The sequence below is a fragment of the Scyliorhinus torazame genome, chromosome 2 (assembly GCF_047496885.1).
Source record: "Scyliorhinus torazame isolate Kashiwa2021f chromosome 2, sScyTor2.1, whole genome shotgun sequence".
In the NCBI taxonomy this organism is placed as follows: Eukaryota; Metazoa; Chordata; class Chondrichthyes; order Carcharhiniformes; family Scyliorhinidae; genus Scyliorhinus; species Scyliorhinus torazame.
This window is the reverse complement of record NC_092708.1, coordinates 373,187,617-373,455,638: the sequence shown is the minus strand read 5'-3', so window position 1 is coordinate 373,455,638 and position 268,022 is coordinate 373,187,617. Positions and strand designations below refer to the sequence as shown.

The 268,022-nt window shown below is 48.9% G+C and overlaps 2 protein-coding genes and 2 long non-coding RNA genes across 7 annotated transcripts in view; 1 reads left to right on the top strand and 3 right to left on the bottom strand.

The window, feature by feature from the left end:
* LOC140407651 (tandem C2 domains nuclear protein) overlaps window positions 1-3,195 on the bottom strand; it is a 42,170-nt gene extending 38,975 nt beyond the window's left edge. The window contains exon 1 of the mRNA XM_072494989.1: window positions 3,161-3,195. Within this exon, the coding sequence (XP_072351090.1) occupies window positions 3,161-3,195 (35 nt within the window). The remainder of the gene's footprint in view (window positions 1-3,160) is intronic.
* A 432-nt stretch (window positions 3,196-3,627) lies between these two features.
* LOC140404523 (uncharacterized) lies at window positions 3,628-9,587 on the top strand. 2 transcript variants are annotated; one of them, XR_011938529.1, is made up of 3 exons: window positions 3,628-3,727; window positions 4,869-5,354; window positions 6,685-9,587. It is a non-coding gene; the product is annotated as an uncharacterized lncRNA (long non-coding RNA). The 2 variants fall into 2 exon arrangements; XR_011938527.1 differs by lacking the exon at window positions 3,628-3,727 and having other exon boundaries at window positions 4,397-5,354.
* LOC140404512 (uncharacterized) lies at window positions 8,577-21,809 on the bottom strand. Its single transcript, XR_011938525.1, has 2 exons — window positions 21,246-21,809; window positions 8,577-8,864 (listed from the first exon to the last, which is right to left on the bottom strand). It is a non-coding gene; the product is annotated as an uncharacterized lncRNA (long non-coding RNA).
* Window positions 21,810-124,695: 102,886 nt separating this feature from the next.
* Window positions 124,696-267,471, bottom strand: fbln5 (fibulin 5). 3 transcript variants are annotated; one of them, XM_072493115.1, is made up of 11 exons: window positions 267,254-267,471; window positions 217,600-217,682; window positions 212,089-212,137; window positions 210,306-210,572; window positions 170,412-170,534; window positions 166,049-166,165; window positions 158,544-158,663; window positions 132,644-132,766; window positions 130,233-130,359; window positions 129,896-130,091; window positions 124,696-126,322 (listed from the first exon to the last, which is right to left on the bottom strand). In XM_072493115.1, the coding sequence occupies exons 1-11, from the start codon at window positions 267,264-267,266 to the stop codon at window positions 126,161-126,163; spliced, it is 1,380 nt and encodes a 459-aa protein (XP_072349216.1). In that variant the 5' UTR covers window positions 267,267-267,471; the 3' UTR covers window positions 124,696-126,160. The 3 variants fall into 3 exon arrangements, with proteins under 3 accessions (XP_072349216.1, XP_072349227.1, XP_072349234.1); XM_072493126.1 differs by having other exon boundaries at window positions 212,089-212,134; XM_072493133.1 differs by lacking the exon at window positions 217,600-217,682.
* Window positions 267,472-268,022: the final 551 nt, after the last annotated feature.

Sequence of the window (268,022 nt, the reverse complement as noted above, 5' to 3'; positions counted from 1 at the left end):
CCACATATCACAAGACACCTGCAAAAATAAAAAGAACAACGGATCATTGTATTAAAATTGTTATAAAGTAGTTTTCAGGCACATGAGGCAGTTTCGCCAACATTTCGGGTTGGGGGCAGGGTCAAGGGAAATGCCGATTCAGGGGAACCACAGATTTGAGCCAGGGAGGTGGGATGGAAATTTTCGGAAATGGGAGGAGGGGTTAAGACACTGAAAGATTTGTTTCTTAGGGGTCGGTTTGCCGGATTGAAGGAGAGAAAGCGAAGTATGGGCTGGAGCTGGAGGAAAGGTTTAGATACATGCAGGTTCGAGATTTTGCCAGAAAGGAGATACAGAACTTCCCGGAGAAGCCAGCCTCCACATTGCTGGAGGAGATGCTGGCGACAGGGGGACTGGAGAACAGGGTAGTGTCAGCGGTTTACGGAGCTATTTGGAAGAGGAGAGGGCACCACTGGAAGGGATCAAAGCAAAGTGGGAGGAAGAGTTGGAAGAGGTTATTGAGAAGGGGGTCTGTGTGAGGTGCTCCGGAGAGTGAATGCCTCCACCTTGTCCGCGAGGTTGGGGCTGATACGGCTGAAGGTGGTATACAGAGCACACCTCACAAGGGCGAGGATGAGCCGATTCCTTGAAGGAGTAGAAGATGTGTGTAAACGTTGCGGGGGGGGGGGGGGGGGGGGGGGGGGGGGGGGGCTAATCACGTTCATATGTTTTGGTCCTGTCCAAAGCTAGAGGATTACTGGAAGGAGGTTTTTAGGGTAATTTCTAAAGTGGAGCACGTGGAACTGGACCCGGGCCCCTGAGAGGCTGTATTCGGGGTGTCGGACCAGCCAGGGTTGGAAATGGGTGCGGAGGCAGATGTTGTAGCCTTCAGCTCATTGATCGCCCGAAAGTGGATCCTGATGGGTTGGAGAGCAGCCTCTCCACCCTGTGCCCTGGTGTGGCGTGGCGATCTGTTGGAATTCTTGACTCTTGAGAAGGTTAAGTTTGAACTGAGGGGAAGGATAGAAGGGTTCTACAATTCATGGGCATTATTCATTATGCACTTTCAAGAACTGGATAACATCGAACATTAGTTGGGGGGGGGGGAGATGGGTGGGAGGGTTGGGGGAGGGGGGTGGTGGGTGTTAATGGTGGCTTGGTGATTCCTGATTCCTTTTTGTCAGTTGTTTATGTGAACATGTGGGTGAATGTTTTGGGTTGGTGGAGGATGGGATTGTTGTTATTGATGTGGGGATTGACATATTTGTTACTGATTATTGTTTATTGTTGGTGGGTGTAAATTTGGGAGAAAATGTGAAAAGGGAGGAGAATAAAGATTTTTTTTAAATTGATTGCATTAGAAAAAATAGAAAATATTGCAATCCAATAATTAGCTACTTTGCAAAATAATAAAAAACACATTGGTTTGAACTTAGTCAGACCTATAGGGACCACCAGGAAAGGTTACTGTCCTGTTTTCTCAAAACATGTTCTTACATAATTTATCTCAAATCAAATTCAATAGAAATTAGTGATACTTATTTTTAAGTAAAAAATTCAAGGGTAAGTATGTTTTAGAGATATGCACCCCTCAGTCTAATGATGTTGGTTTGTCAGTAATGGTGTCAGAGCGGCACGGTGATACAATGGTTAACACGGCACCAGGGTCCCAGGTCGACTCGGACCTTGGGTGACTGTGGAGTTTGCACATTCTCCCTGTGTCTGCATGGGTTTCCTCCAGGTGCTCTGGTTTCCTCCCACAGTTAGGTGAGGTTATGGGGCTAGGAGTGGGAGATTGGGCCTAGGTAGGGTGCTCTATCGGGTAAAGGCGGGTGTAGACCTGATGGGCTGAATGGCCTCCTTCTGCATTGTAAGGATTCCATGACTCAATTAATAGCCATCTTTTTCGTGTTATAAGATTTAAATCGCTAGCCACGGCTGGAGTCATCGTCTAGGCTGGCACTCCAATGTAATTCATGGGAGGTGCTGTCCACTGGGTCAGCTTTTGAACTGGTGAGATAGGGCCCCAGTTTAAGTGGCTGTCAAGATTCCAAGGCTCTACTCAAATAGAAACACCACCAGAACAAAAGATTAAATAGCGACTCATCCAATCTTCCTGCAACTCTGCCTGGCACTAAGTGACTGCTAAATTTGGCTTACACTACATTTATTAAGTCTCAAAGCATAACTGTGGGGGGGGGGGGGGGAAGAAAAGGCATCAAACATTGATTTACATCTTCACTATCTGGCGGTGGACCATCCCATTATCATTTCCTGATGGAGCAGATTTCAATGCAAAGCAGATTTCAATGCAAAGCAGTTTGGCAGCTTCCACAAAAGGTGATCAACTCGCTCTGTCAATTAGCACTAAGGTAAAACTCTGCCTGTAAGTTGGAGGGCAGGAGGAAATGGCCATGTGCATGCAACCCCCTTCTTAATTTTGCTACAGTTTAATTCTCCTTTTTCCTCATGCTTCACACCCCGATACTGACTCTGATGATATCTCCCTCAAGCCCCTACATACAACTGCAGCTCTGTAACAACATGAGAATTTGTATTTATATTGTGCCTTTTGTTTTAATTTTTCCAATTAAGGAGCAATTTAGCATGGTCAATTTGCCTACCCTCCACATCTTTGGGTTGTGGGGGTGAGAACCTATGCAGACACTCCCTAATGTGCAAACTCCACATGGACAGTGACCCGGGGCCGGGATTGAACCCGGGTCCTCGGCGTCGTGAGGCAGCAGTGCTAACCACTATACCACCGTGACGCCTGTTATATTGTGCTTTTAACGCAGCAAACATCCAGAAGCATAATTTTAATAATGGACCGGCTTGTACGTAATCAAAAAATACTTATCTGCATGCGGAGCGCTGTGATGTTTTAGAGGAAAGAAGTAGCATTCTTCCTCTAAACTGAATAACCAGTGATACGTAGATAGAGCAACTTTTCCATTCCGTGGGAAACTGGAAGAGCCACTGTATTACAAATCCACTGTGTACAGTTTGTAGGTTGCATGCATAATGACAGATTCCAAGCGACACCAAGGGCAAAAATAAGTTAATGTTTCCCCTCTATCTATATTACCATTAGCACGGTTTTAGAATGATTGCAGATATAAAGTTTTATATGACTTCAATTAGATTAACAGTCTGGATATCATCCACAGCTGTTGCTTACTTGTACTCATCCTTTATGGATCTTTTAATGGTCATAGTCATAAACCTAAGATGTTAACTTCTCAAAAAAACGGGGAAGCAAAATTGTTCCTGTATCCTTGTTTGATGTAAGCATAGTTACCTCTCTTCCCACACTCAAATTCCACATTTCAATCATTGACCCAGTAGCCATAAATTGGTGTTGGACTCAAACGTGGCCTTTTGATCAAAGATAGATTTTTCTGGCGCTTCGCTCTGTTAATGTTTTAACAGAGCTTTCTGAAACTGGAAAACGCTGAGGCTCACAGGGAAACATTTTTTTTAAAAGAACAAATTCGAAGGACCCTGGTCCTCCAGCTTCAATTAAATACACCCCACCCACCCCAGCGACATGCTTCGCAGAGGTGGCCCGCCATTGGCTGGCGCCGCTGTCAACGGGGTTTCTGGTTGTTCGCACCCTCCGCCACCAGGGTACCCGCAGAGGGGGGGGGGGGGGGGGGGCACCGTGGGCATCGTGGGCACCGTCGGCGGGACCGGAATATCCCGCCAGCGGCAACAGATGGAAAATCCTGCCCGATAGATACAAAAAGTAAGAGCAGTTATGGATTAACAGAGTTACTCATTAAAATGACAATCTTGCCTTTGAGCTTAATTTACGTTTTAAGCTTCCGCAATGCTTGGGTTTTAAATTAAAAAAATAACTGCTTTTAAATTACTGCCAGTTTTCTGCAATAGTAGAAACGATAACTTTGTTTAGAATATCTTTAGATCAAGAACATTTGGAGGTGATTTATAATTGTAAGTGTACGTAGCTGGGAGCTTCCCGAGGAAGATCACTGGCCTGAAACGTTAACTCTATTACAAGACCAGCTTCGTATTTCTAGCATTTTCTGTTTTGATTTCAGATTTCAGGCATTGGCCGTCTTTGGTTTCTGTAGCTGAAAGCTGTCCACTTCCTGGCAAAACCTGTTGGAGTTCAAGACTCAACAGCAGTAATTTACATTTCAGCTTCTGCTCAATGGTTAGGACTGTGTTATAACCTCCACGAGACTAAAGGGGACGGACCAATTAGCTTCCCCATAAACCGAGTAGAATACCAGCTTCCCCGCTGAGGGGCAGTGGCCTATCAGCGGAGCAAGTGGCATAGATGGCAGCCGAATATATGTCGTCCCGGCTCGGACCTGAAGGGTACTGTGTATAGTTTACTTTGTAATAGGTTTCTTGGAGAACTTGGAGCATCTGGAGACCATGAAAGGTTCGCTAGGAATTACAACACATTCTTCATGGTTCTTCGTGGAAGTGTGAGTGGTCTCATTGCTCAGTCTGCCTTTGGTGTGGAGAAACGTCTATTCTGACCACTCACCTCCACATGCAGAAGACCTTCAGTTTTCACTAACTGTAGTCTTTCCCACCACCGATCTAAAATCATTTATATTCACCCATCAGGAATGTAATTATGATGAAGTTAAAGCATTTGTATGGTGGCCACAACTCATTCCGTACATTTCTCCAATTATCTTTTCAGTTTAGGAGTCTAGTGAATGCATTAAATAGATAAAACATAAAGTGACAGCTGCAATCGCTATCAGTCCAGAGTAGAAACGAAAGATGCTGAAAATAATCAGCATGCAGTCAGCATCAGGGCCAGAGCTAAGACATGGGTCAGGCTTCTGGTGCATATGTTTCAGGATAAACACCCAGAATGCTAATACTATTCTTTCCTTTTACAGAGTTTGGTGGCTCGCTGTAAATTGCAAGCTTTTTACTACAGTTTGTTACACTATCTCACTTTCCCAAAGTGAAAAGCTGCTTCCTGGCTGATTTCCTGAACGGTGAATGGGAGAGATCCGGGAATAGAGTATTCACAGGACCAGGCAATGACCCACAGTAATGTCAGGAGCACAGGTTTTGAAGAGACACAAGGTCGTCGCTAACGTGTGAAATTGATTCATTGCCAAGGGGTTGGCGACTGAATTGTTTAATTCTGCGGAGAGCACAAGTTAGGATAAAATGTTTAAGCTGCAGTCTGAGAATGTCAACGGCTGTCCAAAATTTCCCGCCCCACCTGCGATGACACGCATCAGTGTCAGGGCTGGAAAATCCTGCCTCGGGTTTTCACTTAACAAAATGAGGCAGACCCTCATTAATGACATGGGATATACAACACAGAGACAGACCATTTGTTCCAACTGCTCTATGTGCTGTTTATGCTTCACGTGAGTCTCTTCCAATGCCACTTCCTCTCACCCTATCAACATATTTACTATTCCTCTCCCCCTGATGTGGTTATCTAGCTTCTCCCTTTCCTCTCCAAAGTCCTTGAACATCTCATATCTGTGTCTATCTTTCCAGGAACTCCATGTTGGAATCCCTCCAATGACATTTCCACCACTGTCACAGTACTCAACAAATCTACTCATTAGAAAAGAAAATGGAAGCTGAAAGGTTGCTGTAAAATTACAACTAATTCACTTGATGTCCTCTGTGAAGGGAACCTTACATCCTAATCGGGCCTGGCCTACATGTCCCAGTACTGGTCCATTCTAGAAGGGAAACTAGGAGAAGGTGTAATTTAATAGCCAGTATTTCCCTTTTCCCAAGAACAGGGGCTGGTTTAGCACACTAGGCTAAATTGCTGTTTTTTAAAGCCGACCAAGGCAGGCCAGCAGCACGGTTCAATTCCCGTACCAGCCTCCCCGAACAGGTGCCGGAATGTGGTGACTAGGGGCTTTTCACAGTAACTTCATTTGAAGCCTACTTGTGACAATAAGCGATTTTCATTTTCATTTTTCACAAGAATCACACAGTGCAGAAGAGGCTCTTTGGCACATCGAATCTACACTGATACATGAGAAACATCTGACCTGCCTACCTAATCTAATTTACCAGCACTTGGCCCATAGCCTTGAATGTGGTGATATGCCAAGTGCTCATCCAAGTACCCAGGGCCGGGATTCGAACCGGGTCCTCAGCGCCGCAGTCCCAGTGCTAACCACTGCGCCACTTGCAGCCCTCTCCAAGTACTTTTTAAAGGATGTGAGGCAACCCGCCTTTACCACTCTCCCAGTCAGTGAATTCCAGACAGTCATCACCCTCTGGGTAGAAGGGTTTTTCCTCACATCCCCCCTAAACCTACTGTCCCTTAACATGAATTTGTGTCCCCTCGTGACTGACACTTCAACTATGGAGAATAGCTGTTCCTTATCCACCCTGTCCATGCCCCTCATCATCTTGCACACCTCGATCAGGTCGTCCTTTCTGCCCCAGCGAAAATAACCCAAGTCTACCCAACCACTCTTCATAACTTAAATGTTCCATTCCAGGCAACATCCTGGTGAATCTCCTCTGCACCCTCTCCAGTACAATCACATCCTTCCTATAGTGAGGTGACCAGAATTGCACACACTACTCCAGTTGTGGCCTTACCAAAGTTCTACACAATTCCAACATGATCACCCTGCTTTTGTAATCTATGCCTCGATTGATAAAGGCAAGTGTACCATATGCCTTTTACATCAGCTTATTAACCTTACCTCTCACCTTCAGAGATCTGTGGACAAACACGCCATTATGAAATGTATCAACTGTGATCCAGTGACTGATCTGAACCTCGTATGGATGGTAATGGGGTGAGCAAGCTTTGCCGAACATACATTGGAAATATATCATTCCTTTTCTTGCCAACAACTTGTGGCCCTGCGACATAATGTCCCCTCAGTAAAGAACAGGACAGCGAAGAAAAAACAAACCTGCTGCTATCAGACAACACCGATTTAAAGAGCTCACTGGTGCAAAGCGTGAGAACAGTTTGTGTGGATGAAGTGTCTGCAGTTTTTCTTGTTCATTGGACAGTCAGAGACTCAGCAAGTGCAGTTATCCAGCACGCTGGCTGCAAGGACACATAATAATAATCGCTTATTGTCACAAGTAGGCTTCAATGAAGTTACTGTGAAAAAACCCCAGTTGCCACATTCCGGCGCCTGTTCAGGGAGGCCGGTACGGGAATTGAACCCGCGCTGCTGGCCTTGTTCTGCATTACAAGCCAGCTGTTTATCCCACTGTGCTAAACCAGCCCCTTCAGGACATGCAGTCCGACTCAATTATTCGCAATGCTTAAAGGTTTGCACTGGAACTTTATTCCATTTACAGCGTGAAAGAACGATTTATTAGAAGATTTTAATGAAAGCTAAGCTAATGGAATTAATGACAGACTTGCTTCACAATAGAAAGTAAGTGGTTAATGAATGATAACTTTGTGGTTGGGTAGCAGTCACTAGGCGATTCACTTCTGGATTCTCTCTGCTATTCACGTTATTTAGAAATGATCTGGAGTTAAGTATTCATTGCTGAAGGTAGTATGGCCAGATGACAAATGAGTATCCCTTAGTATTTTAAGTGATTTGACACAGTTACAGTCTGTGCTGAGGACTGGCAGAGTGAATAACATTACATTTTATCAACAACCTCCATAATGTTCCACTTTTAATGTAAGAAAGTTTCAACAAAGGAACAATGAGACAATATTAACACAAAAAAAGTTATTATGAGGAGTGACTGAAAACCTGATCAAGTGGGTGGGTTCATGTCTTGAGGTTGGGGTGGTTTACAGAGGGAATTCCAAAGCTTTGGGCCTAGGCAGCTGAAAACAGCGTTTCATTAAACGCACTTAATAATGATGTATTATTTGACCGGAGCAAAGGTTCCAGGAAAGTCAAAGGCCAGTGGTTATTTTTAAAATGTAGAATGGGTCGAGTTTGTAAAAGGTCTTGCTTTGTTATCTTCAGGAGATTAAGGAGAGAAATTCTACAGAACGGGAAATATGTGGGTCGAGTCCACCAGGTGATGATCCATTACCCACATCTAGCTGCCCTGATAAAGTCACCAAGTGACCAGCATCGTGTGGGACATTTTGGCCAGACATGGTAAGATCAGGCACTTTCCTTCACAGAGGACATTAGCAAACTAGTTGGGATTTCACAACAGTTCAGCAGCTTCCATTGTCCTCTTCCAAAACCAGATTTACTGAAGTCAATTTCATAATTTACCACAACAGGATTTGAACTCACAGCGTTTATATTCCTACATATTATATTAGCTCTAGGTTACACCAAGGCCTTAGATTTTAATCCCCATGACTTCCAATGCACCCTGTGCACACAAACAAAATGATCTGGAGTACACCATCTACTTCCTCTGATACAGCCACATACCGATAAGCTCCAGACTGATTTGCATAGGTGTTATGTTCCTGAAAAGCAAGACCTTTCCTTTTGTTCTTCCCACCTCCACCCGCAACCCTCCCCGCCCTGTCAATCCACTTGCTCAAAACTTATTACGCCCTCGATTCAACCAAAACATTTCTATGTCCAGTTTCAGGCTCAACGAGGCTGAATCACGGCCTACGTTTCTAACTTTCTCCGGTTCTTATGAAAGGTCACAGACCTAAAACATTAACTCAATTTCATTCTCCACAGATGCTGCCAGACCTGCCAAGTTTTCCCAGCATTTTCCATATTTTATTTCCAATTTCCAGCATCCAAAGTATTTTGCTTTTGCACCATCTACCTATTGCACCGATGTATCATGTACTTGATGTAACCACATATCGATAAATTCGAGACCGGTTAAATCAATGTATTTAAAAGTACTCAGCTTGGATGGTTTACACACTTCTCTTCAGTCCCTCGCACTGCAGTCTCTTCTTGCTTCCATGTTTTGGTTAAATACTAAAAATTAAAGACATCTAATCAGTCACTCGGTCAAGTCTTCAGCTCAATCTACAGATACATTTCTACACAAGGTTGCCACAGTAGAAAAATGGTTTAAAACTGGAGAGGCCAAAATGCTGCAGTCTATCTCTACAGCTTTCTCCTGAATAGTCTCTGGAGAAAATACATACAAGGACACCCTTTGTCTTCAGTAGGTCACCCCTTGAATTTGACGCCAAAGAGTATAACTTCCAGTGAACTTTCAACCTGGATATTTTGTGAAAACTTACCCAAATATTTAAATGCATTGAGAGTGCGGATTAAGAGTGATCGAAGTGAGGTGCGCACGATAATTAACGGACAGAGAGATGGGGCAGCTTGGGATAATGGCCCAGTAGTGTACACTACGGTGTATACACTATTGAAGCCGGGAGTTACCAGGTTAGGTTAGTGGTTGAGTCAGGCAGAGCGACGACATGAGGGATCAAAACGAATCAATAAGACAAAAAGAGGTGGAAACCCAACATGTCACAATGAATTGAGGGGAAGAATAGGAAGGAGAAAAGCAACACTTACAGGTGAAGAGCTGGCTGGTAAAGGAAGGAAAATAAAAGGGGAATATCAAAAGAAAACATACTAAAGCTATAAATACATGTTTAAAAAAAAGGCTTGTGTGTGTGGTCCATACTAAGATGTCAATCATCATTCACTGATAAAGTTTTAATACTAACATATGTAAAATAGTAATCAGTCTCGAGTGGTTTCCATTCACTCTATTGATTTCATGCTCATATAATGGATTACTGGAGTAATTAGAGCTATAATCTTATCAGGAAACACAACTGACGTCAAAGCACACAAGCAAAGCCACAGCAATTCACAATAGTTATCTGAATCACGAGACGAGATTACAGTTTAGAATTTATTTTTGATTCCATCATGGAATGTTTATTAACTCTTTTTATAGTATCTCTCCACCTGCTGATGGCAGAGCAGCCAAGTATGAGCAGGGCTTTTCGTCTTAATCATTCGCGGGCTGTCAGCATCAGCAATTATTCCTTATTCCTAATTGCCCTTGAGAAAGTGCTGGCCAGTCACCTCCTTGGACCTGTGAGGCTGGTGAGGAAGGTAGCTGTTTGCAGCAGTCTTTTGATACAACTGAGTGGCTTATTCGACCATTTTAGAGGAAAGTTGTGGCGTCAGTCATATTGCTGTGGGTCTGGAGTCACATACAGGTCAGATCAGCTAATGAAGACAAGTGTCCTTCCTCAAAAGACATTAGTGAACCAGTTGTGACAATTATTGATACTAACTTTTTTTTCCTGATTCATTTAACCATCTGAATTGAAATTCCGCCAATTGTTGTGGGGGAAGGGGTGGCGTTAGGGGTTTGAATTTAGGCCTGCCGGATTATTGGTCCAGGCCCCCAGATTAGTAACCAGGCAGCATAATGACTATGTTACTGTACACTTTGGGGGGGAGGGGAGTGGGGGGGGGGGGGGTTTGGTGACGTAAAGAACAAAGAACAAAGAAATGTACAGCACAGGAACAGGCCCTTCGGCCCTCCAAGCCCGTGCCGACCATACTGCCCGACTAAACTACAATCTTCTACACTTCCTGGGTCCATATCCTTCTATTCCCATCCTATTCATATATTTGTCAAGATGCCCCTTAAATGTCCCTATCGTCCCTGCCTCCACTACCTCCTCCGGTAGTGAGTTCCAGGCACCCACTACCCTCTGCGTAAAAAACTTGCCTCGTACATCTACTCTAAACTTTGCCCCTCTCACCTTAAACCTATGCCCCCTAGTAATTGACCCCTCTACCCTGGGGAAAAGCCTCTGACTATCCACTCTGTCTATGCCCCTCATAATTTTGTATACCTCTATCAGGTCGCCCCTCAACCTCCTTCGTTCCAGTGAGAACAAACCGAGTTTATTCAATCGCTCCTCATAGCTTATGCCCTCCATACCAGGCAACATTCTGGTAAATCTCTTCTGCATCCTCTCTAAAGCCTCCACATCCTTCTGGTAGTGTGGCGACCAGAATTGAACACTATACTCCAAGTGTGGCCTAACTAAGGTTCTATACAGCTGCAACATGACTTGCCAATTCTTATACTCAATGCCCCGGCCAATGAAGGCAAGCATGCCGTATGCCTTCTTGACTACCTTCTCCACCTGTGTAGCCCCTTTCAGTGATCTGTGGACCTGTACTCCTAGATCTCTTTGACTTTCAATACTCTTGAGGGTTCTACCATTCACTGTATATTCCCTACCTGCATTAGCCCTTCCAAAATGCATTACCTCACATTTGTCCAGGTTAAACTCCATCTGCCATCTCTCCGCCCAAGTCTCTAGACAATCTAAATCCTGCTGTATCCTCAGACAGTCCTCATCGCTATCCGCAATTCCACCAACCTTTGTGTCGTCTGCAAACTTACTAATCAGACCAGTTACATTTTCCTCCAAATCATTTATATATACTACAAAGAGCAAAGGTCCCAGCACTGATCCCTGTGGAACACCACTGGTCACAGCCCTCCAATTAGAAAAGCATCCCTCCATTGCTACCCTCTGCCTTCTATGGCCTAGCCAGTTCTGTATCCACCTTGCCAGTTCACCCCTGATCCCGTGTGACTTCACCTTTTGTACTAGTCTACCATGAGGGACCTTGTCAAAGGCCTTACTGAAGTCCATATAGACAACATCTACTGCCCTACCTGCATCAATCATCTTAGTGACCTCCTCGAAAAACTCTATCAAGTTAGTGAGACACGACCTCCCCTTCACAAAACCGTGCTGCCTCTCACTAATACGTCCATTTGCTTCCAAATGGGAGTAGATCCTGTCTCGAAGAATTCTCTCCAGTAATTTCCCTACCACTGAAGTAAGGCTCACCGGCCTGTAGTTCCCGGGATTATCCCTGCCACCCTTCTTAAACAGAGGAACAACATTGGCTATTCTCCAGTCCTCCGGGACATCCCCTGAAGACAGCGAGGATCCAAAGATTTCTGTCAAGGCCTCAGCAATTTCCTCTCCAGCCTCCTTCAGTATTCTGGGGTAGATCCCATCCGGCCCTGGGGACTTATCTACCTTAATATTTTTTAAGACACCCAACACCTCGTCTTTTTGGATCACAATGTGACCCAGGCTATCTACACACCCTTCTCCAGACTCAACATCTACCAATTCCTTCTTTTTGGTGAATACTGATGCAAAGTATTCATTTAGTACCTCGCCCATTTCCTCTGGCTCCACACATAAGGCAGGTGAGAGTCGGCAAAGAAAGAAAGAAACACGCTGGAATCAAGGAACATCTTTTATGACCTCAGCAGTTCTCAAAGTATTTTCTCTCGGTGGCTGGTCATCAATAAATATTGACCAGGACATTGGGAGAACTTCTACATTCTTTCAATCAAAAATGAAACCAGAAAATGCTGGAAATACTATTCAGGTCAGACAGTATCTGTGGAAAGGAAGAGTTAACGTTTCAAGTCCATGGTGTTCTGTTGAAAGGCCATCAGCGGATACGTTAACTCGGCCTCTCTTCACAGATAGTACCTGGCGTGCTGGGTTTTTCCTGTATTTTCTGATTGTCTGTATATGCTCTGTTACCTCCACAGTGCCATCAAGCCACAAGTCCTGTATGGTCATTGGAGAACTTGTTGTATTTGCCTGGCACAAACCCCTTCTTTACTCAGTGATGTACTTTGGGAGAGGAGGATGGTAATTCAATTATTATGCAGTCTTTTAACGAATTGCACTTTCCTGTTCACCCATACACCCACAATTAAAAACTGCTGTAGCAAATAATAGGATAGCATGGTGGCACAGTGGTTAGCACTGCTGCCTCACAGCACCAGGTTCAATTCCGGCCTTGGGTGACTGTCTGTGCAGACTCTCCCCGTGTCTGCGTGGGTTTCCGCCGGGTGCTCCGGTTTCCTCCCGCAGTCCAAAGATGTGTAGGTTAGGTGGACTGGCCATGCTAAAAATTACCCTGCGGTGTCTAAAGATGTGCAGGTTAGATGGGGTTACAGGGATAGCTCAGGGGAGTGGGCCTAGGGAGACTGCTCTTTCAAAGGATCGGTGCAGACTCTATGGGCTGAATGGCCTCCTTCTGCACTGTAGGGATTCTGTTCTATGGTTTAATATTATTTATCAACCAACAGGGATCTCAACCTGTGCCCCTCTAACTCTGGTCTGTGCACCTTGTCCCTCCACCATATGTTCCACAGAAGCTTCAGCCACCCACCCCCACCCCCCACCCCCACCCACACACACACACACACACTCACACTCTCTCTAATACCTTTCCTCACTCACACCCTGTCTGATCGCATCTCTCCCCTCTACTTCACACTTAATTCTGACCATATCTCCTGGTAAACCTCCTGTTCAGTGCCCAACTTCTCCCTCCTTCTTCAGCCCCACCAAGTATTGTGCCATACCCACATCCGAAAGTAAATGTGCACGCTGGAGAGGCCATGCAAATCTAGAGGGAGTCTCTGCCTTGTCCAACTCGAGAGAATGAAACTTGAACAGTCAACCAGTCAACAAAAACAGGGATCTCCGTTATAAAAATCCCTCAGCTCTTTCATGACCAGAGGCACAGCTGGGCTGCTAACTTTTTTAAAAACCCACTAACGCACGTATTAGAAATAAAAACATGTACTGACTACACACTGACAAGACTGGGAGAGAGATGCGACAGGAGCAACTTACCAGAGAGGCACTACAATGTATTGACTGGTATAAGGGACCATTCACATCAAGAGTGTGTGACAGGAACCAGGGGCGTCATTCTCCGACCCCCCGCCGGGTCGGAGAATGGCCGTTGGCCGCCGTGAATCCCGCCCCCGCCCCCGCCGAAGTCTCCGAAGGGAGAAAAGTCGGCGGGGCGTTAATGGCACCGCTGCCGCGAAGAATGTCACGGGTCTGCGCAAGGCAGCCGATTTTCGGCCTGCCGATATTCTCCCTTCCGGATGGGCCGAAGTCCCGTCGACGTGATGACCGTTCACGTCGACGTCAATCAAACCTCCTTTTCATCGGCGTGACCCGGTGCTCCAGGCTCACGCCGACCAGCGAGGAGGTGAGTGACGGCCTGGGGGGTTGGCTCTGGGCAGGAAATGGCGTGGCCGCAGACTGATTGCCTGAGGAGAGGTGTGTCTCGGCTTGTGTGTGTGTGCGGCGGGGGGGGGGTGGTTAGAGTAGGCTGGGCTCCGGGGGAGTGCCGGGAGGGGGTCCGTGCCGGGGTGGAGGTTGGGGGTTGTGGAGGGGGTCCGTGCCGCGGTGGAGGTTGGGGGGGGGGGTCCGTGCTGGGGTGGAGGTTGGGGGTTGGGGAGGGGGTCCGTGCCGGGGTGGAGGTTGGGGAGGGGGTCCGTGCCGGGGTGGAGGTTGGGGAGGGGGTCCGTGCCGGGGTGGAGGTTGGGGAGGGGGTCCGTGCCGGGGTGGAGGTTGGGGGTTGGGGAGGGGGTCCATGCCGGGGTGGAGGTTGGGGGTTGGGGAGAGGGTCCGTGCCGGGGTGGAGGTTGGGGGAGGGGTCCGTGCTGGGGTGGAGGTTGGGGGGGGGGTCCGTGCTGGGGTGGAGGTTGGGGGTTGGGGAGGGGGTCCGTGCCGGGGTGGAGGTTGGGGAGGGGGTCCGTGCCGGGGTGGAGGTTGGGGAGGGGGTCCGTGCCGGGGTGGAGGTTGGGGAGGGGGTCCGTGCCGGGGTGGAGGTTGGGGGGGTCCGTGCTGGGGTGGAGGTTGGGGGGGGGTCCGTGCCGGGGTGGAGGTTGGGGGTTGTGGAGGGGGTCCGTGCCGGGGTGGAGGTTGGGGGTTGGGGAGGGGGTCCGTGCCGGGGTGGAGGTTGGGGGGGGGTCCGTGCTGGGGTGGAGGTTGGGGGTTGGGGAGGGGGTCCGTGCCGGGGTGGAGGTTGGGGAGGGGGTCCGTGCCGGGGTGGAGGTTGGGGGGGTTCCGTGCTGGGGTGGGTGTTGGGGAGGGGGTCCATGCCGGGGTGGAGGTTGGGGGGGGGGGGTCCGTGCCGGGGTGGGTGATGGGAGGGCAAATGAGTTGGTCCACCTGGCCAGGTGCCAGCCTCCAACAGTTGGACCCATGCGGTCCATGCCACCTGGCTGGGGGGAGGAGGGGATATGGGCAATGATGACATGTCATCGTTCCCCTCCCCCCCCACCAGGCCGTCATGTTTTCAGACCTTCCAGCGATGTTGGCCGCCGTGGTGGCAGCCGCTCATGTCTATGTTGCCCTGGATGAGGAGGAGGAGGAGGAGGAGGAGGAGCGTGCCAGAGAGGCGGCGCAGGCTGCCGCAGAGGGGCAGGCGGCAGCCGCCCAGGCTGGAGGGACACCTGACCGACAGGACGAGGAGGGGGAGGAGGACGTCGCGGCCCCACGGCAACGGAGGCACCCGAGGGCGCCCCGTGTGTACCGGCCCCGGCAGTCATACCAGGACCTCACGGACCGGGAATGCAGGAGGAGACTCCGGATGAGCCGGGAAACCGTGGCACACATCTGCCACCTGCTGGCACACCTGTCACCGCGTGGCACTGGCGGGGGACACCCTCTCCCCGTGTCCGTCAAGGTTACGGTGGCCCTGAACTTTTATGCAACGGGGTCATTCCAGGCACCGAGTGGGGACCTGTCCGGCATATCGCAGACATCGGTGCATCCGGGCAGTGACAGATGCCCTTTATGCCATAGCGCACCGCTACATCCGCTTCCCCGTGGACCGGGCCAGCCAAGATGCCCGGGCCGTGGGCTTCTCTGCCGTTGCCGGGTTCCCCATGGTCCAGGGCGCGATCGATGGGATGCACGTTGCCGTGCGGCCACCTGCAGATAACAGGGCCGTGTTCACTAATAGGAAGGGGACCTATTCGATGAACGTACAGGTGGTCTGCGACCACCGCATGATGATCCTGCACGTCTGCGCCCGTCACCCAGGCAGTGTACACGACTCATTCGTGTTGTCGCGGTCATCCATCCCCGGCATGTACGAGGGACGCCATCCCCGGCTGACGGGCTGGTTGCTGGGCGACAGGGGCTACCCATTGCGATCGTGGCTGATGACGCCTATACGGAGGCCACGCAATGAGGCGGAGAACCGCTACAATGATGCCCATGTAGCGACAAGGGGAGTGATCGAGAGGTGCTTTGGCGTGCTGAAGATGCGTTTCAGGTGCCTGGACCTCTCTGGGGGCGCCCTCCAGTATCGGTCAGATAGGGTCGGCCGCATCATTGTGGTGTGCTGCGTCCTGCACAACATAGCCCAGCAGAGGGGCGATGTGCCGCAGGCAAGGGAGGGCGGAGTGGAGGAGCAGCAGGAAGAGGCCCAGTCCTCCCCAGATGAGGGGGATGGGGGCAATGGTCAGGGCAGACGGGGTAGACACAGACGGGTGGCTGTCCACCGTTACCGGCTGGCCCAGCGGGCACGGGACAGACTGATAGACGCCCGCTTCACTGACTAGATGGGCGTGGGAATCGGGTAGTATGGCCACAGACCGCACACCATGACAACAGCCGACCACCCACACCCCCCACCCATCCACCCACCCAGCACCCTCACCCCCCTCCCCAACCCCACACACCCCACCCGCATGCACACCACCCCCCCACTCCCAATTGCCGATCCACCGGCGGCACAACGGGCCGGGCTCACCCAGTTGCGGGTGGACGCGTGTCTATCGCAGGCCATGGAGAATGATGACAACCCGCCTCCGATGAGCTCCTGGCTCTACATCGTTGGACTATGTCTGACCCATGGCCACAGTACCACCATCCACCCGGACCATCCCTGCATGCGGCTGTGACACTGCAGCGCACGGTCCCGTCCTCTGCCCGGGGGATGTTGATGGCGGCCCAGGGGGAAGGGGGCAGACTCACCTGGGGCTGAGGTAAGACCACCCCTCACACACACACTTGCGCTCAACGTACATGACACCCCCGCACACTTTGGACAGAGCACAAAGGCAGCTTCGGTAGGTGTAACATTGACTTTAATAACCAAAGGAGTTCATGCACGTGCCCTAGCGCCTAAAACTCATCTGTGCCCTGCACCCGTGCCAACTTACTCAGTGTCTAATTGTTTGGCCTTACGGGCCCTTTGACTACGTCTACGTGGTTCCCCAGACGGTACAGCAGAACTGGAGGTGGACTCCTGTGATTCCTGCCCTCTGACACTGGATCCCTTTGGCGGCCGTTTCCTGGGGCGTCCTGGCCTAGATGGGCCAGGCTGCGGCCCGGGCGACTGGGATGGCGAGCTGCCAGCCTGTCCTGCCCGTTGCCCACCCGATGCACCTGGGACGGAAGGGGGGGAGTCCGAGGTGTCGCGGTGTACCGGGACCTCCCCTACAGAGGGAGCCGGGACGGACCACACCACCTCCTCCTCCCTCGGGGTGCCCGATGGCCCCCAGGCCTCTACATGGGTGGGGGATGCGAACGGACTGGCCATCCGACGCGCCCCCGACATCTGGCGCTGCCAGTCCTGGAGGCCCGTGCTGGTATCGACAGGGGTCTGCAGGTTTGCAGCCATGGAGCCCAGGGGGTTGTCGAACCCTGTCTGCGACAGTGCGACGCCAGCTCGCACATGGCCACTGGCGCCGATGCCCTCAGCGATGGCCTGCTGAGACTGGGCCATGGCCTGCAGAGACTGGGCCATGGCCTGCAGAGACTGGGCCATGGCCTGCAGAGACTGGGCCATGGCCTGCTGAGACTGGGCTATGGCGTTGAGCGCCTCTGCCATCTGGCGCTGGCACTGGCTCATGGCCTCCTGTGAGAGGGCAGCCATTTCCTGGGCCACAGACGCCGCCTGCACGGAAGGCCCCAGGCCTCGCAAACCGTTCCCCATGTCTGACACCGTCGCACCCATTGCCTCCACCGTGGACGCCACCCGTGCGGTGTCAGCCTGGGTGGCACGCATGACCGGGACCACTCCCAGCTCCTGGACGCGGGTGGACTCCTCCACCTGCGACCGCAGCCGCCGCAAGCCACCCGTCACCCTATTCGCTCGTCTCCGTGTCGGTGGTTGCATCGGATCTATGTGTAGGTGTGGTAACTGCAGGAACCCGGGATCCATCTGGGCGGCAGATGTTCGCTTGGCCTGGGCTGCCCTCCGACCGCCCGGTCCCTCTGCTGCTCCTACCTCCACCTGCTGTACCGGGACGGCTGTGTTGTGCGCACCAGTGAGTGTACCAGACGCCTCATCACTAAAGTGCCCAACCGTGGTGAGTGTTTCTGCGATGGTGGAGGGTGTTGGTGACAGCAGTGGCGTTGTGTCGTGCTCTTCGTCCCACTCTGAGTCCATGGCACTTTGGGGTGGGGGTTCGTCTCCACCCATCCACTCTGAGTCACTGTCCGGTATTTCGTCTTCCCGGGTAGGGGTGTCCTGGGTAGTGCTGTCCCGGGTAGTGCTGTCCCGGGTAGTGCTGTCCCGGGTAGTGCTGTCCCGGGTAGTGGTGTCCCGGGTAGGGGTGTCCTGGGTAGTGGTGTCCCGGGTAGGGGTATCCTGGATAGTGGTGTCCTGGGTAGTGGTGTCCTGGCTCGGATGTGACGGGGGCCTGTGGCTGCCCCCCTCATCGCTGGGTGGTCGCTCCCGCACGTGACGGGGGTGTCGTCTCCCTGTTGCTCCAGGTCTCTCCGTCTCCCGTGGTCTCCGAGGGGCATCCTGCGGGCGTCGCATGCTGGAGGGTTCGGGTCTCTCCGTCTCCCGTGGTCTCCGAGGGGCATCCTGCGGGCGTCGCATGCTGGAGGGTGCGGGTCTCTCCGTCTCCCGTGGTCTCCGAGGGGCATTCTGCGGGCGGTCTGCATCTGCGGGGATGGGTGCCTGGACGTTTGGTCCTGCGATACACAATGAAGCATGCATGGTTAGACATCAGGCAGTGATCAGGTGATACGGGAGAGGGGGATATAGGGGAGGGGGGATATGGGGACGGGCTGTTGGTGGCTCACTTGCTCGTGGGGCCCCGACCTCTGCATCAGCAACCTCCCGGTCCTCAGGTCCGCCAGCCAGTTCCAGGGCCCTTTCCTCGTGTACGGTCAGTGGCCTCTCATCAGCGGGCCCTCCTCCAGTCCTCACATGCTCCCTATTGTTGTGTGCGCGCTTCTCCTGGGGGGGGGGGGGGGTGGCAGGGGTAAAAGGCAACAGTGTTAGGCAGGTATATGAATGCACGCCATCGGTTGCGCGTGCATTGCAGAGGTTAAGGTTAGGGCTGGATTCACTTGGGGATATGGGGGATATGGGGGAGGGGGGGATATGGGGGAGGGGGGATATGGGGGATATGGGGGAGGGGGGATATGGGGGAGGGGGATATGGGGGAGGGGGGAATATGGGGGATATGGGGGAGGGGGGATATGGGGGATATGGGGGGATATGGGGGAGGGGGGATATGGGGGATGGGGGATATGGGGGAGAGAGGATATGGGGGAGGGGGGAATATGGGGGATATGGGGGAGGGGGGATATGGGGGATATGGGGGAGGGGGGATATGGGGAGGGGGGATATGGGGAATATGGGGGAGGGGGGATATGGGGGAGGGGGGGATATGGGGGAGGGGGGGATATGGGGGAGGGGGGATATGGGGGATATGGGGGAGGGGGGGATATGGGGGAGGGGGGATATGGGGGAGGGGGGGATTTGGGGGAGAGGGGATATGGGGGGTATGGGGGACACTCACCCTGCCTGCTCTGACGAGGTCGTTCACCTTCTTGTGGCACTGGGTGCCTGTCCGTGGTGTTAGGGCCACAGCGGTGACGGCCTCTGCCACCTCCCTCCACAGACGCCGGCTGTGGCGTGGGGCAACTCTGCGGCCGTGCCCGGGATACAGGGCGTCCCTCCTCTGCTCCACCGCATCCAGGAGCGCCTCCACATCGCGTGACTCGAACCTCGGGGCTGAGCGACGGCCAGCCATCAAGTCGGGTGTTGCGGTCGGCTGTTCCGGTCGGGTGGGGGGGAGCTGCGCGGCCTTATGAGCCGTCACGCCGTGCAGCGCGTATGACGCTGCACGGCGTGAACCACTGCGCAAGCGCGGATCCCGTTACGTCGCTGCTAGCCCATTTCGGGCCGCAGACTATCGGCCCATTTTTATGACGTGACGCAAGTGGGATTTGCGCCGTTTTTTGCGCCGATCGGCGGAGTTTCCGCCGATAACGGAGAATTTCGCCCCAGTTTTCAAACCATCGGAGTGACATGGTTAAAATCCTCCCAAAAGGTATACTTTAATCTGAAGCAACATATCTAGCTGTGTCTGTATTCCTTTACACTTAACCTACCAGACAGATATACCCACGCCCGGGAGTTATGATGGTGGCAATTAACAGGTGGAAGAACTTGTTCCACATCACTCTGCTTAACCCAACACTATATGATAGAGGAATAAGAGGAACAACACCCAATATAATAAAAATAGTTCCATTTAAATAGGAAACTGCAGAGCCCCAGGTGGAAGTTAAAGTTGACGGTCCCCAATGGGCTGACAAGTTGCAAGTAACATCCATACCACACAGATGCCATGTAATGATCATCTCCAATTAGAGAGAATCAAACCATCGCCCCTTGATATTACCACCATTGAATCCCCTGGGGATTACCATTGATTAGAAACTGAAAAGGACTAGCCTTATTAATACTGCGGCTACAGGTCAGAGGCTAGGAATCCTACAGCAAATAACTCAACTGACTCCTCAAAGCCTGTCCATTATCTACAAGGTATAAGTCAACAATGTGATGGAATGCATCTTGTCTGGATGAATCTTGTCAAGAAGCTGTAGACCATCCAGGGCAAAGCAGTGCGCTGGATTGGCACCCCTTCCACCACCATCACTCCCTCCACCACCGACGCACAGTGGCAGCAATGTGTACCATCTATAAGATGCACTGCAGGAACTTACCAAAGTTCCTTAGACAGCACCTTCCAAACCCACAACCACTACCATCTAGACGGACAAGAGCAGCAGATACCTGGGAATCCCACCACCTGGAGGTTCCCCTCCAAGTCACTTGCCATCCTGAATTGGAAATATATCCCCGTTCCTTCAATGTCACTGAGTCAAAAACCTGGAACTCCCTCCCTAACAGCACAGTCGGTGTACCTACACCTCAGGGACTGCAGTGGTTCAAGAAAGCAACTCACCAACCACTTTCTCAAGGGCAAATCGGGACGGGGCAATAAATACTGGGCGAGCCAGCTAAACTCACATCCCAGAATTTTTTTTTTAAAATGTACCTTTTTAATGTTCAGATGACCCGTCCCCTCTCTGGCAAAAATAAATTCGTTCATTCTGCAACATATTTTAGAAGCCTGGCTCACAAACACCAAATTCCGGTGGTTACAAAGCTGTAAGAAACACATTTATCCGAGAGAGAGAGACAGAGACAGAGGAATGTGTGGGGTCCACGCTTCAAGTGACCTACCTGTGATCACACCAGGGTTGTATCAAGGAGTTCAGTCCCTTGTGCTGGGTGGTGGAGGTTTCAGAAGAGGTCGAAGTGGGTCAGCTCCACACACACACACACATATCTGGTTAGTGACACAACTGCAGGACATCTAGAGGCAAGTCGGTAAACTCTGCTGACATCTCGGAATACAATCACAAAAGACCAAATATTCGCAAGATTTTTGGAAGTAGGAAGTTAAAATCGGGTTTGATATTTTTCTTAAAAAACGAAGCACCAACTTCCTGAGATCAACCTCAGTCCACAGTGAAAGTTCAGATTTACAAGTGAGTTGTACGAAGTTAGGAGGAAAACTTTGCTGAAAATCTTTCTCCAGGTCGGTTGTTCACTGCGGCCGGCCCCTTTGTCCCCGTTCCGAACACTAACCCCATTTCCTCCCTCCCAACCTCAGCAACCTCCACTCAATTCTCCCATCCTCATTTCACCTACTGCAATATAAAATGTGTCCGCCGGGTCCTAGATCATCTCGCAATGCACAATCACTGCTCTGTTAACCCTTGCGGCTCCGAGCCGCTGTCACTTTCGCAGCCCCATAGAAGAGCAATAATCGATCATTGATACACGCTTTCTAATATCGTGTGAACAGCCAGGATAACAACCCATCCTGTGGATAGATTCCCATTTGAAACAATAGGAAACAAACACAGGACCTGCCTTTCAAATTGCCCAACAATTTGACCTTGGCATTGTGAATTTTAAAGATGTTTTAATGAAACCAGGTCCAAATTACCGTGAATCCTGAATTCAGCTGGAATTATACAAAACAGCTTTTCATTAGGATTTGGGAGAGGTTAAAATAAATAGCCGTTTTGGTCCACACTGGGGGGCGGCACGGTTAGCACTGTTGCTTCACAGCGCCAGGGACCCGGGTTTGATTCCCACCTGGGGCGTCATTCTCCGACCCTCCACCGGGTCGGAGAATGGCCGTTGGCCGCCGTGAATCCCGACCCCGCCCCCGCCGAAGTCTCCGAAGGGAGAAAAGTCGGCGGGGCGTTAATGGCGCCGCTGCCGCGGTGAATGTCACGGGTCTGCGCAAGGCAGCCGATTTTCGGCCTGCCGATATTCTCCCTTCCGGATGGGCCGAAGTCCCGTCGACGTGATGACCGTTCACGTCGACGTGAATCAAACCTCCTTTTCATCGGCGTGACCCGGTGCTCCAGGCTCACGCCGACCAGCGAGGAGGTGAGTGACGGCCTGGGGGGTTGGCTCTGGGCAGGAAATGGCGTGGCCGCAGACTGATTGCGTGAGGAGAGGTGTGTCTCGGCTTGTGTGTGTGTGTGTGCGGCGGGGGGGGGGGGGGGGGGGGAGGGGGGGGGGTGGTTAGAGTAGGCTGGGCTCCGGGGGAGTGCCGGGAGGGGGTCCGTGCCGGGGTGGAGGTTGGGGGGGGGGTCCGTGCCGGGGTGGAGGTTGGGGGTTGGGGGGGGGTCCGTGCCGGGGTGGAGGTTGGGGGTTGGGGGGGGGGTCCGTGCCAGGGTGGAGGTTGGGGGGGGGGTCCGTGCCGGGGTGGAGGTTGGGGGTTGGGGGGGGTCTGTGCCGGGGTGGAGGTTGGGGGGGGGGTCCGTGCCGGGGTGGAGGTTGGGGGGGGGTCCGTGCCGGGGTGGAGGTTGGGGGTTGGGGAGGGGGTCCGTGCCGGGGTGGAGGTTGGGGGGGGGGGTCCGTGCCGGGGTGGAGGTTGGGGGGGGGTCCGTGCCGGGGTGGAGGTTGGGGGTTGGGGAGGGGGTCCGTGCCGGGGTGGAGGTTGAGGGGGGGTCCGTGCCGGGGTGGAGGTTGGGGGGGGGGTGTCCGTGCCGGGGTGGAGGTTGGGGGTTGGGGAGGGGGTCCGTGCCAGGGTGGAGGTTGGGGGGGGGGGGTCAGTGCCGGGGTGGAGGTTGGGGGTTGGGGTCCGTGCCGGGGTGGGTGATGGGAGGGCAAATGAGTTGGTCCACCTGGCCAGGTGCCAGCCTCCAACAGTTGGACCCATGCGGTCCATGCCACCTGGCTGGGGGGAGGAGGGGATATGGGCAATGATGACATGTCGTCGTTCCCCTCCCCCCCACCAGGCCGTCATGTTTTCAGACCATCCAGCGATGTTGGCCGCCGTGGTGGCAGCCGCTCATGTCTATGTTGCCCTGGATGAGGAGGAGGAGGAGGAGGAGGAGCGTGCCAGAGAGGCGGCGCATGCTGCCGCAGAGGGGCAGGCGGCAGCCGCCCAGGCTGGAGGGACACCTGACCGACAGGACGAGGAGGGGGAGGAGGACGTCGCGGCCCCACGGCAACGGAGGCACCCGAGGGCGCCCCGTGTGTACCGGCCCCGGCAGTCATAACAGGACCTCACGGACCGGGAATGCAGGAGGAGACTCCGGATGAGCCGGGAAACCGTGGCACACATCTGCCACCTGCTGGCACACCTGTCACCGCGTGGCACTGGCGGGGGACACCCTCTCCCCGTGTCCGTCAAGGTTACGGTGGCCCTGAACTTTTATGCAACGGGGGTCATTCCAGGCACCGAGTGGGGACCTGTCCGGCATATCGCAGACATCGGTGCATCGGTGCATCCGGGCAGTGACAGATGCCCTTTATGCCATGGCGCACCGCTACATCCACTTCCCCGTGGACCGGGCCAGCCAAGATGCCCGGTCGTGGGCTTCTCTGCCGTTGCCGGGTTCCCCATGGTCCAGGGCGCGATCGATGGGATGCACGTCGCCGTGCGGCCACCTGCAGAGAACAGGGCCGTGTTCACTAATAGGAAGGGGACCTATTCAATGAACGTACAGGTGGTCTGCGACCACTGCATGATGATCCTGCACGTCTGCGCCCGTCACCCAGGCAGTGTACACGACTCATTCGTGTTGTCGCGGTCATCCATCCCCGGCATGTACGAGGGGCGCCATCCCCGGCTGAGGGGCTCGTTGCTGGGCGACAGGGGCTACCCATTGCGATCGTGGCTGATGACGCCTATACGGAGGCCACGCAATGAGGCGGAGAACCGCTACAATGATGCCCATGTAGCGACAAGGGGAGTGATCGAGAGGTGCTTTGGCGTGCTGAAGATGCGTTTCAGGTGCCTGGACCTCTCTGGGGGCGCCCTCCAGTATCGGTCAGATAGGGTCGGCCGCATCATTGTGGTGTGCTGCGTCCTGCACAACATAGCCCAGCAGAGGGGCGATGTGCCGCAGGCAGAGGAGGGCGGAGTGGAGGAGCAGCAGGAAGAGGCCCAGTCCTCCCCAGATGAGGGGGATGGGGGCAATGGTCAGGGCAGACGGGGTAGACACAGGCGGGTGGCTGTCCACCGTTACCGGCTGGCCCAGCGGGCACGGGACAGACTGATAGACGCCCGCTTCACTGACTAGATGGGCGTGGGAATCGGGTAGTATGGCCACAGACCGCACACCATGACAACAGCCGACCACCTACACCCCCCACCCATCCACCCACCCAGCACCCTCACCCCCCTCCCCAACCCCACACACCCCACCCGCATGCACACCACCCCCCCACCCCCAATTGCCGATCCACCGGCGGCACAACGGGCTGGGCTCACCCAGTTGCGGGTGGACGCGTGTCTATCGCAGGCCATGGAGAATGATGACAACCCGCCTCCGATGAGCTCCTGGCTCTACATCGTTGGACTATGTCTGACCCATGGCCACAGTACCACCATCCACCCGGACCATCCCTGCATGCGGCTGTGACACTGCAGCGCACGGTCCCGTCCTCTGCCCGGGGGATGTTTTTTTTTTTATTAAATATTTTATTGAAAATTTTTGGTCAACCAACACAGTACATTGTGCATCCTTTACACAATATTATAACAGCACAAATAACAATGACCTATTTTATAAACAAAAAATGAATAAATAATAAATAACAAAAATGAAAACTAGCCCTAATTGGCAACTGCCTTGTCACAAGTAACACTCTCCAAAAATATAATTTAACAGTCCAATATATAATTATCTGTGGCAACGACCTATACATACTATACAGTATATATTAACAACCCTGAGAGTCCTTCTGTTTCCTCCTCCCCCCCCCCCCGCTCCCCCCCCCCCCCCACCCCTCCCCGATCCTGGGCTGCTGCTGCTGCCTTCTTTTTCCCATTCCGTCTATCTATCTGCGAGGTATTCGACGAACGGTTGCCACCGCCTGGTGAACCCTTGAGCCGACCCCCTTAGGACGAACTTAATCCGCTCTAGCTTTATAAACCCCGCCATGTCATTTATCCAGGTCTCCACCCCCGGGGGCTTGGCTTCTTTCCACATTAGCAATATCCTGCGCCGGGCTACTAGGGACGCAAAGGCCAAAACATCGGCCTCTCTCGCCTCCTGCACTCCCGGCTCTTGTGCAACCCCAAATATAGCCAACCCCCAGCTTGGTTCGACCCGGACCCCCACTACTTTTGAAAGCACCTTTGTCACCCCCATCCAAAACCCCCGTAGTGCCGGGCATGACCAAAACATATGGGTATGATTCGCTGGGCTTCTCGAGCACCTCGCACACGTATCCTCCACCCCAAAAAATTTACTGAGCCGTGCTCCAGTCATATGTGCCCTGTGTAATACCCTAAACTGAATCAGGCTTAGCCTGGCACACGAGGACGACGAGTTTACCCTGCTTAGGGCATCTGCCCACAGCCCCTCCTCGATCTCCTCCCCCAGCTCTTCTTCCCATTTCCCTTTTAGTTCATCTACCATAGTCTCCCCTTCGTCCCTCATTTCCCTATATATATCTGACACCTTACCATCCCCCACCCATGTCTTTGAGATCACTCTGTCCTGCACCTCTTGTGTCGGGAGCTGCGGGAATTCCCTCACCTGTTGCCTCGCAAAAGCCCTCAGTTGCATATACCTGAATGCATTCCCTTGGGGCAACCCATATTTCTCGGTCAGCGCTCCCAGACTCGCGAACTTCCCATCCACAAACAGATCTTTCGGTTGCGTTATTCCTGCTCTTTGCCACATTCCATATCCCCCATCCATTCCCCCCGGGGCAAACCTATGGTTGTTTCTTATCGGGGACCCCCCCCAAGGCTCCAGTCTTTCCCCTATGCCGTCTCCACTGTCCCCAAATCTTCAGTGTAGCCACCACCACCGGGCTTGTGGTGTAGTTCCTTGGTGAGAACGGCAATGGGGCTGTCACCATAGCCTGTAGGCTAGTCCCCCTACAGGACGCCCTCTCTAATCTCTTCCACGCCGCTCCCTCCTCCTCTCCCATCCACTTACTCACCATTGAAATATTAGCGGCCCAATAATACTCACTTAGGCTCGGTAGTGCCAGCCCCCCCCCTATCCCTGCTACGCTGTAAGAATCCCTTCCTCACTCTCGGGGTCTTCCCGGCCCAGACAAAACCCATGATGCTCTTTTCAATCCTTTTAAAAAAAGCCTTCGTGATCACCACCGGGAGGCACTGAAACACAAAGAGGAATCTCGGGAGGACCACCATCTTAACCGCCTGCACCCTCCCTGCCATTGACAGGGATACCATATCCCATCTCTTGAAATCTTCCTCCATCTGTTCCACCAACCGCGTTAAATTTAACCTGTGCAATGTGCCCCAATTCTTAGCTATCTGGATCCCCAGGTAACGAAAGTCCCTTGTTACCTTCCTCAGCGGTAGGTCCTCTATTTCTCTACTCTGCTCCCCTGGATGCACCACAAACAACTCACTTTTCCCCATGTTCAATTTATACCCTGAAAAATCCCCAAACTCCCCAAGTATCCGCATTATTTCTGGCATCCCCTCCGCTGGGTCCGCCACGTATAGTAGCAAATCGTCCGCATACAAAGATACCCGGTGCTCTTCTCCTCCCCTAAGTACTCCCCTCCACTTCTTGGAACCCCTCAACGCTATCGCCAGGGGCTCAATCGCCAGTGCAAACAATAATGGGGACAGAGGGCATCCCTGCCTTGTCCCTCTATGGAGCCGAAAATATGCAGATCCCCGTCCATTCGTGACCACGCTCGCCACTGGGGCCCTATACAACAGCTGCACCCATCTAACATACCCCTCTCCAAAACCAAATCTCCTCAACACCTCCCACAAATAATCCCACTCCACTCTATCAAATGCTTTCTCGGCATCCATCGCCACTACTACCTCCGTTTCTCCCTCTGGTGGGGCCATCATCATTACCCCTAACAGCCTCCGTATATTTGTGTTCAGCTGTCTCCCCTTCACAAACCCAGTTTGGTCCTCGTGGACCACCCCCGGGACACATTCCTCTATTCTCATTACCATTACCTTGGCCAGGACCTTGGCATCTACATTTAGGAGGGAAATAGGTCTATAGGACCCGCATTGTAGCGGGTCCTTTTCCTTCTTTAAGAGAAGCGATATCGTTGCTTCAGACATAGTCGGGGGCAGTTGTCCCCTTTCCTTTGCCTCATTAAAGGTCCTCGTCAGTACCGGGGCGAGCAAGTCCGCATATTTTCTATAGAATTCGACTGGGAATCCATCCGGTCCCGGGGCCTTTCCCGTCTGCATGCTCCTAATTCCTTTCACCACTTCTTCTACCTCGATCTGTGCTCCCAGTCCCACCCTTTCCTGCTCTTCCACCTTGGGAAATTCCAGCCGATCCAAGAAGCCCATCATTCTCTCCCTCCCATCCGGGGGTTGAGCTTCATATAATTTTTTATATAAAATGTCTTGAACACTCCATTCACTCTCTCCGCTCCCCGCTCCATCTCTCCTTCCTCATCCCTCACTCCCCCTATTTCCCTCGCTGCTCCCCTTTTCCTCAATTGGTGTGCCAGCAACCTGCTCGCCTTCTCCCCATATTCGTACTGTACACCCTGTGCCTTCCTCCATTGTGCCTCTGCAGTGCCTGTAGTCAGCAAGTCAAATTCTACATGTAGCCTTTGCCTTTCCCTGTACAGTCCCTCCTCCGGTGCTTCCGCATATTGTCTGTCCACCCTCAAAAGTTCTTGCAGCAACCGCTCCCGTTCCTTACTCTCCTGCTTCCCTTTATGTGCCCTTATTGATATCAGCTCCCCTCTAACCACCGCCTTCAACGCCTCCCAGACCACTCCCACCTGGACCTCCCCATTATCATTGAGTTCCAAGTACTTTTCAATGCACCCCCTCACCCTTAGACACACCCCCTCATCTGCCATTAGTCCCATGTCCATTCTCCAGGGTGGGCGCCCTCCTGTTTCCTCCCCTATCTCCAAGTCCACCCAGTGTGGAGCGTGATCCGAAATGGCTATAGCCGTATACTCCGTTCCCCTCACCTTCGGGATCAATGCCCTACCCAGCACAAAAAAGTCTATGCGCGAGTAGACTTTATGGACATAGGAGAAAAACGAGAACTCCTTACTCCTAGGTCTGCTAAATCTCCACGGGTCTACGCCTCCCATCTGCTCCATAAAATCTTTAAGCACCTTGGCTGCTGCCGGCCTCCTTCCAGTCCTGGACTTCGACCTGTCCAGCCCTGGTTCCAACACCGTATTAAAATCTCCCCCCATTATCAGCTTTCCCATCGCTAGGTCCGGAATGCGTCCTAGCATCCGCCTCATAAAATTGGCATCATCCCAGTTCGGGGCATATACGTTTACCAAAACCACCGTCTCCCCCTGTAGTTTGCCACTCACCATCACGTATCTGCCCCCGTTATCCGCCACTATAGTCTTTGCCTTGAACATTACCCGCTTCCCCACTAATATAGCCACCCCCCTGTTTTTCGCATCTAGCCCCGAATGGAACACCTGCCCCACCCATCCTTTGCGCAGCCTAACCTGGTCTATCAGTTTCAGGTGCGTTTCCTGTAACATAACCACATCTGCCTTAAGTTTCTTAAGGTGTGCGAGTACCCGTGCCCTCTTTATCGGCCCGTTCAGCCCTCTCACGTTCCACGTGATCAGCCGAGTTGGGGGGCTTCCTACCCCCCCCCTTGTCGATTAGCCATCACCTTTTTCCAGCTCCTCACCCAGTTCCCACGCAGCTGTATCTCCCCCAGGCGGTGCCCCCCCGCCCATCCTCTCCCATACCAGCTCCCCCCTCTCCCCAGCAGCAGCAACCCAGTAATTCCCCCCTCCCACCCCCCCAGCTAGATCCCCCGCTAGCGTAACTGCCCGGGGGATGTTGATGGTGGCCCAGGGGGAAGGGGGCAGACTCACCTGGGGCTGAGGTAAGACCACCCCTCACACACACACTTGCGCTCAACGTACATGACACCCCCGCACACTTTGGACAGAGCACAAAGGCAGCTTCGGTAGGTGTAACATTGACTTTAATAACCAAAGGATTTCATGCACGTGCCCTAGCCCCTAAAACTCATCTGTGCCCTGCACCCGTGCCAACTTACTCAGTGTCTAATTGTTTGGCCTTACGGGCCCTTTGACTACGCCTATGTGGTTCCCCAGACGGTACAGCAGAACTGGAGGTGGACTCCTGTGATTCCTGCCCTCTGACACTGGATCCCTTTGGCGGCCGTTTCCTGGGGCGTCCTGGCCTAGATGGGCCAGGCTGCGGCCCGGGCGACTGGGATGGCGAGCTGCCAGCCTGTCCTGCCCGTTGCCCACCCGATGCACCTGGGACGGAAGGGGGGGAGTCCGAGGTGTCGCGGTGTACCGGGACCTCCCCTACAGAGGGAGCCGGGATGGACCACACCACCTCCTCCTCCCTCGGGGTGCCCGATGGCCCCCAGGCCTCTACATGGGTGGGGGATGCGAACGGACTGGCCATCCGACGCGCCCCCGACATCTGGCGCTGCCAGTCCTGGAGGCCTGTGCTGGTATCGACAGGGGTCTGCAGGTTTGCAGCCATGGAGCCCAGGGGGTTGTCGAACCCTGTCTGCGACAGTGCGACGCCAGCTCGCACATGGCCACTGGCGCCGATGCCCTCAGCGATGGCCTGCTGAGACTGGGCTATGGCATTGAGCGCCTCTGCCATCTGGCGCTGGCACTGGCTCATGGCCTCCTGTGAGAGGGCAGCCATTTCCTGGGCCACAGACGCCGCCTGCACGGAAGGCCCCAGGCCTCGCAAACCGTTCCCCATGTCTGACACCGTCGCACCCATTGCCTCCACCGCGGACGCCACCCGTGCGGTGTCAGCCTGGGTGGCACGCATGACCGGGACCACTCCCAGCTCCTGGACGCGGGTGGACTCCTCCACCTGCGACCGCAGCCGCCGCAAGCCACCCGTCACCCTATTCGCTCGTCTCCGTGTCGGTGGTTGCATCGGATCTATGTGTGGGTGTGGTAACTGCAGGAACCCGGGATCCATCTGGGCGGCAGATGTTCGCTTGGCCTGGGCTGCCCTCCGACCGCCCGGTCCCTCTGCTGCTCCTACCTCCACCTGCTGTACCGGGACGGCTGTGTTGTGCGCACCAGTGAGTGTACCAGACGCCTCATCACTAAAGTGCCCAACCGTGGTGAGTGTTTCTGCGATGGTGGAGGGTGTTGGTGACAGCAGTGGCGTTGTGTCGTGCTCTTCGTCCCACTCTGAGTCCATGGCACTTTGGGGTGGGGGTTCGTCTCCACCCATCCACTCTGAGTCACTGTCCGGTATTTCGTCTTCCCGGGTAGGGGTGTCCTGGGTAGTGCTGTCCCGGGTAGTGCTGTCCCGGGTAGTGCTGTCCCGGGTAGTGGTGTCCCGGGTAGGGGTGTCCTGGGTAGTGGTGTCCCGGGTGGGGGTGTCCTGGATAGTGGTGTCCTGGGTAGTGGTGTCCTGGCTCGGATGTGACAGGGGCCTGTGGCTGCCCCCCTCATTGCTGGGTGGTCGCTCCCGCACGTGACGGGGGTGTCGTCTCCCTGTTGCTCCAGGTCTCTCCGTCTCCCGTGGTGTGCGAGGGGCATCCTGCGGGCGTCGCATGCTGGAGGGTCCGGGTCTCTCCGTCTCCCGTGGTCTCCGAGGGGCATCCTGCGGGCGTCGCATGCTGGAGGGTTCGGGTCTCTCCGTCTCCCGTGGTCTCCGAGGGGCATCCTGCGGGCGTCGCATGCTGGAGGGTGCGGGTCTCTCCGTCTCCCGTGGTCTCCGAGGGGCATCCTGCGGGCGTCGCATGCTGGAGGGTTCGGGTCTCTCCGTCTCCTGTGGTCTCCGAGGGGCATCCTGCGGGCGTCGCATGCTGGAGGATGCGGGTCTCTCCGTCTCCTGTGGTCTCCGAGGGGCATCCTGCGGGCGGTCTGCATCTGCGGGGATGGGTGCCTGGACGTTTGGTCCTGCGATACACAATGAAGCATGCATGGTTAGTGATCAGGTGATACGGGGGAGGGGGATATAGGGGAGGGGGGATATGGGGACGGGCTGTTGGTGGCTCACTTGCTCGTGGGGCCCCGACCTCTGCATCAGCAACCTCCCGGTCCTCAGGTCCGCCAGCCAGTTCCAGGTCCCTTTCCTCGTGTACGGTCAGTGGCCTCTCATCAGCGGGCCCTCCTCCAGTCCTCACATGCTCCCTATTGTTGTGTGCACGCTTCTCCTGGGGGGGGGGGGGGGGGCGGTGGTGGCAGGGGTAAAAGGCAACAGTGTTAGGCAGGTATATGAATGCACGCCATCGGTTGCGCGTGCATTGCAGAGGTTAAGGTTAGGGCTGGATTCACTTGGGGATATGGGGGAGGGGGGATATGGGGGAGGGGGGATATGGGGGAGGGGGGAATATGGGGGATATGGGGAGGGGGGATATGGGGGAGGGGGGAATATGGGGGATATGGGGGAGGGGGGATATGGGGGAGGGGGGATATGGGGGATATGGGGAGGGGGGATATGGGGAGGGGGGAATATGGGGGATATGGGGAGGGGGGATATGGGGGAGGGGGGAATATGGGGGATATGGGGGAGGGGGGATATGGGGGAGGGGGGATATGGGGGAGGGGGGATATGGGGGATATGGGGGAGGGGGGATATGGGGGAGGGGGGAATATGGGGGATATGGGGAGGGGGGATATGAGGGATATGGGGGAGGGGGGAATATGGGGGATATGGGGAGGGGGGATATGGGGGATATGGGGGAGGGGGGATATGGGGGAAGGGGGATATGGGGGAGGGGGGATATGGGGGAGGGGGGATATGGGGGAGGGGGGATTTGGGGGAGGGGGGGATATGGGGGAGGGGGGATATGGGGGAGGGGGGAATATGGGGGATATGGGGGAGGGGGGATATGGGGATATGGGGGAGGGGGGAATATGGGGGATATGGGGAGGGTGGGATATGGGGGATATGGGGGAGGGGGGATATGGGGGATATGGGCGAGGGGGGATATGGGGGATATGGGGGAGGGGGGATATGGGGGAGGGGGGGATATGGGGAGGGGGGATTTGGGGGAGGGGGGATATGGGCGATATGGGGAGGCTCACCCTGCCTGCTCTGACGAGGTCGTTCACCTTCTTGTGGCACTGGGTGCCTGTCCGTGGTGTTAGGGCCACAGCGGTGACGGCCTCTGCCACCTCCCTCCACAGACGCCGGCTGTGGCGTGGGGCAACTCTGCGGCCGTGCCCGGGATACAGGGCGTCCCTCCTCTGCTCCACCGCGTCCAGGAGCGCCTCCACATCGCGTGACTCGAACCTTGGGGCTGAGCGACGGCCAGCCATCAAATCGGGTGTTGCGGTCGGCTGTTCCGGTCGGGTGGGGGGGAGCTGCGCGGCCTTATGAGCCGTCACGCCGTGCAGCGCGTATGACGCTGCACGGCGTGAACCACTGCGCAAGCGCGGATCCCGTTACGTCGCTGCTAGCCCATTTCGGGCCGCAGACTATCGGCCCATTTTTATGACGTGACGCAAGTGGGATTTGCGCCGTTTTTTGCGCCGATCGGCGGACTTTCCGCCGATAATGGAGAATTTCGCCCCTTGTGCGGAATCTGCACGTCCTCCCCGTGTCCCTTTGCTCCGGGTGCCGGGTTCCTCCCACAAGCCCCGAAAGATGTGCTTGTAAGATGAATTGGACATCCTGAATTCTCCCTCAGTGTACCCTAACAGACGCCAGAGTGTGGCAACTAGGGGCTTTTCACAGTAACTTCATTGCAGTGTTGATGTAAGCTTACTTGTGACAATAATATAGATTATTATTGCTATTACAATTGAGGTACATCGGCCAAAGGGCGACCCCAACCACAGAGGGAGGGGAGACAAGTATTCTTAGTTTTTGTCTTTTGTCATTTTAATTTTTCTTGGTTGCTTTCACTTTGTATTATGCGCGGTTAGGCAACTTGTAATTTAACTCACAAACTGAAATGTGGAATATAAAATGTGAACACCAATAAAACCATTTTTCAAGAAATAAATAACAGCCGCTTTCAATTTATCTTGCTAAAGATTTAATTGTTGCATATTAAAAATGTTGTCTAATTGATTAAATGAGTCATACCTTTTTTTTGCAAAAATATATTTTATTCATAAAATATCTAAAAGACCATGGGCGGCATTCTCCGGTTGCCGACACCGAAATCGCATTCGGCCTTCGGCTGGAGAATTCACGTTCATGACCAAATCGGGGACAGTGCTGCCTTTGCGCCGTCCAAAGCGGCGTGCTCGCGAATAGACAGCCTCAGGACTTTGCCTGAGGCCCATCCCCGATGCTCCGACCCTGACCAGCCGAGTTCCCGATGGTGTCGGTCACGTGTGGTCTCATCCGTCGGGAACTCAGCGTGGCAGCTGCGGACTCAGTCCAACGCCGCCACAGTCAGGAGAGGGCCAATTCACACACAGGGGGCACTTTGCCAGGGGCTGGGGGCTCTGTTGGGGGGTGGTCCGGGGGGCGCGAGCCGGCAAAAGTGGGGACACTATTCTGCAGGTCGGGCCTGCGAGCGGCCGGCGCCATGTAGCACGGCGCAGCCGCTGACGGTGGCCTCCGTGCGCATGTGCAGCCATGGTCCCGGCAATTCTCCGGCCGTATCGGCAGCTAAGCCGGGTGCTTTACGCTGCATTGAGGCTAGCTCCCAGCCAAACGGAGGATCGGTGGCCGTTTTGCACCATTTTGTCTGTCGTAAAACGTTCCCATGCTGGCGCGGAGACATAGCCTCAAAATCGGAGAATCCAGCCTCATTTCTAAACATCTCAAAATGATCCTTGCCGAAAGTGCAAATAATGTTCAGATTTTCCGCAGAGACCATGCTACACTCTGAACTGCTTCAATGCAGTTGTAATCGATGCAATGTTTCTTGTTAACATTCAACGCGAGTCACACAACCCAGCCTCTCTGACCTTAAAAGTTTAATAATTTCAGCTAATTTAGAAGCCAATTGGTCCAAGTGGGATTCTCCGCAATCAGCGCGATGTCCACCGACCGGCGGCAAAAACGGCGCGAATCAGTCCGGCATCGCGACGTCCCAAAGGTGCGGAATCCTCCGCATCTCGAGCCCTCACCTTGAGGGGCTAGGCCCTCGCCGGACTGATTTCCGCCCCGCCAGCTGGTGGGAAAGGCTTTTGGTGCCCCGCCTGCTGGCGTGGAAATGACTTTGCCATGCGGCGCATGCGCGGGAGCATCAGCAGCCGACCACGGCATCCCCGCGCATGCGCAGTGGAGGGGGTCTCTTCCGCCTCCGCCATAGTGGAGACCATGGCGAAGGCGGAAGGAAAGGAGTGCCCCCATGGCACAGGCCCGCCCGCTGATCGGTGGGCCCCGATTGCGCCACCGTGGGGGCATCCCCCTGGGGCCAGATCGCCCCGCGCCCCCCCCCCAGGACCCCGGAGCCTGCCCGCGCCGCCTTGTCCCGCCGGTAAGAGAGGTGGTTTGATTCTCGCCGGCGGGACAGGCATTCCAGCAGTGGAACTTCGGCCCATCGCGGGCCGGAAAATCGCCGGGGGGGGGGGGCCCGCCAACCGGCGCGATTCCCACCCCCGCCGAATATCCGGCGCCGGAGAATTCGGCAACCGGCGCGGGCTGCATTCACACCAGCCCCCGCCGATTCTCCGACCCGGCGGGGGGGTCGGGGAATCCCGCCCCCTATTTCTGTTACACCACATAGATAAGAGAGATTTAATCAAAAGGAACTCCATCTGCATATATCATACTGGGGACAGCAGACAGAAGTTTGATGGACAATTCAAACACCCAAGTTCAGCATTTCTAGGCGGGAAAGGGTTACAGGACCATCAGTTATAAAAACTGCTTCAGCCATGAACTACAGTGAAAGAATCATACACAATGAACTCTTTATTTTTTGCCTTTTATTATCAAATCTCAACTTGGCCAAAAGTTAACCTCTTTTACTGTACAGCTCTTGATTTTGCATACTTGTGTGCGTTGCGAAGTATACACATGTTGGAGGTTATTGATTAAGAGAGCTGTTTGAAACAGAGTAAGCTAACAGAGCAAGAGAGCATGGTACAATGCCAGTTTGGGATTATTCAGGAAAAGACCAGCACAGACACTTTCGGAGCAAATGGCTCCATTCTGAGCTGCAAACGCTGCTGGCTTTTCACTCACGACCCATCACATGTTCTGAAAATGGGTAAAGTATTCAATAGTTAATTAACAAAGTCAGCATGTGCCTCAAAACAATAAATCTGATGCCCAAAACCTGGCTAAAGCCTTTCATTCTTGAAACTCAGTCAAACCTCATTACGTTGAGATGAAATCTAATGACCTTTGTTCCTGTTTTTATCCCTGTGCGAGTCAATATTGTAACTAGCTTTTGAGATAAAATAGGCCGAATTTTAAACCAAAAAATTAGGGGGGGGTTTGGGTCAACTGAGTGAGGAGTAAGGGGGCAGGGGAAGTTAAAGCCAGAAACAAAACTGTGGCCCAACCCAAGCGTGCCTCCAACCCACCCGTTGTTGATCAGAACTGTCGTCAGGATGTTGGTTGATGACGCAGAAATCACTCAGAGGAGGGTTGCAATTTAATATGATAATGAGGTTGTGAACGTTGCTCATTTTGTCGGAGCCGGTTTTTACACCTGTTCTGACTTCGCTCCAATGCTTTGCATTTGCAGGTTTGTTTTCTCTGGTTCTCCAACTGGCTTTTTACTGTGTTTCAGCATTTTCCACAGAAAGAGAATTACATTGAATTTACAACACAGAACAGCCCATTCCTCCCAACACCTCTATTCCCCTGTTTCTGCTCCATAAGCTTTTCTGAAAGCACAAATAAGATGGACACTATATAAAAAGCAGGAATCCACGACAGATAAGAAAAGTTGTTCTCATTCACAGAAAACCAACAGTGCAAAAGGAGGCCATTCTGCCCATCGAGTCTGCACCCACCGACCCTCCGAAAGAGCACCCCATCCAGGCGCACACCCCTGCTCCCCGGAACACCATGACACTAAGGGGCAATTGATCATGGCCAATCAACCTAACCTGCACATCTTTGGACTGAGGGAGCACCCGAAGGAAACCCACGCAGATACAGGGAGAATGTGCAAACTCCACACAGTCACACAAGGCCGGAATTGAACCTGGCCCCTGGCGCTCTGAGGTGGCAGTGCTAACCACTGTGCCACCGTGCCACCCACAGGGCTGAAGAGTTAAGGAATGAATGAGGGAGCAAGTTCACTGAAGTGAATAGTATGGACAATGAATTCCAAGACCATGGATTTGGGTAAGGATTCCTTGATTGGCAAGAAGGCATTAGGTGGGATTGATTTATATTAAAGGGACGAGATTGTTGGCCCTGATTTTAAAAAATCCTATTCCTAAAAATTCAGTTGTTCCAACAACAGCTGAAACAAACAGGGAAAAGCACAAATTCCAACATTGCAGCTAAGCCCTCTTAATATTGCCCCATTCTGTCAATATCAACTTGGCCCACACTCTCCATAGCTTTTGGCACATATCCCGGGTAGACCTTAACAAAAGAGATAACAAAATAAAACAAAACAGAAAGGAAAGGCAGCATTCTGCAATTTAAGAATAGATAATATACCCTCGGTGCCTGGGTACCTTAGTCCCACTTGTGTGGATGCCACAGAAGCTCCAAATTCGGAAATCGGTATGCGCTGTGCTTCTGGACTTTCTGATGTGACCCAGATAACATCCTGGGAAGGGCATCAGTGTTGGGCATGCTGAGCAAGCTCTCGGGGCTGATATGGTTTTGGAAGTTGGACAGCGCAGGATGATTGCACACCTGTCCTGTGCTAATCACTCCCAGCAAAACATGTGTTCAGCTGCACCAGGAAACCCCCCATTTGGACTATTTTAAGGGCCAGCGATTGAACATTAGGCGAGGTGCTTTTGACTTATTACTCCAGTTGGCACATTTGTGGAACTGGGATGGAATATTTTTGGAGGTGTTGCGGTTAGTTGCTGGATATGGTGGGGTGCTACTGGATCTTCACAGACAGGAAAGAGGCTTTACTAAGATGTCCACTCACATCCTGGATGTGGCTATGGGGGCAGCAGTTTCCCTGCCTTTGCATCTGCCACATGACAGGTAGATGGAGGCGAGCCTGTGCAGAGGGGATCGCGACAGAAGGCCATGTCCAACACAAAGATTTCAGGGAGCACTTCTACCACCGCCTTCTCAGCCAGGAACAATACCCGAGGCACCTCAGATTCAACAAGTATGTGGGTACAGAACTGTCCCATTTCAACAGGACTTACAGCCTCTCAGCAGGGTGAGAACGGCACTGCTAATAGTTTTAGAAAAATGAGAGGGGATCTCATAGAAACTTATAAAATCCTGATGGGACTGGACAGGCTTGACGCGGAAAGAATGTTCCCGATGTTGGGGACGTCCAGAACTAAGGATCACAGCCTAAGAATAAGGGGTTATCCATTCAGGACTGAGAAGTGGAAAAACCTCTTCCCTCAGAAAGTTGTGGACTTGTGGAATTCTCTCCCACAGAAAGTTGTTGGGGCCAGTTAGTTGGATATACTCAAGAGGAAGCTGGACATTGCCCTTGCGGCTAAAGGGATCAAGAGGTATGGAAAGAAAGCGGGTGTGGGATACTGAATTTGCATGATCATATTGACTGGTGGTGCAGGCTCAAAGGGCCGAACGGCCTACTCTTGTAAATATTTTCTATGTTTCTATGTTTTTTTATCAAGGTCACCATCAGTCTCAACTTGCAAACAATCCTACAGGCAGGAGTGGGCAACATAATAAACTTATCCCCATGTTCCATCCTTCTCTACATCCTGGATGTAGAGGCACTGTAGGGGGGGGGGGGGGGGAGAGGCGAGTTCATTTATTTCTCTTTAACCAGAGAGCGGGTGCGTGAACAGGTTTCCGATTGGTGCAGGGAGTTATCGACTGCACACACATGGCTTTTTCATGTTAAAGAGGAGAAGTACAGGCACTGAAATGTTCCACTCCACCAGTGTGCAGTTTTTGTGCAACCATGCCCAGACCATCATGTCAACCAATGTCTGTTATCCTGGCAGCAGGCATGATCCCTTCATTCTGAGGCAGTCTCCAGTTCCCATCACCTTTGGCCATCACCAAGGACTAGAAACTGGCTCCTTGGAAACAAATAATGCTTCCCGCATATGTGGCTGATGAACCCTCCCCATTAACTGATGCGACCATCAATTCACACGAGACGGAGAGTTGAACTGAACAGTGGTTTTAATCAGCTAGAGCTGTGCCTGCCTGCGACTGCTCTGTACTGAATGCCGCCTACAGGCTGCAGATCTATATACCTCCCCTGAGGGGGCGGAACCCACAAGGGCACCAACATGATACAATGCAATGTATGTAATACAATGGTGGTCCATAGGTGGAGCCCACAAGGGCATCACATAGTACAATGTAATGTAATGTAATACAGTGGTGAATGGTTGCCATAATACATTCACCACATTCACCCCCTGTTAAAAAATGTAAGTCCAGCGGGGGTGAAGTGGCTCACAGGTTGAGTCTGTCTGGCGCCTTGATCATGCACTGCGATCGCCTCAGCTCTGGTTTCGCTGCGGGCACGGGTGTTGAACTCGTCGCTGCAGGCACGGGTGTTGAACTCGTCACTGCGGGCACGGGCGTTGACTCTGGGAGCGTGTCTTCTGGAGCTTCATCCCTGTAGGTCGGTGATGGGGGGAGGGGGTGTAGGAGGGGGGGTGTAGGCCATGCAGGGGCGGGGGCGCTGCTCGGTGTAGGGTGGGTGGGTGGGGGGGGGTAGGTGATGGCCGTAGGGGAACCGACGGGTGCCAGGTCCCGGAGGGAGACTGTATCTTGTCGACCGTCGTGGTGCGCCACGTAGGCATTCTGGGGGTTGGCGTGAAGGAGCTGGACCTTCTCGACCAGGGGGTCGGACTTATGGCTCCTCACGTGCTTTCGGAGTAGGACAGGCCCCGGTGTCATCAGCCAGGACGGAAGCGAGACCCCGGAGGTGGATTTCCTATGGAAAACAAATAGGCGGTCATGAGGGGTCTCATTCGTGGCTGTGCAAAGGAGTGACCTAATGGAGTGGAGCGCGTCGGGGAGGACCTCCTGCCAGCGGGAAACTGGGAGACTCCTAGACCGTAGGGTCAGGAGGACGGCCTTCCATACCGTCGCGCTCTCCCTCTCCACCTGTCCATTTCCCCGGGGGTTGTAACTGGTAGTCCTGCTTGAGGCGATGCCCTTATCGAGCAAGTACTGACGCAGTTCGGCGCTCATTAACGAGGAGCCCCGGTCACTGTGGACGTAAGTGGGGAAACCGAACAAGGGGAAGATGCTAAGCAGGGCCTTAATGACTGTGGCCGCGGTCATGTCGGGAAAAGGGATTGCAAAGGGGAAGCGGGCGTACTCGTCAACGACGTTGAGAAAATACACGTTGCGGTCGGTGGAGAGGAGGGGCCCTTTGAAGTCGATGCAGAGGCGCTCAAAGGGCCGGGATGCCTTTACCAATCGGGCCTTTTCTGGTCGATAGAAGTGCGGCTTGCACTCCGCGCAGACTTGGCAGTCCCTGGTCATGGCCCTGACCTCCTCAGTGGAGTAGGGCAGGTTGCGGGCCTTGATGTAGTGGATGAGCCGGGAGACCCCCGGGTGGCAGAGGTCATTGTGGATGGCCCGGAGTCGGTCATCTTGCGCACTGGCACATGTGCCGCGGGACAGGGCATCTGGGGGCTCGTTGAGCTTCCCAGGATGATATACGATTTCGTAATTATAGGTGGAGAGTTCAATCCTCACCTCAAGATTTTATCATTCTTGATCTGTGTATTGTCGAACATGAAGGCTACCGACTGTTGGTCAGTGACGAGGGTGAACCTCCTACCAGCGAGGTAGTGCCTCCAATGCCGCACAGCTTCCACAATGGCTTGAGCTTCTTTTTCGACTGAGGTGTGTCGAATCTCTGAGGCGTTGAGGGTACGGGAGAAAAAGGCTACGGGCCTGCCTGCCCGGTTAAGGGTAGCAGCGAGGGCGACCTCTGACGCGTCACTCTCCACCTGGAAAGGGATGAACTCGTCCACTGTGCACATCGCAGCTTTGGCAATATCTGCCTTGATGTGGCTGAAGGCCAGGCGGGGCCTCAAACATCAGTGGGAAGATGGTGGCTTTGATCAGTGGGCGGGCTTTGTCCGCATAGTTGGGGCCAGACTGGACATAATACGAAAAGAACCCGAGGCATCTTTTCAGGGCCTAGGGGCAGTGGGGGAGGGGGAGTTGCAGAAGGGGGCGCATGCGGTCTGGGCCGGCCCTAGGACTCCGTTTTCCACGACATAGCCGAGAATGGCCAGTCGGGTTGTGCGGAAAACGCATTTCTCCTTGTTATCGGTGAGGATGAGGGCTTGGGCGGTTTGGAGAAACTTCTGAAAGTTGGCATTGTGGTCCTGCTGGTCGTGGCCGCAGATGGTGACGTTGTCCAAGTACGGAAATGTGGCCCGCAGCCCGTACTGGTCCACCATTCGGTCCATCGTTCTTTGGAAGACCGAGACCCCGTTGGTGATGCCGAAGGGGACCCGGAGGAAGTGGAAGAGGTGGCCGTCTGCCTCAAAGGCCGTGTAGTGTCGATCTTCCGGGCGGATTGGGAGCTGGTAGTATACAGACTTCAGATCTACCATGGAGAACATCCGGTAATGTTCAATCTGATTCACCATGTCCGCTATCCGGGGAAGGGGACATGCATCGAGGTGCATGTACCGGTTTATGGTTTGGCTGTAGTCTACAACCATCCGGTTCTTTTCCCCGGTCCTGACGACCACCACCTGGACTCTCCAGGGGCTATTACTGGCCTCGATGATCCCCTCCCTCAAGGGCCGCTGGACCTCGGACTTGATAAAAGTCCTGTCCTGGATACTGTACCGCCTGCTCCTGGCGGCGACAGGTTTACAGTCGGCGGTGAGGTTCGCGAAGAGTGGGGGCGGGTCGACCTTTAGGGTCGCGAGGCTACATACGGTGAGAGGGGATAGGGGCCCGCTGAACTTCAGGGTCAGGCACTGGAAGTCCAGTCCCAACAGGAGAGGAGCGCAGAGGTCGGGGATAACATATAGTTTAAAATTGGCGGACTCGGCGCCCTGTATCGCGAGGTTCGCGACGCAGTACCCCCGGACCTGCACTGAGTGCGATCCGAAAGCGAGGGAGATTGTTTGGGATGCGGGGGAAATTTGGCGAGAACAGCGCCTTACCGTGTCTGGATGTACGAAGCTCTCCGTGCTCCTGGAGTCAAACAGACAGGGCGTTTCATACCCATTGACCCGGACGGTCATCATCGAGTTCCTGAGGTGCTTGGGGCGTGACTGGTCGAGGGTGACCGCGCCGAGTTGCGGGTAGCCGGCGTGGTCGGAGGCGGTGGGATGGTCCCAAGATGGCGGCCCCCATGAGTCGCACATGGTGGGCCGTGTGGGAGATGGCGGCCAAGATGGCCGGCAGGCACGCAGCCACGCTGTGGGGTCTGTGGGCCTGTGAATCTGAAAGTCGGGCCTATGATTTAGAAATTTTGGATCTGGCCAGGCAAACGTTGGCAAAGTGTCCTTTCTTGCCGCAGCCGCTACAGGTCGCGTTCCGAGCCGGACAACACTGCCTGGGGTGCTGGTGCTGGCCACAGAAATAGCAGGGCAGCCCCCCCGGGTTGGGCGGGCAGCCGCGCGGCACAGGCCTGGTCAGGTGTCCACGAGGGGGTCGCGGAGGGGAAAGGGGAAGGTTCTGAAAAGCTACTTCTAGGGAGGTGGATAGTTTTACCGTCTCTTCTAGGTCGAGGGCGCCCTTTTCGAGCAGGCGCTGTCTGATGTAGTTGAACCGGACTCCAGCCACATAGGCGTCTCGGATGGTGAGTTCCATGTGCTGTGAGGCCGTGACGTCCTGGTAGTTGCAGTTTCACGCGAGTACTTTCAGGTCGCGTAGGTATTACTCCAGCAATTCCCCGGGGCGTTGGCGGTGAGTGGTGAGGTGATGCCGCGTGAACACTTTGTTCACCGCCTCACGTATTGCCTTTTCAGGATCACAACCGCGTCTGCGTACGTGGTCGCTTCCTCGATCTACACGGAGATTCGATGGCTCACCCGGGTGTGGAGGAGGCTCAGTTTCTGTTCCTCGGTGCGACTGCACTGCACTGAGAGCCGCCTGCAGGGCAGCAGATCTATATACCTCTCCCAAGGGGGTGGAGCCAGGGGCGGAGCCCAAAATGGCACCAACATGATACAATGCAATGTAATGTAATACAATGGTCCATAGGTAGAGCCCACAAGGGCATCAACATAGTACAATGTAATGTAATACAACACTGCCTGGGGTGCTGGTGCTGGCCACAGAAATAGCAGGGCAGCCCTCCGGGTTGGGCGGGCAGCCGCGCGGCACAGGCCTGGGGCATCCTCTGGTCGGGTGTCCACGAGGGGGTCGCGGAGGGGAAAGGGGAAGGTTGCCGTAATACATTCATCACATTAACCCACCACAAAAGGACAATGGAAATACAATGACACCCCATGCTGCCACGGAGCAGACTATTCAAAACGTAATTAATCGTTCCATTTCCTGAACTGTTTGGCGGAAGCCCCACAGTGTTTTCCAGAGTGTCTCCAGGTTCCATAACATTGCAATTATGAGAGGTCATTTCCACCAGGCACCTGGAGGCCTCCCAAGAGGAAGGAAGAGGTGGAGACAGACACAAGGCATCCAGGACCATTTGTCAGTGAGTGCCTACTCAGTCTCCAGTTCCTTTAGGAGATCATCCCCTCACTACCATAGTTCAACTATCCCCCAGCTCCCCATCTCACCACAAGAATCTCTTGGTCAAACCCTTGTGACGGAAATCATGTTCACCGCAGAATTCGGTTTAAAATAAGGACAATGATAAGCAGCAGAAATTACCACATTTTAATTCTAAGTGAAATAAAAGGTCTTTCAAAAGTCACCATTTGCTGCAGGAGAACTTTAGCTGACCCCAAGGAGTATTAAGACATTCTAGACAAAGGGGGGGATGAAAAGAATCCTTGAATTGACAAACCATAATATTACAAATCACCTCCCTGCAATTATAAGAGAATCTAAACCATAGGACAGAATATCCTCAGATAAACAGGACAACAAATCCTTCCTTAGCTATAGAACTTTTGACAGTTAATATAACACCCTTTGGGAAAGTGCCGATTTGACAATCAATATATCTAAGAAACATGACACATTGAAAATAGACAGATCTCTTAAAAAGTTCCTCTCCACCCTCTATCTTAGACACCTGACATTCAAGCAGACACTGAGATAACAAAGGACTGTTAATGAGTTTTATATTCTTAACAGATAACTGTGAACTGTTAATGAATTTATATTTTTAACTCTGCAATTCTGTATGTATCAATTGAGAGTATTTTATAATAAAATTACTTTTATTAAAAATTAAACTGTGTAGACTTACTCTCAAAGTTTAAAATCCTAGACACTCATTTAGGAAGTCTTAGCTGACTGGGACCTACGACCAACAGAGGTAACGACTTAGTTATGAGTGACGCATCTGAACTTTTCCCATGCGAATGTAACTGAAATCCTGTTTAACTGTTTGAGACCCGGAAAGGCATCCTCCCCTCATGGGAGCTATTCGGAGTCTTAGGAGAGAAAAAAATTCCCCTCGTTTGGTGGCTTAACCTAAATCATAGGTTAGTAAGAAAGTATTATCAGGTCTGGAATTACCTAAATCCGTCACACCCTGATATAAAATTCACTTACCGTAACATTTTTATCCAATAATGTAAACTAAAGAGAACTAATCACCCTTGTGCTTCCCCTTAGTGCCTGTCTTGGGTTGCCTTTGCCTGGCTGACACAGTGAATGCAGCATGGCTGACTCACTTTCACTGGTGAGAGTGCAGGTGGCTTCGCAGGTCACCCTTGAACAGCTCTGTGCTTTGGGATCCAGTTCTGGAATGCCCCATCTTGGCATAGGCAGAAGGTGCGCAGGCTGGGTGGCAGAACACAATGCTGTCACAATGCTGTCATCCTGAGCTGTTTCATGGAGCCACTGGCACTGTCCAGCGGCAGTGCCTCGGCAAGCTGGGTATTCTGCCCAGATGACAGATTGATGCACTGCTGTGGGGACCTGCATCCCTCTTTGAACATTGAGATGTGCTGCCATGATGGCAGCGGTCTGAACCTGTGTGGCAGCAAGCATGGATCTTGTGGTCTCCGTTTGAGCTTCCAGTGCAGCACTGAGATGTTGGGTGGTTTCCACAGTGGACATTGCGACAGTGACCACCAGGCGCTTCATCACAACTGGGTCACAAGCTGACTACAGCACTGGAAAGAATGGACTTCCGGGTGCGGCTATGCAGAGCTAGGTCGCATATTCGGCAGCTCCTGCTTGGAACGGACTTTTGGGCTCTTTTACAGGGCCCCCACGGCATTTGTTTGACATTTCCCGGTGTGGGAAGAAGGCTGCAATATTCCCCCGACAGTGTCCCCCAGAAAGGGTATGTCTCTGGGTTGCCAGACACGGCAGAAACATTAAAAGATTTGGCTGCAACTGCAGGATAAACAGGGCCTCTTCCAGCATGCAGGCGGGGGAAGGGCAAGCTTAAAGCTGCAAGCTGACCTGAGGGCCTGTATCAAAGGTGAATTCTAGCAGCAGAGGGAACAACTGTGAAAAGACCTCATCAAGGCCACTGAAGGGACTTCCGGTTGCGGTGATACCTAGCTAGCCGCACGCTTCGGCGGCTCCAGCTCCGACGGACATTCGGGCTCTTTTAAGAGCCCCAACGGGGAATTTTTCGACGACGCAACCCGGTGTGGGGTGTGTGAGAAGGGAGTCCCCCCCAAACGAAGGAGGAAAAAACCGGCGGCGGCGGCGGCTGCAGCGCGAGGAATCGTCGACCAAAGGGTCAGAAAGAGAGAAGTACAAGATGGCGGCGGAGAAAGCGCAGGCGACATGGGGGCCTGAGCAGGATGAAATTGTGAGACGGTGCATGGAGCTGCTGAAGAGGGAGGTGCTGACCCCGTTGCTACAGGCAATTGAGGGGCTCAAGGAGACATTAAAGACCCAGGAGACAGAGCTCCGCGTGGTGGAGCAGAAGGTGACAGATATTGAGGACGAGATCCTGGGCCTGGCGGTTAAGACACAGACGCACGAGGCACTTCATAAAAAGTGTACTGAAAGGATCGAAGCCCTAGAAAATGGAGCGCGAAGGAAGAACCTTCGGATACTGGATCTCCCTGAGGGTGTGGAAGGAGTGGACTGTGGAGCGTACGCAAGTACAATGCTGAGCTCACTGATGGGTGCTGAGGCCCCTACGGGCCCCTTGGAGGTGGAGTGGGCAAATCGGATTCCAGCGAGAAGACCAAAAGCGGGAGAACCACCCAGGGCGATAATCGTGCAATTTTACCGCCTTAAGGATAGAGAAGAGGTCCTGAGATGGGCTAAAAAGGTGCGGAGTAGCAGATGGGAGAATGCAGTGGTACGGGTATACCAGGATTGGAGTGCGGAGGTGGCGAGAAGGAGGGCGAGCTTCAACCGAGCCAAAGAGGTGTTGCATAAAAGGAAGGTGAAGTTCGGGATGCTGCAGCCAGCAAGACTATGGGTCACGTATCAGGAGAGACACCATTATTTCGAGACGGCGGAGGAAGCATGGACCTTCATCAAAGAAGAGAAATTGGATCGGAACTGAGGGACTGATGCTGCAGGAAATGTTATTGTTAATGTTATGGTTGAAGTTAATTGAGAAGTAAATTGGGGAGGGGGAGACATTGGGGAAATGTGGGCGCCGGTGAGGGGGGAAAGACGGGACATAGTTGGAGAATGGGGAAGGGGAGGGGGAGGGGAAAGGGAGATGCGCCATAAGAGGCGGGTCAGGTAAAGGGATGTTCCCGCGCCAGAAAGAATAAGGCGGGAAGACAGGCGCAAGGCGGATGGGAGTTCCCCACACGGGGGGGTCGAGGAGTGAGCAGGAGTAGCCGGGGTCAGTTGAAGTCAGCTGACTTACGGAAGTAATATGGGGGGAGCAATCATGCTAGAAAGAGATCTAGCGGGGAGGGGGGACGGAGTGGGGGGACAACTGGGTTGCTGCTGCGGAAATCCAAAAGGAAATGGCTAAAGAGTGGGTGGGCGGGGATGGTGTGCGACGCTGGGGGAGCGAGCGGGAGCGCGGAGGCGGGATATGGGACTGGCCTAGAGAAGGTAATGGCTAGTCGACACGGGAGGGGGGCAGGTAGCCCCCTAGTGAGGCTGATCACGTGGAACGTGAGAGGCCTGAACGGACCGATTAAAAAGGGCCCGAGTGCTCGCGCATTTGAAAGGACTAAGGGCAGACGTGGTTATGCTCCAAGAGACGCACCTAAAGGTGGCGGACCAAGTTAGACTAAGGAAAGGATGGGTGGGACAGGTGTTCCACTCAGGACTGGACGCAAAGGATAGAGGGGTGGCCATTTTGGTGGGGAAATGGGTAGCATTTGAAGCAAAGAACATCGTAGCAGATAGCGGAGGTAGATATGTAATGGTGAGTGGCAGGCTGGAGGGAATGGAGGTCGTGTTGGTTAATGTGTATGCCCCAAACTGGGACGATGCGGGATTTATGAGACGGATGCTGGGGCGTATACCGGACCTGGAGGTAGGAAACTTGATTTTAGGAGGGGGCTTTAATACGGTGCTGGACCCGGGGCTAGATAGATCCCGCTCAAGGACCGGAAGAAGGCCGGCAGCGGCCAAGGTACTTAAGGGGTTTATGGACCAAATGGGGGGAGGGGATCCATGGCGATTTCTTAGACCTAGGGCTAGGGAGTTTTCCTTCTTCTCCCATGTCCATAAAGTGTACTCCCGGATAGATTTTTTTGTTTTGGGAAGGTCGTTGATCTCCAGGGTGGAAGAAGCTGAGTACTCAGCCATAGCGGTTTCGGACCATGCCCCACATTGGGTGGACCTGGAATTAGGAGAGGAAAGGGAGCAGAGAACACTCTGGCGATTAGATGTGGGACTGATGGCGGATGAGGGAGTGTGTGCAAGAGTGCGGGGGTGTATTGAGAGATACCTGGAGGTCAATGACGATGGCGAGGTCCCTGTGGGAGTGGTATGGGAAGCACTAAAAGCGGTGGTCAGAGGAGAGCTGATCTCCATTGGGGCCCACAAAAGGAAAACAGAGGCCAAGGAAAGGGAAAGATTACTGGGGGAGATTTTAAGGGTGGATAGGGAATTTGCAGAGACCCCGGTGGAGGAATTGTACAGGGAGAGGAGACGACTCCAGGCGGAATTTGACCTTCTGACCACCAGAAAGGCGGAGGTACTGTGGAGGAAGGCACAGGGGAGGAGGTATGAATATGGGGAAAAGGCTAGTCGCCTGTTGGCTCATCATTTGCGAAAGAGGGCAGCAGCGAGGGAGATAGGAGGAATTAGAGATGAAAGGGGAGATACGGTGCGAAGGGCAGGAAAGATAAATGAGGTGTTCAAGACCTTCTATGAGGAACTGTATAGGTCTCAACCCCCAGAGGGAGAGGAGGGGATGCGGCAGTTCCTGGACCAATTGAGGTTCCCGAAAGTGGAGGAGCGGGGGGTGGTAGGCCGGGGGGCACCGATTGGGGTGGACGAGGTTATTAAGGGACTGGGAAGCATGCAAGCAGGGAAGGCCCCAGGACCAGACGGGTTCCCGGTGGAGTATTACAGAAAATATGTGGACTTGTTGGCCCCGTTGATGGTGAGGACGTTCAATGGGGCCAGGAAAGGGGGGACTCTACCCCCGACGATGTCGGAGGCGACGATATCGTTAATTTTGAAGAGGGATAAAGATCCGTTGCAGTGCGGGTCCTATAGACCCATTTCATTATTGAACGTGGACGCCAAATTGTTGGCAAAGGTACTGGCATCGAGGATAGAGGACTGTGTCCCGGGGGTGGTGCACGAAGACCAGACAGGGTTTGTAAAAGGGAGACAATTGAATGTTAACGTGCGACGACTATTAGGGGTGATAATGATGCCCCCAGTGGAGGGGGAGGCAGAGATAGTGGCGGCAATGGACGCAGAGAAGGCATTTGATAGGGTGGAGTGGGAGTATTTATGGGAAGTGTTAAGGAGGTTTGGGTTTGGGAACGGGTTTATTAGCTGGGTTAGACTTCTTTATGGGGCTCCAACGGCAAGCGTAGTTACAGGTCGACATAGATCGGAGTATTTCCGACTATATAGGGGAACAAGACAGGGATGCCCGCTGTCTCCATTGTTGTTCGCGTTGGCAATTGAACCTCTGGCCATGGCGTTGAGAGACTCCAGGAAATGGAGAGGGGTGATTAGAGGGGGAGAAGAACACCGAGTCTCGTTATATGCGGATGACCTATTGTTATACGTGTCGGACCCAGCGGGGGGATGATAGAGGTTATGCGAATTTTGAGGAGGTTCGGGGATTTCTCGGGGTATAGGCTAAACATGGGGAAGAGTGAATTATTTGTGATACATCCAGGGGACCAGAGTAGAGAGATAGAAGGCTTGCCTCTAAGGAAAGTGGAAAGAAACATCCGATACCTGGGGATTCAGATCGCTAGGAGCTGGGGAACCTTGCACAGACTTAATCTGACACGGTTGGTAGAACAAATGGAGGAGGACTTCAAGAGGTGGGACATGCAGCCTCTATCGCTGGCGGGCAGGGTGCAAGCAATTAAGATGATGGTCCTCCCGAGGTTCTTATTTGTATTTCAATGTCTCCCTATACTAATCACCAAGACCTTTTTTAATAAAATAGACAGGAGCATCACGAGCTTCGTGTGGGCAGGGAAAGTTCCGAGAGTAAGGAGGGGGTTCCTTCAGCATAGTAGGGACAGAGGAGGATTGGCACTACCGAACTTGGGCGATTACTATTGGGCCGCCAATGTGGCAATGATACGTAAATGGATGATGGAGGGCGAGGGAGCGGCGTGGAAAAGACTGGAGAGAAAGTCCTGTAAAGGGACGAGTTTAGAGGCGCTGGTGACGGCGCCGCTACCGATCTCACCTAAAAAGTTTACCACGAACCCGGTGGTGGCAGCAACATTGAATACCTGGGGACAGTGGAGGCGACAGAGAGGGGTGCGGGGAGCCCTGGTGGGGTCCCCAATCAGGAACAACCATAGGTTCGCCCCAGGAAGAATGGATGGAGGATTTCAGAGCTGGTACCAGTTGGGAATTAGGAGGGTGGGAGATTTATTTATAGATGGGACTTTTGCGAGCTTGGGAGCATTGGAGGAAAAGTATAAGTTGCCCCGGGGAAATTTCTTGAGATATATGCAGGTGAGGGCGTTTACTAGACAACAGGTGAGGGAATTTCCGTTGCTCCCGACACAGGGGATACAGGACAGGGTGCTTTCAGGGGTGTGGGTCGGAGAGGGCAAGGTGTCAGAGATTTACCGAGAGATGAGGGAAGAGGGGGAGGAGTCGGTGGGTGAACTAAAAGGAAAGTGGGAAGAAGAACTAGGGGAGGAGATAGAGGAGGGTATGTGGGCTGATGCCCTAAGCAGGGTAAATTCCTCTTCCTCATGCGCCAGGCTTAGCCTGATTCAATTTAAGGTGCTACATAGAGCACACATAACGGGAGCAAGATTGAGCAGGTTCTTTGGAGTGGAGGACAAATGTGGGAGGTGTGGCGGGAGCCCGGCAAACCACGCACATATGTTTTGGGCGTGTCCGGCACTGGAAGGGTATTGGAAGGGAGTGACGGGAGTGATTTCGCGGGTGGTGAAGGCCCGGGTCAAACCAGGCTGGGGGTTAGCTCTATTTGGAGTTGCGGAAGAGCCGGGAGTGCAGGAGGCGAAAGAGGCCGACGTTGTGGCCTTTGCGTCCCTAGTAGCCCGGCGCAGGATCCTACTCATGTGGAAGGAGGCGAAACCCCCCGGACTGGAGGCCTGGGTAAATGATATGGCGGGGTTCATTAAACTGGAGCAGATAAAGTTTGCCCTGAGAGGATCGGCTCAAGGGTTCACTAGGCGGTGGCAGCCATTTCTCGACTACCTAGGGGAACGTTAGAGGGAAGACAGATGACCAGCAGCAGCAACCCAGGGGGAAGGGGGGGAGGGGGGGGGGGGGGGGTTAGTTTAGTTTAGGTCAAAGATAAAGGGGTTTTGTTACTTATGTATTGTTAAAAATTTCTGTATTGTTATTGTTGTGTTTGCTTTGTAAGAGGGGAAAAATTGTTGTTTGGGAAAAAATTTTCAATAAAACATATTTTTTTTAAAAAAGCACTGGAAAGAAAGGGCTCGAAGCTTTATGCGATGCCCGCTGCCACTTTGGTGCAATGCTTTTACTTCTTCTTTGGTGATCACTTACTCACGAGTATGATTGTCCACCTACAAAACTCTGTGTCACTGGTCATGGGTTCTGTGGGTTCTTGCATGGCTAATGAGCCTGATCCGAAAGCCACATCTCTGGCTGCACACTCAGCAGGCGTTTCTGAGAGACGGGATTCGTCCTTGGACTCTCGATCCCTGGCATTCCTTTCTCACGCTCCTTTTCAGGAGCTCTTCTTGCCATCAGATGTTCTCGAAGAATTGTGTCCCTTTAATCAGGAGATTCCTCCTGTTCTGAGAAAGGGTATCCTAGGTGTCGATGTCTATGTTGCATTTCTTAAGGTAAACCTTCAGGGTGTCTTTGAATCACTTCCTTTGTCCTCCTCTTGTTTAACAGCCTTCCTTGAGCTGGGCGAAGAAGGTTTGCTTTGACATTTGGGACTCTGGCATCCTAAGCACATGGTAAGCCCAACGAAGTTGGTTTCAGATGACCATGGCCTTGATGCTGGTGCCCTTGGCTCCTTCAATGACGTAGATGTTAGTATGCCTATCCTACCTGCTGATGATGAAAGTCCATCTCAGACAGCATTGAAGCTACCTCTCCAGGGCCTTGAGGCGGTGTCTTTATGTAGTCCAGGTTTCTGAGTCACAAAGAAGAGTTGGGAGGATGACTGCGTTATGCATGAGGATCTTGGTATCAACATGGATGTCATGGTCTTCGAAGACGCACATCCTTGGGCGTCCGAAGGTGGTCCTCATGGGTTGGATATGATGTTGGGTCTCTGCATCAATGCCAGCCTTAGATGACAGGTGGCTCCTCAGGTAAGGGAAATGTTCCACAGTTGGGAGAGTTTCTCTGTTGATTTTGATGGAGGGAGAGAGCGCATTTTGCCCTAAGCGGGTTGATATATGACCTGAGGGTGAGGCTGTGGTAGCTCGAGACACTGAGGCTTCCAGTAACAAAGGAAGTTTATTAACAGTTGACAACAGCAACTATATACAGCCACAGGGCAACACTGGTTATGTCTAAACTCTCCAGCTCGGGGGTCAACACTGCCGGGGCCCCTGCTCCCAGGGCCCCACTCTTTCTCTCTATTGGTTGGGATTTGTGCGTTCCTGCGCAATTGGTCCTGAACTGGTCACGTGAGCCGCAAATTCCGCTCCCTTAAAGGGGCCATGCCACCACATCCTTCCCCCCTAAAGTCCCTCATTACTTTTTCCAAAGTAAGTTATATACAAGGCTGTAAACAAGGCCAAGAGACATAAGAGAAAAGAGTTCATCACAGAGTCAGTCTGACCGGGGACCTATGAAACCTCATAACTTCACAAGATAAAGGAGCAGAATTAAGCCATTTGATCAAGTCTGGTCTGCCATTTAATCATGGCTGATGTCATCCTGGCCTTTACTCCATCGTCCTGCACGTTCTCCATAACCCTTCAACCCATTACCAATTTAAAATCTGTCCAACTCCTCCTTCAATTTACCCACTGTCCCACCATCCACCCCACCCTGGGGTAGCGAATTCCACACAGAAAAGTAGTTTCTCCTCAATTCCATTCTACCTCTTATTCTAAGCCAATGACCTCTTGTTCTAGAATTCTCCAGAAGAGGAAGCATCCTCTCCACGTCTACATTAACCATACTTTTTGCATTTTGAATCTCTCAATGTGATCTCCCTTCATTCTTCTGAACTCTAGAGATTACAGGCCTAAACTGTTCAATCTCTCTTCATATAACGAACCCCTCATGCTTGGAATCAACCGAGTGATCCTCCTCTGAACTACCTCCGATGCCACTACATCATTCCTCAAATAAGGGGAGCAAAACTGTGCACAGTACTCCAGGTGTGGTCTCACCAAGCCTTGTACAGTTGCAACAACACTTCCTTACCTTTATACTCTATTCCTTTAGCTATAAATGCCAACATTCCAATTGCTTCCTTTACTCATAAATTACTCTTAAATGCCCTCTGAAGTGGTGTAAGAAGCCATTCTGTCAAAGGGCAATTAGGGATGGGCAATAAATGCTGGCCAACCAGCCTGTCCAGCCATGAACAAATGAAAAGGACTGTGGAGCCAGTCATAGTCCAAATTTATGTCATGGACCACCTCAGACCCAAGCTGGCTCCACCGCCTCCAAGGTAGTCTTGTTATCTGCAGAGGACGATGGTTCTGGTGACTCCGCCTCTTCTGTAGGGCAGCTCGCCTCGCCAGCTGGCGGGCCTGCGGCACTCGGTGAAGCCACCTGTTCTGGAATGGTGGTTACCGTCCCCCGGCTCCTGACATGGTCGACATGCCTCTGCACAGTCCTGGCATTGATATTTACCATGTACAATATGGGTTCATATTGGGACATGATACAACCGGTTAACCAGAGTGGGCCCATTGTGAAATGTTGATCTCGAACCAGGTCACTCACCTGGGATGATCTGCCACCCTTTTGTGAAGTATTTTGAGTTTTCTGGGAGGCCTGACGTGCCTCCACCCTTCCTGCCAAATTTGGAAATATCAAGTCCAAACTTCTGAGGCAACGACCCGTAAGCAATTCAACCGATGTGACTCCATGGTGCCATGTTGGAGGTTGTGTTGTAGGACATGAAGGAGGCAGAGAATGTTGATGAACTTCTGGATAGACACATGAACAGACGGGGCATAGAAGGATATAGGCGGTTGGTCTAGATAGGACACGTGATCAACGCAGGCTTGGACGGCTGAAGGGCCTGTTCCTGTGCTGTAGTGTTCTTTGTTCTCTGGACAGCCAGCCTTTGACAGGGTCTTCCATAGTTCTGCGTCCATGATTGACTGAATCAAAAGACTTAGTCAGATCGATGAAGGACATGTAGGCTGGTTGATATTGCTCCTGGCATTTCTCTTGAAGTTGTCACGCAGTGAAAACCATGTCTGCTGTTCTACGGTTTGTTCGGAAGCCACACTGTCTTTCCGGAAGGATTTCTTCAGAGACTGGGAGAAGGCGGTTCACAAGGATTAGGGTGATGACCTTCCCAGCGATGGAGAGGGGGGAGATACCTCCACAGTCCCTTTTGTCTCCTTCCTTGAAGATGGTAGTGATGACTGTGTCATAATAGCCACTCATGTATATAATGAGATGCAGACAGGCAGTGATTGACACACAGGATAACCAATGAACACACACGACACATAACAACCAATCACCAGACAGGACACCACCACTATAAAGCACACAGGGCATTAAGACTCTCCCTCTCTCTACAGGACACAGCTACTGAGATAGTAAGAGTGCACAAGCCAGTGAGCACTATCACCATGAGGTAGAGAGTTAGTCGGTCAAGCCAGTAGGAGGTTATCAGTTAGATTGATAGAGTGACAACTCACAGCAGACTATGTACAGCAATCAGGAAGTTCAATAAAACAGTGTTGGACCATCTCCTGTGTCAGAAGCCTGTTTCTAGTTTCACTGCATCCAGTTGCAGTCAACGTTGAACCAACTTACTTAACACATCAGACTGCACCCCTGAGGTCGGCAGGAATTTCTTCTCTGTCCCAGATTTTCAGGAACAGCTGATGGAGATGATGGGTGATCTCTTTCCCTCCAAGTTTGAAAATCTCCACTGAAATCCCATCCACTCCTGCAGCATTTCCATTTGTCATGTTTCTAATGGCGGCTTCTACTTCATCCACGCTTGGTGGGGGCCCAAGCTCATCATTGATGAGTTGGGGGAATTCCTCAAATACGACCTCATCTACGATTGTATCATAGTTTAGAGGTTCTTTGAAAGTTTTTCCATCACTGGCTCTCAAACAGGGTTCCGGCCTTACTCTGAACCAGTTTGAGGCCTGGGGTATTGGATCCATATATTGCCTTGGTGGCACCGAGGAAGCCCTGGGTGTCAGGCTTGGCAGTGAGGACTTGCAGCTCCTTAGCTTTCTCAGTCCACCATTGGTTTTTGATTTCCCTATTACTTCTTTCTACCTCCACCTTGGCCTATCAATGAGCTATCCTCTTTGCCTTGCTGGTTAGGTCATTTTGCCAGGTGCAGAGAGCTTACTTCTTCTTGTCGATGAGGTCTTGGATGATGTGATCATTCCTGTCGGACCAGCCTTTGTATTTCCTGGTCTTTCAGCCGATGGTTTCGTCACAGCTTGAGATCATCAAGCTCTTTCCAGTTTTCCTCCTTAATTGGAATTTTAAAAAAAACACGCCCATCATCCATCTTGTTTGTGGCCTCATCAAGATTCTCATCTCAGTCCCCTGTAGCAGAACTCGGCTGTGACCTCACCCTCCATTAACTGGCACAAGAAGCCTCCTTTGCCCCTTGCCTTGTTGCAGCCCACTTGTGTGCTGTGACTCCGCACACACAGACTCAATTCTAGCCTCCAAAGTTTGTACAGTGTCGGTGATTGTGCTGCCCTGTGATTTGGTGTCTGCCATTGCTGAATTGCTGGAAGTGTGATGATGGTGCGAGAGGAGCGTGTGAGGCTGGCACGATTGGAAGGTGTGTGAGAATGAGATGTCAGGACTGAGTCCTGGCTGCTGAGGATTGATGGTCGGTGTGTGATGGGTATTAAGTTGCTTGTGAGGCTGATGGTGTGGTTGGTATGAGATGATGTGAAGATGCCTGAACTGACTTTGACTACCTAATCTTGCGAAACAGATGACAGGCCCTTGGGGACACTGACCCCCCCACCCCGGCACCTGCTCCCATTCACTTCGAAAGAAGCTCCAAGAATACTTCCTGGACTTCCTCCACCACTCCCACTCTCCCTGGAGGCAATTCTTCTATCCTTCTACTGCCCTGCATTGCTAAGGCCTCCTTTATGAACCATGGAGTCCTCTCTCTTCCCTGGTGCTCCATTTGTTCATCTTCTATTTTTGTAGCCAATTGCTCCACACGACTCAGCAGCAACTTCCTTTTAATGTGTGCTGCTCCCCTTTAAGAGGGATGGGTTGCCTTTAAGAGGAGCAGGCTAGCTGGAACACAGCTAGCTCACTTTTGGACCCCCTGCTGAGTGTTTGGCCAGCTAGAAGCACAGGTCACACTTGGCTGAATGCTGCTATCATTCAAATAAGGCGACAGCACAAAGTTTGCAAGCTACCTGTTTCAATGGGTCTGGGCATGTGCACATCACAAAACCCTTGTTCCTGAAAATGGGAGGAAGGTTCACTCAGTTTGTTTCTATCATTCGATCAACCCAACATTCAACTGCGATCAGATTTCTATGCCTTTGGCTCCAATTTTCTGATAAATTATTCCAAAACAAATAAATATTTGAAAACAAATTATCTAAGATCTATTTAATTTACTTCTTACCAATCTAAACAATGTGCTTGTTCAATCCTCTGACCTGACATACCATGATGTATTTTGCTGTGTTTACTTTATCAAAATTAATTACTCGTAAAATCTTTACAGTGCAGAAGGAGGCCGTTTGGCCCCTCAAGTCTGCACTGACTGTCTGAAAGAGCATTCCACCTAGTCCCAGTCCCCTGTCATATCCCCGTGACCTTGCACATTCTCTCTTTTGTGAGAGCAATCCAATTCTCTTTTGAATACCTCGGTCGAACCTGCCTGCACCACCCTCTCAGGGAGTTAATTGCAGAGCCCAATCACCTGGGTGAAAATAAATTCTCATCACATCACTTTTACTCTTTCAATGATGTTGAATGTGTGCCTTTTAGTTCCTGATGCTCTCTTGAGAGTGAAGTTTCCCACTATTTGCCCTGTCCATACCCCAGGATATTGGATACCTCTATCAAGTCTCCTCTCAGTCTTAATACTTTACATTCTGCCAATATGGAAAATTGCTCTTATATGCCCTGTCCACAAAAAGCAGCAGAAATTCAGGACAGAAGGTTACACTGACAGTGTTATCAAAACAATTTACTCAGCAACAACCTGCTCCCGATCCCCATTTTGGGTTCTACCAGGGTTGGTGTCATATCTAGCAAAAGGTAAGATGGTTGTGGAATTTTGAGGTCAATCATCTCACTCCTATGTCACCACTGCAGGAGTTCCTCAGGGTAGTGAGGAACTCCCAGCCATCTTCAGCTACTTCATCAATGACTTTCTCTCCATCAAGTCAGAAGTGGGGATGTTTGCTTATGATTTTACAATGTTCAGTACCATACACAATCCCTCAGATACGGAATCAGTCCATGCTCGCATGCAGCAAGACCTGGATACTCAAGTCTGGGCTAATAAATAGCAAGTAACAAAAACTAGATAATGGCCATCTCCAACAAGAAAGAATTTAATCATCTCCCCTTGACATTTAATGCCATTACCATCACTGAATCCCCCAACATCAACATCTTAGAGGTTGACATTGACCAGAGACTAATGGGACCAGGTCAGAGCCAGGGAAATCTGTAGTAAGTTACTCACCTCCTGATTTCCCAAAGCCTCTCCAGTCAAGAGCGAGATGGAATACTCTCCACCTGCCTGAATGACTGCTTCCCAAACAACATTTTAAAAATTCAATACTATCCATACAAAAACAGTCACCTTGATTGGCGCCCCTTCCGCCACCTTAAGCATTCACCTCGTTCACCACCAGTGCGCAGTTGCAGCAGTGCATAATATGTACAAGATTCATTGTAGTAACTTACCAAGGATTCTTAACCAGCACCTTCCAAACCCGTGACCATTATAACCTTGAAGGGTCAGGTTCCCCTCCAAGCCATATACCATCCTGACTTGGAAATATATCACCGTTCCTTCACTGTCACTGGATCAAAAACTTTCAAGCTACCTTCCTAACAGCACTCTGGGTGTATCTACACCACATGGACCACAGAGTGGTTCATAGAATTTGGCTCAGCACGACCTTCTCGAGGGAAATTAGGGATGGGCAATAAATGCTGGTCTTGCCAGTGATGCTCACCTTCCATAATCACAAGCAAAACATTACCCTTCCATGTGTTCAAACGCATTGGGCTGGATTCTCTGTTTCAGCGACTAAGTGCCGTCTGAAAGAGAGAATTTGCAGACGTTTTACAATGGCAAAATCATCACCGAACCCTCACCTATTCCGGGACCGGTGAGGGGCTAGCAGCGGCACTGGGTTAAACACCCGGGTCCCCGCCAAAAACCTGTTACCCCGTGGCTCTGGAGCTTTGGATAGGGCTAACACTAGCACTGCCCTGGTCTCTCCTGAGCAGCTTTCTCCAGCAGATTCAGCTGCGGTATCCTGGCCAGTAGGTACTCTGCCTATTTGTGTCTTTGCCCATCACTTTCTTGTAATTAAATGATCCATCTTCATAGTCCTTTTGCCTTGCTTGTCAGCAGATAGATAGTGGAAGAGGCTCTCTGTGATTTGACGCCAAATGCACATACATACAGGGTGCGTGATGTCAAGTGTATGTACAGGGAATATGACCTGCTCACTTCTGCCACTTATGGCCAGAAGACTACACACAGCCTCCTCAGTTAAAAGGCGGCAGCAGCCGGCATTCTCAATGAAAATGCCGATAGCAGCCGTTGGGCGCTTCTCCTGTGATCCAGGCCACCGGGGGAACGTCGCGACCAATCACTCAGCAACCCTCCCGACACCCGCCATGACACTCACTTTGAAAAACCCTGATATTTATAACCTACTCCGGGGATTGTTGCCATTCACTCTCTTTAGCTTATTAAATGTACTCACTCCCTGGTTCAAAATCCTCTAGGTTACTCATTATATTGCAATCATCAAAACTGAATTTACAACAGGTACTTTTCCCTCCTCCGTGAAAATTGTTAGAAAATAATGATTAAGGAACTGGACAGATTCTCCATCATCTTCAGATACACCATTATTTTTATTTCATACTAAACCACACTTACTATTTAATAGTCTGTTATTTAATCTGGTTGCAGTTTTTGCATACCTTGCCCTGATTCTTATTTCAGTCTTAATTCTATTTACGTGGAAGATATTTTGGATTATCCACTTGGAATTAAATCTCTTCTGTCCTAGCCATAATTGAACTTATTTCGGAGTGTTTTTGCCATTTACGGCAATTCAATTTGTTTATGTTGACCTGGAAGCATTTGACATTCATTCATACCGGTTACCAAATTTGAAAACATGTTGGGGGGGATTCGGAAAATCGCCGGGGGGGGGGGGTGCGAATCAAGCGACGCCGCTCTGCCGATTCTCTGATCGCCGGCAAATTGGCTCTAGCGCTGGCGCGGTTGGCGTGGTGCCAGTCGGGGGCCGCTCGACACGCCCCCCACCCCCCCACCCCCGCCGATTCTCCGCGCTTGATGGGCCGAGTGCCCGCTGAGTTCGGCCGAGTCCCGCCGGCGCCGTTCGCGTGTGGTTCTACCCGGCGGAACCTTGGTGTTCATGCTGCCGGGGCCGTCCTGGTGTGGGGGTGGGCATCCGACTCCGGGGGGCCCTGGCCCGCGATCTTGGCCTATCGATCGGCAGGCGGGCTTATCCCGGGGGGAGCCTATGTTCCTCCGCGCTGAGCCCCTGTAGGTCTCCGCCATGTTGTCCGGGGGCCGGCGTGAATAAGGCAACCCATGCTCATGCCCATATCAGCAGCTGGAGCAGCGTGAGGTGCTCCAATGCCGTGCTGGCCCCCTGTGCGGCGCAGGATCGCTGATCCTAGGGGCCAGATGCGCCGTCGTTAAAACGCTCCGGCGTTTACGACGGCGTCAACACTTAGCCCCAGGAGAATCCCGCCCGTTGTTTTTTTCTCTTTATTTACCTCAGTAAGGATGACCCCATTCTCCATCAGCCAAAATCGTGCTTGCTTATCTGATGACAGTCCGAAGTATGCATAACTAGTCAACGAATTGGCCAGTTGAGACTCAGCTTTACAAATGAACAGTAGTGGTATTCATGCCGATAATGATTAAAGAACTGAGCTTGTTCGCAAACACAATTTACTTGATCAGAAGTTGAAACTGAGCTGAAAATTGACCACAAATGCCACTTCGCAGCAGAATGGGTTGCAAGTGAGTGCAATACTGAGGGAATATTTCCAGTGTGCATTGCACTGAAGGCAAATGCGCACATGGCATTGTGACAGACAGCCAAAGTCCACAACATTATATAACAGCATTTTCATGCAGGGACATTTCCTTTGAGCTGATACAAAGGGAATGTTCTAATCTCATTAAGGAAAGTGTGGTTTACTATTGATGACTGCGGTGATTTGAGAAATGTAATCAAATAAGACAGGATATGACAAATAATACTGTCTCAGAAATGCGTCAACTCTTTTTTGTAACAATCCTATATCAAATAGCACAAAGGCAAACTACTGAGCTTTTGAAAGGGAAGAAAAGATATCCAATCTAGTGACACAGAAGTGTTGGATTTAGCAAGTATCAAATTCTCTCCCTTTCAGCCTACTTTGCAGTGGTCACCATGTTGCATGCTGCTACTCCAGTCCCACATGCAAGCAAAAGTGTCGAAGTTTAAATACCTTGTCATCTGATTTCCTCTGGTAGCTGAGATTCGAATGCTACTTTCAGACATTTGTTAGCCCATTTAAATGGGTTTTGTGACATCAGTGGAGATCTAAAATGTTTCCAGAATTTTCAGGGACTTCTGATGGCAATCAATGGCTTACATTTGTGATTTCGCTTTTCTGCAGGACAAGATTGTTTCATTGATTCCCCAGACGATATTTGCAGGTCTATCGCTAACACGCAGTCAATAATGAATAGCTAGCAGAAATATTCTGTTAAGGGAGCGGCTTTATCAAAAATTGCAACACAAAGTGATTCTTTTGATTGCTTATACATAGTTTGCCTATTTGAACAGTATACGCCAGTTAACCTGGAACTTTGTACCTTAGTAACCACCCTTATGTCCATCTAAACTCAGCTGAAGGACGATGAAATATCATAACATTGTGGTGTTTTTTGTGTTGCTTATTTCAGGACGGTTGGTGTAGTGTTCACAAAGGCCACAAAATAGCTTTAACTTAAACAAAGCTATATATTTATTAACACTACTAATTTGGATACGACACAAACTCCTAAAGCATACACAGTTGATTAATAACATCTAAACTCATCTACTGCTAATCTCACTACTGGTTTAAACTATGATCTGCACTCACTTACACTATCTGCTCTTCTGACTCTCACTAGCTAACTCCTGCACACACTCTTCCCCCAAGGCTTAGTATCACTGTATTATATAGATGTACTTGTAGCTCCCTCTAGTGGCTACTCTTGACACTTCATTAACCCTTGCAGTGCTGACAGTTATGATAATACTGCAAACATGTGGAAGGTCATTCGGCCCATCCAAAAGATACATACCACAATTTTGATATGCTTCCTTATGATGGTCTCAGAAAAGGATTTAAAGCTTCACTGGGACTCAAATATTACTTTGCTATTTAATTTGCTGATCAATCTGTTGCATTTTAATGCTGCAAGAAAGGGGTACAGAAGACCTTTACCAAAATGGATCTGCGGATGCGGGATTGCAATAATATATATGAACTGCGGCGTAACAGGATGGTTTTCCTTAGCGAAGGCTGTTAGATTTGATTTTTAAAAATGTAAATATTAAAAGCATTTAAACTCATGAAGGATTTACATAGAGGAAGATTTACATAGAGTAACAAAATCTGAGAATATGCACCAATAGATTCAAAAAAAGCTCTTCCCTGCTGTTACCAGACTCCTGAATGGTCCTCTTATGGATTGAACTGATCTCTCTACGAACCTTCTCTACTGTTGCAGCACTACATTCTGTATGCATCACCCAATGTCTATGGCTATGTATTTACATTGTGTATTTATTGTATGTTCTGTGTTTCCATGGAAGGATCGATCTGTCTGGACTGTACGCAGAACAATAATTTTCACTGTACCTCGGTACATGTGACAATAAATCTAAATTTAAGTGTCGAGGAAGTGTTCGATAAGAAAAGAGCACATGGTTAAGGTGATTTGCAAAAGAATACAGCCCAAATCTGTAATCTTACTGCCTAAAAGACCAAGGGTAGCAGGTGCAGGGGAATAACATCACCTCCGAGTCACATACCGTTCTGTTTTGGGAATATATCGTCGTTCCTTCATCATCACTGGGTCAAATTCTGGAATTCTTTACCTATTGGTATGGTGAGTGCACTGACACTGCACATTGCGGTGGTTCAAGAAGGTGACTCATCACTGCCTTCTCAAGGGCATATAGAGATAGCAACGAATCACACAATCACAGACTCACAGAAAAATACAGTGCAGAAAAGGCCATTCGGCCCATCCAGTCTGCACCGCAGCATGAGAGGCGCGTGATCTGCCAATCCTAATCCAATTTACCAGCACTTGGTCCATAGCCTCGAATGTTAAGACGTGCCAAGTGGTCATCCAGATACCTTTTAAAGGATATGGGACAACCCACCTCTGCCACCCCCAGGCAGTGTGTTCCAGGCCGTCACCACCCTCTGGGTAAAAACGTTTTTCATCAAATCCCTCCTGAACTTCCCGCCTCTCACCTTGAACTTGCGCCCCCTCGTAACCAACCCTGCAACTAAGTGGAAAAGCTGTTCCCTATCCACCCTGCCCATTCCCCTCATAATCCTGTACACCTCGATCAGGTCGCCCCTCAGTCTCCTTTGCTCCAAGCCTATCCAACCTCTCTTCATAACTTATCCTGAATATCTCTGGTCATCCAAATGCTGGTCTTGGCAGAAATGCCCACATCCCGTGAATGAATAGAAAAAAAGCAACATAACAAAAATCTTTTTTACACAGTGCGTGGTTAGGATTTGGAATGCACCACCTGATAGGAAGGTGGAACCAGGTTCACTTGTCACCTTCAAAAGGGTAAACACTTGAAGGAGAAAAAGCATATGGGGGAAAGCGTGTAAATTACGACTAATTGATCTTTGAAAGAGCCGAAAAGCCACATTTTATGCTATACTGTTCTATTTTTGTAGAATTCTATGAAGTAATTAGTTGAAGTAAGTTGATTCAAGGAATTCTTTTTGGTAAAGTCCTTCTTTTTGCAGATTAGTCCCAATTGAACAAGAATAATATGAGTGCTAATTAACCCATTAGAACGTGATATGGACTTTTAAATATTCCCTTCAAAGGAAACTTGACTTTGTATTTTGGATACGATGATATGAGTTTTAGACACCAAACACAAAAACTATTTTGTGGAAGAAAACTTTCAAGCGGAGCGGATCTACAAAGCTGATCCCAGTGTCAAAGTTTGAGCCACAGAAAGATTGGGACTCACTTTCACTGAAAGGAGATGTTTGAGAGGGGACTATGAGAGGATAAATGGCAAAAATAACAGAAAGTTGTCAAGCAAAATAATAGAACAATGGCCATAGGCAAAGACCAATGAAAGGGCTATCTAGAGCAAAGAACAATATTTAATAATTGTAATGCAATCTTTTGGGTTGATTATTGGATGCAAAAACCTTAGACACAGTTAGATTGTATGGTGGGAGGCTTGTAACGCTTATGGTTCTGGTTGGTGAGTTGAGATAAGCCCAATTGATCTATTTGTTTATAATGATCCTGTGATTTTGAGCAAACAAAGAACAAAGAAAAGAACAGCACAGGAACAGGCCCTTCGGCCCTCCAAGCCTGTGCCAACCACGCTGCCCATCTAAACTAAAATCTTCTGCACTTCTGGGGTCCTGTTGCTCTTATTAGCCTTAGTTTTATTTGTTCTAATTCTGTCACCTTTGCTCACGAGTTGGCAGGTATCTTTCTGATACCACCACGTGGTTCAAGCTCAAGTAATGATTAATAATGCAGCACACCGCTTAGTAAAAGTTAAATCAACGATCATTTATTATATACAGCAATAAATACTTATACAATAATGCTACTTCTAGACTACTACCTACCACTAAAGGCCAATACTTAACTTTGGAGATGGCCCACCAGGTCAGGGAAACGAATGGTCTATCGAATTGGGTCTGGCCTGCCGGATTCAAAAAGGTTGGTACGAGTCGATAGTCTGGAGCACCTATCTGGTAGCGATCGCTGGAGTAAGACTTACTTGTTTTCTCTGTCGAAGGGTCTCGAAGGTTGCGAGCAGGAGAAGAAGGGTCGATCTGAACTTGGCCCCTATTCTTATAGTTCCCAGGGGCTTCCCGCCTCTCTGGGCGGACCTTGACCCTGGTTCCAAGTGATTGGACTTGGTCCTAATCACTTGGTTCGATATGCTCCAATAATGGGGCGATTCCTTGATCGGGGGGTGGTCACCTACCTTCCTTTGTCACAGCCACTGCTGGCGCCGAAAAGTCTGGATCGGCTTTATGTTGCTAATGTGTAGCAATTGTTCCCGGGGATGGCTGCTTACTATGCAGATGGCTGGGTTGTTGTGATGTTAATGGCTGCAGGTATCGGTCTGGGCCGACTTCCCCAGAGCCGAATGCACTGTTTTGCCTGCAGCTGTCCGTTTGAGTCCTGTTGGCTGATTTTCCCATCAGCCTCTTTCGCTCACCATTTTAGATCGGGGTTTGACCATTTTAATTGGGAATCAGCCGTTTTAGGTGGCTACATTCTCTCCTTGTGATCCTAACGCGAAGCGTGAAGGATCACATAAATTTTGTTCTTTCCATTCCCTGACCGGTGGGGACACCTCCTACATGGCCTCTGCTCTGACCCTAGCTATGCACAAAATTTTTACCTATCAATTCTAAGGGCGCTATGTCAGGCAGGGACATGCATTTACAAAATAACAAACCTGGAACCCCTAATTTAACCTAAATACACTATACTCACAAAACATTGCATTATCCTATCTTCCTAAAACATACAACAACAATCACAACATTTTATATACTCTTTCCTGGCTTGGCAGTCAAGCTTAGGATCATACATTTTTAAAAGTTTTGTACATCTCTTTATTTACAGTAATAACGCAAGTGAATGCTCTTTATTATTTTGTTATAGATCGCGGGGGTCGGGGGTCTGGTCATAACCGAATATAGGGGATCTGATCCGATATACCGGGGTTCGAGCGCGGTACGCTCTCCTTCTCCACTTGCGGAGGCGCATAGTCTGCACTACACAGCAGAGTATCGCTAACAGTGCTTCGATCACGTAGGACAGGGAGTACCAGGTTATGAACCTGGCACACCAGGAAGATGCAGTGTCGCTGGTGACTGGGCTCTGGGTACTGCGGGGCAGTGAAACATTAACGGCTGGGAGGTTTGAAGTAATGGGGTCCGCGTTCCCGTGCAACCAAATGTCCACGAAAAGAGTGTTGAGCATGATGAAAGAAGTCCTCATGGCTGTCCTGGCTGTCCTCTTTCCTTTTCCTTCTCGTGTTCTTTGTTTTCTCCGGTCCTGGAGCTTCTGGAGTTCTGTAAAAACAAGCATAGTATCTGTAACTACCTTGGTTTAATATCCGGTGTGTTAGTGTGTCTGTCCTTTTGGGACCAATTATACCCTTATAATTAGTCACTATATGTGACTCCCTCATTTTTTTCAAAACAAATGTTAGGACACGGCACACTTCCCAATGACGGACCAGTGGTTATTTACCGTCCAAATGTTCCTTCATGTAAATAGCAGATGGCAGCAACCTAAAGGTCGCCTAAACAAATAAAAACTTTTTGAAATGAAAGGATGTCAAATGAGGTGCGTATGGGCCGCGACGGGTAAGATTTGGATGGAGTCCCTGGGTAGGACGGCTACCAATGCCGTATCTCCCCTACCCGAGCATGATTGACCAAAGGGGAGGTCCCCAGGCAAGGCGGGTCTCACGCCGTTTCTCCACTGCCTGATCAACCGACAAGAACGGACAAAAATGTAGTCATCGTGGTGGGGTTGCTACAGTGATTCTATCCTTGAATCACAAGAGCAGTTACGATCGGGCGTTTGATACCCGAACCAGTATCAGCTGAAAAGCTAGTTCCTCTGAACAAGCGTGTGGTCTGTTGACCAGGTATCTGCAGATAAGCTAGTTCCGCTGAACAAGCGTCTGGCAGCGGTGGGTCTCTGAGGGCAAGTGCTCAGAAGTTTCAGGTGAATGGGCGTGTGGCAGTGAGAAAAAAAATTCTCCTGTCGGACGAACAACACGAAACAAATATACGAACAACATAAAACATCCTGCAGGTTCCATCAGGAAGGATAACACTTTTCCCAAGCGTTTCCTTTAAACATCATGTGGATACCTCAGTTCTCTGTTGCGAACAGGGTCGCAAAGGGGTTGGCGGCTTGGGAGTCAGACTCGAAGTCGTCCCCTTCTCCCGGGTGCCAAACTCTGGAGTGAATTAGGGCTGAAAGGGCTGCTTGGTGTGAGTTTGGGTCGCTCTCGTCGTTGCAGACGAGTCTGTAGGAGTTGTCGCGGTGCCAATGAGTTGTGTCGAGCTGTGTGGGGACAATGTCGGGGTCGTCCGTGTGGTTCGGTGGTCGGTGGTGGGATTTGTTTAGCACAGTGATCAGGAAGGGATCACTGGGATCGTAGTCGGAGTCACTGGGTGTGGGTCCGGTTGCATGGGGGTAGTAGGGAGGCGTGCTGTGGCCATCGTCTGAGTCACAGTCACTGTCTCTGCTGCTGCAGTCTGTGGGCGTTCCGGGGCGGAGTGTATATTTTGGGGGTGGAGTCGAGGTCGAGTCCGTGGCTGGGCTGGACATGGTGGGGGTTGGTCGGGTTACGTTGGCTGTAGGTGGGGTGTGGTCTGCTGCGTCAAGCATGACGTGGTGGGCGTGGTTTGACTGTGTTCTATAAGCCTTTAACTGGTTTATATGAAACCACGCAGTCTTACCATTTGGGTATTTTATTTTGTATACTGATGGGCTTACTTTATGCGAAATGGAGTACGGACCCGAGTATTTTGGAGACAGGAATGTGCTGGGGTTATATCCAGACAACATCACTTGCTGTCCTATATCATACTCCGTTGCTGCACTGCCTTACCAAAACAGGCCTTGCTCTGTTTCTTTTTGGTGCCCAGTTTAACTGCGGCTGCTAACTGAGCCGTTTTGACATTAGCAACTAATTGCTCCGCGGCTTTCTCGTGGGTGAGGGCTGTTACTTCAGGGCTGGTCAGGTCTAAACCTAACAAGTATTCTGTCCCTTTCATGGGGAGTCCGGTCATGAGGGTGTGTGGGGTGTAACCTGTGGAGGTGGAAACAGTGTTACGCAAAAACATCAGCGCAAAAGAGAGGACTGAGTCCCAAGTAGTGTTGTTCTGCTGGACCATTTTTCTGAGGGTGGTTTTTGGTTCCGATTCATGCGCTCCACTATACCACTCGACTGGGTGGTACGCAATGTGGAATTTTTGGGTGATGCCAAATATCGTGAGGACGTTCTGCATGACCCGTCCCGTAAAGTGAGAACCTTGGTCCGATTCAATACTGCGGGGGAGTCCCCATCTTGGAAAGATGTGGTGGGTTAGGATCTTGGCTGTGGTTTTTGCGGTGTTGGTGCAGGCTGGAAATGCTTCCACCCACTTTGTAACAGTGTCTATGACCACCGGAACATATTTATAGCCATTCCTGCAAGGGGGCAATGGACCTATAAAATCAATCTGGAGGTTAGTCCAGGGGCCGTTAACGGGTCGGGTGTGGCTGAGTTGGGCCTTTTTGGCATATCTATTGGGGTTGTTCTGCGCACAGATAAGGCAATTCTCAATGTAATGGCTTACATCTTCCTTGAGATTTGGCCACCAACAAAGCAGTTTGAGGTGGGCTGTAGTGGGATCGATTCCCTGGTGTCCATGACCATCATGGAATAAACAAATTAATTGGTTCCTATCCTGCTCAGGAACTACATAAAGGGTGTCCTTTAACACCACACCGCATGTGTGGTCAGTGTATTTCTGAACCTCTCGTAGGAGGCTGGAAACTTCCCTATCACAATCTCAGTGAGAGCGCTATCCTGCTTCTGGGCCTCTATTACATCCTCGATTCTAGTCTACGTGACCTGAACTGCACTCACTGGCGCACTCACTGGCGTGCTTTCGGGGGGTTTCCAAAAATACCCATGCCTGGATCCTGCCTTAGCCAGTGCGTCGGCTTTTACATTTCCAGGGGGGGAGGAACGATGGTGGCTGCGGACTTTTATGATGCCAAAGGTCCTGTTCTGGGCTTTTTGTAAAATATGGCAGAGTAATGGGGCTGAGGGGAGGGGTTTCCCATCCGTGGAAACAAATCCTCTTGTTTCCCACAGGGGTAGAAATTCTGTAAGGTTGTTACAGACATAGAGGCTGTCTGAGTATATGTCTGCTGGGCTGGGGAAGGAATCTGGGTGCTCTACTATGTACGCGATGGCCGCAAGCTCTGCTGCCTGCACGCCTAAGTGTCCAGGGAGTTTTAATGCTATCTCCTCGAGGACGCGTCCCTGCGCGTCCTCAACATAAATCCCGCAACCTGTTATGCGTTGCCCATCTAAGACTGTGGAAGATCCATCCACATAACTCCTAATGGGTTCACACGTGTCCGGGTGAGGGGGGCTCTGAGATGGATTACCTATTTTTCTGGGGGGTGTTTTTGCTATAAAGGGGCCTGTGTTGTGGTGTGGAGTGATGATTTCACATTCATGGGGGGTTCCGGGGTACTGTAAATTGTCCGCTAAGTATGTGTGTGACTTTGTCCGTTTTACCGTGATGTCCCGTCCTTGCAAGAGAAGGGTCCACCTAGCTGCGCATATTTGGCTGACGGTACCGTCCTTGAGTCGTCCGTCCAGTAAAAGTTGGGTGGGGGGGTGTTCGGTCAAAATGGTGATGGGGTTCAGTCCGGTAATGTATGAAAAGTACTGGACTGCCCAGAAAACTGCGAGCAGGTGCCTCTCACAGGCTGAAAATCCCTGCTCCACAGCATCTAAAATTCGGGAGGCACAAGCCACGGGTCTTAACTGGTCGTGCCGTTCCTGCAGGAGCACGGCTGAAAGGGTGCGGTCTGTGGTCGCTCCTCTATGGCGTAAGGGGAAAGTGGGTCTGGAACTTGTAGTGCGGGGGCGGCTATGAGCGCCTATTTTAACGATTCTACAGCACCGGATGCTGCGGAAGCCACTTCCAGGGGGCTCCCTTCTTTAGGAGGTCTGAGAGGGGCGCTGCCTTGCTGGCGAAACCGTCAATGTGGTTTCGGCAGTAGCCAACCAGTCCTAAAAATGACCGGAGGGCTGAAACATTCTGGAGAAGGGGCAATTTAGCGATCGAGTCAATTCTTTTATGCTCGATCTCGCTTTTGCCGTGTGTGATAATTGTACCCAAATATACCACTTTTTCTTCCAATATCTGGGCCTTTTTGGGGTTGACTTTACAACCAAAGGAATGTAACAATTCCAGGAGTTCGGACAGAAGCTCAATGTGCTCTTCCTTAGTGTCTGTCTGCAGTAGTAGATCATCTACATACTGTACCAGACATTCGGGGCGAGAAAATTTCGCTAGTCCATTTGCCAGCTGTCGGTGGAAAATGGAGGGGGAGTTGTGGAAGCCTTGTGGCAGGCATGTCCACATGTACTGCGAAAAGTGAAGGCAAATTTATACTGGCACACCTTTGCCAATGGAATGGACCAGAATCCATTACTGACGTCCAAAACCGTGAAATATCGGGAATTGAGTCCCTGTTTGAGCATGGTCTCAGGACTTGTTGCTACGGTGGGGGCTGCTGCGGTGGTGACTTTATTGAGTTCCCAATAATCAATGGTCAGGCGCCATGATCTGTCGGGCTTTCTTACTGGCCAAATCAAGGCATTATTAGTAGAGGCTACCGATCTTAGTACGCCCTGCTCTAATAAGCTCTCTTTAACTTTTAGGATTTCTCCCTCTGCTTCTAGGGGGAATCCGTACTGTTTTGGGGGTCTAGGGTCCGGTCCTGTTACTTGTACGGAGCCAGTCATCCGTCCACAGTCGTGCTTGTGGGTCGCGAATGCTGCCCTGTTCTTTTGCAGGACTGCCCTAACCTGCCTGCCCGTGCTAAGCGTGGTGGGGTTGAACCAAAACTCGTCTACTGCGCTAATTTTGTTCATATAGTCCCCTATGTTGAGCGTTGCGGGGGCTCTAGCGGATTTCGCCATCTTCCAGACACACTGGTTGACTGGATCGAAGGATAGGTGGTGGGAATTCATAAAATCAAACTCCAGGATGTGTTCTGCTGTGTGAGGCAGGTCTACAAAAACTACGGGATGTTTTGTGGTTATGGTTCCGATTTGAATGGATACAGGGGCTGTGATGTATCCCTGCTGCGAGTGGCCTGTAAAGCCGCTGAGGGTGACAGTGGCTGCAGTGGGCCACGTGTCCTGAAAAAGGGAGGAGGAATTTATGGTGGTGTGGGACCCTCCTGTGTCCCAAAGAAACTCGATAGGCTGTCCCCGAATCTTTGCTGCGACTACGGGTCGTCCTGATCTATCCCAAAGGGTGTTGCAGACCCAACTGGGGGAGCCCGTACACCGTCAGTCTGTTTCGGTCAAGTCCGTCTGTTCCGAACGGGCGCTAACGCTATGGATGGGCTCTGCCCTTTTCTTACTCAGAGTGCCTGTCTGTTGGGCTTTCTGTGGCTTTTTGGGGCCATTGCACTCTTTTGCAAAATGTCCCAACTGTCCGCAGTTGTAACATTCTTGTGATTTGGGTGGGGGGCTGTTCTTTCCCTCATTTACCCAGGCGGGGTTGTGAGGTGTGGCTTTTACTGCCTGCATGTCTGCGGCGGCTTGCTTTTCCTCGGTGGTTTTAGCGGCGGGTCTATTGTGAACAGACTGCTCCCAAACGCGGGACAATCTTTTAACCACCCACTTCTCGTTATGAGCCGCCTCCGAGGGATCATAACTATTGCAGGCATTCTGTCCTGCCTCTGTGTCATGGGAGATAAGGGTGCGGGTCCATTTGGCCATATTGTCTGGGGACAAATGGGCACGGTCTACGTCTCCAAAAACGGCTTCGAAGTGAATCCACTGGCGTCCTGCAAACGCTGTGGGGTGCTCAGACTTCTTCTGCCTACACTTATTTAGGCCATCTACGGGGTCACCCCGGTTATACCCGATCGCATCCAGGATCGCAGTATGCATTTCTGCAAGGGTGCCTCCTCCTACGTTCTGTGGGTCGGGAAGGGCTGCTGCTACCGATGGATCCAAACTTAAAATCATGAGCTTTACATGCTCTCTCTCATCCAGGCCGTACATGGTCGCCTGATGTTTGATGGAGCGGGGAGGAACGGTGTGATTTTTGCACACGCGTCCCGTAATTGGGTCACTGTGAGGGGGGTGGAATATAGGAATTCCGCCTCGTCTGGTGTGGCTGTGCAGTGGGTTGTTACAGGGTTCATGGGAGCCTGAACTACCTGCTGTGTGGGGGGTGGGGGTGCTTTTCTCCTTTGGGGTTTTCCCTGCGCACATGTTCCCTGAACATATCTCTGCGCTGTTTCATGTAATTCTTCCCAATCAGGGCCGTCTTCCCGGTCTAATTTTTCCCCAAAGGTTTCTTGAAATCCCTTCTGGACAGAAAGCAGTGATTGCAGGTCTGCAATTTGCTTCCGGCACTTTGCATGGTCTATGGTACTCTGCCTTTGTTCTGTGGTTGCAGCGTGGAGCGCTCTCAAGGCTACCTTGAGATCACTACACTCACACTGCGTGTCCTGGTAGGTCTTTTCATACTGGGACTGGAAACTACTCAAATGAGCCAGACAAGACTGGTGACCCCGTTTGGCGTCAGCCTCCTCTTCGTCCTTTGCTGCTAATTTCCTCCTTAGTTCCAGATTCTCTTTCTCCACCTCGCATACATTGACTTTACTCATACGATGTATGCCCTCTAATTCTTTGCGGAGCGTCTTGACGACCTCCTCTGTGCCTCGCAATTGTGCCAGACAGGACACAATTGCCATCGGCTTGTGAGCTTTTGCTAAGTTCTTTTTATGCATCTCACTCATGTTCTCCCACCAGGTATGCCCTATACGTCCGGGACCTGATTCGTCATTATTGAAGAAATCATTCCACATGGGCCATCCTTTGCCCTTGAGATATTTCCGAATTTCCTCTTCCCAAGTGGGACACTGTCCCACTCTACTGCTGCTGGTCGCTGCGACCGCAAATTCCTCAGGGTTCATGAGGCATTGCATTGCCTGCATGGCCATCTTTCCTATTCGCTTGCTTCGTTTAAATTTGGAACAGGGGGCTAAGGTGGTGCCGTAGATGCGAGTACGGCTTGCGCTAATGTCCGAAAATACAGACTTCCGACAGTTTTGACGCAACAAAATCTATCAGTTTTACCTTATAGCCCTGTTAGTTACGCATGCATACACACACTTCCGAATTATGAATTGTTAATCAGAACTGCTTGAACACTTGTGGTTTTTGTTTCCAATTGGATTCTAATTCAAAATTTCTTGGGTTCTCCCGGAGTGGTTTTCCACTTCTAGATCGGGTCCCGTCAGGATGTCGCCAAAATGTTGTTCTTATTAGCCTTAGTTTTATTTGCTCTAATTCTGTCACCTTTGCTCACGAGGTGCCAGGTATCTTTCTGATACCGCCACGTGGTTCACGCTCAAGTAATGATTAATAATGTAGCTCGCCGCTTAGTAAAAGTTAAATCAACGATCATTTATTATATACAGCAATAAATACTTATACAACAATGCTACTTCTAGACTACTACCTACCACTAAAGGCCAATACTTAACTTTGGAGATGGCCCACCAGGTCAGAGAAACAAATGGTCTATCGAATTGGGTCTGGCCTGCGGGATTCAAAAAGGCTGGTACGAGTCGATAGTCTGGAGCACCTATCTGGTAGCGATCGCTGGAGTAAGACTTGTTTTCTCTGTCGAAGGGTCTCGAAGGTTGCGAGCAGGAGAAGAAGGGTCGATCTGAACTTGGCCCCTATTCTTATAGTTCCCAGGGGCTTCCCGCCTCTCTGGGCGGACCTTGACCCTGGTTCCAAGTGATTGGACTTGGTCCTAATCACTTGGTTCGATATGCTCCAATAATGAGGCGATTCCTTGATCGGGGGGGTGGTCACCTACCTTCCTTTGTCACAGCCGGCGCTGAAAAGTCTGGATCGGCTTTATGTTGCTAATGTGTAGCAATTGTTCCCGGGGATGGCTGCTTACTATGCAGATGGCTGGGTTGTTGTGATGTTAATGGCAGCAGGTATCGGTCTGGGCCGACTTCCCCAGAGCCGAATACACTGTTTTGCCTGCAGCTGTCCGTTTGAGTCCTGTTGGCTGATTTTCCCATCAGCCTCTTTCGTTCGCCATTTTAGATCGGGGTTTGACCATTTTTATCGGGAATCAGCCATTTTAGGTGGCTACAGTCCGTATCCCTCTATTCCCATCCTATTCATGTATTTGTCAAGATGTCCCTTAAACGTCACTATCGTCCCTGCTTCCACCACCTCCTCCAGCTGCGAGTTCTAGGCACCCACTACCCTCTGTGTAAAAAAACTTGCCTCGTACATCTCCTCTAAACCTTGCCCCTCACACCTTAAACCAATGCCCCCTAGTAATTGACCCCTCTACCCTGGGAAAAAGCCTCTGACTACCCACTCTGTCTATGCCCCTCATAATTTTGTAGACCTCTATCAGGTCGCCCCTTAACCTCCGCCGTTACAGTGAGAACAAACCGAGTTTATTCAACCTCTCCTCATAGCTAATGCCCTCCACACCAGGCAACATCCTGGTAAATCTCTTCTGCACCCTCTGTAAAGCCTCCACATCCTTCTGGTAGTGTGGCGACCAGAACTGAACACTATACTCCAAGTGTGGCCTAACGAAGGTTCTATACAGCTGCAACATGACTTGCCAATTTTTAGACTCAATGCCCCGGCCAATGAAGGCAAGCATGCCATATGCCTTCTTGACTACCTTCTTCACCTGTGTTGCCCCTTTCAGTGACCTGTGGATCTATACACCTAGATCTCTCTGACTGTCAATACTCTTGAGGGTTCTACCATTCACTGTATATTCCCTACCTGCATTAGACCTTCCAAAATGCATTACCTCACATTTTTCCAGAGTCAAGTATGTACTGCAGGACAGGAGTCACGTGTAATGGTGCTCGGTAGATGTTGCCATTTTCTGGTGCGAACCATAGATTACCAGTCTTGTCGGAGATCAATTTACCTGCACGGTTAGGGCAGTGATGTGATGGGGTTCTACAACAGGTTACTCCAACCCACCCGCCTCCCCACACACTACCCACCACCACACAATGAAGGTTGGAGCTACCCCCACTGAGTTAAATTTCGCAACTTGCTGTGAATTCGGCAGTTTAATATCAGCTTCAAAGTCAATCCAATTGAAATGGCTGTCAGGCTTCCTTTGTATAAAAAGTGACGACATTTTTTTTTATCTGACCCTGTGAGCCAGCCAACAGTGCGGAACCAGTTTAAACAATAGGCTATATTGAAAAAAGATTGCGAAATAGCAATTTGCAACAGAACTGTAGACGTGGTACAGATTTAATGCACTGTTCGTGCAAATAAACATTGACGGTAAGAACTATTTTTTAGAAGAATGTCCCTGTCTCTGTCAATTATATCTCCACTTTCACAGGCAAGCAGCATTCTTATGATACCACGTCATCACATATTTCAAATTCGCTACCTGATTGCCTGACAAGTTAATTTGTGACTCAGTGTGTAATTAATCACAAACATGATGAGGGTTTTTTAATTTTTTTGGAATGTCAAGTTCTACTCCTCATTTCTGATCTGGCAGTTGGTCACAAAGACCACAATGTTGTCCTTTTACACTTTAGGGACCTGCTTCCACAGAGCTCCTGGTGGGAGAGCGATGTCCCATATCCGAATATCAGAATTCTACAGCCACATGCTTACGAGGCTATGGTTCTGCTGCAAGGTACGTCAACAGCTTTTAGTGGCAAATCCTGACACAGAGGTGGCTGAGTCAGAAAATGTGGCCTCACGCCCACTGCAGGAATTAAGCACAGAAATGAGGTTGACATTTAAGTGTCATGCTGAGGGAACCCTTCATTATTCCTGCCACTGTCTTTCAGGATAAATGTTAAAATAGAAAAGCAAAAAACTGTGGACGCTGGAGATCTGAAATAAAACCAGGAAGTGTTGGAAAATCTGTCCAGAGAGAGAAAAACGGAGTTAACATTTTGCACAAGAGTCATACTGGACTCCACAGATGCTGCCAGGCCGGTTGAGATTTTCCAGGGATTCTGTTTTTAATTTAAATGTTAAACCTTTCTGCTTGCTTGGGTGGAGTAGAAGAAACTTCATGGCACGATTGAAAGACGGCCATGAGAGTCTTTCCAGTGTCCAGGCCAACAGTTGCCTCTGTATCTTCACCCCCTAAATCAGCAATGGGCAACCTGCAGCCCGGGTACCACATGTAGCCCACCTAGGTTCGGAGTGCGGCCCAGGAGACATTTTGTTGACCGTTGCACACGTTCAGGGTTGACAATTTCCACTGATTTCCATTGGGTAGTTTCTTTCTACCTGTATGACTGAAGTGATTCACACATAAAGCGAGGGCAAGTGAAGTGAGGGGCATGCTGATTGCTCATAACATTGACTGTGAGAGCCGTGCGCTCCCTCTGTGTCCAAAGTGGAAATATTTATTCAGTTTTTTCCATTTGAAGTTGATGGCACTACTATTATATAAATGATTAAGCATTTTCTACAACTTGCTATGAAATACTCGGCGTGTTTTAAATGTATTTGATCTTATTCATGGGGTCTTGATAAGTGAACAAGGCTGATTTCAATCTTGCAGCCCATTGAGATGAAGGAGGACCACTCATGCGGCTCACTCGGAAGCTTAGGTGACCCATCACTGCCCGAAAGAGATTAGCTAATAATCCATTCTGCATTCCTGTTTGTGCTGTGTTTGCCTTGTAACCATGGTGACTGTATTTTAGGAACATAGGAATTAGGAGCAGAAGTGGACAATTCAGCCCTTCAAGCCTGTACCGCCATTCAATCAGATCATGGTTGCTCAAATCCACCTCCCTACCTGTTCCTCTTAGCCCTTTAACCCTTTTAAAAATCAGCAATATATCTATCTCCTTCTTGAAACCAGACTCCACCGCACTATGGGGCAGCGACTTCTACTAATTCACCACTCTCTGCGAGAAGTAGTTCTTCCTTACCTCAATTCTAAATCTAACACCTATATCTGTGATTTTGAATGTAATTAATTTGTTGTGAAGTGTATTGTGACATCTTAAGCCTGTGAAAGGTGTATCCATGTGCCAGCTCGTTCTTTAGTCATTTAAGCCTGGGCAGCAGGTCTCATTGAGCGTGTTGTTAATGGCAACTGGGTATAATAAAACCCAGCATGGCAGGTGAAGGGAGGCTCCTGGATAGTCAAGGTAAAAGAAAAGAAAGATCTACACTTACATAACACTTTTCTTGACCAGTGACCATCCGAAACTGTTTTCCAACTACTGAAGTACTTTTTGAAGTGTCATCACTCTTGCAATGTAGGAAACACAGCAGCCAAATGGTGCACAGCAAGCTCCAACAAACAGCAATATGTCAATGGTCAGATAATCTGTTTTGTGTGATGTTGATTGAAGGTAAATATTAGCTGGGACACCAGGGATAGCTTCACTGTCCTTTCAAATGCCAAGCGGAAGTTTACCATAATTTTTCAAAGTGTTGGCTCCGATGAGAAAACTGGGAAGAATTCTTCAATACCGACGGCGGGAAACCTCACCGAAACTTCAGCCTCTTCAAGAATTTTTTCCACATGTTTCATGCTGCGCTCATGGCAGCTTGCCTCTGATATCCTCGCTCCGAGAAAACTTCATCTCTGGAATCAGAGGGCGCTCCTTTTAAACACCACCCCAGCACTTGCTGCAAGTCCAGTCAGGGGGATGGCTGCCAGGAAGGCAGCTCCACGATTCACAGAGGGGGCCCTCACCAAATCCCTCGATCTTGTGGAGGAGAGGAGTGACACCCTTTGCCTGCGATCGTGCAGACATCGATCAAGCAAGATCACCATCCCCACCTGGGAGGCAGTGGCTGCGATAGTGAGTTCCAGCTTACTACATAATAGGATGGGGCTACAGTGTCGAAGAAGATGAATGATGTGGCATGGTAACACAGTGATTAGCACTGCTGTCTCACAGTGCCAGGGACCCGGATTCGATTCCAGCCTTGGGTGACTGTATGTGTGGAGTTTGCACTTTCTCCCCGTGTCTGCATGGGTTTCCTCCGGGTGCTCCGGTTTCCTCCCACAATGGAAAGAAGTGCAGGTTAGGTGGATTGGCCATGATCAATGCACGAGGTCATGGAGATAGGGCGAGGGAATAAGCCTAGGTAGAGTGGTCTTTTGGAGGGTCGGTGCAGACCCGATGGACCAAATAGCCTCCTTCTGCACTGTAGGGATTCTATAAATTTTATGGACCCTCCGTGTAGCCAGGGTAAGTCTGCCTCCACTGCACTCCTTCACACACCTATCACACCTCCACAGTGATCTCTCACCCAACCACGTCACAGGCCCCCAACACTTGTCATGGTGTGTGTCCTCCCCCAATGATTCCCCATGATTCCCCCAGTAGATAAGCTGCTCCTCACATTCCCACTCACGTCCCTGGCATGCCAGATTTCATCACTATCTGACCTGGCAGGACTCATGTCTACCGCCCCCACTCCCCCCACCACCACCAATCTGACTCATCGCAGGACAAATTTGAGGACAACCGGTCTGAGCGGGCACAGCCCGAGTGATGCCCGAGCTGAGAACCCAAACACCCTTTGAGAAGAGGGCCCATGAGCTAGCCGGTAAGGAGCAGGACCGCACCTGGGCTGATGGTGAGGAGAGAGCAGCAGACTAAAGTGAGAACCCTCTGTGGTGTTCTTTGTGTTGCTAAATTCAGGATGGTCGGCGTAGTGTTCACAAAGACCACAAACATAGCTTTAACTTGAACAAAGCTAAAATTTATCAGCACTACTAATTTGGATTCGGCACATACTCCTAAATAATGCACAGTTGATAATTAACATATCATCTACACTCATCTACAACTCATCTCTACACTATTATAAATTATGATCTGCTCTCACTCACACTGTCTATCCTTCAGTCTATACTCTAACAATCTCCTTCACTTCTCTCCCCCACAAGGCTCAGCATCAATGTCTTATATATTTTTATTTGAACATTACATGAACTAACATTAATCATGAAATGAAAATGAAAATCGCTTATTGTCACAAGTAGGCTTCAAATGAAGTTACTGTGAAAAGCCCCGAGTCGCCACATTCCGGCGCCTGTTCGGGGAGGCTGGTACAGGAATTGAACCGCGCTGCTGGCCTGCCTTGGCCTGCTTTAAAAGCCGGCGATTTAGCCCTGTGCTAAACCAGCCCCTGTTTGATTAGATGTAGTGATACCATGACATCACATATTTCAAATTCGCTACCTGATTGCCTGACAGGTTAATTTGTGACTCAGTGTGTAATTAATCACAAACATGATGAGGTTTTTTTTATTTTTTGGGAATGTCAAGTTCTACTCCTCATTTCTGATCTGGCAGTTGGTCGCAAAGACCACAATGTTGTCCTTTTACACTTTAGGGACCTGCTTCCACAGAGCTCCTGGTGGGAGAGCGATGTCCCATATCCGAATATCAGAATTCTACAGCCACATGCTTACGAGGCTATGGTTCTGCTGCAAGGTACGTCAACAGATTTTAGTGGCAAATCCTGACAAAGAGATGACTGAGTCAGAAAATGTGGCCTCACGCCCACTGCAGGAATTAAGCACAGAAACGAGGTTGACATTTAAGTGTCATGCTGAGGGAACCCTTCATTATTCCTGCCGCTGTCTTTCAGGGTAAATGTTAAAATAGAAAAGCAAAAAACTGTGGACGCTGGAGATCTGAAATAAAACCAGGAAGTGTTGGAAAATCTGTCCAGAGAGAGAAAAACGGAGTTAACATTTTGCACAAGAGTCATACTGGACTCCACAGATGCTGCTAGGCCGGTTGAGACTTTCCGGGGATTCTGTTTTTAATTTAAATGTTAAACCTTCCTGCTTGCTTGGGTGGAGTAGGAGAAACTTCATGGCACGATTGAAAGACGGCCATGAGAGTCTTTCCAGTGTCCAGGCCAACAGTTGCCTCTGTATCTTCACCCCCTAAATCAGCAATGGGCAACCTGCAGCCCGGGTACCACATGCAGCCCACCTAGGTTCGGAGTGCGGCCCAGGAGACATTTTGTTGACCGTTGCACACGTTCATGGTTGACAATTTCCACTGATTTCCATTGGGTAGTTTCTTTCTACCGGTATGACTGAAGTGATTCACACATAAAGCGAGGGCCAGTGAAGTGAGGTGCATGCTGATTGCTCACAACATTGACTGTGAGAGCCGTGCGCTCCCTCTGTGTCCAAAGTGGAAATATTTATTTCGTTTTTTCCATTTGAAGTTGATGACACTACTATTATAAGAATGATTAAGCATTTTCTACAACTTGCTATGAAATATTCGACGTGTATTAAATGTATTTGAAGTGAACAAGGCTGATTTCAATCTTGCAGCCCATTGAGATGAAGGAGGACCACTCATGCGGCTCACTCGGAAGCTTAGGTGACCCATCACTGTTACATCACATTGTTGATGATAAATGGATAATTATTACAGTCATTACAAATTTAATCTGTTTGTGGTCTCCTCGTTCTAGTTGATCTTCTCAGTGGTTTGTTCAAAGTATGCAATTGATTTTCCATTTTGTCTTGCTGTATTGGTGACAAGTAAGCATTAGGAAAATCAGTGTCCTTGAAGATGTTATCCTGATCAATAACATTTTGAGGTTGAGACAGAACATGATGTTTTATCCGTAACAATGTTCTTCCATTTTGTCTGAACATGGAACCTTGTTCAGTCTGAACTAAATATGATCTGGGTACGAGTTGTCTAAGAATTTTAGCTATGTGTTTCCATCCACCATCAGGACTTTGTGTACATACGTAGTCTCCTTCTTTCAATTTTGATAGAGGTTTTGTTTTGCTTGTCATAGTTCTCCTTTTGTTTCTGTTTTCTTAATCTGATACAGTTGTGTATCTCTTGTTGATCCATATCTGGATTAGTTACCTCAAGTAGCGTGATGCAAATCTTTCTACCCATTCACATCTGGCGATAATCCAAATGATAGTGGTGTTGCTTTGTACATCAGCAGTGCCAAGGAATAATATTTGTTGTCATCGATTACTTTATGGAACAATTTCTTGATTATTCCTATTTGCCCTACTGTTCTTTGCCATTTGAGTGAGGATGCAGTGGGCTTGGTGTGATGTGATTAACGTTGTACTTTGCTTCAAACTGTGTCCACTCCCAGGTGAAGCAAGGACGTCAGACACAACTTGTAATGGTATCCCATGGCGTGCATAAAATGGATCCTGCTGCACGTATGACAGATCTTGTCGTTGAATCATTCAGCTTCATCACCTGGGATAGTTGGAATAATAGTCAATGATGACTAGATAGTCATGAGTTTTAAAGTAGAACAAATCCATCCCAACTTTGATCGGTGATGAGTTAATTTTCTTCCATACTTTTTTTGCACTGCACAAGTTGATGCATTTGGCAGATTGTGCATTCCTCTACATGATTGTCAACATCCGTGTTGATTCCAGGCCAGTACACGGATTGTCTTGCTCGTCTACGATATTTTCTATACGCTGATAACCCTCGTGAATCTGTTGCAGAATTCCTTGTCGGAGGCATGCAGGAATAACTATCCTATCTCCTTTGAGTAGGAATCAGTCTATTACTGTGAGGTCATCTTTGATACTGCGAAAGGCAGAGCAAAATCCATTGGGACATCCTTCTTTGAGGGATTTGAGTGAAATCCTTTTCTGTTTCTTCTTTGATGATTCGTAGATCTCGGTCAGACACTAGTGTCATCTCGGCAATGAATGAGGCTTGTGCATCCACTATGTGTACTATATCTGTATCTGATGTGTCAGTATCAGTGGTAGCTCTGGATAAGGTATCAGCAACAGCTAAGTTTTTCCTTGGCTCTTTGTGCTAGTCAGTCAAAGTCTTGGTTGTGTGAATCCTTTCAATTAGGTATCATTTTTGGCAAGCATCCACCCCAATTAGCGCTAACTTATCATCTTCCACTATCTCAAAGTCGATTGGCAATTCGATGTCGCCATTTCTAACAACGGGATTGCAGGGTCCTCTTGTGGCTATGGTTATCATTGTAATCGGTCAGCCAACAAGTAGATTTCTGTATTAGGGATGCACTATATGCTTGTCTTAAATTATTTTCTGTGATAAGATTTGCGCGTGCTCCTGTATCAATTTTAAATGGTATATCTGTGCCATTAATTTCTAATAATCCAATCCAGTCTTTAAATATCTTTGAGAGCTGTTGTACTGGTTTGTCATTGCAATCCAGCGTATTAATCCTAGTGACTACTTCAATCATGAAAGTATCCTTTAGCGTGTATGGTGAGAAAACCTCATTATCAGTTAAGATGTTTGATTTTTTTATCTTCACTCTGAACGCTTTGGATCCTTCTGTAGTCTTAGTAGGATTTCTAAATTTGGTGACTAGAGAAGCTGTTGAGAAACGACACTGTGCTACAAAGTGGCTAAACATGCAACAATTGGAACATTGTTTGCCTTTTGCCGGACAATTTTTTTTTACTGTGGGCTTGACCACAGCGTGTGCACGTCATCACGCTCGTGACATCACTCACAACTTGGCGGCCAGCCATTGTACGCAGTTTTCTGTGCTGCAACACAGCATTAATGGCGTCAGCCACATTTCCCGATTTCGCGCCTTTTTCGTTTGCCCTGAACTCCGCATATTCAGAGGATACTTGTTCACTGGCTTTGCACATATTAATCGTGTCTACTTGCGGCAAAATCAGTCGGCTTAGCACCTCTTCACGCAAACGTTCGTCATTTTCCCAAATACAACTTGATCACGGAGTATTGAATCGGCAGCGGAGGAAAAGTTACACGACTGCGCTCTTAATTTTAAAGCTGTAATGAAAGAATCTTCCGATTCCCCTTTTAGCTGCAGCAGTTTTCTGAACATGTAGCGCTAATGGGTCTCATTCACCTGCTTTTTGCAGTGTGCATCGAACTTCTGTCGCACAATGGTATATTTTTAAAAATCCTTATCAGCAGTAAATTCAAAGGAGTTATAAAGCTCTAATGCTTACGTTCCAGCCAAATTTAGAAGAAGTGCTATTTTTGTCTGATCGGAAGCATTTTCTAGCATTGAGGAAGATAGGAAAACTTCAAACTGCTGTTTAAAGAATACCCAGTTTTGACATAGTTTACTGTTTGTCCTGGAGTAGTCACGATTATTGAGACTCTCCATCTTACGATTTGTCTTCTGTGTAGATTTTCTGATCCGTGTTGCGGCGTGATTGTTTTCTTCAATCTTCATAAAGCTAACTTGTCTAAGCTAACTGTTTCTTACTTGAAGAATTAAACTCCTGGTATCATGTGGTGTTCTTTGTATTGCTAAGGGAAGAGGATTCAACCCATCTGACATCACCTCCCCCGTCCGTCCCGCCCCCCTGTGAGCGACACACCTCCAGACCCGCACACCGAAGAGGGTAGCTCTGCAACGCCCGTGCAGGCCGGAAGTAGGCCTCGACCTCAAGCTTCATCCTTGTGGAGTGTGAGAATGGCAGGGCTATATTTGTCCCACCTCCCACACTGACAATGCAGTAAAGATGTACCACTCCTAGCATTGCCCCCCTTCGCCCAGATTCACCTTTGCCCTCCAACTCCCTATCCATGGAAGGTTAAACCCTCACCTCACATTACTGCTCAGACCTCTCATGTCTGACAGTATTGTCCAGTGTGGAGGATGCCAATGGCTGAAAATGTGTTGAGACCCTGTCCACCTGGCCAGGAGATGGAGAAAAACAGCAGGACCCCTGACCTCAGAGAGAGTAGCAGCTGAGATCTGTTATCCAGTATCTCTGGACTTCATGATAAGCTCGATCATTAACGGATCGTGTTCAGCTCTCTGTCAGACAGGAGTCAGACATTTTGCAAGGTTGGAGGAACATCACTCTTTCCTCACTGCAATTCATCATCATTCTCGTGCAACGTCAGGCCAATTGCTTGAGTGTCTTTCCCATCAATGTAGCCACCATCATGATGACCTCCCGCATTCACCTCAGTAGTGAGCAGATGTCAGACCCATGATGGGAGAAATCTTCAGAACCGAGTCCTGGACTTCGCCAAATCGAACGTCAATGAGAGCGCCCCCAGCACTGCGATCCATGAGGGGCCTGGCCACCCCTGAAGTCCTCCCTCTTCCTCTGTAGATTGCTCCATGTCACCCTCCTCAACGTCCTCCTCATTTGAGGAGATGGGGTGCTTCTCCATGTCCACCTGATCCAGCTACTCCTCCCATTGCAGTGCCAGGTTGTGCAGAGCACAGCTGACCACTATGCTGCAGGGGGTACCCTCTGTCCCGGAGGAGCGATCCCTCCAGCTGCTGCTCTCCCTCGCAGAAAACTGTGATCCACAAACGACCCAAGATGCAACTACCATGGATGCTTCCTGGGGAACAGGCACACACCTGCATGATGTGCATCGTGTGGTCCCAGAGGATCTGGGCATTGAAGGAGTGGAATCCCTTATGGTTGGAAAATGGCACTCCATGCTGCCATGAGGAGCCACATGGGTGCACTCGATGAAATCCTGCATCTGGGACAGGCCCGCTATGCGGACAAAGTCCATGACCCAGGCCTCCTGGCTCGCCTGGTCCCGATCCAAGTAGATGTACATGCATGTTGTCTGCCCCTGGGTGGGGGGTTTGGGGGACCCACAAGCTTGCTTAGAGATCAGGGCATCCTTTCAAAATGGCGGCCCGATCTCTGAGTTCAGCTCCCCAGTGTGGGCCAAATCAGTGAGAAACTCCCCAATGCCCAAAAAGTGCCGAAGTGTCATTGAATAGTGGTGAGGAACTCAGTGGGTGTTTGTGGCCCACTGGAATCTCCCTGAAAAACCCGCCACAAATTGGGCTGGATTCACCCTAAATGGGGCGATGTCCGCACGCTGGCATAGAAATGCAGGCGCTGCACTCCCGAGTTTCCTGAAACAAATACCAGCCGATTCACTTACCTTCAGGAGGCTAGCAGGGCCCCGGAGTCCTCCGCACAGCTCCGGCTGCCGATACGGGCACCCGCACTTCCGGTTCCGGGTCCACGCATGCGCACGGCTGCCTCCAGCGGCTGCACCGAGCGCCATGGCGGGCTCGACCACGGAGGCAGCTCCGAAATGTAGGTCCCCACGATGGCTGCGCGGCCGAAGATCCATCTGGCCCAACCTGTCCCCCGGCCGCCCATAAGCCCCCCCCCCCACCCCGGTGCCCGGTCCCTCCGCCCGCCCACGAGGGTGGCCCGGTCTGAGTCCACAACTGCCACGCGAGAGTCCAGACTGGCCATACCATGTTAGTTCCATGCTGTAGGGAATTCGGCCTGTCGGGAGCGGAGTATCGCTGGGCGGACCTCTGGCAATGGCCCCCCAGCCACGTGGCATATTTCGTGGACGCGCGGATATTCGGGGCCCAGTGAATCGCCGGAGAGGCGCCGGGCCCGATCCCGTCAGGAAAGTTGATTCCCCGCCCGGCGCCAAACATGGGGCTGAATTCTCTGATAATGGGGCTATGTCGCTCTGGCCCCCGATCGCGAGCCTGGCTGTCCTGGATCCCCCGGTGATGGATCGCCCCCCGCCCCCCACCAGTGCGGCCGTGAACTGAGTCCGCAGCTTCCACTCCGAGTGCCTGCCGGGTGGAACCTTAAGTGAACCACGTCGGCGGTAACTCGGCCAGATGCCGGCGGAGAATCGCCGCGGGAGCCTCTTTCAATGGTCCCCGACCGGCGCCGCGTAGACCACGCGCACGCGATTGCCGGCGATTCTCCAGTCCCCGGGGAATCACGGGAGCGGCGTCGGACCCGATCGGGGGTCTGATGCCCATTCTCCGCCCTCCTGCCGAGCGCGATTGCGGCGCGGAGGCTCGGAGATTCCAGCCCATTAACTTTGAAATTTTGAGGGAGAATTGGGCCCCAGAGTCATTCTCTCAGGACCCGGGTTCGAATCCTGCCATGGCAGTTGGTGAAATTTGAATTCAATAAAATAAAAATCTGGAATTAAAGGTCTAAAGATGACCCTGAAACCATTGTCGATTGTCGTAAAAATCCATCTGGTTCCCTAATGTCCTGTAGGGAAGGAAATCTGTCATCCTTACCAGGTCTGGCCGAGATGTGACTTCAGACCCACAGCAATGTAGTTGACTTTTAAATGCCCCCAGGGATGCACAATAAATGCTGGCCGAGCCAGAGATCCCACATTCGATGAACAAATTTTAAAAAATTAAAATCTAAAAATGTACCTATCTCTTTCTTGAATACATAATCTATAATCTTTAATCTATAGGCCACCAAATAGTAACATTATGGTGGGGCAGGCAATAAACAAAGAAATAACAAATGCATGTAGAAATGGTACAGCAGTTATCATGGGGGATTTTAATCTACATGTTGATTGGTTTAACCAGGTCGGTCAAGGCAGCCTTGAGGAGGAGTTTATAGAATGTATCCGTGATAGTTTCCTCGAACAGTATGTAATGGAACCTACGAGGGAACAAGCGGTCCTAGATCTGGTCCTGTGTAATGAGACAGGATTGATTCAGGATCTCATAGTTAGGGATCCTCTCGGAAGGAGCGATCACAATATGGTGGAATTTAAAATACAGATGGAGGGTGAGAAGGTAAAATCTAGCACTAGTGTTTTGTGCTTAAACAAAGGAGATTACAATGGGATGAGAGAAGAACTAGCTAAGGTAGACTGGGAGCAAAGACTTTATGGTGAAACAGTCGAGGAACAGTGGAGAACCTTCCAAGTGATTTTTCACAGTGCCCAGCAAAGGTTTATCCCAACAAAAAGGAAGGACGGTAAAAAGAGGGAAAATCGACCGTGGATATCTAAGGAAATAAGGGAGAAAATAAGGAAATAATAAGAAATTGAAGGAAAAAACATACAAAGTAGCAAAGATCAGTGGGAGACTAGAGGACTGGGAAATCTTTAGGGGGCAACAGAAAGCTACTAAAAAAGCTATAAAGAAGAGTAAGATAGATTATGAGAGTAAACTTGCTCAGAATATAAAAACAGATAGTAAAAGTTTCTACAAATACATAAAACAAAAAAGAGTGGCTAAGGTAAATATTGGTCCTTTAGAGGATGAGAAGGGAGATTTAATAATGGGAGATGAGGAAATGGCTGAGGAACTGAACAGGTTTTTTGGGTCGGTCTTCACAGTGGAAGACACAAATAACATGCCAGTGACTGATGGAAATGAGGCTATGACAGGTGAGGACCTTGAGAGGATTGATATCACCAAGGAGGTAGTGATGGGCAAGCTAATGGGGCTAAAGGTAGACAAGTCTCCTGGCCCTGATGGAATGCATCCCAGAGTGCTAAAAGAGATGGCTAGGTAAATTGCAAATGCACTAGTGATAATTTACCAAAATTCACTAGACTCTGGGGTGGTCGCAGCGGATTGGAAATTAGCAAACGTGACACCACTGTTTAAAAAAGGAGGTAGGCAGAAAGTGGGTAATTATAGGCCAGTGAGCTTAACTTCGGTAGTAGGGAAGATGCTGGAATCTATCATCAAGGAAGAAATAGCGTGGCATCTGGATGGAAATTGTCCCATTGGACAGACGCAGCATGGGTTCATAAAGGGCAGGACGTGCCTAACTAAGTTAGTGGAATTTTTTGAGGACATTAACAGTGCGGTAGATAACGGGGTGCCAATGGATGTGGTATATCTGGATTTCCAGAAAGCCTTTGACAAGGTGCCACACAAAAGGTTGTTGCATAAGATAAAGATGCATGGCATTAAGGGGAAAGTAGGAGCATGGATTGAGGATTGGTTAATTAATAGAAAGCAAAGAGTGGGGATTAATGGGTGTTTCTCTGGTTGGCAATCAGTAGCTAGTGGTGTCCCTCAGGGATCAGTGTTGGGCCCACAACTGTTCACAATTTACATAGATGATTTGGAGTTGGGGACCAAGGGCAATGTGTCCAAGTTTGCAGACGACACTAAGATAAGTGGTAAAGCAAAAAGTGCAGAGGATACTGGAAGTCTGCAGAGGGATTTGGACAGGCTAAGTGAATGGGCTAGGGTCTGGCAGATGGAATACAATGTTGACAAATGTGAGGATATCCATTTTGGTAAGAATAACGGCAAAAGGGGTTATTATTTAAATGATAAAAAATTAAAACATGCTGCTGTGCAGAGAGATCTGGGTGTGCTAGTGCATGAGTCGCAGAAAGTTGGTTTTCAGGTGCAACAGGTGATTAAGAAGGCAAATGGAATTTTGTCCTTCATTGCTAGAGGGATGGAGTTTAAGACTCGGGAGGTTATGCTGCAATTGTATAAGGTGTTAGTGAGGCCACACCTGGAGTATTGTGTTCAGTTTTGGTCTCCTTACTTGAGAAAGGACGTACTGGCACTGGAGGGTGTGCAGAGGAGATTCACTAGGTTAATCCCAGAGCTGAAGGGGTTGGATTACGAGAAGAGGTTGAGTAGACTGGGACTGTACTCGTTGGAATTTAGAAGGATGAGGGGGAATCTTATAGAAACATATAAGATTATGAAGGGAATAGATCGGATAGATGCGGGCAGGTTGTTTCCACTGGCGGGTGAAAGCAGAACTAGGGGGCATAGCCTCAAAATAAGGGGAAGTAGATTTAGGACTGAGTTTAGGAGGAACTTCTTCACCCAAAGGGTTGTGAATCTATGGAATTCCTTGCCCAGTGAAGCAGTAGAGGCTCCTTCATTAAATGTTTTTAAGATAAAGATAGATCGTTTTTTGAAGAATAAAGGGATTAAGGGTTATGGTGTTCGGGCCGGAAAGTGGAGCTGAGTCCACAAACGATCAGCCATGATCTCATTGAATGGCGGAGCAGGCTCGAGGGGCCAGATGGCCTACTCCGGCTCCTAGTTCTTATGTTCTTATGTACATTCAGTAACTTGGCCTCCACAGCCTTCTGTGCTGAGAATTCCACAGGTTCACTACCCTTTGAGTGAAGCCATTTTTCCTCATCTCAGTCCCAAATGTTCTACCCTGTATCCTGAGACTGACTCCATGGGTTCTGGATTCCTCAAACAGGGAAAATATCCTTCCAGCATCTGGTCTGTCCAGCCCTGTTAAAATGTTATACGATTCAATCAGATCTCCTCTCATCCTTCTAAATTCCAGTGAAGACCGGCCCAGTTGAATCAATCTTTCCTCATAGGACAATCGGCCGAAGTGAACCTCCGCTGCAAGTATGGCAAGTATATACTTTCTTAGAACAAAACTGCACACAATACTCCAGGTGTGGCCTCACCAAGACCCTGTATAACTGCAGTAAGACATCTATACTTCTCAACTCAAACCCTCTTGCAATGAAGGCTAAAGGGCCATTTGCCTTCTTAATTGCTTGCTGCACCTGCCGCTCCATTTTCACTGACTGTGGACAAGGAACAACACAGATCCCTTTGTACACCCCCACTACCGAATATATCACCATTTAAATAATACTCTTCCTGTCCGTTTTTGACACCAAAGTATATAAATTCATCTGTGCTTCCATAACTTTGTCATTACGGCAGCACAGATTCCAAGGATGCCCAAATGAGAATAAATAACATGCATTAGGGCAAACAGGCCAGCAGCGCCCCAATGAAAAGAGATATAGTGTGAGATTCTTCGAAATGGAGGCAGTGTCCACACCGTCGTGAACGGCGTCGTGTTTCACGACGGCGCAAAACAGGCGCGGGCACTACCGATTCTGGCCACCACAGGGGGCCAGCACGGCGCTGGAGCGGTCCACGCTGCTCGGAGAATCCCGCCCGTAGTTTCTTACCCCAATTGTTTGTGGAAGCTCCAGTCTTGTTTAATGAGTTTGAAGTCAAACTTCAGGTGGAAGGTTCTTTGGCAAAGACTGTACATATATGTGAAGACCATGTGTTGTTGCCCATAAACATAACATTGAGACTGACGAGGGCGGAGATTCCAGTGAGTGTGCTGCAACGTCATAGCAGATTGTGCTTCCACTTACCTGATTGGCCAGAGAAGAAGAAAGATGTGCATTTCTGTAGCGTCTGTCACAGCCTTAGGTTTCCCAAGCACTTAGCAGTCAATTAGGTACTCTTTGGAAGTTTGTTCACAGTCAAAATGTGCACAAATGTGTGCACAGCTAGAACCCATGAACAGCAATGAACAAATAATCTTATTGACATTGACGGAGGGGGAATTATCGAGCAGGAAACTTGGAAAACTCCGCTGCTCATCCTTGAAAATAGAGCAATGAAATATGCATGGCTTTCTAACAGATGGTGAAACTCGTAAAAGCCAGCATAAAACCGTATCTGGAGGACTTGCTTTCAAAGAGCCTGGATACCCTCCTGATGACTTGTTCATCAGCGTGTTATGCAATGTTACTGAAAGTGCTGATGTAACAAAATGTTAATTGTACAATTGCCTGCCGCCATCATACTGTGCTGACAGTGGTATGTGGTTCTGTGGGGTTCTCTCACCCCCTCTTTTAAAGTATTTCTCCTTACCTTGCCTCACCTTTTAGAAATATACATTCACATACATATTTCACAAGTGTGTATGTGCGCCCTTGTATTTTGCAAAGCCATTAAAGTGTTCCCTCAGTGCTTGAAGAAGGATTGTATTGATCCATCTAACATGACAATCCTTGCCCTTGTGTCTCTTTTCATAGCTGTGTCTCGGGTGATGTGAATCCTCAGGAAATTTTGCCCAGTAAATATTTTTTAAAATCCCTGTGATAGGAAGGCAATGAGTTCAAAGTTTTTCACTCTTGGCTTAGAAATCCAACAGTCACGAGTGGGGGTTCTCAAATTGGTCCTGTTGTGGTTATTTTTAAATGAAGTTACCTCGCTGGGGTAAATTTTCTTAGACTTTGGAGAGTTGGGAGTGTCACAAATGCTGACCTCTTCATTCAATCAGTGTTTCGATTGGGAGTGGCACAGTAAGAAGTCTTACAACACCAACAGATTTGTTTGGAATCACTAGCTTTCGGAGCGCAGCTCCTTCACCTGATAGAACATAAGAAGAGGAGAAGGCCATTCAGCCCATCGAGCCTGGTCCGCCCTGAATTGAGATTGTTGCCGATCTGTATTATAATTCCATTCACTTGACTTGGATCTGATTCCTTTAATATCCTTATACCCCAAATCACGCTCACTTTCTAAGTGATTCCCAGCTTGGGTCACTGTCTGTTCAGAGTCTGCACATTCTCCTCGTGTCTGCATGGGTTTTCTCCGGGTGCCCCGGTTTCCTCCTACAAGTCCCAAAAGACGTGCTGTTAGGTGAATTGGACATTTTGAATTTTCCCTCCATGTACCCGAACAGGTGCCGGAATGTGGCGACTAGGGGATTTTCAAAGTAACTTCAGTGCAGTGTAAACGTAAGCCTACTTGTGACAATAATAAAGATTTAAACAAAAGATGAAGTGCTGTCTCCAAAGACTAAAAATCAAATAGACAAGAGATAGTGAAGGTCCATCGGGACACCATCAGAGAGATTTTGGAAAAAGACTTCAGCAGAGAAACAGGCTGAAGAGATAGCTCTCTCTCTCTCTCTCTCTCCCTGGGAATAAGCACAGCATTCAGGCTCGAGAAATCAACATACACAAAACCTACCAATGAATCAAGATCTGGTAAGAACGGCAACAACATCTACCTGCTCCAAGGAAGCATATGACTCCAATCGGCTGCAACATTTAATAATCTACCCCTCAAAGATAAGCAAGGGGCTTCTTTGGCATTGCATCTTTTATTATTTTGTCTTGGGTTTGGGGCCAATAAACTTGCTTTTTCTTTGACTGAAGAAAACCTCTTTGAATGGGGAAGATAAATTTCAGTGTCTTTGTTGTGACCAAAAGAGGGGAGGAGCCAGTTAACTCCTCACCTGGTCGTAACGGTCTTTATTCCCTTACCTGCTGTAACTAGTTATTTGAATATTAGCTTCACCTGAAATATCTAGATCACTATTTCTGATCCCTTTTCTCATTTATTCCTGACAGGAATGTAGTGTTCTTTGTGTTGATCAGATCCTAGGATGGTTGGCGTAGTGTTCACAAAGACCACAACCACCTTTTATATGAAACACAGCTTAAGTTTTATTTACACTGCTTAATTGAAATCGACTCTTACTTCTATATGATAAACAATTGACTATAAATATACAATCCACACTCATCCACCACTAATCTCTCCACTAATACAATAACTATGATCTGCTCTCACTCACTACCTTTCCTACAGTCTGTCCTCTAGCCTTCTCCTCAACTCGCTCCCAGAAGGCTTAGTACTGATGCTTTATCCAGTTCTGCGTCTAGCTCCCTCTGGTGGTTGATTCAGACATAACATTAACCCTTACAGTTCTGTACATTTCTCATAATGTCACAAGGAACACCCCTCTCACTAAAATCTGGACATTCTGGGGTGATGAGAGGTATGAAGAAATCATGTGACTCCAAATCTATGCAGCTGCTGAATAATAAAATTGAATTGGATTGCTGCCAATAGCTGTTGGGAAATAAACATCCTTCCCAATATTTGCAGTGCAATTTATCAGAAGGAAGTCACACAAAAATTGAAAGGTAAATTCCAATTTGTAAAGAAATGCATGTCTGCAATGCAGTTATTTAGTGATTGCCAAATACACCAGCATGGAATTAGATATCGCAATCTGAACAGTAAGGTAGGCATTTTATACACTGTCACTTGGAATGCACAGATTCAGCAGAAACATTCTGAAATTTATAAACATGAGATTTATAGGGATATGGGGAAGGAGTAAGTGAATGGGGCTAATTTTATACCTCTGTCAAAGAGCTGGAAGAGGCATCAACAGGCTGAATGGCCTCCTTCTGCATTGTGACATTCTTTAACTCTACGGAGGCTCCAATACACAGTTAACATCCAATAAGAAAGGGGGGGAATAAGGCAGAAATGTCCTCAATGGATGGTTCACCCAAGTGGTTTCCATAAAATTGGAAGGAACCTGACTTACAGGTTGTTGTAGGGGTTCCCACTGAGTTGATGCTGAGGTTATGCTGGGCGTTCAGGAGAACAGCAGTGGAAATGTGCTGAGCGAGATTGGGGAAAAATTTGTGACTATCATTTGAGTGTTCCTTTAAGAAAGGTTTAGTCTCATATTATGTGTCATGTAGCACATAGGGCTGTGGCTGCGAGGCGAGATGGGGTTTCAGTTTCAGTTTGACTGCAAAAGGAGAAAGAAGTGTTTTCCCTATTTTTCTCTGCTTTCATTTCAAAAGCTGTTCCAGTAAAAAGTAAAGAGTAACTTGAGTTGCTTTCCGGAAGGAGTTTGAATCTGCTGTTTGGAACTGGGTCAGAATCTCAGAGACAGAACCAGTCCCAGTCATGTGAGAATACAGTGTGCTGATCCACGCCCTTGAAAAGTGGTTTTGGTTTAATTGGATTTTGTTATTAAATTGGAACAGCTAAGAGGGAATTCATTAAGTGTTATCATAGAATTTACAGTGCAGAAGGAGGCCATTCAGCTCATTGAGTCTGCACCGGCCACACCTCCACCCTATCCCGTAACCGAGTAACCCCACCCAACCTTACTTTGGACATTAAGGGTAATTTAGCATGGCCAATCCACCTAACCTGCGCATCTTTGGACTGTGGGAGAAAACCGGAGCACCCGGTGGAATCCCACGCAGGCGCCGGGAGAACGTGCAGACTCCGTACAGACAGTGACCCAAGCCGGAAATCGAACCTGGGATCCTGGAACTGTGCGGCAACTGTGCGAACCACGGTGCTACCATGCTGCCCACTGTTATGTACATAGATTACTGTAGCTGGGTGATGTCTTTATGTTTGTAATTGATAAAAGTTTTTGCTGTGTTTACATTTCTATATGTATATATATGTTAACTACATTCTTAGAATAAACCGTGTTTGGATTAAAGTGTTTAGGAAGTCTGATGAATCACACCTGCTATGAATGCTTTTGTGCACATCCTAGCCAAATTCAACATAAAAGTTGTTCTTCACGGACAAGGATAAAGATCCAAAACAAACAAAGAACAAAGAAATGTACAGCACAGGAACAGGCCCTTCGGCCCTCCAAGCCCGTGCCGACCATGCTGCCCGACTAAACTACAATCTTCTACACTTCCTGGGTCCGTATCCTTCTATTCCCATCCTATTCATATATTTGTCAAGATGCCCCTTAAATGTCCCTATCGTCCCTGCTTCCACTACCTCCTCCGGTAGCGAGTTCCAGGCACCCACTACCCTCTGCGTAAAAAACTTGCCTCGTACATCTACTCTAAACCTTGCCCCTCTCACCTTAAACCTATGCCCCCTAGTAATTGACCCCTCTACCCTGGGGAAAAGCCTCTGACTATCCACTCTGTCTATGCCCCTCATAATTTTGTATACCTCTATCAGGTCTCCCCTCAACCTCCTTCGTTCCAGTGAGAACAAACCGAGTTTATTCAACCGCTCCTCATAGCTAATGCCCTCCATACCAGGCAACATTCTGGTAAATCTCTTCTGCACCCTCTCTAAAGCCTCCACATCCTTCTGGTAGTGTGGCGACCAGAATTGAACACTATACTCCCAAGTGTGGCCTAACTAAGGTTCTATACAGCTGCAACATGACTTGCCAATTCTTATACTCAATGCCCCGGCCAATGAAGGCAAGCATGCCGTATGCCTTCTTGACTACCTTCTCCACCTGTGTTGCCCCTTTCAATGACCTGTGGACCTGTACTCCTAGATCTCTTTGACTTTCAATACTCTTGAGGGTTCTACCATTCACTGTATATTCCCCACCTGCATTAGACCTTCCAAAATGCATTACCTCACATTTGTCCGGATTAAACTCCATCTGCCATCTCTCCGCCCAAGTCTCCAGACAATCTAAATCCTGCTGTATCCTCCGACAGTCCTCATCGCTATCCGCAATTCCACCAACCTTTGTGTCGTCTGCAAACTTACTAATCAGACCAGTTACATTTTCCTCCAAATCATTTATATATACTACAAAGAGCAAAGGTCCCAGCACTGATCCCTGTGGAACACCACTGGTCACAGCCCTCCAATTAGAAAAGCATCCCTCCATTGCTACTCTCTGCCTTCTATGGCCTAGCCAGTTCTGTATCCACCTTGCCAGCTCACCCCTGATCCCGTGTGACTTCACCTTTTGTACTAGTCTACCATGAGGGACCTTGTCAAAGGCCTTACTGAAGTCCATATAGACAACATCTACTGCCCTACCTGCATCAATCATCTTAGTGACCTCCTCGAAAAACTCTATCAAGTTAGTGAGACACGACCTCCCCTTCACAAAACCGTGCTGCCTCTCACTAATACGTCCATTTGCTTCCAAATGGGAGTAGATCCTGTCTCGAAGAATTCTCTCCAGTAATTTCCCTACCACTGAAGTAAGGCTCACCGGCCTGTAGTTCCCGGGATTATCCTTGCTACCCTTCTTAAACAGAGGAACAACATTGACTATTCTCCAGTCCTCCGGGACATCCCCTGAGGACAGCGAGGATCCAAAGATTTCTGTCAAGGCCTCAGCAATTTCCTCTCCAGCCTCCTTCAGTATTCTGGGGTAGATCCCATCAGGCCCTGGGGACTTATCTACCTTAATATTTTTTAAGACACCCAACACCTCGTCTTTTTGGATCACAATGTGACCCAGGCTATCTACACCCCCTTCTCCAGACTCAACATCTACCAATTCCTTCTCTTTGGTGAATACTGATGCAAAGTATTCATTTAGTACCTCGCCCATTTCCTCTGGCTCCACACATAGATTCCCTTGCCTATCCTTCAGTGGGCCAACCCTTTCCCTGGCTACCCTCTTGCTCCAGTGTAAATCATACAGAAATACAGCAGGATGGAAGGTAAATGAGGGCACACACATTCCGAACCTCCGGCCAAAATTGTCGAATGGCAAAACATAAACCATACAATTTGGAGGAAGTCTTCATCCCCCAAACTGTACTGTGCTGTGGTGGCCTTTAAGGGGGCGGTCGGCCTATTCCGGTGGCGACCATGAATCGATTGGTCGCACACAAGGTGGCTTCTGCTTGGAGGCTTCGGTTTTGGCCCTTTCTGCCCTGACACTCTGAATTCTCCCTCTATGTACCCAAACAGGTGCCGGAGTGTGGCCACTAGGGGCTTTTCACAGTAACTTCATTGCAGTGTTAATGTAAGCCTATGTGTGACACTAATAAAGATGATTATTATTACATTTTTTTTAAATAATTTTTTTTTTAGCCCCCCACTCTCCCCCCTTCCCTCCCCCTCCCGCTCCGCTAGATCCACATCTAGCTCTTTTGCTCCCCCCATATTACTTCCGAGAGTCAGCTGACTTCTGCTGACCCCGGCTTCCCCCGCCTTCCCGTTGACCTCCCCGTGTGGGAGTCTCTCTTCCTCCTTGCCTTCCTCCATCCCCCCCACCCCTTTTAGCGTGGGAAAAAGCCCACGCTTTCCTGAACCAGCCCCACCCCCTGTGGCGCAGCTCCTGTTGCAGCCATTATCCCAGCTCCCTCATCCCTGAGTCTCATCTCCCTCCAGCACCGACGCCCACATTCCCCATCAGCATCATCTCGTCTACAGAAAAGAAAAAAAGGGAAATTTTAGGAAAATGAACCAGAACTCTACCCACATCCCCATCCATCATCCCACCCATGAATTATTCTTTTCCCATATTTACAACCCCATATAAAACCAACATTCCCCCCACAACCACATCCCCTCAGTTCGAGTCCAGTTTTTCCGTCTGAATAAAGGTCCAAGCCTCTTCTGGCATTTCAAAATAATGGTGTCGGTCTTGATAAGTGACCCACAGTCGCGCAGGCTGCAACATGCCGAACCTGACTTTTTTTATGCAGTACCGCCTTGGCCCGATTGAAGCCAGCTCTCCTCCTTGCCACCTCCGCGCTCCAATCCTGGTAAACTCGGATCACCGCGTTCTCCCATCTACTGCTCCGCACCTTCCTGGCCCATCTCAGCACACTTTCTTTGTCCGGGAAGCGATGGAACCTTGCCACTATCGCCCTTGGCGGCTCATCAGCCTTGGGTCTCCTCGCCAGGACCCGGTGAGCCCCTTCCAGCTCCAGGGGGGTCGGAGAGGCCTCCGCTCCCATCAGCGCATGGAGCATCGTACTCACATACGCCCCGACATCAGCTCCCTCCACTCCTTCGGGAAGACCCAGAATCCGGGGGTTCTTCCTCCTCGACCTGTTCTCCAGGACCTCAATTCTCTCAGCCCACCTCCTGTGCACTGCCTCGTGCGCCTCCATTTTTACCGCCAGGCCCAGGATCTCGTCCTCGTTGTCGTTCATTTTATCTTTCACCTCACAAAGCTCCACCGCCTGGGTCTTCTGGGTCTCCTTCAGCCCCTCGATCGCCAACAGCATTGGCGCCAGCACCTCCTTTTTCAGCTCCTCCACACAGCGCTTAAGGAACTGCTGCTGGTCCGGCCCCCATGCTGCTCACTCTCCGCCCTCCGCCATCTTGCTTTTTCCCCCTCGATTTTGCTGCTACTCCAGAGTCTCTTTTTTCGCCGCTCCACCGCTGATCTCGGCCATATATCGTAAGGGGGGACCTTACTGCACCTTCCCGCACGGGATCAATTCAGAAAAGTTCCGTTGGGGCTCCTCTGGAGAGCCCGAAAGTCCGTTGTTGCGGGAGCAGCCAAAATGTGCGGCTCAGCTCCGTATCGCCACAACTGGAAGTCATTATTATTATTACATTGGGCCGACCTGGCCAAACGATGGGCGGGTTTTCACAAGACCAAGGCGGCCCTCTTTCGGAGCAAAGTCCGGGGTATTGTACCTGGCCAAACTCTGGGTGACTTTCAAGTGCAAAGTTTATTATTATGTTACAATGCCGGAGGAGGCAAATAACTTTGCCAAGGAGCATGGGTTGGCGACAGCTAATGGTGGGAACTTTTCTCTTTTTGTCTCGATACGTATACACACGTTTTGTAAGTGTTATGCTGCTTTTTTGCACATGTTGGTCTTGCTTTTGTTTTGGTTGATGAGAGGATGATTCCGATTTTGGGTTTCTTTCTCCTGCTGGAGCGAGGGGTGGGAAGGGCTCTGGTGGGGGGAGCCTGTGGAGGGGCTTTCCGAAGGGTGGAGGTGGAGAGGCAGAGTGGGGGAGGGCTGGTTTGGGTAGGGTTCTTTGTGACCTCCAGGTGGGAGTTGGCATGCTAGCAGTAGATGTTCGTAAATGGAAGCATGTGGGGGAGGGGGCTGCGGCGGGTAGCCAGAGATGGGCGGAGCGGTTATGCAGCGGGGGAGGGGGGACAGGGTGGAGGCGTTGGGTTAAGGGGAGAGGGGGAGGTGTTTTGGGGATAGGGCAGCTGGAAATGTGCTAGTAACACGGGTGATATTTTGCTCCAGCCGCACCCCCGTCCCAAGGAGTAGCCCGGGGGCCATTGGGCACCCCGAGGGAGAAGGAGATGAAGGACCCCATGCTGGTGATCCCGCAGTGGGGTGCCGGTACACCACAGCACCTCAGACTCAACCCTATTGTCCCTGGCACAGCCGATGGGCAGCGGGCAGAGCAAGCTGGCACCACACCAGCTGGGACACCCAAGAAACTGCGAGACCCGTTCAGGCCTAGTCGCTCCAGAGGATGGCTGCCAAAGGGGACCCATGTCACAGGGTGGATATCGCACCAAGCCGCCTCCATCCCTGATGTACTGCCTGGGGCTCCACCTAGACGTAGCATCAGGGCCCATGAGGCCAGAAAGCTAGACACCAGTTAAGTTGGCACAGGTGCAGCACATAGGATAGTGTTAGGGGCTGGGGCATAGACTTGTACAAAAATATTCACCTTTTCACAATAAACATCTGTGCACAAATGTTTCAGTTTGCCTTGGTGCCTGCTTCCCGATTGTTAAAGCCACAAGTGAACTCTGCCGTTGGTAATGCCTCCTGGCGTAGGTGGAGCATCGCAGAAGCCCCGGAGAATACCGGGTCGGGCCCGTTATTGATATGCCACCGGCGTTTACTGTACGTGCGGAGTAGAATGCATTGACGCCGCAGCCGAGGGACTGGAGCGTGGCATTCCACCGGTGCCACGATTTTCGACTTACATGCGATTGTTAGTGTCCATCCTGGACTTTGTAATAATAATCTTTATTGTCACAAGTAGGCTTACATTAACACTGAAATAAAGTTGCTGTGAAAAGCCCCTAGTCGCCACACTCCGGCGCCTGTTCGGGTACACTGAGGGAGAATTCAGAATATCCAATTCACCTAACAGTACGTCTTTCGGGACTTGTGGGAGGAAACCGGAGTACCCGGAGGAAATCCATGCGGACACGGGGAGAACGTGCAGACTCCGCACAGACAGTGACCCAAGCCGGGAATCGAACCTGGGACCCTGGAGCTGTGAAACAACAGTGCTAATCACTGTGCTACCGTGCAGCTCCCACGGTCCAAATATGTGCAGGTTAAGTGGATTGGCCATGCTAAATTGCCCTTAGTGTCCCAAAAAAAGGATGGGTGGGGTTAATGGGTTACGGGGCTAGGGTGGAGGTGCAGGCTTGGGTAGGGTGCTCTTTCCAAGGGCACATGCAGACTCAATGGGCTGAATGGCCTCCTTCTGCACTGTAAACTCTATGATTCTATAAGACAAGGATGCCCACTGTCCCCGCTGTTGTTTGCTTTGGCTATTGAGCCTTTGGCTTTTGCACTTCGAGCGTCAGGAGAGTGGAAGGGCATTGTAAGAGGAGGTAGGGAGCACAGGGTGTCATTGTTGTTTTTTAATTCATTGACGGGATATGGCCGTCGCTGGTGAGGCCAGCATTTATTGTCCATCCCTAGTTGCCCTTCAGAAGATGGTGGTGTGTTGCCTTCTTGAACCGCTACAGTGATTTGTTGCTATGTTTAGAATCCACTGGAGTGTATGGGGAAAATAATGGAACTACAAGGGAAGTTTGGCTTTTTAACGGGTACAAAGTGAATGTAGCAAAAAGTGAGGCATTCACGGTGAACGGCCAGGGGAGGAGTGCGAATTTGGCTGGCTTGCCATTTAAGCTGGCCGAAATAAGGTTTCTGTATCTGGGTATTCAGGTGGCCCACGACTGTGTGGAACTTGGGCCAGTTTGGCAGAGGGGATAAACAGGGATTTGAAGAGTTGAGATGCCATGCTCCTGTCCTTGGCACAGACCCTAAAATGAACATTTTTATTTGTTTTTCTGTACCTTCCGATATTCCTTCCAAAGGCGTTCTTTCGAAGGGTGGATAAATTAATTTCGGAATCTGTATGGGTGCGGCAGACGCTTGCGATTCAGATTTTTTTTGCAGAGAGGATGGCGGATGGGCTGGGGTGGGCTGGGGGTGGGGGGGGGGGGGGGGGGCTTGTGCTCCCAAACTGGCAGCATTACTGTTGGGCGGCAATGTACAGGAGCTGGCATAGGGAAGGGGTAGAGTGGGTAAGGGGCCTGATCGTCGAGGGGAGGTTTGTGAAGCTGGTGGCGTTGCAGGAAAAGTTCCAGCTGTCAAGGGGGAATGAATTCAGGTACGTGCAGGGGTGGGATTTCAGACGGAAGGAGCTCTTCTCATTCCCTCAGCTGCCAAAGTGTGCGCTCTGGGATAAATTACTAACTCCGGATGTGTTGGGAGAAGAGAGGATTGCAGATATTTACTGGTGGTTGCTGGAAATGGAGAATGCGCCTGTGGAGAACATAAGATGGAATTGGGAGGAGGAATTGCAGCTAAGCTTTTGTTAAAAATCTTTTTATTCTCCACAGTTTCATCAAACAACAAAAGATAAACAAACTAAGTAACAATCCTAAAAAATAGCCCCGTCAATATAAAGTCTGATACATCCATTCATACATTCCAAATATGAATAGAAGAGAAAAAATAAACCTAGCCCCCCTTCCCCCCCTGCTGTTCAATGGCAGCAAGTTCCGAAAGTGCATGAGAAACAATCCCCATGAATTGAAGAACCCCTCCCTGGCCCCCCCCCCCCCCCCCCCCCTTAGCTCAAATTTCACCTTCTCCAAGGTCAGGAATTCCAGTAGGTCCCCCCCCCCCCCCCCCCCCACCATGCCGAGGCAGAGGGCAGAGAAGCTAACCTCCACCCCAGCAGGACCCGCACACGAGCAATCAGCAAGGTGAAGGCTAAGACATCTGCCCCGCACCCGCCTGCAGCTCGGGCCAGTCCGACACACCGGAAAATGGCCTCTCGGGGACTCGGTTCCAAGTCCACATGTAGTACCCCTGAGTTGATGCTAAAGACCTCCCTCCAATACCTCTCCAGCTTCAGGCACGGCCAAAACATATGTAGATGGTTTGCGAGGCCACACCGCTCACAGACATCCTCCACCCCCTCAAAGAAGCGGTTCATTCTCGCTTTCGTGACAACCTTCAGTTGTTTCAGCCCCAACCTCGCGCATGAGGTTGCGGTGTTCACCCTTCACAGCACCTCACTCCACAGACCTTCTTCCATTACTTCCCCCAACTCTTCTTCCCACTTGGCCTTACCCCTTCCGTGGACACAATGGCCTTCTCCAGAATCTTCCTGTAAATTGCCGACACTGCCCCCTTCTCCAATCTCCCTGCTGACAGCCCCTCCTCCAACAGTGACGGGGCCGGCGCTATCGGGAAACTCGGAAGCTCCTTCTTGCCAAAGTCTCGGAGCTGCAGGTAACGAAACCCTTCCCCTTGTGCCAGTCCGTACCTCTCACCCAACTCCTCCAACCTCACAAAGCGCCCCTCCAGGGCCTTTTATTTCCTTGATCCCCCTCTCCTCCCATCTCCGAAATCTCCCATCCAACCTCCCCAGCTCGAACCTATGATTCCCCTTGATCACATCTTCCCTGAACCAGCCCCCAACTTAAAGTGCTGCCTCAACTGCCTCCAAATCTTCAGCGTTGCCGCGACCACCTGGACTCCCAGAGTAGTTGCCCGGCACCATCGGAAGTGATGCCGTTACCAGCGTCCTCAACACCGACCCCTTACCCAGACCTTCCTCAATCATAACCCACCAGGACTCTCCCCTCACCACCCCCACCCCACCCATGACCCAACCCCTTACCTTCTCCGTGTTCGCCGCCCAAGAGTAGTGTAATAAGCTGGGAGGCCCAGCCCCCCTGCCTGCCGCCCTCTCTGCAGGACCACCTTCCTGACTCTGGCTACCTTCCCCCCCCCCCCCCCCCCCCCCAACTCCCAGATAATCAAGGTTACCACTTTGTCCACTTCATTAAAAAACACCTTGGGTAAAAAGAACGGCATGCACTGGACAAAAATAAAAATCGCGGCAACACATTCATTTTAATTGACTGCACCTGGCCAGCCAATGACAGAGGGAGATTATCCCACCTTGCCAAGTCGGCCTTCACCCTCCCCACAAGCCAGTGAACTTGTACCTACGGAGTCCCCCCCCAGTCCCTTGCCACCTGCACCCCCAGATATCTGAAATGGGTTACCGCCCTGTGAACTGGCAGTCCCCGCCCCTGTAAGACCAGGTTCCAATGACCGTGGCCCCTCCCCCACCACACTCCCGTTCAAGAGCCAGTTTGCGCTTGCTGGTGTGGAGGCTCCTGCCCAGGCACACCCCCGCCTCCTCTCTGTTCCCTCCCCATGCCCAGACCCTGGAAAAATACCCAGCAGACAAACAGCTAAACAAACCCTTTGCAAACACACAAGCCCCAGAAAACCGCCAACGCAAATAATCCCAGCTCTTACCCTTCCCAAACAGGCAACTTCACACCAGTAAATCATTAATAAAGACAGGAAACAAAACTATATACAACCTTCCACCACCCTACCCTCGGTCCAAGACCAGACTCCAGTCCAATTTCTCATTTCTACCCCAGTCCTTCTGCCTTGACAAACGCCTCTGCCGCCTCCACCGTTTTGAAGTAAAAGTCCTTTGAGTTGTAGGTCACCCTCAACTTCGCTGAATAAACCACGCCGAACCTCACACCACTGCTGTACAGTGCCGCCTTCACTCGGCCGAAGGCCGCCCGCCTTCTCGCCAGCTCCACGGTTACGTCCTGGTATATACGTATACCAGCTCCTGCCCATTGCACCACCCACTTCTGTTTCGCCCAAACCAGGACCTTCTCCTTCATGCAGTACCGATGAAAACAAATTATTACCGCCCTTGGCGGTTCATTCGCCTTCGGTTTAGGCCTCAACGACCGATGAGCCCGATCCAATTCATACCGGAAGGGATCGTCCCCCTCCCCTAGCAATTTCGTCAACACCTCAGTGAAGTACTCAATCAGCCTCGGGCTCTCCACCCCTTCGGGTAGACCCACAATTCTTAGGTTTTGCTGTCTAGACCTATTTTCCAGGTCCTCCACCTTCGCCCTCAGTCCTTTGTTGGCCTCGACCACCCTCTGCAGCTCCCCACCCATCGAAGCAAACTGGTCGTTCTGCTGCAATTGAGCCTGCTCCACCCCCTTCAGCTTCTCTCCCTGCCCCTGCACCTCGGCAGATGTCTTTGACACGGCCGCCTCCAATGGGACAATCGCCTCCTCCACCAATACCTTCATCACGTCCATTGCTTCTCAAACCCCCACTGGCCATCACCTCGGTCACCTTCTCCACTGTGAAGGGAGAGCCCCACCCAGTGACCCAGCCTCAGCCATCTTTCCTGCTGCCGGGCTGACCCATACGCTTGACGCCGACCTTCACTTGCACCCTTCTTCCTGATGGCTGTCTTCTGGCTTTTAGACACCCCCCTCCTTCCTTTGGTCTTCCTGCACCTGCTCATCTAAAAATTGCCTCTGGGACTGGGCACTAAATTCCAAAAAACTGAGCCTCGAGCAGGAGTTGCCCAACATGCGACTTCCACCTACATGCCGCTGCCCTAAGTCTGAATTAGGGATAAAGCTTGGTCGGGCGGGGAGGGGGGCGCCTGGAGTGAAAAAGGTGGTGCACAGGACCCATATGGCATGGGTTCGATTGAGTGGGTTCTTCTCTGAGGTTGAGGACAAATGAGGGAGGTGCTGAAGGAGGCCTGCAAATCATGCTCACATATTTTGGTCCTGTCCGAAGTTGGGGGGGAATCTGGGCATTGATTTCCATGACGCTGTCAGAGATTGTGCGGGTGAGGATGACCCCACGCCCTTTGGCGGCGATTTACAGTGTTTCAGAGTTGCCGGAGAAGCTAGAGGGGAAAGGGACCAATGTCATGGCCTTCGCCACTCTGATTGCCCGGCGGCGAATCTTACTGGGTCGGATGTCAGCTGCGCCGCCAAGGCACGGCGTGGTTGGGGGATATGGTGGAATTTCTACAACTGGAGAAGATTAAGTTTGCTCTCAGAGGGTCGGTAGAGGGGTTCCATGTAAGATGGAGGCTCTTTCTGTCTCTGTTTGAGGGCCTGTTTGTCACCAGCAGGTAGGGGAGGACCTTTTATGTGGTGGAGGGGGGGGGGGGGGGGGGGGGGGGGGGAAATGTTGGGGTCGTTAAGGGGTGAAACAGGAGAAAATGACAAACTGTTTGAAACTTAGTGATATTTGTCTGTTGATTGTTTGCATTATTGATTGTGTTTGGAATAAAATATATTTTTTAAAAGGGGGTGATCAGCCGATGGGGTCACATGACACAGATAAACCAATCAGGAGACCAGGGTGTGGGGTGGAGAGGTGGGGGGGGTTCACCCTAGCAAGCACAGGCTTTTGCCTCAGATCGATTCTGGACATTGACTGGCAGCCACAAAGCTCCAAGATTCTGTGAGGCAGCACGTTATAAATAAATGCTCGTTGTTTCATACTTAGCTGGTGAGCCAAGGTTATTGCAAGCACGCAACTCAAAGTGCACCTCAGGAAACAAATAAAACACTTGAGCCGTGGAAAAACAAATAGCCGATCCCTAGTGTCAAAGGCCTCAGATATGAAGAGAGACTTGAGCTTTTCAACTTTGGAAGGATGTCTCTCAGAGATGATCTTACAGAGGCAGGCAAGCCAGCAGGAAAAAAATATTTTGAATGGATTTGCCAAAATAGGACAAGGCCACACAGTTATTAACACACAGAATGGACCTGGATGCAAAATTCCTGCTGTGATAATATGAACCAAACAGATGTTGCAATGGGTTAATTTAATCTCATTTGAAATGAAGAAACAAAGGTGAGCGAAATGGCCATCCCCAACCACAGCTGTCATGTGATCACCCTCAACTCCACATTGGAAGTGAAGCAAATGACCAGATGGCCAGCACTTGCTGGGGTCTCCAGCCCCTGTCACACTGACATTACGAGGGGAAACAACGAGATTGTGTCTTTTGTTATCAGCACGCAATAACATTCTTAGGCAGACTTTCACTCGGCAATGGCTGCATTTCTGTTGCAATACAGTAAGCTTGATATTCTTACCCAACTTTGACTGGACTTTCAATATGAGTAATGCACCTGAAATACTCACACTTACTGCCCCACATATTAGGTGGGTCTTAGTTACTTTGCTTTGTGTGGGCAGGGTGGAGGAGAATCTAAAGTAAATTATTCCCAAGTATATCACTTGATTTACATGTTCTTTAGATTTGCTCCAAAGGTCCATATTATGGTTTGCTGCTCAATTCTTTACAAAATGGCAAGGCAGATTTACTCTGCCGGAACGTATTAAAGGAAGTTTAAGGGTTGGCCATGTGGTAATTGTCCCTTTAAGGATAACACAGCAGATTAAGGGTCACCTGGCCTGGGGGACAATTGGGACTCAGAGTAGGGAATTACCTCAGCGTGCAATTAGGGAGCAAGCTGAAGCCATGAGGCTACTGAACAATTCTTATTAATAAATACCTTTTGTGTTCATTAATGGGGTCCCTGAAAGTGCATCATTACGTCTGGCGATGAGGATAAATTACCATGATACTGCCTCTGACCCAACACCTATGAGTATCTGTTTCAATGGAAGTCTGAAAAACAACACTCACTAGAATGGCTCTCTTTGGGTGAAATGTTTGCAATGTTGAGATATTGCCAGACTGAGTAACGTAGAATCAGAAAAGATGGACAATTACAAGATGGGTGAGCAAGGAAGAGAACACGGCAAGACTCCTAGGTCAGAATCAACAAGAAGGGTAAGCGAAATGCAGAAATTGACCTTCACTTACATTGTAGATCAGGAAGTAGTCCGGGGGAGGCTCAGTGCATCGGAGAGGCTAAGGAACAGATGTAGAAGAAACCTAAATTGGCTGACAGAGTCAAACGTTTAGAAAGAAATGTACAGAGAAAAGCAAATGAAAGAAAATAACACTGTGAAGCAAGAGTCCTGGCTTTAAGTTTAAAAAAAAAGAACAAAGTGAAAAAAACAAGAGTTGCTGCAGAGTTTTTTAAAAAATCACACAAAAAAATTGCTTTCATTAAAAACAAATACCCCAAGTGAGCTGCAGCGAGGAAAATCACAAAGTTGAAGCTGAGTGGTCATCCCCCAATGTGCAACATTGGAGCAGAGCCAGTGGGGTACCATGGGTACAATCGCTGCACTGATGGGCTTCAAGCAAAAGAAGAGAAGTTCTCAACCTTTGTAAAAAGAAAAAAGGTGACAAGTTAACAAATTTAAAAACGACTCCCATCGGATTTTGCGTGCGAGTGAAATAGACAAAAACTGCTACATCAAAAAAAACAAGGAGAAAAAAATGACTCTCCAAACGGCCAGAATAAAAAGCTCCTGAGATCACTGAGATCAGTAAAAGTGGAATTTTTAAAAATTCAAAAAATGAGCAGCCAGGTTTGTGCCCAAACTCCTAAAGCACAGGAAAAACAGAGAGAAAACAAACAACTGAATGAAAAAAATAGATGACAGTCTTTAAGCGATAATACATGTAAGCTGGCAATGCACTTAAAAAGGCAACTACATTAAGGAACAAACAGCAATGGGCAGGATAGTTAAAGAAGACCCCAATAGAGGGCACTCAAAAAAGGAAAGTCAATTTGCAACAAAGTCCTCAAGGAAGAGGCAAAGGAAGACCTCAGGGAAGGCAGTGAAGACCTCAAAGAAGGGGCAACAAAGACCTCAGAAAGGAGGAACTTGAAGACCCCAGTAGGGGGGGTGGAAAGACGACCTCGGATAGAAGACCCCAAAAAGAGGGTAAAAGACAGACCCCAGATAGAGGGGAGACTCATGAAAAGATCCATAGGTGGCAAACCCTAGAAAGTAGGGGACAAAAGAAGACCCCAGAAGGAAGTCAATGAAAGGCCCTACAAGAAGTGCAACGAAAGAATTGCAGGATGGAAACAAGTTAACACTTTGTTAGAGACAGGTCTGACCAACAGTGAAGCCAAAAGGCTTTGGCTGAAGTCAAGACAATTAGAATAAAGGATCCATTTGTGAAATGTCCTTGTCCAGTAAGAATGTGATGGATTCCCCTCAGAAGTAATGCAGAAATGAAAGACTTCAAAAGAAACTGGGAATTATTGAACATGAAGAGAAATTAGCAAAAAGATTTAAAGCTCTGGAGAAGACATAAAAACAACACGATGAAATGACCGACAGCAAACCTGGAAAATAAAGGAGTAAAAAAATTACAAAATGAAGTTAAGAAGGAGGAGGAATTAATGAAACAATGGAGAATATGCTAAACTCCATGAAAATGCAACTAGAAAGTAAGAACAAGTCCAGTGAAGAATTGAATTGGGAGAATAGATTTCTTCCTCCAGTTCCCGCATTCCTCCTTTTCTTCCCCCTTCCCTCTCTTTTCCCCCCATTTTCCCCTCCTCTGTTGCCCCACTCTTCAACACCTCTCCTCTCTTTTCCTCCTCTCCTCCCCTCTGCTCTGTTACCCCTCTTCTCTTTTCCCTCTCTCCTTTCCCCCACTTCCCACCTCTCTTTCCCTATTCTCTTCCCCCCTCTCTCTCCTCTGCTTCTCTCGCCTTCCCTCTCTCTCCACCCCCTCCTATTCCTCCTTCTTCCCCATCTCCATCTCTCCTGCCTTCCTCTCTCTCTCTCTTAACTCCTGTCTCTCTCCCTCCCTGTTCTCTCATTCTCTGCCTTTCTCTTTCTCCCCCTCTCTTTCTCTCGCATAGCTCTCCTTCCCCTATTCCCTTATTCTCGGATCTACTCCCTCACCCCCACTGACTCCTCAGCCATCGCCAAAAGATCTCTCTGATTTTCTCTCCCTCCCCCATCACCACCACCCTACACCTCTCCCCCACAGAAAGCTCAGGTTGAAGGGCCGTCCGGAACGGGGATTATGGTGAGGCCAACTTTGCGCAGGTTTCCAGCCAGTTGGGGACCAGCCATGGCTGTAGGAGTGAGGTAGGCAGTCGCATTGGGGGCGGTGGGGGAGGGGATTCAAATTCCTAGGTGTGCACATCACCAAAAATCTGTCCTGATCCACCCATGTTGTAATCAAAGACCCCTCCCACCCGGCTTACTCACTCTTCCAGCTTCTTCCATCAGGAGGAGATACAAAAGCCTGAGAACACGCACTAACAGATTCAAAATGAGCTTCCTCCCCGCTGTTACCAGAATCCTAAATGACCCTCTTATGGACTGATCTGATCTCTTCACACATCTTCTCCACCGAGTAGTACAACATTCCTGTATGCTTCACCCAATGCATGTGGCTATGCATTTACATTGTGTATTTTATATTTGCCTTATGTATTTTCTTTTCATGTATGGAATGATCTTTCTTTTTTTTTTTAAATAGTTTTTATTAAGGTTTTCACAGAATATCAATAACAAAATGAAAAAGGAATCCAACAGGGTTAAATACAAAACACAGTCAAAAAGCAACCCTCCATACCCCCCTCCCCACTGTACATAAATAATAAATTAACATCCCAACTTAACACAAAGCCAACATAACAAATATATACAGGCCCTCAGATCCCCCAGTGTAAATAAACATAAATAAAGTAAACACCCCCCGAGTTGCTGCTGCCATTAACCAATGTCTACCGTTCTGTCAGGAAGTCTAAGAACGGTTGCCACCGCCTGAAGAACCCTTGTACCCTCTTAAGGCGAATTTCACCCTCTCCAACTTAATAAACCCCGCCATATCGTTGATCCAGGATTCCACGCTTGGGGGCCTCGCGTCCTTCCACTGAAGAAGAATCCTTCGCCGGGCTACCAGGGACGCAAATGCCAGAATAGCGGCCTCTTTCACCTCCTGCACTCCCGGCTCCTCTGCCACCCCAAATACTGTAAGCCCCCAGCCCGGTTTGACCTTGGATCCTACCACCCGCGACACCGTCCTCGCTACACCCTTCCAAAAGTCCTCCAGCCCTGGGCAGGCCCAGAACATATGGGTGTGGTTTGCTGGGCTCCCTGAGCATCTAACACACCTGTCCTCACCCCCACAAAACCAGCTCATCCTTGTCCTGGTCATGTGTGCCCTGTGCAGCACCTTAAACTGTATGAGGCTGAGCCTCGCGCACGAAGATGAAGAGTTCACCCTCCTCGATCTCCTCTCCCAACTCCTCCTCCCACGTACCTTTTACCTCCACCACCGAGGCCTCCTCCTCCTCCTGCATCACCTGGTAAGTTTCCGAGATCTTCCCACCCCCCCCCCTGAGAGCACCCTGTCCTGTACTGTGCATGGCAGCAGCCGTGGGAATCCCACCACCTGCCGTCTGGCAAACGCCCTTACCTGTAAGTACCTGAAGGTGTTCCCCGGGGGGAGCCTCCAGCTCACCCAAGCTTGCTAACTTCCCGTCCACAAACAGGTCTCCTAACCTTCGTATCCCTGCCCTGTGCCACCCCAAAAACCCTCCACCTGTCCTCCCTGGGATGAACCGGTGGTTCCCCCGTATTGGGGTCCACACCAAGGCCCCAACATCCCCCCTGTGCCGCCTCCACTGCCCTCAGATTTTGAGGGCAGCCGCCACTACCGGGCTCGTGGTATACCTCCTTGGAGGGAGCGGCAGCGGCGCCGTTGCCAGCGCCCCCAGACCCGTACCCACACAGGACGTCGTCTCCAGCCTCTTCCATGCAGCCCACTCCCCCTCCATCACCCACTTGCGCACCATCGTCGCATTGGCAGCTCTTTGGTACCCACAGAGGTTGGGCAGCGCCAGCCCCCCCCCCCCCATCTCTATTCCGCTCCAGGAACACCCTTCTCACCCTCGGAGTCCTTCACACCCACACAAACCCCATTATGCTCCTGGTGACCCGCCTAAAAAAGGCCTTCGGGATAAACAAGGGGAGGCACTGGAACAGGAACGAAAACCTTGGGAGCACCGTCATTTTGACTGACTGCACCCTACCCGCCAAGGACAGCGGCAACGCTTCCCACCTCTTGAACTCCTCCTCCATTTGCTCCACTAGCCTTGTGAAATTAAGCCTATGCAGGGCCCCCCAGCTCCTGGCCACATGGAACCCCAAATACGTGAAGCTCCTCTCCGCCCTTTTTAGTGGGAGCTCGCCAATCCCCCTCTCCTGGTCCCCTGGGTGAACCAGGAAAAGCTCGCTCTTCCCCATCTTGAGCTTATACCCCGAGAAATCCCCGAATTCCCTGAGGATCCTCATTATCTCCGGCATTCCCCCCACCAGGTCTGCCACATATAACAGCAAGTCGTCCGCATAGAGCGACACCCTATGCTCCTCCCCACCCCGCACCAACCCCCTCCAGTTCCTCGACTCCCTCAGTGCCATAGCCAGCAGTTCAATCGCCAGTGCGAAGAGCAGGGGGGACAGGGGACACCCCTGTCTCGTCCCTCGGTGCAACCGAAAATACTCGGACCTCCTCCTGTTTGTGGCCACACTCGCCATCGGGACCTCATACAACAGCCTGACCCACCTGACAAACCCCTCCCCAAACCCAAACCTCTTCAGCACCTCCCACAGGTACCCCAACTCTACCCTATCGAAGGCTTTGTCAACGTCCATCACCACCACTATCTCCGCCTTCTCCTCCCTCGCCGGCATCATGAAAACATTCAGAAGCCTCCGCACATTCGCGTTCAACTGCCTCCCCTTCACGAACCCCGTCTGGTCTTCGTGGATGACCTGCGGCACACAATCCTCAATCCTCGTGGCTAAGGCCTTCCCCAGCATCTTGCCATCTACGTTTAGCAACAAAATCGGTCTGTAAGACACACACTGCAGGGGATCCTTGTCCCACTTCAGGATCAAGGAGATCAGTGCCCGGGAAATCGTCGGGGGCAAAGCCCCCCCCCCCCCCCCCCCGCCCCTCCCTTGCCTCATTAAAGGTCCTAACTAGCAACGGGCCCAAGAGGCCCATATATTTTTTATAGAATTCAACCGGGAAACCGTCCGGCCCCGGTGCCTTCCCCGCCTGCATGCTCCCTATCCCTTTGGTCAGCTCCTCCAGCCCAATTGGGGCCCCCAATCCCGCCACCAGTCCCTCCTCCACCTTCGGAAACCTCAATTGGTCCAGAAAGCGGCCCATCCCTCCCTCCTCCAGTGGGTGCTCGGACCGATACAATTCATCATAAAAGTCTCTGAAGACACCATTGATGCCATCCCCACTCTGTACCACACTCCCTCCCCTGTCCTTAACTCCCCTGATCTCCCTAGCTGCATCCCGCTTCCGAAGCTGATGCGCCAGCATCCGGCTTGCCTTTTTTACATACTTATAAATCACCCCATGGGCCTTCCTCCACTGCACCTCCGCCTTCCTGGTGGTCACCAGGTCGAATTCGGCCTGGAGGCTGTGCCTCTTCCTCAACAGTCCTTCCTCAGGCACCTCCGCATACCTCCTGTCTACCCTCACCATCTCCTCCACCAGCCTCTCCCTCTCCCTCTGCTCCCTCCTCTCCTTGTGGGCCCTGATGGAGATCAGCTCTCCCCTAACCACCGCCTTCAGCGCCTCCCAAACCATCCCCATTCGGACCTCCCCGTTATCGTTGGCCTCCAGGTGCCTCTCTATACTTCCTCGGACCCGCTCACTCACCTCCTTGTCCGCCAACAGCCCCACCTCCAAACGCCACAACGGGCGCTGGTCCCTCTCCTCCCCCAGCTCTAAGGCCACCCAATGAGGGGCGTGATCCGAAATGGATATCGCCGAGTACTCAGTCTCCTCTACTCTCGCTATCAGCGCCCTGCTCAAAATGAAAAAGTCAATCCGGGAATAAGCCTTATGGACATGTGAGAAGAATGAAAATTCCCTAGCCCCCGGCCTTGCAAATCTCCAAGGGTCCACCCCTCCCATCTGGTCCATAAACCCCCTCAGCACTCTAGCCGCCGCCGGCTTCCTACCCGTCCTAGACCTGGAGCGATCCAGTGCCGGATCCAGCACCATGTTAAAGTCTCCCCCCATTATCAGGCCCCCCATTTCCATATCTGGGATCCGACCCAACATGCGCCGCATAAAACCCGCATCGTCCCAGTTCGGGGCATACACATTAACCAGTACCACCCTCTCTCCCTGCAGCTTACCACTAACCATTACGTACCTACCGCCATTGTCTGCCACAATGCTCGACGCCTCGAATGACACCTTCTTTCCCACCAAGATCGCCACCCCTCGATTTTTGGCATCCAGCCCCGAATGAAACACATGACCTACCCACCCTTTCCTCAGTCTTACCTGGTCTGCCACCTTCAGGTGTGTCTCCTGGAGCATAACCACATCCGCCTTCAGCCCCTTTAGGTGCGCGAACACGCGGGCCCACTTGACCGGCCCATTCAGTCCCCTTACATTCCAGGTTATCAGCCGGAACAGGGGGCTACCCGCCCCCTCCTCCGCCGACTAGCCATAACCCCTCCTCGGCCAGCCACGCGCCCGCACCCCACGCCCAGCCCGTTCCCCACCGCGGCAGACCCCCGCCTCGACCCCCCCCCCCCCCCCCCACTCGCTCCAGCTCCCCTTTGACCATAGCAGCAGCAACTCTATTCTCTCCCCCCCCCACCCCCCGGCTAGGACCCCTCCTAGCTGCTTTACTCCCCCCATTGCACTTCCACAATTCAGCTGACTCCCGCTGACCCCGGCCACTCCCGTCTCTCCTTCGACTCCTCCCATTGTGTGACACACCCTCCTCTTCCATTCCCCATCCGCAGGCTCTTCACCTCCCCCTTCCATCCCAAGCGCGGGAAACAACCCTCGCTTCCCCGCCCCGGCCCCTCCCCGTACAGTCTTCAGCACGGGAAAAAGCCCGCGCTTACCACCTACCCGGCCCCGCCACCTCTGACGCAGCTCCTTTTACAGGCCCAGTCCCCTCACCCCCGACTCGGGCCTCCCCCTCCCCCTCCCCCGCGGGGCCCCATCACACTGCCGGTCATCCACCCCTGTTCCATTTGCTTACCCCCCTCCAAGAGCCCCCCCGACCAACCCAACCAAAACAGTGCCCAACCCGCCCTAACCACCCTCACCGAACCAGAAAGAATAAAATAACAAGAGCAAAAGCCCCCCCCCTCAAAAAGTAACATATCAACCGCAATCCCCAAACGCCCATCCCGACCCTCAATCTGTGTCCAACTTCTCGGCCTGATCAAAGGCCCACGCCTCCTCCGGAGATTCAAAATAATGGTGCCAGTCCTTGTAGGTGACCCACAGTCGTGCCGGCTGCAACATGCCAAACTTCACCCCCTTCCTGTGCAGCACCGCCTTCACTCGATTGTACCCGGCCCTCTTCTTCACCACCTCCGCACTCCAGTCCTGGTATAGTCGAACCTCCGCGTTCTCCCACCTGCTGCTCCTCTCCTTCTTGGCCCACCTGAGCACACACTCCCGATCAGCGAACCGATGAAACCGCACCAGCACCGCCCGCGGAGGCTCGTTAGCCTTGGGCCTCCTCGCCAGCACTCTATGGGCCCCTTCCAGCTCCAGGGGCCCCTGGAAGGACCCCGCTCCCATCAGCGAGTTCAACATGGTGACCACGTAGGCCCCCACGTCCGGCCCCTCCAACCCCTCCAGGAGGCCCTGAATCCGCATTCTTCCGCCTCGACCGATTCTCCATCTCCTCGAACCGCTCCTGCCTTTTCTTGTGGAGCGCCTTGTGGGCCTCCACCTTTACTGCCAGGCCTAAGGTCTCGTCCTTGTTGTCGGAGATCTTTTGTCGGGCCTTGCGGATCGCCACCCCCTGGGACGTCTGTGTCTCCAGCAGCTTATCAATAGAAGCTTTCATCGGCTCAAGCAGGTCCGCTTTAATCTCCCTGAAGCAGTGCCGGATAACCTCCTGTTGCTCCTGCGCCCACTGCATCCACGCTGTCTGGTCCCCGTCCGCCGCCATTTTGTTCTTCTTCCCTCGCACCTTCTTTGGGTCGACCAACGTATAAATCTGTTCCTCCAGTTCATTGGGACTCAGGATTTAAAGAGATAGACTCCTTTGTTCTTAATTGGATTACATGATGTATGACTGACAGGTACTGGAACTCTCAATAAACCTTTTGATTTCTTTAGGTAGGATTAGTTTGGTGTGTGAAAATGGCTAACGTGGTTGAGATTTTCAGATCTAAGTCTGGATTTTCTCTCAGTGGACCGGAATGGCTGCGTGCTGGGTGAATTCCATCTCATTCTTCTATTGTGCTCAGCCGACCCAGGTATCAATCTGCCTACCTTGGACTGGCATTTTAGCCAGAAGCACAACAGGGATGTGAGGAGGGGTACCTCTGTCCCAGCGGTTGGGCAATGTCCATTTCGTCTTGCTCTGTCAAGACAGAGCCATTGACCTCCACTGAGTCCTCCACCTACAGGCCAGACCGAGAGCTGAGAAAGAAGCCAGGGAGTGGTGATGCAATGAATTGCGCCTGTACTTCCAAGTCAAGCCAAGCAGAGGTTTACTTGTTAGAATACAGAAATAGAACAGAATGATACAGATCAGAGGCAGTTAAACCTCGTTGCCTCATTCCTTGACTGGGAAGTACAACTTAGCACCAACCAGAGCTCTTCTGATTTTGTGTGAATATCTTGGGGTCAACATTCTCCCCGTGTCTGTGTGGGTCTCACTCCCGCAACCCAAAAAGATGTGCAGGGTAGGTGAATTGGCCACGTTGAATTTCCCCTGAATTGGAAAATAAAAAGAATTGGGCACTCAATTTATTTAAAAAAGAGAATATCTTGGGTTTTTAAAATCCACGCTTGGCATTATCTAACTACAATTTATTGATTTGTTTTCCCTTGATTCTGATCTTTTTCAGTTCTGCTCTAAGGGCTCGGGCCAAGCACATTATCCTTAAGTTAACAACCAGCACTTGATTCCCTCCAAGGTCTAAACTTCCTCATGTTGAAAACTCAGCCTTGATTGCGCAAAGGAAAAAGGGTGAAGTAACATTTGTTTCTAGGAAAGTTTTGCAATTGTCCATCCCATTTCAGTCTCAAGCGTCCAAAACAAAAGTTGGGAAAGTCCAATCCTGCCAAAGTTACGGGAAAAAGAAGAAAACATGCCTCAAATAAAAACAGAAAATGCTGGATTAACCCAACAGATCGGGCACCATCAGTGGAGAGGATTATGCCTGTCTCTCCTGAGCTTGAGAAGCCACGCGGCTGTCAACCTGCACAAATATCCAGCAACAATAAGTAGCTTTGACCCTGTTTAAATCGGCCCCTCACAAGAAATACCCAACAGCAGGGCCAGTCTATCGGCTAAACATTACAATTGTGATCTAATCCCAAACTACCCACCACCGCCAGCATCTTCATAGATTATCTAGGAACATAACAAAAATCGAGACACCTCAATCCAAAAAATCAATCCTGTCTCTTTAAGTTACAGAACACAGTTTTTCAGAGTTCAGGAGAACAAAATGTTACTTATTTTTGTTCACATATAAAACACAGCACTTAATGTGTAAAATATACATATTTAGAATTTTAAAAAACATTTTGACAATCTCATCCATAAACTGTTAAATATCCAAAAGTAGGCAAAATGTTTACATTTCTGACACTGAACTTACCCTTTTATCATTCATTCCTCAACACCTTTCTCGACCTCATTCCTCATAAACTTTTCCTTTGTTCTACTCAGTCCTTAAAATGTGATTTATGTTATTCATTGCTAAAAATGTGATCTCCAGGTAGACCCAGTAATATTAATTGCTGCACTTGGGAGGTCAGGGACTTCACACTAGCATTAAAGTTCAAATTGAAAGATGTCTCCAAGTGGATTTTTTTATTGTCCCGGGCATTTTCTGTGCAAGGATGTAGCTGCTGGTTTTTGAATTCAATGTAGTGTATTGAAAATTGCATTGTGCATTTTGGCCACTTGAGACTACCGTCCACACTTGTATCAGCAGAGTGAGTCTACTAGGAATAAATAATAAAGGGTCCATGTTTAACAGCTCATGCAGTTCTAATTCTCAATGTCTTTAGCTGATTATATAACTGTTTCTGTCCCAAGAAATTCACAACATCTGGACAATTACTCCCAGAAGACATATTAATTAAGGAATCCATGAGTGGTCTACTACTGTCCAAGAGCATTCAAGAAATCAAGAGCTGGGGGAAGGCCATTCAAATCAAGTTAAGTAGGAAGGAAGTGCAAATGGGCTTTTTAGGATGGCAGGGTTTTCCTTCCCACCATCCAAAGAGTGGGTGGCAAATGCATCCCCATCAACACTGGCTGTGCCATATTTATTTATCTCTATTTATCTGGAGATGGAACTTCGCCCCTGACTTGGGAGGAAGTTCCCCCTCAGAGAGCTGTTGGTCAATCTGATTGATAACTGTTGATAGAAGCACTCTCCCACCATCCTTCCTGCCCGATACCTGAACAGGGTCACTTTCTGGGCTTCCCCCATTCCCCTATACTGCTCCCACCGACCTGAGAATTGTGGCTGGACAGGAAACAGCCCTTGAGGGCGGCACGGTGGCACAGTGGTTAGCACTGCTGCCTCACAGTGCTAGGGACTCTGGCTCAATTCTAGCCTTGGGTGACTGTCTGTGTGGAGTTTGCACTTTCCCAGCCCGTGTCTGCGTGGGTTTCCTCCCACAGTCCAAAGATGGTCAGGTTAGGTGGATTGGCCATGCTAAATTGCTCCTTTAATGTCCAAAGATGTGCAGGTTAGGTGGGGTTGCAGGGCTAGGGCAGGGGAGCGGGCCTGGGTAGGGTGCTCCTTCCGAGGGTCGGTGCAGACAGGATGGGCTGAATGGCCTCATTCATCACTGGAGGGATTCTATGATTCTATGAAGTGATCATTAAATAAGAGCCTCAACTGGGGTAAGGGCAGGTGGGCTGGCCTTGGCCTAAAATTGCAGAGAGGTTGGGGTGGGTGGGAGCCCGATGGAAAGACCATCCAAGGAATTTTATGGGTGACTCCCCTCCCCCAAAAAACCTGCCAGCAGGAACGTAAAATTCTGCTCATGGTGCTAAAGCCACCAATGATGAAGCTGAAGACCAAGGAATCTGAGTAGACTCGATGCTATTTCAAGCTAATTCAGAGCAGCACTCAACCAAACTAATAAATTGCTGGATTAAGTAAGCTTAAATAGCGAACACAAGTCAAAGGAAATAATGATAAAGTTCTCTAGTCAGACCATCTAGTTCTGGTTGATAAGTGTTGGTTGAGAGTTGGAGGCAGTCGGGAGATTGGTTGACTCTCAGGCTGAAATTTTCCAGCCCCTCCCACCGGTGGGATTTTCCAGTCGTACCAAAGTCAATGGACGTTTGAATGACTCGCCACATTTTCCGGCCCTGCCCCGCCCAAATTATGGTGTCAGAGTGCCTGAGTTATGGGTAAGGAATGGATAAACTTTGATTTTACACCACAGAAAGGAACTTTTAGGGATGTAAAGAATTGTTTAGGCTACACAAAACGTTTACTCAAAATATTGCTTTAAATTAAACTGCGGAAGTAATACCAGGGAGTCACATGTTGACCCTGGTAAAATAACTGGTATCAGGCAATGTCTCTTTATTCTTCTTCATGCAAAGTGCAATCAGAGTCTGGAATGGACTCATGTAGAGGGATCAGGGCTAAATGCGGGCAAGTGGGACTAGCTTAGTGATAGAAACTGGGCGGCATGGACAAGCTGGGCTGAAGGGCCTGCTTCCATGCTGTAAACATCTATGACTAGCTCTGATTCTTTGGCGCAGTGCACAACAAAATCTCTGAAATCAATTCATAAACAAAGAGGGATGTTCGGAACTCTATGGTTGGACAAAATAAGATGGACCAAATATCGTTACTCAGCTTGTGAATGGAGAAATTCAGCTGTCCTGAGAAATTCATCACAGTCGATTTCGGCGGGAGAACAGCTGGTTTGTCAATTTCAGCGGGGGCAGTGCGGAAGTGATTGCTGGGAGGTAAGTCTGTGCTTTAAAAACACTTGTCTTTGCAGGGGCAGGCCAGTCGATTTCGGCGGGAGAACAGCTGGTTTGTCAATTTCAGCAGGGGCAGTGCGGAAGTGATTGCTGGGAGGTAAGTCTGTGCTTTAAAAACACTTGTCTTTGCAGGGGCAGGCCAGTCGATTTCGGCGGGAGAACAGCTGGTTTGTCAATTTCAGCGGGGGCAGTGCGGAAGTGATTGCTGGGAGGTAAGTCTGTGCTTTAAAAACACTTGTCTTTGCAGGGGCAGGCCAGTCGATTTCGGCGGGAGAGGAGGAGCTGGTTTGTCAATTTCAGCGGGGGCAGTGCGGAAGTGATTGCTGGGAGGTAAGTCTGTGCTTTAAAAACACTTGTCTTTGCAGGGGCAGGCCAGTCGATTTCGGCGGGAGAGGAGGAGCTGGTTTGTCAATTTCAGCGGGGGCAGTGCAGAAGTGATTGCTGGGAGGTAAGTCTGTGCTTTAAAAACACTTGTCTTTGCAGGGGCAGGCCAGTCGATTTTGGCGGGAGGAGGAGGAGCTGGTTTGTCAATTTCAGCGGGGGCAGTGCGGAAGTGATTGCTGGGAGGTAAGTCTGTGCTTTAAAAACACTTGTCTTTGCAGGGGCAGGCCAGTCGATTTCGGCGGGAGAACAGCTGGTTTGTCAATTTCAGCGGGGGCAGAGCGGAAGTGATTGCTGGGAGGTAAGTCTGTGCTTTAAAAACACTTGTCTTTGCAGGGGCAGGCCAGTCGATTTCGGCGGGAGAGGAGGAACTGGTTTGTCAATTTCAGCGGGGGCAGTGCAGAAGTGATTGCTGGGAGGTAAGTCTGTGCTTTAAAAACACTTGTCTTTGCAGGGGCAGGCCAGTCGATTTCGGCGGGAGAGGAGGAGCTGGTTTGTCAATTTCAGCGGGGGCAGTGCAGAAGTGATTGCTGGGAGGTAAGTCTGTGCTTTAAAAACACTTGTCTTTGCAGGGGCAGGCCAGTCGATTTCGGCGGCGTGAGAGCAGCTGGTTTGTCAATTTCAGCGGGGGCAGTGCGGAAGTGATTGCTGGGAGGTAAGTCTGTGCTTTAAAAACACTTACCTGGTCCCGTTTTCGGTCCCTCTTTTCTGTTTTTTTTAATATTTTAGTATTTAAGGCGGGAACAGGAAGTTCGACCCGCGGACCTCTGGGAAGACCCTCACCAATAAATTCTGGTGGAGAGGAAACCCGAGACACTACACGTGTAGTGTCTCCCACCCGCCCTCCTCCTCTAACCTAATAATAAAACCCATTGGTGTGAGGTAAGTACCATATTTTATTATTAACACGAAGAAGGTAAGTAAGTGTTTTTACGCATTTTTACTTTTGTACCTTTTTCAAATTGTGTGTGTGTCGGGGGGGAAACTGAAGTGAAATCACAGAAAAGCTGTGGCCTGAGTGGCTGGTTGGGATTCTACACTAAATTTAAAAAACTGAGCATTGGTAACTAATTAAACATAATTACTTAATTATAATTTAGAGGGATATCTAAGCCAGAGATCGGAGAGTACTATATTTAGCTTTCGCATTTCTATTAGAAATCTAGTGCTAGGAAACAGATAGTCAACAGTAACTTTGAAATTTAAAAAACAAAATTTTTTTTTAAATTTGTTTAAATTTTTAATTTTAATTTTAATTAATTGACACAATGTCAGTTAGAGGGGTGCTGTGCTCTGACTGTGAGATGTGGCAGGTCCGGGAGGCTTCCAGCGTCCCGGATGGCTTCATCTGCAGAAAGTGCACCCAACTGGAGCTCCTCACAGACCGCATGGTTCGGTTGGAGCGGCAATTGGATGCACTTAGGAGCATGCAGGTGGCGGAAAGCGTCATAGATCGCAGTTATGTAGATGTGGTCACACCCAAGGTGCAGGCAGAGAAATGGGTGACCACCAGAAAGGGCAGGCAGTCAGTGCAGGAATCCCCTGTGGTTGTCCCCCTCTCGAACAGATATACCCCTTTGGATACTGTCGGGGGGGATAGCCTATCAGGGGAAAACAGCAGCAGCCAGAGCAGTGGCACCACGGCTGGCTCTGATGTTCAGAAGGGAGGGTCAAAGCGCAGAAGAGTAATAGTAATAGGGGACTCTATAGTCAGGGGCACAGATAGGCGCTTCTGTGGACGTGAAAGAGACTCCAGGATGGTATGTTGCCTCCCTGGTGCCAGGGTCCAGGATGTCTCCGAATGGGTAGAGGGCATCCTGAAGGGGGAGGGCAAACAGGCAGAGGTCGTTGTACATATTGGTACTAACGACATAGGCAGGAAGGGGCATGAGGTCCTGCAGCAGGAGTTCAGGGAGCTAGGCAGAAAGTTAAAAGACAGGACCTCGAGGGTTGTAATCTCGGGATTACTCCCTGTGCCACGTGCCAGTGAGGCTAGAAATAGGAAGATAGAGCAGCTAAACACGTGGCTAAACAGCTGGTGTAGGAGGGAGGGTTTCCATTATCTGGACCACTGGGAGCTCTTCCGGGGCAGGTGTGACCTGTATAAGAAGGACGGGTTGCATCTAAACCGGAGAGGCATAAATATCCTTGCCGCGAAGTTTGCTAGTGTCACACGGGAGGGTTTAAACTAGTATGGCAGGGGGGTGGGCACGGGAGCAATAGGTCAGAAGGTGAGAGCATTGAGGGAGAACTAGGGAATAGGGACAGTGGGGCTCTGAGGCAGAGCAGACAGGGAGAAGTTGCTGAACACAGCGGGTCTGGTGGCCTGAAGTGCGTATGTTTTAATGCAAGAAGTATTACGGGTAAGGCAGATGAACTTAGAGCTTGGATTAGTACTTGGAACTATGATATTGTTGCCATTACAGAGACCTGGTTGAGGGAAGGGCAGGATTGGCAGCTAAACGTTCCAGGATTTAGATGTTTCAGGCGGGATAGAGGGGGATGTAAAAGGGGAGGCGGAGTTGCGCTACTGGTTCGGGAGAATATCACAGCTGTACTGCGAGAGGACACCTCAGAGGGCAGTGAGGCTATATGGGTAGAGATCAGGAATAAGAAGGGTGCAGTCACAATGTTGGGGGTTTACTACAGGCCTCCCAACAGCCAGCGGGAGATAGAGGAGCAGATAGGTAGACAGATTTTGGAAAAGAGTAAAAACAACAGGGTTGTGGTGATGGGAGACTTCAACTTCCCCAATATTGACTGGGACTCACTTAGTGCCAGGGGCTTAGACGGGGCGGAGTTTGTAAGGAGCATCCAGGAGGGCTTCTTAAAACAATAGGAAGACAGTCCAACTAGGGAAAGGGCGGTACTGGACCTGGTATTGGGGAATGAGCCCGGCCAGGTGGTAGATGTTTCAGTAGGGGTGCATTTCGGTAACAGTGACCACAATTCAGTAAGTTTTAAAGTACTGGTGGACAAGGATAAGAGTGGTCCTAGGATGAATGTGCTAAATTGGGGGAAGGCTAATTATAACAATATTAGGCGGGAACTGAAGAACATAGATTGGGGGCGGATGTTTGAGGGCAAATCAACATCTGACATGTGGGAGGCTTTCAAGTGGCAGTTGAAAGGGATTCAGGACCGGCATGTTCCTGTGAGGAAGAAGGATAAATACGGCAATTTTCGGGAACCTTGGATGACGAGAGATATTGTAGGCCTCGTCAAAAAGAAAAAGGAGGCATTTATCGGGGCTAAAAAGCTGGGAACAGACGAAGCCTGCGTGGAATATAAGGAAAGTAGGAAGGAACTTAAGCAAGGAGTCAGGAGGGCTAGAAGGGGTCACGAAAAGTCATTGGCAAATAGGGTTAAGGAAAATCCCAAGGCTTTTTACACGTACATAAAAAGCAAGAGGGTAGCCAGGGAAAGGGTTGGCCCACTGAAGGATAGGCAAGGGAATCTATGTGTGGAGCCAGAGGAAATGGGCGAGGTACTAAATGAATACTTTGCATCAGTATTCACCAAAGAGAAGGAATTGGTAGATGTTGAGTCTGGAGAAGGGTGTGTAGATAGCCTGGGTCACATTGAGATCCAAAAAGAAGAGGTGTTGGGTGTCTTAAAAAATATTAAGGTAGATAAGTCCCCAGGGCCTGATGGGATCTACCCCAGAATACTGAAGGAGGCTGGAGAGGAAATTGCTGAGGCCTTGACGGAAATCTTTGGATCCTCGCTGTCTTCGGGGGATGTCCCGAAGGACATCCCCCAATGTTGTTCCTCTGTTTAAGAAGGGTAGCAAGGATAATCCCGGGAACTACAGGCCGGTGAGCCTTATTTCAGTGGTAGGGAAATTACTGGAGAGAATTCTTCGAGACAGGATCTACTCCCATTTGGAAGCAAATGGACGTATTAGTGAGAGGCAGCACGGTTTTGTGAAGGGGGGGGGTCGTGTCTCACTAACTTGATAGAGTTTTTCGAGGAGGTCACTAAGATGATTGATGCAGGTAGGGCAGTGGATGTTGTCTATATGGACTTCAATAAGGCCTTTGACAAGGTCCCTCATGGTAGATTAGTACAAAAGGTGAAGTCACACGGGATCAGGGGTGAGCTGGCAAGGTGGATACAGAACTGGCTAGGCCATAGAAGGCAGAGAGTAGCAATGGAAGGATGCTTTTCTAATTGGAGGGCTGTGACCAGTGGTGTTCCACAGGGATCAGTGCTGGGGCCTTTGCTCTTTGTAGTATATATAAATGATTTGGAGGAAAATGTAACTGGTCTGATTAGTAAGTTTGCAGACGACACAAAGGTTGGTGGAATTGCGGATAGCGATGAGGACTGTCGGAGGATACAGCAGGATTTAGATTGTTTGGAGACTTGGGCGGAGAGATGGCAGATGGAGTTTAATCCGGACAAATGTGAGGTAATGCATTTTGGAAGGTCTAATGCAGGTAGGGAATATACGGTGAATGGTAGAACCCTCAAGAGTATTGAAAGTCAAAGAGATCTAGGAGTACAGGTCCACAGGTCACTGAAAGGGGCAACACAGGTCGAGAAGGTAGTCAAGAAGGCATACGGCATGCTTGCCTTCATTGGCCGGGGCATTGAGTATAAGAATTGGCAAGTCATGTTGCAGCTGTATAGAACCTTAGTTAGGCCACACTTGGAGTATAGTGTTCAATTCTGGTCGCCACACTACCAGAAGGATGTGGAGGCTTTAGAGAGGGTGCAGAAGAGATTTACCAGAATGTTGCCTGGTATGGAGGGCATTAGCTATGAGGAGCGGTTGAATAAACTCGGTTTGTTCTCACTGGAACGAAGGAGGTTGAGGGGAGACCTGATAGAGGTATACAAAATTATGAGGGGCATAGACAGAGTGGATAGTCAGAGGCTTTTCCCCAGGGTAGATGGGTCAATTACTAGGGGGCATAGGTTTAAGGTGACAGGGGCAAGGTTTAGAGTAGATGTACGAGGCAAGTATTTTACGCAGAGGGTAGTGGGTGCCTGGAACTCGCTACCGGAGGAGGTGGTGGAAGCGGGGACGATAGTGACATTTAAGGGGCATCTTGACAAATACATGAATAGGATGGGAATAGAGGGATACGGACCCAGGAAGTGTAGAAGATTGTAGTTTAGTCGGGCAGCATGGTCGGCACGGGCTTGGAGGGCCGAAGGGCCTGTTCCTGTGCTGTACATTTCTTTGTTCTTTGTTCTTTGTTAATGGTTTTACAGTCCATGTGTCCTGTATGATGGTGAGTCTTTTAACCAATTTCCAGTCATGAATCGAATAAAACAATGGTTCACGCTCGCACCAACCCTCTTTTTCTCTGCCATGCTCTCCGATACACCTTCCATGGTGGTGAAATCAAATGTTACATGGACAGTAAGCTGCTCAGTCTGAGAGGATCGCCATGGATATACTTTGCGATTTCCTGTTTGCCAATGACAGTCACCTGGCTGCCAGTTTAGAGCAGTGCATGCAATGTAGCATGGACCCGTTCTCCAAATCATGCCACAACTTTGTCCTTACCATCAGCCCGGGGGAAACCGAAGTAATGTACAGCCTGCTCCAGGAAAGCTCCATCTCGAGCCCATGTTTTCAGTCCATGGCCAGAGTCTGTCAGCAATGGATAAGTTCACTTATCTCAGCAACTCTCCATCTCGAGCTATCTGTATTGACAACGAGACACATCTCAAAATTTCCAAAGCAAGTGCAGCCTCTGCTTTGCATGTGTGAGACTTGGACTGTGCGTCATGTCGAAACAGCTCAACCGCTGTCTTCGGAACTGCCTTTGCAAGCTTCTGAAAATCACGTGACAGGGCAAAATGCCAGAGACTGAGGTGCTCACCCACGCTGGCATGCCAAGCATCCTCACCATAATGAGACCATCACAAGTCAGTTGGACTGGCCATGTCTGACACTCACATACCAAAGAGAATCATCAATGGGGAGCTTGAATGTAGGCTGTGCTCTCACGGTGATCAATGGAAGCAACACAAGGAGGCTGTGAAGGTTTGGCTTTGGCATTTTGATATTAAACTCGAGGCTCAGGGGTAGCTCGGCCATGATTGCTGCACCTGACGTGGTCAAATAAAAGAAGGGAGCGACTTCGTTCGAAAGCGAGTATTTGTCAGAGGCAGAGAGAAAATGTGAGGAGTGGAAACCCAAGCCAGCCATTCATCCAACCTGAATCATCTGCAGAATCCTGTCTGTTTTCAACTGAACCTTCTAGAAGCAGACTGGCATTGGCAGCCACCCACGTACCCACTGGAACCCCACCAAACACCACAGATGCTGAACATGGTGAGATTTGCCTCAAAGGACGAACGAGAAAGAAGAATCTGTGAATTAGAACGGTCTTTTTTGCTGTTAACCCCATTGTCACCAGCCCAAATCCAATTCACAAAGGACCCTTGTAATTAGCAGGAAGAAGATTTCCATTTAACCGGGTGTCATAATATACACCAGTATATCATGGTGCAGATACACACACACTGATGGACACACAGCAAGACCAATCAACACACACAACACCGCAGTTAGAGCACACTCACTATAAAGACAGGGGGCATCAGAGTTCCCGCTCATTCGGGATGCAGCCTCCTAGAAGGACAGAGCTTACAGCTTACAGCACAGATCTCCACCATGTGCTGAGTGCATAGACTGGTTAGGACAGGCATAGGTCTTTAGTTTAATCTAACATCGTGTTAACCCACAGTGAAAGTATGTTCAACAGTTTCTAACTTAATAAAATAGTGTTGCACTATTTTAAGTGTTGGTGGCCTGTATGTGTTCCACGGATTCAGAGCACCCAACACATCACCGGGCAGAGCTGGATTAGTGTCTCTTGGCTAAAACTGCAATGTTTTACTGCTCTACACGTACCACCTGAGCCCCTTTTATCTAAATTCCCAACTGAGAAGATTCACAAACTGGAATCATTCAGAATTATACTGGTTGTACAGCCATGATGGGCTGAGTTTTTCTGGCACTGCCACTGAAATGAACATACTTCAACATCAGTAAGAAGGGCCTTAGGTACAACCATGGTGTTTGAAAACAGGAATTCTCTGCTTGCACCAGAGTGTCTGGATGACTCAGGTGAATAACGTTGTCTAAGCAACAGATATAAACAGTAACTGATGGCTGGGGGAGTGTTGCAAGAGTATGAATGTCAGAAACCATGCTCGTGATTCTTGGGCATTTATACCTTCATCTGAGAAGGTGTTTCAGCCTCTAACACATTCCCAACTGTTCTTTTATTAACAACATATATACTGTTTCATGCATGAGCTCAGCTGAGCTAAATAGACATCCCCGGGGAAGGATTGATTTAACTAAATTAATACGGACATAGTCCAATGACTATCTTAATCACTTTAGAATTTAGGTCACTTCTCAATACCACTCGAACAATGTACAATAAAGATAGCTATTTGCCTGGAAGGCCTTTATGAGTCAACACTCAGGTGACCATGGAGTCAGTTTCCTGAGGGATGAATCTGATTCTTGGTGAAAGGCGGTTCTTAGTTCATGGATTAAAATAGACACTGTAGTTTCAAAGAAAAAGTAACTAGTCACTTGGAGACAATGGGTGTCGGTTTGAAGTTTTACTGAACAAAGTGACCACACTGTATTTGTATAACACTGGTTTCTTGGTGTGGTGTTATATCTGATACATTTACATTAGACACTTGTTAAATAGGACTATCATATTCCAATGAAATTACCTGCAGAACAATCGCATGGAGCTTAGTATTGTCCAATAATTGTATCAGTGGACACTGATTTTCAGTATTCCTCTTCCCACGTTTCATTTATAAACACAGGGAAGATATTTGGTGTATCCTGCCCTTTGGAAGACTGTCCGATTAGCCCCACTGATCCCCTGTCCTTTCCCCATAGTCTGAGAAGGGTTTTCTTTTTCAGTATTTATCCAATCCCTTCGATATTTACCACTGAATCTGGCTTCCACCCCTGCTTTCAGTTCACGTATTCCAGATCTAAACAACTTGCTGACGAAAAATAAATCTCCTAATGTCCCCCAAGCTTATTTTTTTGGTGTTATTTTATAACCCAATTGAGTATTCATAATAATGGGTAAAATATTTCTTGCACAGAAGAAAATGGCATTAATGCATCCCGAAGGTTTGATAAAACATTATACTGCGGAGATTTGGGACCTACAATTGCTTTCATATGTAAAGTAGATTATAGCTTGCCAAAACAGCCTTTAACTGGAGCCAAAGTCAGTATTTTGGAGATTATACCACAGGAGCGCAACCATGGTGGTGGTGGGGAGATTGAGAGTGGTGGTTGGATTGGGGTGGGGTTGGGGTTTGCTGGGTGGGGGGGACGATTGTGGGAGTACGCCCTCACAAGCTTTGGGTAATGTTCTTCTGTTCCTCTCATTCCGAATACTTGAATTAATTCTTGTGAGCACATCCCAGCCTTGTGGCATCAACGACCAAGAGAAAATGGACATCAATGTCAAGAGATTACCATCGCCATTAAGTTCCCTTCCTAGCCGCACAGCCCTGGGACATATATCACCATAATCTCCTGACTGCTGGGCCAAAATCCTGGATTTTCCCACCTGATGACATCAGGATTGCACCTTTACCATAAGGATCGTAATGGCTTAACCAGAAGGTTCATGACCACCTTCTCTGGGAACCAAATGATGGCCATTAGATGTGGCCTTGCCAGCATTGCCCAAAACCCAAACAGTGATTATATATGGTGTTCCTCCAATTTTTCATACATGGTCCCTCTTCCTGTATAGACTGCTCCAAACAAGGACTAAGCACCTTGCAATGCCTTACTGAATATACAGCAGCTTCAAGGCTTTACATTTCTATTTATGGGCTGTTATACAATATCTCTGACGTAGCCAGACAAGAAAAAGCAGACAGAATTAAGAATCTAAACAGTTGCAACGCATTACCAAAAGCATCCTTCCGCCTTATTGACATCAATGAAACATTCACTCATTAAAACAAACATAGCTGAATAACCTATCAAATGTCGAACCCCAGCACCCCCCGGAAAATCAGGGGTTTAAAATTTGTACTCGGATACAAAGATAGTCAGTCTGATCACTGAACTGCCTCGAAAGTTGATGACGGTGTTCACAGTGACCATTTCGAGGTCCAGTACGATGTCGCGCGGCCCGCTGACTGGACGGGTCATCACCACAGTGGCACTCACCGGCCCAGTTTGCTATGGGTTTGAGAAGAAGGCACAAAATAAAAACAGCTTATTATTTAAGGGTGACAGTAAACATTGCTCATTTTAATTGACTGCTGTGTCCTTGACAACTCACTCTTTGAGGACACCATGGATAAACATTTTACTCAACACATAATTAAACATTCATGTAGCCTGTCGGTTAGCTCTGTTGGCTGGACAGCTGGTTCGTGATATGGAGCGGGTGACAACGGCGCAGGTTCAATTCCCGTACCGGCTGAGGTTATTCATAAAAGTTCCGCCTTCTTAACCTTGCCCCCCCCCTCATCTGAGGTGTGGTGACCCTCAAGTTAAATCACCACCAGTCAGCTCTCAAAGGGGAGAGCAATCTATGGCCCTCTGGGACTGTGGTTCCATTTGCCTCCAAGATGTCCTTATTGTCACTGGTTGTGTTTTGGGAGTTAGGGGAATGAGGAGATGGCTGTTTCGGAAGGAAGATTCTATTAAATATGCCTCTGCAGCCAGTATGGTTGTGTTTGAACCAATTGTTTCAGAGTGGCTATCCTTGGCTTGGTCAGGAGGTAAATCCACCCTAAATCTCCCAGGAGCTGACGTTTGTCAACTGGCCTGAATTTGGTGCAAGCTTTGCCAAAATAATGATGTGCCAGCAGCATACTAAACCCGGTGTTATTATTCACAGCACCAGGTTTGGACATGGGGGCAGGATTGTCCGATGGGTTTGTGGCAGACCAGCCAAATGTATATTGGCTTTCGGGAGGACTGGAAGATCCCGGCGGCGAGCAGGGCTAGAAAATCATAGCCAGAGTCGCCAACTGGTGTTGAACATATTCTTCACTATTCCATCGAATGAGTGCCTGCCTTCAACTGCACCCATCACTACCACCACCCTAAACCACCCCCATCTGCCCCCGCAGTCAAACAATTTTTTATTGAAATTAAAATTCCTTTAGTTTTACATCTGTGATTTTTATTCCATGCCATGGGCATTTATTGCCCATTCCTGAGGGTATTTAAGAGTGAACCACGTTGCTGTGGACCAGGAGTCACATGTAGGCCAGGCCAGGTAAGGACAACAGATTTTATGAAGGAAAAGTCACGCTTGATAAACTTGCTAGAGTTCTTTGAGGACATAACCAGTAAGGTGGATAATGGGGAACCTGTGGATGTGGTATATCTAGACTTCCAGATGGCATTTGAGAAGGTGCCACATAAAAGATTGATCCAGAAGGTGAGATCGCAGGGGGTTGGGTAGAAAACTAAATTGGATTGAGAATAGGCTGACTGACAGAAAGCAGAGCGTCGGGTTAAATGGGTCTTTCTCTGGCTGACGAACTGTAACTAGTGGGGTGCCGCAGGGTTCAGTCCTCGGATCTCAACTATTGACAATCTATATAAATGATCTGCAAGCAGGAACAGAGTGTAACAAAGCAAAATTTGCGGATGATACTAAAATAGGTGAGAAAGCAGGCAGTGAAGAGGAGATACATATTTTACAGATGGATACAGATAGGCTAGGAGATTGTCCAAAATTTGGCAGATGTCGTTAAACGTGGATAAGTGCGAGGTTATCCACTTTGACTGAAAAAATAGTCAGGCAACTTATTACCTAAATGGAAAGCAGATTCAAAATGCATCTGGGCAGAGGGATCTGGGTGTCTTAGTTCATGAATCACAGAAAGTCGCTACGCAGGTACAACATGTAATAAGATAGGTAAATTAAATTATGTTCGCATTTATTGCAAAAGGAGTGGAGTATAAAAGTAGAGAAGTATTGTTGCAATTGTATAGGGTGTTGTTGAGATCACATCTGGAGTGTTGTGTCCAGTTTTGGTCTCCTTATTTGAGTGAGGATGTGGTGGCGTTGGAAGCAGTTCAGAGGAGGTTCACCAGATTTGATTCCAGGGATGAAGGGGTTGATGTATGAGGAGAGATTAAACAGTTTGGGTTTATACTCTCTGGAATTTAGAAGGATGAGAGGGGATCTGATCGAGGCATATAAAATACTAAAAGGAATTGATAAAGTAAATGTAGACCAAATATTCCCCCTTGTGGGGCAATCTAGAACAAGAGGTCACAAATATAGGTTGAGAGGCGGTAGATTTAAAACTGAGATGAGGAGGCACTACTTCTCGCAGAGGGTGGTGAATTTGTGGAATTCACTGTCCCATAGGGTGATGGAGTCCGAATCATTAAATGGTTTCTAGAGGGAGATAGGTATATTTCTGACAAATAAAAACAGGTTAAAGGGATATGGGGAACAGGTAGGGAGATGGATTTGGGACCAGGAAGAGATCAGCCATGATCTGATTGAACAGGCAGGCTCAAAGTGCTGAATTACCTACTTGTGCTCCAAATTCCTATGTTCCTATTTCTTTCCCGAGAGGGTGTTAGTGAACCAGATGGGTTTTTATGACAATCAACAATGGTCCAGATTTTTAACAAATTCAGATTTCAACATCTGCCGTGGTGGGATTTGAACCCAGGTCCCCAGAGCATTAACCAGGGTCTGTGGATACTAGTACAGCAAGAATACAACTAAATCGAAACAGAAAATGCTGGAAAATCTCAGCAGGTCTGGCAGCCTCTGTAGGGAGAGAAAAGAGCTAATGCTTCAAGTCTGATGACTCTTTGTCAAAGTCTCTTTCGTTTCAGATTCCAGCATCCGCAGTAATTTGCTTTTAATACAATTAAATCAGTGTCTACCCTTAGTGCTACTCCCAGCAGTGTTGAGGAGACCATCTTCGATTCCTGAAAACTCTGCATCATTTGCAAGCCTATTTGGCATTATTTGCCCTCTTAAGGGCACCAGTTGGCATGGGGGCAGGAAAGACATCCGCAAGCCTTCTCGCCCCGGATTTAATTGGTGCAGAGGCAGGAAGGCGGTGGGGTCCCCCACTGGCACACCTCCACCTGACTAAGAGCACCGCGCCCCCCTAATCTCCAACCTGCTCAGGTGAGGGCATTAAACTCTGTCATCAGAGTGTGAAGAAGGAGCAAAATCCAGTCTTGAGATGGACCTGGAATTCAGAGAGACTCAGAAGTTGAGAAGAATTAGCCACATCAGCACTGTAGAGATTATGGTGAATCTATGATTCTATGAAACCTAAGCTGCTTGAAGTGACTTGAGCAACATGGGAGACAATTCAACAAGTACAGAAAAATAGTGAGGCCAAGAATGTTGATGGACAAAAGGTCAAAGAGTGGAGCCATATAAAGGGAGAAGGTTGATTGGACTTAGAGGACGCAAAGAAATAGTATTTGAAAAATTGAAAGAAACAAGGTAGGTATTGGGGTAAATTCTCTGTCCCACCCACAGCGGGTAACGTCCCGGGCGGGAGGGATAATTTGAGAGACCATTTAAAAGTCTGTTGACCTCGGGTGGGAATTTCTGGTCTCGGGCCGAGAATGACCGGAACATCCCACCCCAAAAAGCATATGGGATATGTTTACACCAAACTGAACTTAGATTAAGCTTGTCGTGCCTATTTCAGAAATGCTTGACTCCCAAAACATTTTTTTTTGGGTTGGATAATCAGATACTGTCCTTCTGCATTATCAAGCTAAGTACAGAAGCTGAGGTCTTACCCTCATGTAGAACTCTCTGCCATCATTCCCAGATTTGATCTGGAAGATGTAGTAGGCACCTGGATAGCGCGACGTGGCCTGCATTTGGAAGATGTCTGAGGGCACGTTCCTTCCTGACACAGTGTCCATGTATTTGTACAAAATGGTGAATGGCTGTTCTGTGCAGCCTGGATTTTCTCCATGACACATACAGTGACTGCAACACAAGTATGGAGGTAACATGTCAGTGGATGGTTTTCACCACAAGATGTCCCGTGACCTATAAATCAATTAAGTCAACTATTTCTCCATTGGTTAGTGTCCACTTTACAGTGTTGAGGTTCTCCATAGTACTTACTTTTCATTCAACTGTATATAAGGATCTTGACAATTCACTTTCTCCAGACATTTGTATCCTCCTGGAGTGTTGTAGCAGTTCTGCTGTTCTGTGCATGTGTGATTAACGGCCTCACACTCATTAATATCTAACAAACAGAGAAATATTTAGACATATTGTCTGCACTCGATCTCTATCATAGTTCAAGCAATGAGATTTTCCTCCTCCAATAAATGTCAACTGGCGGCCGTGTTGCCAACTCTGACTGGGTGTATCCCTGGACATTTAATCATATGCTCTTTCTGTTCAATCACCACACCCCTACATTCTCACCACTGTTGACCCGACACAACCATCTTCCAGAACCCTGCCTCCTCGTAGAAAGCAGATGCTCCTAATTGGATGACCTGGGCTCAGTTATGCAGACTTTCTTTGCCCAACCCCCATCTCCAATATTTTAAAGACTAATTAAAGAAAATAATTTTTGAGAAAGGTGACCAAAGGGAATTTGTTCACGGCAACATCCTGGGGGATAACCATTTATTCTTGAGGCTCCAGGGCAATCTTAGACAGGTTGGCAATCTGAACTGGGAGGGGTTTCAGGACAAGTGGCACTTTAAACCTCAACATAGTTGATACTAGACATTGTGACGTGGACACTGTAGATTGAAGTCATTGCATTTACTCGTGGGGATATTGGTATCGTTGACTGGGCCAGCATTTATTGCCCATTCCTGAGGGCATTTAAGAGTCAACCACATTGCTGTGGATCTGGAGTCACATGTAGGCCGGACCAGGTAAGGACAACAGATTTCCTTCCTTAAGGATATTAACGAGCCAGGTGGGTTTTGATGACAGTCGCTGATGGTTTCATGGTCATGTTTAGACTTTTAATTCCAGATTTTTATTGAACTCAAATTTCACCATCTGCCTTGGCGAGGTTCAAACCTGCTTCCCCAGAGCATGACTCAGGATTACTAGTCCAGTGACCGAGCAAAACTAGCAAGCCATCCAGTTCAAGGATAATTAGGGATTGGCAACGAATTGCTGACCTTGTTAGCGACACCCATATCCCACCAAATAATCTTTTTTAACTTTCCCAAATTGCAGTCCATGGAGTGAGACACTGCCCCAACAAGAAACTTATCTACTCATGGTGTGAAAGCAAAACTGACAAACGTAAGCGTGCCCTGTGTATGTGAGTGTGCTTGTTTGCGTGTGGAGTTCAGGGTTTTGGAGACAGGCTGGATGAGGGAGAGTTGGGAATATTGAGCGGTAAGGTGTTGGGAGGCAAGCCTAATGTATTCCTGTCACCAGGGGATATTCCCAGAGGCAGGAACTCAACTGCAGACTTAGTTATTTGGCTGACTTACAGTAAGCCAGCATTTTGCCAGTGTCTGACTGGGCCCCTGCCGCAAGGGGAGTCTGCCAGCTGCATCGAGGTGGTATCCCAACAATTTCCAGGCAGCAGAAACTTGGTCCCAGAGGTTTCATCCCCCGAAAAAGAGGGCTCCCAGCAGCAATGCAACAACTGGAGAGGTTACGTTACCGATCAACAGGGCCTGCCTGGCCACAGCACTGAAATAAAAAGCTCCACCCGCCTGTGGGGGCGCTGCAGTATGGAGTAACCATTGTAACCTCTCAGTCACCTCTCGGGGTGGCGCCACTAAGGTTACCGGGCTGCCAGCCCTCTGACTGGGCTGGCACCTTGGAGAGGCAGCCCACTGTCCTGAATGAGTGAGACAGCTGCCGTGATCCTGCTGCCCTCCCACACAAACCCAGCCCCGACATCAGAACGTTTGCCCCAGTGGCAAAATCCGGGACTTATTTTTCCTTTCTGTTGAGTCCTGGCGAGGCCATGTGCCAAACATCACAAGTTGAGGCAAGCCACAGGTCAGATTCAATACAATCAAAGAATATTTCAATAGAATTCATCACATTGTTAAATGTGTTGGGCAGCTTGGATGTGTGCAGGCATGCTATGGCAGAAGGAAGTCATTCACATTTCCTCAACTACAATGTGTACTAAACTAAAACTCCAAAAATAACCCATCAGGTTTCAAGCCTCAAAGCATTTTGTTTGATGTGAAAGGGACTATATATAAGTAAAGGGTGTGGCATGTAACTCCCAGGAGGAAATGTGAAGCATGGCCCCATTAAACAGCCTGGGAACCTTCCAACAAACTGTGGCCTCTGCTGTTGCTTGCGTGGCTATGGGGTGATGAATGAGCTCAACAATGGAAGGTAAGGATTGGAAGAAAAGGTTGTCTGACAGCTCCTCCTTAAAACCATGATGAATGCCCCTTTTAGCCCCGTGGCAAAATGCCTCGCTGTACAATAGGAGCTAGTAGCAAGAGTGGCCTTCAAGTGAAACGCAAGCGGAGAATATGGCCTTTGCTAAAGAGCTAATGAGTTAGCCAGCTCCACTTTACCTTGGCAGCTCCTGTTGTCACTGTACATTGTGTAACCCTCAGGGCAGATACAGAAGTAATCGCCTGGCTCATTCACACACTGGTGCTGGCAAAGGAAATCTGAGAAACTGCACTCATTGATATCTAGAAACGAGAACAGATATCTGGGTTAGAAACAGGAAACAGAGCAGTATTGTGTCAAGCTTACTAGACTTAACAATTGGTTGCTTTTCTGCTGCACTCTTACATTTGTTACATACTGATGACGTATTTACCCCGTTCAAAAATGTAACAATATGTTTTGCTTTGTGCGTGAAGTTAAAAAAAAGTATTTCATTAAAACTTTATTATAACCAGTTGAATTTTTCAAAAACATTATTTAATGCCACGGGACCATAATGCTCCCGGGACTGTGCTTGACAATGTCCAAACTGAAAACAGATTGGAGTCTTACAACTTCAGCGAAAGACATCTTAGTGTGCTGGCTCGCACACATGTCGGAGATGTGGAAGGCCAATTTGGTCATTCCAGGTCTCATTTTTTTTGAAAATTTGTATATGTTTATTGGCCTAATCACGCAACATAATAATTAGAGTCAGGGAACTAGGGTTAAATGCAGCTTTCGAAGTAAATTCAGGCAGAGTTACACTTTCATGGAAACACTTACAAAGAAAAATGAATACAATAATGAGGCAGGATTTTCCCTCAGGGCGGAAATCCAGAGGTTAGAACTGTTTGCGGGTCCCGAGCGCACCCTGAGGGATGGGAGGGAGGGAGGGAAACACTAACGCATTGTGATTTTCATTGGGGTGGGCAGTTAATAGCCAATTAGTGGCCAGGCGGCGTCCATTTAAAGATGGCAGGAAGGATCTCGAAGATGGAGGGCTAATCAGAGGCCTTCTACCTTGAATGGATCAACACACTGCAATAGAAGGTGTATAAAGGGGAGGGTACCTCAAAATATTGATCCCTTCTCTCCCAAATTTTTTAATTTACACTTGATCTTGTAGCCAGACCACCACTGAGGGAAGGAACCACTCCACAATCGGCCTATGGCTCCTCCTACAACCAGGCAGGCACAGAGGGTCTCAGGCTCGGCCTGCAGTGCTATCCACATCACAAGCTCCTTGCAACCCCACCATCCCTTCCCAGACTGCCACCAGGAAACTGTCTCCAGGCAGCTAAACTACTCCCTGTCGTCTGAAAAATTCTGGTCAGGCTCCTTTATTTTGCCTCAATAAATGGCCTAGCCAGCGACGCCCGCATCCTGTCAACTGAATTTTTAAAAATTAGGCTCTTAATGAGCTGTCCGTTTTATTCAATTGTTCTCTGTTTGAGTGTGAGAGTCTGGTACCGGAGCTACGCTCATTTGTTTAAGCCTTGCTGAGGACTCAGAGCAAAATAAACATAAAAGCTTATAGAAGATAATCCGGAATAAGCATGGGGCAGACACGAAAGGAGGTGTTGGCATAGAGGTAATGTCATTGGACTTGTCATCTCCTGGCCCATGTTACTGCTCTGGGGGGCCACCATGGCAGCTTGTGGCATCTGTATTCAATGGATAAAATCTGGAATATAAAGCTAGTCTCGGTAATGGTGACCATGACAGCTAATGTCCGTTAAGAAATGACATCTGCCATCCTTACCCGGTCTGGCCTACATGTGATTCCAGACCCACAGCAATTGGTCGACTCTTAACTGTGCTCTGAAATGGCCCAGCAAGCCACTCAGTTCAAGGATACTTAGGGTTGGCTACAAATGTTGGCCAACCCCATTCCCATGAAAGAATGCATCAAAAAATAATTTTAAAAAGACAGGGCTTCCGGGTGACGGGGATGTGTTTAGCAGATGCGTGAAAGGTGGCTCTTCTAGTCAGAATAGCCCACCAGAACCAGGAAGAAAACATCCCCTCACCCTCTCCAATCGAAACACAAAGGGCAATACTGAATGATCGCAGCTCCAAAGGCCAAAAGGAGGCAAAAAGCAGCAGAAGCCAGGAGAAGCGAGCGAACAAGGACGAACGAGGTGAAGAAACTCCGGTCACACCCGATAGAGAAGGACCAACAGCTGCACATGGAGCTCCCCCTGGCCAGAGGGAGGATGGAAGAAGTTCCTCACCAGGGAGCTAAGGGAGATCAAAGAGGAAATCAAGTCCGATATAAAGGCAGCTATCGAGACTTCCGGTGACGGTGATGTGCTGGGCGGAACGCACATCAGGTGGCTCTCCTCTCCACCAGAACTAAAAGAGACATTTTTAGAAGAAGTTGGCCTGAGAAATCAACAGAAAACAACCCCAATGGAGGAAAAGACGCAACGGAGAGGAAGATGCCGGCGAATGGGAGCTCGAGAGGCCGACGAGAGGGTAGAACTGGCGGAAAGGGTCACGAGCAACGGGCGGGTGAGCCAGTGGACCCACGAGGTGAGGGCGAAGCCCCGGCCGCTCATGACCGGGGGAGACCGGCGACCCGGGGCACCAGCAACATCCTCCCCCTCCGCACCAAGAGGCGGATGGCGGACCTTCCTAAAGAAGGAGCTGCCGCCATGAAGGAGGCGATTAGAATCGAGATCCAGATGGCAGTGAAGGTGGAGGTGACGGAGGCGATGGTCTCCCTACAGCGAATGATCGACGGTCTGGGAAAGAAAGTGGAGGGGCAAGAGAAGACGATTCAAGACCTCGAGAGGGCCTCGATGGACCAGAGCGACAGGATTGTCACTCTGGAGCAGAGGTGAAAAGGTTGGTGGTGGCCCAGGTGAGCTTGAAGGGAAAGGTCGAGGACCAAGAAACCAGGTCATACAGATTGTGGGCCTGCTGAAGGCATCAAGAGCAGAGACCCGACAGCATATATGCTGGGCAACTTAATTGGGAGGGATAGCTTCCCCCAACGCCCCCCCGCCCCCCCCCAAGAACTTGACAGTCACACAGGTCACTCAGACCGTAGCCCAAGGCGGGGGTGCCGCCGAGTGCGATCACAGCGAAGCTGCACCGATACCAGTATCGGGAAAGGATCCTGCAGGATCTGACGGGGGCGCAGGATGAAACAGTTCCTCAATCGACAGGATATGCCAGTTATAGGGGAGGACAGGCGGGGGGGAGCTGGAAGCACCAATAGACCTGGGAGAAATCATGGAGAGCATCAGCTCCATGCAGGCGGGGAAGGTGCTGGGACCCGACAGGTTCCCGGCGGACTTCTATAAAAGATTTGCGCCGACCCTGGCCCCACACCTAAGGGACATGTTCACAGACTTGCTGCCGAGGGACACCCTGCTGATATTGCTGATACCCAAAAAAGACAAAGACCCGACGGATGCGGATCGTACAGTCTTATTTCGCTACTCAATGTAGATGTGAAGATATTGGCAAATGTCCTGGCCAAAAGGCTGGAGAACTGCATACCGGAGGTGGTCGCAGAGGACCAGACGGGCTTTGTCAAGGGTAGGCAGCTTACTGCAAACATCAGGCGGCTGATGAACGTAGTAATGACACCGCACCCCCCCTCCACCCCCCCCCCCCCCCCCAACCAACCAGAGGTGATCCTCTCCCTGGATGCAGAAAACACCTTTGACAGAGTCGAGTGGAAGTATCTCTTTGAGGTACTAGAGCGGTTTGGGCTGGGGGCAGGGTTCATCTCCTGGGTGAAAATCCTGTACAGCGCCCCCAAGGTAAGCGTTCAAACCAACACCACCAGCTCTGAATACTTCCAGCTGCACAGCGGCACAAGGCAGGGATGCCCACTGTCCCTGCTACTGTTCACCCTGGCAATCGATCCACGATCGCCCTCAGAATGGTGACAAATTGGAAGGAGATCCAGAGAGGAGCACAGAGTCTAGCTCTATGTGGATGGCCTGCTCCTCTACATCTCGGACCCCCCAAAACAGCATGGAGGGGATCATGATGCTCCTGAAAGAGTTTAGAGCGTTCTCGGGATACAAACTCAACCTGAGCAAAGTGAAATCTCTGAGCAGAGGTAGAAGGGCTGCAGTTCAAACAAGCCCAAAACAAATTCCGCTACCTGGGGATCTAAATCACCGCTGACTGGACATGGATCCACAAATGGAACCTAACAAGTCTGGTGGAGGAAGTAAAGAAGGACCTACAGAGGTGGGACACACTCCCACTCTCCCTGTCAGGGAGGGTGCAGACGATCAAGATGAACATGTTGCCCAGGTTCCTCTTCCTGTTCAGATCCATCCCGATTTACATCCCCAAGGTCTTTTTTAACAGACAAAATGATCATGGCATTTGTGTGTGTGTGTGGGGGGGGGGATCCCCCAAAAAGTCCTGCTAATAAAAAGAAGCATGGGGGGCCTTGCCTTCCCAAACCTGCAATACTACCACTGGGCGGCCACAGCAGATAGAGTGAGGAGATGAGACAGGGCGCCGGAAGCAGAATGGGTCACTATGGAGAGCTCCTGCATAGGGACGTCCCGCCTGTCATAATATACACCAGCATATCATGGTGCAGACACACACTGATGGACACACAGTGGGACCAATCAACACACACAACACCGCAGCCAATCACCAATGAGAGCATACGCACTATAAAGACAGGGGGCATCAGAGTTCCCGCTCATTCGAGCTGCAGCTAGCTAGGAGGACAGAGCTCACAGCCTGCAACACAGACATTCACCATGTGCTGAGTGCATCGACTGGTTAGGACAAGGCAAAAGTCTTTAGTTAAAGCTAGTATCGTGTTAACCCACAGTCAGAGCATGTTAAACAGTTAAATAGTGTTGCACTATTTCAAGTGTTGGTGACCTGTATGTGTTCCACGGATCCAGAGCGCCCAACACAACACCGCTGGGCCCTCACCACAACAGCGCTCCCATCCCCGCCAGTCAAGCACTCAACAAGCCCAGTGGTAATAGCCACACTCTGAACATGGAACCAGCTAAGGCAACATTTCGTCCTGACCGGAATGTCCGCCATGGCCTCCATCTTGCGCCAGCCACAATGGATGCCACCTCCAAAAGGTGAAGACAGGGGAACATTTGACAGTTAGTGACTTTGACACGGACGATAGACTAGCGAAGCTAGATGAACTGACGGCGAGAATTCAGCTGCCCAAAGGGAACAAACTACACAAATATAGATCAAAAACTCCCTCCGTAAGGAAACAATGATGTAGCCATGGATGCCGGAACACTCACTGGTAGAGGAGCTGTTGGATGTGGGCAACTTAGGGAGGGGGGGACTGTGGGGACCTGTATGGGTGACTGTTAGAGGAGGCACGCTCCCCACTGGACGAGACAAATGCCAGTTGTTGTACTTTTCATCAGCATTTCTTTTCCTGAAAAGGCACATTTTAGTCTCAAAGAAATAAATTCTACGTGTACAGAGCTGAGTAGGCGACCCTGTGGTGTAGTGGGTGACACCCCTTCTTCTGAGCCAAAAGCTCTGTGTTCAACTCCCACCCCAGGACTCGATGGCCAAGGGGGGTGCGGACAAGCAGGTTGTGCACCGACCTGTAAAATCCATCCAAAACATGTCTGTGGCTGGTGGTAAGAGTGGGAGAGACTTCTGGTCAGCCATGCTTGATGCGGAGGGGCATTCCTCAAGCCATAAGCCCCTGGCGACAGGCTAGTCGCCTGTTCCAGGAAGAACCTCACTGCGGGAGCAAATGAAAGTCTGTCTTGTGCCCCATGAGGTGCGGGAAGGGAACCAGCAACGTGCGTATCTACACCTGCAAGTAACTGTTTTCTGAATGGGCTTGGTTCACATTTCTCCCACATTGCCATCTTGTATTTTTGTGATAAGTAAGCAGGGAACGCTCCTGACAATTCAAAATTTAATGCTGGAATATATTTGAAACATGTCATCATTTGAATTGCAAGAACTTGGGCTGAATGATTCGATAATTTAAATGAAGTGACTTTCAGTGACTATAACCATAATTATATTCCAAGCCAGGACACGAGACAGGTCAAAGTCACAATTTAAGTCAAAAGTATTAATATTACATTTTTAAAATATCCTTCATAAAAACTAGATTTTTTGTTTTAAAACACAAATTTGTGCAATAGGGTCATGAACAGTGCCTGAGTGAAGGAAATCTGGAGGTTTCCTGCAAATGATGAGCACTGTTACAGAGAGGCCACAAGGTGGCGGTCTTCAGCATTACGGCCTCAGAGTTGCTGGAGGCTCGGCCAGTTGCCCATTCTGACTCTCCTTTGCTCTGATTGCTTTGACATTGTTTCAAAATCAGAGGCAAAATGTCAACATTTCTGTTTCTTTTTGCTCTCATGGTCTGGCCCCTGATTTAGGTCGCTGTTTGCTCTGTTTTTACAATGCAAGGGTGGAGACTTTCTGCTTTGGTCAACCATGGTGGGTTGGGAGGAACTACGATTCAGGGTCAGGGGTGGGCGAGGAGATGGGAAATCTCCGCCTTGCCATGGGCTAGTGGGCACCGCTCCGGTTTTGCCGATTGAGACCTCAGGCTTTCCGTAGTCATGGAGGCAGATATCTTAAAATGAGTTCAATAAAATCTCTCACAGAAACAGACACTGAAGAAGATTCTTGTCCTTAAACAAGAAGTAGGCACAGTCCAATAGCAGCAGTGACAAAATGAAAAGTCTCTTCTTAATACTTTTCGCCCAAGCCTATGAAATGAAATGAAAATCGCTTATTGTCACAAGTCGGCTTCAAATGAAGTTACTGTGAAAAGCCCCTAGTCGCCACATTCCGGCGCCTGTTCGGGGAGGCTGTTACGGGAATCGAACCGTGCTGTTGGCCTGCCTTGGTCTGCTTTCAAAGCCAGCGTAACTCCCTCTCTTCCCCACTCACATACTCAACCACACACAAAATCACTCACTTTTACACACTCACAGACTCAATCACTCATTCACACTCACTCTACGCCTGACTGTAGGTTCTTTATTTGGTAAACGTTTTTTCCTGATTCTTCTGTGGTTTGATCTTTGGCCGGCATGGAGTTAGCTGATCTTACCCCGGGTAGCAGTAAGTATTCTAAGACAGGGATTTCTGCTCCTAAACATGATAGACCAGCTCTAAGAGTGGCTGTGTGTGTATATTTGTGGTCATCAGGTCAGAGTAGGATCATGCTCGGTTGTGATGCTCCTCACAGTCTGATTTCCGGCTGTCAGTGTCTTTAAAGGCTCACACCTGTGTTGTACCCTCAATAGCGACGCTTGGAGAGTAAACGGTAAAGAAGGCTTTATTAGGATAAGCACTAGCCTGGTGCGGAGACGGGTGCTAACAGAGGTGCCGCCCACAAGGCGGTCCCTTATATATGTCTCCCAGGTGGGCGGAGCCAGAGGCAGAGTCCCCCAGGGTTCCAAGCCCGGTCTTAAAGGGGACATCACCTTACATGATGGCAAGTGTACAGTATTACAGTAACCGTTCATCACAACCTGAAAAAGCGCTCATAGAATCATAGAATCCCTACGGTGCAGAAGGAGGCTATTTGTCCCATCGGGTCTGCACTGGCCCTCTGAAATAGCACCCTAACCAGGCCCAATTCCCCACCCTATCCCCGTAAATCCACCTTGGGGCAATTTAGCATAGCCAATCCACCTAACCTGCACATCTTTGGACTGTGGGAGGAACCCAGAACACCCAGAGGAAACCCATGCAGACACGGGGAGGAAGTGCAAACTGCACACTGTTAAATTACAGGGGTGTAATATATTTGCTACTCATTTGTCTTGCCGAGTTATATTAACTTGATGATAAACAGTCGAAGTCTTCCAGTTGATGACAAATTATTTCCTGAGTAACAAAATAATATACTTGTGAGTTATTTACTTTAATACTTTGACTAGTAGTAGAATTAACTAGAATTGAATTAAATTAACAATGAATATATTACACTACACTCTGAGCTGGCCACACTTCTATCCTCTAGCTACAACACACACGAAGAGAAGAAGAGAGGGAAAACTGCTTGAGCTTGCTTATATACTCCCTGTTTGTGTTGCCATCTAGTGATCATCTGACTGTACTGACTGCACATTAACTAATCATGTATGTACATATACAGAGATCACTACACACACAGTCACCCGAGGTCAGAATTGAACCCGGGTCTCTGGCGCTGTGAGGCAGCAGTGCTAACCACTGTGCCATCGTGCCGGCCCTAACTTCCAAACTTGCACTTTGGCAATTTAGCCAAGGGTGACTGGTAGTCACATGGAGCAGCTCCGGTGAACATCGTTAGCCGTGGCTCACCTCTTGCCTCTGAATTGGAAGGCTGTGGGTTCATGTCACTCTCCAGCAATTTTAGCACAAAAGTTTAGGCTGAAACTGCCGTGCATTGTTTGGACGAGACATTAAACCAAGGCCCTGACTGCCTACCCAACGGTCCCAAAGCACAAATTCAAAGTTCTGTCTGAGGTCCTGATCAATATTTATCCCTCAATCAAGATCACAAAAAAATATTTATTTGGTTACTTTTGAATTGTTGTTTGTGGGAATGTATTGAGTAGAAAATGGCTGCTGTGTTTCCTACATTAATAATAATAATTGCTTATTGTCACAAGTAGGCTTCAATGACGTTACTGTGAAAAAACCCTAGTTGCCACATTCCGGTGCCTGTTCCGGGAGGCTGGTACGGGAATTGAACCCGCGCTGCTGGGTTCTGCATTACAAGCCAGCTGTTTAGCCCACTGTCCCTCATTACAACAGTGACCAAGCTAAAAAAAATACTTCATTGACTCTAAAGTCCAAAGATGTGCAGGTTAGGTGGATTGGCCACGCTTAATTGCCCCTTCGTGCCCAAAAGGTTGGGTGGGGTTATGGGGTTCGGGCAAAGGAATGGCCCTAGTTATGATGCACTTTCAGAGGGTCGGTGCAGATTCAATGGGACGAACGGCCTCCTTCTGCACTGTAGGAATTCTATGATTCTAAAGTGCTTTAGAGTATCCTGAGATTATGACAAATTGTGCATAAATGTGAGTTACCATTCAATAGCATAGGTGTATTTAAAGGTTAAAACTGGCAGGATGAATACAGAACTGGCTCGGTCAAAGAACAGTACGAAGTCTTACAACACCAGGTCAAAGTCCAACAGGTTAGTTTCGATGTCACTAGCTTTTGGAGCGCTGCTCCTTCCTCAGGTGAATGAAGAGGTATGTTCCAGAAACATATATATAGACAGATTCAAAGATGCCAGACAATGCTTGGAATGCGAGCATTAGCAGGTGATTAAATCTTTACAGATCCAGAGATGGGGTAACCCCAGGTTAAAGAGGTGTGAATTGTGTCAAGCCAGGACAGTTGGTCGGATTTCGCAAGCCCAGGCCAGATGGTGGGGGGATGAATGTAATGCGACATGAATCCCAGGTCCCGGTTGAGGCCGCACTCATGTGTGCGGAACTTGGCTATAAGCTTCTGCTCGGCGATTCTGCGTTGTTGCGCATCCTGAAGGCCGCCTTGGAGAATGCTTACCCAGAGATCAGAGGCTGAATGCCCTTGAATGCTGAAGTGTTCCCCGACTGGAAGGGAACATTCCTGCCTGGTGATTGTTGCGCGATGTCCATTCATTCATTTTTGCAGCGTCTGCATGGTCTCGCCAATGTACCACGCTTTGGGACATCCTTTCCTGCAGCGTATGAGGTAGACAACGTTGGCCGAGTCGCATGAGTATGTACCGCGTACCTGGTGGATGGTGTTCTCACGTGTAATGGTGGTATCCATGTCGATGATCTGGCACATCTTGCAGAGATTGCTATGGCAGGGTTGTGTGGTGTCGTAGTCACTGTTCTGAAGGCTGGGTAGTTTGCTGCAAACAATGGTTTGTTTGAGGTTGCGCGGTTGTTTGAAGGCAAGTAGTGAGGGTGTGGGGATGACCTTGGCAAGATGTTCATCTTCATCGATGACGTGTTGAAGGCTGTGAAGAAGATGTCATAGTTTCTCCGCTCCGGGAAAGTACTGGACGACGAAGGGTATTCTGTCGGTTGTGTCCCGTGTTTGTCTTCTGAGGAGGTCGGTACGGTTTTTTTGCTGTGTTGGAACTGTCGATCGATGAGTCGAGCGCCATATCCCGTTCATACGAGGGCATCTTTCAGCGTCTGTAGATGTCTGGTACGCTCCTCCTCGTCTGAGCAGATTCTGTGTATACGGAGGGCTTGTCCATAGGGGATGGCTTCTTTAATGTGTTTAGGGTGGAAGCTGGAGAAGTGGAGCATCGTGAGGTTATCTGTGGGCTTGCGGTAAAGCGAAGTGCTGAGGTGACCGTCCTTGATGGAGACGAGTTTGTCCAAGAATGCAACTGATTTTGGAGAGTAGTCCATGGTGAGTCTGATGGTTGGATGGAACTTATTGATATCATCGTGTAGTCGTTTCAGTGATTCTTCGCCGTGGGTCCAAAGGAAAAAAATGTCATCGATGTATCTGGTGTATAACGTCGGTTGAAGGTCTTGTGCGGTGAGTAGGTCTTGTTCAAACTTGTGCATGAAGATGTTGGCGTATTGGGGTGCAAATTTGGTCCCCATGGCCGTTCCGTGCGTCTGGATGAAGAACTTGTTGTCGAAGGTGGAGACGTTGTGATCCAGAATGAAGCGGATGAGTCGCAGAATTGCATCTGGAGATTGGCAGTTGTCGGTGTTGAGTACTGAGGCTGTTGCAGCAATGCCGTCGTCATGGGGGATGCTGGTATAGAGTGCCGAGACGTCCATTGTGACGAGGAATGTTCGTAGTTCAACTGGTCCATGGGTGCTGAGTTTCTGTAGGAAGTCCGTCGTGTCGCGACAGAAGCTGGGCGTACCTTGTACGATGGGTTTCAAGATGCCCTCGATGTAGCCAGAGAGGTTCTCACACAGGGTCCCATTGCCTGAAACGATAGGACGGCCTGGTGTGTTGGCCTTGTGTATTTTCGGGAGGCAGTAGAGATCTCCAATGCAGAGAGTACGTGGGATGAGAGCACGTAGGGTGCTCTGAAGATCTGGATCCAAGGTCTTGATCAGTCTGTTAAGTTGGCGGATGTGCTCCTTGGTCGGATCTGCGGGTAACTGTCTGTAGTGTTCTTGGTTGTTCAGTTGTCGGTATACTTCTTTGCAGTAGTCCGTTCTGTTCAGCCCCTCCTTTGTCTGCTGGTTTGATGACGATGCTGCGGTTGGTCTTGAGAGCGCAGATGGCATTGCGTTGTGCTTGGGTGACGTTCGGGGCTGTCTTGTGAATGCCACTGATGAATACGGCATTGACGAGACTCCTGACGGCTTGAGCATACATGTCGAGTCTAGGGCAGCGGCCTTCCGGAGGGGTCCAATTCGACTCTTTCCTCTTCAGTTGCCGCACCGCAGATCTCTCGGTCTGCTGTTCCGGTTCATTGACAGTCTGCTTGGGTTCGCTGTTGGCCTCTTGGGGTCTGTGGAAGAATTCCCGGAGCCTCATTCGCCTGATGAATTCCTCCGTGTCTGCTGCGAGACTGATAGGCTCCATTTTGGTGGTGGTGCAGAAATTGAGCCCTCTGCGGAGGACTTCGATTTCGTCTGGTTGAAGGGTGTAGTCTGACAAGTTGACAATAGATTTCCCTGTATTGTTTTCTACTGTGGTACCGGGGGTGGCTTGGTTGCTGCTGGTGGTGATGCAGAGTTTCTCAAGCTTTCTGTTCTTGGTGTGCATATAGGTGGCATAGTATCGTTGTCTCATCTGTTTGGCGGTGTTCCGCAGCTGGTCTGCTGCGTCCTGAGCGCAAGTTGAGAATATGGCCTCTATCTTGGTTTCCAGGTTGCGTCGTCTGCTGTAGAGCTGGCGTACGAGGCGGTTGAGGAGTGTGAGAGAGGTGCGATGGCAGAGTCTGTCAGCGTAGTCTGTGTTGTAGGTCGACTTGAGTGGGTTTGTGATCTGTAGCCCTTTCAGGATCTTGTCTGCTTTCTTGCATCTTTGTAGAGACAAACATGGGACACAACCGACAGAATACCCTTCGTCATCCAGTACTTTCCCGGAGCGGAGAAACTACGACATCTTCTTCACAGCCTTCAACACGTCATCGATAAAGATGAACATCTTGCCAAGGTCATCCCCACACCCCCACTACTTGCCTTCAAACAACCGTGCAACCTCAAACTCATTGTTTGCAGCAAACTACCCAGCCTTCAGAACAGTGACCACGACACCACACAACCCTGCCATGGCAATCATCGACATGGATACCACCATTACACGTGAGAACACCACTCACCACTCGTGCGACTCGGCCAACGTTGTCTACCTCATATGCTGCAGGAAAGGATGTCCCGAAGCGTGGTACATTGGCGAGACCATGCAGACGCTGCGACAACGAATGAACGGACATCGCACGACAATCACCAGGCAGGAATGTTCCCTTCCAGTCGGGGAACACTTCAGCATTCAAGGGCATTCAGCCTCTGATCTCCGGGTAAGCGTTCTCCAAGGCGGCCTTCAGGATGCGCAACAACGCAGAATCGCCGAGCAGAAGCTTATAGCCAAGTTCCGCATACATGAGTGCGGCCTCAACCGGGACCTGGGATTCATGTCGCATTACATTCATCCCCCACCATCTGGCCAGCGAAATCCTACCAACTGTCCTGGCTTGACACAATTCACACCTCTTTAACCCGGGGTTACCCCATCTCTGGATCTGTAAAGATTTAATCACCTGCTAATGCTCGCATTCCAAGCATTGTCTGGCATCTTTGAATCTGTCTATATATATGTTTCTGGAACATACCTCTTCATTCACCTGAGGAAGGAGCTGCGCACCGAAAGCTAGTGACATCGAAACAAACCTGTTGGACTTTAACCTGGTGTTGTAAGACTTCTTACTGTGCTCACCCCAGTCCAACGCCGGCATCTCCACATCATCGGTCAAAGAAGACAGAGAGTAGCAATGGAAGGCTGCTTTTCTGAATGGAGGGCTGTGACTAGTGGTGTTTCACAGGGATCAGTGCTGGGACCTTTGCTGTTTGACAAATATATAAATGACTTGGAGGAAAATGTAACTGGATTGATTAGTAAGTATGCGGACAACACAAAGGTTGGTGGAATTGCGGATAGCGATGAGGACTGTCAGAGGATACAGCAGGATATAGATCGATTGGAGACTTGGACAGAGAGATGGCAGATGGAGTGAGGTAATGCATTTTGGAAGGTCTAATACAGGTGGGAAATATATAGTAAATGGCAGAACCCTTAAGAGTATTGACAGGCAAGGGCAGCATGGCGGCACAGTGGTTAGCACTGCTGCCTCACAGCCGAGATCCCAGGTTCGATCCCGGCTCTGGATCAATGTCCGTGTGGAATTTGCACATTCTCCCCGTGTTTGCGTGGGTTTCGCCCCACAACCCAGAGATGTGCAGAGTAGGTGGATTGGCCATGCTAAATTGCCCCTTGATTGGAAAAAATGAATTGGGTACTCTAAATTTATTTTAAGAAAGAGCGTTGACAGGCAGAGGGATCAGGGTGTACAGATCCACAGGTCACTGAAAGTGGCAACACAGGTGGAGAAGGTAGTCAAGAAGGCATACGGCATGCTTGCCTTCATTGGCTAGGGCATTGAGTATAAGAATTGGCAAGTCATGTTGCAGCTTTATTAGAACCTTAGTTAGGCCACACTTGGAATATAGTGTTCAATTCTGGTCGCCACACTACGAGAAGGATGTGGAGGCTTTAGAGAAGGTGCAGAAGAGATATACCAGGATGTTGCCTGGTATGGAGGGCATTAGCTATGAGGATAGATTGGATAAACCCGGTTTGTTCTCACTGGAACGACGAAGGGTTGAGGAGCGACCTGATAGAGGTCTACAAAATTATGAGGGGCACGGACAAAGTGGATAGTCAGAGACTTTTTCCCCAGGGTGGAGGAGTCAATCACTAGGGGACATAGGTTTAAGGTGCGAGGGGCAAGGTTTAGAGGAGATGTGCGAGGGAAGCATTTTACACAGAGAGTAGTGGGTGCCTGGAACTCGCTGCCGGAGGAGGTGGTGGAAGCAGGGACAATAGTGACGTTTAAGAGACATCTTGACACATACATTAATAGGATGGGAATACAGGGCTAAGGATCCAGGGGGTGTAGAAGGTTTTAGGTTAGACGGGCAGCATGGTCAGCACGGGCTTGGAGGCTGAAAGGCCTGTTCCTGTGCTGTACATTTCTTTGTACTTTCTTGTTCTTGGATACTTACATGAGGGAGAATGGACTATTGGGCTATGCTGATTGGGTTGGGTGAGATGGGAGGAGACTCATGTAGAGCAGAAACAATCAATGTGGACAGTTGACTTCTTCCGGCGCAGTGAAGTCTCTATGGAATCCTATGTAGCTGTGAAACTCAGGGAATACCTTCAAGGAAGGTGGCAGAAATTGGACAGCAAAAACGCCCTGCATCAGAAACACATTAAATACGTTACTACTTATTGACATATTTGTTCTTGGACTGTAATTTACTGGTGGGTTATGCAGAGGATAATTCAACAAAGGTGTGTACATAACACATGTTAAGAGATGTCACTCAGTTGGGACTGGCATTTGTGGAGGTTAAGCAGTACATAACAAAATGCGCTGGGGGGTGGGGTCTGTTAGTAACTGTTGTTCAACCTCTCTGAGACATGGCATCACTTTTTCTGTGCGTATTTTTAAATTTGATTTCTACCCATGAGTAACAGTTTCCTTCTGTGAACCAAACTCCACTGCACAGTTTCACAGTTGGTTGGCTCCATACGCCCAAAAGTACCTTAAAATCCTCAGTAGCAGAGCACCGAAAAACACTCATTTTAGTCAACGCTGCTCATTTCTTGGAAAGCACTTTTACACACTCCAGTAAAAACTTTGTCTTTATAAGGAGTTCAGCTCATTCTAATAGCGAGCTAAACTGGACATTATCCCCATGTGACGTCAAGTGCCAGTGGCCCCCCTCTCACCTTTGGGTCATTCTCACTCTAGAGACTTAAGCACATAATTTAAGCTGACACTTGGACGTGCAATACTGAGGGAATGCTGCACTGTCAGATGAGCTGCCTTTCAGTTGCGACATTAAACCGAGGTCCTTTTTGACCTCCGGGGGATACAAAAGATCCCGTGGCATTATTTGAAACAAAGCCAGGGTTCATATCTCCGGTATCCTTCAATTAACATTAGTAAAAAAATAACAGCTTCTCTGCTTATTGCTGGCATGGGATCTTCCTGTGCGCAAATTGGCTGTCACATTTCTTACATTAGAACAGTGACTTGAAAAGTGTACAGTAAGAAGTCTTACAACACCAGGTTAAAGTCCAACAGGTTTGTTTCGAATTGGGCAGCACGGTGGTGCAGTGGTAGCACTGCAGCCTCACAGCGCCGAGGTCCCAGGTTTGGTCCCGGCTCTGGGTCACTGTCCGTGTGGAGTTTGCACATTCTCCCCGTGTATGCGTGGGTTTTGCCCCCACAACCCAAAGATGTGCAAAGTAGGTGGATTGAACAGGCTGAATTGCCCCTTAATTGGAAAAAATGAATTGGGTACTCTAAATTTATTTTTTAAAAGGTTTGTTTCGAATCTCTAGCTTTCAGAGCGCAGCTCCTTCCTCAGGTGAATTGTGCTCATCCACCTGAGGAAGGAGCTACACTCCAAAAGCTAGTGATTTGAAACAAACCTGTTGGACTTTAACCTGATGTTGTAAAACATCTTACTGTGCCCACCCCAGTCCAACGCCGGCATCTCCACATCTTGAAAAGTGTAGTTCACCGGCTGCACAGATCCTGAGGAGGTGTTATAAAATTATGAAGGGAATAGATAGGATAGATGTGGACAGGTTGTTTTCACTGGCAGGTGAAAGCAGAACTAGGGGGCAATACCTCAAAATAAGGGGAAGTAGATTTAGGACTGAGATTAGGAGGAACTTCTTCACCCAAAGAGTTGTGAATCTAGAATTCGCTGCCCAGTGAAGCAGTTGAGGCTCCTTCATTAAATGTTTTCAAGATAAAGATAGATAGTTTTTTTGAAGAATAAAGGGATTAAGGGTTATGGTGTTCGTGCGGGAAAGTGGAGCTAAGTCCACAAAAGATCAGCCATGATCTCATTGAATGGCGGAGCAGGCTCGAAGGGCCAGATGGCCTACTCCTGCTCCTAGTCCTTATGTTCTTATGTTATACAAATGCAAGTCTCCCTTTCTTTAAGATTGCAGGCTAGATGTAACATCTCACGTCAGGACTACATTCTCTGTCTTTTCATCCACTACAGTCGGTTGTGCAGCTACCAAGTTCCAGGGATGGAGCGAGAAGGAATGAGCTGTTCTTATACTTTACTTTCCAATCAACGCTGTTCCTTTAACTGGTTCATACCATGTCCCTGTGCAGACTTTAATCTGAGCTGGTGCGTGAATATCAAACTGTAGCTCATCTCACACCTCTCCTCAGTTCTGTTTGTATTGATTCCAATTGGGAGGAGTGACTCGCTGTCTTCTATTTTACACAGGCTGATCCCCCGCAATGGAAAATATACTTTCCATTATTTACCTCTTTGACATTCTTTGCTTTTTGGACATCAGTCATTATGCTGCTTTCCTTAAAGCTTTAGCTGCAGGCTGTAACACTTAATCCTTGCTGTGAAAATCCGTTTGAAAGATCAATCCACTGGAAAGATTAATCACTGATGTTATCCCTCTTTGTGTTTTGTCAGATTTCTTTGTGGGCATTTCCAACTTTATTTTGTTTAAACCCTGCAAGTACCGATGGCCCCATTCAGGGCAGCCCTCTTGGAAAGAGTGATCACACCTCACAGCGATGGAAGCAGAATGAATATTGATATGCAGTGATTAACCCAGCATTATTTTGGGTTGGCACGAGGAGACATAGCTTTAAACTGAGGGGTAATAGATATAGGACAGAGGTCAGAGGTAGTTTCTTTACGCAAAGAGTAGTGAGGCCGTGGAATGCCCTACCTGCAACAGTAGTGAACTCGCCAACATTGAGGGCATTTAAAAGTTTATTGGATAAATATATGGATGATAATGGCATAGTGTAAGTTAGATGGCTTTTGTTTCGGTGCACCATCGTGGGCTGAAGGGCCTGTACTGCGCTGTATCGTTCTATGTTCTATTATTAACAACTGTTCCGCATGCCTGGGTGCAGTACCTCCTCCAGATCAGTGCCTTTAATAATATATCTTCAGCACTTTTCCAAACAGAAGATCTTTCCTTGTTGAAGAATTTCTGCAAAGGATTAGGAGGTTGTTGTTGTTCTTTGTTTTTTGTTCTTTCAGGGTGGTGAAGGTTGTAATGTTAACAAAGAACAGCAAGCAGTGTTTAACAAACAAAGCTAATTTATTACACTACACTGAATTAGATTCGAACATATTACGAAGGAATTAGTTCAGTAAAGATTACACTACACATCTGCAATATTTAACTAGGGGCTGGTTTAGCACACTGGGCTAAATCGCTGGCTTTCCAAGCAGGTCAGCAGCACGGTTCAATTCCCGTACCAGCCTCCCCGAATAGGCGCCGGAATGTGGCGAGTAGGGGCTTTTCACAGTAACTTCATGGAAGCCTACTTGTGACAATAAGCGATTTTCATTTCATAACTATGCTATCAGTTAAACTATCTCACACCTACTCTGTCTCTCCTGCTCTCTCCCACTCTCTCCGAGAAGTCAAAGATGCATGTGATATTTATATGGTTGCTCTATCGCACCATCTGGTGATTAGAGTACTAACCTTTTATGTACTCTACAATATCCACATATTGTGACAGTTGTCAGAGGAGCACACTCTCCTGACTCCTCAGCAACACAATCCAGCCGTTGCACACAAGATCACGCCACCGCAGTTACGAGAGTACCGATGCAAGGCTGCGGGAAAAGAAGAAACTCCCTCCTATATCAGGAGGGGGCAAGTTGGGAATAAGGTCCGTTCAGTGCAGAGGGAGCTTCACTCTGGACCTGGACGGTCACAGGTTGGGCTGAGCATGTGCAATTACTGACAATGAGTGGTACACATTGGAAAATGTTCCATTCTTCAACAACAACATCCCTGAAGTGAACTAATACACCAGAAAAAAAAAAATCACCCTCTACACTGGGGAGACTAAACGCAGACTGGGTGGCCGCTTTGTGGAAGACCTTCGCTCCGCCCGCAAGCATAACTCCAACCTTCCGGTCACTTTCCATTTCAACTCAGCATCTTGCGTCCATGTCCATCCTGAGGCTGTTGCAATGTGCCATGATACATAATGCAAACTGGAAGAAGAACACCTCGGGCGGGATTCTCCGGCGGTGGGATTCTCCGTTTTGCCAGCGCCCGGGGGGTTTCCCGACGGCGTGGGGCTGCCCGCCAATGGGAAACCCCATTGACCGTCCGGCGTAACGGAGAATCCCGCTGGCAGGTCGAGGCAGAAATGTGGTGCGGCGGGGCGGAGAATCCAGTCCCTCATCTTCCGATTAGGCCTTCTGGACTCAACATTGAGCTCAACAACTTTAGACGATGAACTTCCCCCTCCATCTGCGGCCTCCCCCCCCCCCACACTTTTTGTAGTTTGTTGCTTGTGGTTTTTCAGTTCCCTTGGCCTGCCCCAATAAACCCCCACCCCTTTCCCACATGTCCACCGGTCTCTTGTTGTTTGCTTTAACTCCCATTAACACATTCTGCTAACTTACCTTTTCGCCACGATTAACACTTTTCATCCCTTACTGGCACCATTAACACTCCCTTTTGTCTCATGCTCATGCCACCTTTGTCAATTTTTCCTTTGCCCCGTTCTATTCTGCCCCACCTCCTCCATCCCTTTCCTACTGTATTGTTCATCACATGTCTTCAGTTCTGTCCAATGACTCGAGTTTCCCTTGTCACAGATGCAGCCAGACCTGCTGAGTTTATCCAACATTTTCTGTTTTTATTTATGATTTTAAAGTAATGGGTACTGATGGGAAAGCACTTTAAAACCTTAGATTTGTCAGACGTGGACACACCCACGTGGAACAATGAGGTTCAAAGCATTAGGGAGAATATTAGTGAGTTAGAGATATTTGAAATCTTCGTACTTTTATTTACATAGAGAGGTAATCAACACGTGCATAAATGTGTAACTTAAATACCAAATAATATCACAGTCCCTTCCGTATAAAATAGTTACAGCACAGATGAGGTCATTCAGCCCATCATATGTGTGCCGGCCTTTTGCAAGAACAACTCTGATAGTCCCTCTCTCCTGCCCTCTCCCTGCAGCCTGACCAATTGTTTCTCTTCAGGAGCTTATCCAAGTCCTCTTTGAATGCTACAACTGAACCTTTTCCCATCACACCCTCAGGAAGTGCATCCCAGATTCCAACCACTTGCGACGTAAAAAAGGTTTCCCATGTCATCGTTTCTTCTTTTCCCGATCACCATAAAGCGTGGATCACCACTTTCTCCCTATCTACTCCATTACGGACCCCCGACCCCCTCATGATTTTGAACAATCGAGTCAAATCGCCTCACCAAGGAGAATAGCCCCAGTTTCAACAATTTAATCACATAATTGAAGTTTCTCATCCCTGCAGCCAAAGTCATGTTGAATCATAGAATCCCTACAGTGCAGAAGGAGGCCATTCAGCCCATCGAGTCTGCACCGACCCTTCGAATGAGCGCTCTACCCATGTCTACTCCCCCATCCACCCCGCCCTATCTCCGTAACCCCATAACCTAACCTGCACATCCCTGAACATTCAAGGCAATTGATCATGGCCAATCCAAAATCACGGGCGGGTTTCTCCGACCCCCCGCCAGGTCGGAGAATCGCCGGGGGTCGGCGTGAATCCTGCCCCCACCGGCCTCCAAATTCTCCCACCCCCCAAAAGTCGCTGCGGTGTGAATCGCGCCGCCCGCCTCGGAGAATGGCGGGGATCAGCGCGACTCGGGGCCGCCCGAATTCTCCGGCCCGCGATGGGCCGAGTTCCCGCCTGTTTTTGACGGGTCCCGCCGGTGTAAATCAAGGTAGGTCCCTACCGGTGGGACCCAGCTTCGTGAGCAGCCTCCGGGGTCCTCGGGGGAGCGCGGGGCGATCTGGCCCCGGGGGTGCCCCCACGGTGGCCTGGCCCACGGTCGGGGCCCACCGATCCGCGGGCGGGCCTGTGCCGTAGGGGCACTCTATTCCTACGTGCCGGCAGTGTAAGCGTCCGCAATGGCCGGCGCGAAGGTGAACCCCCCCTGCGCATGCGCGGGGATGACGTCAGCAGACGCAGGCACTCCTGCGCATGCGCGGACCCGGGCCGGCTGGCGGAGTCCCTTCAGCCCCGGCTGGCGCGGCGCCAAAGGCCTTCCACGCCAGCCAGCAGGGCGCAAACGACTCCGGCGCCGTCCTAACCCCTGAAGGTGCTGAGGATTCCGCACCTTTGGGGCGGCCCGACACCAAAGTTGTTCCCGCCACTCCACTGCGCCGTTTCTGCCCACCCCACCGATTCCCGGAGAATCCCACCCCACATCTTTGTGGGAGGAAACCGGAGCACCCGGAGGAAACCCACGCAGACAAGGGGGGAGCGTGCAGAATCTGCACAGTGACCCAGGCCGGATTTGAACACGGTTTCCTGGTGCTGTGAGGCAGCAGTGCTAACCATTGTGCCATCCCAAAGACTGAAACACCTGGGCCCGAATCCATAAAAGGCAAATAGGTACTTAATTTTATACCCCCTGGCACAAGGGGGAGGGGAGAGAAAGCAACAATAAATATTAAGTGAAAGTTAGACATATGGCCAAGGATAAACACAGTAAATAAGTCCGTCATCCCTGGAACCATTCCCAAAAACCTTTCCTGCAACTCTCTCATCCCTCCACAACTTGGGAAAGTGCAGTCCCCCGGAACTGGACGCAATACTCCAGCTGAGGCTACATTAGCGTTTTAAACAGATTCGCCATTTTGTGCCCTGCCTGTATTTACAAAGCCCAGGATCCTGCATACCATTTTAACCACTTTCCCAATGTGTCTGCCCATGTTCAATAATTTATGCACATTAACACCTGTGGTATTATAGGTATTACGGTACCCGATAGGCTAAAGCACCTCTGCGTGGCTACACTCCTGGGTTTAGACTTCCAGTGTAATCTTCAAAGTCTGACCTTCAAATTCGGCGGCCCTATACCCCCCCTTACTGTCTGCGGCCTCGCGACCCTTAAGGTCGACCCACCTTCCCTGTTTGCGAACCTCACCCCGGATTGCAAACCCATCGCCACCAGGAGCAGGCGCTACAGTGCCCAGGACTGGATCTTTATTAGATCAGGGGTCCAAAGGCTACTGTGGGAAGGGGTCATTGAAGCCAGTAACAGCCCCTGGAGAGCTCAAGTAGTGGTGGTAAAGACCGGGGAGAAGCATAGGATGGTCATCGACTACAGTCAGGCCATCAACAGGTTTATGCAGCTGGACGCGTACCCTCTCCCCCGCATATCCGACCTGGTAAACAGGATCGCGCATTATAAGGTCTTCTCCACGGTGGATCTCAAGTCCGCCTACCACCAGCTCCCCATCCGTACTAGTGACCGCAAATACACTGCCTTCGAGGCAGATGGGCGGCTCTATCACTTCTTACGGGTTCCCTTCGGTGTCACCAACGGGGTCTCGGTCTTCCAGCACAAGATGGACCGACTGGTTGACCGGTACGGTTTACGGGCAACATTCCCGTGTCTCGATAATGTCACCATCTGCGGCCATGACCAGCAGGACCACGACATCAACCTCCGAAAATTTCTCCAGACCACTAAAATCCTCAACCTTACATACAACAAGGATAAATGCGGGTTTAGCACTGACCGCCTAGCCATCCTCGGCTACGTAGTGCGAAATGGAGTTATAGGCCCCGACCCTGAACACATGCTTATGGAGTTCCCCCTCCCTCACTGCTCCAAGGCCCTGAAACGTTGCCTAGGGTTTTTTAGCTACTGCGCCCAGTGGGTCCCCAACTACGCAGACAAGGCCCGTCCCCTGATCCAACCCACAGCTTTTCCCCTGTCGATAGAGGCCCGCCTACTCCATCGAGGAGGTCAGGACAGCCACCAGGGACTGCCAAATCTGCGCGGAGTGCAAACCGCACTTCTACCGGCCAGAGAAAGCGCACCTGATAAAGGCTTCCCGTCCCTTTGAACGCCTCAGCATGGACTTCAAAGGCCCCCTCCCCTCCACCGACCGCAACACATACTTCCTGAACGTGATTGACGAGTACTCCCGGTTCCCATTCGCCATCCCCTGCCCCAACATGACCGCAACCACCGTCATCAAGGCCCTCCATAGCATCTTTGCACTGTTCGGGTTCCCCGCTTACAAACACAGCGATAGGGGATCCTCCTTTATGAGCGACGAACTGCGTCAATTCCTGCTCAGCAAGGGCATTGCCTCGAGCAGGACGACCAGTTACAACCCCCGGGGTAACGGACAGGAAGAGAGGGAGAACGGAACAGTCTGGAAGACCGTCCTACTGGCCCTACGATCCAGGAACCTCTCAGTCTCCCACTGGCAAGAGGCCTCCCGGATGCCCTCCACTCCATCCGGTCACTGCTTTGTACGACCACCAATCAGACACCCCACGAACGTCTCCTTGTCTTCCCCAGGAAGTCCTCCTCTGGGACTTCGCTCCTAACCTGGCTGGCAGCACCCCGACCCATCCTGCTCTGAAAACACGTGCGGGCGCACAAGTCGGACCCGTTGGTCGAGAGGGTCCATCTGCTCCATGCTAACCTCCAGTACGCCTACGTGGCGTACCCCGACGGCAGACAAGATACGGTCTCCCTACGGGATCTGGCACCCGCCGGAACCCCACGCACATCCCAGCCACCAGCACCTTACAGGAGGATCGGTCCTTCCGCCGGCCCCGCCTAGGCCCCCCCACCCACCGACGCCACCCGCAGGCACTCCCTTCCCAGGTCAACTGTTTTCCCCACCAGCGCTGTCTAGGGGTGCCGAAGCTGCCATGGAGATCAAAACCACGCTCCCGGAGTCACAGACGCCCGAGCCTCCACCGGAGTCACCACCGAATCTCCGACGATCACAGAGGACGACCAGGGCCCCCGGTAGACTGATTGCTTCATTTTAATTGTAAACTGTAAATATAAGCCATCAAATGTACAGAGCTATCAGAATTGTAAATAGTTACTAAACACTGTACGGAGGTATTACGGTACCTCCATAACTAATTATACCACATTGTCATGTTTTTTAGTTTCAGGCCACCACCCCTGCCGGACTCTTTTTTAACAGGGGGTGAATGTGGTATTATATGTATTACGGTACCTGATAGGCTAAAGCACCATTGGTGGAAACTGTATGCTTTCTATTGGTTAGAATGTATGATAGCTCCGCCCTGCTAGGTGGGGTATAAGAACCCGTGCCGCCCCAGCAGCCTTCTTTCTGTACCTGAGCTGCTGGGGGAAACATCTAGCTTATTAAAGCCTTCAGTTGGACTACAACCTCGCTTTAGTGGTCATTGATCGTGCATCACAGACAATACCTGCAAGCGAATAGAACTTTAAAATACAAACTTATTTCATTGTTCGCACCCAGTTTGTTCGCCAATTATAAATTTTAACTGCAAACTGCAGTTAAGTGACCTTTTTTAAACCAAGTCCGCACTTTCAGTCATAACAGCCTCTGTGTAATTTGTTATTTCAAGCAAATTGGAGCCTAACTGTGGGATACAATTCAAAAAATGTCTCATTTGTGACAGGAAATGACTTAATACAAATGAATATTTAATTTGGAATTCAAGCTGGAGAAAAAGAATTTAACTGTTACAGCATTGTTTCTCTTTCCGGCAGATGACAAATTTATCACTTGTTTTATATTAATGTTAAATTCTTCAACACAATGCAACTTGTGGCTTCGGGTGATATGTACTCCAGTTTATGGCAGCTGTAGGACACCTCGGCCTTGATTAGGGAGCCTCCACCCTAACCCCCCACCCTTGATTCTTTTAATTTACATGTCTCAGCACCTGACCATGTGGTGCACTTCTTACTGAACAACAACTTGCATCTATATAGCATACATAACATTTCAAAAACATTGCAAGTTGCTGAAGGGCGTGATTCAACCAAAACATTTCTAAGAGCTGGATTCTTCCTTCCCGCCCGCCGCAAGATTGCCACGGGCGAGACGCGGACAATGGAAAAAAGTCCATTGACCTGGGGCGGGATTCCCCAGCCACCGGCCAGGCTTGGCCAGAGAATCCCGCCCTAAGTGTCATTTTGGGCAAGTTTGCCGTGGTGCTTCTCACCGTTTCTTTGGGTGAGATTCACACCGCTATTCAACGATCCCTAGGACGCGATCTACCGGTCGCGTCCCACCTGAACGGGATCTAATGGAATCGTGCGAGATGTCACGATCTGAATCCTGCCCATTGCGGGCGGGATCAGTGTTTGGCAAATCTGCATACTAGAGTGAACACCTAGGGTGGGCTTTTTTGGACGTGCCCTCCCTGCGACCGGAAATTCCCGCCTAAGCTCAACGGACTTTTATATGGTCCCCATGCCATCCGTGGCGATCTTGTGCCGGGCGCGGCCAAAAAATCCAGCCCCTAGTCTTACTCTAATATGTGTTTGCCTGATCTGCCCGAGTCCCTGGAATCTAATCCCCTTTGCCTTGGAGACATTGGGTGAGCACTGTTTAGTACCGGTCCCCATGGGGGAGAGGGAGGTGGTTGGCTGGCTTCCAGGCAAGGTGGCATCCTGATTCTGCCAGGCTGCAATGCTGGCATTGTGCCCATGCTGGTGTTGGGCCCAGGGGTGCCCTGCCCATGTGGGGTGCAGGGGAGGACCCAGTGGTTGTGAGGGGGGAGTTGAATGATTGGGGTGCCATTTAACAAGGGTGGCCTGATCTCCTTCTGGACTGAAGACTTTTGGCGAGCAGAACTCCTCAGTGAAGGAAATGGGACTGTGTGGCCTTGGTGGGTGTGCCAGGATGGTAATGCCATGGTGGCAGGGCCATGGTGCCTGGGTGCAAAATGGAGAGCCAGGGGGCCACCTGCCCATCCCTGACCACTCAGGGCTCTCCAATGACCTAGGAACCCCCTCCCCCCCCCAGGTACTGTTAGGCCTGTTTCCCGTTTGTGTGGACCAATACTAAATGGCACCCAGTCCAGGCCTCGCTGGCGAGGCCGTTAGTTCCTGGGTGCCAGGAGAATATGGCGCAGACATATTTAAATGAGCCGTACGGATCAGATATGGGTGAGATCCAGGTCACGACGTTATGCGAGGTTCAGATGAATCTCGCTAGATGCCTCCAGCATTGCGAACCTTTCACAAGATTCACCGGCCTTATCGCGTCACAAAGTCAGACGGGCCAGGCTGATAAACCACGCCCAGATTTTCAATGTCAAACAGAAAGGAAGCAATCCTCAACTCAGATGCTATGGCAAGTACAAAGCTGAGACAGGATACCAAACTCATTTCCAAACACAGTACAGTCAACAAATTTTAATGAGTGTGTCAAAAGACACACGGATGGCAAGTTAACACAACAGGAAAATCTAGGGTCCTCATATTCGCTTTGATGACAAAATGGTTATTTTTCAACAGACAACTCGTAAAACCTTAATATTAGCCGAATGTTTTGGTTATTTCTTTCTTGTATCCAACATTGCAAACATGACCCCATGAATAAATATGTGGGTTTGAGCTTCCGGTTTAATTGGAAAGGAACGTGGACATTGCATGTAGCGATTTCCCCTTTGGCGTTTGGCCTCTTCTTGTCATTTATTTGTTAATTTAGTAGGCTCAGATATAAACTTGTTCACATTCACTGGCCATAGACCCATTGAGTCTCACTCGTTTCCAGCAAGTGGTTGTATACTGGTCATGCTGTATTATGGGTATGGACAACGAAAGGTCTTGGGAGTGTTTCCAACAACAGCCAGATCTCCAGTCGATCAAGTATGAAGTTAGCAAAACCATGGGGTCGTTCACGCATTGCTCAATGAAGCGTTCATTTGGGTTAGAGACTCGCTGGTGTTGGGAGGTGAGGGATGGAGGCAGGAAAATAAAGACAGACTTTTTTAAAAAGAAAATTGTTCCGTCTCTTACCATCACAACCTGTTCCATCTGAGTTTAATTCATATCCAGTATCGCAGCGACAGAGGTAGGAACCATATGCGTTGATGCAATGCTGGCTGCAAGGATTCTCTCCAGCACATTCATCGACATCTACAATACAGAGAACAAACATCAGCACAGTGAGTCACTTGTGGGGGATAGAATATATCAGATGTCCTTTATCCCGCTCTGAAAATCATGCTTTAGTGGACGTCAGGCGATTACTCTCAAAGACCAAAGCACAAACCTTTAATTTTTAAATAATCTTTTTAATATTCTTTATTGTCACAAGTAGACTTACATTAACACTGCAATGAAGTTACTGCGAAAAGCCCCTAGTCGCCACAATCCGGCGCCTGTTCAGGTACACAGATTGAGAATTCAAAATGTCTAATTCACCCAATAGCAGGGGCTGGATTCTCCAATTCTGAGACTAATTGCTGAAGCCGGCGTGGGCCTTTTACAACCGAAAAAGCGGCGCAAAACGGCCACCGATCCCTCATCTGGTGGGGGGGGCTAGCCGGCACGCAGCGTAAAGCCCCTGGCTCTAGCTGCCGATACAGCCGGAAAATTGCTGGGTCCATGGCCGCGCATGCGCACGGCGGCGGCCTACAGCGGTCGCACCGTGCAACATGGCGCCGGCTGCGCCTGGACCCCGCCTGCCAAATAGTGACCCCCTTTGGCCAGGTTTGCCACGCCCGGACCACCCCCCACCGATGGCCCCAGCTCCTGCCAAAGCTCCCACTGCCCGCGGATCGGTCCTCCCCGACTCAGTCCCGACAATAAAATAGCATGAGAGACCCACGCCGTCGGGATCTCGGCTCATCGGAGGCGGAGCATTGGGGGTAGGGCCTCAGGTAACGTCATGAGGCCGTCCATGCGGTATGCAGCATACTCTGCGGGTATGCCATTTTGGAGGGGGCGGAGCATCACAAAAGTGGCGCCGCCCCCATTCCGGCGCCAACATGGATTCTCCGGCTGATCGCCGAACACGGTTTTGGTGTCGGAGACAGGAGAATCCCGCCCCATGTCTTTCGGGACTTGTGGGAGGAAACCGGAGCACCAGGAGGGAACCCACGCAGACACAGGGAGAACGTGCAGACTCTGCACAGTGATCCAAGCCAGGAATCGGACCTGGGACCCTGGTGCTGTGATGCCACAGTGCTAACCACTGTGCTACCGTGCCACCCAACTGTGCCACCGTGCAACCCATAGGGCCACATAGAGGCTACAAGAGGCAACTAGCAAAGAAAACAGCATCAAAGACATGCACATGGCTATATTTGTGTACATGAGATGAAAAGATACCACAGTCTTAATTCTGAGGCAAAGAAAATATTTGTAATAATTAGAAACAGCCACATGAGAAAAGTGTACATTAAAAAATATACATAGAAAAAAATGCACATGAGAAAGGTGTACATGAAAAAATCGCCTTCTGTCCAAAGCAACAAGGGAGTTTGATGACCACAACTGGGGCAGCACATGCTTGTTAGTTAATTTGGACATTCTGAATTCTGCCTCTGTGTATCTGAACAGGTGCCGGAATGTGGCGACTGGGAACTTTTCACTTCATTGCAGGATTAATGTAAGCCTACTTGTGACAATAAAGATTATTTTTAAAAAGTTTGAAACATTACTCAACTTTGTCGTTTGTGAGATCTTGTTTGCAAATTAGTTGCCGTGACTCCTAAAATAATTACTACTTCATTGGCTGCAAAGTGTTTTAGGATATTCTCAAATTGTACCAGGCACTGTATTATTGCAGTTCTACCTTTTCTTTCACAACAAGTGCTCATTGCAGTTGAAGAGTTGGCCAGTTGATACCATCCTAACCTGTCAGGCATCCCAAAAGAATTGGCAAAAAACATGCAGCCGAATTCTCCGTTCCTGAGACGAGGGACTGGATTCACCGGTCGAAATCGCGTTCGGTGATCGGTCGGAGAATCAAAGTTCCTGACCAAACCGGCGGCGCCGCCGCTTTCGCGTTGCGCTGCCCCCTCCAAAGTGGTGTACTCGGAGGGTACGCTGCGCGAAGTATCAACGGCCTCAGGAAATTGCCTGAGGCCCGCCCCCGACCGGCCGAGTTCCCGACGGCATGGGTCTCTCATGATCTCATCCATCGGGAACTCAGCGTGGTGACTGCGGACTCAGTCCCGCACCCCCACAGTCGGGAGAGGGCCGATCCGCCGGCAGGGGGGAATTTGCCGGGGGCTGGGAGCACTGTTGGGGGGGGGGGTGGTCAAGGCCAGTACCCTTCCCCACATCCATGCAACCAGAATGAGTACCCTTCCCCACATCCATACAAACAGAGCCAGTACTTTCCCCACATCCATACAGAGCCAGTACCCTTCCCCACATCCATACAGAGCCACTACCCTTCCCCACATCCATACAGAGCCACTACCCTTCCCCACATCCATACAGAGCCAGTACCTTCCCCACATCCATACAGAGCCAGTACCTCCCCCACATCCATACAAACAGAGCCAGTACCTTCCCCACATCCTTACAGAGCCACCACCCTTCCCCACATCCATACAGAGCGAGTACCTTCCCCACATCCATACAGAGCCAGTACCTTCCCCACATCCATACAGAGCGAGTAACTTCCCCACATCCATACAGAGCCAGTACCTTCCCCACATCCATACAGAGCGAGTACCTTCCCCACATCCATACAGAGCCACTACCCTTCCCCACATCCATACAGAGCCACTACCCTTCCCCACATCCATACAGAGCCAGTACCTTCCCCACATCCATACAGAGCGAGTACCTTCCCTACATCCATACAGAGCCAGTACCTTCCCCACATCCATACAGAGCGAGTACCTTCCCCACATCCATACAGAGCCAGTACCTTCCCCACATCCATACAGAGCCAGTACCTTCCCCACATCCATACAGAGCCAGTACCTTCCCCACATCCATACAGAGCCAGTAGCCTTCAACACATCCATACAGAGCCAGTACCTTCCCCACATCCATACAGAGCCAGTACATTCCCCACATCCATACAGAGCCAGTACCTTCCCCACATCCATAAGAGCGAGTACCCTTCCCCACATCCATACAAACAGAGCCAGTACCTTCCCCACATCCATACAGAGCCACCACCCTTCCCCACATCCATACAGAGCCAGTACCCTTCCCCACATCCATACAGAGCCACTACCCTTCCCCACATTCATACAGAGCCATTACCCTTCCCCACATCCATACAGAGCCAGTACCTTCCCCACATCCATACAGAGCCACTACCCTTCCCCACATCCATACAGAGCGAGTACCTTCCCCACATCCATACAGAGCCAGTACCTTCCCCACATCCATACAGAGCCAGTACCTTCCCCACATCCATACAGAGCCACTACCCTTCCCCACATCCATACAGAGCCAGTACCTTCCCCACATCCATACAGAGCGAGTACCTTCCCCACATCCATACAGAGCCACTACCCTTCCCCACATCCATACAGAGCCACTACCCTTCCCCACATCCATACAGAGCGAGTACCTTCCCCACATCCATACAGAGCCAGTACCCTTCCCCACATCCATACAGAGCCATTACCTTCTCCACATCCATACAGAGCCAGTACCTTCCCCACATCCATATAGAGCGAGTACCTTCCCCACATCCATACAGAGCCAGTACCTTCCCCACATCCATACAGAGCCAGTACCTTCCCCACATCCATACAGAGCCAGTACCTTCCCCACATCCATACAGAGCCAGTACCTTCCCCACATCCATACAGAGCCAGTACCTTCCCCACATCCATACAGAGCCAGTACCTTCCCCACATCCATACAGAGCCAGTACCTTCCCCACATCCATACAGAGCCACTACCCTTCCCCACATCCATACAGAGCCAGTACCCTTCCCCACATCCATACAGAGCCAGTACCTTCCCCACATCCATACAGAGCCACTACCCTTCCCCACATCCATTCAGAGCGAGTACCTTCCCCACATCCATACAGAGCCAGTACCCTTCCCCACATCCATACAGAGCGAGTACCCTTCCCCACATCCATACAGAGCCAGTACCTTCTCCACATCCATACAGAGCCACTACCCTTCCCCACATCCATACAGAGCCAGTACCCTTCCCCACATCCATACAGAGCCAGTACCTTCCCCACATCCATACAGAGCCAGTACCTTCCCCACATCCATACAGAGCGAGTACCCTTCCCCACATCCATACAAGCCAGTACCTTCCCCACATCCATACAGAGCCAGTACCTTCCCCACATCCATACAGAGCCACTACCCTTCCCCACATCCATACAAGCCAGTACCTTCCCCACATCCATACAGAGACAGTACCTTCCCCACAACCATACAGAGCGAGTACCCTTCCCCGCATCCATACAGAGCCAGTACCTTCTCCACATCCATAGAGAGCCACTACCCTTCCCCGCATCCATACAGAGCCACTACCCTTCCCCACATCCATACAGAGCCAGTACCTTTCCGCACATCCATACAGAGCCAGTACCTTCCCCACATCCATACAGAGCCAGTACCTTCCCCACATCCATACAGAGCCACTACCCTTCCCCACATCCATACAGAGCCAATATCTTCCCCACATCCATACAGAGCCACTACCCTTCCCCACATCCATACAGAGCGAGTACCCTTCCCCACATCCATACAGAGCCACTACCCTTTCCCACATCCATACAGAGCCAGTACCTTCCCCACATCCATACAGAGCCAGTACCTTCCCCACATCCATACAGAGCCAGTACCTTCCCCCACATCCATACAGAGCCAGTACCTTCCCCACATCCATACAGAGCCACTACCCTTCTCCACATCCACACAGAGCCAGTACCTTCCCCACATCCATACAGAACCACTACCCTTCTCCACATCCACACAGAGCCAGTACCTTCCCCACATCCATACAGAGCCAGTACCTTCCCCACATCCATACAGAGCCAGTACCTTCCCCACATCCATACAGAGCCAGTACCTTCCCCCACATCCATACAGAGCCAGTACCTTCCCCACATCCATACAGAGCCAGTACCTTCTCCACATCCATACAGAGCCAGTACCTTCTCCACATCCATACAGAGCCAGTACCCTTCCCCACATCCATACAGAGCCACTACCCTTCCCCACATCCATACAGAGCCAGTACCTTCTCCACATCCATACAGAGCCAGTACCTTCTCCACATCCATACAGAGCCAGTACCTTCTCCACATCCATACAGAGCCAGTACCCTTCCCCACATCCATACAGAGCGAGTACCCTTCCCCGCATCCATACAGAGCCAGTACCTTCCCCACATCCATACAGAGCCAGTACCTTCTCCACATCCATACAGAGCCACTACCCTTCCCCACATCCATACAGAGCCAGTACCCTTCCCCACATCCATACAGAGCCAGTACCCTTCCCCACATCCATACAGAGCCACTACCCTTCCCCACATCCATACAGAGCCACTACCCTTCCCCACATCCATACAGAGCCACTACCCTTCCCCGCATCCATACAGAGCCAGTACCCTTCCCCACATCCATACAGAGCCAGTACCTTCCCCACAGCCATACAGAGCCAGTACCTTCCCCACATCCATACAGAGCCAGTACCCTTCCCCACATCCATACGGAGCCAGTACCCTTCCCCACATCCATACAACCAGAGCGAGTACCCTTCTCCACATCCATGCAGAGCCACTACCCTTCCCCACATCCATACAGAGCCAGTACCCTTCCCCACATCCATACAGAGCCAGTACCTTCCCCACATCCATACAGAGCCAGTACCTTCCCCCACATCCATACAGAGCCAGTACCTTCCCCACATCCATACAGAGCCACTACCCTTCTCCACATCCACACAGAGCCAGTACCTTCCCCACATCCATACAGAACCAGTACCCTTCTCCACATCCATACAGAGCCACTACCCTTCCCCACATCCATACAGAGCGAGTACCCTTCCCCGCATCCATACAGAGCCAGTACCCTTCCCCACATCCATACAGAGCCAGTACCTTCCCCACATCCATACAGAGCCAGTACCTTCTCCACATCCATACAGAGCCAGTACCTTCTCCACATCCATACAGAGCCACTACCCTTCCCCACATCCATACAGAGCCACTACCCTTCCCCACATCCATACAGAGCCACTACCCTTGCCCGCATCCATACAGAGCCGGTACCCTTCCCCACATCCATACAGAGCCAGTACCTTCCCCACAGCCATACAGAGCCAGTACCTTCCCCACATCCATACAGAGCCAGTACCCTTCCCCACATCCATACGGAGCCAGTACCCTTCCCCACATCCATACAACCAGAGCGAGTACCCTTCTCCACATCCATACAGAGCCACTACCCTCCCCCACATCCATACAGAGCCAGTACCTTCTCCACATCCATACAGAGCCAGTACCTTTCCCCACATCCATACAGAGCGAGTACCCTTCCCCACAAAACAATGGTGTATAGGAGAGGTACCTTCAAAGTGGAGAGATAAGGGAGTTTGGCACTTATATGCTTAAAAGCTGGGTCCGCAGGGTGGGTAATAGGGAAGGTAAATAATGATATATCCATAGCACAATAGGTGGAGAAAGGGCCTCAGTAGAAGCAGCTACCATCACAGCTCCACCCAGTTGTAGAAAACAGTCTCCCCTGAAAACAAGTTATTGCTAAAAGGGCAGTCGGTTAAAATCCCAAACTGGAACCGAGAGGATTACGCCTTTGCTGAAACTGAAGACAGTTTTCCTGAGTAACCAGAGCCTGGTAATTATCTGCTCGATTCAACTGGTAGATTTATATAATATCGGATGTTGTTTGGGAACAAGGGGCATCTCAGAGTTCAGGAAACGTGGGTAGTTGGGAACACATGTACTACCATGTGTATAGCCATCAGTGTAGTTAGGTGTACTGTTGTAGTGTCCTTCTTGTCATGTTCTCCTTTTTATGTTAATAAATATTCTTCATTAATTGATCTGGAAACAACTTGACTGTTCCTTCCTGGTTTGGGTATCTTTTCTCCGCTACCAAATTGAAAATATTCAGCACTAAGAACCGGTGTTCCACGTTACCCTTGTAGATTTTGGGAGTCCCTCGCATTTAACATCAGCGGGGTCCTTAACACATGGCACAGAGAGAAATGTGCGACCAACTGAGCCATGACTGATACAAATAGGGACATTCCTGTTTCCATGATGGAGCAGAGAAATATACAGGTTCTAATACAGGAGGGAATTTGAATTGGTCTACACATGGCTTTAATGATGAGGTGAACATCTATTCCTAGCTTCTCACAAGCTTACGTTGGACATTGTTAGCAATATAGAAAAATGCCATTGAGTAACAAGAAATAACATTTTCCCTTAACTCAGATACTTGATGCACATTTGGTTTATTGAACTGGGATGTCCAATGATTTCAAAAGTAAGTTCAGGGGCCGTCCACTCTGCATTTTATCACTTAGATGGAATGATTCTACCTTGACATGACCTCCCATCGAGATTCAGCAGAAATCCAGAATTACACTGGCAGGAGTAGGATCCAGCGATGTTGGCACACAGCTGCTGGCAGTATCCATGTCGACATTCATCAATGTCTGATGAGGAAACAGAGTGGAGTTAAATCTTAATTTAGGGAGCGATGCATTTTCATGCTCAGAACAAGCGATAATCGCCGCCTCCCCTCCTGCATATTGCCTCCCCCCACGCCCCACCCAACCTTGGGGAAGCCCCCAGGAATCCCCCTTCATGAACCCCCTCTACCTAGCAAGACACCCCCCCCTGGGCCTGACCCCTGGCAGTGCCAACTTGGCACAAAGGCATCTTGGCACTGCCAGCCTGGCACCTTGGCAATGCCCCAGGCACCCTGGAAGTGCCACCCAGGCATCTTTGTGTGGACCAGTACTAATCAGTGCCCTGGCAAGGTCTCCCAGGAACGGCCAGTGCGTCTGCCTGATTAGATTATGATTTTCCAAATGTGCAGTTATAACTTCCTTAATTATTGATTCCAACATTTTTCCAACAATAAATATTAGGCTAATTGGCCTGTAGTTACTTTCCCTTTTTGAATAGGGGTGTCACATTGGCAGTCTTCCAATCATCAGATCCTTATCCAGAATCCAAGGAATTTGGAAAATTACAATCAATGTATCCATTATTTCTGTAGCTACTTCTTATAGGATCCTAGGAAGCAAGCCATCAGGACCAGGGGACTTACCTGCCTTTAGCCCCATTAATTTGTCTAATACTACTTCTCTGGTAATGGTGATGGGATTTAATTACTCCCCTGTCTTCTTTAGTATTAATGGGATGTTCAAAGTATATTCCACCGTTAAGACTAATGCAAAATATCTGTTTAACTCATCTGCCATTTCCGTGTTCCCCATAACTATCTCCCAGATTCATTTTCTAAGGAGCCTATGTTCACTTTGACCTCTGTCTTCCTTTTTATATATTTAAAGAAGCTCTTATTGTCAGTTTTTATATTCCTTGCTAGTTTTACCCCGTAGATTATTTTCTCTTTCTATTATCTTTTTAGTCTTACTTTGCTGGCTTCTGAATTTATTCAAGTCTTTCACTATCACTGACTTTTGCCTCCTTATATGCTTTTTCTTTCAACTTAATGCTTTCCTTAACTTCCTCGGTTAACCATGGTTGGTTTATCCTCCCCTTGACTCTTTCCTCCTTACTGGGATATATTTGTGCTGAGAGTCACAAATTACCTCCTCAAATGTCAGTCACTGCTTGTTTACTGTCTTTCCTGCTAATCTATCCACCCAGTCCACTTTCGCTAACTGTATCCTCATTTCATTGTAATTCCCTTTATTTAAGTTAAACACAGTATTTTCGATCCAGGTTTTTCACTCTCAAACTGAATTATTAATTTCCAACATGTTATGATCACTGCTTCCTAGGGGATCTTTTACTCAGAGGTAATCTATTAAACCTGCCTCATTATCCATTACCAGATCCAAGATAGCCTGTTCCCTGGTTGACTCCATGACATATTGCTCCAGGAAACTATTCCTAATGCATTTCATTAATTTGTTGTCGCAGCTAACCTTTTCAACATAATTAACCCAATCTACATGAAGATTAAAGTCTCCCATTATTATTGCTCTATTATTTTTACATGCTCCTTTTATTTGTTGATGTATATTCTTTCCTACAGTGGCTATTGTTTGGGGGTCTATCCCCAAGTCTTCTTTCCCTTGCTGTTTTTTACCTCCACCCAAATGGACTCTACATCATCAGAGTCTAGGTTGTTTCTCACAACTGTCCTCATTTCATCTCTTATTAACAGTGCGACCCCACCACCTTTTCCTTTCCTCCTGTCTTTCCTAAAGATCAAATATCCCTGAATATTAAGTTCTGAGTTTTAATCTCCTTGTAACCATGTCTCCATAATGTCTATGAGATTGTGTCCATTTACCTCGATCTGCGCCGTCAGTTCATTTACCTTACTCCGAATGCTTCATGCATTAAGGTACACAGCCCTCAGGCTTGCCTTTTTGGCATTTTAATCATCCAAATTTTTTTTTGTGCTGTGGTCTTATTTGCCTCTCGACCTTGCTCACCCTGTCTACCGTTTTTGCACTTTACTATTCTTTCTTTATTATTGTCCTTGTTTCTCTTTCACTTGCCACCCTGCTTAGGTTCCCATCCCCCCGCCATTCTAGTTTAAACCCTCCCCAACCACACTCGCAAATGCCCACCCTAGGACATCAGTCCCAGTCCTGCCCAGGTGTTACCCATCCAGTTTGTACTGGTCCCACTTCCCCCAGAACCGGTCCCAATGTCCCAGAAGTCTGATACCCTCCCCCTTGCACCATCCTTTCAGCCATGTATTCATCTGAAATATCCTCCTATTTCTACTCTGATTAGCACATGGCGATGGTAGTAAACTGAGATCACTACTTTTGCAGTCCTACTTTTCAACTTACTTCGTAACCGCCTGTATTCTGCCTTGAGGACCTCATCCCTTTTTTATTAACCTATGTCATTTGTGTACCACGACCACTGGCTGTTCACCCTCTCCCTGCAGAATGTTCTGTAACTGCTCTGAGACATCCTTGACCCTAGCACCCAGGAGGGAACATACCATCCTGGAGTCCTGTTTGAGGCTACAGAAACGCCCATCTTTCCCCTTACAATTGAAATCCCTCTAACTACAACATTTCCACACTTTCGAAATCCTCCTCTGTGCAGCAGGGCCAACCCTGGTGCAACAAATCTGTCTTTCTCCTGAGGGGCCACTCCCCTCAACTGTATCCAAAGCAGTATACCTGTTTTGCAGGGGAATGACCACAGGAGATTCCTGCACTGCCTGCCGAATCCTCTTGCTGTGCCTGGTGGCCATCCATTTCCTTCCTGCCTGTGGAGTCTGAGCCTGCGGTGTGACCACCTCTCTATATGTGCTATCCACGATAATCGCCACCTACCAGATGTTCCACAGTGTCCCCAGACACTGCTCCAGCTCTGAAACCTGGGCTGTCAGGATCTGTAGCTCGAGATGCTTCCTGCACATATGCTGGCCATGACCACTGGAAATGTTTCTGGCTTCCCTCATTGAGCACAAGGAGCATACCACGGCTTGGATCTCTCCTGCCATGACCGGCCTCTTTAAATTAAACCTTTAGAAGATTTTTAATATCAGGTAATGTTAATTACTCTGGGCCCTTCTTTCCTGGTCCTCGTGATGGCAAAATATAGCACTTACAAACTATAAGCGATCAAAGTAGTAAAAGCCTACCCGACCTTACCCACTACTTATCAATCAGCTCTCTTCCCTGGAGCCTCTACTGCATCCGCAGTCCAAGACACTCTCTGAAGAGTGAAAAAGTTAGAAAGCAAAAAGCACCACTTTCCCCTCAGCAGCAAATTCACACGATGCTCCAAATTCCCGATACCCACACTCACTCTGGCTGTGTCTCACTCAGGATGTGTGCTCTCCCGCTGCTCGTGGACAAAGTTCAAGAGCATCTGATGAGCTCGCACGTTCCATGACGCGGAGGCCCTGCCGACCTTAGTGGCAGCATCTTGTTTAGGTAACAAAATGCAGAGTCCTGCATCAAACCTGGATACGTCGACTGCCCAGTTGGTGAGTGGGAGCAGCAACTTGGGGCAGGAAGGCCATGGGAATGATCCAGAGGTCTGGCTGGGATTGGGGTGCCTGATCCGTATTGGGGCTTCTAGCCTTGAAAGGATAGGGAATCTAGACTGTGATGTCGCGTAGGTTATAAATTTGAAATCCCCATGTGATCAGTATTAGGTTAAGATTAATTGGGTTAACCAGAATAATATGATCACAGAAACTCTGGGCACGTCTGAAATTCCCGCCTGAGGTCAATGGACCTTTGGTTTAGTCCGTCATGTTTAGCGACCTGCCCGCGACAATTCCTAAGCCGGGCAGGACCTGGAAGATTTAGTTCTCTATCTTATTGTGGATTGAACTTACAATTGTTAATTGGAATAATATGGTCACACTTGGGGGAGGACTCACCCCTGCATATGCTTGAACAAAATTTGATATTCTACAGCTCTCTGCCTGAGAGTGGTGTTCGAAAATCCCCACAACAGTGGGATTGGGGTTTGAGAGGGATGTGAGGGTAAGGGTTGGATCAGGGCAGTCTGGGTTGGGTGGGGGGTGGTGCAGTGGGGGTTGATGCCTGGACATGATCGATGGGATAAGATGGGACTGGGTGATGGTGGTGGAAGCTGCAACAATTTGAGCCCTGATCGACTTTCTGCCTATTTTCCCCTGCAGGAATAGCATCACTGAATGGAAATTCCGGGCGAGTTACTTTATTTCCTTCACATATGTCGGAATAAATTGGCACTTACCCATGCACTGTCCATCTACTAACCAATAGCCCTCATTGCAGGAGCAACTGTAACCTCCCTCGGTGTTTATACAGATCTGCGAAGGGTTACATTGGTGTGTCCCTGAGGTACATTCATCGATATCTGTACAGGGAAAGAAAGCCAAACATGTCAGCAATGCTGCAAATTACTTCTGGGTCTTTCTTTAAAGGTGGAAGTCAAAGAGGGCGATGACTTGCTCAGCTGGAGACAGCCACAATATTACACTGGATACAAGGCACTCAAATAACATCACCTCCCGCGGGACAGTTTCCCTTTTACTTTCACTTTACACTGGCCACTCAGGGCTGGTATAGCACAGTGGGTTAAATAGCTGGCTTGCAATGCAGAACAATGCCAGTAGTGGGGGTTCAATTCCCGTACCAGCCTCCCCATACAAGCGCCGGAATGTGGTGACTAGGGGCTTTTCACAGTAACTTCATTGAAGCCTACTTGTGACAAGTTATTATTATTTCCAAATTAAAAGCTTAAATGTTTCTCCTGTTCATCTGGGCAGCGCAGTAGCATAGTGGTTAGCACTGTGGCTTCACAGCACCAGAGTCCCAGGTTCGATTCCCTGCTGGGTCACTGTCTATGCGGAGTCTGCACATTCTCCCCGTGTCTGCGTGGGTTTCCTCCGGGTGCTCCAGTTTCCTCCCACAGTTCAAAGACGTGCAGGTTAGGTGGATTGGCCATGTTAAATTGCCCTTGGTGTCCAAAAAGGGTAGGAGGGGTTATTGGGTTAAGGAGATAGGGTTGAAGTGAGGGCTTAAGTGGGTCAATGCAGACTCGATGGGCTGAATGGCCTCCTTCTGCACTGTATGTTCTATGTTCTATAGGCAATAGGAAAAAGAAAAGAAAAAGAAAGACTTGCATTTATACAGTGCTTTCCATAGCCTTGTAACATTCCAAAGCACTCCAACGTCAATGATGACACTTGTGCTTTAAGAAACCATAGAATCCATACAATGCAGAAGGAGGCAGTTTGGCCCATCGAGTCTGCACCGATCTTCTGAAAGAACATCCGACCTCAGCTCACTCTCCTGCCCAATCCCCGTACCCCTCGCATTGATCATGGCCAATCCACCCAACCCGCATACCCATGGACCACGGGAGGGAACCGGGGCACCCAGAGGAAACCCACGCAGACACGGGGAGAACATGCAGACTCCTTACAGTCACCCGAGGCCGAAAACGAACTAAGTCCCTGTGGCTCGAGGCAGCAGTGCACACCACTGTGCCATCATGTCGCCTAGCAGCAATCTCCCACAAATAGCAATGTGATAACGACCAAGCGAATCTGCTTCAGTGACGTTAGTTGAGAGATAGATGTTGGCCACAACTGCTTCACTCTTCTAAGTAATGGAGTCTCGGGTTCTTTTATGTCTACTTCAGAGGGAAGACAGCGCCTCAGTTTAACGTCATGCCTGAAAGACGGCACCTCCTTATGGTCAGCCTGCATTTCTCTGGAATGCGGCTGACAATGTGGGACAGGCACTCCGGTGTTTTTTCATTGGGCATGGGAAGTTTAGCCTAGTCGCACAGTAATCAACTTTAGTTTCATTGGCTCATTCATTGGGGGAAATACAGGCCAGTTGTTCCAGTTCCAATGATTGTAAACAATGTATTGGATTTTACAGAGGGTGGACCCCTCTGAGACCACAACAGGCGGCAGCAGCATCGATGGAGGAGGTCCCGGAATTCAGTGAGTGGGATTAGTCAAGCTGGGGTCGGTCAGGCAGGTCTCAGCGAGAGGGTTAGTGAGAAGGGGGTGAGTTTGGGGGGAACGGGGGTTGGGTCGGTTTCCAAGGGTATGGCTGATGTGCCTCAGTTGACTTCAGGGCAGGAGGGCCATCCACCACCTTCACCGTCATTGTTAAAATGCCTCCCCCCGACTCTCCCACTGCTCACGAAGTCTCCCACCCATTTCTTCACCCCCTAGTTCTTTGCACAGTCCTGGAGGCCCTGTGACATCCCAGCCACAGTCAGAAACAAGAGGCTGGACATTCTGAGGTCACTGCACCTAATGCCAGAAGTATGATGGAGTCGGACTCCTGTTCGTCTGCAGCTGTAGGTACAGATTGTTCAGTGATGGGGACTTTAGCATGTTCTGGGTTGCTGCACAGTAAGGGGCCCATTGCAGTGGGAGGAGGGTTGCATAAATGGTGCTATGCGACTCTGAGCACAGAGAGAACATCTGTGCAGGGCCCAAAGGAACGCGGGTGCTTTCATTTTTTATCTTCTGCTGCCCAAAAGCTATGGAGTACTTTACCTCAGATAGACAATTCCCCCCTGGATCAATGATCATTTTTTTAAAATATAAATTTAAAGGACCCAATTCATTTTTTCCAATTAAGGGGCAATTTAGCGTGGCCAATCCCCCTACCCTGCACATCTTTGGGTTGTGGGGGTGAAACCCACGCAAACACAGGGAGAATGTGCAAACTCCACACGGTCAGTGACCCAGGGCCGGGATCAAACCTGGAACCTCGGTGCTGTGAGGCAGCAGTGCTAACCACTGCGCCACCGAGCTGCCCTAGATCAATGATCTTTAGGAAGCCTGAGTTCTACTGGGTTTAGGAAGCCTGGGCGCTCAGTAACTTTGAGCTAGTTCTACTGAAGCAGCCTCAAAAAGGTAAATGGTGAAACTTTTGGTGCAGCCTGCCATTGCCCTAGTTAACCTCACCCTCCTTGGTTCAGAGGGGATGGGGGAGGGGGGGGGGGTAGCTCTGCCCGTGGCTTTCACCAACTACTGGTGGCTAAGCAGTAAACAAAGGGTGGAATCCTGTCAGATCCATGTTCCATTCCAAAGCCCAGTTCCTGTCAGGCTCAGCTCATGCTCTGCCTAGAGCAGATCAAAATTTCAGCTGTGGGCTTTTAAAGGCGGGAACCCTATTCCACCAACCTCCGGGTCAAATTTTATACCTTAAATTCTACACTTCACTAACACCACTGATATCCATCTCTGCTGGATTGCCTGGCTCTGTCCTTATCCAACTCTTTGCTGCCTCAGGTGCCTCAAGGCTCAATTAATCCAGTGCCAACCTCGAAGGCTCGCACACTTAACCTTGTATAATTTCATCCTAAACTCCACTATCCTACACTGTCCACCTATTCCCCAAGGCTTTGTTGAAAAGTCTTTCCATAGCAGAAGCTCTCCATACCTCTGCAAACCGCTCCGTTATTATGGCCAGGAATTTCCCCAGAGGCATTCCCAACCACAGCCCTACCTTCACATGGCGAAAGCAAGGATTCCGACACCCTTCCAGCCGGATTACAGAAGTGGGCGGAAATGGCTCTGATGAAATCCTCCAATGAGGCACTGCCTGCCCTCCGCTCTGGCTTTTCACTCATATATCCGTGGCCTCCCCTTTTTTCATTGAGTTTTCTAACAGCATAAAGTCTTCACCCAGATTGGTCTCACACTTTGGGACTCCCTCCCGAAACTCAACCTCGCTACCACCTTCAATAATAGTCTCTAAAATCCACCTCTTCAACTATGTCGTTGGTTAACTATCAGAACTCTTCTTCCAGGACTGTTGCACATTTATTTCACCCCTCTAAGTTAGTGTGAGATATTTCACTGTGAAAAAAGGTCCCATAACTTGCTGTCAACACCAACAACGACTGGGCGATGCCTGAATTACTGTTTTAATATTCACTGGCCCCACAAAACATTTCAGTTTAAGTATTGTTTACTTCAACTGAATTTTAAAGGGCAGCCCCAGTGCAGGAGGCATATTAACTCTGATAGCTTTTAATGGTGGCACAAAGGCAATTGAGGGTAAGTAGCTGCTTTTCAATTCTCAGAGCGCAGAGCACGAGATGCTGCCAACACCTATAACAACAAGAGCGTACATTTATATAGTGCCTTTGACATCCAAAGGGGTTTCGAGGAGGTGATTATCAAACAGGATTTGGAATATAGACCAACAGAGGATCATATACCCATTATATGAACTGCCCAATATGCTAGAGGCACAAATTTATTTCAACCCTGCATTGGTTCCCTTAACTAACACGCTGATCTCTGATTTAACAAAACAAGAATCATTACTTATACACATTTCACTATAAATTGTGCCCTTCTTAAGTACATTGACATCCCATTGACATCCCAAACATAGAAGCAAAGAGAGTCTGGGAGCTGTGTGCTTAGTCACTGCCCCTGGGAAAAGGGAGGCTTAACCCCCAATCAAGTGGGTGAACTAAGCTGGTGATAAATTGCTGATGTAAATGGCTGAGTTATTATCGAGGCAGCATCTCCAGTACAAATAGTACTGATTGCATATCTCCGGGGAGAAAGTCCTCATTGAATTATTTGCCGCCATCTTCACAGCACCAAATGTTTCTGAAAAAATATTATGCAGACCAAGTGGAAAGATTCCATTGCAATGATGGCATTTTTATAATATATATTTTATGATTATATTCCAGCAGCTCTGGTCATTTCTGATTCAGCCATTGGGCAGTAATAACCCACTCCTGTTCTATATCTCACATCACAGTTCCCAGGATGTTCTTTATCTGACATTGCAATTAAGGGTAGAATTTATTATAACCATCAGTAAATTGCTGCAAACCAAAGTACCCTCACTAACTGTAGCAATTTTAAAGCAGTTCTCAGCTCAATGGAGGTCATTCCCCCATTTAACCATGTTCAGGATATTCACATTTCATTCCTTTGTGTTGTTCATTTCTGTACATTTTTAACTCCGGTTCCTTTGCAAAAATCTCATTGTGGGAATTCTCTTGATAAAGAAAGCATATTCTGTTCCTTCAGGACATCCTAAATCACTTTACAGCCAGTAAAGTCCTTTCGAAGTGTAGTCACTGCTGTAATGTAGGACTTGCGGCCTGTAATGTAGGACTTGCGGTTAATACTAATTTCTGCACAGCAAGCTCCCAGGAACATTAATAATGTTACGATCAGATAACCTGTTTTTTTTCCACTGATGATGTCAATTGAGGGATTGAAGGATAAATATTGGCCAGGACACCAGGGAAAATTTCAAAATAGTGACATGGGACCATCTACCTGAGAGAGAAGACAGGATTTCAGAGAATCATAGAATCCCTACAGTGCAGAAGGAGGCCACTTGGGCCATTGAGGCTGCGCCGACTCTCCGAAACAGTATCCTAGGCCCTATCTGTGTAACGCCAACTAACCTCTGGGCACAGTAAGGGGTAATTTAGCATGGTCAAAAATGCTAAACATACTAGGTGGGGTGCTCTTTCGGAGGGTCGGTGCAGACTCGATGGGCCAAAATGGCCTGCTTCTGTACTTTAGGGATTCTAGGAAACAGGAGCACCCGGAGGAAACACACCCAGACATGGGGAGAATGTGCAAACACCACACAGTCACCCGAGGTCGGAATTGAACCTGGGTCCCTGGCGCTGTGACGCAGCAGTGCTAACCAGTGTGCCACCGTGCCACCTGAGAGGTGAGGCATTAAACACTTCTGACAGTGCAGCACTCCCCCAGTACAGCAGTGAAGTGTCAGCCTAGATTGGCATTCTCAAGGCCAAAATTCTTTGTCTGTTCTCGCCAGCGGGATCTTTCGGTCGCACCAAAGGCAACAACCACCCCACCCGCCACGGGTTCCCTGGCGACAGAGGCTGCAAACAACAGGTAACCCAATTGACAGCGATGGGACTGGAAGATCGTGCTGCCGGCAAAACATGCCGTGGGGACGTGGAAAATCCCGCCCCAAGTCTCTAGAGTGGAACTTGAACCCGCCACCTTCTGACTCAGAGGTAGGAGTGTTACCCACTAAGCCACATCTAACACTTGACCATTAGAGGAATCATTAACTCAACAACACACAGGGTGGCACATGGCATAGTGGTTAGCACTGCAGCCTTACGGCGCTGAGGTCCCAGGTTCGAATCCCGGCCCCAGGTCACTGTCCGTGTGGAGTTTGCACATTCTCCCCGTGTCTGATTCACTCCCACAACCCAAAGATGTGCAGGTTAGGTGAATTGGACACGCTAAATTGTTTCTTAATTGGAAAAGAAAAATGATTGGATACTCTAAATTTTAAAAACAATTCAACAACATACAGGTATTACAATAACATGAATAGAGATTGAACCATTAATCCAAAATATGTTTCACCTCTGACTTTCCTTGCCCTTCCCGCTGTCCTGAAATATAGATATTAATCCTTCTCAATAAGAGGAAAAAAACATCTGGATCCAATAAAACAGCTGATGAGTATAGCTGAGTTTTGCTAATCCTTTCAGCGGCAACATTTTCAATGTAGAAGACACTCTCTGTGGTGTGTTACAGGTAAGGGCTTTTGGTGATGTATACATCAAATATTTATCAAAGCGTAACAGCAATAGGTTTGTACAAAAGGTGCACTTATCTTAATTGTTTTACTTAACTCGAACTGAATGATATTGTGGAGTCAAATAACAAAGTCAAATCAGGTGTATGAGTGGAATTTTACTTACCCTGCTGCCAGAGATATCCACCAGTCCTGCTAAAGTCAATGGACCTTTCGACGACTCCCAGCGTTTTTAACGCCCCGCCCCGCCCCGCCCCCACTGCGACAGGGTCACAGAATTCCACCCGATGATTGATTGGCAAAGCATTTTATATTGCTGTCGGTGTCATTGGCAAAGCCACAGATTATTGCTCATCCCGAGGTGGTGGTGAATGTTATTGAAGCGCTGTTCAATGTGCGATTAATTTACTCTCACAGTGTTTTTACGGAGAGAGTTCCAGGATTTTGATCCATCTGGGAATAATGTTGGTAACATTATTTCATGCGATCTTGACAAAAATGTCCCATCATCGGAAAGATGTGGATCTGTTCCTTTTCATTTTCTCACCTCAACTTTCATAGATAAGAGTCTGGTGTAACCCATTATAATTTTGCACCCATATTTTAGATTTCCAAATGTAATTTTGCAACAAAATACCGAGTAAGTCACGTGGGTTATAAGGAAACCATTAATTAAATGAACTCCACCAATGTTAACTCATGGCAGGTGTGAAATGAGAAGGCACTCGCTGAAGACGGGTGGCATTCGCCCCCCCTGCTGCGGTGTGATTTCTGGCGGCAGAGGCAGCTCGCTATTGGCTGCTGACGGGATCTATCCCAGTCCCGCCCATGTTTACGGTGCTGTGTGTGGCTCACCCATCCTGCCGCTTGGGAAGATCCCCGTGCGGGGTCACCTTTGATGGAATAGGAAGATCCCATTGTCAGGAAGGACCATAAGATCCGGTCCAGTGTTAGCTACAGCGGAAGGTCAGAGATAACTGAGTGGCAGGAGGCAGAGAGTAGGGGTAATGGGCAAATCCTCTGGCAGGATGAGACTCATGGCACCCCAAAGGGACCTGTTATCTCAACTACTTACCGTGTTTATTAGCAACACAGGGGATAGAATAGAAAGCCATGTATCCAAGTTTAACTAATGGCACAAATATAGCCTGCATTATATGCAGTGTAGATCGAAGCATAACACTCAGTGATCCTTAAAGTGCTTGGCCCTCCTAGCTCTACCGCTACGTCCAGGTGTTTCCCCAGCATGCACATCTCAGGTGGAGGCAGCCGGCTGCTTACCTCGTCTGGTGGCCTTCGATGCCCCTGGCGGGCGTCCTCTGGGGACTCTGAGGCTGGAGGACCCCTTGTCAGTGGCACATGCACAGCTGTGCTGCCCTGTCCCGGGTGCTGACTTTGAGACGCAGCCTTATTAGAACGGTGGAACTCAGGAAGGTTGGTGACCACCAATGCCATTCCATGGGACGGATCCGGGTTGGCACTCAACAGCCCCTCCTCCCGCTCAGTGCCCATAGGGCCCGAGGGTTCACCTTGGGATGGAGGGGCACCTGGTTCGAGCCCTGGTTGTCCCTGCATCATCTGGCTCTGCCAGTTCCCCATGGTCTGCACCATCATGTCGTCGCCCTCGGCGATGCTCCTCAGTGACTGGGACATGCTCTGCAGTGCCTCGGCAATGCCCACCTGTGACTGGGCCAAGCGCCGCAGCCCCTCGGCCATTCCCATCTGAGAGCGGGACATGTCCCGGAGAACCTCATCAAGGTCGGCGTGGTACTGGGTGACATGCACCAGTGAGGCGGTCATTCTGCCGAGACCCTGAGCCATGGCCGTCACCTACTGCGCAACGCCTTGGCCACCTTCACTCATGGTGCCGATGTCGTGCACCAGGCTCTCCATTGCTGTCTCCACCCTAGCAGTATTAGCCTCGGTGCCACGCATTGTCAGCGACATCTCCTGCGCCTGTAGCTCTGGGACGCCTCTAAGCGGCTATAGTTCTGCTGGAGTGACGCTGACATCTCCTTTCAATTCTGGATGTCCCGGCTGCTCCCTGTCGTCTCCATCAGCTCCGGGTAACCCTGTTCCACAGGCTCAGCATCAGGCTGAGACCCAGCTGGGTCCTGGAATCCAGCAGCCCTCCGACTGCTGCCTCACCTGGTGTTCCTGCCTCCACCTGATGTGCATCAACAGCAGTGTGGTGCTCACCGGATTGTGCCCCCGAAGCCTGACCACTAACATGTCCCACCGACGTGTGTGAAGCTGTGCTGGTGGAGGGTGAGGATGACAGCTGTGCCGCGACTATAATGGCTGCATCCTCAGAGCTCTCCTTGAAATGTTCTCCTCGGAGTCAGGAGAGTGTGCCGCCTGGGATGGGGGAACCTGTGAGAGAATGGACATGTGGTCAGTGGGAGGGATGGGTCAGTCAGTAAGGCAAGAACGACTCACGTTTGGCAGGTCCCCCGAGTGGAGCCCGGTGGTTCCTCACCTCTGCAGCATCCACCAGCCTCCGTGTGGGTGACCGATCTATCCTCGGCCATCCCGGTCACCTCCAAGGCATGCTCCTCAACAGAAATGAGGATTCTTAAGTCCAGCACCCCTCCGCAGTCTGGACCCTCCCATGCTGATTATGGGAGAGCTTTTCCTGAGGAGACACAGTGGGGGCTCGTTAGCCACACACGTTCACAGTGGTGGTGGGAGGTGGGTGGGGGGCGAGGAGGGTGGGGTTGGGGGAGTTGAGGAAGGATTCTGGGTCGTATGGGGAGTTGGGGGGTGGATGCTCTCTTGGGGAGTGTGGAGAGTGTTGGTGTTTACTCACTCGAGCTGCCCGGTGTAGGTCACTGACCTTCTTACGGCACTGGAGACCAGTCCTCCTGGTCCCACTCCCCGCGCTGACAGCTGCCGCCACCTCATCCCAGGCAGCACTGGCTGCCTTGTGGCTGACTCTCCGGGACCCTCGGGGGAACAGGACATCCCTCCTGGCCTCCATGGCGTCTAGCAGCCTCCCCAGGTCAGCATCCCTGAATCTTGGGGCTAGTCTCCCTGGCGCCATTAGTGTGATCTGGCTGGCGTTGGCTGAGCAAGTGCAGCTTAAGTGCTGCTTGACCTTGTTAGCGGGGGGGGGGCAAGCGCAGTCCTGGCGAATCAGCTGGCGAGCCTTCATTCATTCATTACCACAGGAAGTAGTTGATAGAACATAGAACATAGAAAAATACAGCACACGATGTTGTGCCGAACTTTTGTCCTTGATTAAGAACAAATTAACCTACACCCCTCATTCTACCGTAATCCATGTACCTATCCAATAGCCGCTTGAAAGTCCCTAATGTTTCCGACTCAACTACTTCCACAGGCAATGCATTCCATGCCCCCACTACTCTCTGGGTAAAGAACCTACCTCTGACATTCCCCCTATATCTTCCACCATTCACCTTAAATGTATGTCCCCTTGTAATGGTGTGTTCCACCTGGGGAAAAAGTATTTGACTGTCTACTCTATCTATTCCCCTGATCATCTTATAAACCTCTATCAAGTCGCCCCTCATCGTTCTCCGTTCTAATGAGAAAAGGCCTAGCACCCGCAACCTTTCCTCAAGACCAGGCAACATCCTGGTAAATCTCCTTTGCACCTTTTCCAAAGCTTCCACATCCTTCCTAAAATGAGGCGACCAGAACTGCAAACAGTACTCCAAATGTGGCCTTACCAAGGTTTTGTACAGCTCCATTATCACCTCACGGCTCTTAAATTCAATCCCTCTGCTAATGAACGCTAGCACACCATAGGCCTTCTACACAGCTCTTTCCACTTGAGTGGCAACTTTCAAAGATCTATGAACATAGACCCCACGATCTCGCTGCTCCTCCATATTGCCAAGAACCCTACCTTTAACCCTGTATTCCGCATTCATATTTGTCCTTCCAAAATGGACAACCTCACACTTTTCAGGGTTAAATTCCATCTGCCACTTCTCAGCCCAGCTCTGCATCCTATCTGTGTCTCTTTGCAGCCGACAACAGCCCTCCTCACTATCCACAACTCCACCAATCTTCGTATCGTCTGCAAATGTACTGACCCACCCTTCAACTCCTTCATCCAAGTCATTAATGAAAATCACAAACAGCAGAGGACCCAGAACTGATCCCTGCGGTACGCCACTGGTAACTGGGCTCCAGGCTGAATATTTGCCATCCACCACCACTCTCTGACTTTTATCGGTTAGCCAGTTCGGTATCCAACTGGCCAAATTTCCCACTATCCCATGCCTCCTTACTTTCTGCATAAGCCTACCATGGGGAACCTTATCAAATGCCTTACTGAAATCCATGTACACTACATCCACTGCTTTACCTTCATCCACGTGCTTGGTCACCTCCTCAAAAAATTCAATAAGACTTGTGAGGCAAGACCTACCCCTCACAAATCCGTGCTGACTATCCCTAATCAAGCAGTGTCTTTCCAGATGCTCTGAAATCCTATCCCTCAGTACCCTTTCCATTACTTTACCTACCACCGAAGTAAGACTAACTGGCCTGCAATTGATGTTAAAACTTTGAATATATTCAAGAGGCGGCTGGATATAGCACTTGGGGAGAATGGGATCAAAGGCTATGGGGAGAAAACAGGATTGGGCTATTGAGTTGGATGATCAGCCATGATCGTGATGAAAGGCGGAGCAGGCTTGAAGTGCCAAAACACATCCTCCTGCTTCTATCTTCTATGTATTTATCTATCTGAAATGAAAAATGAAATGAAAATCGCTTATTGTCACAGGTAGGCTTCAAATGAGGTTACTGTGAAAAGCCCCTAGTCGCCACATCCCGGCGCCTGTTCGGGGAGGCTGGTACTATCTATGTATTTGCGACCTTTGGCCCATTAGGCCGTGTTAAGTGGACCAATTAATGTTGAATTGCGTTGCCGGCCTCGCTGTGCCGAGCGCTGGGAAGTTCGTGGCAATTCCCGTTCGCTACCACACTTAGACGTTTTTCTGGAGAATCGCGCCCATTGGATTGGGTTTGGATTTGGGTTTATTGTCACATGTACCGAGGTACAGTGAAAAGTGAGGTTCTGCATATAATCCAGACAGATTGTTCCATACATGAAAAACATAAGACGTACCATAGATACACAATGTAAATACACAGACACAGACATCGGGTGAAACATACGGAGTGTCGTACTACTCAGTAGGGAAGATACATGGAGAGATCAGTTCAGTCCACAAGAGGATCATTCAGGAGTCTGGTAGCAGCGGGGAAGAAGCTGTTTTTGAATCTGTTAGTGCGTGTACTCAGACTTATGTATCCCCTGCCCGATTACCAGTGTTGTTTGCAAAGTTGAATCCTTTGGGAAGATTGAAAGCACCTTGACTATTCCAATAAGCAACAGATGCTAATTCTATTCAATACAAAGAAGGTCTGTGCCCTGCCCACCCCACCACCTTACTAAACTCTGTGAAGGGTACACTTTCTCGTGATTAATCCAACTCCTGGTTGAGAAACATGCCACATGGCAACAGCCAAATGTGCTACCTTCCGAAAAATTAGCCTCAGTGCAATTTCAATGACCTTGTTGAGAAACTGGGAGTTGTGGGCCGATTCCGTGTGGGATATCTAAATACGTTATAAAGCAGAGGTTAAGGGTAGCACGGTGGCGCAGTGGGTTAGCACTGCGGCCTCACGGCGCCGAGGTCCCAGATTCGCTCCTGGCTCTGGGTCACTGTCCGTGTGGGGTTTGCACATTCTCCCCGTGTTTGCGTGGGTTTCGCCCCCCACAACCCAAAAAAAAAATGTTCAAGCTAGGTGGGTTGGCCATGCTAAATTGCCCCTTAATTTGAAAAAATGAATTGGGTACTCGGGTAATCTAAATTTAAAAAAAAAAATAAAGCAGAGGTTGACTGGGAATGTTATTTACTGGCCAGTAGTGAGCCATGGGTCTTCCTCATTTGCCATCACCAGACTCGATGCCATTGTCATCACTGGCTGAATGTCTCGGGATAGTGTCAAATATAAAGAGTTGATTAAATGAAAAAGCAAAATAGAAAGAAGATTGTGCAACTCAAGATTTGAGGTGCAAGCCAGCCGAGAGTTAGCGTGTTTAAATGAAACCCTATATTCCTGCCAGAGAGAAGATTAAGAACAACAGATTCATGTGGTCTCTGAGTGCACAAGATATTCCTTTTTTGGAGTTGTTCAGAAAATAATTTGCATTGTTTCTGGAAGATATTAAAAAAATAGCATTGTTACAGAATGAAATCATTAACATGGTCAGTGGAATTAATCAAGATAAAGATTAAAATAACAGAAGGCACCATGTGCCTATGTAGGTCAATCCCAAGGCATGGAGTAGATTGCTACATTTGCACATAAAGGCCTATTTTACAATCACTCTGGCCCAATGATGGCTGTTCGCCAGTGCTAACAGAGGCCACCTGTTTCCAGTTAAAGTCTCACACTTCAGAGAATTTGGCTTCAGCAATCCCGCCATCTGCTCCAAATGTGAACTTTTCCTTTGGGGCCCACAAAAATAATTCAACACTTGACTTTAATGGGCCTCTTCAGTTCCATCCCCCGCAGAAAAGCAGCCACAGAATGGCAGCTTACTTATTCTCGCACCTAAAACAGGCAGGCCATTGGACATTTCAAAGTGGCGGATGTGCTGCGATGTGGGCCAGCACCTTCCGGCTGGTTACCTCAAGGGTCTCGCCGACGCACATCCCCCCCGCCAAGGGTTTTGTCGTGTTAAGCACAGTAAGATAACACGGGCTGCAACTGGATGCAACTTTACCTGAGAGATACTCCACACCTTGAAGTTAGTTCAATATGATTTATTGAACCTGTCACACAGTTAGCTCAATCCTCAGTGAGTTCGACTCTCTGCTAACCTAGTGTGATTAATCTGTCTGACTAAACCAGACTAGCTCTTAGCCACGTGCTGTAGGAGTTATATGATATGTACACCCTGACTCACACTGTAGATGTCACCAGTGGAAAGAGGCGGAGTGTAAGTGCCTCATGCCTTTTATAGTGGGAAACCACCCCCAAGTGTTCTGCCTGCTGATTGGTTATGTCCTGTTCTCTGTATTCAGTAGCTGCCTGCTTGTATCTCATGATGTGCATGTCTGCATATCATGACAGGTTTCACGGTGGTGTGGGGTGCGTACAACGGGAAACCCTCTGTAGGCATATTCTGGCATCCGTTTAACACTTGTTCATTCGGACTACATCTGCACAGGTTACAGAGTAGATACAAAAATAAAGAACACAATACTGTGGATTCTGAAGGTTAGAGAGAGAAACAGAAAAAGGTGGAAAAAACCCAGCAGGCCTGGTATTTGTGATGAGAGAAACAGAGTTAACGTGCTGAGTCCAATATGATTCTTCTTTGGAAATGGAGAAAGGTAGAAATGTGATGCGTTTCATGCTCCTGACAAAAGGGAGGGAAGGGCAGGTGGAGGTGAAGAGGAAGTGGGAGGAAGAGCTGGAAGGGGAGTTGGAAGCTGGGTTATGGGAGGAGGCCCTGAGGAGACTCAATGCATCCTCGTCGTGCGCCGGGCTTAGCCTGATCCAATTTACGGTGGTCCACAGGGCTCATATGACTGTGGTCCAGTTGAGCAGGTTCTTTGAGGAGGTGGATGACAGGTGTGGGCGGTGTGGCAGGGGTCCTGCGAATCATGTGCACATGTTCTGGGTGTGTCTGAGGTTGCGGGATTTTTGGCAGGGATTTGCGGATGTCACGTCCGAGGTCCTGGAAGGGAGGGTGACTCCGTGTCCAGAGATGGCAATATTTGGAGTGTTGGAAGATCCGGGAGCCCAGGGAAGGGGAGACAGGCCTTGGCTTTTGCCTCCCTGGTGGCCCGGAGACAGATTCTGCTGGGATGGAGATACTCGGAGTCTCCAAAGTCGGGGGTTTGGGTCAGTGACATGGCGGGGTTTCTCAGGTTGGAGAAAATCAAATTTGCCTTAAGGGATTCGTTACAGGGGTACACTTGGAGGTGGCAGCCATTCATTGACTTCTTCAAGGAAAATTTGTTTGTCAGCAGTGGGTGGTGGGAGGGTGGGGGGGGGGGGGGGGGGGCATGGAAGTGACAAATAAGGGTAAGAAAACCAATGAAGGGAGGACCGTGAGATGGAGTAGTTACATAGGCCATGACAGTTAGGGTCCGTGCCTGGGGGGGAGATGGCTATGTTATTGTAGGTTTTTTGTGTTTGTTGGATCTATCCGTTTAAAAGTTTTAAAATTATAAATGCCTTAATAAAATATTTTCTCCAAAAAAACTGAGAGATTCATAACTTCCATGTCTGCCCTGGGTATAGTAGACGGTGTCTCTGTGAAAGAAAGGAATTTACTGCTGAGTGTGCAAACTCCCTCAGCTTCTGAAGGCTGGATCTTCACTGCTTCTGAATAAATGAATGAAGCTTGTTGCGTGAAAGACAGTGAGTCGTTCAAATGATAGGCATCACCTTATGTTTCTAGGATTCCCAGAAGCACGCCACATCGCCACTCAATAAGGGTGTGTGTTGCTTGTGAAGAACTTAGAGAGAGTCAAAGATCTGTTACCCATTGTAGCTGACAGCAGCAATAATCCTGCCTTTGGTTGGAAGGTCTCTGCCGCCTGGACCTTGTATCATGATGGTTAAAGGATCATTGGCTGAAGCCAACTGAGGTTGTCTGCTAATCTGTTAACAGCAGCTTCAGTATCAATCTTAAAAGTAGTATTGAAACCTTGAATTTGGACAGTAAGTGACCAGTAGACTGGATTAAGACTATCTACTTTCCCCAGGAACTCTGTAACTTTGCCTTTTTCTTCATTTCCCATTTTTTGGAAAGAATGTGCTTCATAAATACTTTCTGCCCTTCGACTCTGATTAAAATATGCTAGTTTTGCTGAAATCCTGGATATGTCCAGTTTTGCCATGGAAGCGTGCCACTTTCCCTGTTGGGCCATCCTAGTGCCTATGATTGTTTGTTTTGCCGCCATGCTTTTGCGCCTTTTTACACAGTTTGTTGTGCTTCCTTGTGGGTGGGATCACTGCTCATGGGCCTACCCAGTCTGCAGGGTCTTTTGAGGCAGAGTCACCACAAATTATTGTCTCATTCAACGGTTGGGGTTTGTGGCCTCATCAATTAATTCTATTAGGGGCAGTAAGGTCACCAGTACCATATTGAAGCTGTTAAAGGCAGGCAAGGCAAAATGGACCCCCAATTATTACAAGTAATATGGAGCTTTCATTACTAAGTTTTTGATTTCCATGGGGACTGGGTTGAAGTATCCGAGCAAATGGAGCAGTTCGTCCTTCATATAAGCCTTAGGAACAGTTGTACAATTTTGGTTAAAAAACTTTGGAACAGATTAAGATGCCTTGGTAAAGGAATGGTACTGGATGGGAATACCTTAAAATTAGCTTTTTTATGATCATAGGCCAGATCACCAAGTTGATGGTGAGATCAAATTAGGGACCAATCAGGGCAGCATGGTGGCGCAGTGGGTTAGCCCTGTTGCCTCACGGCACCGAGGTCCCAGGTTCGATCCCGGCTCTGGGTCACTGTCCGCGTGGAGTTGGCACATTCTCTCCATGTTTGCGTGGGTTTCGTCCCCACAACCCAAAGATGTGCACGCTAGGTGGATTGGCCACGCTAAATTGCCCCTTAATTGGAAAAAATGAATTGGGCACTCTAAATTTTTTTTTAAAAAAACAATTAGGGACCAATAACGCTTTGTTTAAATAGAATAAAGCCACAGAATTCCATGGGTTTTGAACAAACAAGGGTCAGAAAGATAAAACAATTTACAATATCTATCTTGTACACTAACATTCAGGATAAACATGAAGTACATATGAATTAATAAGCAAACTGTGGTCAAACACACCATACTACACAATAAATGGCAGCTGCAACCAAGAGAGAGTCCACGGATTTCTTAATAACCCACCCAGATGTCATTAATACTGTGATGTGGAGATGTCGGCGTTGGACTGGTGTGGGCACAATAAGAAGTCTTATAACACCAGGTTAAAGACCAGCAGGTTTGTTTTGAATCACTAGCTTTCGGAGCACTGCTCCTTCCTCAGGTGAATGAAGAGCTGGGTTCCAGAAACATATATATAGACAAATTCAAAGATGCAATACGATACTTTGAATGCGAGTCTTTGCCGGTAATTTAGTCTACAGGTCCGGACGGAGCAACTGGAGAGAGGGGTAATCCCAGGTTAAAGAGGTGTGAATTGTCTCAAGCCAGGACAGTTGGTAGGATTTTGCAAGCCCAGGCCAGATGGAGGGGGGATGAATGTAATGTGACATTAATCCAGGGTCCCGGTTGAGGCCGTACTCAGGTGCGCAGAACTTGGCTATAAGTTTCTGCTCGGCGATTCTGCGTTGTTGCGCATCCTGAAGGCCGCTTTGGAGAACGGTTACCCGAAGATCAGTGGCTGAATGCCCTTGACTGCTGAAGTGTTCCCCGACTGGACATTCCTGGAACATTCCTGCCTGGCGATTGTTGCGCGATGTCCATTCATCTGTTGTATATTATATCCGTTGTATAGATCCGTAGTATATCATATCCGTTGTATATTGTATATCCGTTGTATTAATACTGTGAGTCACAGAATTATTACAGCACAGGAGGGGGCCCATCATGTCTGCACCTCTTCTCCACACAAACATTGTGACTTGGTGCCATTCCTCATACACCTGCACATTGTTTCTATTCAGGTATTGTCTAATGCCCTTTTGAATACCTCAGTTGAACCTGCCTCCGCCACTCTCACAGGCAGTGCATTCCAACCCCAAACTTATCGCTGTGTGAAAAAGTTTTTTCTCACATCACATTTGCTTCTTTTGAAAACGACCAAAACCTGGGGCGTCATTCTCCGACCCCCCGCCGGGTCGGAGAATGGCCGTTGGCCGCCGTGAATCCCGCCCCCGCCCCCGCCGAAGTCTCCGCTCCCGGAGATTGGGCGGGGGCGGGAATCCAGCCGCGCCGGTTGGCGGGACCCCCCGCTGGATTCTCCGGCCCGGATGGGCCGAAGTCCCGCCCAGAAACTGCCTGTCCCGCCGACGTAAATCAAACCTGGTATTTACCGGCGGGACCAGGCAGCGTGGGCGGGCTCCGGGGTCCTGGGGGGGGGCGCGGGGCGATCTGACCCCGGGGGGTGCCCCCACGGTGGCCTGGCCCGCGATCGGGGCCCACCGATCCGCGGGCGGGCCTGTGCCGTGGGGGCACTCTTTCCCTTCCGCCTCCGCTACGGCCTCCACCATGGCGGAGGCGGAAGAGACTCTCCCCACTGCGCATGCGCGGGAAACTTTCGGCGGCCGCTGACGCTCCCGCGCATGCGCGGGGAAACTGACAGCGGCCGCTGACGCTCCCGCGCATGCGCCGCATTTCCGCGCCAGCTGGCGGGGCAACAAACGCCATTTCCGCCAGCTGGCGGGGCGGAAATCCCTCCGGCGTCGGCCTAGCCCCTCAATGTTGGGGCTAGGCCGCCAAAGATGCGGAGACTTCCGCACCTTTTTGCCGGCGCGATGCCCGTCTGATTTGCGCCGGCTTTGGCGCCAGTCGGCGGGCATCCCGCCGTTGGGGGAGAATTTCGCCCCTGGTCTCTCGCTCTTGATCCTTTTACGATCGGGCCAATTTCTTGAAACTCTGTGGATGTGATCTGATGGAAATGTTTCTAAGTGTTATTGGTGGCGGGCTTTGCTGGGAGTTCCACCCCGGCTCTGTCGGCGAGTTCCTCACCGCCATCTAATCACAATTTGTCACTTTTCTGAGCTCTGGGGAGTCTCTCCCTGGTTAAGCACACTTAGAATTATTTCCACCACTGCGGATCTTAACTTGCTGGCCAGACTGGCTCCTCAGAGATCGGGTCCCCATTTTGAAAGAGTACCCTGATCTCTAAGTTGGCTTATAGGTCTCCCACACCCCCCCCACCCATGGGCAATGTCATCCCCCGCACACATGGGCATGACCCCACACCTCCCCTAAGTGATGACACCCTGCTATGAGGTCACTGAGGACCCCCTCTTTTCAGGCCTCCCCACGCCTCCTTTCAGCCCCCCCCCCCCCTTCCAAGACTTCCACCTTTCACCCCCCCAAACCTTACGGAGGTCTCTTAATACTCACCCTGTTACCACCCCCCACCCTTCATAGACCCCCCACCCTCCTTTCATGGGCATGCCCCCCTCAGGCCCTAATCCTTGGCAGTGTCACTCCGGAATCTGGACACCTGGCACTGCCATCCTGACAGTGTTCCTGCTGGCTTTGGGGTCCCACCTGGGCACCTTGACAGTGCCAGGGTGGCAGTGCCAAGGTGCTAACCTGGCAATGCCAAAGTGCCCACTTTCAAGGGGGAGGGTCAGGAGGCCACCCAGGGGCGTCCGATGGCCTGGGTAATATCCCAGGTGCCATTCTGCCTGGTCCACGTGTGTGGGCCAGTACTGAACGGTGTCCTGCTGGGATCTCCCTGGGGAGGTCAGTAGATGCCGGGAGCCCGATAGATCCCGACTCAGCGTGCCTAAGCGGGTTTTAAAGCTACTTAGGTGCACGAGGCTTGATCCCACCTATTGTGGGTAGGTTCCTGATCGCGACACCTTGTGAGACCTGGGTAGATCTTACAAGGAGTACTGGCAATTGGGAAGCCCATGGGAGGCTTCTCCTGGCATCTACCGGCCGTGCTCCTCTTCTGGCGCAACGGCAGTAGATCTCTCACGAAGGTGTCCAGTCTTCACCTTCGAAGATATAACCAAAACATCTCTCCAAACATCACTCGAACTCCGACAGCATCAACAATGGCCCGCCTGATAGGATTTCAATCTCGTCTCCCAAGGTCCTGTTCCCCTGGATTCCCGAATATCAACTCAAGCACAAACTCACAAGCACGCAGTCAGCTCTTCAGCCATACGGAGCAGAATACTACTGCTCCAAAGGGTTACCATGAGCCCACTGGTTCACACCACAGAGTCACCAAATTTTCGATGCCTTCTTAGATCTTCAGAGCTTCTTTTGAGCCCTGTTTGATTGGCAGGTTGTCTCCCGAGTCCCAAAAACACAATGGCAGCTAACAGCCTGGAGCCTGCTAACAGCTGCACCTTTTCAGAACAGCCCACTCCCCTATTGCACAACACTCACTTTGCCAGCAAACATAAATAAATTGAAAAACTCAAACTTTCTTAAACTCCACCCATCTCCATAGTGACATAACCTCCCAGGACTCACTGAATGCTTTTAAATTAATTGTAGCTTTAACTCCCAAAACAAAACAACTCTCTGGGCTGCAATTCTTTCTAAGCAGTGTAGACACGTTGGTGGGATTTTCCGTACCCACACAGCGTGTTTAACATTGGCAGAGGCAGCCTGCCATTGGCCAGAGGCGGGATCTTCTGATCAATGTCAATTGGATTTCCCGCCACCGGTGGAACTTGAAGATCTTGGGGCAGGAATGGCCGGAAAATCACACCGCTTATCTCTCGTTCTCCAGCTAAGCCCAGCTATTGTTTTATGACCTTACCTTGCTAGCTGCTAATGCGTTACGTCAACATGGCCCTAACCTTTTAAGTTCAAAAGTCTTTAAACATTTATCCCATTTTCTACAGTTAACTTTAATCTTGACAGAACTAAAAATTATCTCTGGTGTGACTAGGAAGCACAAACTAGATATTCATAAGATTACCTTGTAACTATTTAGCATTATGTTAAATAAAAGATAGAGTTTATTAATAGCATTACCTCCAGTCTTATTTGTAAGCCCAGGACCATGGATACCCCATTCCAGACCAAATGCAACACTAACAGACTTTAGGAAGGAAATCTGCCATCTTTATCCAGTCTGGCCTACATCTGGCTCCAGGCTGACTGCAATGTGGTTGACCCTTAACTGCTCACAAGGGCAAATGGTGTTATGGGCCAGGGTTTAGAAAACTCCACAGTATATCATGGAGTTCACCTGACCTACAACTGTTTATTGATTTTGGTTACGATGAGCAAAAGGGCCTGCCCTTTCAGGTGTTATTCAACAGAGACCTTAAGCACTTTAAATCAAAAACGAAGTTTATTCTACGAATTTAGTTAACATTTTAATAAACACAGACAGTCAGCATTTTTTATCAACTACCAACATAAATACCCCAAACAGCTACAGCTATGTATAATCCTGAATAATTTCCCCCCTTTAGCTGTTCCAATTTAACAAGAAGATCCCATGAACCACAAAACCCTTCTCAAAGCTGTGGCCCAGCACTCGGCACTCAAGACCTAGTGTCTTTAAGATTGTGGTATTGATACTCTTGTGTCCTTTCCAAAGCAGCAGGTTTAAATTCCTTCCAGAAAACAGTTATTTCTTTTCAAGTTATCAAGCAGTCTGGAAACAGCTTTTAAAATGCAGATCGAGAAAAAAAAACTTCTTTCAACCTGTTTAGAACAAAACCAGTTCAAGCTCAAAGCGAAAGTAAAACTCAGAGCCACAGCCCAGCTCCACCCACACAATGACATCACTGAAGCCATGTGCTAAGACAAAAACATGTCTTAAAGGGACACTCCCATGACAATGGGGATAGGCAATACATGCTGACCTTTCCAGTGATGCCCACATCCCTGGAAAGAACAATAATTTTTTTAATGTTTCTATAATTTACTTTCTGCATTGTCTGCAACAGAATATTAAAGACTAGACTTTAGTTCCTGGATACTTGAGGGTAGTCGTGGAGGGATCCACGCAACCTCAGCGAGGGATCTAATGCTTATTAAAATGCCTTGTAATGTTAAGAAAGTTGCTCTAATTCTGGAAGAATTAGTATCCGTGAAATGCAACTACATCCTGATAGAAGGATGTTACGAAAATGATAATTATCTCATTGTGACTGGAGGGGTCGGGAACTTCAACTTCTGATGGATATTGGAGTTGCTGGGAATGCAGAAACCGGGAGAGGGCTGCACATGCACAATTGTGAAATCTGTACATTTTGTCAGCTTGGTGTGCTTGTGCAGGAAGAAAAACGGTGTGAAAACCTGGATCAGGTGACCAGGAGTTAAGCACCATCACATGCAAGTGTCCCAGGCAGGGGACAGGCAGAGAGGCATGGAGGGCTCCCGAAGGAAGAGGCCCAGGGAGGGAACAGGGACAGGAAGAGTTCCCAGTTCAGTTATGAACAGAGAAGCAGAGATACATGCTCCACACAGGAAAAGGGCTCTGAAGATCCAAGAAGGTTGGTGACTCCATGCTGAGGGTCATTGGGGCAAATGGACCTCTTTGTTGCAGTGGGGTTCTGCCCATCGCAACCTAACTGCTGAAGTTGTGTTTGCATGCTGGTGCTAATGCGGGAATCCAGGGAAACAGAATCTCAGTGATAAGATTGAAATAATAGTGTCATAGAATTCCCACAGCGCAGAACGAGGCCCTGAGACCATCGAGTTTGCACCGAACACCCGTCCCCCAAAAAGAGCACCCTATCTAGGCCCACTCCCACGCCCTATCTCCGCAACCCCACCAAACCTGCACATCTTTGGACACCAAGGGGCAATTTAGCACAGCCAATCCACCTAATCTGGGAGGGTTTGCACTAATGTGGCAGGGGGGATGGGAACCGATGCAGGAAGTCGGAGGGAAGTAAAGTGGGGGCAGAAACAAAAGGTAGTAAGGGGAAAAGTGAAGGCAGAGAAACCAAAGTCAAATATCAAAAAGGGCCACAGTACAGAGTACAGAGACTGTGGATAACCCAGTAAGGCTAAGAGAAATCAAACACAGGGAGAGTGTACAAAACATGACCGGACAGATGGTCTGGGAAAGCAGGGCAGAGAGCAAGGGAAGTCTAGATTAAACTGCATTTATTTCAATGCAAGAGGCCTGACGGACAAGGCAGATGAACTCAGGGCATGGATGGGTACATGGGACTGAGATATTATAGCTATTACTGAAACATGGCTAAGGGAGGGGCAGGACTGGCAGCTCAATGTTCCAGGGTACAGATGCTATAGGAAAGATAGGACAGAAGGTAAGAGAGGAGGGGGAGTTGCGTTTTTGACTGTGGAGAATATCACAGCAGTACTGAGAGGGGATATATCTGAGGGTTTACGGACTGAGTCTATATGGGTAGAACTGAAAAATAAGAAGGGAGAGATCACTTTGATAGGCTTGTACTCCAGGCCCCCAAATAGTCAGCGGGAAATTGAGGAGCAAATATGTAAGGAGATTACAGATGGCTGCAAGAAAAATAGAGTGGTAATAGTTGGGCACTGGGACAGCCATAGCATGAGGGGCTTGGATGGAGAGAGATTTGTTGAGTGTATTCAGGAGGAATTTCTCATTCAATATGTGGATGGCCCAACAAGAGAGGGGGGCAAAACCTGACCTCCTCTTGGGAAATAAGGAAGGGCAGGTGACAGAAGTGTTAGAGAGGTATCGCTTTGGGACCAGTGGCCATAATTCCATTAGTTTTAAGATAGCTATGGAGAATGATAGGTCTGGCCCAAGAGTTAAAATTGCCAATTTTGATGGTATTAAACGGGAACTTTCAAAAGTTGATTAGGGGAGTCTGTTGGGAAGGCAAAGGGACGGCTGGTAAGTGGGAATTAAAGTGGGGACAGTGTTAACCAGGGTTCAGGGTAAGCACATTCCTTTTAGAGTGAAGGGCAAGGTTGGTAGAAGTAGAGAACCCTGGATGACTCGGGATATTGAGGCCCTGGTCAAAAAGAAGAAGGACATGCATGGGCAGCTGGGAAAGTGGATCCCTTAAAGACTTTAGAGGTCGTCGGAGTAGAGTTAAGAGGGAAATCAGGAGGGCAAAAAGGGGGCATGAGTCTGCTTTGGTAGATAAGACAAAGGAGAATCCGAAGAACTTCTACAGATACATAAACGGGAAAAGAGTAACAAGGGAGAGAGTAGGGCCTCTTAAGGATCTACAAGGTCATTATTTACAGATCCACAAGAGATGGGTGAGATCCTAAATGAATATTTCTCATCAGTATTTACTGTTGAGAAAGGCATGGATGTTAGGGAACTTGGGGAAATAAATAGTGATGCCTTGAGAGTGTACATATTACAAAGAAGGAGGTGGTGGAAGTCTTAAAGTGCATCAAGGTGGATAAATCCCCGGGACCTGATGAAATGTATCCCAGGATGGTGTGGGACGTTATGGAGGAAATTGTAGGTCCCCTAGCAGAGATATTTGAATCAACGCACAGTGAGGTGCCTGAAGATTGTAGGTTAGCAAATGTTGTGCTCTTGTTTAAGAAGGGCCGCAGAGAAAGGCCTGGGAACTACAGACCAGTGAGCCTAACGTCTGTGGTGGGTAATTGTTAGAAGGTATTCTGAGAGACAAAGGGCGGGATTCTCTAATCCCGCAGCAGAGTGTCCACACCGTCGTAAACGCAGTTGCGTTTTACGATGGCGTGTACGGGCCAACACGAGAACTTGATCAATTGGGCCAGTGGGCCAATGAATGGCGATGATCTTTGCATCCTCACTCTCCACTGGAGTCATTTCGGATGTTTGGAGGGAGGGGAATATTGTTCCCGTTCAAGAAAGGGAATAGGGAAATCCCTGGGAATTACAGACCAGTCAACTTACGTCTGTGGTGAGCAAAATACTGGAAAGAATTCTGAGAGATAGGGGGCGAAATTCTCCGGTATCGACGCGATGTCCGCCGACATGCGGCAAAAACGGCGCAAATCAGTCGGGCATCGCGCCGCCCCAAAGGTGCGGAATTCTCCACATCTTGGGGGGCCGAGCCCTAATGTTGAGGGGCTAGGCCTGCGCCGGACTGATTCCGTCCCGCCAGCTGGCGCGGAAATGACATTGCCGGGCAGCGCATGCGCGGGAGCGTTAGCGGCCGCTCACGGCACCCCGCGCATGCGCAGTGGAGGGAGTCTCTTCCGCCTCCGCCATGGTGGAGACCGTGGCGAAGGCGGAAGGAAAAGAGTGCCCCCATGGCACAGGCCCGCCCGCGGATCAGTGGGCCCCAATCGCGGGCCAGGCCACCATGGGGGCACCCCTCGGGGCCAGTTCGCCCCGTGCCCCCCCCAGGACCCCGGAGCCCGCCCGCGCCGCCTTGTCCCACGCGGTAAGAGAGGTGGTTTAATCCACGCCGGCGGGACAGGCATCCTAGCAGCGGGACTTCGGCCCATCCGGGCCGGAGAATCGCGGGGGGGGGGGGGCCCGCCAACTGGCGCGCCGCGATTCCCGCCCCCGCCGAATATCCGGTGCCGGAGAATTGGCAACCGGCGGGGGCGGGATTCACACCAGCCCCCGGAAAATCTCCGACCCGGCGGGGGGTCGGAGAATCTTGCCCCAGGATTTACGATTGTTTAGAAAAACATAGTTGATTAAAGATAGTTGTCGTGTTGGGTATTCTGGTTCACAAACAAGCCAACAATGCTGGAAGTGGTGTAACGATATTTTATTAACTGTTCAACTATGCTAACATACTGTAAACGTGGGTATAAGCAATGCCAGCTTAACTGTGGACCCTTTCCTATCACTAGCTATGGTGAGGCACTCAGCACATGGTGAATGTCTGTGATGCAGGCTGTGAGCTCTGTGCTCTGAGCTGGCTGCTGCTAGAATGAGCGGGAACTCTCCTGTCCCCTGTCTTTATAGTGCTTGTGCTCTCACTGGTGATTGGCTGCGGTGTTATGTATGCTGGTTGGTCCCACTGCAAGTCCATCAGTGTGTGTATGTGATTGCACCATAATGTCCTGATGTATATTATGACATCCCTTTTTTTTTACAAAGAACATGTGCCTAAGTGAGAATAAATAACGTGCAATGAGTGTATCTGACCATGTGTGTGCAGTATTTACATAACTATGTACATGAGGCTAGTCTATATACACGGGAAGGTGCCTGGTGCAGAGAAAAGAAAAACAAGGTATTACACCAACAACAAAACTAATAACGAATGCTATAAACAAACTAGTGAAATGCTGAAACAGGATGAAGCAGAGCTTGTAAAGCTCATAAATCAAGTCTCTGACGAATTCGGGTTGACCGTCAGGGTGGCACACCACTCGTCGTCCAGATCTATGCTGTGCACCAACAGAGGCTGGTGCTTTCGATTCGGGGACAGCCTGTTCTTGGTTATGACAGCGACTCGAAAAGGCTCCCTGTCTTCGGTGTCACTGGTCTGCATGAAGTCAGGATCGGACTCAGTGAAGGTGGGTTGGATTGCCCGAACATTCCTGCGAGGCTGGTTAAATCATTGCGAGTTGGCAGGCTGGGCTGCTCGACAGCAGGCAGCATAGTGGCCAAGCCTGCCACATCGTAGGCACTGTCGCGATTTAGCAGGCCATTGCCGCTTTAAGTGGGCGGAGCCATAGTTGCCGCACGTCGTGACGTCAGTGCGTTCGTTGCGCCACCGTGCATGCGCAATACGGTCTTGCGTGGTGCGGGCCTGCGCATCGGGTTCCTCCACGTCACCGTCCCCTCATTTGGCACGTACAAGCACGGGAGGCATCAGAAAGCGCGTGAAATGGCCGCCCTCCTCCAGACTGCGGCCCGGGAGGTGTTCGATCGTTTGGACCCGTTCCGCCTCATGGGGCCGATGCCGCGCCGTTTCAGCTGCCTGTATGTAGGAGTACCGGCTGGTGGCATTCTCATGCAGGACACAGGTCTTGATGGCAGTCGCTAGGGTTAGTTGCTTAACTTTAAGGAGCTGCTGACGCAGGGTGTCCGACATGACCCCAAAAACAATCTGGTCGCGTATCATCGAGTCGGAGGTGGGCCCGTAGCCGCAGGATTGCGCGAGGATGCGGAGGTGTGTTAAATAGGATTGGAAAGGCTCGTCCTTACCCTGCCAGCGCTGCTGGAACAGGTACCTATCGAAGCTTTTGTTGACTTCAACACTGAAGTGTGTGTCGAATTTGAGGAGCACCGTCTTGTACTTGGTCTTGTCCTCGTCGGCCGCTAATGTCAGGGAGTTAAAGATGTGGATGGCATGTTGCCCAGCCGTGGAGAGAAGAAGGGCTATCTTCCTGGTGTCCGATGCATTCTCCCTGTCCGTGGCCTCGAGGAAGAGCTGGAAGCGCTGTTTAAATATCTTCTAATTTACCCCGAGATTGCCAGCGATGCGGAGCAGCGGTGGCGGGTTGATGTTCTCCATGCTGTAGGATGCCGGAATGCAGAGAAGTTGCAGGTAGGTCTCACAAGTGGTAGATTGCGGCCACTCCTTGTACCATGTCGTGTTGGGTGTTCTGGTTCACAAACAAGCCAACCATGCTGGAAGTGGTGTTACGCTATTTTATTAACTGTTCAACTATGCTAACATACTGTAAACGTGAGTATAAGCAATGCCAGCTTAACTGTGGACCCTTTCCTATCACTAGCTATGGTGAGGCACTCAGCACATGGTGAATGTCTGTGATGCAGGCTGCAAGCTCTGTGCTCTGAGCTGGCTGCTGCTAGAATGAGCGGGAACTCTCCTGTCCCCAGTCTTTATAGTGCTTGTGCTCTCACTGGTGATTGGCTGCGGTGTTATGTATGCTGGTTGGTGCTACTGCATGTCCATCAGTCTGTGTATGTGATTGCACCATAATGTACTGATGTATATTATGACAATAGTCAGCATGGCTTTGTAAGGGGCAGGTCATGCCTCACAAGCCTCATTGAATTCTTTGAGGATGTGACGAGACACATTGATGAAGGTCGGGCAGTGGATGTGGTGTATATGGATTTCATTTGATAAGGTTCCCCATGGTAGGCTTATCCAGAAAGTTAGGGGCCTTGAGATATAGGGAACTTTGGCTGTCTGGATACAGAATTGGTTGGCCGAAAGAAGACAGCGAGTGGTAGTGGATGGAAAGTATTCCGCCTGGAGGTCGGTGACCAGTGGTGTCCCACAGGGATCTATTCTGGGACCTCTGCTCTTTGTATTTTTTATAAATGACTTGAGGAAGTGGAAGGGTGGGTTAGTAAGTTTGCCGATGACATTAAGGTTGGTGGAGTTGTAGATAGTGTTGAGGGCTGTTGCAGGTTACAACAAGACATCAACAGGATGCAGAGCTGGTCTGAGAAGTGGCAGATGGAGTTCAGCCTAGATAAATGTGAAGTGATTCATTTTGGAAGGTCGAATTTGAATACTGAATATAGAATTAAAGGCAGGATTTTTGGAAGTGTGGAGGAACAGAGGGATCTTGGGGCCCACGTATATCCCTCAAAGTTGCCACCCAGGTTGATAGGGTTGTTATGAAGACGTATGGTGTGTTGCCTTTCATTAACAGGGAGATTGAGTTTCAGAGCTGTGAGGTTTTGCTGCAGCTTTATAAAACCCTGGTTAGACCACACTTGGAATGTTTTGTCCAGTTCTGGTCGCCTCATTATAGGAAGGATGTAGATGCTTTGGAGATGGTGCAGAGGAGATTTACCAAGATGCTGTCTGGACTGGAGGGCATGTCTTATGAAGAAAGATTGAGGAAGCTCGGGCTTTTCTCACTGGAGCGAAGAAGAAAGAGAGGTGACTTGATAGAGGTGTACAAGGTGATGAGAGGCATTGATAGAGTGGATAGTCAGAGACTTTTCCTCAGGGCGGAAATGGCTGTCACAAGGGGACATAGTTTTAAGGTGTTTGGAGGAAGGTATAGGGTAGATGTCAAAGGTAGGTTCTTTACACAGAGTGGTGGGTGCATGGAATGCACTGCCAGCAGAGGTGGTGGATCAGAGTCATTAGGGACATGGTCAGCAGTAAATTGAAGGGGTGTAGGTTAGGTTGATCTTAGATTAGGATAAATGGTTAGCACAACATTGTGGGCCGAAGGGCTTGTACTGTGCTGTAATGTTCTATGTTCTTTTAGAAGTCAGAAAGGGCAGGGACTTCATTTCAGGCCTGCAACTGCATCTCCGGCCTCATTGGCCAGAACCTTTTGGTTGCCAAGGGAGATTTTTAGCTTAGCTGCTTACTTTGCAAAAGCATCTTAATTAGGAGCTCTCAATTTGGTTGGAATGAAAAATCTTGCCAGTGTTTTGTTGCACCATTGAATTAATGTCTGTGGATAAAGCGTTTTTTGAATACGATACTCCCTGGGCCTAGAGGCAATTTTTTTCTGGCCTCTTATGCACCCAGTGTTAATCAGTGGAAGCACATGAGTGGATGTGTCAGGGAGCAATGAACACTTAGCCAAGCAGTTTCCCAGACAGTCCTTAATGGTAGTGAATTTCAGTGGTTACCAAATGTTTTCAACAGTTAAGCACCTTGATTCAAAGTTGCCAAGTCTGACTTCAGTGAAGCGTGGCCATTAATTTAATTTTGCCTACAATAGAATGACTATGGAATCCAAAGAGGTTCTGAGGTCATTAACGTTCAGCCATTTAACCGACTTTATGGTAAATTCGGTGTTCAGTGGGGTCAACCCTGGTTTTGTTATGTTCTTCTCTCCTACCTGGGAATATGATGTTATTGGTATTACGAAGACTTGGTTGAGGGAAGGGCAAGACTGGCAACTAAATATCCTAGGGTATAGATGCTTCAGGAGGGATAGAGAAGGAGGTAAAAGGGGTGGAGGAGTTGCATTACTGGTCAGAGATGATATCACAGCTATGATTAAGGGGGGCACGATGGAGGATTCGAGCACTGAGGCAATATGGGTAGAGCTAAGAAATAGGAAGGGTGCACTAACATTGTTGGGACTTTACTACAGGCCTCCCAAAAGCGAGCGTGAAGTAGAGGTACAAATATGTAGACAGATTATAGAAAAATGTAGGAGCAATAGGGTGCTTGTGATGGGAGATTTTAACTTCCCCAACATTGAATGGGACTCATGTAGTGTTGGAGGCGTAGATGGAGCAGAATTTGTAAGGAGCATCCAGGAGAGTTTTTTAGAGCAGTATGTAAATAGTCCAACTCGGGAAGGGTCCATACTGGACCTAGTATTGGGGAATGATCCCGGTCAGGTGGTTAAAGTTTCAGTCGGTGATTACTTTGGGAATAGCGATCAGAATTCCGTAAGTTTTACAATACTCATGGACAAAGACGAGTGTGGTCCTAAAGAAAGAGTGCTAAATTGGGGAAAGTCCAAGTATAACAAAATTCGGCAGGAGCTAGGGAATGTGGATTGGGAGCAGCTCTTTAAGGGTAAATCCACATTTGAAATGTGGGAGACTTTTAAGGAAAGGTTGATTAGAGTGCGGGACAGACATGTCCCTGTGAAAATGAGGGATAGAAATGGTAAGATTAGGGAACCATGGATGACGGATGGAATTGTGAGACTAGCTAAGGTGAAAAAGGAAGCATACATAAGATCTAGGCGACTTAAATCTGGTGAAGCTTTGGAGGAATATCGGGAAAGTAGGACAAATCATAAACGTGCAATAAAGAGGGCTAAAAGGGGTCATGAAATATCTTTGGCTAACAGGGTTAAGGAAAAAGCCTTTTATTCGTATATGAGGAGCAAGAGGGTAACTAGAGAAAGGATTGGCCCACTCAAAGACAAAAGAGGGAATTTATGCGAGGAGTCAGAGGAAATGGGTGAGATTCTTAATGAGTACTTTGCATCGGTATTCACCAAGGAGAGGGACATGATGGATGTTGAGGCTACAGATGGATGTTTAAATACGCTAGGTCAAGTCAGCATAAGGAAGGGGGAAATTTTGGATATTCTAAAAGGCATTAAGGTGGACAAGTCCCCAGGTCCGGGTGGGATCTATCCCAGGTTACTGAGGGAAGCGAGGGAAGAAATAGCTAGGGCCTTAACAGATATCCTTGCAGCATCCTTGAGCACGGGTGAGGTCCCGGAGGACTGGAGAATTGCTAATGTTGTCCCTTTGTTTAAGAAGGGTAGCAGGGATAATCCAGGGAATTATAGACCTGCGAGCTTGACGTCAGTGGTAGGCAAACTGCTGGAGAAGATACTGAGGGAAAGGATCTATTCACATTTGGAAGAAAATAGATTTATCAGTGATAGGCAGCATGGTTTTGTGCAGCTAAGGTCATGTCTTACAAACCTAATAGAATTCTTTGAGGAAGTGACAACATTAATTGATGATGGAAGGGCTGTAGATGTCATATACATGGACTTCAGTAAGGCGTTTGATAAAGTTTCCCATGGCAGGTTGATGGAAAAAGTGAAGTCGTATGGGGTTCAGGGTGTACTAGCTAGATGGATAAAGAACTGGCTGGGCAACAGGAGACAGAGAGTAGTGGTGGAAGGGAGTGTCTCAAAATGGAGAAAGGTGACTAGTGGTGTTCCACAGGGATCTGTGCTCGGACCACTGTTGTTTGTGATATACATAAATGATCTGGACGAAGGTATAGGTGGTCTGATTAGCAAGTTTGCAGATGATACTAAGATTGGTGGAGTTGCAGATAGCGAGGAGGACTGTCAGAGAATACAGCAAAATATAAATAGATTGGAGAGTTGGGCAAAGAAATGGCAGATGGAGTTCAATCCAGGCAAATGCGAGGTGATGCATTTTGGAAGACCTAATTCAAGAGCGGACTATACGGTCAATGGAAGAGTCCTGGGGAAAATTGATGTACAGAGAGATCTGAGAGTTCAGGTCCATTGTACCCTGAAGATGGCAACGCAGGTTGATAGAGTGCTCAAGAAGGCATACAGCATGCTTGCCTTCATCGGACGGGGTATTGAGTACAAGAGTCGGCAGATCATGTTACAGTTGGATAGGACTTTGGTTAGGCCACATTTGGACTACTGAGTGCAGTTCTGGTCGCCACATTACCAGAAGGATGTGGATGCTTTAGAGAGGGTGCAGAGGAGGTTCACCAGGGTGTTGCCTGGTATGGAGGGTGCTAGCTATAAAGAAAAGTTGAGTAGATTAGGATTGTTTTCGTTGGAAAGACGGAGGTTGATGGGGGACCTGATTGAGGTCTACAAAATTATGAGAGGTATGGATAGGGTGGATAGCAACAAGCTTTTTCCAAGAGTGGGGGTGTCAATTACAAGGGGTCACGATTTCAAGGTGAGAGGGGGAAATTTTAAGGGAGATGTGCGTGGAAAGTTTTTTTACACAGAGGGTGGTGGGTGCCTGGAATGCTTTTCCGGCGGAGGTGGTAGAGGCGGGCACAATAGCATCATTTAAGATGCAGCTGGACAGATATATGAACGGGCGAGGAACAGAGGGAAGTAGATCCTTGGAAAATAGGTGACAGATTTAGATAAAGGATCTGGATCGGCACAGGCTGGGAGGGCCAAAGGGCCTGTTCCTGTGCTGTAATTTTCTTTGTTCTTTGTCCAGTGCAAATGTACCAATCACATGACAAAGACTGGCGAAACAATAATATTGGTTCTTTATTTGAAGGTAATACTATATACAAAGAGAATTTTCTGGGAGGATAAGCACAGCACACCTGATGTCTGCACCTGCTGCTTGTGGACAAGTCAAGTGGCTAATGCATCACATCCTATCAAACTGGCAACGATTGACTGCTCTTTGCAGGTACACATCCTTAAACGTACCTGTACTTCATATCACAACAGGCTTTTGGGTAGCTGACAGACAGTTCACGGTCTTCCATTCCCATGGTGAAGATTTTGAGGTCCTGGCCTCATTTTGAATGGGACCAGCGAACGGCGGAGGCCAATTGGACACCCCAAGGTGGCTGAGCAGCTTTGACCCACAGGAAAATGGAGCAGCTGAGATGCTGGATGTAGCATGTGGGAAGTCAAGGCTGAGTCATCAGCATCTTGCAGTTTTTTGTTTGCTCTGTCCCAGAGGAATAGTTACTCTCCTCTGGGCCGAACAAAGATAATACCTAACTTATCTTTCCAGGACCTCTTCAGCTCTTTTGCCAAAGATACTGAAGTGACACGTGAGGTCCCATTATGTCATTGGGTAGCAAATTGCACATTAAAAGTGGCTTACCATCTGGAACATGCATGTAACTTCTAGACACCCAGCAGAATGCCCATTTCAAAACGGCAACGGTCGCATTGTGAGGGATAAGAACATAAGAAACAGGAGCAGGAGTAAACCTTTTGGCCCTTTGAGTTTCGTCATTCAACAAGATCAAGGGCAGGAGTCTCTGGCCTCCCAGCCATGCGATTCTCGGCAGTGGGAGGCCAGAGAATCCAGCACGCTGATCGCTGACGCCGGGATTCTGTGTTCCCGCCGCTGCCATTGAGACTACCCCACGTTGCCGGGAGACCCCAGGGCGGGGAACACTGCCGACGGGACCAGAGAATCCCATCGCCAGCGAACAACTGGAGAATCCCGGCCCAAGGCTGACTTTCTACCTCAGCTCGACCGACCCTATTCAGAGGCCCCACGTTGAGGAAGTCAAAAAGGCCTTAATCTCTTCTTTCAATTAGCCTTCCTGTGTTGCTGTGTAAGACATTATTCATTTTGCCCTTTCAGTGTGTGGGGTGGTAATTATTCATTCTGTCACAGCATACATTCATTTTAGTCTCAAAGGGCTTTTATATTTGAGCAAAGAGTTGTGAGCAACAGTGTGCAACAATTCAAAACTCATTTATTTTCAACGAACATTCTTCCCAGAGTCTAAACAAAAGATCTCATCCATAATAACAGAATCCTTCCCACATGCCAACGATCAGCGAAGAAGGCTGGTGCCAACAGCAATCATGAATTATTTGCTCTTTCATACTTATGTTAACCTTATCATAGCTGGTGAATTATTTTTTTCTGTGGTAATAATAAGAGGTTCTGAAGTTATGTAAACATTATGGAACAGGTTGTCCAGTTCCCATCCCTGTAGAGTCCTCCAGCTCTACCACCCACGGGGATCTCTGTGCCTCTCTGTGCCATGAACTATTAGTCTTACAGTGCCATTACACCACAGAAGGAAACTACTCGTCCCATCCGAGTCCATGCTAGCTCTCTAAAAATCAATCCAATCAGTCCCATTCCCCTGCTCTATCCCTGTCGCCCTGACAGCCCCTCAAGCACCTATCTAATTTCCTTCTGAGAGCATTGTTCATCATCACTATTCCCACCAACCATGTAGGGTGTGGGTTCCAGGTCATAAGCACTGACTGCAAAGTTTTTTTTCTCCTCACATTCTCCCCTGGGTGGCACAATGGTTCAATTCCAGCCTCGGGTGACTGCCTGTGTGGAGTTTGCACCTTCTCCCCAAGTCTGTGTGCGTTTCCTCCAGATACTCCAGTTTCCTCCCATAGTCCAAAGATGTGATTAATGATTAATGTGTGGGGTTATGGGGATAGGGCGGGGGAGTGGGAGGGGTGGAGTGCTCTTTCGTAGGATTGGTGTAGAATTGATGGGTCGAATGGCCTCCTTCTGCACTGTAGGGATTCTATGTCTCTCTTCCACAAAACCGTAAATCTGTGTCACCTCGTTCTTGTACCATCCATTGGGAAGTTTTTCTTTGTCTATGTTATCCAAATCTGTCATAATCTTGTACACCTCTATCAATACTCCCCTCAATCTCCTTTGCTCCAAGACAAACAATTGTTGTAGCTAAAAATCCTTCATGATGGATTTGGGCCCCGTATCTAAGGAATGCTGTGCTGGCCTTGGAAAGGGTCCAGAGGAGGTCCACAAGAATGATCCCTGGAATGAAGAACTTGTCATATGAGGAATGTTTGAGGACTCTGGGTTTGTACTCGTTGGAGTTTAGAAGGATGAGAGGGGATGTTATTGAAACTTACAAGATATTGCGAGGCCTGGATAGAGTGGATGTGGAGAGGATGTTTCCACTTGTATGAAAAACTAGAACCAGAGGATACCATCTCAGACTGAAGCGACGATAATTTAAAACAGAGAAGAGGAGGAATTTCTTCAGCCAGAGGCTGGTGAATCTGTGGAACTCTTTGCCGCAGAAGGCTGTGGAGGCCAATTCACTGAGTGTCTTTAAGACAGAGATAGATTCTTGATTAATAAGGGGTTATGGGGAGAAGGCAGGAGAATGGGGATGAGAAAATATCAGCCATGATTGAATGGCGGAGCAGATTCGATGGGCCAAGTGGCCTAATTCTGCTCCTATGTCTTATGGTCTTATGAAGCCATGCTGGTAAATCTCCTCTACACCCTCTCAAGGGCCTTCACATCCTACTGAAAGCTTAGTGACCAGAACTGGATGCAATCCCCCTAGTTCTAGCCGAACCAAAGTTTCAGCATAACCCTGTTTTAGTTAATACCTCCATTTATGAATCCCAAAATCCCATGCAGAGAAATTTCTTCACCCAGTGGTATGTTTTCAAGGAGCAGTTAAAATACAGCACTTGGGGTGAAGGAGATCAAAGGGTCTGGGAGGAAAACAAGATCAGGCTATTGAGTTGGATGATCAGCCATGATCATAATCAATGGTGGAGCAGGCTTGAAGGGCCGAATGGCCTCCTCATGCTCCTATTTTCTATGTTTCTATGTGTGTCAACTACTCTCCCAATTTATCCTCCCACCTTCAAAGATCTAGAAACATGAACTCCAAAGTCCCTCTGCATTAATTAGCCCTGTATATTTGAGTTTTTATTGTCTCTCTATCCCTTCTGCCAAAAGTAATTTAATACTTTCTTCACCAGTACAAGACTGGGTATATGAAAGTCACTCTGCCCTGTGTGAGGAGGATTTAACCGGAAAACATTCCATCTCCGGTTTTGGGCGCATTTAGCGGATGTTTTTCAGTGGCTGCAGCGGCGAGGAACACCTGCTATTCAACGGCACTTTGCCATTTTTTTGGCCTTGGGGAGGCCACACTTCCATCATTTCCTACTGGTGAGCCCAGCAGGAAAGGCTCCTCGCAGATTATGGTGCCATTTTGCCTGACTGCACCGATCTTTACCCATTCCTTTCGCCCCCCCCCCACCCATGTTTCCGACTCCTCACAACCTCAGGCAGGCCCCCGGGAACACCCCTTCACCCCCACCTACCAGGTTGACAGTGCCAACCTGGCATCCAGGTACCCTGCCAGTGCCACCCTGGCAGTTCCCCTGTTGGCCAGGCAGTGCTACCTGGGCAACCTGGCACTGTGAGGGTGCCCGTGTGGTACCTTAAGGGTGCCAGGCTGGCAGTGCCATGGTGCCCAGGTGCTGTAGGGAGTGCCAGGGTGCCACCCTGCCCTGTCCCCGAACACCCGGGAGGTCTCTAATGGCCTGGGAGACCCTCTTAGGTGCCATTACGAATTGTTCACATTTGTGAAAGCGAGTACTAAACGGCGTCCTGGCGCGGTCTATCAGGCACGGCCGTTATGTCCAGGGCACCGGGTGAATCCCATGCACGCATGTTTAGTGAGCCTTTAATGGTTTATTTAGATATGCAGATCTGGATCACACCCAGTGAGGGCGAGACCCAGATCACAACATCTTGCAAGACTCCGTTAAATTTGGCGAGGCATTTTGAGCGTCGCAAATCACGCGAGAGGCCTCTTGCGAGATTTAACCGCCTTGTCCCAAAACCAGGTCGGGTGCGGTGAGTCCGTTAAATTGTGCCCATAATTTTTCTTTTGTTATTAGGAGGGTATGAGGAAAAGTGTGTTCTGAAAGGTGTTTGTTATTCCAGGCAGCCACAGAAGGACATTGGGCATAAAAGCTTAGGGGCTCAGTGACTGTTGTTTCTCTGGCAGCGATTGGCCGTTGCTCCTGCAATGTTGCAGAAGCATGGAGACATTTCCAGCAGGAAGTACACCCCCCTCCTTATTGAACAAGGTGGTTGTGAGGCCCAATAATGAAGACAACAACCATTATGACTGAATTGAAACATGGTTTAAAGAAAGAATGGAGTAGATCTTTGTGCGACAGTATAAAATGGGTGATTGCGATTCAGCACCTCTTTATCACCTCTTCCAATATTTTAGTTCTAATAAAATCAGTGGAAATAAGAATTTAATGGATTAGAATAAGGATTTAAAAGAGCTAGCAACTCGCAATCGCCTGTTTTACACTGTCGCACAAAGTTCCCTCCCCCGTGGCATGTTTTGTGGCAGTTGAAGCAGTGGTGGCATCTTCCAGTCCTTCTGCTATCAACGGGCTTTCCCGTTATTCGCACCCGCAACGAGGGTCGTCATTGGTGGGACTGGAAGATTCCACTGGCGGGAATGGAAACATTTCAGCCAATATCATTCTCCACATCCCCCCACTCACGCGCAATGCAGGCTTTTAAAATGATCTCTGCGTGTTGAGATGTTGACACCATGGTGGAGAAATACATTTGTATTGCCCGCATAGTACCCTTATCTTGATTCACCGTGGGCAAACACAGCCTTGTGCGTTGCCCATGCAGCATTCTCCAATGCTATCAATAGCCTCTCAGTTTGAAAGTATTAAAAGGGTTGAATTTTGAGGTGTAACCATTTTTTTTTTTAAATGGACACTTACTTTTTGTATACAGGGAACCCCACCTCAGGGGAGAGAAGCATATCAAATAAACTGTGCAGATCTTAAAAGCATAAAGAAACTGTTCCGAGATGGTGCTGACTGATTTTTCTGCACCCCATTGCCAGAGTTAGCATTCAGAAGTTGATTGAAAGGTAGCACGGATTCATTATCTAAGAGAGTTAGCATGTTCAGTCTAATTTGTCACAATGCCACGGTTAATAATAATAATAAAAATAATCGCTTATTGTCACAAGCAGGCTTCAATGAAGTTACTGCCACATTCCGGCGCCTGTCCGGGGAGGCTGGTATGGGAATTGAACCCGCGCTGCTGGTCTTATTCTGCATTACAAGCTAGCTGTTTAGCCCACTGTGCTAAACCAGCATAATTGGTCTAATCTCAGCCTCATGCCAATCTGTATCTGCCCGTCCTTTAAACATGATTGTGAGAAGATTCCAATGGTGACTTTTTAATCTCTGATCTTGTGTTTCTTTTCACCCGTTTAGAAACTGTTATCCAAAGGGCGTTACGGTGGTGCAGTGGTTAGCACTGCTGCCTCACGCCGCCGAGGACCCGGATTCGATCCCGGCCCCGGGTCACTGTCCATGTGGAGTTTGCACATTCTCCCTGTGTCTGCGTGGGTCTCACCCCCACAACCCAAAGATGTGCAGAGTAGGTGGATTGACCACGCTAAATTGCCCCTTAACTGGGGAAAAAAAAGAATTGGGTACTCTCAATTTTTATTTCACAAACTGTTATCGACCTCACGTTACTTCAACTCACTCGTTCAGTATCTAACTCAGCCTTAGAAATATTCAATGACCTTCCTCCACAGCTCTCTGGGGAAGAGAATTCCATAGACCAACGACCCTCTGAGAGAATAAAAATTACCCTCATTCCTGCCTTGAAGCAATACCACTTATTTTAAATTAAATCTTCGAATTCTAGTCTCTCCCATAAGGGGAAGCATCCTTTCAGTATCCACCACGCTAACTTCCCTCAAGATCTTAAAACTTTCAATAAGATCACCTCTCAATCTTCTAAACTCCAGTAGATACAGGTCCAACCTTTCATCATTAGATAATGCTCCCATCCCAGGCAGTGGACACGGTGGCACAGTGGTTAGCACTGCTGCCTCACAGCAGCAGGGACCCGGGTTCAATTCCGACCTTGGATGACAGCCTGTGTGGAATTTGCACTTTCTCCCTGTGTCTGCGTGGGTTTCCTCCGAGTGCCCAGGTTTCCTCCCACATTGCGAAGATGTGCAAGTTAGATGGATTGCCCATGATAAATTGCCCCTTAGTGTCCAAAGATGTGCAGGTTAGGTGGGATTACGGAGGTGAGATGGGGGAGTGGGCATGGGTGGGCTGCTCTTTCGGAGGGTCAGTAGAGACTCGATGGGCCGAATAGCCTCTGTCTGCACTGTAGGGGCTCTAGAATCGGTTAAGTGAGCCTTCTATCTTTTTCTCTGTTAAGGCTCTGTATAAGTGCAGATTGTTACTCCAATGAATGCTGAGTCACGTTGCGCATTAATACTTAAATCATTCCCTAACATCGTACTGCAGTACTGCTTCCAACCATTCACAAAGGATGAGTTTGATGTTAGAACCCTCACAGCTACCAATCATCTCAGATCCTATGACTGAAACCCATCTCCTGATGACTTCCCTCTTTGGCCAGAAGTGTTTGTTTTGTGCCCAAATTCCCAAAGAGCACTTTCTAGGCACAACAGACATAATGTGCACCATACTTGTAAGAGGAGAGATGTCTCTAGGCTCACTCTCAATGTAGACCCACCCCAGGAGGAGAGAACCCTGTGGCTATACAAAGAATCTAGCATATCGGAGCCTGCTGGCTATTGACAAGTGCTATAAGTGTGTGTATGGGATCAGCACTGATCAGAAATGTCTCCATAGATATTAGGAACAGAAAATAGCCATTGCCAAACAGGCTTTTTCAATTCAATTTATCCCCACCTAATCTTGAGCACATTGCACCTCAATTATCCCATTCACCAAGAGCATCTAGATGCCTGTTGGTTTGTTTATGGCCTTCCCTGCTCACTTCATCCGCAGAAACCATAGGGACAAAATATTCTACCGAACATACTCCCTTCTTACTCCAAGATTTCTCATTTTAACATCCATTTCCTGGTATTTGAATTAATTGGGCCGGATCTCCATCTTTGAGATGGAAATCGCAAGTCAGCAGATTTCCTGATGTCCTGAGCTCACTTCCTGACCAGCAGTGCCTGCCCACGCTATTTTCACGATGGGCTGGCAGGGACGGTCTAGAATCGGGTGGCCGTCTGCAGAGGCAGGCTCAAGGTGGGAAAGTTGGCGGATGGATGCCAAGACGGGCAGGTTAGAAGGCCTGCCTCCATTCGCTAGGACATCAGCCAAGTTCTGTACATGAGTATTAGGTACCCTAGCCCTCACTCCTCATTCCCTCTTCCCTGCCCCTTCCATACCCCCCATGCCATTTCATACCCCCATGCCCCTCCCATAACTTCTGTTCCACCTCATTCCCCATGCCTTCTCCACACCCCTTATCCCAACATACAAGTCACCAAATATCCACTTTGTACAGAATTCCTGCACCTTAAAATAATATTGGGAAGTCTTTGAAATGTTCAAGAAACTGTTGAAATAAACAATTGCCCATTCAAAACCTTCTTCAAATTGGAGCTCACAAAACGTTCTATCAAAACAAAGCTCAGAATCCCCCCCCGACAGCTGTATCAACAACCCCTGCAGAGCTGAATCCATGGATGAGGTTTAGAGTTCGGTCATTTAGCAGTTTTCACTTTTTTCCTCACCCTGTATCATTAGGCAGAAAAGTTGAACAGCTTTTATATGAGTATGTACCTGACGATTATGCTGTGCACTGTTATTATTATCTGTAGAGTTGTTTGTTATTGTTTCACTTCCCGCATCTAGTGGTGCACAAGGCAGACATTCGCCTGTTTCCACAGAGAGGTTTTTCCTGGAACAGGTCACTAGCTTGCCACCAGAGGATTAAAGCTTGAGGACCATCACTCCACATCAAACATGGCTGACCAAGAGCCTCTCCTGCTTACTGCCTACCATTAGCATGTGTTGGAAGGCATTTTCAGGTTGATACTCAACCTGTTTGGTCACATTATGAACGCTCCTTCCTTGACCACCAAGTGTGACTCGAGCCCAGAGCTTCTGGCTCAGAGATGGGAATGCTACCCACTGCAGCACAAGACCTCCTACCTGTCCAGTAAAGGGTGCTGAAAAACGTCAAAAATATACTCTGTTTGTCAGGTTTAAAATGCAGCATAGTTTCAGGTGAGGGCAAGTGAGCTAGTTCATTTTTGCAGCACCTGATTAATAAAGCAGCAACGTACCCACACAGTTGTTATTGTCATCCAGAGTGTAGCCAAAACGACAGACCAGAGATCTTTGTGGAACGGGAAATCTGGGTATTGAGGCTGGTTGGTAGACTGAGGTATCGGAGCGCCCTGTTGGTGAAGATGCAGGGTATGTTGGATTGGATGGTCCATTTGCCAGGACGAGTGCAGCAGTCCTTGGTAAGCACAAGTATCCACCATTGTGATTGATGCATCTCATGTCCCCCTTACAGGCATCTGTGATGGTTTGGCATTCATTAATATCTGTGGAAATTCAGAAAATAAAGAACAATTGAGCAGACACGTTGACTTTTACTCCTTGTCCTTGTTGGCCACTTGCCCCCCGAAACTCATTTGAGCTTTCACAATTCCTCTGCAGGCGATTTTGCCTTCTTGAGTCACAGAGTCGTGTGCATTATGGGAACTGGCTATCCCTCTCCCCCCACTAATAAAAAATACAGCAATCAATGGAACAACACACTGCCAGAGTGTGGTCTGGAATCACAGTGACACAGCTCGAGTACTGAAATAGAGATGGCGTGTTGCTCAAGAAGATTTCAGTAACACGGGGGGCATGGTGGCACAGTGGTTAGCACAGCTGCCTCATGAAGCTGAGGACCCAGGTTCAATCCCGGTCCTGGGTCACTGTCCGAGTAGAGTTTGCACATTCTCCCCGTGTCTGCGTGGGTCTCACCCCCACAACCCAAAGATGTGCAGGTTAGGTCAATTGGCCACGCTAAATTGCCCCTTAATTGGAAAAAAGAATAATTGGGTACCCTAAATTTATTTTTAAAATGAAACTACTTCTCCCAAAGGATTGTGAATCTGTGGAATTTGCTACCCCAGAGTGCAATGGATGCTGGGACAGTGAGTAAATTTAAAGAGTAGTTAGACAGATTTTTAATCGGTAATGGGTTGAAGGGTTATGGAGAATGGGCAGGACGGTGGAGATAAGGCCAGGATGAGATCAGCCATGATTAAATGGCGGAGCAGACTCGATGGACCAAATGGCCCAATTCTGCTCCTATATCTTGTGAACTTATGAACATAGGTATGGGTGCTGTACTATCAGAGAACCACCCTTTGCTTAAATCGAGATAATTTTTTCCAGTACAGGTGGAGAGTAATAATTCCAGAGCTCTATTTGAAGATCAGAGAGTTCTGCTAGTGTGCTGGCCCACATTTCTCCATCAAGGTGTCAGCCTTGCCTCAGTGGTAGGACTCTCGCCTCTGGGTCAAAAGGTGAGGTTCCCAAGCCTGATTTCTGAGACTTCAGCACTGAATCCATGCTGACACTTCAGGGTGGTGCTGAGGATGTGCTGCACTGCCGATGGTGCTTTTGTTTCAGGTAATGCATTAATCTAAGACTCCAAGTGCCCTCGCGAGTGGTTTCCGTGGCACTGATTATTCAACAATTTTAAAAAGCTGTGGAGATCTCAATGTGTCACCAAACAACACTGCTAGAAACCAATATCTGCTCATGAATCTCACTACTCTTGTGGTACATTACTCTGTTTCCCTGCATTATGACAGTGACTTCAAAAGCCCTTCATTGGTTGTAGAACACCTTGGGATGTCTTGAGACAATGAAACGGCTCTATCCTTTAACAATAGACCCAAGGACACATCTCATGATGTTCGTTGGCTCTGCCTATGCTCAAAATGGTGGCCCCCTTTTGCTTAAAAAAACAATAATTGCTCCACTTCAATATAATTTATCGCAGCATTTGGGATTTTTTGCAGGATGTGATGAAATGCTGAGTAAACGGAGGAGTCTCACCTCTGCATTGTCCAGTCGAGCGGTCCAGCCGATAACCATCGGAGCACTGCTGTAAATAAACAGCACAAAACAATCCCTTTATTCAAACAAGCTTCAAATAAGCACTGGATTTTCATTTGCTGATTTGTTGGTATTCATCAGTCAGCTATTTTCATGCCACTCTTAATTCCCAAGTCATGGTAAATGTTTTACTGTAATTCGTGCCTCAGTTTTGCTTGTGGTAGTTTTCCAATGTTTATTTTAATTGTGCAATAAGAAATGTTTCACAATTGAGGGCTTCATCCAATCCATGAGGCAGGACAGGACTGTCATAACAAACATCAGCATCTTAGCAAGGACACCCATTACAGACAGTTAATAAAGGGGCGGCACGGTAGCACAGTGGTTAGCACTGTTGCTTCACAGGGTCCCAGGTTCAATTCCCGGCTTGGGTCTCTGTGCGGAGTCTGCACGTTCTCCCTGTGTCTGGTGGGTTTCTTCCGGGTGCTCCGGTTTCCTCCCACAAGTCCCGAATGACGTGCCTATTAGGTGAATTGGACATTCTGAATTCTCCCTCTGTGTACCCAAACAGGCGTAGGAGTGTGGCGACTAGGGGCTGTCCACAATAACTTCATTGCAGTGTTAATGTAAGCCTACTTGTGACACTAATAAAGATTAAAAAGATTAAAGAGGAAATACCAACAGGAGGACGTAAACGGCAAGATAGTGACATCATCCTGGGACTTTCCTCAGGTTGTGCTCTCCGCCAATTAAAAACAACTGGTACATCTTATTTGTCAATATTCCCCCTTCACAATTTTAACAGACTCCAATTAGCCCTTTAGGTGGAGATCATTTAACAAACATTTAACACTCAACACGAGTACAAATTAGATGCAGGAGTAGGCCACTCAGCCCTTTGAGTCTGCTGCACCATTCAGTAAGATCATGGCTGATTTGATTGTGGCCTCAACTCCACCTACCTTCCAATAGTCTTTGACTCCCTTGTCAATCAAGGAACTATCTCTAATTCAGCCTGAAAAATATTCAATGACTCTTCCTCCACCCAGTCTCTGAGGAAGAGAGTTCCAAAGACTCATGATCCTCAGAGAAAAAAAATCTTCTCAACTCTGGCTTAAATGGGAGTCTCCTTATTCTTTTATCATGGGCAGGATTCCCCAGCCACGCCCACCTGGCGACCGGAAATTCCCACCCGATATCAATGGACCTTTACATGGTCAGCGTCCTGCCCGTGGCAATCTTGTGGCGGGAGGTGGAAGAATCCTGCCCCATGTTTCCTCATTCTAGTCTCGAAGTACACTATAGTGTCCATTATTTTGTGCATAAAGAGAACTCTAGCAAGCGGAAGTTCCACATGTTAGTACAGTTTATTCATCCCAATTGACTAATTGCCTCTTTATTGTGTACGATGTTCTGAGTCCCCAACTCCAACCCTAAAAATTATCCTTTTACTATTTACACTTGCAATCCTTGCAAAGCTTCAAATATTTTGACAAAAATGCCAATCATTTGTCTTTCACGAGACAGCAAGTACGTTACTGCCTCGATCCACTTGATTACTTTTGCAGACTAAAATAAAAGCTCCTGCCACCTCTGACCCCCAACATTACTCCCACCTCTGAACCTCAGCATTACTCCCAATTCTGTACCCCAGCATTACTTCCACCTCTGACCTCCAACATTGCTCCGACCTCTGAACCCCAACATTGCCTTCACCTTTGAACCCCAACATTGCTCCCATCTCTGACCCCCCGGAATTACTCCCACCTGTGACCCCCCGAATTACTCCCACCTCTGACCCCCAACATTGCTCCCACCTCTGACCCCCAGAATTACTCCCACCTCTGACCCCCAACATTGTTTCCACCTCTGACCCTCAGCATTAGCCCCATCTCTGACCCCCAACATTACTTCCAGCTCTGACCCCCCCAACATTGAACAAAGACAAAGAAAAGTACAGCACAGGAACAGACCCTTCGGCCGTCCAAGCCTGTGCCGATCATGATGCCCTAAGTAAAAACAAAAGCTTCTGCCTTTACTCGGTCCATATCCCTCTATTTCCTCCCTATTCATGTACCCATCTAGATGCCTCTGAAATGTTGCTAATGTGTCTGCTTCCACCACATCCTCTGGCAGCACATTTCAGGCACCCACCACTCTCGGTGTGAAAAGCTAACCCCGCACATCTCCCTTGAACTTTTCCCCTCTCACCTTGAACCTGTGCCCCCTTGTAATTGACACTTCCACTCTTGGAAAAAGCCTCTGACTATCCACCCTGTCTATGCCACTCATAATTTTGTAAACCTCTATCAGGTCTTCCCTCAGCCTCCGTCCTTCCAATGAAAACAATCCTAGTTTATTCAACCTCTCCTCATAGCCAACACCCTCGAGACCAGGCAACATCATGGTGAACCTTCTTTGCACTCTCTCCAAAGCTTCCACATCCTTCTGATAATGTGGCGACCAGAACTGCACACAATACTCCAAATGCGGCCTAACCAAGGTTTTATACAGCTGCAACATGATTTCCCACCTCCTGTACTCAGTGCCCCGGCTGATGAAGGCAGGCATGCCATATGACTTCTTAACCATCTTGGCCACCTGTGTTGCCACTTTTGGGGAACTGTGGACCTGCACACCCAGATCCCTCTGTCTGTTAATGTTCCTAAGGGTTCTGCCAGTTACAGTATAATTCAAACCTAGATTTGATCCTCCAAAATGCATCACCTCGCATTTGTCCGGATTAAACTCCATCTGCCATTTCTGTGCCCAAGTCTCCAATCTATCTGTATCCTGTTGTATCCTCTGACAATCCTCGGCACTATCAGCAACTCTGCCAATCTTCGTGTCATCCACAAACTTACTAATCAGCCCACCCACATTTTCATCCAGATTATTTATATATACTACAAACAACAGAGGACCCAGCACTGGTCCCTGCGGAACACCACTAGCTACAGATCTCCCTCCCACTGCTACTCTCTGTCTTCTAGAACCAAGCCAGTTCTGTATCCATCTAGCCAGCCCACCCCAAATCCCATGTGATTTTAGTTTTTGTACCAGTCTGCCATGTGGGACCTGTCAAATGCCTTACTAAAGTCCCTATAAACTACATCCACAGTCATTCCCTCATCAATCTTCTTTGTCACCTCTTCAAAAAAACTCAATCAAGTTGGTGAGGCATGACCTTCCCCGTACAAAGTCATGCTGTCTGGCACTAACTATTCCATTTTTTTCCAAATGTACATACATCCTGTCCCTCAGTATCTTTTTCAAAAGCTTCCCCACCACTGACGTCAGGCTCACTGGCCTATAATTTGCTGGATTTTCACTGCTTTCTTTCTTAAACAAGGGAATAACATTGGCTATTCTCAGTCCTCTGGAACCTCGCCTGTGGTCAAAGAGGATGTGAAGATATCTGTTAAGGCCCCAAATATTTCTCCCCTTGCCTCCCGCAGTAACCTGGGATAGATCCTATCCGGCGCTGGGGATTTGTCTACCTTAATGCAATTTAGGATACTCAACACTTCCTCCTTTGATATATTGACGTTTTCCAGATTGTTCACACACCTATCCCTGACCTCAACATCCACCATGTCCTTCTCCCTGGTGAATAGCAATACAGAGTATTCATTAAGGATTCCAGCCACTTCTTGTGGTTCCACGTATAACTTCCCTCCATTGTCCTTGAGTGGGCCTTCTCTTTCTCTTCCTACCCTCTTGCTCCTAATATATGCATTAAAAGCCTTGAGATTCTCCGTGGCCATATTTGCTAAAGATATTTCATGGCCCCTTTTAGCCCTCCTAATACCACGTTTAAGTTCCTTCCTATTTTCACTGTACTCCTCAAGGGCTTCCACCTCTGACCCCCAGCATTACTCCCACCTCTGACCCCTAATATTATTCCTACCTCTGACCCCCAGCATTGCTCCCACCTCTGACCCCCAGCACTGTCCCCACCTCTGACCCCCAATTCTGCTTCCACCTCTGACCCCAACATTGTTCCCACCTCAGACCTCCAGCTTTACTCTCACTTCTAATCCCCATTATTTCCACCTCTGACCCCAACATTACTCCCACCTCTGACCCCCAACATTCCTCACACCTCCGACCCCAGCACTGTGCCCACCTCTAATCCACATCATTGCTCCCATCTCTGACCCAACATTCCTTCCACCTCTGACCCTCAGCAATACTCCAACTCTGACCCTCAGCAATACCCCCACCTCTGACCCTCAGCAATACTCCCACCTCTGACCCCCAACATTCCTCCCACCTCTGACCCTCAGCAATACTCCCACCTCTGACCCTCAGCAATACTCCCACCTCTGACCACCAGCATTACTCCCACCTCTGACCCCCAACATTCCTCCCACCTCTGACCCCCAACATTCCTCCCACCTCTGACCCTCAGCATTACTCCCACCTCTGACCCTCAGCAATACTCCCACCCCTGACCCCCCAGCAATACTCCCACCTCTGACCCCCAACATTCCTTCCACCTCTGACCCCCAGCATTACTCCCACCTCTGACCCTCAGCATTCCTCCCACCTCTGACCCTCAGCATTACTCCCACCTCTGACCCTCAGCAATACTCCCACCTCTGACCCTCAGCATTACTCCCACCTCTGACCCTCAGCAATACTCCCACCTCTGACCCTCAGCAATACTCCCACCTCTGACCCCCAGCATTACTCCCACCTCTGACCCTCAGCAATACTCCCACCTCTGACCCTCAGGAATACTCCCACCTCTGACCCCCAGCATTGCTCCCATCTCTGACCCCCAACATTCCTCCCACCTCTGACCCTCAGCAATACTCCCACCTCTGACACTCAGCAATACTCCCACCTCTGACCCCCAATATTACTCCCACCTCTGACCCCCAATATTACTCCCACCTCTGACCCTCAGCAATACTCCCACCTCTGACCCTCAGCAATACTCCCACCTCTGACCCTCAGCAATACTCCCACCTCTGACCCTCAGCAATACTCCCACCTCTGACTCCCAATATTACTCCCACCTCTGACCCCCAATATTACTCCCACCTCTGACCCCCAGCAATACTCCCACCTCTGACCCTCAGCACTGTGTCCACCTCTGAAACCAGAAGTTCTTTCACCACTGTTCATTGGCACTGCTCTCACCTCTGACATCCTGCATAGATATAAATTAATATGTGGAATCGATAATCAACTGCGGCTTCCTTCATGCTCAGGTGGTGCCAGGAGCCTGGGTCTGTCTCTAATGCCCAGAAATTCCCTCACCCCTGACCCCGAACACTGCTCCCACCTCTGACCCCCAGTTATGACTAAAATCCCAGCCCTTAAAGTGGCCCTGAATGCTATTGTTGGCTCCCAATGCTTCCAAAGATCGATATCTTTTGCTATATCCTCACTATTCACACATGAGATTCATTCCTTCCCTTGGTTTAAGAATCTCTTTTTTCTAAACGTTGTACGCTTCACTCAATTTGTTGTAAAAACATCTTTCTCAGTAGTAATTACCGTAAATGACACAGCTGAATCAACCTCCTGAGTCTGCCCATTTTGGACCAGCAACACTGTCAGTAGCAACACGGTCAGCATCCCTGCAAGTAGAATCAATAAAGAGAATACAAATGATGCACTGTAATAGTAATTCATTCATTCATTCATTCATTCGTTCGTTCATTCATTCATTCCCACCACATACATACCTCCATGCACAACCCTCCAGAATAAAAGAATGGTTCCAATACTCTCTAGTTTTCTCTATGTCTCTATATTCTCTATATTTTTTTCTGTAATTAGAGGGAAAATATAGAATATCACAAGGGCTCTATTTATTATTTATGCAATAAGTTCAGATATGTAAACTGTTTAGTTCACAAGCTCAGAACGCCAGCTCTCCTTTATATCGCACCTTTAACTTAAATGTCGCAATGTTCTTCATAAATTATCAAAAACCAAGCAACAATGGTGCTACACTAGTATCAGGCAATGACTACCTCCAAGAAGAGAGTGTCTAACCATCTCCCCTTAACGTTCAAAGCATTACCATCACCTAATCCCCCCATCAACAGCCTGGACATATCATTGACCAGCCACTTTATTGGACCAGCCATATAAATAACATGGTTACAAGAGCAGGTTTGACTCGGAGGAGTCGCATCCTGGGCCATTATAGAATCATAGAATCCCTACAGTGCAGAAGGAGGCCATTCGACTCATCGGGTCTGCACCAAACTTCCAAAAGAGCATCCTACCTATGCCCACTTTCCCACCCTATCCCAGTAACCCCATATCCCCAACTAACCTTTGGACACTAAGCAGCAATTTAGCATGGCCAATTCACCTAACCTGCACATCTTTGGACTGTGGAAGGAAACCTGACAGACTCCGCACAGACAGTGACCCAAGCCGGGAATCGAACCTGGGAACCTGGAGCTGTGAAGCAATTGTGCTAACCACTATGCTACCGTGCTGCCTAATATTGTGCATTGCAAGAGTTGTGAGGGACCAGTTTCCTGTCAGAAGATGGATACCCGAGGAATGCCCAACAAGTGCTGCACACCTAATAATAATAATGATCTTTATTGTCACAAGTATGCTTACATTAACACTGCAATGAAGTTGCTGTGAAAATCACCTAGTCGCCACATTCCGGCGCCTGTTCGGGTACACTGAGGGAGAATTCAGAATGTCCAATTCACCTAACAAGCACGTCTTTCGGGACTTGTGGGAGGAAACCGCAGCACCCGGAGGAAACCCACGCAGACACGGGGAGAACGTGCAGACTCCGCACAGACAGTGACCCAGTGGGGAATCGAACCCGGGACCCTGGAGCTGTGAAGCAACAGTGCTAACCACTGTGCTACCGTGCCCACCTGAGGTGCAGGGTGGTTCTAGACCTCTTTATGACACATTTTCACTGGTGGATGTCAGAAATTCAGCAACATTCCAGATGCCCAGCAATTTGGAGGCAATTGAGATAGAAAATATAAACTCAAATAGAAGCAAAATACTGTGGATGTTGGAAATTTGAAATAAATATAGAAATTGCAGGATAAACATGGAAACAGCGTTAACGTTTCGAGTCCATATGGTTCTACAGAAGGGTCATACGGACTCAAAATGTTAAGTGTGTTTCTCTCTACCCATTAGACAAGCGTGAATCTTGGCTCCCTGTCATTCAAGGTTGCCCGGGTACAGTTTCGATATTTGGGGTTTCAGATGGCCCATGACCGGGCAACTATGCATAAATGGAACATGAAAAGTCTGGTGGAAGGGGTCAAAGGGGATTTGAAGAGGTGGGATGCCCAGACGCTATCGCTGGCAGGGAGGGTACAGACCGTGAAAGTGAAAGTGGCGGGGGGGGGGGGGGGGGGGGGGGGGCTGCTGGCGCTCCCAAATCTGTTGCATTGGGCCAAAAATGCTGTGAAGGTGAGATGATGGTGGGGAGGGGCAGGTCAGAATGGGTGCAGGTGAAGGAGACCTCTTGTAGGGGGACGTGTTTGAGGGTCGTGGTGACGGCTGCGCTCCCGTTTTCTCCGGGAGATCTACTAGCAGTCCGGTGGTAGTGTCATCCATCAAAGTTTGGAATCAGTTGATGAGGCATTTTAAGTTAGGACACATATCAGTATTGACGTCAATATGTGGGAACCATTCTATGATTCTGAGGCTATGTCCGGAGCATGTGTCTGGTCTTACAACCAAAGCGTTGGAGCCACCCCCGCACCAATGCTCCGCCGTTGAGGGGCTAGCAGCTGTGCCACGGAAAGCCCCCGGCTTTACCTGCAGGTACGGATGGAGAATTGCTGGTTCCGTGGCCGCGCCTGCGCACGGCAGTGACGTGCAGCGGCCGTGCCGTGCAACATGGCGCCAGCTGCGTTCGGACCCGGCCTGCCAGATTGTGCCCCCCTTTAGCTGCCCTCGCCATCCCCGAACTACCCTCCACCAGTCCCCGCCGAAGCCACCCCAGCCAGTGGAACGGCTCCCCCCCCCCAACTGTGATGGCGCTAGGCACAGTCCGCAGCCGCCATGCGAGGTCCCTGAAAACTGAGAGGACACGCGGCCGATGCTGTTGGGAAGTTGGCGGAGCATCAGGGGGGGGGCCTCTGGTGACGTCCTGAGGCCGTCCCAACGGCGTGCAGCGTTCTCAGCGATGACACGTTTTTGGAGGGGGGGTGGCGTGGAGCATCCGAAAAACTCCGCCACCCCTGGTTTCAGCGCAAAAACGATTTCTCCGGTCAATCACCGAACGCAATTTCGGCGTCGGCAATCGGAGAATCCAGCCCCATAGGTTTATACCTGGAGTCATGGATGTGATGTATGGGGGGTGGGGTGGTAAAGGGATAAAGCAGGTAGGGGATCTGTTTGTAGAGGGTACGTTTGCTGGGTTGGGGGCATTATTGCAGGAGATGTTCGAGTTGCCGAGGGGGATTAAGTTTAGATATTTGCAGATGCGGGACTTTGTACAGAAGGAGTTACCCTCATTTCCTCACTTAACGGAGTATATGTTGTTAGAAATGTTGTTGGCTCCGGATGTGTTGGGGGAATAGAGGATGGGGGATAACTATGGGTGGTTGGGAAGGAAGGAGAAGGTGCTAGTGGAAGGTATTAAGCAGAAGTTGGAGGAAGAGCTAGGGAATGAACGAGGGTGAGGGGGCCTGGACTGAAATAGTGCATCTGGTCATCTCGGCCTCCTCTTGAGTGAGGATGAGCCTTATACAGTTCAAGCTGGTACACAGGGTCCATATGACTCAGACCCGGATGAGTAGATTTTTCCCGGGAGTGGAGGATGTATGGGAGAAGTGTGGGAGGGAACTGGCAACGACGCTCATATGTTCTGAGGGTGTGCATAGCTGGTGGATTTCGGGGTGGTGGTGTTCGAGACTCTGTTGGAGATAATGGGCGTCAGAATAACCGACTTGTCAGGGCTGCTGGAGTGGAAGGGGGTTAATGTTGTGGCCTTCGTCTCTCTGATTGCCTGGCGACGGATTTTACTGAGTCGGAGGTTGGCAGCGCTGCCAGGGACGTTGGCGTAGTTGGGTGATCTGCAGGAATTTTTAAGGCTGGAAAAGATTAAGTCCGCCCTTAGGGGGTCGGAAGAGGGGTTTTACACACGTTGGAGGCCGTTTCTGACTGTGTTTGAGGACTTGTTTGTCACTAGTGGGAAGCGGGGGGATGGGGGGGGGGGGTTAGGGGTGAAAAAAGGGGGAAAGTTAATAAACAGTGTGTCACGTTAATTTTGAAGTGTTATTTGCTGTTTGTATCTGACTGTTTGGAATAAAATATATATTTTTTTTTAAGTGTGTTTTTCTCTCCACAGGTGCTGAGTTTATCCAGCGTTTTCTGTATTTATTATAGGAAATATATACGATATTTGCTTGTTACCTTATCTTGTGACTACACTGCCCAAATATAGCCTGCTGAATAATCCAAGAAGCAGTAGAGTGGGGTGACATTTAGAATCATTCTGGGGGAAGAATGAAGATGGATTGAACGGCCATCTTGACTATCTTCAAAGCTCTGGAATTCCCTGCTCAAATCTCTTTACCTCCCTATCTTTCTTTCAGATGGATCTCAAAATCTACCTTTGACTAAGCTTTTGCTAACTCTCCTAATATCTCTTTTTTAAATTCATTCATGGAAAATGAGCTTCAATGTGAAGTCCAGCATTCATTGCCCATGCATAATTGCCCTTGGGAACATAGTGGTGGGCTGCCTTCTTGGACTGCTGCAATACCTGCGCTGTAGGTACACCCACAGTGTTGATGCATCTGCTGCTGTCCTTGTCCTTCTAGGAGGTGGCAGGGATTGCACGTTTGGAAGGTACTAAAAGGAGGATGGTACTTACTGTTGCTACTGCGCATTGGTGCTGAAGGAAATGAATGTTTAAGATAGTGAATAGGATCCTGGATGGTGTCAAGCTTCTTGAGTGTTGTTGGAGCTGCACTCATCCAGGCAAGTATTCCATTACACTGCTGATCTGTGGCCTGTAGAAGGTGTAGTGATCTCTCTTTATAATAATACATGATCAGACTTTGTTAAGCAAGTACAGGCAATTGAACACTAGATGGCCACACTATCAGGACTAATATAAATGTTTTCCCGCCCTTTCCTACAGGATAGTGCGTCAGGATTGCAGAGAAAACAGAAGTAGGAAAGCTAGAGAGAAGAAGTTATTAGTTATCAGAGTATTGTATCATATAATTTAATAAATTTATTCTACAGTTGTTTGTTTGTTTTACTAGTTCAGTATTAAGTAAAAAGAACTCACGAGATTAATTTATATTACTCAATAAATTATTTTATCATCACTGGAAGACTACGGCTATATTTCAACAACTCGGCTAGATAAAAAGAGTCATATATATATTGCACATCGTAATATAACAGAAGGTGGACAGGCTTTGGGGAATCCAGAGATGAGTTACTTGCCACACAATTAGCCATGAGACGAATGACCATGTGACTTTTTATTGGAAATGCAGCTTCCTTCTCTCTAACTATTGCCATTGGATCTTAAACACCGACTTGAGCAACTCGGCAGGCAGATCGTGTCTTCATTTAACACCTCATTGATGGAGAGGACCAGTGACAGTGCAGTGTTCCCTCACCACTGCACTGAATACCTAGGGTGGAATTTGACCACAGAACCCTCCAAGTCAGACACACAAATGCTACTAACTGAACCAACATGGCCCCAGTCCACAATGCCCCACTTGGCCAGATGTTCAACAACTGCAGTCTTTTTTTTTAATGATTTGCCCAGTTGTCACAACTCAAGGATGGAAGCAACCTTCTCATTTTTAACTGTGCTACAGGGGACCTGATAGTTCATTGCCCATCCCTAATTGCCCTTGAGAAGGTGGTGGTAGTAGGCTGTCTTCCCAAACGACGTTGGCTCCCTGCTGACACCCCAACTGCAGGGCTGATTAACAAGGGCCGAGTGGAACTTCCATCTCAAGTCCTGTTCCCCCCTGAAGCTACCACCAATCCGATTGGCCAGCAGCTCCATCAGTCCTGGCAGACGTCGCTGCCAGGACTGCTGGAGAACAAAGGACCCCAAAGCCTTGGATTCCCGGAGCAGGTAAGTCCGGGGTCTTGGCATGGGAGGGTTTGAGCAAGTTAGGGAGAGGGTGTGGTGAACCACTGTATTGTATTATGCCTGCTGTATGTAACATGCCCGGGCTTGCCCCTGCTGCCTCCGCCTGTGGCTCCTCCCCTCGGGCTCAGGTATAAAGGTGGCCAACCTCCGGCCCCGCCTTCAGTCTGAGGCCGGCTGCCAGCAGGTATCTTTAAGCTAATAAAAGCCACAGTTTCACTCTCAACTCATCTTCTGTCATTATTGATGGTACATCAATTTAATTAGCTTAAAGTTTTAAGATGGACCAATCACTCAAACCTGATCGCCTGGAGCTGGACAGCCAAGCAGCCGACACCACTACCACGTTCGAACACTGGCTACGCTGCTTCGAATCCTACATCGAATCCTCTGCCATCGCCGTCGCCGAGATCCACAAGCTGCAAATTCTCAACTCCCGGCTGAGCCCGCAAGTATACCTTATTATCAGGGACGTTGCCTCGTACGTGGATGTTGGCACACACACATCCCACACATCCGTAACCCTACCCTCTTCCCCCGGAGGGAACGGCCAAACCCCCACCCTGCCCCATATGCCAGCACCCATGCCAGCCGCAATGGCTGGGTGCCCTAGCCACTGATGGCATCATCTACCCAACCCCAGGGCTGCATGCGTCGGAACGCCTAACAGTGTCATTGTACATGTTCCCTCCACACTACCCCCAGGAGAAGTCCGCACACAACCGCCGGTTGATCTACCTCATCATCCTCATGGTCCAACTCCGTAGGTGGACAGCAGAGATCACGAAGTGCCAGGACATGGGACCCATGTTTACTGCACGGGCCTCTTTAATTCAGCCAAACAAATGATCCCTGGCGACTCATACTTGTTTTGCATTGAGTATCCAGGTTGACATGTATATGATCTTTGTAGAACTGTAAATTCTTAAGACCAGCCTGTTTACATTGATCTGCACTACCGTCTGTATGTTCTGCAGTTTGTACCGGACAGTATTTCTCCATTTATGTATTAGGTTTACAATATTTTCCCACCTCTGCATTTGACTGCCAATTGTATCTTACAGTACGGACACTTCCATTCTTCTGACTGTATTAGGTCCGTTATGGAATGTATATTTGTCTTTGTTATTTGTGTATTATGTATTGGGGAGTTGTGCATGTTGAGTTAGGGTCTTACCTGACGGACAGGTGAGTGGGAATGCAGGACAGGTATTGGTCCGAGTGTGTGATCCACCATCCTTCGCCTTAAGGATCAGGAAGGGGATCTGTGGACCTCTGAGGTGGCCGCCCGCAAAGATCGATGGGACATTGGGAACCACATGGACACGGATGGGCTGCAGCTTGCAAATGTACAAAGGCTGCAGCCCAGACGGTGCCTCAGGACATAGCGGTTGAACGCAGGAGGGGCCATTCGGGCCCTCGCATCTGCTCCGCCATTCGCTCCCTCAACCACCGGCGGCAACAGCGGTGATCCCGTCGCCAGCAAAGGAGAGGAACATCCACGCCATCCACAGAGGGACCAGAGTCGGGGACACAGACGACCAGCAACAGACATCCAGCATTGCCAGACAGCGGATTACAGATAAGGCCATATCTGCTCTGTACCGGCCAGTCACCTGGACTTGCAGTCAGAGTTGATCTTGTGTCTTGGTGTAGAGTCAACTTGTATGTGTGTGTTCTTTTTGTGTGCGTATAATAAACTTTTATAATAATAATCTTTATTGTCACAAGTAGGCTTACATTAACACTGCAATGACGTTATTGTGAAAAGCCCCTAGTCGCCATATTCCGGCGCCTGTTCGGGTACGCAGAGGGAGAATTCAGCATGTCCAAATTACCTAACAGCACGTTTTTCGGGACTTGTGGGAGGAAACCGGAGCACCCGGAGGAAACCCACACAGACACGGGGAGAACATGCAGACTCCGCACAGTGACCAAAGCCGGGAATCGAACCTGGGACATTGGCACTGTGAAGCCATAGTGCTAACCACTATGCTACCGTACTGTATTAAACAACTTGTGTGGTTATTTGTCCACCGTATATGGGTTAAAGACACACACTGTGGTTTGGAAGGTACAACAGGGGTGAGGGGTGTGTGGGTCGAGGGGGGTGTGGGGGGTGTACACATGCATAATGGGGATGCGCAACTAAGCAGGGTCTCATTTGCTCGGCATCCGCCGATCTCCACCTCGGTGACCTCCATTTCCTCCGGCCCGCCGCTGCCGTCCACTGCTCGGGCATTGTGTGGGGCCACAGGTCCCCCGCTGGTCTTCCCTCGCTCCCGGCGGTTGTGTACGGCCTCCTCCTGGGGTGGGGGATGGGGGTATGGGTAATGGTGTGTGGGACGGGCGTGTGCCAACTCACCCTGGCCACCCTGAAGGAGTCGTGGAGTCTCTTCCGGCACTGCTGGCCAGTCCGGACGGCGCTGACCACATCTGCCACCTGCGCCTAGGCACGGCAAACGGCGGCACCTGGCAGCCTTCCTCCCAGGCCTGGATACAGGGTCAGCCTTCTCTCCTCCACAGCGTCCAGGAGGCTGTCCAGTTCAGCGTCCCTGAACCGGGACGCTGACGCCAATCACGGACCCTGCAAATCCGGCGCCATTTTTCATGGAACCGGTTGCGTTCCACCTGGCGATGGTGCTGCCCCATTTAGAATTGCTGAATCGGTGCACCTGTTGCGCCTTTTTGCTGTCATAAAACACCACGGTACCCATGCCAGCGTCAGCACTTGGTCTCAGAAACGGAGAATCCAGCCCTTGGTGTTTCATGGTAACCTTTACCAAGACTGCTTACTACCGATTCAGTTAATTAACTGAATTCAAATTCACAAATTGTGAGATTATTATTCCGGATTACTCGTCCAGTAACGTAACTACTATCCTGCCATATTATATAAAATTGCCAAAGTAAGGAAAATGACTTGGGGAGAGGGGGGGGGGGGGGGGGGGGGGGCAGCCATAGACCAGAGGATGCCTGATAAAAAGGGAACTCCCCAACCCCCAGGGCCCAAAGTTTTAGTGTGTGCCCTACCCAAGTGGCAAAGTTCCCATCCACCCGTTATAAGACAGCAGCAGCGGGAAGTGGCCCTTGTGGTCATTAATTGGCCACTTACAGGCCCCAATTTGGCCCAAGCGCAGAAAGGCCTCCCTCACCTACTCCATTGCTAGTAACAAACCGAGCCAGCCTCCCGTTCCAGAATATATTCTGTCCAAATGGACGAAGAGCAGGAGAGAAAAGGCAGTTAAGCCGAAGTGAGATGATGAGGGCCGTGGCGGCAGGTACAGTGTGTGTGTATGGAGAGGGGGGGGGGGGGGCAGTGCGGTGATTCGGGGGGGGGGGGGGGGGGTGGCGGGGGGAGGATGCAGGTACAGTGTGTGTGGAGAGGGAGGGTGGGGGATGGAAACATTGCTCTCTATAATTGGAGCGCCACAGCTGAAAACATGGATGGGGAGTGAAGAGCAAACCATGGTCCAGTGCCGAAGGATTACAGGAATCTTGTGGGAAAGGAGGCGGGAGGAGTTCACTTAGGAAAGGTCATAGGGTGAGGTGAAAGAGATGGTGAGAAGCAATTTCTGGCAGTTGAAAGATCAATAGGGATTTGGATAGTGACTGGCAGGGTGGTGGAAGATTTACAGTAGTGACTGGCAGGATGGTGGAAGATTTACGGTAGTGACTGGCAGGATGGTGGAAGATTTACAGTAGTGACTGGCAGGATGGTGGAAGAGTTACATTGGTGACTGGCAGGATGGTGGATGAGTTACAGCAGTGACTGGAAGAATAGTGGAAGATTAACAGTAGTGACTGGCAGGATGGTGGAAGATTTACAGTAGTGACTGGCAGGATAGTGGAAGATTTACAGTAGTGACTGGAAGAATGGTGGAAGATTTACAGTAGTGACTGGAAGAATGGTGGAAGATTTACAGCAGTGACTGGAAGAATGGTGGAAGATTTACAGTAGTGACTGGCAGGATGGTGGAAGATTTACAGTAGTGACTGGCAGGATGGTGGAAGATTTACAGTAGTGACTGGCAGGATGGTGGAAGATTTACAGTAGTGACTGGCAGGATGGTGGAAGATTTACAGCAGTGACTGGCAGGATGGTGGAAGATTTACAGCAGTGACTGGCAGGATGCTGGAAGATTTACAGTAGTGACTGGCAGGATGGTGGAAGATTTACAGCAGTGACCGGCAGGGTAGTGGAAGATTTACAGTAGTGACTGGCAGGATGGTGGAAGATTTACAGTAGTGACTGGCGGGATAGTGGAAGATTTACAGTAGTGACTGGCAGGATGGTGGAAGATTTACAGTAGTGACTGGCGGGATAGTGGAAGATTTACAGTAGTGACTGGCAGAATGGTGGAAGATTTACAGTAGTGACTGGCGGGATAGTGGAAGATTTACAGTAGTGACTGGCAGGATGGTGGAAGATTTACAGCAGTGACTGGCAGGATGCTGGAAGATTTACAGTAGTGACTGGCAGGATGCTGGAAGATTTACAGTAGTGACTGGCAGGATGTTGGAAGATTTACAGTAGTGACTGGCAGGATGTTGGAAGATTTACAGTAGTGACTGGCGGGATAGTGGAAGATTTACAGCAGTGACTGGCAGGATGCTGGAAGATTTACAGTAGTGACTGGCAGGATGCTGGAAGATTTACAGTAGTGACTGGCAGGATGTTGGAAGATTTACAGTAGTGACTGGCAGGATGGTGGAAGATTTACAGCAGTGACCGGAAGAATGGTGGAAGATTTACAGTAGTGACTGGCAGGATGGTGGAAGATTTACAGTAGTGACTGGCAGGATGGTGGAAGATTTACAGTAGTGACTGGCAGGATGGTGGAAGATTTACAGTAGTGACTGGCAGGATAGTGGAAGATTTACAGTAGTGACTGGCAGGATGGTGGAAGATTTACAGTAGTGACAGGCAGGATGGTGGAAGATTTACAGTAGGGACTGGCAGGATGGTGGAAGATTTACAGTAGTGACTGGCAGGATGGTGGAAGATTTACAGTAGTGACTGGCAGGATGGTGGAAGATTTACAGTAGTGACTGGCAGGATGGTGGAAGATTAACAGTAGTGACTGGCAGGATGGTGGAAGATTTACAGTAGTGACTGGCAGGATGGTGGAAGATTTACAGTAGTGACTGGCAGGATGGTGGAAGATTTACAGTAGTGACTGGCAGGATGGTGGAAGATTTACAGCAGTGACTGGCAGGATGGTGGAAGATTTACAGTAGTGACTGGCGGGATAGTGGAAGATTTACAGTAGTGACTGGCAGGATGGTGGAAGATTTACAGTAGTGACTGGCAGGATGGTGGAAGATTTACAGTAGTGACTGGCGGGGTAGTGGAAGATTTACAGCAGTGACTGGCAGGATGGTGGAAGATTTACAGCAGTGACTGGCAGGATGGTGGAAGATTTACAGCAGTGACCGGAAGAATGGTGGAAGATTTACAGTAGTGACTGGCAGGATGGTGGAAGATTTACAGTAGTGACTGGCAGGATGGTGGAAGATTTACAGTAGTGACTGGCGGGATAGTGGAAGATTTACAGTAGTGACTGGCAGAATGGTGGAAGATTTACAGTAGTGACTGGCGGGATAGTGGAAGATTTACAGTAGTGACTGGCAGGATGGTGGAAGATTTACAGTAGTGACTGGCGGGATAGTGGAAGATTTACAGTAGTGACTGGCAGGGTAGTGGAAGATTTACAGCAGTGACTGGCAGGATGGTGGAAGATTTACAGTAGTGACTGGCAGGATGGTGGAAGATTTACAGTAGTGACTGGCAGGATGGTGGAAGATTTACAGTAGTGACTGGCAGAATGGTGGAAGATTTACAGTAGTGACTGGCAGGATGGTGGAAGATTTACAGTAGTGACTGGCAGGGTAGTGGAAGATTTACAGCAGTGACTGGCAGGATGGTGGAAGATTTACAGTAGTGACTGGCAGGATGGTGGAAGATTTACAGTAGTGACTGGCGGGATAGTGGAAGATTTACAGTAGTGACTGGCAGGGTAGTGGAAGATTTACAGTAGTGACTGGCAGGATGGTGGAAGATTTACAGTAGTGACTGGCAGGATGGTGGAAGATTTACAGCAGTGACTGGCAGGATGGTGGAAGATTTACAGTAGTGACTGGCAGGATGGTGGAAGATTTACAGTAGTGACTGGCAGGATGGTGGAAGATTTACAGCAGTGACTGGCAGGTTGGCGGAAGATTTACAGTAGTGACTGGCAGGATGGTGGAAGATTTACAGTAGTGACTGGCAGGATGGTGGAAGATTTACAGTAGTGACTGGCAGGATGGTGGAAGATTTACAGTAGTGACTGGCAGGATGGTGGAAGATTTACAGTAGTGACTGGCGGGATAGTGGAAGATTTACAGTAGTGACTGGCAGGGTAGTGGAAGATTTACAGCAGTGACTGGCAGGATGGTGGAAGATTTACAGCAGTGACTGGCAGGATGGTGGAAGATTTACAGTAGTGACTGGCAGGATGGTGGAAGATTTACAGTAGTGACTGGCAGAATGGTGGAAGATTTACAGTAGTGACTGGCAGGATGGTGGAAGATTTACAGTAGTGACTGGCAGGATGGTGGAAGATTTACAGCAGTGACTGGCAGGATGGTGGAAGATTTACAGTAGTGACTGGCAGGATGGTGGAAGATTTACAGCAGTGACCGGAAGAATGGTGGAAGATTTACAGCAGTGACTGGCAGGATGGTGGAAGATTTACAGCAGTGACTGGCAGGATGGTGGAAGATTTACAGTAGTGACTGGCAGGATGGTGGAAGATTTACAGTAGTGACTGGCAGGATGGTGGAAGATTTACAGTAGTGACTGGCAGGATGGTGGAAGATTTACAGTAGTGACTGGCAGGATGGTGGAAGATTTACAGTAGTGACTGGCAGGATGGTGGAAGATTTACAGCAGTGACTGGCAGGATGGTGGAAGATTTACAGCAGTGACTGGCAGGATGGTGGAAGATTTACAGCAGTGACTGGCAGGATGGTGGAAGATTTACAGCAGTGACTGGCAGGATGGTGGAAGATTTACAGTAGTGACTGGCAGGATGGTGGAAGATTTACAGCAGTGACTGGCAGGATGGTGGAAGATTTACAGTAGTGACTGGCAGGATGGTGGAAGATTTACAGTAGTGACTGGCAGGATGGTGGAAGATTTACAGCAGTGACTGGCAGGATGGTGGAAGATTTACAGTAGTGACTGGCAGGATGGTGGAAGATTTACAGTAGTGACTGGCAGGATGGTGGAAGATTTACAGCAGTGACTGGCAGGATGGTGGAAGATTTACAGTAGTGACTGGCAGGATGGTGGAAGATTTACAGTAGTGACTGGCAGGATGGTGGAAGATTTACAGTAGTGACTGGCAGGATGGTGGAAGATTTACAGCAGTGACTGGCAGGATGGTGGAAGATTTACAGTAGTGACTGGCAGGATGGTGGAAGATTTACAGTAGTGACTGGCAGGATGGTGGAAGATTTACAGTAGTGACTGGCAGGATGGTGGAAGATTTACAGTAGTGACTGGCAGGATGGTGGAAGATTTACAGCAGGGACTGGCAGGATGGTGGAAGATTTACAGTAGTGACTGGCAGGATGGTGGAAGATTTACAGTAGTGACTGGCAGGATGGTGGAAGATTTACAGTAGTGACTGGCAGGATGGTGGAAGATTTACAGTAGTGACTGGCAGGATGGTGGAAGATTTACAGTAGTGACTGGAAGAATGGTGGAAGATTTACAGCAGTGACTGGCAGGTTGGCGGAAGATTTACAGTAGTGACTGGCAGGATGGTGGAAGATTTACAGTAGTGACTGGCAGGATGGTGGAAGATTTACAGTAGTGACTGGCAGAATGGTGGAAGATTTACAGTAGTGACTGGCAGGATGGTGGAAGATTTACAGCAGTGACTGGCAGGATGGTGGAAGATTTACAGTAGTGACTGGCAGGATGGTGGGAGATTTACAGTAGTGACTGGCAGGATGGTGGAAGATTTACAGTAGTGACTGGCAGGATGGTGGAAGATTTACGGCAGTGACTGGCAGGATGGTGGAAGATTAACAGTAGTGACTGGCAGAATGGTGGAAGATTTACAGCAGTGACTGGCAGGTTGGCGGAAGATTTACAGTAGTGACTGGCAGGATGGTGGAAGATTTACAGTAGTGACTGGCAGGATGGTGGAAGATTTACAGCAGTGACTGGCAGGATGGTGGAAGATTTACAGTAGTGACTGGCAGGATGGTGGAAGATTTACAGCAGTGACTGGCAGGATGGTGGAAGATTTACAGTAGTGACTGGCAGGATGGTGGAAGATTTACAGCAGTGACTGGCAGAATGGTGGGAGATTTACAGTAGTGACTGGAAGAATAGTGGAAGATTTACAGTAGTGACTGGCAGGATGGTGGAAGATTTACAGTAGTGACTGGCAGGGTAGTGGAAGATTTACAGTAGTGACTGGCAGGGTAGTGGAAGATTTACAGTAGTGACTGGCAGGATGGTGGAAGATTTACAGTAGTGACTGGCAGGATGGTGGAAGATTTACAGCAGTGACTGGCAGGATGGTGGAAGATTTACAGTAGTGACTGGCAGGATGGTGGAAGATTTACAGTAGTGACTGGCAGGATGGTGGAAGATTTACAGTAGTGACTGGCAGGATGGTGGAAGATTTACAGCAGTGACTGGCAGGATGGTGGAAGATTTACAGTAGTGACTGGCAGAATGGTGGAAGATTTACAGTAGTGACTGGCAGGTTGGCGGAAGATTTACAGCAGTGACTGGCAGAATGGTGGGAGATTTACAGTAGTGACTGGCAGGATGGTGGAAGATTTACAGTAGTGACTGGCAGGATGGTGGAAGATTTACAGTAGTGACTGGCAGGATAGTGGAAGATTTACAGCAGTGACTGGCAGGATGTTGGAAGATTTACAGTAGTGACTGGCAGGATGGTGGAAGATTTACAGTAGTGACTGGCAGGATGGTGGAAGATTTACAGTAGTGAATGGCAGGATGTTGGAAGATTTACAGCAGTGACTGGCAGGTTGGCGGAAGATTTACAGTAGTGACTGGCAGGATGGTGGAAGATTTACAGTAGTGACTGGCGGGATAGTGGAAGATTAACAGTAGTGACTGGCAGGATGGTGGAAGATTTACAGTAGTGACTGGCAGGATGGTGGAAGATTTACAGTAGTGACTGGCAGGATGGTGGAAGATTTACAGCAGTGACTGGAAGAATGGTGGAAGATTTACAGGAGTGACTGGCAGGATGGTGGAAGATTTACAGCAGTGACTGGCAGGATGGTGGAAGATTTACAGTAGTGACTGGCAGGAAGGTGGAAGATTTACAGTAGGGACTGGCAGGATGGTGGAAGATTTACAGTAGTGACTGGCAGGATGGTGGAAGATTTACAGCAGTGACCGGCAGGATGGTGGAAGATTTACAGCAGTGACTGGCAGGATGGTGGAAGATTCACAGTAGTGACTGGCAGGATGGTGGAAGATTTACAGCAGTGACCGGCAGGATGGTGGAAGATTTACAGCAGTGACTGGCAGGATGGTGGAAGATTTACAGTAGTGACTGGCAGGATGGTGGAAGATTTACAGTAGTGACTGGAAGAATGGTGGCAGATTTACAGTAGTGACTGGCAGGATGGTGGAAGATTTACAGTAGTGACTGGCAGGTTGGTGGAAGATTTACAGCAGTGACTGGCAGGATGGTGGAAGATTTACAGTAGTAACAGACATGTTGTTGGAAGATTTACAGTAGTGACTGGCAGGATGGTGGAAGATTTACAGTAGTGACTGGAAGAATGGTGGCAGATTTACAGTAGTGACTGGCAGGATGGTGGAAGATTTACAGTAGTGACTGGCAGGGTAGTGGAAGATTTACAGTAGTGACTGGCAGGATGGTGGAAGATTTACAGTAGTGACTGGCAGGTTGGTGGAAGATTTACAGCAGTGACTGGCAGGATGGTGGAAGATTTACAGTAGGGACTGGCAGGATGGTGCAATATTTATCTTGTAGCTGGCAGGATGGTGGAAGATTTACAGTAGTGACTGGCAGGATGGTGGAAGATTTACAGTAGTGACTGGCAGGATGGTGGAAGATTTACAGTAGTGACTGGCAGGATGGTGGAAGATTTACAGCAGTGACTGGCAGGATAGTGGAAGATTTACAGTAGTGACTGGCAGGATGGTGGAAGATTTACAGTAGTGACTGGCAGGATGGTGGAAGATTTACAGTAGTGACAGGCAGGATGGTGGAAGATTTACAGTAGTAACTGGCAGGATGGTGGAAGATTTACAGTAGTGACTGGCAGGATGGTGGAAGATTTACAGTAGTGACAGGCAGGATGGTGGAAGATTTACAGTAGTAACTGGCAGGATGGTGGAAGATTTACAGTAGTGACTGGCAGGATGGTGGAAGATTTACAGTAGTAACTGGCAGGATGGTGGAAGATTTACAGCAGTAACTGGCAGGATGGTGGAAGATTTACAGTAGTGACTGGCAGGATGGTGGAAGATTTACAGCAGTGACCGGCAGGATGGTGGAAGATTTACAGTAGTGACTGGCAGGATGGTGGAAGATTTACAGTAGTGACTGGCAGGATGGTGGAAGATTTACAGTAGTGACTGGCAGGATGGTGGAAGATTTACAGTAGTGACTGGCAGGATGGTGGAAGATTTACAGTAGTGACTGGCAGGATAGTGGAAGATTTACAGTAGTGACTGGCAGGATGGTGGAAGATTTACAGTAGTGACTGGCAGGGTAGTGGAAGATTTACAGTAGTGACTGGCAGGATGGTGGAAGATTTACAGCAGTGACTGGCAGGGTAGTGGAAGATTTACAGCAGTGACTGGCAGGATGGTGGAAGAGTTACATTGGTGACTGGCAGGATGGTGGAAGATTTACAGCAGTGACTGGCAGGGTAGTGGAAGATTTACAGTAGTGACCGGCAGGATGGTGGAAGATTTACAGTAGTGACTGGCAGGGTAGTGGAAGATTTACAGTAGTGTCTGGCAGGATGGTGGAAGATTTACAGTAGTGACTGGCAGGATGGTGGAAGATTTACAGCAGTGACTGGCAGGATGGTGGAAGATTTACAGTAGTGACTGGCAGGAAGGTGGAAGATTTACAGTAGGGACTGGCAGGATGGTGGAAGATTTACAGTAGTGACTGGCAGGATGGTGGAAGATTTACAGCAGTGACCGGCAGGATGGTGGAAGATTTACAGCAGTGACTGGCAGGATGGTGGAAGATTCACAGTAGTGACTGGCAGGATGGTGGAAGATTTACAGCAGTGACCGGCAGGATGGTGGAAGATTTACAGCAGTGACTGGCAGGATGGTGGAAGATTTACAGTAGTGACTGGCAGGATGGTGGAAGATTTACAGTAGTGACTGGAAGAATGGTGGCAGATTTACAGTAGTGACTGGCAGGATGGTGGAAGATTTACAGTAGTGACTGGCAGGTTGGTGGAAGATTTACAGCAGTGACTGGCAGGATGGTGGAAGATTTACAGTAGTAACAGACATGTTGTTGGAAGATTTACAGTAGTGACTGGCAGGATGGTGGAAGATTTACAGTAGTGACTGGAAGAATGGTGGCAGATTTACAGTAGTGACTGGCAGGATGGTGGAAGATTTACAGTAGTGACTGGCAGGGTAGTGGAAGATTTACAGTAGTGACTGGCAGGATGGTGGAAGATTTACAGTAGTGACTGGCAGGTTGGTGGAAGATTTACAGCAGTGACTGGCAGGATGGTGGAAGATTTACAGTAGGGACTGGCAGGATGGTGCAATATTTATCTTGTAGCTGGCAGGATGGTGGAAGATTTACAGTAGTGACTGGCAGGATGGTGGAAGATTTACAGTAGTGACTGGCAGGATGGTGGAAGATTTACAGTAGTGACTGGCAGGATGGTGGAAGATTTACAGCAGTGACTGGCAGGATAGTGGAAGATTTACAGTAGTGACTGGCAGGATGGTGGAAGATTTACAGTAGTGACTGGCAGGATGGTGGAAGATTTACAGTAGTGACAGGCAGGATGGTGGAAGATTTACAGTAGTAACTGGCAGGATGGTGGAAGATTTACAGTAGTGACTGGCAGGATGGTGGAAGATTTACAGTAGTGACAGGCAGGATGGTGGAAGATTTACAGTAGTAACTGGCAGGATGGTGGAAGATTTACAGTAGTGACTGGCAGGATGGTGGAAGATTTACAGTAGTAACTGGCAGGATGGTGGAAGATTTACAGCAGTAACTGGCAGGATGGTGGAAGATTTACAGTAGTGACTGGCAGGATGGTGGAAGATTTACAGCAGTGACCGGCAGGATGGTGGAAGATTTACAGTAGTGACTGGCAGGATGGTGGAAGATTTACAGTAGTGACTGGCAGGATGGTGGAAGATTTACAGTAGTGACTGGCAGGATGGTGGAAGATTTACAGTAGTGACTGGCAGGATGGTGGAAGATTTACAGTAGTGACTGGCAGGATAGTGGAAGATTTACAGTAGTGACTGGCAGGATGGTGGAAGATTTACAGTAGTGACTGGCAGGGTGGTGGAAGATTTACAGTAGTGACTGGCAGGATGGTGGAAGATTTACAGCAGTGACTGGCAGGGTAGTGGAAGATTTACAGCAGTGACTGGCAGGATGGTGGAAGAGTTACATTGGTGACTGGCAGGATGGTGGAAGATTTACAGCAGTGACTGGCAGGGTGGTGGAAGATTTACAGTAGTGACCGGCAGGATGGTGGAAGATTTACAGTAGTGACTGGCAGGGTAGTGGAAGATTTACAGTAGTGTCTGGCAGGATGGTGGAAGATTTACAGTAGTGACTGGCAGGGTAGTGGAAGATTTACAGTAGTGACTGGCAGGGTAGTGGAAGATTTACAGTAGTGACCGGCAGGATGGTGGAAGATTTACAGTAGTGACTGGCAGGATGGTGGAAGATTTACAGTAGTGACCAGCAGGATGGTGGAAGAGTTACATTGGTGACTGGCAGGATGGTGGAAGATTTACAGCAGTGACTGGCAGGATGGTGGAAGATTTACAGCAGTGACTGGCAGGATGGTGGAAGATTTACAGTAGTGACTGGCAGGATGGTGGAAGATTTACAGTAGTGACTGGCAGGATGGTGGAAGATTTACAGTAGTGACTGGCAGGTTGGTGGAAGATTTACAGTAGTGACTGGCAGGATGGTGGAAGATTTACAGTAGTGACTGGCAGGATGGTGGAAGATTTACAGTAGTGACTGGCAGAATGCTGGAAGATTTACAGTAGTGACTGGCAGGATGGTGGAAGATTTACAGTAGTGACTGGCAGGATGGTGGAAGATTTACAGTAGTGACTGGCAGGATGGTGGAAGATTTACAGTAGTGACTGGCAGGATGGTGGAAGATTTACAGTAGTGACTGGCAGGTTGGCGGAAGATTTACAGTAGTGACTGGCAGGATGGTGGAAGATTTACAGTAGTGACTGGCAGGATGGTGGAAGATTTACAGTAGTGACTGGCAGGATGGTGGAAGATTTACAGCAGTGACTGGCAGGTTGGCGGAAGATTTACAGTAGTGACTGGCAGGATGGTGGAAGATTTACAGCAGTGACTGGCAGAGTAGTGGAAGATTTACAGTAGTGACTGGCAGGATGGTGGAAGATTTACAGTAGTGACTGGCAGGATGGTGGAAGATTTACAGTAGTGACTGGCAGGATGGTGGAAGATTTACAGTAGTGACTGGCAGGTTGGCGGAAGATTTACAGTAGTGACTGGCAGGTTGGCGGAAGATTTACAGTAGTGACTGGCAGGATGGTGGAAGATTTACAGTAGTGACTGGCAGGATGGTGGAAGATTTACAGTAGTGACTGGCAGAATGGTGGAAGATTTACAGTAGTGACTGGCAGGATGGTGGAAGATTTACAGCAGTGACTGGAAGAATGGTGGAAGATTTACAGTAGTGACTGGCAGGATGGTGGAAGATTTACAGCAGTGACTGGCAGGATGGTGGAAGATTTACAGTAGTGACTGGCAGGATGGTGGAAGATTTACAGTCGTGACTGGCAGGATGGTGGAAGATTTACAGCAGTGACTGGCAGGATGGTGGAAGATTTACAGTAGTGACTGGAAGAATGGTGGAAGATTTACAGTAGTGACTGGCAGGGTAGTGGAAGATTTACAGTAGTGACTGGCAGAATGGTGGAAGATTTACAGCAGTGACTGGCAGGGTAGTGGAAGATTTACAGTAGTGACTGGCAGAATGGTGGAAGATTTACAGTAGTGACTGGCAGGTTGGCGGAAGATTTACAGTAGTGACTGGCAGAATGGTGGAAGATTTACAGTAGTGACTGGCAGGTTGGCGGAAGATTTACAGTAGTGACTGGCAGGATGTTGGAAGATTTACAGTAGTGACTGGCAGGATGGTGGAAGATTTACAGTAGTGACTGGCAGGTTGGCGGAAGATTTACAGTAGTGACTGGCAGGATGGTGGAAGATTTACAGTAGTGACTGGAAGAATGGTGGAAGATTTACAGTAGTGACTGGCAGGTTGTCGGAAGATTTACAGTAGTGACTGGCAGGATGGTGGAAGATTTACAGTAGTGACTGGCAGGATGGTGGAAGATTTACAGTAGTGACTGGCAGGATGGTGGAAGATTTACAGTAGTGACTGGCAGGGTAGTGGAAGATTTACAGTAGTGACTGGCAGAATGGTGGAAGATTTACAGTAGTGACTGGCAGGGTAGTGGAAGATTTACAGTAGTGACTGGAAGAATGGTGGAAGATTTACAGTAGTGACTGGCAGGATGGTGGAAGATTTACAGTAGTGACTCGCAGGATGTTGGAAGATTTACAGTAGTGACTGGCAGGGTAGTGGAAGATTTACAGTAGTGACTGGCAGAATGGTGGAAGATTTACAGTAGTGACTGGCAGGGTAGTGGAAGATTTACAGTAGTGACTGGCAGGATGGTGGAAGATTTACAGTAGTGACTGGCAGGGTAGTGGAAGATTTACAGTAGTGACTGGCAGGATGGTGGAAGATTTACAGTAGTGACTGGCAGGGTAGTGGAAGATTTACAGTAGTGACCGGCAGGATGGTGGAAGATTTACAGTAGTGACTGGCAGGGTAGTGGAAGATTTACAGTAGTGACTGGCAGGATGGTGGAAGATTTACAGTAGTGACTGGCAGGTTGGCGGAAGATTTACAGTAGTGACTGGCAGGATGCTGGAAGATTTACAGTAGTGACTGGCAGGATGGTGGAAGATTTACAGTAGTGACTGGCAGAATGGTGGAAGATTTACAGTAGTGACTGGCAGGATGGTGGAAGATTTACAGTAGTGACTGGCAGGATGGTGGAAGATTTACAGTAGTGACTGGCAGAATGGTGGAAGATTTACAGTAGTGACTGGCAGGGTAGTGGAAGATTTACAGTAGTGACTGGCAGGATGGTGGAAGATTTACAGTAGTGACTGGCAGGATGGTGGAAGATTTACAGTAGTGACTGGCAGGGTAGTGGAAGATTTACAGTAGTGACCGGCAGGATGGTGGAAGATTTACAGTAGTGACTGGCAGGGTAGTGGAAGATTTACAGTAGTGACTGGCAGGATGGTGGAAGATTTACAGTAGTGACTGGCAGGTTGGCGGAAGATTTACAGTAGTGACTGGCAGGATGCTGGAAGATTTACAGTAGTGACTGGCAGGATGGTGGAAGATTTACAGTAGTGACTGGCAGAATGGTGGAAGATTTACAGTAGTGACTGGCAGGATGGTGGAAGATTTACAGTAGTGACTGGCAGAATGGTGGAAGATTTACAGTAGTGACTGGCAGGGTAGTGGAAGATTTACAGTAGTGACTGGCAGGATGGTGGAAGATTTACAGTAGTGACTGGCAGAATGGTGGAAGATTTACAGTAGTGACTGGCAGGGTAGTGGAAGATTTACAGCAGTGACTGGCAGGATGGTGGAAGATTTACAGTAGTGACTGGCAGGGTAGTGGAAGATTTACAGCAGTGACTGGCAGGATGGTGGAAGATTTACAGTAGTGACTGGCAGGATGGTGGAAGATTTACAGTAGTGACTGGAAGAATGGTGGAAGATTTACAGTAGTGACTGGCAGGGTAGTGGAAGATTTACAGTAGTGACTGGTAGGTTGGCGGAAGATTTACGGTAGTGACTGGCAGGATGGTGGAAGATTTACAGTAGTGACCGGCAGGATGGTGGAAGATTTACAGTAGTGACCAGCAGGATAGTGGAAGATTTGCAGTAGTGACTGGCAGGATGGTGGAAGATTTACAGCAGTGACTGGCAGGATGGTGGAAGATTTACAGTAGTGACTGGCAGGATGGTGGAAGATTTACAGTAGTGACCGGCAGGATGGTGGAAGATTTACAGTAGTGACCAGCAGGATAGTGGAAGATTTACAGTAGTGACTGGCAGGATGGTGGAAGATTTACAGTAGTGACTGGCAGGATGGTGGAAGATTTACAGTAGTGACTGGCAGGATGGTGGAAGATTTACAGCAGTGGCTGGCAGGATGGTGGAAGATTTACAGTAGTGACCGGCAGGATGGTGGAAGATTTACAGTAGTGACTGGCAGGATGGTGGAAGATTTACAGTAGTGACCGGCAGGATGGTGGAAGATTTACAGCAGTGACTGGCAGGGTAGTGGAAGATTTACAGTAGTGACTGGCAGAATGGTGGAAGATTTACAGGAGTGACTGGCAGGGTAGTGGAAGATTTACAGTAGTGACTGGCAGGATGGTGGAAGATTTACAGTAGTGACTGGAAGAATGGTGGAAGATTTACAGTAGTGACTGGCAGGGTAGTGGAAGATTTACAGTAGTGACTGGCAGGTTGGCGGAAGATTTACAGTAGTGACTGGCAGGTTGGCGGAAGATTTACAGTAGTGACTGGCAGGTTGGCGGAAGATTTACAGTAGTGACTGGCAGGATGGTGGAAGATTTACAGTAGTGACTGGCGGGATGGTGGAAGATTTACAGTAGTGACTGGCAGGATGGTGGAAGATTTACAGTAGTGACTGGCAGGATGGTGGAAGATTTACAGTAGTGACTGGCAGGATAGTGGAAGATTTACAGCAGTGACTGGCAGGATGTTGGAAGATTTACAGTAGTGACTGGCAGGATGGTGGAAGATTTACAGTAGTGACTGGCAGGATGGTGGAAGATTTACAGTAGTGACTGGCAGGATGGTGGAAGATTTACAGTAGTGACTGGCAGGATGGTGGAAGATTTACAGTAGTGACTGGCAGGATGGTTGAAGATTTACAGTAGTGACTGGCAGGATGGTGGAAGATTTACAGTAGTGACTGGCGGGATAGTGGAAGATTAACAGTAGTGACTGGCAGGATGGTGGAAGATTTACAGTAGTGACTGGCAGGATGGTGGAAGATTTACAGTAGTGACTGGCAGGATGGTGGAAGATTTACAGTAGTGACTGGCAGGATGTTGGAAGATTTACAGTAGTGACTGGCAGGATGGTGGAAGATTTACAGCAGTGACTGGCAGGATGGTGGAAGATTTACAGGAGTGACTGGCAGGATGGTGGAAGATTTACAGTAGGGACTGGCAGGATGGTGGAAGATTTACAGTAGTGACTGGCAGGATGGTGGAAGATTTACAGCAGTGACTGGCAGGATGGTGGAAGATTTACAGGAGTGACTGGCAGGATGGTGGAAGATTTACAGGAGTGACTGGCAGGATGGTGGAAGATTTACAGCAGTGACTGGCAGGATGGTGGAAGATTTACAGGAGTGACTGGCAGGATGGTGGAAGATTTACAGTAGTGACTGGCAGGATGGTGGAAGATTTACAGTAGTGACTGGCAGGATGGTGGAAGATTTACAGTAGTGACTGGCAGGATGGTGGAAGATTTACAGGAGTGACTGGCAGGATGGTGGAAGATTTACAGTAGTGACTGGAAGAATGGTGGAAGATTTACAGTAGTGACTGGAAGAATGGTGGAAGATTTACAGCAGTGACTGGCAGGATGGTAAAGATTTACAGTAGTGACTGGCAGGATGCTGGAAGATTTACAGTAGTGACTGGCAGGATGGTGGAAGATTTACAGTAGTGACTGGCAGGATGGTGGAAGATTTACAGTAGTGACTGGAAGAATGGTGGAAGATTTACAGTAGTGACTGGCAGGATGGTGGAAGATTTACAGTAGTGACTGGCAGAATGGTGGAAGATTTACAGTAGTGACTGGCAGGATGGTGGAAGATTTACAGTAGTGACTGGCAGGATGCTGGAAGATTTACAGTAGTGACTGGCAGGATGGTGGAAGATTTACAGTAGTGACTGGAAGAATGGTGGAAGATTTACAGTAGTGACTGGCAGGATGGTGGAAGATTTACAGTAGTGACTGGCAGGATGCTGGAAGATTTACAGTAGTGACTGGCAGGATGGTGGAAGATTTACAGTAGTGACTGGCAGGATGGTGGAAGATTTACAGTAGTGACTGGCAGGATGGTGGAAGATTTACAGTAGTGACTGGCAGGATGGTGGCAGATTTACAGTAGTGACTGGAAGAATGGTGGCAGATTTACAGTAGTGACTGGCAGGATGGTGGAAGATTTACAGTAGTGACTGGCAGGATGGTGGAAGATTTACAGCAGTGACTGGCAGGTTGGTGGAAGATTTACAGTAGTGACCGGCAGGATGGTGGAAGATTTACAGTAGTGACTGGCAGGATGGTGGAAGATTTACAGTAGTGACTGGCAGGTTGGCGGAAGATTTACAGTAGTGACTGGCAGGATGGTGGAAGATTTACAGCAGTGACTGGCAGGTTGGCGGAAGATTTACAGCAGTGACTGGCAGGATGGCGGAAGATTTACAGTAGTGACTGGCAGGATGGTGGAAGATTTACAGTAGTGACTGGCAGGATGGTGGAAGATTTACAGTAGTGACTGGCAGGATGGTGGAAGATTTACAGTAGTGACTGGCAGGATGGTGGAAGATTTACAGTAGTGACTGGCAGGATGGTGGAAGATTTACAGTAGTGACTGGCAGGATGGTGGAAGATTTACAGAAGTGACTGGCAGGATGGTGGAAGATTTACAGTAGTAACTGGCAGGATGGTGGAAGATTTACAGTAGTGACTGGCAGGATGGTGGAAGATTTACAGTAGTAACTGGCAGGGTAGTGGAAGATTTACAGTAGTGACTGGCAGGATGGTGGAAGATTTACAGTAGTGACTGGCAGGATGGTGGAAGATTTACAGCAGTGACTGGCAGGATGGTGGAAGATTTACAGCAGTGACCGGCAGGATGGTGGAAGATTTACAGTAGTGACTGGCAGGATAGTGGAAGATTTACAGTAGTGACTGGCAGGATGGTGGAAGATTTACAGTAGTGACTGGCAGGGTAGTGGAAGATTTACAGTAGTGACTGGCAGGATGGTGGAAGATTTACAGCAGTGACTGGCAGGGTAGTGGAAGATTTACAGCAGTGACTGGCAGGATGGTGGAAGAGTTACATTGGTGACTGGCAGGATGGTGGAAGATTTACAGCAGTGACTGGCAGGGTAGTGGAAGATTTACAGTAGTGACCGGCAGGATGGTGGAAGATTTACAGTAGTGACTGGCAGGGTAGTGGAAGATTTACAGTAGTGACTGGCAGGATGGTGGAAGATTTACAGTAGTGACTGGCAGGATGGTGGAAGAGTTACAGTAGTGACTGGCAGGGTAGTGGAAGATTTACAGTAGTGACTGGCAGGGTAGTGGAAGATTTACAGTAGTGACCGGCAGGATGGTGGAAGATTTACAGTAGTGACTGGCAGGATCGTGGAAGATTTACAGTAGTGACCAGCAGGATGGTGGAAGAGTTACATTGGTGACTGGCAGGATGGTGGAAGATTTACAGCAGTGACTGGCAGGATGGTGGAAGATTTACAGCAGTGACTGGCAGGATGGTGGAAGATTTACAGTAGTGACTGGCAGGATGGTGGAAGATTTACAGTAGTGACTGGCAGGATGGTGGAAGATTTACAGTAGTGACTGGCAGGTTGGCGGAAGATTTACAGTAGCGACTGGCAGGATGGTGGAAGATTTACAGTAGTGACTGGCAGGATGGTGGAAGATTTACAGTAGTGACTGGCAGAATGCTGGAAGATTTACAGTAGTGACTGGCAGGATGGTGGAAGATTTACAGTAGTGACTGGCAGGATGGTGGAAGATTTACAGTAGTGACTGGCAGGATGGTGGAAGATTTACAGTAGTGACTGGCAGGTTGGCGGAAGATTTACAGTAGTGACTGGCAGGATGGTGGAAGATTTACAGTAGTGACTGGCAGGATGGTGGAAGATTTACAGTAGTGACTGGCAGGATGGTGGAAGATTTACAGCAGTGACTGGCAGGTTGGCGGAAGATTTACAGTAGTGACTGGCAGGATGGTGGAAGATTTACAGCAGTGACTGGCAGAGTAGTGGAAGATTTACAGTAGTGACTGGCAGGATGGTGGAAGATTTACAGTAGTGACTGGCAGGATGGTGGAAGATTTACAGTAGTGATTGGCAGGATGCTGGAAGATTTACAGTAGTGACTGGCAGGATGGTGGAAGATTTACAGCAGTGACTGGCAGGATGGTGGAAGATTTACAGTAGTGACTGGCAGAATGGTGGAAGATTTACAGTAGTGACTGGCAGGTTGGCGGAAGATTTACAGTAGTGACTGGCAGGATGGTGGAAGATTTACAGTAGTGACTGGCAGGATGGTGGAAGATTTACAGTAGTGACTGGCAGGATGGTGGAAGATTTACAGCAGTGACTGGCAGGATGGTGGAAGATTTACTGTAGTGACTGGCAGGATGGTGGAAGATTTACTGTAGTGACTGGCAGGATGGTGGAAGATTAACAGTAGTGACTGGCAGGATGGTGGAAGATTTACAGTAGTGACTGGCAGGATGGTGGAAGATTTACAGTAGTGACTGGCAGGTTGGCGGAAGATTTACAGTAGTGACTGGCAGGATGGTGGAAGATTTACAGCAGTGACTGGCAGGATGGTGGAAGATTTACAGTAGTGACTGGCAGGATGGTGGAAGATTTACAGCAGTGACTGGCAGGATGGTGGAAGATTTACAGTAGTGACTGGAAGAATGGTGGAAGATTTACAGTAGTGACTGGCAGGGTAGTGGAAGATTTACAGTAGTGACTGGCAGAATGGTGGAAGATTTACAGCAGTGACTGGCAGGGTAGTGGAAGATTTACAGTAGTGACTGGCAGAATGGTGGAAGATTTACAGTAGTGACTGGCAGGGTAGTGGAAGATTTACAGTAGTGACTGGCAGGATGGTGGAAGATTTACAGTAGTGACTGGAAGAATGGTGGAAGATTTACAGCAGTGACTGGCAGGATGGTGGAAGATTTACAGTAGTGACTGGCAGGATGGTGGAAGATTTACAGTAGTGACTGGCAGAATGGTGGAAGATTTACAGCAGTGACTGGCGGGATAGTGGAAGATTTACAGTAGTGACTGGCAGGGTAGTGGAAGATTTACAGCAGTGACTGGCAGGATGGTGGAAGATTTACAGTAGTGACTGGCAGGTTGGCGGAAGATTTACAGTAGTGACTGGCAGAATGGTGGAAGATTTACAGTAGTGACTGGCAGGATGGTGGAAGATTTACAGTAGTGACTGGCAGGGTAGTGGAAGATTTACAGTAGTGACTGGCAGGATGGTGGAAGATTTACAGTAGTGACTGGCAGGATGGTGGAAGATTTACAGTAGTGACTGGCAGGGTAGTGGAAGATTTACAGTAGTGACCGGCAGGATGGTGGAAGATTTACAGTAGTGACTGGCAGGGTAGTGGAAGATTTACAGTAGTGACTGGCAGGATGGTGGAAGATTTACAGTAGTGACTGGCAGGTTGGCGGAAGATTTACAGTAGTGACTGGCAGGATGCTGGAAGATTTACAGTAGTGACTGGCAGGATGGTGGAAGATTTACAGTAGTGACTGGCAGAATGGTGGAAGATTTACAGTAGTGACTGGCAGGATGGTGGAAGATTTACAGTAGTGACTGGCAGAATGGTGGAAGATTTACAGTAGTGACTGGCAGGGTAGTGGAAGATTTACAGTAGTGACTGGCAGGATGATGGAAGATTTACAGTAGTGACTGGCAGGATGGTGGAAGATTTACAGTAGTGACTGGCAGGGTAGTGGAAGATTTACAGTAGTGACCGGCAGGATGGTGGAAGATTTACAGTAGTGACTGGCAGGGTAGTGGAAGATTTACAGTAGTGACTGGCAGGATGGTGGAAGATTTACAGTAGTGACTGGCAGGTTGGCGGAAGATTTACAGTAGTGACTGGCAGGATGCTGGAAGATTTACAGTAGTGACTGGCAGGATGGTGGAAGATTTACAGTAGTGACTGGCAGAATGGTGGAAGATTTACAGTAGTGACTGGCAGGATGGTGGAAGATTTACAGTAGTGACTGGCAGAATGGTGGAAGATTTACAGTAGTGACTGGCAGGGTAGTGGAAGATTTACAGTAGTGACTGGCAGGATGGTGGAAGATTTACAGTAGTGACTGGCAGAATGGTGGAAGATTTACAGTAGTGACTGGAAGAATGGTGGAAGATTTACAGCAGTGACTGGCAGGGTAGTGGAAGATTTACAGTAGTGACTGGCAGGTTGGCGGAAGATTTACAGTAGTGACTGGCAGGATGGTGGAAGATTTACAGTAGTGACCGGCAGGATGGTGGAAGATTTACAGTAGTGACCAGCAGGATAGTGGAAGATTTACAGTAGTGACTGGCAGGATGGTGGAAGATTTACAGCAGTGACTGGCAGGATGGTGGAAGATTTACAGCAGTGACTGGCAGGATGGTGGAAGATTTACAGTAGTGACCGGCAGGATGGTGGAAGATTTACAGTAGTGACCAGCAGGATAGTGGAAGATTTACAGTAGTGACTGGCAGGATGGTGGAAGATTTACAGCAGTGACCGGAAGAATGGTGGAAGATTTACAGTAGTGACCGGCAGGATGGTGGAAGATTTACAGTAGTGACTGGCAGGATGGTGGAAGATTTACAGTAGTGACTGGCAGGATGGTGGAAGATTTACAGCAGTGACTGGCAGGATGGTGGAAGCTTTACAGTAGTGACTGGCAGGTTGGCGGAAGATTTACAGTAGTGACTGGCAGAATGGTGGAAGATTTACAGTAGTGACTGGCAGGATGGTGGAAGATTTACAGTAGTGACTGGCAGGGTAGTGGAAGATTTACAGTAGTGACTGGCAGGATGGTGGAAGATTTACAGTAGTGACTGGCAGGATGGTGGAAGATTTACAGTAGTGACTGGCAGGGTAGTGGAAGATTTACAGTAGTGACCGGCAGGATGGTGGAAGATTTACAGTAGTGACTGGCAGGGTAGTGGAAGATTTACAGTAGTGACTGGCAGGATGGTGGAAGATTTACAGTAGTGACTGGCAGGTTGGCGGAAGATTTACAGTAGTGACTGGCAGGATGCTGGAAGATTTACAGTAGTGACTGGCAGGATGGTGGAAGATTTACAGTAGTGACTGGCAGAATGGTGGAAGATTTACAGTAGTGACTGGCAGGATGGTGGAAGATTTACAGTAGTGACTGGCAGAATGGTGGAAGATTTACAGTAGTGACTGGCAGGGTAGTGGAAGATTTACAGTAGTGACTGGCAGGATGGTGGAAGATTTACAGTAGTGACTGGCAGGATGGTGGAAGATTTACAGTAGTGACTGGCAGGGTAGTGGAAGATTTACAGTAGTGACCGGCAGGATGGTGGAAGATTTACAGTAGTGACTGGCAGGGTAGTGGAAGATTTACAGTAGTGACTGGCAGGATGGTGGAAGATTTACAGTAGTGACTGGCAGGTTGGCGGAAGATTTACAGTAGTGACTGGCAGGATGCTGGAAGATTTACAGTAGTGACTGGCAGGATGGTGGAAGATTTACAGTAGTGACTGGCAGAATGGTGGAAGATTTACAGTAGTGACTGGCAGGATGGTGGAAGATTTACAGTAGTGACTGGCAGAATGGTGGAAGATTTACAGTAGTGACTGGCAGGGTAGTGGAAGATTTACAGCAGTGACTGGCAGGATGGTGGAAGATTTACAGTAGTGACTGGCAGGGTAGTGGAAGATTTACAGCAGTGACTGGCAGGATGGTGGAAGATTTACAGTAGTGACTGGCAGGATGGTGGAAGATTTACAGTAGTGACTGGAAGAATGGTGGAAGATTTACAGTAGTGACTGGCAGGGTAGTGGAAGATTTACAGTAGTGACTGGCAGGTTGGCGGAACATTTACAGTAGTGACTGGCAGGATGGTGGAAGATTTACAGTAGTGACTGGCAGGATGGTGGAAGATTTACAGTAGTGACTGGCAGAATGCTGGAAGATTTACAGTAGTGACTGGCAGGATGGTGGAAGATTTACAGTAGTGACTGGCAGGATGGTGGAAGATTTACAGTAGTGACTGGCAGGATGGTGGAAGATTTACAGTAGTGACTGGCAGGTTGGCGGAAGATTTACAGTAGTGACTGGCAGGATGGTGGAAGATTTACAGTAGTGACTGGCAGGATGGTGGAAGATTTACAGTAGTGACTGGCAGGATGGTGGAAGATTTACAGCAGTGACTGGCAGGTTGGCGGAAGATTTACAGTAGTGACTGGCAGGATGGTGGAAGATTTACAGCAGTGACTGGCAGAGTAGTGGAAGATTTACAGTAGTGACTGGCAGGATGGTGGAAGATTTACAGTAGTGACTGGCAGGATGGTGGAAGATTTACAGTAGTGATTGGCAGGATGCTGGAAGATTTACAGTAGTGACTGGCAGGATGGTGGAAGATTTACAGCAGTGACTGGCAGGATGGTGGAAGATTTACAGTAGTGACTGGCAGAATGGTGGAAGATTTACAGTAGTGACTGGCAGGTTGGCGGAAGATTTACAGTAGTGACTGGCAGGATGGTGGAAGATTTACAGTAGTGACTGGCAGGATGGTGGAAGATTTACAGTAGTGACTGGCAGGATGGTGGAAGATTTACAGCAGTGACTGGCAGGATGGTGGAAGATTTACTGTAGTGACTGGCAGGATGGTGGAAGATTTACTGTAGTGACTGGCAGGATGGTGGAAGATTAACAGTAGTGACTGGCAGGATGGTGGAAGATTTACAGTAGTGACTGGCAGGATGGTGGAAGATTTACAGTAGTGACTGGCAGGTTGGCGGAAGATTTACAGTAGTGACTGGCAGGATGGTGGAAGATTTACAGCAGTGACTGGCAGGATGGTGGAAGATTTACAGTAGTGACTGGCAGGATGGTGGAAGATTTACAGCAGTGACTGGCAGGATGGTGGAAGATTTACAGTAGTGACTGGAAGAATGGTGGAAGATTTACAGTAGTGACTGGCAGGGTAGTGGAAGATTTACAGTAGTGACTGGCAGAATGGTGGAAGATTTACAGCAGTGACTGGCAGGGTAGTGGAAGATTTACAGTAGTGACTGGCAGAATGGTGGAAGATTTACAGTAGTGACTGGCAGGGTAGTGGAAGATTTACAGTAGTGACTGGCAGGATGGTGGAAGATTTACAGTAGTGACTGGAAGAATGGTGGAAGATTTACAGCAGTGACTGGCAGGATGGTGGAAGATTTACAGTAGTGACTGGCAGGATGGTGGAAGATTTACAGTAGTGACTGGCAGAATGGTGGAAGATTTACAGCAGTGACTGGCGGGATAGTGGAAGATTTACAGTAGTGACTGGCAGGGTAGTGGAAGATTTACAGCAGTGACTGGCAGGATGGTGGAAGATTTACAGTAGTGACTGGCAGGTTGGCGGAAGATTTACAGTAGTGACTGGCAGAATGGTGGAAGATTTACAGTAGTGACTGGCAGGATGGTGGAAGATTTACAGTAGTGACTGGCAGGGTAGTGGAAGATTTACAGTAGTGACTGGCAGGATGGTGGAAGATTTACAGTAGTGACTGGCAGGATGGTGGAAGATTTACAGTAGTGACTGGCAGGGTAGTGGAAGATTTACAGTAGTGACCGGCAGGATGGTGGAAGATTTACAGTAGTGACTGGCAGGGTAGTGGAAGATTTACAGTAGTGACTGGCAGGATGGTGGAAGATTTACAGTAGTGACTGGCAGGTTGGCGGAAGATTTACAGTAGTGACTGGCAGGATGCTGGAAGATTTACAGTAGTGACTGGCAGGATGGTGGAAGATTTACAGTAGTGACTGGCAGAATGGTGGAAGATTTACAGTAGTGACTGGCAGGATGGTGGAAGATTTACAGTAGTGACTGGCAGAATGGTGGAAGATTTACAGTAGTGACTGGCAGGGTAGTGGAAGATTTACAGTAGTGACTGGCAGGATGATGGAAGATTTACAGTAGTGACTGGCAGGATGGTGGAAGATTTACAGTAGTGACTGGCAGGGTAGTGGAAGATTTACAGTAGTGACCGGCAGGATGGTGGAAGATTTACAGTAGTGACTGGCAGGGTAGTGGAAGATTTACAGTAGTGACTGGCAGGATGGTGGAAGATTTACAGTAGTGACTGGCAGGTTGGCGGAAGATTTACAGTAGTGACTGGCAGGATGCTGGAAGATTTACAGTAGTGACTGGCAGGATGGTGGAAGATTTACAGTAGTGACTGGCAGAATGGTGGAAGATTTACAGTAGTGACTGGCAGGATGGTGGAAGATTTACAGTAGTGACTGGCAGAATGGTGGAAGATTTACAGTAGTGACTGGCAGGGTAGTGGAAGATTTACAGTAGTGACTGGCAGGATGGTGGAAGATTTACAGTAGTGACTGGCAGAATGGTGGAAGATTTACAGTAGTGACTGGAAGAATGGTGGAAGATTTACAGCAGTGACTGGCAGGGTAGTGGAAGATTTACAGTAGTGACTGGCAGGTTGGCGGAAGATTTACAGTAGTGACTGGCAGGATGGTGGAAGATTTACAGTAGTGACCGGCAGGATGGTGGAAGATTTACAGTAGTGACCAGCAGGATAGTGGAAGATTTACAGTAGTGACTGGCAGGATGGTGGAAGATTTACAGCAGTGACTGGCAGGATGGTGGAAGATTTACAGCAGTGACTGGCAGGATGGTGGAAGATTTACAGTAGTGACCGGCAGGATGGTGGAAGATTTACAGTAGTGACCAGCAGGATAGTGGAAGATTTACAGTAGTGACTGGCAGGATGGTGGAAGATTTACAGCAGTGACCGGAAGAATGGTGGAAGATTTACAGTAGTGACCGGCAGGATGGTGGAAGATTTACAGTAGTGACTGGCAGGATGGTGGAAGATTTACAGTAGTGACTGGCAGGATGGTGGAAGATTTACAGCAGTGACTGGCAGGATGGTGGAAGCTTTACAGTAGTGACTGGCAGGTTGGCGGAAGATTTACAGTAGTGACTGGCAGAATGGTGGAAGATTTACAGTAGTGACTGGCAGGATGGTGGAAGATTTACAGTAGTGACTGGCAGGGTAGTGGAAGATTTACAGTAGTGACTGGCAGGATGGTGGAAGATTTACAGTAGTGACTGGCAGGATGGTGGAAGATTTACAGTAGTGACTGGCAGGGTAGTGGAAGATTTACAGTAGTGACCGGCAGGATGGTGGAAGATTTACAGTAGTGACTGGCAGGGTAGTGGAAGATTTACAGTAGTGACTGGCAGGATGGTGGAAGATTTACAGTAGTGACTGGCAGGTTGGCGGAAGATTTACAGTAGTGACTGGCAGGATGCTGGAAGATTTACAGTAGTGACTGGCAGGATGGTGGAAGATTTACAGTAGTGACTGGCAGAATGGTGGAAGATTTACAGTAGTGACTGGCAGGATGGTGGAAGATTTACAGTAGTGACTGGCAGAATGGTGGAAGATTTACAGTAGTGACTGGCAGGGTAGTGGAAGATTTACAGTAGTGACTGGCAGGATGGTGGAAGATTTACAGTAGTGACTGGCAGGATGGTGGAAGATTTACAGTAGTGACTGGCAGGGTAGTGGAAGATTTACAGTAGTGACCGGCAGGATGGTGGAAGATTTACAGTAGTGACTGGCAGGGTAGTGGAAGATTTACAGTAGTGACTGGCAGGATGGTGGAAGATTTACAGTAGTGACTGGCAGGTTGGCGGAAGATTTACAGTAGTGACTGGCAGGATGCTGGAAGATTTACAGTAGTGACTGGCAGGATGGTGGAAGATTTACAGTAGTGACTGGCAGAATGGTGGAAGATTTACAGTAGTGACTGGCAGGATGGTGGAAGATTTACAGTAGTGACTGGCAGAATGGTGGAAGATTTACAGTAGTGACTGGCAGGGTAGTGGAAGATTTACAGCAGTGACTGGCAGGATGGTGGAAGATTTACAGTAGTGACTGGCAGGGTAGTGGAAGATTTACAGCAGTGACTGGCAGGATGGTGGAAGATTTACAGTAGTGACTGGCAGGATGGTGGAAGATTTACAGTAGTGACTGGAAGAATGGTGGAAGATTTACAGTAGTGACTGGCAGGGTAGTGGAAGATTTACAGTAGTGACTGGCAGGTTGGCGGAACATTTACAGTAGTGACTGGCAGGATGGTGGAAGATTTACAGTAGTGACCGGCAGGATGGTGGAAGATTTACAGTAGTGACCAGCAGGATAGTGGAAGATTTACAGTAGTGACTGGCAGGATGGTGGAAGATTTACAGCAGTGACTGGCAGGATGGTGGAAGATTTACAGTAGTGACTGGCAGGATGGTGGAAGATTTACAGTAGTGACCGGCAGGATGGTGGAAGATTTACAGTAGTGACCAGCAGGATAGTGGAAGATTTACAGTAGTGACTGGCAGGATGGTGGAAGATTTACAGTAGTGACTGGCAGGATGGTGGAAGATTTACAGTAGTGACTGGCAGGATGGTGGAAGATTTACAGCAGTGACTGGCAGGATGGTGGAAGATTTACAGCAGTGACTGGCAGGATGGTGGAAGATTTACAGTAGTGACCGGCAGGATGGTGGAAGATTTACAGCAGTGACTGGCAGGGTAGTGGAAGATTTACAGTAGTGACTGGCAGAATGGTGGAAGATTTACAGTAGTGACTGGCAGGGTAGTGGAAGATTTACAGTAGTGACTGGCAGGATGGTGGAAGATTTACAGTAGTGACTGGAAGAATGGTGGAAGATTTACAGTAGTGACTGGCAGGGTAGTGGAAGATGTACAGTAGTGACTGGCAGGTTGGCGGAAGATTTACAGTAGTGACTGGCAGGTTGGCGGAAGATTTACAGTAGTGACTGGCAGGATGGTGGAAGATTTACAGTAGTGACTGGCGGGATGGTGGAAGATTTACAGTAGTGACTGGCAGGATGGTGGAAGATTTACAGTAGTGACTGGCAGGATGGTGGAAGATTTACAGTAGTGACTGGCAGGATGGTGGAAGATTTACAGTAGGGACTAGCAGGATGGTGGAAGATTTACAGTAGTGACTGGCAGGATGGTGGAAGATTTACAGTAGTGACTGGCAGGATGGTGGAAGATTTACAGTAGTGACTGGCAGGTTGGCGGAAGATTTACAGTAGTGACTGGCAGGATGGTGGAAGATTTACAGTAGTGACTGGCAGGATGGTGGAAGATTTACAGTAGTGACTGGAAGAATGGTGGAAGATTTACAGTAGTGACTGGCAGGATGGTGGGAGATTTACAGTAGTGACTGGCAGGATGGTGGAAGATTTACAGTAGTGACTGGCAGGGTAGTGGAAGATTTACAGTAGTGACTGGCAGGATGGTGGAAGATTTACAGTAGTGACTGGCAGGATGTTGGAAGATTTACAGTAGTGACTGGCAGGATGGTGGAAGATTTACAGTCGTGACTGGCAGGGTAGTGGAAGATTTACAGTAGTGACTGGCAGGATGGTGGAAGATTTACAGTAGTGACTGGCAGGATAGTGGAAGATTTACAGTAGTGACTGGCAGGATGTTGGAAGATTTACAGTAGTGACTGGCAGGATGGTGGAACATTTACAGTAGTGACTGGCAGGATGGTGGAAGATTTACAGTCGTGACTGGCAGGGTAGTGGAAGATTTACAGTAGTGACTGGCAGGATGGTGGAAGATTTACAGTAGTGACTGGCAGGATAGTGGAAGATTTACAGTAGTGACTGGCAGGATGTTGGAAGATTTACAGTAGTGACTGGCAGGATGGTGGAAGATTTACAGTAGTGACTGGCAGGATGGTGGAAGATTTACAGTAGTGACCGGCAGGATGGTGGAAGATTTACAGTAGTGACTGGCAGGATGGTGGAAGATTTACAGTAGTGACTGGCAGGGTAGTGGAAGATTTACAGTAGTGACTGGCAGGATGGTGGAAGATTTACAGTAGTGACTGGCAGGATGTTGGAAGATTTACAGTAGTGACTGGCAGGATGGTGGAAGATTTACAGTCGTGACTGGCAGGGTAGTGGAAGATTTACAGTAGTGACTGGCAGGATGGTGGAAGATTTACAGTAGTGACTGGAAGAATAGTGGAAGATTAACAGTAGTGACTGGCAGGATGGTGGAAGATTTACAGTAGTGACTGGCAGGATGGTGGAAGATTTACAGCAGTGACTGGCAGGATGGTGGAAGATTTACAGTAGTGACTGGCAGGATGGTGGAAGATGTACGGTAGTGACTGGCAGGATGGTGGAAGATTTACAGTAGTGACTGGCAGGATGGTGGAAGATTTACAGTAGTGACTGGCAGGTTGGCGGAAGATTTACAGTAGTGACTGGCAGGATGGTGGGAGATGTACTGTAGTGCTGGCATGATGGTGGCATATTTACAGTAGTGACTGGCAGGATGGTGGAAGATTGACAGTAGTGACTGGCAGGATGGTGGAAGATTGACTTTCGTGACTGGTGGGATGGTGCAATATTTACCACAATCCTGCCAGTCACTGCTGTAAATATTCAACCATCTTGCCAGTCACGACTGTAAATTGTCCACCATCCTGCCAGTCACGATTGTAAATAGTGCACCATCGCACCGATTACGACTGTCAATCACTACTTTAAATCATCCACCATCCCGTCTGTCACTGTTGTAAATATTGCACCATCCTCCCAATAACTACTGTAAATATTGCAGTAGAGACCGGCAGGATGGTGGAAGATTTACAGTAGTGACTGGCAGGATGGTGGAAGATTTACAGTAGTGACTGGCAGGATGTTGGAAGATTTACAGTCGTGACTGGCAGGATGGTGGAAGATTTACAGTCGTGACTGGCAGGATGGTGGAAGATTTACAGTAGTGACTGGCAGGATGGTGGAAGATTTACAGTAGTGACTGGCAGGATGGTGGAAGATTTACAGTAGTGACTGGCAGGATGGTGGAAGATTTACAGTAGTGACTGGCAGGATGATGGAAGATTTACAGTAGTGACTGGCAGGATGGTGGAAGATTTACAGTAGTGACCGGCAGGATGGTGGAATATTTACAGTAGTGACTGGCAGGATGGTGGAATATTTACAGTAGTGACTGGCAGGATGGTGGAAGATTTATAGTAGTGCCTGGCAGGATGGTGGAAGATTTACAGTAGTAACAGACATGTTGTTGGAAGATTTACAGTAGGGACTGGCAGGATGGTGCAATATTTATCTTGTAGCTGGCAGGATGGTGGAAGATTTACAGTAGTGACTGGCAGGATGTTGGAAGATTTACAGTAGTGAGATGCAGGATGGTGCAATATTTATCTTGTAGCTGGCAGGATGGTGGAAGATTTACAGTAGTGACTGGCAGGATGGTGGAAGAATTACAGTAGTGACTGGCGGGATGGTTGAAGATTTACAGTAGTGACTGGCAGGATGGTGGAAGATTTACAGTAGTGACTGGCAGGATGGTGGAAGAGTTACAGTAGTGACTGGCGGGATGGTTGAAGATTTACAGTAGTGACTGGCAGGATGGTGGAAGATTTACAGTAGTGACTGGCAGGATGGTGGAAGATTTACAGTAGTGACTGGCAGGATGGTGGAAGATTTACAGTAGTGACTGGCAGGATGGTGGAAGATTTACAGTAGTGACTGGCAGGATGGTGGAAGATTTACAGTAGTGACTGGCAGGATGGTGGAAGATTTACAGTAGTGACTGGCAGGATGGTGGAAGATTTACAGTAGTGACTGGCAGGATGTTGGAAGATTTACAGTAGTGACTGGCAGGATGGTGGAAGATTTACAGTAGTGACTGGCAGGATGGTGGAAGATTTACAGTAGTGACTGGCAGGGTAGTGGAAGATTTACAGTAGTGACTGGCAGGATAGTGGAAGATTTACAGTAGTGACCGGCGGGATGGTTGAAGATTTACAGTAGTGACTGGCAGGATGGTGGAAGATTTACAGTAGTGACTGGCGGGATAGTGGAAGATTTACAGTAGTGACCAGCAGGATGCTGGAAGATTTACAGTAGTGACTGGCAGGATGGTGCAATATTTATCTAGTAGCTGGCAGGATGGTTGAAGATTTACAGTAGTGACTGGCGGGATAGTGGAAGATTTACAGTAGTGACTGGCGGGATAGTGGAAGATTTACAGCAGTGACTGGCAGGATGGTGGAAGATTTACAGTAGTGACTGGCAGGATGGTGGAAGATTTACAGTAGTGACTGGCAGGATGGTGGAAGATTTACAGTAGTGACTGGCAGGATGGTGGAAGATTTACAGTAGTGACTGGCGGGATAGTGGAAGATTTACAGTAGTGACTGGCGGGATAGTGGAAGATTTACAGTAGTGACTGGCAGGATGGTGGAAGATTTACAGTAGTGACTGGCAGGATGGTGGAAGATTTACAGTAGTGACTGGCAGGATGGTGGAAGATTTACAGTAGTGACTGGCGGGATAGTGGAAGATTTACAGTAGTGACCAGCAGGATGCTGGAAGATTTACAGTAGTGACTGGCAGGATGGTGGAAGATTTACAGTCGTGACTGGCAGGATGGTGGAAGATTTACAGTCGTGACTGGCAGGATGGTGGAAGATTTACAGTAGTGACTGGCAGGATGGTGGAAGATTTACAGTAGTGACTGGCAGGATGGTGGAAGATTTACAGTAGTGACTGGCAGGATGGTGGAAGATTTACAGTAGTGACTGGCAGGATGATGGAAGATTTACAGTAGTGACTGGCAGGATGGTGGAAGATTTACAGTAGTGACCGGCAGGATGGTGGAATATTTACAGTAGTGACTGGCAGGATGGTGGAATATTTACAGTAGTGACTGGCAGGATGGTGGAAGATTTATAGTAGTGCCTGGCAGGATGGTGGAAGATTTACAGTAGTAACAGACATGTTGTTGGAAGATTTACAGTAGGGACTGGCAGGATGGTGCAATATTTATCTTGTAGCTGGCAGGATGGTGGAAGATTTACAGTAGTGACTGGCAGGGTGTTGGAAGATTTACAGTAGTGACTGGCAGGATGGTGGAAGATTTACAGTAGTGACTGGCAGGATGGTGGAAGATTTACAGTAGTGAGATGCAGGATGGTGCAATATTTATCTTGTAGCTGGCAGGATGGTGGAAGATTTACAGTAGTGACTGGCAGGATGGTGGAAGAATTACAGTAGTGACTGGCGGGATGGTTGAAGATTTACAGTAGTGACTGGCAGGATGGTGGAAGATTTACAGTAGTGACTGGCAGGATGGTGGAAGAGTTACAGTAGTGACTGGCGGGATGGTTGAAGATTTACAGTAGTGACTGGCAGGATGGTGGAAGATTTACAGTAGTGACTGGCAGGATGGTGGAAGATTTACAGTAGTGACTGGCAGGATGGTGGAAGATTTACAGTAGTGACTGGCAGGATGGTGGAAGATTTACAGTAGTGACTGGCAGGATGTTGGAAGATTTACAGTAGTGAGATGCAGGATGGTGCAATATTTATCTTGTAGCTGGCAGGATGGTGGAAGATTTACAGTAGTGACTGGCAGGATGGTGGAAGATTTACAGTAGTGACTGGCAGGATGGTGGAAGATTTACAGTAGTGACTGGCAGGATGGTGGAAGATTTACAGTAGTGACTGGCAGGATGGTGGAAGATTTACAGTAGTGACTGGCAGGATGTTGGAAGATTTACAGTAGTGACTGGCAGGATGGTGGAAGATTTACAGTAGTGACTGGCAGGATGGTGGAAGATTTACAGTAGTGACTGGCAGGGTAGTGGAAGATTTACAGTAGTGACTGGCAGGATAGTGGAAGATTTACAGTAGTGACCGGCGGGATGGTTGAAGATTTACAGTAGTGACTGGCAGGATGGTGGAAGATTTACAGTAGTGACTGGCGGGATAGTGGAAGATTTACAGTAGTGACCAGCAGGATGCTGGAAGATTTACAGTAGTGACTGGCAGGATGGTGGAAGATTTACAGTCGTGACTGGCAGGATAGTGCAATATTTATCTAGTAGCTGGCAGGATGGTGGAAGATTTACAGTAGGGACTGGCAGGTGGTGGAATATTTACTGTAGTGATTGGAAGAATGGTGGAAGATTTACAGCAGTGACTGTTGTTTGGTGGAATATTTACAGTAGTGACTGGCAGGATGGTGGAATATTAGAACATTAGAACATTACAGCGCAGTACAGGCCCTTCAGCCCGCGATTTTGCGCCAACCTGTGAAACCAATCTGAAGCCCATCTACACTATTCCATTATCATCCATATGTTTATCCAATAACCATTTAAATACCCTTAATGTTGGCGAGTCCACTACTGTTGCAGGCAGGGCATTCCACGCCCCTACTACTCTCTGAGTAAAGAACCTACCTCTGGCATCTGTCCTATATCTAACTCCCCTCAATTTAAAGCTATGTCCCCTCATGCTAGCCATCACCATCCGAGGAAAAAGGCTCTCACTGTCCACCCTATCTAATTCTCTGATCATCTTGTATGCCTCTATTAAGTCACCTCTTAACCTTCTTCTCTCTAACGAAAACAGCCTCAAGTCCCTCAGCCTTTCCTCATAAGATCATCCCTCCATACCAGGCAACGTCCTGGTAAATCTCCTCTGCACCCTTTCCAATGCTTCCACATCCTTCCTATAACCCGGTGACCAGAACTGCACGCAATACTCCAAATGCGACCGCACCAGAGTTTTGTACAGCTGCGACATGACCTCATGGGTCCGAAACTCAATCCCTCTACCAATAAAAGCTAACAGACCGTACGCCTTCTTAACAGCCCTATCAACCTGGGTTTCAGGGATCTATGTACATGGACACCGAGATCTCTCTGCTCATCCACACTACCAAGAATCTTACTATTGGCCCAGTACTCTGTATTCCTGTTACTCCTTTCAAAATGAATCACCTCACATTTTTCTGCATTAAACTCCATTTGCCACTTCTCAGCCCAGCTCTGCAGCTTATCTATGTCCCTCTGTAACCTGCAACATACTTCCGCACTGTCCACAACTCCACCGACTTTAGTGTCATCTGCAAATTTACTCACCCATCCTTCTACGCCCTCCTCCAGGGTCATTTATAAAAATAACAAACAGCAATGGCCCCAAAACAGAACATTGTGGTACACCACTAGTAACCGAACTCCAGGCTGAACATTTCCCATCAATCACCACCCTCTGTCTTCTTACAGCTAGACAATTTCTGATCCAAACCACTAAATTACCCTCAATGCATTAGCCTACCGTGGGGAACCTTATCAAACGCATTACTGAAATCCAGAGACACCACATCAACTGCTTTATCCTCGTCCACCTGTTTGGTCACCTTCTCAAAGAACTCAATAAGGTTTGTGAGGCACGACCTACCCTTCACAAAACCGTGTTGACTATCCCCAATCAAATTTTTCCTTTCTAGATGATTCTAAATCTTATCTCATAATCCTTTCCAAGACTTTGCCCACAACAGAGGTAAGGCTCACTGGTCTATCGTTACCGGGGTTGTCTCTACTCCCCTTCTTGAACAAGGGGACAAGATTTGCTATCCTCCAGTCTTCTGGCACTATTCCTGTAGACAATGACAACATAAAGATCAAAGCCAAAGGCTCTGCAATCTTCTCCCTAGTTTCACAGAGAATCCTAGGATAAATCCCATCCAGCCCAGGGGACCTATCTATTTTCACACTTTCCAGAATTGCTAACACCTCCTCCTTATGAACCTCAATCCCATCTAGTCTGATAGCCTGAATCTCAGTATTCTCCTCGACAACATTGTCTGTTTCCTGTGTGAATACTGACGAAAAATATTCATTTAGCACCTCTCCTATCTCCTCGGACTCCACGCACAACTTCCCACTACTATCCTTAGATAGTAGATAGCTCTACTCTTACCCTAGTCATTCTTTTATTGCTGACATATCTATAGGGTTTTCCTTGATCCTACCTGCCAAGGACTTCTCATGTCCCCTCCTGGCTCTTCTTAGCTCTCTCTTTAGGTCCTTCCCGGCTAACTTGTAATTCTCAAGCGCCCTAACTGAACCTTCACATCTCATCTTTACATATTCATAAGATCATCTTCCTATTGACAAGTGATTCAACTACTTTCGTAAACCACGGTTCCCTCGCTCGACCACTTCTTCCTGCCTGACAGGTACATACTTCTCAAGGACACGCAGTAGCTGTTCCTTGAACAAGCTCCACATTTCAATTGTGCCCATCCCCTGCAGTTTCCTTCCCCATCCTATGCATCCTAAGTCTTGCCTTATCGCATCATAATTGCCTTTCCCCCAGCTGTAACTTTTGCCCTGCAGTATATACCTATCCCTTTCCATCACTAAAATAAACGTAACAGAATTGTGGACACTATCACCAAAGTGCTCACTATACCTCCAAATCTAACACCTGGCCTGGTTCATTACTCAGTACCAAATCCAATGTGGCCTCGCCTCTTGTTGGCCTATCTACATTCTGTGTCAGGAAACCCTCCTGCACACATTAGACAAATACTGAACCATCTAAAGTACTCGAACTATAGCGTTTCCAGTCAATATTTGAAAAGTTAAAGGCCCCCATGACAACTACCCTGTTACTTTTGCTCCTATCCAGAATCATCTTTGCAATCCTTTCCTCTACATCTCTGGAACTTTTCGGAGGCCTATAGAAAACTCCCAACAGGGCGACCTCTCCTTTCCGGTTTCTAATCTCAGCCCATACAACCTCAGTAGATGAGTCCTCATCAAATATCCTTTCTGCCACAGTAATACTGTCCTTGACTAACAATGCCACACCTCCCCCTCTTTTACCACCTTCCCTGAGCTTACTGAAACATCTAAACCACGGATCCTGCACACAACCATTCCTGTCCCTGCTCTATCCATGTCTCCAAAATGGCCACAACATCGAAGTCCCAGGTACCAACCCATGCTGCAAGTTCAACCACCTTATTCCGGATGCTACTGACGTTGAATTAGACACACTTCAAACCACCTTCCTGCCTGCCGGTACACTCTTGCGACCTTGAAACCTTACTCATGACCTCACTACTCTCAACCTCCTGTACACTGGAGCTACAATTCAGGTTCCCATCCCGCTACTGAATTAGTTTAAACCCTCCCGAAGAGCATTAGCAAATGTCCCCCCAGGATATTGGTACCCCTCTGGTTCAGGTGTAGACCATCCCGTTTGTAGAGGTCCCACCTACCCCAGAATGAGCCCCAGTTATCCAGGTATCTGAATCCCTCCCTCCTGCACCATCCCTGTAGCCACATGTTCAACTGTTCTCTCTCCCTATTCCTCGTCTTGCCAGCACGAGACACGGGTAACAACCCAGAGATAATAACTCTGTTTGTTCTAGCTCTAAGGTTCCACCCTAGCTCCCTGAATACCTGCCTTACAACCCCATCCCTTTTCCTACCTATGTCGTTGGTGCCTATGTGGACCACAACTTGGGGCTGCTCCCCCTCCCCGTTAAGGATCCCGAAAACACGATCCGAGACATCACGGACCCTGGCACCTGGGAGGCAACACACCAACCGTGAGTCTCTCTCGTTCCCACAAAATCTCCTATCTGTCCCCCTAACTATGGAGTCTCCAATGACTAATGCTCTACTCCTCTCCCCCTCTTCCCTTCTGAGCAGCAGGGACAGACTCTGTGCCAGAGACCTGTACCCCATGGCTTACCCTCCCACCAGTATCCAAATCGGTATACTTAGTTACTAAGGGAAATGACCACAGGGGATCCCTGTACTGACTGCTTCCTCCCAGCCCCTCTCACCATCACCCATCTATCTTCATTCTTCGGAGTAACTACATCCCTGAAGCTTCTATCTATGACCACCTCTGCCACCCGAATGATCCGAAGTTCATCCAGCTCCAGCTTCAGTTCCCTAACGCGATTTTGAGGAGCTGGAGATGGGTGCACTTCCAACAGGGGTAATCAGCAGGGACACTGACGGTGTCCCTCACCTCATACATTCTGCAGGAGGACCATTGCACTGCCTTCCCTACCATCCCCTCTAGATAACTTGCGGATACAACAAGAAAAAGAAAGAAAGAAAGAGCTTACCTGATATTCACTCAACCCCTTAGGTTTGAGGTGGTGGCTCCTTTCCCGCGCTTTTAAATCTCCGGCTCCTCTTCCGCTTTTAAATCCCATATTTACAGTAGTGACTGGCAGGATGGTGGAAGATTTACTGTAGTGACTGGCATGATGGTGGAATATTTACAGTAGTGACTGGCACAATGGTGGAATATTTACATTTGTGACTGGCACAATGGCGGAAGATGTACAGTAGTGACTGGCAGCATGGTGGAAGATTTACAGTAATGATAGGCAGGATGGTGGAAGTTTTACAGTAGTGACTGGCAGGATGTTGGAAAATTTACAGGAGTGACTGGCAGGATTGTGCAATATTTATCTAGAAACTGGCAGGGTGGTGGAAGATTTACAGTAGTGACTGGCAGGATGGTGGAAGATGTGCAGTAGTGACCTGCAGGATGGTGCAATATTTACAGTAGTGACTGGAGGAATGGTGTAAAATTTGAGTGGTGACTGGCCAGATGATGGAAGATTTACAGTAGTTGGCTGTGGTATAGTTGGTATTTCTCTCACCCTCCACCAACCTACTTCCTCCTCACTCCTCCCCCCACAACCCGTGTACTGAGGGAGGGCTGCACTGTCCTTCTGGAATGAGATGTTAAACTGAAACCCCCTCTCGGGTGGACATTAAAGATCCCATAGCGCTATTCCAAAGACAAGCAAGGGGCATCTCCCCAGAATATTGGCCAATATCTACCTCTCAACCAAACATCACCAAAATAATTATCTGTTCATTATCTCATTGCTGTTTGTGTGGTATTGCAATGTGCACTTTGATAGGCGCACATCCTACATTGCAACAGGGGCTGCTCTTCAGTAGTTTCATTTGGCTTGGGGTAACAACATGAAAGTTGCTGTGTAAATGCGGGTCTTTTTTTCTTTAAACTTATTATTCAAATATGTTGAACCAAGTTTAGTTCACCGTAACTAGTGAGTGTACCGAGAAAGATAATGGATACCAGGGAACAGTTGAACTTCCCCCTGATACATTTCTTACCTCCAAATACCTCAAGGATGCCACCCTGCATTTCACCTCTTCCTCACAATGGAGATACAGGTCGGTAAGAGAAGACCGAACATTGAAAACAAAGCAGACTTGCAAGACCTAATTATTCCAATGTATCCCTGGCAAGAATCATGCTGTCCACACACCATCCTATCCTACTCCACGTTCCTTTCACCCATCACTCCTACATTGTCTCCCGGCTCTTCAGTGTCTCCAATTTATAATTCTCACCTTCACGTTCAAATCCCTTCATGAGCATATTTCCCTCCCTCTATCTCTCTAATTTCCTCCAGCCCTACAACTTTTCCTGGAACTCTGCATTACACCAGTTCAGGCCCATTGCTCTGCCATTGGTATATTGACATATTTTTGATTGTCTAGGCCTCGTACCCCAGTATGCACTCCCTGAGCCTCTCTCGATCTATTTCTCTGTTCCTGTAATAGTTCCATAAAATCCACAACTTTGACCAAACGTTGATCTTCCTTCCTAATATTTTTATCAATGGTTTTGTGAGTCTATTTGCATCTGATTATGCCTCGAAAGAGCACCGTGGGATATTTTTCTACATTAAAGGCACGCTATAATGGAAGCCTAGCATCCTGGCAGCACCCGTGCCAGCCTGACAGTGGCACTTCACCCTGGCAGTGCCAGGGTGGCACCCAGGTGGCACTGCCAGAGTTCCCAGGTGGCAGTGCCAAGATGCCCAGGTGGCATCAGCAGTGCCAGTGAACCACCCTTCCCAGAGTCCAATCACCCAGGGACCGCTGATCGCCTCTGGGAGACCCCTCCACAAGTGCAGTTCCATCTGGTTCACGTTTGTGGAGATCACTGCTAAACAGCAGCCAGCCAGGGTCTCCCAGACGAGGAGTTTTGATCCTGGGCACTGGGATGGCTAACAATCTCTTGAATATGCAAATCTGGATCCCTCCCATTTAGTGCTGGATCCAAATTATGACGCCTCGCAGGATCCCTTTAGATCTCACGAGGCGTAACAAGCTGGGTAAATCTCACTAGAGGCCTCTCACTAGATTTACGCCCGTGTTGCATCCCGAGTTGGGCATGCGCGGCTGCCAGACTGTACCCAATATCATTACAACAGAAACAGTTCAAAAAGGTTCACTCGACTGATCCCCGGGATGAAGAGGTTTTCTTATAAGTAAAGATTGGGTCTTCTTTAGTAGCGTGAAGAGAAAGCGATTGGTTAAACAAATGTAGGTTCCTTCCAGTCAGAAACAGGGGAATTTATAACGGGGAACAAAGAAATGACTGACCAACTAAATACGTATTTTGATTCTGTCTTCACAACGGAGGACGCAAATAACATGAAATGCTATGGAACGCAGGGTTTAGTGAGAGGGAGGAACTGAAGGAAATAAGTATTAGTAGGGAAATGGTTTTGGGAAATTGATGGGATTGAAGGCCGATCAATCCCCAAGGCCTGATAATTTACACCCCAGAATACTTTAGGAAGTGGCCCTAGAAATAGTGGTGCATTGGTGGTTTCCTTCCAAGATTCTATAGACTTTGGAACAGCTCTTACAGATTGGACGGTAGCTAACGTAACTCCACTATTTAAAAAGGGAGGTAGAGAGAAAACAGGGAATTATGGACCAGTCAGCCCGATGTCAATAGAGGGGGAAATGCTAGAATCCAATATAAAAGATTTGATAGCAGCGCACTTGGAAAACAGTGGCAGTATCGGACAAAATCAACATGAATTTACGAAAAGAAAATCATGCTGACAGATCTACTGGAATTCTTTGAGGATGTAACTGGTGGAGTTGATGAGGAGGAACCAGTGGATGTAGCTTATTTGGACATTCAGAAGGCTTTTGACAAAGTTGCACAGAAGAGATTAGGGTATGAATTTAAAGCACATGAGATTAGGGTTAGTGTATTGAGATGGATAGGAAACTGGTTGACAGACAAGAAACAAAGAGTAGGAATAAACGGGTCTTTTTCCAAATGGCTGGCAGTGACTAGTGTGATACCGCAGGGATTAGTGCTAGGATCCCAGCTATTCACAATATATATTAATGATTTAGATGAGGGAACTAAATGTATATCTCCATATTTGCAGATGATACAAAGCTGGGTGGGAGGGTGAGCTGTGAGGAGGATGCAGAGATGCTTCAGTGTGATTTAGACAAGTTGTGTTAGTGGGCAAATGTATGGCAAGATGGAGTATAATATGGATAAATGTGAGGTTATCTACTTTGGTATCTGAATGGCTATAGATGGAGTTGGGGGAATGTGCAACGAGACCTGGGTGTCCTTGAACACCAGTTGCTGAAAGTAAGCATGCAGGTTCAGCAGCAGTAAAGAAGGCAAATGGTAAGTTGGCCTTTTAAGTGAGAGGATTTGAGTACAGGAGCAGGGCTGCCTTGCTGCAATTATACAGGGTCTTAGTGAGGCCATACCTGGAAATATTATGTGCAGTTTTAGACCCCTTATCTGAGGAAGGACGTTCTTGCTACAGGGGAAATGCAGTGAAGGTTTACCATCCTAGATGGCGGGACTTACATATGAGGAGAGACTGAGTCGGTTAGGATTATATTTGCTGGAGTTTAAAAGAATGCGGGGGGACGGCGGAATCTCATACAACCTATAAAATTCTAACAGGACTGGACAGGGTAGACGCAGGGAGGATATTCCCCATGGAGGGGGGAGTCCAGAACCATGGGTAACAGTCTAAGGTTACGGGGTAAACAATTTAGGACAGGGATGAGGAGAAAGATCTTCACCCAGAGAGTGGTGAGCCTTTGGATTTGCTACCACAGACAGCAGTTGTGCCCAGAATGTTGTATGTTTTCAACAAGGAGATAGATATAGCTCTTGGGGTCAAAGGATATGGACGGTGGAAATAGGTTACTGAGTTGGATGATGAGCCATGAACATAATGAATGACGGAGCAGAATCGAATGGCCAAATGGCTTCCTCTTGCTTCTATTTTCTCTGTTTCTATATAAACCATGCCTATATCGCTGCCAATATTGATTGATGAGTCTGACAATACAATCCCTGCTGTAACATGGTATTATTGACGACTCTCCTTTCAGTCAGTAATCTGAGACATATGTACATGTAAGTGGGGAGGGGAGTTGCCTTGTTCAACATGACTGCCACTTTGACAGCTTGCAAGATCATTGGAGATCACAGAGATTAGTTACAAATGGTCATTAAAAAAACTGGAGTTGTCGAATATTCAGATAATTGGACCTCCAGTGGAATAGTTCCACGCCTCATTAAACCCAGAGATAGCGCCAAAAGACTTGAAAACAAATAGTGTTCCAATTCTTACGAACTGCCAGAAGTGTGATCCTGGGAATTATAAGCAGGCTTACTCAAGGCGGAAAGACAGAACAAACGAGAACAATTTGAAATGAATGACGGCAGCAATTGCAAGCTAACACCAGATATAAGAAAGGCAGGTCAAACTGCACAAACCCATTGGAATTGTTGCAATATGTCACAGAATGACAACCTCTGCTCCATTCCCCATCAGTGGTTGATTTGGAAAATCTCAAGTTAGTAGAAGGTGCACTTCTTTGTGTGGAGTCACTCCCCACATAGCTGAGCAATTCTAGGACTCGTTATGTTCTCAAAGCATTCTGTGATTGTATTTTGCAGGGTCCAAGCACTCACAAATTGGTTCTGGGGAAACCCTTGACCTAGTTCATCCCAACCTCCTGGTTTAATAAAGAAGCACTTAGATAGGTTAGAGCTATGGGTCACTAAACGCTATTTGTTCATTAATAATGTGTAACCGAACACTCTTCTGTAGAACTGATCCTGATACTGTGTTCCAAAGAATTCATATTAGACTCGAAACGTTAACTGTTTCTCTCTCCACCGATGCTGTCAGACCTGATGAGTACTTTGAGCATTTCCTGCTCTGACTCGATGTTATATTTGGTCGCACATTATTTTCAGCGCTTTCTGTTTTTATTTCAGATCTCCAGCCCCTGCAGCACTTTATGTTTATGACAACATTTGATGCTTGTTTGACAACTTAAAACCCACTTACGCAAATAGACATTTTATCATTCAAAAAAATGTCAAAACTCAAAGGCCAAAATATATGAAGCTGGTTAAAAATGTTAACTAACAATTTCAAAAATGTCAGGCCATCTGCTGGAGTATACAAGAAATGAGGATTATGGCCTGTTTTTGAGAAGGATTTTGTGACAGGGAGTGTCTATATCGGAAGCTTCTGCTGGAAATAATGTTTTGGCTCGCTAATTGTGAAGCTACCTTCTCAAGGGCAATTAGAAATGGGCAATAAATACTGGCCTAGCCAGTGAAGCTCACATCCCTTTAATGAATAAAAAAAAAAACTTGTGAATCAGTTTAATCAGTATCTGATCATATTCTGATCATCGAGATTAAAGCATAACCTATGAATTTGATCTAGGTCAATCAATTATCATTTCATCACACCCTTGTTTTACATGTATTCTCCAGTAATCTTCGATGCACCAGGCTACTTTACAGAGAAAATCACACTTAATATTTTCCAATAATAATGGATAATGAGTTGTTCTCATTTATTGCAAAAGTCACAGATTGAACTTACCTGATAATTTCATTCAAGAGTTTTGTATCCCTGAAAAGTAGAATTAAAAATCCAAGGAACAGATTTTCGGCAGAACTGCTTGTATTTTCCCTTTCCTCTCCAGTAAACTCCTCTGAGATTTACGTGGCCATTGGATTTTAATGTGTGAAAAGCCGATAGTCCTTTCCTCCACACAGTTTTTTTCCCCCCCCCCTTATCTCGGAGATGCTCGTTGCGAAGTGAGCAGCACCTGGTTCCGTTCGAATGACCCCCCCCCCCCCCCCCCCCCACTTCTAAATCAGCGTTAAACCCAGTTGGACAAAGAATGCTAAAAATGAACACTTCACTCTGGAAGTACGCTTAAAAACGCAAATGGGAGCCTGTGAGTTTATGACAGCTGGTTTAAATTACAGAGCACCAACTGGCGTGCGTTCCCACAACCAGCTTGTGGATCTTGGCAGTTTAGGGCTCTATACTTCGTCTTCTTGGAAAGTTAGAGACCTTCAGCATGTTTAAACTGCAAAACCTGATAAGTCATTGCTCATGGGATCTGAATTTGTATTGAATTAAAATGATTCTGGAAAAGTGCCAACATACTCTGATGTTTGCGATGAAATCATCACCAATTTAAACAGGATATACGGAACATTTGTGCAATTTGTTTCCTTCAAATGCGTGGTAGTCCGAGGGAACATTAATGCAGCTTTTACAGGCGGTGGGTGCAGAGGAGGGGACACATGTTAGCGGCTACCCATTGCATTGCAGAGAGAGATCCAGTTCACATGTTGGG

Bases quoted from the DNA above. Each gene is read 5' to 3' on its own strand.
- fbln5 (XM_072493115.1), bottom strand. The intron at 166,166-170,411 runs GTAAGTGCCAAT...TTTCCTCATCAG, and splicing joins AGTAGATGGACAGTGCATGG to ACATTGATGAATGTCGACAT. The intron at 126,323-129,895 runs GTAAGACCTCAG...TCAAACCCATAG, and splicing joins GCAGAGAGTTCTACATGAGG to CAAACTGGGCCGGTGAGTGC.